We start from the raw sequence: 216,051 nt of genomic DNA on the forward strand, positions 1-216,051 counted from the left end.
TACTTGACGGGTCCAGCTTGGGTCTCATGTATGTCTCCCCTGTTTGTTTGTTTTTGTGGAGAGGAGGGAAGAATACTGTAAGTGATAAACTCATCAGGACCTCTGGGAGCTAGAGGGGAGGGAGGAGCAGTTTCCCAAGGGGAAGAGACAGTGCTAGGCTGTCAGAACTAGCAGACGTTCCCTAGATCCTGAACCTTCAGTGTTTCATTCTAAGACTCTACGGATGGGTGGAGCCTAAGTTAATCCTGAAGGTTGTCTAGAAAGGAAGAATTTTCCAGCTCTGAGCTGATAAGGTAGCTGAGGGACTGACTGTGATGAACTTATTGTAACTTTGAACTATTAAAACGATAGATTTATGAAAAATTTGAAAAAAGGAAAAACATCCATTATTTCACATGGACACATTTTCATTTTATGCATTCCTTTCCCACCTTTATTGTTAAGCCTATGTCTTTTTTTTTTTTTTAAGTTTATTTATTTGAGAGAGACAGGGAGAGAGAGAGAGCAAGAGCAGGGGGGGGAGGTAGAAGCAGGCTCCCCACTGAGCTGGGAGCCTGAGGTGGGACTCAATCCCAGGACCTTGGGACCACGACCTTAGCCCAAGGCAGACACTCAAGCAACTGAGCCACCCAGGTGCCCCAAGCATATGTCTTTTATTTTTTATTTTATTTTTTGAAGGTTTTATTTATTTATTTGAGAGACATAGCACAAGTGAGGGGGTAGGGGATGGGACAGAAGGAGAGGGAGAAACTCCCAGCTGGGTAGGGAGCCTGACTCAGGGCTCTATCCCAGGACCCTGAGATCATGACCTGAGCTGAAGACAGACGCTTAACCATCCAGGCACCACAACAAATAAAATATTTTAAAAAATGCATCTAGGGGTGCCTGGGTGACTCAGTCAATAACCGTCTGCCTTCGGCTCAGGTCATAATTCCAGGGTCCTGGGATCGAGGCCCGCAATGGGCTCCCTGCTCAGTGGGAAGCCTGCTTCTCCCTCTCCCATTTCTCCCTGCTTGTGTTCCCTCTCTTGCAGTGTCTCTCTCTGTCAAATAAAATCTTTTTTAAAAATGAATTTATACATGTCTTGAATACGAAGCAACTTGTTCAGTTTTAATTCGTTTACTTATTATTTATTTATTTATTTTTAATTAGTTAGTTATTTGACAGACAGAGATCACAAGTAGGCAGAGAGGCAGGCACAGAGAGAGAGAGAGGAGAAAGCAGGCTCCCCACTGAGCAGAGAGCTCGATGTGGGGCTCGATCCCAGGACCCTGGGATCATGACCTGAGCTGAAAGCAGAGGCTTTAACCCACTGAGCCACCCAGGCGCCCCTTAATTCGTTTATTTAAACATCAATATCAAATAAAAATAATTTGAGGGGTGCCTGGGTGGCTCAGTGGGTTAAAGCCACTGCCTTCAGCTCAGGTCATGATCCTGGGTCCTAGGATCAAGCCCCACATCGGGCTCTCTGCTCAGCAGGGAGCCTGCTTCCCTCTCTCGGCCTGCCTCTCTGCCTGCTTATAATCTCTGTCAAATAAATACATAAAATCTTTAGAAAAAAAATAATTTGAATGTGTACATTTTTTGCATTGGTGTGCTCTGGGGAACTTGAAGGATCGGCTGGTACACTGTATGGGCAAATATGGGTTGAGCCCTTGCCGTGGGCATAGTAAACTGGATACTAATGGGGAAAGGGACATGACTAAGACCTATTTCTGGCCTTTGAGTTCAGAATCTCATGACTTTAATTAAAGTCTACCTAATGTTGATAAAATTAAAATACTCCTCAGCTGTAACTAAAAGAGTTATCAACTCAAAAAGAGTAATATGGACATTACAAAATGTAAACACAGTAAAGTAAAAAAAATATCAGATTCTTCTCGCACAAGGATGGGGAAGAAACGTGAGGGGAGTGGAAAAGGATGGGACGGAAAAGAGGCTAAAGGAAAGGCTGGGAAAGCTGGGAAGGCAAGAGGACTTCTAAAATCTTTTTTTTTTAAGATTTATTTTTTTTGACAGATAGAGATTACAAGTAGGCAGAGAGGCAGGCAGAGAGAGAGGAGGGGAAGCAGGCTCCCAGCCAAGCAGAGAGCCCGATGCGGGGCTCAATCCCAGGACTCTGAGATCATGACCTGAGCCGAAGGCAGAGGCTTTAACCCGCTGAGCCACCCAGGCGCCCCGCAAGAGGACTTCTAAAGTGTGGTTAGTGCAACACCACGTAACTGTTAAAATGTTGAAGATGAGGCCACTCTTAAAGACACGTGTCCCTTTAACAGGGAAAGTGGGTGTTCAAAGCAATTCATATTCTGCCCCAAAAGGGCTGTTTCTCCCTGTACTCTCTCCAGACAGAGCCATCTAGCAGATACAGAAACATTTTAATCATGGACCCTTTCTCCCCAGAAAAATGTACTCCCCACCATGATTCATGATAGTTTAAGTTTAACAGACCCACGCAGCCCCATCCCTGAGCTTTCTGGGCTCCGTGGACCCCAGGTCAGGCAGGCCTCCAATTCAAGATCGGGCCCAGCGGCCTCAAAGGTAGCTGTGTTCACTTCCACCGCGGAGGAAGACCACGCCTCTCAACGTTTTGCAACCTCGTCCGCTTCAGATTTTTCAGGGGTCCCGGAGAAACCGGCCTCGCCGAGGATTCCGCCCTGTCTGACTGCTCCCATTTCTAAACACAGACTCGTGTGTGGGAGAGGCCATTATTTTTACCGGATCTCTGAGCTCCTGGAGCAGCTAAAGGACAGGCAGAGTGGCTTCACCGCAGAGCCAGCACCATCCTTAATCCTGGCTCCGCCCTCAGACCGCCTCCTCCTCCGAGTCCCCGCCCCTCTTCCCCCGCCCACCCGCCCCGTCCCCGCTCCGCTCCACCCCTTTGCTCCGAGCGCGCTCGGCCACTACCCACGACCCTGTTCCACCCGCCCATCTCGTGGCCCCGCCCCGGGATCCCTGGCCCCACCTTCTCCCGAGGAGCCCAATGAACGTCCCCGCGCTCCACTGGGCACCCTCCCCGTATGCAGGAGGCCCCGCCCCGTAGGTCGAGTTAACCAATGGGCGCCCCACGGCCCCGCAGCCCCGCCCCACCCTCAAGTCCCTCCCCTGGCGCCCGGCACTCCTCGCCTCCCACCCCCGCCACACCCCGCCCCCCACCCCCCACCCCGGGCGCTGCGGTGGCCGCGCCTCCGCCGCCCGAGCGGAGCCAGATGCCGCCCCCTCCGCCGGTCCCTCCCCCGGCGGCCTGGCGCCTCCCTCCCACCCCGCCGCGGTGACTCACGGAGCGGGAGGCGGAGGCTCAGGCGGCCGCTCCCGCTGCTGCTGTTGCTGCTGCTGCCGCCGCCGCCGCCGCCGCCACCTCTGCTGCTGCTGCCGCCGCTGCCGCCGCCGCGGCTGCTCGGGCTGAGCGCGTCCCGGAACAGGCCGCCGCGCGCGGTGCACGGACCCGCAGCCCCCGCCGGCCCGGCCGGGTCGGGCGGCCCAGGTAAGCGCCGAGGCCGTCCCCGCGCCCACAGCGCCGCGCGGGGGCTCTGGGGAGCCGCCGGCCCTTTGTCTCCCGGGGAGGGGCCGAGGAGGGCGCCCCCGAAGCCTCTCGGACCCACCGGCTGGCCCCCGGCGCGGCGCCCTGGTCTGGGCCCTGCCTCCACGCCCCGCCTGGTGGCCGCCGCCTCCCGCCTCCCGCCGCTCGCCGCCGCGCACGCCGCCACAGACCACCCTCCAGCCGTCCTCACCTTCGCCCAAGGGTCGCCTCCACAGGTGTCCGAGCCACCCACTCCGTTGTTCGCCCCGCCGCGCCGGCGCGGTTGTCACCGTCTGTCAGCACTCCAGGTCCCGTGCCCTCCCGACTCTCCCCTCACAGCTCAGCATCCCGACCTTCTTTCCGCGCAGAGCCCCTCCGTGTGTCCCCGAAGTAAATGCTGCCGAGGTCTGGCCCCGGAGCCGCCCTTCCTCCCTCTCGTGTGGTTGAACTGTCGCTTCCCCATTCCGCCGCTCCCGGTGACTGCTCCTGAAGGCGCACCCTGCAGGCCCATATGCCACCTGTACGGCGGGTGTGGATCCAGATGAACCACTGGGAGCCCCAAACTGCACTTGTCACCTCCCATTCACCCCCACCCAACCGCCTTCCTTATCCTTGAACGTGGTACCCCAGGCACCTAGATAGGTCTGGACACCCAACCTCTGCCTTCCTCTCTCTGCACTGAACTTGTCTGAGCAGTACCTGCTGTCAGGTTAGCCCCTGGGAAGGCCGAGGAGGAGGCTTGCCTTGGCCGCAAATCAAGAGTTTATGAATAATGAGATGTGTGGCTTGCAGCACCTCCTATCTGAGAATCTAAGTACGCTGTAGCTGTTAATTATTTTGTCTCCTGTCACTCAAAGAACTTGGGGAAGTGTGCCTGGCCGGGCGCTGGGTAAATTGAGGCACAGGGTGTGTCCATATGGGACCTGGAGGCCAGTCAGAATTTGGCCTAACGTTTTGTTCCCAACTGCCTTGGATCTTACTTAGCTCCCTGCTGCAACTACTGGGATCTTGTTCCTGGTTTTGGGTAAATCGAGGCACGCGGTATGTCCGCATGGGACCTGGAGGCAAGTCAGAGTTTGTCCTGCGGTTTTGTTCCCAAGTGCTTTGGATCTTAGCTCCGTGCTGGAACTACTGGGCTCTTGCTCCGGGCTTTAGACCCTAAGTGATACTCATCTTTTGGGCCATTAACGTGTCCAGAGATGCCAGTTTCCTCTGATTTAAAGCAGGACTTTGAATCATATAAAAGGTGCTGGCTGTTGAACTTCAGGGTGTCATTCGTGGTTTTCTGGTGGAGTTAGTGAGGAGCCTGGTAAAATGCAAGTTGCCTCTGTGAGATGGAGACTCGTCCATTCAGTGGTGAGTGCTCCCTGTGGGACAGGCACCATGTTCGGCACCCGGGCTCCAATGGTGAAAACGGACCCAGCCCCTGCCCCCACCCCCCCTCCCCAAGCCGACACTCTAAAGAGGAGGGAGTAAACAAATAAGCAGACAACATAATTCCAGTGGCGTTAAGTGCTATGAAGAACCAGTTTGGATCTTATTCCAAGCGCAGTTAGAAGCTGTTAGAGGATTTTAAGCAGAGAGGTGATAAGATCTAAGTTTTCAAAGATGGTTCTGGCTGCTGTTTAGAGACTGGATTGGAAGGCGCAAAGGTAGAAAAGCAGGGATTGCAGTGGGGAGGTAGACGACTGCAGCTTCCGGGCAAGAGGCGGAGGTGGCTCCTGGGACCAAGCTGTGGTGGTAAAAGGGTAACAGTGAAGAGCTAGTTCCTCTCTTCTCCCCCCAGGAGAGGCTGAGAGCTGGAAAGCAAAACATCAGGAGACACCGACTCAGATTTATACATATAGCAGATAATTTCTAGATCATAGGCAGGTTTAGCTCAGCTCACCTTGCTCAGTCCCTGTTGTGAGCCAGGCAGGCGCTGTGCTGGACAAGAGAGAGCAAGGTGAGTGGGAGTGGGCTCCATGTTGTAACAGTGCGTTCACGGAAGGGTCACCTCCTCCTGGATGGAAGAGGGTTTCTGGGCTTAAAAACCAGAGGTGGAGGAGCGCAGAACACAGTGGGCTTCGACCCCATATCTGGCTGCATTATTTAAATGAGAGCATTTTTATTGCCCTGCCGATACTGTAAGATGTTGCCCAAAGAAACTGGGACTGTTCTCACGGTAGATGAGACGACCAGTCAGTGGCCGTGCACTTGAACTATTAACCAGAATAAAACTGGATCTCTGTGCTGCTCCAAAAGTGTGCTGTCAGAACATGTCAGAGACAGAGGACTTGGGGGTTGTGTAGGTCAGCCCCCTCTTTTCTGGCTGGGGATCTGTGGCCCCTAGAGGCTACGTAACTCCTGAAATCCCATAGAGTCTGTACATTTTTTAATGGCACCTGCCAATTTCTACTTCTGTTTCAGCTCCAAGTGTACCTGCCTGACTCTCAGCTTTCTGAGGCTAGGATCTCTGGTGGACTCATCTTTGCATAGCTCCCAACGTCAAGAGCAGTGTCCTGCACAAAAAATAAACTCATCGGATATTAGTTGACTTGCCTGGGTGTCTCAGCACCTGAAACTAGAAGCCAGGAATCCTGGCCCTGTCCCTGTCTTATCATCAGACCACACTTCCTGCAGATCCCTCCTCATCCAGGGTGCAATACAGTGGTAAAGCCAGCCGTCCCCACCTCACTGGGCTCAGAGAGCAGGGCAGCCCTCCCTCGATGGATTCGCTCTCTTTCCAGCCCTGCCTACAGAGAACAGCTGCGGGGTTGCTGACCAGGTCCTTATTCAACACTCAGCAAAGATCAGAGCATGCACTTTGTACCAAGACTATCTTAGTTTCTGCCCTTACGAGCTGTGTGACCTTCCGCAAGTAACTTAACCTCCCCATGCCTCGGTTTCCCCATCTGGAAAATACTAATCTTTCAGGAAGTTGTTGGGAGGATTAAATTAGGTAATACCTATCAGATGCTTAGAATAGCACCAAACACTTCGTATGTGGTTGGTGGAAGGAGTAGTTATCATTTCACTGTTACTTACCTGTTTCTTATTTGCCACCGAAGCTCTTTGAGGGCAGAGATTTTTTTTTTTTTTTGGTCTGCTGTTGTAGTCCAGTGTCTAAACTTTGTAGGCATTCAGTAAATATTTGTGAAATGGAATGACGCATTGAACACCTACTTTATGCCAGGCCCTGTGGTAGGTGCTGGGGATATAGCCAGGGCCAAGATCTCACCAGGATCTGTGGTCTAATGAAGATTATCGTCTGGTGGGAGAGACAAACAGTAGATGGGTAAAACAAAACAGTGCAGGATGGTGAAAAGAGATATGAGGAGAATGAAACAGGGCGCTAAGATGGAGATGACTGGGATAGGGGTCAGGATAGATCTCCAACTCGCTCTCAGGAGGTGACTTTGAACGGGGACCCGGCTGGTGCGCACAGAGGACAGCAGGAGCTATGAGCCCAGAGGGGCTGGAGCATGGTGACCAAGGAGTTGACGGGCTGGATCTGTGGCCCCAGTGAGGAATTTGGATCTTACTCATCAATTCTGAACAGTGGGAAGTCTGCATGAGAGCTATTCCTTGAGGGTCCATGCTAGGAGAAAGAGCAGGTTGCTAGGAGCAGCAGTGAGTGGGCCTTCCTTGTCCTGGGAAGGCTTTTGGAGGCCAGCAGTCTAGCAGCGTTGACTTCATTCCCGTCAGGTTCCCCATTTCTCTGGCCTAGGTGCCCAGGAGATACGGGAGCCATCAGCTAGCTAACAAAGGCCCAGGTGTGAGTGTGTGTGTCCTGCAGATTCCTTTGACCTTCTTTACTGCCCCCCCCAACCCCGAGAATGAAGATAATTAGTTTCTTAAGTTGAATGAACGTGCATTGCCAGCTCTTAGCATCTTGCCTTATACCATGGCATGTCGTATGTTCTTTGCTCCTCTCTCTGAGTTAAAGCTTCTTTTTTTTTTAAATTAATACCTGTCCCACTTTATTTTTTTAAGATTTTATTAACTTTTTTAGAGAGCACAAGCAGGGGGAGCAGCAGGCAGAGGGAGTGGGAGAAGCAGGCTCCCCACAGATTCCAGGACCCCGAGATCGTGACCTGAGCCAAAGGCAGATGCCTAACTGACTGGGCCACCCAGGCGCCCCGAGTTAAAGCTTCTTATCTTGGCAGAACAGAGTTTTGCTGCTGGTCTTCGTGTGTGCGCCAAGGATGGCCACACACGTATGTCTCAGCATCTTTGTTGGGGGTATCCTGAGATTGACTGGGTAGCTGTCCCCCACCCCACCACCACTTCTCCTCCAGGCCCCTGGGTGGGTGCCATCTGGCCATACTGTCATCCATGAACACCTCCTGTTTGATCAGGAGCATGGTGGTACCTAGAAAGCGCTGGCTGTGTTTTGTCTGGGCTGGGAGCAGTTTGGAAGCTCCGCAGAGCACGCAGAGAAATGGCATTTAGAACCTAGGGGTTCCACTGGTCAGGAATCCAGAGCTGGCCTTGTTAGATGGGGTGCTATTGTCCAGCTTCCCATTCAGGCATCCCCCTTATCGGTTGGTGTTCACGATGCCACTTGCTCTGCTAACCTTGAGAAGTCAACACAAGTCAGTGGGAGTCTAAACTTGGTGTTGCAAGTCACTCTCAGGCTCCTGGGACATTTCATTGGCAGAATCCAAAATGCCTGTTAGTCATATGTCATCTGTAGCCTTGTAAAAACTAAGCCCAGAGTGGGTGCAACCCTTTTGTCAAGTAATCTTTTTTTTTCAATGAGAGTGATAGTGCTCATTGAGAAAATGAATGAACATGGCGTTTTACATACATTGTCTCATTCATCCCTCACCCCGATTTTCGGAGATCTGCACCATTAGGGCTAATTTACACATTCAGACGCTGAAGCCTGCAATGATTAAGTAATTGGTTAGAGATCCAGCTAGTCAGGAACAGAGTCAGGATTCAAACCCGGGCAGAGTGGTCCTGGTCACGAGCTCAGAGCCCCATGTTAGATACTGCTGCTCAGCAGGAACTGTAGAGAAGGGAAAAATCTCTCTTGAGCCCGGCGTGGGGGACACTGTTAGGGCGGCCAGACTTAGCTGCAAATCCTGCACCCTTTCCCTGTCTCAGCTGGCCTTGGGCATGCTAATTCACCTCCCTTTACCTTACTTTCCCCAACTGTAAATGGGGATAATGATACTTGTGCCTTCATAGCTCCCAGGGGCATTGTGATGTTTGAGCCAAAGTACTTTTGAACTTCTTTTATGAAAGGGCGCTGGGCACCAATTGCTGTTATACTCGGTTATTAAAGACCCATTATGCCCTGATCCTCCACGAAGCCTTGTTAAAAGGGAAAGACAACAGTCCCGAGAGGGAGAGGTGTCCTTGCGTGGTGGACACGGCTGTACCAAAACATTGTTTTCCTCCTTCCGAAGTTTCTTAAGGATTTGAGGGTCGTGGCTGTTTCTCCATTTTTCCTGGTTGTGTTGTAGTGTATAAGCTTCTGTACGCAGGTCTGTATGCCTCATAACATGATCGAGGACGGTGATGGCAAGACAGAGAAGGGGGATAAAGGGCTTGGTTTCTAGTACTGGCTATGATGTCTTTATAAGATAAGCCAAGAATACAGAGATACCAAGAAGTGATGGCCATCTTTCATTCGTCCTTCCTTCCCACACTCCTTCCTTCTAATGATTCGCTGATTCAATTAATAAATATTTACAGAACTTTATTACAGCCTGGACTCCACGGTAGGCGCTGGAAATATTGTGATGAGCAGGGTTAAAACAGTTCTTCCTCATGCAAAGCTTACAGTCTAAGGCCAAGAGACTTATTATCTAGATGGAGTCATGGGACTAAAGAAAGAATGTGTTGGTGAGTGTTTTGAACTCTCAGGAGTCAGAATATAATTTCCGGTTGTACACATAGGCTCCCCTGGGTACCTACCCTAGGTGGGCATTAAGGTGTAGGAGAGTGTGTTTGGCTTCCCAGAAGGCAAGGAAAGAGTTAATAGATTAGAGCCCTTCTGTGTCAGATGTAACAAAAGCTGCACTTGGTGTAGGCAGTAAGAACTCATTTCCACTTAAAGCCTCAACTCTTGGTTACTTGAGTTCAAGTCAGGAAGGAATGATCATGGGCTCCTCCCAATTTTTTTTTTTTTTAATTTATGCCACCAATCTGGTGCCCTTTAGAAATGACCACTAGACCTTGTCTCTCCTGCCTGTCTGGTCTCCTTCTGGAAAGCAGGCATATGGCAGCAGATGGGCTATGGGGCGAGCTGCTTGGTGCTCTCCGGCAGGCCCACGGGGCTCCCGACCTGGTGCCTGTAGACACCTGTGTGGGGTCGAGTTGTACACAGTGGGGTGGGAGGGTTACTTCTTCCCCAAGTCTTCCCTGCATCAGGCCTCAGGATCCCTTCAAAGAGCGAGGTCAGGGAGGCCCCGCAGGTCATGGGAAAGCACACAGCGTTCCTCCTCTGTGCCTCCAGCAGGGCTGGCTGGAGAGGGCAAAGGGCTGGCAGAGGCACTGCCCGTGTTCGGAGTGGGAGGAGGACCCAGGACTGCGTGCTCCTGGGTGATGTCACTTTCCCCCAGCCCCTGACCTGTCACTGCCTTCCTGGCGCTCATTAGCCGCCCGTTCAGTCTGGGGGCTTATCACCATTCTCTGCCGGATCAGGAGGAAACGGCCGGCCCGGCAAGAAGGCCAGGTCACTCAGTGTCCCAGACTTCTTTAAGTGTGGTTGGAGCCCACAGTGCCGCTGGTTCAGCCAGGAGAATGTGACCCACTTCCATGGCCTCTCCCACGTGGAGAGCTTGGGTGGGAGGCTTTCGGAGACCAGCTCCAATTAAGGTTTTCTCCGGCCGGAGTATCTCCTGAGTATCCCACCCACATGTTTCCTGCTGCTGGAATCCTGCGGTCCGTGCCCCTGAGCTGAATAACAGCTCCAAGACAGATGAAGTTACTGCCTCGTCATCTCGCGGGCCTGGATTCTGCAAGTGAAGCTTCCTGTGGGGGTCAGGATCCCTGTGGGTTCAAACACCTTTCCTGATGTGGGCCCCCCGCCTTGTTCTTCCTGCTAGATCACCAGGCAAACCGGAGACCCCGTTTCCAAGGCCACGGGTTAGCCTTGACAGCAACCCCACACACACACACCAAGGCTCGCAGCCCCCTGCTTCAGGCAGCCCTGGCTCCCCACAGACCCCTCCTGACCCTCGTCTCTCACAGAATGTTCTTCTGCTGCAGGAATATGAACTGAAATGTTTTGGACCTTCCAGTTTTCTTCTATTCTGCTCAGGTAGAGAACATTTGAATGATTTTTGCTCTTTGTGATTTCGTTTCTTCCCTGGGGGTGGGGGGAGGGGGAGAAGGCTGATTTATAGCCATGACGATGTGAATACTGCAAAGATGATTTGGGGGTTTGGGTGGGTAAATTGGTTCTGAGCCCCCGAATGATCCAGTCGTATTTACAAAGGTGGTAGGGCAACGGTCAAGGTCAGCTCGGGTAAGCCATGATCTCAGACCTGCGTGAGGGCCATTGCTGACCGTATGTTCCGCTTCCCAACCGAGGCAGTGTATCCTCCCCCTTACCCCCCCGACACTCTGTCCATCCCACTGTTGCCACTGCCTGGTGGCCTCTCAATGCCTCTCAGCGTGGCGTTCCTCCAGCTGATCGCTGGTGTTGCAGGAAGATGGGGTGCCGGTGATTTTTTGGAGGACATGGTGGGGCCTACACGTCCAGCGGGAGCGGGGTTGGCAGGATGAGTAGAGTCCTTCTGCAGCCCCCACGGGGAAGCTGCCTCTCCACCTGAGAGGCCGCGTGTGCCCGTCACCTCGCATTTGCTGCAGGTGTTGGCTGCGTACGTTCTGTCTCCTGGGGAGAGAAGAGGGTTGTTAGGCCCAAGAGCCGTGACCGAGGAGCCTGAATGCTCTGCACCAAACACTTCCTGGACCTGCGGGACCACCCGGGGGAAGAGCTCTCTCTTACACTTGTCTTCTGAGCCCAGTCCCCTTCCTTTAGAAAGTAGCATTCATTTCTTTGGGCCTGGATCATCGAAACACAGTATAGAATTCAAGAGGCTATACTGCCTTCCTTGCTGGCTTCCCAGCCCCGGGAGAGACCGCCGTCAGCCCGTGTCCTGTGCATCTGAACCAGAGACGTTCTACACGTGTGCCCACGCGTCATGAACACGTGTGATCGCACACTCCCGCCTGACACACACTGTTTGTTTCCATGTGTCATACGCAGGGTTCTGCATCTGGTTCTTTTCATCTCACCGTAAATGCCGGAATTCATTCTCTACCAACACCATCGCGTCGTCATCATTCAGCTGACACCTCTCGAGTACTTCCTGTGCGCTGGGTAGTGTTGCCTTTTTTAAAAAATTTTTTTAAATAGGTTCCACACCCTTTGTGGGGCTTGAACTCATAACCCTGAGATCAGGAGTCACATGCTAGATGCCCCCTGTGTGCTGGCTATTGTTAAAAGTGCTTTACTTACATTACTTGTGTCCTCCTCACAGAAATCCTGGGAACTAAGTACTGTTATTGTCCACAGTTTGCAGACGAGTAAACTGAGGCATGGAGAGGTTAAGTTCTATCTCAGGTCACTTAGAACTATCTTACTCATTTTAATGGTTCCATGGGATTCTTTTGATTGGTGGTATTTTATTTTATTTTATTTTTTTGAAGATTTAAAAATTTTGTTTATATGACAAAGAGAGAGCACAAGCAGGGAGGCAGGAGAGGGAGAAGCAGGCTCCCCGCTGAGCAGGGAGGCAGATGTGGGGCTCAATCCCAGGACCCCGGGATCATGAGGTGAGCCGAAGGCAGACGCTTAACCGACGGAGCCACCCAGGTGCCCCTTATTCTAATTCTAGGGAGCAGTTAGGCAAATCCTGATTGCGGAATTTCCTAAAGACAGTGTTCCTGGACTCTAAAAATTGTTCATGTTGTGACAGACAACAAAAGCTGGTGAACCATTCCAGGCTGAGGGACAGGAAAGACCGTGGGGACCGAATGCACTTGAGATCCTCCATTGGATCCTGGGTTGGAAACCAGTGACGGCCAGGGTCCCACGGTCATGAGTTCAAGCTGTAGGTTGGGTGTCGAGATGACTTAAAAGTAAAATCTTAAAAACAACAATAACAACAACAAAAACCAGTGATGGCCACAGAGGGGGTCTGGGAAACTGGACATGGGTATATATCATGGAATACTTCTGGGTCAATATGAAACTCCTTGGGGGTACGAGTAGTGTCCCGTTTGTATGTGGGAGGATGGCCTTAGGAGACAGTGATGAGACATTTGGCAAAGGATTGTGATGTCCACAGCTTCCTTTCAAATAGCTCTGGAAGAAAAGCAGGGTGCACACCCCCGTATGTCCACAACATGGAGAGACACGAGACAAACGTGGCAAAACATTAGCAAGCAGGGCTCTCGGGGCAGGTATTGGGGTGTTCCCTGTACCAATCTTTCAGCTTTTCCATGGCTTTGACATTTGTCACAATAAAAAGGTGAGGAGAAAAAAACCCCAACTTTGTTCCATGTGGAGTCCGTTCTGGTCTGGTTCCGTTGGCTTTGCCTGGCTTTCCCTTGGCATCCTGGGTTACCGTCCTGGGTTTCTGGCTTCTTTCTCCTTCCCTTCCAGCACGATCAGTGGTCTGTTTCCCTTTCTCTTAGGAACCTCTTCTTTGGGTGAGTTATTCTTTTTTGGAGTTGGACATTTTTATGACCTCGTATCTCTCCGGCGACGTTCACGGCTTTTCTAGAAGCATTTAAGGAGCGGTGCGCACGGGTGCCGGTGCCCTTGTTTCGTTCCCATGGCGCGTTCTGTGCTCCAAGTAAATTTGCAGGGAAGTTTGGTTCTCTGAGACTGAAAGCCGCAGTGTCGAGAATACCATCACGCTCGTATGTAGTGCCGTTAGCCTCTCTCTCCTCCAACCTTGATGGAAGCTTTTTCTTCTCTGCTGAGAGTTTTTACAGGAGGTCAGGCTCCGCTTGCATTATGCGGACACGAGCTGGTAAAAGACTCCTGCGTCTCCTTTTATGAAATGGGACAGTCTTGGGTGGGTAGCTGGCTTGTAAAACCAGGAGCTTTTTTTTTTTTTTTTTTTTTGCTGGGGGAGTGGTAACAAGCCAGTTTTGCTGGGAGCTTCTGCTCCCCGTCTGTCCGTGGCTTGGTGACTAATGGTTTCGTGGCTTTGGGAATGAAGGATGTCATTACAAATGGATGATGGGGATTTGGCTGCTGAACTGGATAATCTGGGTGTGCCTGGTCTGGGTGTTGGTGCCTACACCCATTGGGAATGGGGACAGTTTCTTTCTCAGGCTTCACATGGGCCCCTGGCAGCCTCCAGTCCATTTTGGTCCACTATTCTGAGTGTGTCTGTGGTGGCCCGGAGCTAGGTGACTGGGCCGGATTTCTGCTGTGTTAGGTGCTGCATTTTCCGCGCCCCCTGGGAGCACAGGTGTTTTCCTGACCATTCCTCACCCCTCCAGCCACCACCACGTTTGCCCTCAGGCTGGAGTTTTGTGGCCCCCGGGGTGTACCCATCTTCATATTACCAACACACACCCCCCACCCCCAGCTAATAGAATAAACACATGTGGATTCTGGAGTTGTCTTTGTTTGAAACATTTTTGGTTTTGATTATCAGCTTGTTAAACATTTAGAGAGGGAGGAAACTGGGTCTTCACAGCCTCTTAGGGGGAGGTTTCCTCCTTCCTCGGATTATTTTTTTGTTCAGAGGTAGCTGGAGGGAAAGGAGGGGGGAGGTCACTGCCTGTGTCCTAGAGCAGAAGCAGTTATCCAAACAAACAGTGTGGCCTATGGGGCATGTGGGTAAAATGGATCCTTGCAGACTGTGGCGAGGGCATGAGTATGGTTTCGAGGTAAACAAACATACCTGTGTCTTATGCAAATTAACGCATACCTGTATGTTGACAGCTTACAGGAGAGAGAAGGCAGTGATCCTAAAGCTTCTTGTGTGTTTTTTTTTAAAGATTTTTAAATTTATTTATTTTCGAGAGAGGGGAAAGACAGAGAGAGCAAGCACACGGAGCGGGGAGGGAGAAGCAGGCTCCCCGCTGAGCAGGGAGCCCCATGTGTGGCTCGATCCCAGGACTCTGAGGTCATGACCTGAGCCGAAGGCAGATGCTTCACCCACTGAGCCACCCAGACGCCCCCTACAACTTACTTTCTTAAGAGTCTATAGGAAGGATCTTCCCCCGGGAGACCCTGCTTCTGACTGAGCCTCCCAGCGAGATCCTAAAGACAGTCCTCCCCGGAGCTGGGTCGGTGAGGGCCTGCTGGCTCTGGAGGCCAGGAGGTGGCCAGCCTGCTGCCTCTGGGGACACAACCAGGGGACGGAGCCCTCGCCCGGCAGGCGACCCCATTGATTTAATGACCTAATTCTCGCAACAGGAAGTTGGAGGACTTCCTGGCCCTGGGATTCTGAGGGGATGCAGTGAACCCATTCAGGACGCTGCTTTATTTGAACCAATTATAAGAGACTTTAATGGAGGGAAGGGAAGGAGAGAGAGCTGCGGCACAGGGAGAAGAGCTGGAGAGGCCAGCGCGGGGGAGGGGAGGGGAGGGCCGGGTCTGTGCTTGGGCCTGCCTGGGAGAACAGGCTTGTCTCTGCCATCACGAGGGTGGCCTGAACGCGGCCATAGGTTTCTGAGGGAAGGCACCTCATGCAGCTGCTGATAAAGAAATAGCACTGGGCGTCTTTCCCCTTCCTCTTTAAAAAAAAAAAAAAAAAATCTTTTAAATTTCCCAGTTTAATTAAAAAATGTTAAACGGTCACCCTGCAGAAATGGACGTAGCTGCGGCCAGTGGGGTCAACAGGACTTCATGGGCTGCAATTTCCATTCTGGCCTCCTTCTCTGGAGGCGACACAAGGTCTGTGAAACGTCCTGGCCAGGCTCCTTCCCTCTCGGCCCGCAGTGGGCCTCAGCTCTCTCCCTCAGAAGACTGCCCAGCAATGCGAAGTGAGTTTTCCCTTGGTGGAGGGGAGCAGGCAAGTGGGGGGCATCCCAGGTGTCGTATCTAGGTCACAGGAGAGAAAAGGGGTCCTTCTGTCACCAGCTTGCACGTGGTGGCTCTGGACACCGCCAGGTGCTCAGCCCGCGGTCAGGGTCATGCAGCCTGGGATGGACTGGGGACAGAGTGTGCTTGCTCCCATTCGAGAGCCGAAGCTTCCAGCTCCTCCGTTCACTTATAAATAGACAAGAGCTCTGAAGTCTGCATTACCCACTCCCTGGGACCTGCCAGCGGCCGAGCGAGGGTCACGAATCAGACTGAGTCCCAGGAAGATCCGGAGCTGGGTTTTGTAGGCGCACTGGTTCCTGACTTCGGGTCTCAGGCTCTGGCTGGCCAGGTCTCAGGGCTCCAGCTGTTCTCTGGGAAGAAAAAAGAATCTTTTAAAATTAGGTCAAAAGAAGCCTTTTTCCTTCTGTCCTCATTCCCCTATTGTGTGGGGAGAACACCACCGCCACCTGCGTGTCCCTCCGTCAGCCTCGCAACTTAGCTGGGATCGGGAGTGTCCCTGTGCAGCTGGGGAGACTTCCTCCCGCCCCGTGTCCCCTTCCTGTTTGCATTGTTCTCAGCTGGACGGCGGCGAGAGGCTGCAGGACAGGCCTGCCAGGTACAGCTTCTTAGCTGTGAAAAGGGGGGGTCTCACCCAAATCAGGACATGAAGAGAGCAATATCTGAGTGCCTTTTTTTTTTTTTTTTTGCCAAAATCATAGGAAAACAATTTTTAAGCCGGAAGTTCTAAACAGATGCCTCATATCAACGCAGCCTCGGCAACATTCCATAGTCTATAGAGACAGGCCCCTTCCTCTCCTTGACGTCTCACATTCTCTGTGTGATACCATTGAGGCAGGGGCTCCTTTGTGGTTCCCAAGTGACTCTAACAGGCTCCCTGAATCTGTTCATTCACATAACAGAGCCCCAGATGTGACTGGTGGCCCTGTCTGCGCCCCCCCCCCCCACCGCCATCCAGCGTATCAGCTCCCTCTTTGAGTTGGGGGGAATTACATTTAATGAGATGTGTGGGTTCATTTTTTTTTTTTTAAGATTTATTTATTTATTTATTTCACAGGCAGAGAGGCAGGCAGAGAGAGGTGGGGAAGCAGGCTCCCTGCCGAGCAGAGAGCCGGATGACCCCGGACTCCATCCCCAGGACCCTGGGATCATGACCTGAGCTGAAGGCAGAGGCTTTAACCTACTGAGCCACCCAGGCACCCCAGTGTGGGTTCATTTTCATGTTTCTGAGAATAAGGCTGCCCGGGGCCTGGCTGCAGACAGCTTCCAGCTTGGAGGTGGGAGGAGATGCACAGACACCCCTGGCCGGGGTGGGGTGGGGGGTGTGGTTGCTGATGTCAGTCGGCACCCGGAGATGGGAAATTTGGGCTGGTGGGAACCCAGGGCTCAGGGCAGCCCAAGGAAGGTGGTACAGAGCAGAGAACAGCAAGTCAGAAAGGGCATTCTAGGCCGAGGGACCTGCAGCTGCTAAGGCCCAGAGGCGTTGATGGAGCCCGGTGCAGCTGGTACCTCTCAGGCGGCCCCGGAAGTGTGGCAGAGGTCCAGGCTGCCGCGGGCACCTAGGGGTTCAGCGACATCCCTGGCCCCTTCCCACTAGCATCCTCCCCGTTACAACGACCAGAAACTCTTCCGACATCACCACATGCCCCCGACTGAGCACCCCCACCACGCAGGGATGTGGTGGACAGCAGGGGTCCGGCCACCTGGCCCTGCCCAGGCCAGGGTGTGGGGGAGCCCCTTTCTTCTCGCCTCCTGTGCAGCATACAGGTCCCGGGGAGCCCCTTTCTTCTCACCTCCTGTCCAGCATGCAGGTCCCGGGGAGCCCTCTCTGGGCAGGTCTGTGCCTGTCCTGCAGCCCTTTTTTGTTGTTGAAAATTTATTTTGGGGAGAGAGTAGGGGAGCAGCAGAGGGAGAGGGAGAGAGACTCTCCAGCAGACTCCCCCCTGAGTGCAGAGCCCGGCACGGGGCTCCATTCCTGGTCCCTGAGATCCTGACCTGAGACGGAAATCAGGAGACAGCGGCTTAACCCGCTAAGCCACCCAGGCGCCCCCTAGAGCCCTTTGGTTTCTGTGACATGCGAGGCGCCCTCAGGTGTTCCCTTAGGTGCCCACCTGTGCCTGCGGGCTTTGCGCTGAAGGGGAGTCTTATCCTGGAGGCCCTCCCGATGCTTCCAGGCGCCCCCTTCCCAGCTTAACCTTGCCCTTCTGTGTGGCTGCCTTCCCCAAGGTTGTCGTTGGGACAGCAGGGCAGGATGGGACAGCAGGGCAGGATGGGACAGCAGGGCAGGGCAGCCGTGCTCCGCTTGCTGTTGGCTTGTTTGGAATCGGGTCCTGGGGATTTGATTTTCATGCTGGGGGAACCTTCACGCAAGGGCTGATGTGACAGCTGCGTTGCCGTTGCTGTGATGGGCGTGTTGCAGCTCGGACGTGGGAGGTGTTTGGGGGGTGACTTTGGACCCCAGGAGCTTGCACTCACTCCTGCGCCCACCGCCCTGCAGCCGGAGAGGAGCGGGGCTCATCTGTGTTCGAGCCTCAGAGATGCTCCCCCTGCAGCGGGGCTTTTAGGTCGGGCTGTGCACAGCTCCCTGCAGGTCCGGTGCTGGGGCGGGGGGTCGTCCCTGAGGAGCAAGAGCGGGCCCTTTCCCCGTGGCTTTTCAGTGTTTTTCTGACTTTTCATTTTCAAATCTGCAGAGAAGTTGAAATAGTGAACTATGCCCTTTACCTAGTGTCAGCAGCCTTAACCTTTTGCCATAGCTGCTCACACACCCCCTGTGCACGCCCACACACACACTGATGCACACACACGCTTCCCCCCCCACCCCACCCCCCACCGACTGAGAGTAGCTGCGGGCACTGAAAGGTGTCATCCTTAGTGCTCCAGCCTGTGCCTCTTAAGGCCCAGGGTGTTTTCCCGAGCACCCAGGATAAAATCCCATGCAGCGGGACACACGGCATTGACACAATACCATTATCTAATCAATACTCCCTAGGAAAGCTTCCCTAATTGCCCAGTAATGGCCTTTATGGCTCCCTCCCCCTCTCCCCCCCCCAACCCCAATCCCATCAAGGACCATTCAGTGTGTTTAGCTGTCTTCCGCTCATTATCTTCTTTTCAAACTGGCAGTTTGGGGCTCTGGCCTTTTTTTTTCCCCCCTGTAAAGTGGATTTTCATTTTAATTTCAGTTAAAATGGCTGAGGCTTCTCCCAACTCCTGAGCCAGGAGGGGCTTGATAGGATGCAGGCCCTGTCACTTCTTAGCTCCGTGGCCTTGGGCAGGTCACTTACCATCCCTGAGTCCCCATTGTCTTATCTGTGGAATGGGAATAATTCTTACCTTGCAGGCTTGTTGCGGGACTAAAACTGAGCAAGCCCCTGTGATGAATGTGACTGGCGTGTGCCTGGCCCTTGGAGAAGGCTCCAGCAACAGCAGTAATTATCACTGTTGTTCTCCCTGGCTTCCCAGAGCAGGAAGGAGCTTCAGACCAGGGTTGAACTTGGGTTGGCCACCGCAGGAGGAACTCCTTACCCCAAGCTCATCCCGGGAGAATGCTGCTGCGTCCTGCAGGCTCCCTGACTCGCCAGAGCTGCCATTAGACCTGTTTTGCTCATGCTGGTGGAGCGCGCCTCGAGAACGCGGAGCCTGGCTCTGGATGGAGGAGGCTGCAGTGTGGAATTTATTAATTAAGGCAGTTGCTCATGGGGCCCCAGAGTGCAGGAGGTTGCAGCTTAATTACTGAGAGCAGAGCTTGTGGAAATTCTCTCCAGCGCCCCAGTTTTGATGTCCCTGACGGTTGGAGCTGCAGCCGGGGCTCGGTCCCGCCTCCCTCTCCTTGGCCCTGAGCGCTTTCTACCCATTTACATGCTCCCTGGGACAGCATTGTCATACAGGGGTTCAGAACTTGGACGATCTGGGTTCGAATCCTGCCTGGGTGTGGAGTAGGACAGACTGGCTGAGTGGTCACCGGACGACCTCTGCATTCTCGGAAGGATGTTTGTTCTGAAGCCTCAATGATTCCTGTACGTGAAGGGGTGAGCACGGCACTTGGCCAACAGTTAGAGTGTGTGTCAACTATTTCTTTAGAGGAGTTCTCACCCCAGGCTGATTTTGCCTCCCAGAGAACACACGGCACTGTCTGGAGACAGTTTTGGTTGTCCCAGCCCAGGGGGAGCTGTTGCCGGCACCTACTGGGTAGAGCCCAGGGACGCTGCTCATTAGCCTACCATATTCCAAAATGCCCGTGGTGCCCAGGTTGGGAAACTGCTTTAAGGCACCCCCAGGGATTCAGGGCGGCGGGGGAAACATGGAGGTGCGGTCCTGCCCTCCCCCCCCCCCCCCCCGACCCCGTAGCTCTTCACCCCTTATCAGTTCCTTTGAGCCAGTTGGGGGCCGATGGGTGACCAGGAGGGAAGAGGCAGGAAAGGAAGCTGGGTGTTTTAAGCCCTTGAGTTTACTGTTTAGTCTTATTCCCACCACCCCCTATCCTATAACCAAAATATCACTTACTCACCTCATCTCTTATCACCATTGATCTTATCATTAGAGTAACTAGTGTTTTATTGAGCCTTTGCTGTATGCCAGGTACTAACTATGCCTGCTGCTCTCTCTGTTATCTCATTTTCACAACCGTGATATGAAGGGGCCATTATCATCCCCATTCTATAGATAAGGCAACTGAGGCTTACTGATGGGAAGGCTCTAAGCTATCTGAAATTCAACCCTTGGTCCTTTTCCAAAAGTGTTCCTCCTGCCTCTCTCCCATGGTGGTTGATAGGAGTGCTGCCTTCCATTGCTTAACCCCCACACCTGGGCGTCCCCGTCCCAAGCACCTGTGTGCCGAGCCGGCTGGCCCTCCTGATGTCCCGTCTGCTCCTTTTGCTGGGATTCCCACGGCGGCCTCCCCCTGCTTCTGCTCTCAGCCCCCGGCCCCCTCTCTGAGTCAGGGCGCTCCTGCCAACACCCAGGTCAGGCCAGGCTACACCTCTGCTTGCTGCCCCGTCTTACAGGTCCAGGCCGGGTTTCCCAGAGGCCTCACTGTCCCGTGCCCCTTGTCCCGGTGCACGTTCCCTTCCTGTGGCCTTCCTTGCTCTTCTTCCAGCTCGCCACACCCTGGGGCCTCCGTCCAGCTGTGCTCTGGGCTCCCAAGGCTCACTCCGTCACCCCGCTCCAGCCTGTGCTCAGGAAGGCCCACCCGGCCACCCCACATTCCTGGTCCCCTCACCCAGCTCAGTTTTGACCCTAGCACCCGTCCGTCACCTTCTGCCACCCACTCTGTAATTATGCCCCATTGTTTGGTTTTTATTTTGTTCGTCTGCTCTCCCCTCTCATCAGGGTATGCAGGGATTTTGGACTGTTTTTTCGCTGACAAATCCCAACACACAGTTGGTGCCGAATGCATTTGTTGTTCGGTGACTTCTCCAGGGCCACCTGGCCGGTAATGGGGCCACCAGGATGCCAGAGCTTCACCTTCACGGCGGTTGCTCTGTCCTCACCACCCTGTCAGGGCAGGGGCTCCCAGACCTGGCTGCTCCCCGCGTTCTGACTCAGTCTCCAGAGCGCTTTGCCGACGTCCACTGTGGGAACAACTCTATGCAAAGGACAGTTCTGCCCTACTTACCAGCCCCTGTGGGCTTCTGCGTGGCCCGTGGAGTCCAGTCCTAGCTCTTCAGCCTGTCCTCGGTCCCAACTCCCTCCTGCCGTGGGGCCTCCCCCCAGCTCTGCCCCAGGATCTTCATGGTGGTCTTGAGAAGCTCAGACCTGATGTATACACCCCTGCTTCGGTGCCTCTCCTCACCCGTCTCAGAGACCTCTGGGGTGCAGTACCCGCTCACCTCGACACCTCTCACCCGACACCTCCTTCCTCCTCCAGGATTTCCAAAGTCTAAATCTTCTCCTCGGGACGCATCCCTCTCAGAGCCGGGTCAGGCGCCCCGCTGTGGGTCCTCAGGGCACCTTGCCCTTCACCTTAGTGTCATCTGCCCCCGTGTCTGCGGGTGCGCGTACCTGGCCGTGACTCCAGGAGCCCTCATCTCAGGCAGACCACGGCTGCTCTGCCCAGCTGCGTGTCCTCGATGCCTACCACAGGGCCTGGCATATAGTAGACGCTCAGTAATTGTTCAGAGAACGTCCTGTGCCTCCGGTGTCCTTCTCCTTCCCTTCTGCCAGCAAACTCCTGCTCATCCTTCAAGACCTCCCTCCAGTTTCCTCTCTCCTGAGCTCCTCCCCTGTGTGCTTGCAGAGCTTTGCCCATTCTTTCTTCTGTCACTTACCGGCCCAAGCCCCGACCTGTCCCGACGCTGCCGAGCTGCTCTGGGGAAGGGGCCGGACACGGCGCAGTCCGTGCATCTGACCCTGGCGGCGTTCCTGTCGTAGCCCGACCTATCTCTTTGGCTTGTCCTTAGGCACTGTTGGTTGTTTTGCATTTGCTTTGTGTAGTGTGATCTCCTCAGCCACTTGGGCACTTCCTGAAGGCAGGCTCCGTGTCACAGCCCCACGTTGGTATCTCCTGTTCCCTGAACCTGACACGGGGTTGTGTACCCCGAGAAAGGTTTTAGGAAATCCTTCTTGAACCTGTATCTCATCTACTTCAGGTTCCAGGGCCCGTGGCAGTTTGAGAGGCCCCCTTGGCATTCTTTTTCTCATTCTGGACCAGCTTTATAATTTGCAGGGCCTCGTGTTCAGAAATGATTAAGCGGTTCAAGGCTGTGAAAACAGAGCTCTAACCCAAGGATGGGGCCTTCTGGGCCTCCACTCGTGCGGCCTGCCCTGATCTCATTGTATCCAGTGAAGGAAGACATGGTAGAGGTCACGAGTCCCTTTTTACAGAGGGCAAAATGAAGTGAGCAACCCCGGATGCACAGCCGATGGGCAGCAAAGCAGAACCGTCTTCTGCTGGCTCGGGGGCCGCCAGGACTCTGAGCCTCAGTTTTCTCCTCTGTAAAATGGGAACATTGACCTGATCATAAAATGGCAAATAGAACAGCTGGTTGCAAATCCCTGGACAGCCCCATCAGGAACAGCACTGCCTTCCCCTACAAGTCACTAATACAAAGGTTCTCTCTGCTTCTTGGAAGGTTCTAAGTCCTGTAGACAGTCGGTGGCTAATTGGCTGTTGTGGTAGTTGAAGAAATTAAAGCCCTCAGAAGTGGAGAAGGCTGCCTCTTCTCATTTCTTTTTGAAGGAATGTGGGGTGGAAGGTTCCCCAGGGAACCTTGGTATTTCGGTGCTTTGATATCTAGAGGAATAAAAGAGCAACTAATCGCTAAAGATGCCTGTTCCCCTAGGGGTGGCTGTTCCCGCAGTCTGAGGGTGGAGGGAGTGTTCCCATAGGGGTAGTCTGAGGTTGGAGGGAGTGGCAGAGGGGTGGGTAACGGTTCCTTCCTCCAAGAGCCATTGCTGCTTGAAGAGATACACAGACTAGAGACCCAGAGGGTTCCAGCAGCATCTACCTGTAGGGCAGTCTTTTGAAATCTCACTTTCTCTGGGAACCACGTCCCCCACCCTGTGAGTGGCCATCTTTCTTTCCCAAAAGACAGTGAAAGAGGGTTTTCCTAGCTGTCCTCGGTCCCCCACCTCCCACAGAACAGGTTTTTTTTTTTTCTTTTTTTTTTCCCCTAAGATTTTATTTATTTGGCAGAGAGAGACACAGTGAGAGAGGGAACACAAGCAGAGGGTGTGGGAGAGGGAGAAACAGGCTTTCTGACGAGCAACCGGATATGGAGCTCCATCCCAGGATCCTGGAATCATGACCTGAGCCAAAGGCAGAAGCTTAACGACTGAGCCACCCAGGCACCCCAGATGTCATCCTCTGACCTCGTCCTCACAGCAGGGCTGAGTTGGGAGTCCGCCTGTAACCAGGGACCCCGAGGTCAGTGTGCACAGCAGAGGAGGTGGCTGGGTGCCCCCTACCCGCCTCCGCTGGGCTCCCACACAGGACCTCAACAGTGAGGTTGTGCGACAGTGTTCTTTGATCCCTGCGAGAGGCATGTTAGGGGCCCGGAGACACTTGGGCAGGCCGACAGGTTGTCACTGACCCGCAGCCGTGTTTTATGTGGATGGGGGCGGTTGGCTTATGTTTACACGTCCAGCCACAGATGTTCCCAGGCACAGGACAAACAGCAGTGCGCGTCTGAGCACAGAGCAGGTGGAGCACGGCGGCCCCTGTGCCCGGCTCAGGCTGTGCGCGGCGACCGCGACGCCTTCCCGTGCAGGTGCGGGTCTCTCCCGTCAGCTGCCTGAGTGACTCACTCTCCGTAGGACATGGGGACTAACCCGAGGCAGGAGCGGGTGTGGTGACCTGCCTCAGCCGGAAATGACAGGCCAGCCGTGCTGCAGTCAGCACCAGATCCCAGAGGTGTTGGTGCAGGTTCCCGGGCCGGCCAGACACGCAGGTATTTCTGGACCGCGGCTGAGCCCGCTGCCAGGAGCGTCCCACCCGTGTCGTCGATCCTTTGGCGTTGGGCGACTCCGGCAGCCCCGCAGGCCCTCCCAGCTCCTCCCATGACCCGTGTTCTGTGTTTCCACAGGGCCCCACCTTCGTATTTCTCCCCGGCCACAGCCTGCCCATCACAGTTGAGGAGCTGTTTGCCTGAAGTTAATTTCCGGAGGCAGGTAAGGAGCTCCGGGGAAGGACTTCTGGTAGCAGGCCCCAGGGCGCTGCTGGGGCGAGCGTCTGGGGTCTGGGCTGTGTGGCTCCGGGAGCTCCTGCAGCTTCCTTCTCCCACCAGTACTGCTCGTTTCTCCTGCCGCGCCGTGGCTCGGCTCATTTCTTTTAGGCTAAGATGTGTGCAGTCTCTGAATTAGTATTTTGTGTAAGTTCAGTTATATATTGTTTTACCTTGCCTATGCGTAAACGTACCTTTGTTAATGTGAGCATTTAAAATAAATTGCAACTTTTTTAAAAAAAATGGGTAGAACAGAAGACAAGTGCTGGGACCCACAGGGCAGAGGGGGATTGTGTGCATCAAGGACGCTCGTGCTGGCTGTCTGGCCCCAGCCTGAGGTGACTCGCTGTTTTCCGAGCAGGTGTAACACCACGCCAGGTATAAGTGTATATTCCAGTTTTATAAACATGGGCATTTGAACAGCGTGAGCTTCAAGTTTATACATGAGAATGAGCACAGGCGACTGTGTTTGTATTCAGAGCCACTCGGGCCCATCCAAAGGAGGCCAGCGTTGGAAGCTGCTTATCAGAATGGGCCTGACCGTGGCACGGGATGCTCGGCGGTTCAGCTCTGGGGTTCCTGCTGTCCGCCGCTCTTCTAAAGTGACAGCCACTGCTTCCAGGCCAGAGCGCGTGTGCTGGGAGAGGCCAGGTCCCTGCAGGGCAGGGCAGGAACATGCTATCACGTGTGGCCTCCGTGTCCCGCATGGAACGCAGTGTGCCCGCTTAGGCCATGGGCCACTTTGTCACTTTGTATGGCTGCCTTCCAGTGGGTGGGATCCCCATCCCAGTTAGCCTTCCTCCCATAGAGATGTGGGCTCAGAACCAACAGGAACATAGGGGGTGTGCTGGGGAATGTGTCTGTGTGTCTGTACTGAACATAGGGACCTTGGTTTCCCTTAATTACATTTGTCCCAGTCAGATGTAAGTTTCTGGACTTATCCCCGCTTTTGGCATAACACATGGCTGTCTACAGCGGCATCTAGCCATGGGCCTCTGCCCTTACCATTCATTTGAGTAGCTGATGGTTTCCTGTTTCTGTGTTCCGTTTTCTGGCTCATCTCCATTTTTCCCTGGTTAGCTCCCACAGTGGTAGCTAGGAGAGGACTTGGGCAGTTAACAACGAGACATTTTCTCAGGACTCAGAACGGAAGCGCCACCTTTTTAGATGACAGCATGTTTCCGGAGCATCTGGGAGACCATAACCGAGAGTCACTGTGCCCTTTGCCTGCTCACGGCTCAGGGCTCCACAACTACTCTGTCCAAATTACTCGCAGTTTGGGCTTCCGTAATTCAGACCCACGTCACAGGCGCCCAGTTCTTCATCCCTTATGGGGGGAGTACGGGCTTTCAAATGAAGTTGATCTGATTCCAGTCAGAATGGTGATGACAATGTAATAGCATGTTTGCTGGGACAGGCACCAAACCCGAACACGCTTTAACAGACGTGTAGCGTATCAGCGATTGCAGCGTTTGTGTTGTTTGGGTTGCTTATGGGTTCCTCTCTTCAGCATTAATTTTCTTCGCAGTGACTCCTGATGCAGATTCTGTCTCGGGCGGAACCGTGGGAACCAGTCATGATGCCCTCCTCTATCGGGATTGAGGTGTGGCGGCAGGCATGTGTGCTCATGGCGCTTACATTCTGCCCCAGATCCAGCCCTGGGTATTTCCACTTGTCAGGCAGCAGGGCAGAAGCAGCTCAAAGTAAAGCTCGAAGAATGCTAGAAAACCAGAATTCTTAGAAATGACGAGTCTGCCTCGGAAGCTGAAGTGGGAGTAACCTGGCCCCAAAGACCCGTTCGGGCCCCGTGACACCCTAGGCCCGTGGCTGGGTGGTGTAAACCACCCCCACCCCCGTAATCACAGTTTGAGTGTGGGAGGGCCTTGGGACAGTGAGGCTTCCGTGGAAAACAATAGAATGACACCCATCTGTATAGGGTGCCGGGATTGTTGCACAGCACAAAATTCTGTAAAACTAGACAACGTAGAGTGATTTGCACACACTTGGGCTCCTGGTCAGGCTCACACACTTCTCCTGGTTCTGAGCCCACATCTCTGTCGGAAGAAGCTTGGCTGGTTGGGAAAAGACAGTGAGGAAGGGGTCCCCAATCACGGGGAGGCCAGGACCCCTCAGTCCTGGGCTGTGCCCCCAAACCAGATACATATCCTTGTCTGAGTAGGGCCCAGCCCCTGAAGGATGAATAGATCTTGCTCTGGGACCTGGGACTGGGGTGTGGTTTGTGACTTACGATCAGAATAAGGGCTTGAACCAGATGGGCCTGTTGGGACGTTGGGGTGGGGGTAGGTGGGGAATCTTGCTGGAATTCTGGTTCTTTTGTGTGTGGTGACACCTAGTGGCAGGTCACCAGTCTTCAATGCTGCCTTTCACAAGGAGAGAGCCAGCTGACCATTGGCCCTTGGACACAGGATGGGAATGGAAGATTTTTACTCCCGGAAGCCCTGACTCCCGGTTTGAAGGCTTTGGGGGGTGTTTCAGAAGGCCTCTGGGGAAATAGGATGCGTAGGGTAGCCCAAGGCCCTCCACTTGGCAAGGCTTCAATTCCGTGACATTTGGCCCTAAGTCAGTGTGGGTATCGTAGAGAGGGAGACACTTGGATACCACACGCCGTCCTCATTTTCCACTCAGCTAGTCGGGTGGCCTCTGTTAAGTGCCTCCCAGGCACAGTGCTGGGCTGCGGGGAATGGGCTGAGCTAGGCGGGCCTGGCCCTCTAGTCGGGCAGGGGAGAGACGATAAGCAAGTATTCCAGCAAGACCCGCTCAGAAAATTGGGATGAGCCTGGGCCTGTGACCCGGAGGGTGTAGGGGTTGCGGGGGGAGGGGTGCAGACACAGAACCTGCTTCAGTTATGCCGTCAGGAAAAGTTCCCCAGGAAGGCGTCTTTAAGCACGTTGAAGGATGAGAAGAAGCCAGCCCGGGCTCAGGGGACACCCAGTGCAAAGGCTGCCGGGGGGAAAGAACTTCTTGGTATGTTCTAGAAATAGACTGGGGTCAGGAGGGCAGAGCGTGTGGGGAGGCGTGTGGAGCAGGAGGCCGGGCGGCCCATGCAGGCCTCGTGGGTCCTGGTGTGGGGAGCAGGGTGGAAAGAAGTGAGGAGGGGTCCATGTGAGACGTGAAGTCCCACGGCTGGGCTTCCCCACTCAACTGCGCTAGGGAGTTAGGGTTGTCTGCTACGCGGGCTGCCTCCCCCCAGCGCCCTTCTGGAGGTGGCTTACCCTCTTTCCCGGCTGTCAGTGTTCATCAGGCTTTTCTCTGAGCCCAGAGGAGGTGGCAGGGGAGAAGACCGTGGGGAGTGTGGCAGGGAAAGGATGTGGGGGGACGGCAGGCCCCAGGAGGAGACATGCTACATCAAGTCTACAGCCCTGTGGAAGCCCCAGCTTGACGGCTTTTTAGCCCACTGTGGAGACTTTTGGGACCAGAGCCCCTGTGAGCTTCCAGGGACTGAGCAGCTGACGGGGACCTCCGGGGCTCTGGCACATCTCGGAGTCCGCCCCCTGCACAGAGAGCAGGCCGGCTTGGGAGAGCCCGCCGGTCCCGGGCTTGCTGGTCCCCGAGGGATGGACGGCGTGAGGAGTGTCCTTGGCTCGCAAGCCAGGTTCCCTCGGTCCTCCAAGCGCAGCCCCTTGGCACCAGGACGGCAGAGGCTCCGCCCCCACCAGCTGCTGCGTTATTTCTGACTCATCCAGGGGTTACAAGTGTGTAACTCAAACCCCTCCACGCCCGGCTTCCTCTCTGCCGGCTCCTCCTGGGGGGGAAACCCTGGGACTTCTCTCCTGGGACCTTTCTGCAGCTTGGGGCCCTGCGGTCTCTGGACGCAGCCGCAGCCCACAGGAGCTGCCCTCTGACGGGGGGGTGGGCGTGTGAGGGTGACGGCCATGAGCTCAGGTGGGTATCCGTGCCCCATGGCCCCGGCCGGCCTGTCCCCATCAAGGGACTCCTTGGAGCCCAGCCCAAGCGCCGGCCTCTTGAATTCGTCAGGAGCTTCTGCAGAGGGGGCTGCCTTCGTGTTCGGGGCCGGGTCCCGATCTCACGGTTTCTCCAGCCGGAAGTGCCGGCCGGCTACCTCTGGCCGTGTCGCTTTTGTTCTTTGTGGAAGTTTCATGCTTTGAAAACCTGGGACACTTTGGGCTTCCTTCAGCACATCTCCTGTGGCTCATCGCAGGGTTCTTGCTGAGCGGGTGGCTGGAAGGTCGAGCTGGCCAGAAGTTCGGGGTCAGCTCAGCGTCCCTGGGCCCAACAGCTCCTTGCAGAGGGTGCTGGCCACCAGCGCCTGCTCCGGGATCGAGCCACTTGGTCCGGCTGCCTGGGGCCAGTAGGGGTGAGGGAGGAACGTGCAGCTCGCCACCTGCTCTGGGCTCTCAGAAGCGAGACCCTGAAGCCCAGTGGGCCGCCCGGTGGCTCCTGCCAAGCATCCAGTCGGGATCTGGCGCAGCCCGTGCTGACCCCCTCTTCAGGGCCTCTTCCCACTCCGCAGGAGCCCCCAGGGCTGGCCAGGGGATGAACCGCGAGGGGGCGCCCGGGAAGAGCCCGGAGGAGACGTACATTCAGCAGAAGGTCCGAGTGCTGCTCATGCTGAGGAAGATGGGATCAAATGTGAGTGCCTTCGGGGTGCTGCGTAGCTCTCCCCGGGAGGGTGCCTGACGCGGGCGGCAGCCACCTGCTGTGACCGCGCTGCTCCGGGAGTGGGGCTGCTGGCTTTGGGGTCAGGCTCTGTGGCCAATCCCGTCCAGTTCCGGGGGTGCTGCTGGGGCGGTCTTCCCATCCCTATGCTGAGCTGGGGCCCGGGGGGTGTGTGAGCCCCTACGGGCCCTGACCTGACACTTCTCCTGTCTCCCCAGGAGCTGCCCACGGGGCACTAGGCAGGAAGGGCCCTGAGAGGGCTGCATTGTTCAGGAAGAAAGGGATGGGCTCCCTAGGCAGGCCCCATGCTGCAACCGGAAGCGCAGTCTCAGATCTGATCTGGGAGGCAAGGCCTGGGGGACCATGGGCCCAGCTTCCGGCGAGGGGGAGAGGGCACTCAGTCTAGAACCCAAGGTCAGGACTCAGGAACAGGGGCCCAGGGATGAGAGGAGGGGGCGGGCCGCCCCTCACCGTGGCCTTCTCACCCTTGCAGCTGACGGCCAGCGAGGAAGAGTTCCTGCGCACCTACGCGGGGGTGGTGAACAGCCAGCTCAGCCAGCTCCCCCAGCACTCCATCGACCAGGGTGAGTCCCTGCGTGCCCGCCACGCCTTCCCCAGAGGCACCAAGCTGTGGTTCCTGGGGAAAACTTAGCTCTGGGGTCCCACGTGGAGGGTCCGGAGCAGTCTCCCTTCCATGGAGCTGAGCCCCAGGCCCTGGGCCCTGGGCCCATTTCTTTCCCCAGGTGGGAGCCGAGGACCCCATCTGGTAATGTGGGATCCCCTCTTTTTAGCCTCGGAGGAGCCAGAAAATGGAGGCATCTGGGAGCCCCTGGGACTGCAGAGGCTCTAGGTTTTTGCATTTCTTCTCCCCAGCACCTGGTGCAGGGAGAGCGTGAAACTGCCCTCCTGGGCTCGGACCCGTCCTGGGCTTCTGTGTTCCTGGCTGTACCCAGGCAAGAGGCCCCAAGGGCTCTGCGTGCCCGAGGTCTCCGTCTGCCCAGGGGAGTCGTTTCCATTCTGGTGCCCTCCCCCGACCATAATAATGGTAGCCGGTGATGCTCCAGTATTTATCGTCTGGCTGGTGCCTGCTGAGTGCTGGCCACACATCGTTCATTTAATCGTGGAAAGGTACTGGTGATATTACATCACAGGCAAGGAAATGGGTGCAGAAGCAGTGAGGGATCATCCTGGTCTTACTGCCCGTCGCCAGAGGACTCAGGACAACCTGCTGCCCTGCTCCAGGCCAGGGCTTGTCACCGTCTATCCCGGAGCAGCAGGAGGCTGGGCACTTACGGGCTCTCCCATTCTGGAAGGCTTCCTCTGACCCTGGAGCCCACAGCATCCTCACTGGCACTTCCATCTGGTCCTTTCCTTTTTTTTTTTTTTTGCCTTGTTGATGTTACTGACCATGAAATAGGTGGCCCGTGGGGTATCTATGTGAGCCGGCTCCCAGCAGCAGAGCGCTGAGGGGCCTCTGGCTGATCCGTGGGGCCCAGGAGGAGAACAGGTGTAGCATGCAAGGCCGCTTGTCTCGAAACTGTCCTTGCTCTCCTGGAGATCACAGGCCTCAGCTCTGGCGCAGGGCCCGGCTCCCCAGCTCTGACGCCGGCTGTCACCTGGCCTGTGCACCCAACTCAGCAGAAACGTACAGGGTGTCCCCGTGGCTCCGGCAGCTCCCGGAACAGCCTGCCTGGGTCACACTCACGCCACAGCCTGTTCTGTACCGATAGCCAGGGTAGAATCAGCCCCTGGGGTTTTGTTTCTGGGAGAGATCCTTTCTCATCCCTGGCCGATCGGGGTTTCCAGCACACGCTCCCCACCCCACCCCACCCCGCTGGATCCTGAATCATATTTCTCTGGGAGCCTCAAGCTCCTGGGTCTCTAGGACATTGCCTTTTCTCCCACCCGGGTTTTAAGTCACTGAATTAACCAGAATTGGGGCTGGGTGATCAGGATGCTTCCAGAAAGATGCTGTTAAAGGAAAAAAATCATAATAAGTTGTAGAGCTGTATGTCATTGTAGAAAACACCCCTCCACCACACACACGCACTCACACATATGTGTGTATAGGAAAGCAAGCTGAAAGAACATAGACCAGGCTGTTAATAGGAAATTTTAACAGCAGGTAGAACTACATAAGGGACATTAACTTTCCAAGTCACACGTTTTTGGAAAACATTTTTTAACCTTGTACATGCATTGCTTCTGCAATAAGGGGCGCCTGGGTGGCTCAGTGGGTTGAGGCCTCTGCCTTCGGCTCGGGTCGTGGTCCCGGGGTTCTGGGATCGGGCCCCGCATCGGGCTCTCTGCTCTGCGGACAGCCTGCTTCCTCCTCTCTCTCTCTGCCTGCCTCTCTGCCTACTTGTGATCTCTGTCTGTCGGGTAAATAAATAAAATCTTAAAAAATAATAATAATAAGGAGAAGTTTAAAAAAGCATGAAGAGAACCCTCTATCTCGCCTAGCTAAACCAGCAGTCAAGGATAAAAATGAACTGTTAACTGTGTGGCGTTAAGGTCATGATAATGTCACCTGGTCTGAAACTGCTGAGCAGTCAGGAGTGAGCCACGGGCATGTGGGCATGACCCCAGAATTGGGACCTTCCGAGTTGTGGGCAGGCCTCAGCTACGACTCCCCAGGGAGCAGGCTTCCAGAGCTGCGCCAGGACCCAGCTTGGTGGCTGGGGGTGGTTCTCTGCTCTTGGGGCCCCCTGCCTGCTGCCCCCACAGTCACCCCTGAGCTGAGCCGCATAGGAAGACACGACACGCTGCTGCAGATGGTCCCGAGGATTCCTGTAGACTGGGTAGGAGGCGAATGGCAGCCATGCCTGGAAGAGCTCTGTGAGCCCGGCATTAACTTTGTGCCCCTAAGGACACTGCAGACGAATGCACAACAAAACCGCAGTCCGTACAGTCTCTCCTGTCGCGGGGGCCACAACCCCAAGAGCAAGGCCTTGCATCACTGCCCACACTGTGGGGCCACATCGGTCTTGGCTAACATGCTAGCCTGCCTACCTTATCTGGTGGCAGGGCCGACCTTGGCTGATGCCACAGGGATGCTGCTGGCAGGGGCCCAAGGACTGCCCAAGTGGTAAAAGTCTCGGATCATTGCTTCCAGTGCATGGGGTCCCAGCATGAAAGCCCCCCATAAAGACCTAGGAGCATCGGTGTGATGGGCTTGACCGTCTGGCAGAAATCTGGTGTGAGCACCTCCGGCCACGAGGTGGCACTGTGTCTCAGCAGATGCCCAGCACTGTCCAGCAGGAGCCCAAACTCCTTGAGCTCCTTTCTGTGGGCCTGAGGCCACCCACCAACGGGACAGAGCTTGGCAGGGGTCTGCCATTTTTTTTTAACTTTTTAAAAAGATTTTATTTATTTATTTGACAGCGCACAAGTAGGCAGAGCAACAGGCAGAGGGAGAGGGAGAAGCAGGCTCTCCACTGAGCAGGGAGCCCGATGTGGGGCTCCATCCCTGGATCCCAGGATCATGACCCGAGCCAAAGGCAGCCGCTTAACTGACTGAGCCACCCAGGCACCCTGGTCTGCCATCCTTAGACTCGCACATGCTTTCTTTCTGGGGCTGGAGGGGTCTGGTGCTGGGAGCCCTGCTGGCCCTGCCTAACCCCCCGCCCCAGGGAGGAGAATGGGCTGGGCATCCCTCACCCCACCCCAGGCCTCCTGGTCTTCCTTCCATGAACTGTGAACGTGGGTGCGGTGTCTGCTGGGTCTGGGCTTGTGCCGGGGCCACGCTGCGTGGGCCTGCACCGTAGGGGCTCCATAGCCAGCGCTGAGCCATGGGCCTACCTGGCCTCTGCTGGTCTGAAACCTCCCCTGACAGCCTCCTTCTGGAAGCCTGCCTTTCCCTCCCTCATCTCCAGCAGTACACCTCTTTGTGTCTCTCCATCCGCCCGGCCTCATCTTCTGCCTCCGCCGCTCACTGTCCGTGAGTGCTCCTTTTCCCACACCACACTGATGCCTTCCACCTTCGGCCCTCCCGTTTGTCACACCATCCCCTGGGGGTCTCACGGGCTCTGGTCGATGTCCTCCAAATATACACCCTCAGCCCAGACCCTCTCCTGACCCCCAGAACTTTACATGCGACTCCTCCTGACCATCTCGCCCCAGACAAGCCATGCTCAGATCCGGGTTCATGCTCTCCCCACGGATCTGTTCCCGCGCCTGTGTTTTCAGTGCCAGACATATCACCAAACACGCCATGCGCCGGGGACTCCTCTTTGAAGACCCAAGTGTCTAGTAAGTTCCCAAGTCCTTGTGATTCTTCTGCCTTTCGCTCCTCAGAACTGCTCTGTCTTCTCCGGCCTGGTTTGAACCCTCATTGTGTTTAGAGCCCGTATTCATGTTTGTCTTGATCCCCGCAGACAGTTCCTGGCATCTTGACTTCTTACCTCGCCCCTCCAGTGTACTTTCTACCCCTCCCTCAGCAGGTCTTTCCCTGACTTAAAGTCTTTCAGTGGCCCCCCACTGCCTTGTGGTTGAAATCCGGCCCCCTAGTGTGATCAGCAAGATCCCCGGACATGGTGACCTCATGCCCTGTAAACAGCCGTAGCAAATGGCTTTCAGCTCCTGTCTGGGGCTGGTCCTTGTGTCTCTGCCTTTGCCTCTGGGCTGCCGGGAGGAGCTCAGCCCTGACCCGCCGTTGTCCCCTGCGTCTCGCAGGCTGGGCCAGGCCCTCCTGTGGTTACCAACACACACATGCGCCCCAGCCGTGCTTCTCCCCACACTGTCTCCTGGTCCTCTCTTGAGCAACTCTGAGCCTCTTCAGCCTGGGACTGTGGTTTCCCCCTTTGTATTTCTGGGGCTGGGCCCCCACAAGGCCCAGGGCATGCTTGGACAAATGAAGGGACCAGGCTGTGGGTCTGAGGGCCCACTGTCCCCCAGAAAGGCAAGTGCTCAATTCTCTGAGCACTGTCTCCTGCTCCCCCAGGGTGGCCCAGCAGACCTGACAGCCAGGCAGGACTGCCTCTGAGCCAGAGGAGATCAGTACCTCTCCCGGACAGTCGCCTTGCTGAGAAAGCCAGCTGGAGGTGTGGGGGGTCGAGAGCTGCAGCTTCCAAAAAGCAAGCTTGATGGAATGCTGAGTTCATTCCTCATCGCTGGTGCTACTCTGTGCATAACACGTGTTGATCTTCTTTCCTGGTCATAAGATAATGCACAGTCATTATAGAAAGCGGGGAAAGGGAGAAGCAGCAGAAAAGCTGGACGGATTGAATCCGACCACTCGGCTACGATCACTGTTACCTCCTGGTCAAGGACCCATCAGCCTTTCAAACACAGGCTTGTATCAGGCAGCCGGGTGCACCCAAAACTACAAGGTCGCCGAAGCTGGGGTGAAGACCCAGGTCCCTAGGCCTCAGCGGTGACCAGTGGCCGGTGACGGCAGCGGCTCTGCCCTCCCTGGTTTTGCCTGCTCCGGCAGCTCCCCATCTCCATGTTCACTTCCTCCCCCCTTCAGGGAGGTGCTGAGGGTAGCGGGGCATCTCGCTTGTAGCTTTAAAATACATTCTGGGGCATCTGGGTGGCTCAGTCCATTAAGTGTCTGCTTTCAGCTCAGGTCATGATCCTGGGGTCCTGGGATCGGGCTCTGCGCCGGGCTCTTTGCTCAGCGGGGAGCCTGCGGATTCCCTGCTTGTGCACTTGCTCATGCTGGCTCGCTCGAGCTCTCTCTCTCTCTGACAAATAAATAAAATCTTTTAAGAAAAATAGGTTCATATTTACATCATAAATTTGGGACCATACAGTATAAACATTTAATATCCATTTTAACATCCATGTGTTACTTATGATTAATTTTATAGTATTTTTTAAAAGATTTTGTTTATTTGAGATAAAGAGAACAAGCAGGGGGAGCAGCAGAGGGAGAAGCAGGCCCCCCCACTGAGCAGGGAGACTGATGCAGGGCTTGAACCCAGGACCCCAGGATCATGACCTGAGCGGAAGGCAGACGCTTTAACTGACAAAGCCATCCAGGCACCCTGATGATATTATAGTATTTTTTTTAAATTTTTTTACAGGTTTTATTTATTTATTAGAGAGAGAGCGCGCATGCGCACAAGGAGGCGGAGTAGCAGGCAGAGGGAGAAGCAGGCTCTCTGCTGGGCAGGGAGCCTGCTGCGGGGCTCCATCCCAGGACCCCGGGATCATGACCCGAGTCGAAGGCAGATGCTGAACCACCTGAGCCACCCAGGTGTCCCAAATTTTATAGTATTTTAAAACAATTTTGAAGAAAACATTTTAGTGATTGCTTAACGTGCAGCCCCCTGGCTGTGCCATAATTCGTTAACCAGTCCTTTCCCCTTTGGACGTTTCCTTCTCGTTTTTGCTATTAATTACAGTACCAGCACACACTCACTGAGCTCCTCCTGTGTGCCGGCTTCCTTGTACATAGCATGCAAGTGTGACCCCGTGAGTCCCCGCGACAGTCCTGAGGCAGGTGCTGTCACTGCCCCGCCTCAGAGAGGAGGGGACAGGCCTGGAGAGGGTTGGTCCAGAGTGTTTTGGCCCAGCGGTGGGGGCGGGAACCCGGGTGTGGCCAGCACCCAGCCTCCATCCTCCCTTGTAACCCTTCCTCTTCATTTATTTTGAGATGAATTCTAGGAGCGGCTTTAAGTTCATGTGTGTTTTTAAGCAGTACTGAGTTTTATCTGAGCAACAGGGGTGATTTAGGCAATTAATACATCAATTAAGAGGCAGAAGAAATCATTTGGCGTTTTTTTGCTGCCTTTTAATCCTGGGCCCTTCGCCTGAGGTGCCTTTGAATGTGCTGGTTCTCTGCACTCTCTCGCTAGGGGATGGCGTGTCCAGCGAGGGCCGGTCCCCAGCCCCCACTGGCACTCTGCTGAGCGTCCCCAGGACAAGGCACTTGCAGAACTCTCGTCCTCATGCGGTGCCGTGGATAGGCTCTTGTTTAGGTGTCCCGGGCACTGGTCTAGACGCGGCCCCTTTTCTGAAGGAGGCTTCTGTCCCTGCCCTGCCCCGGGGCCTCCCAGGACCTCCCCTGGCCTGCCACCACTCCCCTTCTTGGCCCCGGGAGCCACAGTGCTGGCACGCTGGCAGCTCAGGTCTGCTCCAGCCCCGGTCTGATCACGCTCTTTCTCCAAGAGACTTTCCAGGGAACGTCCCCAGCCTGGAGCCAGCTGGGCTGTCCCAGGGCTCTTCTGGCATCCCCCCCTGGAAGCCAAAGCTGCTGCTCAGGGTATGCTGCCAGGGAGCCTAAAATAGGTCATTTGGTCTCAGGGTTACACTGGGAACCTTGTTAAAATAGTTGTGGTCCTAGGCACACCCGGGGGAAGCCTGTGACACCAGGGGAGGGCCCACCACCACGCGGGGTTCACGGCTGACCAAGGGGCTGCCCTCCTCTGCTCATTCCCCCCTTCGTGGCCCTCTCAAAGCCCCCGGCGAGATGCTGGCACCGTGGGCCCTGTTCCACAGCCAGCCTTCTTCCTGCAGCCGTCTCCCACGCCCTCCAGCTTCTGCTCTCGCACTTCCTCCACGCAGCCCTCTCTGACTCCTTCCGGGCTCAGCCGGGGTTCCTCCTCTGGCTGCGGAGCTCCCTGCAGCCTTTTCTGCAGTGTGGCTGCTGGCACATTGTCCGGGGCCCTCTGGGACCCAGATCTGTGCTGTGTTCCCAGTGACACGTGCAGCGCCTAGTCCAGCTTCGGGCACAGAGAGCTGGAGTTTTCCTGAATCCTTGTGCCGACCGGGCCTCCGGGAGGCGAGTCCTGTGCGAGCGGGGACCGTCTGCGGGGGGTTCTGCGTCCTCTCTGCTCCCAGGTGGGGCTCCCAGGCTTCTCCCAGAGTCTCCCCGCGATGACAGGCTCTGGGCTGAAACGGCAGTCAGGACTCGGGAGAATTCCAGTCTACGTGACAAGAAGATCTTTTTTTTTAAACTTTAATCAACACTTAGATAAAAATTACCTGTAACCTAGTAATAATAGAATTGAACCCAAAAGATCACGTATACATTGAATCAGACTGAAAAGTCAATCAGAAGGATTGGGTATGGGATAACCCAGGTCACAGTAAGAAAAAGGCATCCCAAGTCCGGGTCAGGGGCGTGCTGAAAAACAGGGCCCGTTGCCCGGTGCGGCCTCTGGTCCTGGCCTGGGAAGGGCTGCTTTGACCCTTCCTTACCCAGCCTAGTGGGTTCTAGTGCACAGAACCAGAACAGGGCCTCAGAGGTCTCACGGCCCTTCGGGCAACACTGCATTGACTTCCCAACACGCCATCAAAGGCAGATCTCTGTCTTGGAGCGGGGTGTCAGGGGTCCGCTCAGTCCAGCGCAGATGGGACAGTGTCGCTCTCTTTGGCCCATACATCCATGTGCCGAGTGCGGTGCCAGGTGACAGTTCCCGCCCTCGAGCCACCAGTCTGGCAGGGTGGACAGACATGAACAAATGCGCAGATTGCAGTGTGACTCATCCTGAGGGAAGGGAAGCCCACCCAGAAAGCCACAGAGGAAAGGTGCTGTTTGCCGAAGCCTCGATGGGTGTGTGGGAACGTGTGTGGCAGAGGGAAGAATTGGAGGAAGCCTCTGGAGCCTGCCCAGCATGAGTGTTGGGAGTCTTTGTGTCCCCTTAAAAGACTGATGTGGTGGTGGCCAGGTGGGTGGTGGCTGGCGGGAAAGGCACATGGGCTCAGTCCATCCTGAGCACTGCAAGGGGTCCCCACAGATCTGAAGGGGAGGGATGGCTAGGTCAGATTGTCATCCACTTTGGGTGGGCGCTGGGGAGAGGTCGCAGGACAAAGGGTAAGGCGGGTCACAGGGACACCTGCATGTGAAGTGATGGTATTTTTCAGAGGCTGGACATTCAGGACCAGGACCTGCAGGCAGGGCAACCGGGAGGGCGGGGTAGGACTGGAGAGTCGGGGCCCAGGGCGAGAGGCACCTGGTCTGAGCAGCGGAGAGGCAGGAAGGGGAGCTCCTGGGGTGTCTGGCAGGACGGGAGCCAGATCAGAGCTCAGGTGCAGGAGCGTGGGCCGGGGGAGGCGGGGAGTCCTGGGAAGGTCGCACAGGGAGAGCAGGCAGAGTGAAGGGAGGACAGAGCCCAGTGAGCACGGCGCTGAAGGCAGCGGGGGACATAGTACAGCTCTGGAAGGAGGGGAGGTTCAGGGTCATTATCAGGGTCCCCCCGGGCTTGTCATGAAAGGGTCAGTGGTGACTTTCCTAAAACAGTGTCTGCAGAGCCCCGGCTGGGAGCCAGATTGCCAAGGGCCTGGGATCCGTGAGGAAATGGAAGTGGGAGGACAGAGATCCCTTTCAGAATGCTGGTGGACAAGGGACATCAGGTCAGAGCTGGGGGTGCGGGCCAAGGGCCAGTCTGCAGCATTGAACTCTCAGCGTACGGGGCACAGACCACCACCCCTGAATCACCAGGGATAATTTGTGAAAAATGCAGACTCCTGCCCCCGTCCCAGCTCTACTGAATCAGAATGCCAGCCAGGCAAGCCTGGGAGTTTGCATTTGAAATAGCCCCCCTCTCTCAGGGGTGATTCTTTTTTTTTTTTTTTTTAAAGCACTTTTTTATTCTTTTTTTTTTTTTAATTTATTTATTTGACAGAGAGAGATCACAAGTAGACAGAGAGGCAGGCAGAGAGAGAGAGAGAGGGAAGCAGGCTCACCACCGAGCAGAGAGCCCGATGCGGGACTCGATCCCAGGACCCTGAGATCATGACCTGAGCCGAAGGCAGCGGCTTAATCCACTGAGCCACCCAGGCGCCCTCAGGGGTGATTCTGATGCCCTCTTGAATTTGAGAATATACCAGGGTTTTAGATGAAGACCTGGTCATTCCTGACCACTCCCACCACTCCTCCCGAATTCTGTCCCTTCTGCACACAGCCAAGCTCTCTGGTCTAGGAGAGCTTACATTTTGGGGGGCGGGGGGGAGAATTTGAGGAAAACAAGTAGCTCATTTGGGAAAACAAGCCCAGAGGTAGGGAGTGTGTGTGTTGGGTTCAGTGGGGGCATGGGAGGAAGGGAGGGAGGGTGTGGGGTGGGTTTGAGGGAGCTTGCCTGGGACTAGAGCAGAGCAGGTGTACTAGAACTCCAAGTTGTGACACCCCCCCCCCCCGAAGCCGATTATGATGCTTTTTGCTGCCGATGTCTTCCTCGCCGGTCAGGTGGGCAGGCTAGGTGGGACCCGTCCCATTTATTTCACAGATGAGAAAACGGAGGTGTGTGTGCACGCACATTGCCCAGGTAGGCAAGGTCAGACCCAGGCCCAGGCGCTGGGGTGCCAGGGTCCACTGAGGGAACCTGAGCCCAGGGAGGCCCTCACTGGCTGGTCAGGAGGCCCAGGGCGTCTGCTAGGAGCCCACCCCGCGTCTGGTGCCATGTGCTCACCTTCGGGCGGTCTGAGTGCCTGGTGATGTGGTTGTCAGCCTGGAGCCTGGTTTGGCTGCGGGGACCTTGGATCTGTGGCCACTGTCCCCATGGCAACCAGCATCGTGCTGTCTCTAGGTAAAAGCCATCCCCTGGGAACCTTGGGCACCAGCTCAGAGAGGTATAGAACCCCCCCGGGCTGCTAAAACCAGCGTCTGCCGCCCAGCGGGTTTGTCTAGCTCAGGGTGGTGCTGGAGCCCCATCCCCATGGAAACTTCCCACCTTGGAGGAGGGTCTGGGACCTGTTTTTCCAGAAGCCTTGCTGCCCGGCTCATCTCCCCAGAGCCGGTAGCTGAGCCCTGCCACCTTGGGTAGCTGGGTAGCAGACCCTAGTTCGTATCAGCAGCAAGCTCCTGGGGCTCAGGAGGAAGGACTACCACCAACAATCAGAGAAGGGGCAGAGCGGGGAGGCGGGAGTTGCCCTGGGCACTTTGGAGCTTGTGGCCACGTTTCCTCTCTAGCCCGCCAGCTGTGCGTGGGGAGGATGGCCGGGGCTTGACAGGTCAGAGGCCGGGACTGTCTGGAAGCCTGCTTGCTTTGTCGTCTCCGGCGTCCAGCCATGGGGATCTGAAGCCTCTGAGCTTTCGGGTCCATTTCTAGAGTTTTCCAGTCCCTAGTCGCTCACTCTCACAAGGAAGATGTGAGCCCACCCCCATCGGAGGTCAGGAGCTCCCTGATCCTGGAACCCCGGATTCTGGAGTAGTCCCAGGAAGCTATGGCCAAGGAGGGCCGCAGGGGCCTGCAGGAGCTCATGGCTCCAGGTTGGGTGATGGGGACACCCCCATGCCGTTCCTGGGAGTCCCTCTTTATTCCAGGAACGTCTGTGCAGGGCTACAGCCTGGACCGTGAGGCTCAGGGGCCGGCTGCCTTTGGGAGCTGGACTAGGCTTCCCAAACCATGTGTTGATTTCGAGGCAGGGTCTGCCCTGAGAGCTGTCTCCCTCCCCGACCACCTTTGAGTGCCGGTTCTGAGTGGCCTTTGCAGCATCCAGAGCCGGAAGAGCTCTCGGGCTCGGTCGGTGTCCCTGCATCCGGCGCTTCGGTGGAATGCACTTCGGTGGAATGCGGGCACAAACTGCGAGATCAGCGCATCAGAGCGGCCTAGGAGGCCTTGTCCCTCTTCCCCCTGCCCTGTGCCTGCCTCTCTCTGGCAGGGTCTCTCCTGGAGAGGGCGGGTGGGGTCCCGAGCAGTGCTCAGCTGCCCAGAAGCTTGCGCTCCAGGGTCGCTGCATTTTAAGCTCCTCCTTCCCCGGGAAAGGGTGAGGGGCTCTGCTGGGATCTCTCCAGCCGGGATGGTGCCGTAGGCCACGTGCACCCTCTCCACGTCAGCCTCGGGGCTGCGTCTACCTCCGTGCTCCTCTTCGCTGTTCTTTGTCATCATGGTCACCGAGCCTGCTGGAAGCAGACGGCTGCCAGGACAGTGTTCTGGCAATTCCAGAAGCATATTGAGGTGCTCACATATTGATGAAAAGACCTTTGGAAGACTTTATGTTAGAGCCTCAAATAGCAAGAAGAATTGTCCAGACGCTGGTGGTTATGTGTGTGCCCCTGGGGTGTTCTCCATACCATGCGGTCCCGTGTCCCCAGCCCCCTGCCCCCGTAGGGAGGCGTGCTTCTTGAGGGCCGGTGCAGGTGCCCTCCATAAGCCGGGACACGGCAGCGGGTGGAGCCTGTTCTGGGCTTTCGATTCTGCTGCTCCGAATTCATCCTGAGCTTGCAAACAGACCAGTGAGCCCATTGTCTGTCTCCCGCCCCCGGCGGGGGGCCAGCTTCTCTTTTCTAAGCTCAGGCATAGTTGTCATTTCTCTCTGCCCAGTCACTTGACCGCACTCTGTTAAAGGGACAGAGCTGGCATGGGGCGAGGGATGGTGCCCTGGCTGGTTCGGAGAGCTGTGTTCTCACCCGCACCTGGGCCCCGTTTCCACAGCAGGTGAACCAGGGGACTAGGGAGACGTCTGGCAGAGCTCTAGGCCAGGCAGTGTGCTGGGGGTAGGAGGCAGGGGGCCTGGGCTCTGCTGTCCTCCCGGGATGGTGCTGTGGGTTCCATGCTGAATTCTCTCCCAACTCTCCCAGAGCTGTTTTGGTGGTGGTTTTTAAATCCTGGGTCTTGGTTCCATTCTGATAGGGGCAGAGGAATGGGTCCAGTCTCTGCTGGGAAGCCTGAGCCGCCACAGTGCTCTGGGAGACCGGGGCAGGTCAGTTATTGGCTTCCCCCGAGGAGGAATGGCGGTGTGTGGGAGAAGGGAAGGCACGGAGGCACAGACTTCCTCCCTGGGCCACTGACTCACCAAGTTGCTTGGCCACTCTGAGCGTCAGGCTCCTCACGTATTAAGTGAGGATTCATCTTGGGTCCCAGGAACTCTCCAGGTGCTGCAAATTTGTGAGTGAACAGGATAAAGTCCCCGGTTCATGGAATGTGTTTTCTAATGGGGAGTCAGATCACAACAATAGATAACTCCATAGGTCACGTTGAAGCAGGTTACAGCCCCCTGAGGGACTGGCACAGGGCACTGTTTTAGAAGCTGTGGTCAGGGAGGCCCTGAGGAACTGATTTTCCCCAGACACGGGCGTCAAGTGCAAGAGCTGTGACACGAACTTGAGGCAAAGGAAACAGCAAGTGCAAATGTCTTGAGGTACCAAGTTACTTGTGCCTGAAGGACAGAGAGCCCAGGAGGCCTGTGGGGCTGGAGTGGAGTGAGGAGGGGGTGTATATAAAAGGAGATGAAGAGGCCACCAGAGTCCAGAGCATGTTGGGTCTTGCAGGTCAGGCACGGAGTTCAGTTTGCTTTGAGTGCGATGAGAAATCTTACATTAAGAAACCTTCGGAGAGTTTTGAGCAAAGAAGTGGCAGGGTCTGACTTATGTTTTTAAGAACTTCTTTCTGACTGCTGTGTGGACAATGGACAATCAGGGGCCAGAGTGGGGAGATCCAGAAAAGGGGTACAGGAAGCTAGCGAGGGATGGTGGTAGCCTGGACTGGGTGGTGGTGGGGAAATAGTGGTGTATTCAGGATCGAGTTGAAGAGAAGGATCCAGTTGAAGAGAAGGGCCGGGGGGCCAGGCTGGTTCAGTTTGCAGTGGTTGAGCATCCGGCTCTTGAATTCAGCTCGGGTTGTGACCTTGGGGTCATGAGATTGAGCCCCGTGACACAGAGTCTGCTTAAGATTCTCTCTCCCTCTCCCTTTACCCTCCTGCCTCCCCCACCCCTGCTTGTGCTCTCACTCATGCTCTCTTTCTCTTATAAATAAATTAATCAATTAATTAATAAAAAGTAGAGCCAACATCAGACACCTGGCTGCCTCATTTGGAAGAGCACATGACTCTTAATCTCAGGGTTGTATGAGCCCCATGTTTGCGTAGCAGTAACTAAACAAAATGGAAACAAAAACGCTTAAAAAAAAAATAAGAGGGGCATCCGGGTAGCTCAGTCTGTTGGGCGTCTGGCTTTTGATTTTGGCTGGGGTTGTGGTCTGGGGGTTGTGAGATCGAGCCTTGTGTAGGCTCCATGCTCGGTGTGGATCCCGCTTGGAATTCTCTCTCCCTACCCCGCTTCCCCACCCTGCTCTCTCTCTGTCTCTCTCTCTCAAATAAATAAAATCCTTTAAAAAAATAAAAGAAGTAGAGCTAGTAAGATTTGCTGGTGTGCTGTGCGCAGAGTGTGTGTGCGTGCGTGCACACGGGGGTGCAGGTGCGCAGGACGGGGGTGGGGGTGGGGAATCAGGCCCTTGCTCCCCACCTGGGGTTTTTGAGCAGCTAGAGGATGGCAGTCCTGTCACTGAGATGGGGAAGGCTGAGGGTAGAGTGGGCTTGGGAGCCGCACCATTTGGCATTTTCCCAGCGATGTATGAGGGTTCCAGCCTCTCCTCCTCCTCCCCAACTCCTGTCATTGTCGCTTTTTGATTCTAGCCATGCTAGTGGGTGTGAAGTGGTGTCTCATTGTAGCTTCGATTTGCATTTCCATAGTGACTAATGATCTAGAGCATCTTTTCTTGGGCTTGCTGACCATTCTTACCTCTTTGGAGAAATCTCTATTCAAGTTCTTTGCCCGTTTTAAAAATTGAGTTGACTTTTTATTATTATGGAGCTGTGTTATTTATGTATTCTAGGTACTGGTCCCTGACCAGACGCATGACTTGCAAATATTTTCTCCCAGTTTATTGGTTACCTTTCCATTTTTTTTTCTAGAAACTCTTTTTTTTTTTTTTAAGACTTTATTTATTTGACAGAGAGAGAGATCACAAGTGGACAGAGAGGAAGGCAGAGGGAGGGGGAAGCAGGCCCCCTGCCAAGCAGAGAACCTGATGTGGGGCTCGATCCCAGGACCCTGAGATCATGACCTGAGCCGAAGGCAGAGGCTTTAACCCACTGAGCTACCCAGGGGCCCCGCCTTTCCACTTTTTTTAATAGTAAGTCTTCTCATTGTAATTTGTTTTAATTTTATTTTTTAAGGCCTTTTTTTTTTTTAGGTTTATTTAAGTAATTTCTAAAACCAACGTGGGGCTCAAACTCAGCACCCTGAGATCAAGAGTCACAGGCTCCTCTGACGAGCCAGCCAGGTGCCCCCCACCTTTTCACTTTTTTGGTAGTAACCTTTGAAGCATAAATGTTTCTAAATTCGAGAAAGCCCAGTTGATTTTTGCCTTTATTGCTCATGCTTAGGGTGTCATGCCTGAGAAATCATTTCCTAGGTCATGGAGGCTTACTCCCGTGTTTTCTGATAAGAGTTTTATAATCCTGGCACTTCCATGTGGGTCGTTGGTGTCTTTTGAGTGAATTTCTGTATACGGTGCAAGGTAAGGGGCCAGCTTCCTCCTTGACGTGTGACTATCCCGCTGTCCCAGAACCGTCTGTTCACTTCTTTCCCACCCTAGTGTCTTCATACCTTTGTCAAAACGTAAGTGACCTAAGCGGGAGGGTTTCTTTCCGAACTCTTTGTTCTGTTCCACCGCCTACACGTCTCTCCTTAACGCCAGTCCCATCACGTCTAGTTTGCTGTAGCGAAATCCAAAAGTGTGGGTCCTTCTCAAGAGGATTTTGCCTGTTCTGGATCCTTTGCACTTCCCTACAAATTTTAGGAGCAGCTTGTCAATTTCTGCGAAGAGCGCAGCTGGGATTTTGATAAGAGTTGTGTCGAATTTCTTTCAGTGATGTTTTTGAACAGTGACGTTTTGCACTTTTCCAAGTACAAATTCCATACTCCATTTGTTAAATTCGTTCCTAGGTGTTTTATTATTTTTGCTGCTATCGTAAATGAAATTGTTTTCTTAATTTCATTTGCAGATTATTCATCACTAATGTATAGAAATATACAAGTGGTATTTGTATATTGATTTGGTATCCTGCAACTTTATTTGTTCTAATAGTTTTTTAGTGGATTCCTTAGGATTTTCTATATACAACATCCATATCGTCTGCAAATTGAGTTTACTTCTTCCCCTTTCTTTTTTTTTAAATTTTTAAAAATATTTTATTTATTTGACAGAGAGAAATCACAACCAGGCAGAGAGGCAGACAGAGAGGCAGGCAGAGACAGAGGAGAAAGCAGGCCCCCTGCGGAGCAGAGAGCCCGATGCGGGGCTCCATCCCAGGACCCCGGGACCATGACCCAAGCGGAAGGCAGAGGCTTTAACCCACTGAGCCACCCAGGCGCCCACTTCTTCCCCTTTCTAATTCAGATGCTTTTACTTCTTTTTCTTGCCTGATTGCCCTGAATTGAACTTTCGACACAACGTTGAACAGAAATGGCAGGAGAGGACATCCTTTTCTTCCTAATCTCCAATGGGGAGAGCTTCCAGTCTTTCATCATTAAGTATGATAACAGCTGTGGGTTTTTAGTAAATGCCCGTCATCAGACCGAGGAAGCTTGCGTCTGTTCCTGTTGTGTTGAGCGTGTTTCCATAAAGGGGTGTTAAATTTTGTCAGATGTGTTTTCTCTGCCTGTTCAGACAGTTGCATGGTTTTTCTCCCTTTTTCCTATGGTTAGTCTGTGTTACATTAGTTGATTTTCAGGTGTTAAAACACCCTTGCATTTCTGGGGTAAATCTCGCTTGTTCAGTGTATGGAATCCTGTTTGTTTGTTGCTGTATCATTTGCTAGTACTTTGTTGAGTATTTCTGCATATCACGGGTGTTATGAATGTCTGTATTCGTAAGAGACACACGTGTGTGTTATCTTTTCTCGCGATGCCTATCTTTATGTTTCGGCGCGTCAGACAGTGTTGAACAAGAGAGGCTGCTCAGCTTCTCTCGCGCTCACCTGCCTCAGGTGGGAAGGGATGGATGGCAGCTCAGAGCCCGAGTCCAGACGGTGCCCGCAGAGCTAACAGTGGGATGGACGCCGCGTCATCTGTCAAATGGGCCAGGAAACTAGCTGACAGCCTAGAGGCAGTGGGCTGGGCCTTCCTGTTCTGAGCCTTGTGATGGCCAGCAGGGACAGCACCCAAGGAAGCTGCCACTTACTGGACTTTAAAGGAGAAGGAGGGACCGTGGGGACCAGCCTGAGGCCCCCAGCTCGGAAACTGTTAGAGTTCAGTTACAACAGCTCACTGAGCAGCGCCCCCTCCCCGTTAGGCTGCCCGCCCAAACTGCACGGAGAAGAGGAGAGAGAAAAGCAGCGTCCTTGCCCAGAGGCCTGCATGGTTCCCGGTCAGGCCCTGGTGGGATGACAAGTGCTGGCCAGCTGATGATAAGGACAGGTCAGACCATGCCCTGGAAGGGCCTGTCCCCTCTTGGCGGGGGCTGGAAAAGGCAAGTCCCTTGGGAACGGAGCGGGGCCGAAGATGGGCAGCAGCTCTGTGGGCCCTTTCCGCGCCCGGCTCCAGCAGCAAAGTGGGAGGCTCTAAAAATGAAAGCTCCCGGTTTCCCCACCCCTGCCGGGAACGGGAGACCAGCTGGCACTGTGGCACCGGGGGGGGGGGCTCGGCAGATCTTCTGATTCAGGTGTCTCACTAAGCTGGAGTCCTCCGAGTCTCTGTGTGACCTTGAGGAGGTCACTTCCTTCCCTGACTCAGAGTGTAGCCCCGGTACACACACCGGGCAGGCTGCGGCGTGGGGAGTCCCAGCCCCTGGTCTGTTCCCTCTGCAGGCTCACCATTCCCTCTCCCAGCGGCCAGTGCTATTTTTGTGCCTGCAGCTCAGTATAGAGGCCTAAGGTCCCTGCGGGAGAGCCCACGGAGCAGGCAAGGAAAGAAGCAGGTGGGCTGCCCCTGCTCGTGGCCAACCACCCCCCTTTCCCAGCCCGCGCCAGACCCTTCTGATTAGCGAGCTGGGCAGGCGGCGCCTGCCCAGGAAGAGCCGGCATCTGGTAGGTGACCGGCTCAGCTGCCGTGCAGGGTATGATGTCATCTTGGATTCTGTGGTTGCTAGGAAAATTCTGCCTGCAGTGATACTTCGTGGTCCTAGGACCGAGGTGAGAACAGAATGTTCCCAAGAAGACCGGGGAAGGATTTGTAGGGCTTCCCAAGCAAAGGAGCCCCCATCCCAAGAAGTCAGATAATTTGAGGAATTTTCAGGAATGGAGGTTGTGCTGGTGGGCTGCTAGTGGGGGTTGGGCGGTTCCCTCGGCAGCAGCCTGGTGCACTGGTGGCCAGAGTGAAGGCCATCTCCGATGCTGTGTCCTTGTGGGCCAGCCCTCCTTCTGCAGCACCCACTGCTGGGTGCCTCCTCCGGCCCTGGGTGTGGTAGGGCAGTTAGGAGGAGGCGGAGGCCCCTCTTGTGGTGTGGAGGAAACCAGCCCACACCTCGCCTGGGGCCGGGGCAGGATGCAGCCCTTCCCAGACTCTGCGTCACATGCCGTGGGACAAGCACACTAGCCCCCTCTTCCGTGGCCTTTCCTGGGTCTGCTCTTCCCATCCTCCCCTGCTGGGGAGAAGGCCTCCAGCAGTGCAGAAGAGAAGTCTGGCAGAAAGGCCACAGGCCGCTGATTCTTGTTCAGGGCGTGACCAAGAACTCTCCGTTAGAAAAGGGGGGGGGGTTGCCTGGCTGGCCCAGTGGGTAGAGCGTGGGGCTCGTTCTTGGGGTTGTGAGTTTGAGCCCCGCCTTGGGGGCAGAGATGACTTAGAAATGAAAAAAAAAATTTTTTTTTCTTAAAAACAAATACTATGTAAAGAAAGAAAGACAGAAAGGAAGAGAGACAGAGAGAGAGAGAAAGGGGAGACAGCAGCAGGCCCCAGGGAGGGCCAGGGCCCACCAGCGGGGCGGGGCCTGCCGCTCAGCTCACCCCGCCTGCAGCCTCTTCTGCGCCCCGCGGCTTTGGGAGGCTGGGCTGGTCAGTATTTTGAGCTCTTTCCCTCCTCCCTCTTGCCTTTTCTGGCTGCATGTCAGAGCCTGTCTTCCAGAAAACAAGACAAAGGAAGTGATTTCGTGAGCATCTGGACCAGAATCTCAAATCCATGATTAAAAATAACAATAATAAAGATTCTGGCCATTATCTATCTCGGTGGGAGCCAGGCGGCTGCAGGCTGGAAATGGGCCCGGCAGTGCTCCTTTGAGCAGGTGCCGGGTTTGGGCAAAGAGGGCTGGCTGTTAGAAGTCCTGATGGTCCAAAGGGATCAGGACACGAGCCTCGAGAAGAAAGATGGAGGTTTCCGGCGCCCCTGACTTTGGTGACTTTGGAGCAAGGGATGTGAGCAGAGGTCTGCTCCAGGACCAGCAGCCCTGGGTTCTTGTCATGCAGCCTGTCAGTGGATGGCCCTGAGCCAGCCTCGGAGCCTCACCCCGACGGCCCCCTGCCACCCTACGGCTGGTTGCCTGCATGTCCAGGCTGTCAGGAAGGCCCAGAGAGGAGGTTGGCTGCCTTGGAAGCATTGGGTACTAGGGAGGACCACACTAGGGCCGACCAGGGCTGTAACGGCCCCAGCCGCCTTGCAGTGCCCCGTCTGACGGTTCTTTCCCCCCGTCTGCAGGTGCCGAGGATGTGGTGATGGCGTTTTCCAGGTCGGAGACGGAGGACCGGAGGCAATAGCGGTGAACCCCTTGGAACACCCTGGAAGCTGCCAGGAGATCTGTGAGGACCGCGGCCAGCTGAGTGGCGGCAGATGACCTTCCCGGTTCCCCCTGCCCTTACACCCCCACCCCGCCCCACCCCGCAGTCACTCAGCAGGGCTGGCGTGGAGGGAGTCACCGGTGGTGCAGTTATAATTGGCTTAAAGGGACGGACTCCTGATTGGCTGCAGAAAGAAACCCTTTTATTTTTAAATCTTGACCAACAGACACCTTTTATTTTTATTTCTGACTTTTTTTTTTTTTTTTTTTTTTAATTTGCGCCTCGGTGTATGGCTTCCCAGGAAGCTCTCCGAGATCTGGTGCTTTATTTAGGTCACTTTTTAGGAATGTGAAGAGGCCTGATTGGCTGCTTAAACTGGAAAAGGATTTTGATTGGCCAGCTAGTGGGAAGTGGTTTTTTTTTTTTTTTTTTTCTTTGATTGGCTGCAGGTGTTCTGCTGATAGCAACAGCTTCTCTCTTTTGAATGCTGAAAACAGGGTTCGGGACATTGGTTGTTATATTTGACTTGAAAAGAAAAAAAAAAAGAAAAGAAAGAAACCAAGTGCGCTCTGCAATATTTATTACACAAAGCTTGCTGCTGCTTCCCCAAGTTTTGTTTGTGTTTGCCTTTGATTGGCTTTTGAGATGCGTGTTTGGTTTCTCATTGGCTCATCCATGACTCGCGTTGCCTCGGTCCGCCCCCGCCCCGCGGGGGATCCACCTGGAGAGTGCATTTGCTTTAATGACCGTACCTGGCTGCCCTGGCGAGGGGACCCCCAAGACCTCATGCAGGGTCTACACATGGAAAGCAGAGCCCCCGAGGAGGTTTGTGCCGTCCTGAAGGCGCAGACCAGAGCTTAGAGGTGACCACCAGGCAAGATTTACGGGCATCGTTTCCATGGGTTAGCAAGCAGCCAGCTCCCCGTGGTGGTGGTGGTGGGGGGGGGGGGGTTCCATCCCCATCTGGGCCTCTTGGGGCTGCGGGTGCTCAGCAAAGGAGCACCGCTCTGGGCGGCTGTCTTTTCAGCCCTTTCCTCCAGATCTACTTCCTGAGGCCTCTTCTGGGGCTCCTCCTGTAAGGGGCAGGAGCTGCTCGCCACCCTGAGACCCCACAGTGCAGCAGAGGTTTCTGCCTGGGAGCCCAGAACCTCGCAAAGCTTGGCTCACTAGGCCAGGGAGACCTTTGGCTCTAAACCCCCAGCCCTGACCTCCGCTAGCCAGGATCCCAAGGTGCGGGCCGCTGGGCAGTAGGGCTTGGCCAGCCCTTGGAGTTCTCGGATCCCAGACCGGTGCCCCTCACTGCACCGCCTCCAGAAGGATCTCTCTCCATGTCAGCCTGGAATGGACAGAGTCACCGTTTATGAGGTGCCATCTGAGACAGCTGGCTGCGCCTTTGCTCAGCGGGTCCCACCAGGCTGGCCCTCAGCCCAGGTCCCCAGAAACACATTGCGGAGCAGCCGTATGTGAAGGGCTGGAAGAAGCTTGGGTCTTCCCCCCTGTCCTCCCCGTGCCCTTGGGGATAGCCTGCTCTTCTCCCAGTATCTCTCACCAGAGTGGAACCCGGGAGGGGAGGCAGAGAACGATGCAGGCCTCAGGGACAGGGGCCTCCACCCTCCTCCTGAGATAGGAAATGGCTGAGGCCCTCTTTTTGCCCCAGGTATCCAGAGCCAGGAGACGACCCTTGGAGTGAAATCTCCCCTTCTCGGGGTCGGGGCTGTCATGGATCACAGGAGCTGCCTTGGGACCATGTGGGCAGTCGTGCTGTGCTCTGAGCATTGTCTGGGCCTTGCCCCAGAAGGACTTGCGTGTCACAGTATCCATGGCCCTGACCTCCTCCACACGCGGGCCCCTGGCCCTGGTTAGCTGACCTGGTTAGGTTACCCTGCAAAGACTGTTGGTCCCCAAGGAACAAGGACCGTGGGGACTCCAGCAGGGGCCTGACAGCATCTTCTTGCAGGAGCCGTGGCGCATGTGCGCATCCACAAACACTCCCAGCTCCGTGGCCTGCAGCCCCAGCTGAGCCCCTGGGGAAAGGGGAGCTTTTTCCCAGTGCCCTCCCCCCAGGCTGTGACATCTGCCACCAGGCATCAATGGCGTGTTGCCCTTTGCCCTCTCTTTGTACCTGTAGCTCCCATAAAGGGTCCACGTCCTGGCCAGTGGTGTGTTCTCTGCCCCAGCCTGCCCTCGTCAAGGTCACGGGCCTGCCTCTTGTAACAGCGATGGCCGGGATCTGTCTGAACGGGGGAAGGGAAGGTGTTGCTGTGGCTCCATATTTCGACGAAAAATATATCTGTTGGAGAAAAAAAAAATTAACAATAAAGATTTTTAATAGCTTGGTGTGTGAGCTGAGTTATGTCCCTCAGAATTGGGTGCCCTCACTGATTTCCCCACGTCCCATGGGCTCTGAAGCTGGGCCCTCTCTCCTCAAGGAGGCACTGCAAGGAGGGTTGAAAACACCATGTTTGCTGGTTTAATTGCGACCTGGAGCAGAACTCGGGCTTTGGAAGAATGCCGAGGTCTCCCCAGCCCAGCCGGCAGGGCCACAGAAGGCTGAGACCCCTTTTGGACCTGGAGATTCTAAATACCATCCTAGATTGGACAGGTCAGTAGTCTTCAGAGGTGACCTCGCCCCCTCTCTGTTCCAGAGCCGACGCCGAGCACCCTAGAAGGTGCTCCCTCTTACCCTAGACACCCGGCACCCTGTGTGACGGCAGTGGTCTCGGGCTGCTTGCAACACAAGTCCAAGCAAGATATCCGGTCCTCCCGTCATCCCAGACATGGGAGATTTGCTGGTATTCAGCTGTATTTTCAAGTTTAGAAGCTGAAATCATTTCTCCTTTAGGAATTTTTTGCTTTGGAAGCGTTTTCTAGAATCTTTCATTTCCACCCTTCATCATCCCATTTTAGGGCTTTTTTTTTCTTTTTTTTTTCTTTTTTGCTGCTTACATGGACTCACTGCTTCTACTTCCTTTTCAAAGAGTCTCACTGGGTGCTAAACACCGTGGGGTTCATAGAATATGAGGACGGGTGGCGCAATCCACGCTCTCAGTGCTGGGAGAGATGTTGGAGGTTGCCTGGCAGCCCATGCAGTGTCACCGCTGAAACAGCTCTAAAAAAGGCTTATCTAACCTTTGCTTGAATGCCCCCTAGGATGGAGGACTCACTACCTCACAAGACAGCCCATTCCACCTTCAGGTAACTTACATTCATCTCTACCTTGGGCTGGCCTGCTTTTCCCTGTAACTTCCCTTTCCAGGAAGGACTTTATGGGTCTTGAGAAACAGACCAAAAAAAGACAGTTGTATTAGCCAGACATCACCAAGACACATCAAGGGCTCATGTTAGGTAAATTATTTGTGTTCTGAGCTGCGTGGTTGGGGAGTTAACCTCGGAGCCAATCTGCTCTTCTATGCAAAGAGCCGCAGAGCAGAGGGAGGGGCTGGCTGGCCCTGGTGCCACTGCCCAGGCCACCCCCACCCCCCACCTCCACCCACCCCCCCACCCCCCACCCCCCCTACTCCCCCGCCACCGCAGGCAGCAAACCTGGAACTGGACCCAGGAGGGAGGGAGGGAGGCATCCTTGCATGGTTGCCTTCTGGGAATTAGGCCACCAAGAAAGAGGAGTCGGGACACCTCAGCAGACCAAGGGAAGACACTGGGGGCAACACTGAGTCTTTGAGGGTTCCTCAGCCTCAGCTGGTAACCCGGCTTCACCTTCCTCGGTACAGGTGTATGCAGCCAGAAGTGACAACAGGTGGCTCTGGGACTGCTGGGGACTGAGACCAGCTGGGGCCAGGCTGAGTCTGGTGGAGGCCAGGGATGGGCTGACAAGGGGGGGGTGGGTAGGGCACCCTGCCTTTTGTTGATGTTTCCCAGCCCTGGGGGAAGGGTGGTTGGGAATGAAGGGCTGGTTTTGCCTGTCCTTGCAGGTGCCTGGCAGCTGGGAGAATCTGGGCTGCTCTAGCCTTTGAACGGGACCCTTTGTAGCAGGGAAACCGATCCCTCCATGGCACCTGGCTCGGTGGTGGGGGCAGGAGCCAGTTTCCAGGGCCAGGAGCTCGAGGGTGGGGGGTCCCCAGGGGACCCCATCACTACCCATCTGCCCCGCCTGCCCTCTCAATCTGCCTGTTACCCATGGCACGCACCCCTTTCCCAGAAGATGAAATATTCCCAGACCAACCTGAGGTCATGGTTAGGAAACACTTCTCTGCCCAATGAAGGAACTCACTTTCCTTGGGCAATAACTGGGTGTTTAGGAGATTTGGTGGGGAGGTTTGGGGGTGACCATGGCTGCTAGTCCTAATTGAAAGAAAGGCCTCCCCAAGGGTAGGGGTAGTGAACTGCTTGTTGAGTATCAGCCAGGGTTTGCTTTCACTTTCCTCCTTGACATTGGAACTGCTCGCTCATGGATGGCTTCCCAGAGGGACCTGCCGGTCCAGTCAGGCAAGGGGGCCCAGGGAGCAGGTGACAGGAGCTGAGCCACACCCTGCCCTGCCTGGGGGCCTCTTCCTGAGTCCCCAGGGAAGGAGCGGACTGTGCAACAGGTGGCCTCCCTGTTTGCACACCTGTGGCAGCCCCACCCCACATACACAGCCCGGGGAGGTGACTTCAGACGCAGAACCTCCGAGAGTTTCCACCTCCTTGGCCTTGGCCCTTGAGGGAGGTGGGTTTTCACAAACATCTTTTATGCAGGTGACTGCCTCGTCCCCGTTTTAGTAACACAGGAAACGCGTGTTGGGTGCCACCTGGGTGCAGGTATATACGCTATTCGTACACCACCTTTAGTCATGCATGAGGGAGGTACGGTGTTATCCCCATTTCACAGATGAGGAAGTGGAGGTTACATAGTTTGCTAACAGTCAGCGTGGTTCAATCAGAACTTGGACCCGGGTTGTCTGACCCCACACTCCATGCTTGTAGCCCCCACTTTGACTGGGAAGCGGGGAGGGGAGAGTAAACCCCACATCACCGGGTTGCCTGGTGGCCTCTCTGTGACCCCAGGACCAATCTGGGGTTTGCCCTTGCTCTCCAAGTCCCGTTGTGTCCAGCTATCATAGGTTGTGAAATATTTGGCAGGTGCTGGGTCCTCAGGCCAGCCCTCAGCTCTGGGGTGAAGCCGCTGCCTTTCCAGGCTGGGTGTGACGCTGGCCTCCCACCAACTCACGGTGCCCCAGCTGCTGCCCAGAGCTGGCCTTCAAAACTCCTGTTCTTTACTTTTCATCCGCTCTGATGCCTCACGTGGGGACCTGGCAGTTCTCCAGGCTAAGCTGGTTTTTCTAGACTAGGTTCCTCTTCCACTTCTCCCCGCCTCTTCCTGGTCACAGCCTCTGGCCAGCATCCGGCAGTCCAGTCTCAAAGGACACCTGTCCCCACGTGAGGTCACTTGAAAGAGCTCAGAATTAGGGGACTGCAGGCTAGGCTAGGAGCCCGGCCTCCCTACTGTGACCTCTGTACTCATGGGCAGGTCTCAGCCTTAATTTTCTCATCTGTAGGATGGGAATAATAATAAAACCCATTGTACCTTTGACAGATTCTACACAAAAAAAGCTTTGAATCCTGTAACGCCCTAGATAAACATGATTCTCTCTTGACCTGGTTTATACTGTTTAACCCCACAGTTTAAGTCTCTATGTCCATGCAGCAGTGGGCTAGGAAGACAGTGAGACCTCTGCAGGCTGGCTGGTGCGGTCGAGAACTGGTCCCGCCACTTGGCAGCTGCGTGACTTGGGGCAAATTGCCTAACTTCTGGAAAAACGGGAACAACGAGAACATCTATCCCATAAGGCTGTGGCTGATGGTTATGATACAGTGCGAGTGACAAGTTTAGCAGAGACCTGCCCACAGTGGGTGGTCGGCACATAAGGGCGTGATTAAGTCATGTGACGCTGTCTCCCCCCCAACCCCCCTCCCTGTCCTCTCTACTTAGAAGTCAATCAGAGCAAGGCCTGTGTGTGGCTCCTGGAGGGGAGGAACCTGGCCCCAGGTCCAACCAGGTGCTGATTAAACGCTGCTTTGTTGTTGTTTTTTTTTTAGATTTATTTATTAGACACACACACACACACACACACACACACACACACACACACACGAGGACAAGCAGGGGGAGGGGCAGAGCGAGATGGAGGAGAGAAAGGATCCCAAGCAGATTCCTGCTGAGCACAGAGCCCCACCATGTGGGGCTCCATCCCATGACCCTGAGATCATGACCTGAGGGGAAACCAAGAGGACGGGAAACCGACTGAGTCACCCAGACACCCCTGTTAAACACTCTTTTGATAAATAAGAGTGAGCTGAGATGATCCCTTGATAGAGGCTGAGCGAAGAGCTACCCCCTGCTCCCCGCCCCCCCCCCCCACCCCCGCCCAGGACCCCTCCCTCTGCTGAGCAGCCTTGTGAGGGGGGAGGGGAACTGGAGTCCAGCAGCCTTCGCGCCAACCTGCGGGGCTGCCGGGTCCCCCAGATGGACCTTGTCTTATCCGGACGGGCGAGGAGGGGCCTTGCCGAGCCTGGGAGTGGGAGTCCTGTCTCTCAGGGACCCTCCTGCTCACTAGCTCGTGCTTAAACTCCAAATAGCATCCGAGCCAGCCAGAGAAGGGGATAAAATTAAATCCTTGATCATGATCGAGTGGTTAAAAAAACCATCACAGCCAGAGGCTCCTTCCCACTGCAGCCAGCCCTGCTTTAGAGCAAACAGGGAGGACAGGGGAACCACTGAGCCCCGAGCCCCCAGCACCCTGCCCTCCATCAGCCCCTCCCAGGTCACAGGTCTCCAGCCCCAGGCCTGGTGTTACCCTTCCGGGCACGGAACTCCAGGGAGTGGGATGAAGCCCCCACAGGCCTCAGACAGTGGCTTCTTGGGGGGGGAGGGGCCTCCTGGGCTCTGGGCTCAGCTGCGCACACCTGGGTTCAGCTGCACACACCTGGGTTCCCCTTCAGGCTCTGACAGTCACAGGCTTTATTTCGTTTGCGACAAGGTCCACCTGGGAAATGCCCTCAGCTCTCTGCAGCTTCGGGAAGGCGGAGGGACTGCTCCGGTTAATGCTCTTCCCCCTCGCAAACCTCCAGGTTTCTCTCCCAGTGGGGCTCGATCTTATGACCCTGAGATCAAGACCCGAGCAGAGATGGAGAGTCGGACGCTTCACCGACTGAGCCACCCAGGCGCCCCTAGTTACAGCTGTTGGAAGGGGACACCTGTCAAGCCTGCTTCCCAGTCGGGCGCATGGGAGTGAGCGGTGAGGGCACTACCTCCCGGTAGCTGCCCCCCCAGCCCCCAACACACACACACACACACACACACACACACACACAGTCAGGCAATAGGGGGTGTCCTGGCGGGGGGAGAGTTTCACAACCACAAGACACACGGAAGGAAGGCCAGGCTCCTCCCTTCTGTCTCCAGGAACCAGGAGCTCAAACCCTGTGGGCTGCTGGGGGTGGGCGGAGGGTGGCCCCAATTTCAATCTCCCCCAAGGCAGGGGCTGCGCTGTTTGAGGGCTTTCTTCCCAATAGGCCGGGGTGGGTTGACACAGCCAGATGTCGGGGGGGAGACAGACTGAGATGCCCGCCGCAGCCATGGGGCTCCCAGGCCTGGCTCTGGTGCCTTCTGGGCCCCCCTTCCCAGCCGCAAGGCCCCCTTCCGCAGACTGGCCCTGAGGCCGCCCCCCGAGGGGGAGCACGGTGGCTGATGGTTGTGCTGTGGGCACCTGGCAGGGCAGAGTCTGGGGTGACCGGGTGGGCCCCGGGAGCCGGGGGCGGGGGTGCTGGGAGGAGGGAGGACTGGGGTGGCCCTTGGCCTGGGAGCTGGACGCAGGGAGAGGAAACAATGAGGCGGTAAAAATAGCTCTTTGTTTACCGTGGGCCGCACATCCTCATGCGGCCTTGTGTTTCTGTGAAAGGAAAACACCGACCACCCTGGGGAGCCAGGGCAGGACCCCCCGCCCCATGCATGCCGGGGGCTCAGCTGTGAGTGGAGAAGGGGCCTGGCTGAGGGGCCAGCGGGACAGGTCCCCTGTGGGGCCAGCCTCCCCCTCGGCGGTTCCCACATACGCTCCCCCTGCCGCAGTGCTCAAAGCCTCGCAGTGCTTTGAGGCTCCCGGGCCTCCTCCGTGGGCCACTGCTGACATGCCGCCTCCACGCTCCCTCAGCAACAGCCCGGCCCACGGCTCCTGCTGGCTCGGCCCTCGGGAACCTGTCTGGGCGTGCTGGTCCAGCATCCCAGGAGAAGGTGGTCTGTGGGCTTTCCTCCGGCTGAATCACCCCCTACACTCCAGCCAGAGCTGCGCAGGCTGCCGACAAGCCACTCCCTGGGAGGGGCAGCCCGGACTCTGGTCCTCAAGGTTTCTATCCAGAACTTTCCTTCTTCATAGCTCTCACAGATCCTCCCAGCTCATGCTGGCTTGTTCCAGAGGGGGTGAGCCCTGAGCCATCTGGATGCCCCCCCAAGACTTCTCCAGACTCCTCGAGGGTTAACCTGGCCCAGCTGCACCCCTGTGCCAGTCAGGAACTCCCGACCAAGGACCTGCCGTGGGCGAGCCAACCAGACGGGGACGAGAGGAGGAGGCCTTGCCTTGTGGTCTCTGAGGCCACTGGGGCGGACCGACCTGGAGACAGGCTGCCACAGAGCAGCGTCCCACGGGGAAGCAAAACCCTGGTCACCGGGGAGGCAGACCAGGGCTGGGACCCCCAGGCTTGTCCGCAGGGAGCTGAGGTGGTCAGGAGGGCCCCTCAGAACTCCAGCACCTGCCCGCGGGCCACTCTCCTCGCGGCCACGCTGTGTGGCTCATGCTGGGGTCAGGGCAAAGTCGTGGCAGAGGCCTGTGTGCGCCCTGGCTGGTGCCTGGGTCCTCCCCAGGGGCCAGGCCGAGAGAAGGCAGCCGGAGGGGCCTGGAAGCTGCTTCAGAAGGAGAAAACATTTGGAGTGACGTGTCAGGGCAGGTCCCGGAGTTCAGGCAGGAGCCTGGGGTAAAAAAAACGGGGGCACGCCATGACCTGCCTGGGATCTCCTCAGGGCCCCAAGCATTTGTCCCTGGGGGACGAAAGACAAAAGTATCCTGTCCCCGCTCTGAGACGCCAGGAGGACAACAAGCTCCTGCTTGGGCGTGGAGGGCAGAGAGGCTTAGGAGATTAAGCTCCTCAAGGTCATTTGCCAGCCAAGGAGGCTGGGGGGATGAGGAGGGGGTGGGGCCCTGCAGACAGAGCGGGGACCACCATCAGGCCCCCGACCTCGGCTGATTCTGTCCCATGTGTCCGAGCCACAGTTTCCCAGCTGTAAAACAGGCTTGCTCCTCCGATTCTCCCGGCTCCCCGCCTTCCAGGCATGGGGGAGCTTTGGGTCCCCCCCCCCCCCCGCCCCGTCACCTTTTCCAGGGAGTGTGGCCTTGACCGGCTTTAGCCAATGGAGTATGGGTGGAAGCGATGGTCATTGCAGGTAGAAGCTTGAGGAGCCGCTTGAGAATGTTCCAGAGGCTGCTACCCATTCGCCTGGGCCCTGGCAAAGCCCCAGCCTGTCCACAAGCGAGCAAGGAAGTGTGTGGTTCCGTGCCCTGGGGGTTGGGTCTGCCTGTATCTGCACCCTCGGCTGCCTCTCCCGGTCACTGCCTTGCCTCAGGGATCTCGAGCCTCGGAAGGGGGTCACTTCTGACTCTTGCTGTACCTGAGAATACTCTGTTCCACGCCCAGCTCCACGGCTTCCCTGAAAAGTTGCGTCCGGGAGCCACTAGCTGTTCTGGAACTCGAGAACACACCAAGAACACCTCCTGCCCAGATCCCCACCCTGGGTTCTAGAAGGGCAGGGGCTGCCCTTTGCACTCAGGATACAGCTCTATCGAGGGCTCCCTATCGAGGGCAGGGCCCTGGTGACCTCTGGCCTCCTCGCCCCCCTCCCCCTTCCCAGCCTCCTGTCCCTCAGTCCCTCAGACATGCCACCCGCCCTGCCTCAGAGCTCGTGCGTGTCTTCCCTCTGCCTGTACTGCTCTTCCCACACCCCTGAATCCTCAATTTTTAGTTGTCAGTTTAAATGTCACCCCGGGCTTAGACTCCCCGGGCTGCTGGAACAAAATCCCACACACTGGATGGCTTAAACACAGAAGAAATTCGTTTCTCGCAGTTCCGGAGGCGGGAAGTCCAAGATTAGGGCGCCCGCGTGGTCGGGCTCTGGCGAGAGCCACCTCCCAGGGCCTGTCTCCCCTCTGTGGCCCCCCGTGACGGGACCCAAGCGAGTTCGTGGGCTCTCATTCACAAGAGGGCTCTACCCCCGTGACCTAATCCCTTCCCCAAGGCCCACCTCCTAACACCGCGGCACAGGTGAGGATTTCAACATATGAAATTGGGAGGGGCACAAACATTCAGACCATAACACCCCGTCAGAGGACTTTTTTTTTTTTTAAGATTTTATTTATTTATTTGAGAGAGAATGCGTGAGAGAGAGTGTGTGTGAGCAGGGGGAAGCAGCAGAGGGAGGGAGAGGGAGAAGCAGACTCTGTCCTGAATAGGGAGCCCGACGTGGGGCTCGATCCCAGGATTCTGGGATCATGGCTTGAGCCAAAGGCAGATGCTTAACTGACTGACCCCCCCAGGCGCCCCGCCCCGCCCCGCCCCAGAGGATCTTAACTGACCCGCTGTATTTTGCTTTCTATCTTCTGACGTGCTCTGTTTTCTTTACCTGAAACATCTGCTTGTTTCTCTCTCTAGCTGCACTGGAGAGAACAGAGAAGCCACCAGAGCCACGTGCAGGGGGCAGCAGTGGTCCCTAAAGGGAAGAATGCTGGCTGGTCAGGGACAGGTTGTCCACTATCAGGACAGCTGAACCCTCTGTGTCAGGAAACCCCACGGTGACGCCAACCCGGGTGCCCAGCCAGCCTGTCACGGGGGAGAGGAAAAGGAGGGCGAGGAAGGAGACTCTCCCACCGAACTTGAGATCAGAGCTTTCTTCTTCTCCATTCGGCCCTGGCTTTGCCATCCTAGAGGGGTGCTGGGGTGTCACACAGCCCTGTCTGAAGTGGCAAGTGTCCCACAAAGGTCAAAGAAGGCTGGAAAATGCATGCTGTATGCATTTGTTTGCAGAGTCACGGTATAGTGAAGGTTCTGAGAAGTCCTGCGACGAAGACATCCATTTCGTTTAGCTTCTCCCTTATCTATTTGACCGCAGAACTCTGAAGTTTCTTATGTAGTCCATAGAATATTCCATAAGAACTACTGTTGTGGAGGATGAGTACAAGGTACAAAATCGGAACTCAAGTTCCGAGTCCTGCTTGTTCCTTGTGTCTGACCTCTCCAAGCCTTGGCTTCCCCATAAAATCAGCGGTAATACCACCCCCGCAGGGTTGTTGTTAGTGTGGAATGAGAACAGGCCTTTGATAAGTATCTCCTAACCTGCAAAACACTGTGCGACCCCCTGAGCATTATAACTGGCTTAACCTGGGAAATAACATACACTGTTTACCTTACAAGGTAAGGGGAGGCCAAAGGGAAAGGCAGTGATTCATCCAAGACTGGCCAAGCTGGTGACTGGTTAGAGACTGACTCCTCGGGGAGGAGGAGCTCCAGCAGCAGGCCCGTGAAGAATGAAGGCCCAGGGGTTAGGAGAACAGAGGGGACACTGATGGGGGGGGGCAAGCCCCGGGAAAGGTGTCTGGTGGGAGGGAGGTGCTGACTATCCCTGGTGATCCCTTCTTGAGACTTCTGAGCAGACAGCAATGCTGGTCTCCCCTCTCCTTGTCCCCCCAACCCCAGGGACTCTGCCTGGAACAGAGTGGGTCTAGGAGTTTGCTCGGGCTGCCTCAGTGAAATCCTGTAGGAGCTCAAGCAACAGACAGGTACCGTCTCATGCTCCGGAGGCCAGAAATGCAAAGGTGTGAACAGGGTTGGCTCCTTCCAAGGGCTGTGCGGGACAACGTGCTCTAGGCCCCTCTCCTTGGCTTCTCCCTTGTCTCTTTATATTATCTTCCCTCTATGTGGCTAAATTTCCCCGTTTTATGAGGACTCCAGTCATATTGGAATAGGCCTACCCCAGTGACCTCATTTGAACTCAGACTATGTCTGTAAAGATCCTGTCTGCGGAGAAGGTCCCATTCCGAGGCACTGGGGGTTAGGACTTCAGCATCTGTGTTTCCCGGCGGGACACCATCCAACCCGTAACAGGGGGCATTTTCCCCAGCGGGGACCTCCCTCCCTCTCACCAGCCCAGTTCCTTGGCCGAAAGCATGTGGATTCTGGCCTGCCGGAAGAGAGAGCCCATAATCGTGTTAATTGCCACAATACTAGATCTGCAATTAATCTGCCATGGGAACAAAGAGCAAATGCACTAATAGCACATAATTGGACCGAAACCACACCCTCGGCAGAGCGGTGCAACCGAGCTCTGCTGTTTATGCTCCTTTTCAAATTAGCGAAGATGAGCAAATTAACATCCGCTTCCCCTCACCCTGCTCAGAGGGGAGCTATGGGGGGACCTCGGGGATGGGGAACGGAGGGTGGGGCACCCTGGTCAGATCCTGTGAGAGCCAAGCACCTGGGCCTGACCTTTGGAACGAGATGCAAGTGAGGACTTAGTAAGCAATCCAGACCTTTCCTCAAGTTCTGACATCACGACGACCTGTCTGGGCCTTGGCGGATGCCAGGCCCTGGGGTGGCGGGGATTCTTGTGATTGGGGCGTGTGGAGTGACTCACCAACGCTGCGATTCTCTGGGGCCCTGGGGCACGTTTGAGGCTTAAGTGCCACAGCTCTCCTCCATTCCTGGGGTGGAGGCCAAGTTCAGAGGCAGGCGGCAGACGCCCTCCGAAGGACTGATAAATACTCTTGGCCTCTCTGGCCTCCCAGCACGCAGGCCTGACTGGCCCGTGTCTCTGTGGCTCCAGGGACCGGCTGTCTGGGGCCTGCCCTGCCCAGGCTTGCCTCCTTCGGCTGGAGGCGGCTGGCACGAGCTTCAGTCTCAACGTGTCCCATTGCCTGCCCAGCTCGTGCCAGGCAGAGCCTCCCCACCCCCCATTGCATGGCTGGGGCTCCTTGTCCTCGGTCTCCCCATCTGCCTCTCCCCTCTTCCTCCAGCTCCCAAGCAAAGGCAGTATGGACTCAGCCTGCAACCTGTAGGTCAAGTTCCCTTTCTTCATCCACCAATCACGGCACCTTGCTGGACCTGTGGCCAGGGGGCCGGTGGCAGTAGGATTCACAGACTCTTCCTGCCCCTGCCTCCGTGGACCCGGGCAGAGGGTGACGCCTGGCCCTACATGCTCCAAGCTTTCCTGCAGTTTGTCTCCGTGTCCTTCCCAGGCTGGGCTGGCCTCCTCCCTGCACCTGCCAATCTGGCCCCAGCAAGGCTCATTGAGAATTCTCCCAGACCTATCTGGGGCCAGAAGATTGCTTCCTCCAACAGACAGCCCCCTCATTTGCATCCCTTAAATCAATGCCCTCAGCTGCTCAAAGCCCAACACTGCCACCTTGGCGAGGTTGGCTCCGGAGGGGAGAAGAGGCAGGACTCTCCTCCCCCTTTCCTGCTGCCCCTTGAGCCCAAGGGGAACTGGAAACAGGAGGCTGTTGGGAGTGCAAAAAGGGGCAGGAGCAGAAGACCCTCTCGAGGCAAGGTTCTCTTCCCCTGCTTTTCCTGCAGGCTGAACAGACAAGGGGACAGGACGGTGCCAGGCCTCTGTCGACAAGGCCTGCTGGGATATTCCAGGCCCTGAATGTGACCAGGGCTCTGGGTCAGGACCAGAGGGAAGGGAGGCTCTGGGAGGAAGCCACCTACCTCATCCTCCCTGGTCAGACATGCCAGGGCTCAGGCCTCAGGGTTCTTAAAGAACCAGCAGGATTTGGGGCAGCAGAGAAAAGAGGGTTAACCCCCACCCCCCCCACCCTCCACCCCCGTCCACATGTGACCAAACACATCCTCCCTGGAATGATCACCAGCATCCACGGAGCACTGACGACGTGTTCAGCATAGTGCGGAGTCCTTCCATACCTCCATGCTTCACACTTAATCCACACAGTGTCCCTATAAGGCCTGTGTCATTCTGATCCCCATTTTATAGATGACAAAACAGAGAAGAGGCCACCACCGAGCAAGGAACTTGCAGAATTTGGGTTCAATGAGAGAGGGTCCAAGAAAGGATGAGTAATCAGAAAAGAGCTACAGGCAGGGGAGAAGGCCCTGTCTGCAGGGGTGTGTGAGGATGGGAGCCAGCCTGAGGTCAACAGGACAGGATAGTCCTTACGCAGAGGGGACGTCTTGGCTGCCCTTTGGGATAGGGCAGGAGGCCTGGTCCTTGGTCAGGGCATCTGGTTCCCTTCATGCCCCGCTGAACTTCCTGGCTCCCTCCTGACCACCCCCAGTACCATGAGCCAGACCGGGATCAGCCAAGCAGCTCTCCCATCTTGATGGGAGAACCTTCCAGGGCCATGCAGAAACTTCTGCCATCAGGCAGCTTCTGGGAGATAGTAATGTGGGTAAGAGCCTCTGCTTTGGAGTCAGAAAGATCTAGGTTCAAATCCCGACTCTCCTACTTTGCTGTGTGGCCTTGGGCAAATTACTTACCCTCTCTCAGCCCCAGCTCTGTAAAGAAGGATAATGATGGGGTTCATTGCTGCTGGCATGGAATCAGACCAGGCACACAGAAGGCATCGGGCAGAGCCGGCCCACAGCGAACACTCTGTGAGCTCCTGATCTCCGGGGGTGGTCAGTCCTGGCTATCCCGGTGAGGAGGGAGAAAAAGAGAAGGAATCCTGAGCAAGGAAATGAGCCGGAGGCTTAAAATGGTCAGAGATTCCGAAGTCTGGCTCTCGATTTTTATTGGTGCTTGCTGACCCGGGGAATTTGAGGGGCAACGAAAAAGCACAAAAAAGCCAGAGGAGACTCACCTGAGGCCCCCTGAGCCACTTCTCCCTGACAAGTCACTTAACCCCTCTGAACCGCTTCCCATCAATTAAATAGGGATGAGTGAAAACCTCTGCCAGGAAGATTGCTGTGAGGTCCCAGAGTGTAGAGATGCCCTTCAAAAAAAGGGGGGGGGGGTAGTATGCTGGGCAAATGCAAACTGTAAAGTGCTCTGTGAACAGAGTTATTTTTTAAAATTTTATTTTATCATCATCATCATCATCATTATTTTTAGAGAGGGAGAGGAGCAGCAGGGGAGACGCGGCAGGAGAGAGAAAATCTTCTTTTTTTTCTTCTAAGATTTTATTTATTTGAGAGAGAGTAGGAGCTAGAGAGAGAGCACACACAGAGGGAGAAGGAGAAGCAGACTCCCTGCTGACTAAGGAGCCTGATGTGGGACTCGATCCCATGACCCTGGGATCATGACCTGAGCTGAAGGCAGATGCTTAACCAACTGAACCAACCAGGCATCCCAGGAGAGAGAAAATCTTAAGCAGACTCCACACCCGGCACAGAGCCCAATGCGGGGCTCCATCTCACAACCCTGAGACCATGACCTGAGCTGAAATCAAGAGTTGGAGGCTTAACTGACTGAGCCACCCAGGCACCCTGAGAAAACAGTTATAACCATCATCATCTCCTCAGACTTTTCAAAGCATCGTCACATATATCATCCTCACGTTGAGAACAGTTACTGCTAACTGAGCACCTACCATGTGCTCCACACAGAGCTAAAGCCTTGATATGCAACCTTTCATTCAATCTTCCCAGTGATCCAAAGGGGGTATGATTACCGTGTGCCCATTTTACAGATAAGGAAACTGAGGCTCATAGTAATTGGGCTGTCTGATCTTTTCTGCTAATAACTGGAACCCAGGTCTGTCTGAACCCAGATGATGTAAGACATTCCTCCTTTTTTTTTTTTTTTGAGATTTTATTTATTTATTTGACAGGGAGAGGTCACAAGTAGGCAGAGAGGCAGGCAGAGAGAGAGGAGGAAGCAGGCTCCCTGCCAAGCAAAGAGCCCGATGCAGACTTGATCCCAGGACCCTGAGATCATGACCTGAGCCGAAGGCAGAGACTCAACCCACTGAGCCCCCCGGGCGCCCCTCCTCCTATTTTTTAAAACTACTTTATCCTACCCTACTCCCAGTCCCAGGGAATATGAAGGAACAATGGATAGAACCTAGGTTTAGTGCAGCTTCCACTAAGCAAGAACAGTGGCCACGCTCCCTCGTGGTTCCGGGGAAGCTGTGCTCTTCCTGTCCCTGCCTTTCCCTTTTCTCTTACTCCTTCCCGGACACCTAGCCCAGTCCCGTCCCCTGGGATGTTGTGTGCAGAACCTCTGTGTCCACAGAGGGACTGCGCTTGTCTGTATGCTGTCTGTGTGTTTTGTGCACTGGGTGTATCATTTGTGCTGCAGAATCAAAGAGCCACCCCTCCCCTCCCCCAAAAAGAAGAGTGAGTAGGCCCTGTGCCTTTCCCAGCTGCCCATCCAAAGAGAGGAGGAGATGATGCTGTGTGTTACCTTGGGGAAAAGCATGCAACGGAAACCCTAATCCTTGTCCCACCTTTTGGGGGTGCAAAAGCAAGCTGCCTGGCTTCTATGGGAAAGCAAGAAGGAAATTCCTTCTTTGGAAATTCTTAGCAGCTGATGTTGCCTGCGTGGGAATGCCAACTTCCTTTGCAAACAGAGAGCCATAGAAAGCACTAAAAGGAGTCTGAAACAAACCATCAGGCCTCAGCCTGACTTCCTGGAGACCACAGGGATGTCCCTTCCTAAGTCTGGGCTTCTGCCACTGCCAGAGAGGCACGAAGCTCTGAGCCATGGACAGTAATGACCAATAATGATAGTGACAGTTCTGTGTTGGCTTTTCTGTTCCTTGTCTATTCCTATCCCCCAGGGAGGCAGGCACTGACTTATCTCTGTTTCACAGATGAGATACTGAGAATGGAGAGATGAAGTGCCTTACCCAAGAGGTAGAAATCCACACAGTTAGCAAGAAACACACAAGGGCTCACTGTGGCTCTCTTTGTCAAGGCAAAAGATTAGGAACAGCCCATCAGTGGGGGAGAAATAGTCATCAACAGAGGACTGATTCAGTCAAATCCAGGACATCCATGTGAAGGAAAACATATGTGTGCACGTCAGATGTATAAACTTTATCCGTATGTCACACTTCTGACACCAAAAGTGTAGGTTTTCCAAACCAAGCAATTCTCTGATTCTCCGTGGACACCAGCTAGGTGTGCTGCAGTTAAATTCAGTTCTGACACTGAACTCACTGACACTGAACTTAAGGGCTCACTCTCCCACTGCCCCCGCTTTATTTTCTTTCTAAAATTTACTCCCATTTATTTTTTAATTTTTATTTTTTAAAGATTATATTTATTTATTTGACAGAGAGTGACACGGGGAGAGAGGGAACACAAGCAGGGCGAGTGGAAGAGGGAGAAGCAGGCTTCCCACTGAGCAGGGAGCCCGATGCGGGGCTCGATCCCAGGAGCCTGGGACCATGACCTGAGGCAAAGGCAGACACTTAACAACTGAGCCACACAGGTGCCCCTCCCCGCCGTTTATTTATTTATTTTTTTAAGATTTGATTTATTTATTTTGAGAGAGAGGGAGAGCACAAGAAGAGGGAAGAGGCAGAGGGAGAAGCAAGCTCCCTGTTGAGCAAGAAGCCTGATGCTGGACTCAAACCCAGTTCATGACACACACACACACAACATACGGACAACATGCAGGATCATGACCTGAGCTGGAGGCAGACGCCCAACCAACTGAGCCACCCAGGCGCTCCCACCGCCCCCACTTCAGATGCCAACTGCAAGTAGTGGGCTCCTCTGTGACTCCCGCTTCTGTCTAACTTGGCTACCTTTTCAGGGATTCCCATGGCCGCCTCCTCAGCTTCAATATTTTGCCATAAGGGCTCTCAAAACTCAGGGAAATGCTTTACTTAAATTTACCAATTCATTACGAAGACTGTTATAAAGGATACAAGTGAACAGCCAGATGAGGAGCATGTAGGGCAAGGTGTGGGAGTGTCCCGAGCCCTGGAGTATCCGTCCCTGTGGAGTTAGGGTGTGCCACTGTCCCGGCACGTGGATGTGTCCACCAACCCGGAAGGTCTGTGCTTCCTGTAGTTCAGGGGTTTTGGAGAGATTTCATCACATTGGCATGACTGATCACTAATTTGATCTCCGGCTCCCTTTCCCCCAAACTGGTGGGGGTGTGAATGTTCCAAGCTAATCATGGCTTGCTTATTCTAGTGACCAGCTCCCAACCAGGAGCCATCTGGGAGCCTGCCTAGAGTTGCCTTGTTACAACAAAAGAAAAAAGATGCTTCTCTCACCCAGGAAATTCCAAGGGATTTAGCAGCTCTGTGCTAGGAATCGGAGATGAAGACCAACTATCTATTTCTTATTATATCCGAATATCACCCCGCACAAGAGAGTGCAATGCAGCTCTGAAAGGGATACTAGATGGAGCCATCTCCGGGATATTTTATTAATTGAAAAAAAGCAAGATGTGGGTGGGATATGCTTCTTTTTATCTAAGAAAGGGGAGAGAAGTGTATTCGAATCCTTGCTTGTATTTAAAAACCTACAGTGAAATGATAAGCCAAAAACAGACAGAATGGTCATTTTAAGGAAGAGACAGGGAGGAACAGGCAGGAATGAAACCAGACTTTACTGAGCACCTTGTTTTCCGGATTTGCCTTTGGAGCCTTATAACTATTTACTATGGTTATAAAACAAAATTAAATGAAAATTCTGAAAAGGGAAAGGAAATTGATAGAGATGGGTTTGAGCCAGGGGTAGGGGGCAACTGGGGTCTCTCCTGTTTTTGCCCCTCTTTGACTATCCCTTCTCACAGCCACGGAGACACCTGTCCAGGCCACCAGAAGGCAGAGACGGGATCAGGTCTTGAAACTTCTGGGGCTCCAGGAGGGCCCTAGTGGTGGTGATGGGGGCAGTGGTTTTAGTATTTTGGGGGTGTTTGATCGGTGGCTCTCATCAAGATTCCCACAGCCGCCTTCTGCTGCATCCCGAAAGTGGCTCAATTTCCAAGCGTATCATTCAGAGTGACCACAACAGTGGCTTACTGCCTCTAGCTCAGTCCCACCAGCACTGGCCTGGGACTGCTAACAGTCCTAACGTCCCACCTGATAGGGGCTCAGCTGCCTGGCAAGGAGTTTTCCTGCATGTGACCATGTTTCCTCCTCTCGGCAATGCTGGACCTGGGAATGACTGTCCTGGTGAGAAACCCAGGCTGGATGAGAATGCCTCCCATGGCTTCAGAAGAGCTGCCAGGTGGCAGGGCCCCACCTCTGACTGTGTCGGACCAGGCTGATGACTTCAGGCTGTGGGATCCTGTATAGGGCTTTTTCTCCCCCCTTTGGTATTTGAGGTGTCATTTCCCATAGAGGCTGAGGCATTGTTTGGGACTCAGACCTACATGAAACTGAATCCCAGGTGTCCTGCTTTCCAGCAATGGGCTCTTCATCAAACGTTACATTTTTCTCATCTAGCACAATAAAAATACCTTCTGGAAAGGTTGTCGGAGGCATAAATGAAACGTCCCCAGTAAAGAGCTTACTAGAGACTGTTGTTATTAGCACGAATCATTACAAAAGACTCAGCACCCTGGAAATTCTGGGCTCTTCTACCTATCACAAAGATGGATTGACTTTATGCTCAAAAGCTCAAGTCTTCCTGGGCCTGGTTATCAAAGCCTCCTCCTTCTCCTCCCATGTCTGACCCTGACTAGGACAAGCCTGGGGTGCTGCCTCATCTCCCACTGCTTCTGGGACCCCTGCTGCTACTGCTGTCTCAGCGGCTGGCTCAGCTTAGGAGAGACCCCGCTCTGCTGTTAAGTCTGGATCCATCCCCATCTCAGGGCCATTTTGAGGATTAACTAATCCATCACGTGGACACCTTTGGAAAGGGCCAATATGGCTGAGGCTATTGTCAGGCAGACCAGAAACTGGGTTCACTGGTATCCCTGGCTTCCAAGATGCTCTGGCTGAGCCCTGCCGCCAGACGAACTCTCCTCTGGGCAAAATCTCAGCGCGCGCAGGTGGCACTGAGCTCACCGGCCGACTGTCTGCCCACCTGCTGCTGAACCTTTTTGATCTACCTCTTGTTTCTTTAAGGGACAGTGAGGGTAAGAAGATAAAGGGATTAGGATTCTAGACACCAAAGGGCTTTTGTTTGTGTTTCTAACAGAACTGAACACATTACATTTTCCCTCTCGGCATCAGCCTATTGACTCAAGACAAAGTTCTGAGATTATACCCTTCTGACTTTATGTTTTGTACATCTCAAAGGTCCCCGGAAACCTACAGAGGGTGTTTTTTATCCTCTGAGGTGTGATCGCCACAATACAAAAATGAATACAGGAATTCATTGCGGAGACTTTATTGAGTGCCTAGTGTATGTTCAACAGTATACAAGCAGCTTAGAAGATCCCTGAGGGGAAAAAAAAGAAGTTCCTGTGTGTTTACACCCACTGCATACAAGGCTCTGTGAGGCACTTTCATTACATCATCTCATTTAATTCTGACAACTCCAGGAAATAGGTATTGCTGTCCCATTTCACAGGTGTGGAAAGAGACTCAAAGTTCTGTGACTTGTCGAGATCATTCATAGTAGAAGCAACCAGAGTTCCTGGCAGTGTGTCTGACTGTACTCTCTGGGTCCTTTCCACTAGAAGATAGTGGGGAGCAGAAAAGGACACACATGGGGCACACAGTAGCAGATTATCAATCCTGGACTGCCTGGTTCAGAGCCAGTGGGGACGAGGGACGGACGGCCTGGTGGTCTGGAGGACTTCCTGCAGGAGATAGCCCAGGTGTGACTCAGAGCAAAGGTGGGGGTGGGATGTGCTACCTAATATTGGCCCTGGGTGGCAACGAACTTGAGCACAGACTGTGTTGAGAGAGCAGGCCCTGAGGTCAGCTGGGTAGGACCTGAGGTTGAGGGGTAGGAAGCCTGGCAGAGCTGTCTGGAACCAGATAAAGTGGCAACAAGGAGCTCGAGGGAGCGGAGGGGGAGGGAAGCAAAAGCAAAGCTTGGAGAGGATGACTCTGCAGTGCTGGCTGGAAGGAGCGGAGCTCGGGGGCCTGGAGATGGTAGGGGCCAGGCAGGTACCTCGGGAGGGGTCCACGCAAGGGCAGGCCGGTCCTCTTGGACCCAGGGAAGGGGGTGGCAGGGGAAGGAGAGATGGACTCTGCAGGCTTTGGTAGAGGATGCCTTTGAGGGACAAAGGACAGGGAGGAACATATTCCATTACAGGAAGCTTTGAAACTCCCGTCAGGTCAATCATGCCTCTGTTCACTGCTGTTCAAGGTCTTCCTGCGGCCAGTAGAATCATCCGCCACAAACATACCTCACACTCTGGCCTGAATCTACTTTTTGGGCTCTTCCCCCACTACCCTCCTAGATAAGTCCTCCCCTCGCCTCCTACTAATCCCAGCCTCTAAAGGGGCCCACCTCCTGAACCCCACCCCAAGCTGGCCTCGGCAAAGCCCACCAGCCTGGCGGACCCTTTTAGCTATCACGGCTATGACAATCACAGTGTTCCAATCACCTTGGATGGCTCTTCCAGTCCAGTCTTGAATAATTCATGTTTTATCGTTATTTAGCTTTTGCTGTTGGGGTCTCCCTAACATCACCTCCCTGGCCTTGAGGGCTCAGTGTTCCTTTCCCTGTAGTTGTCACAACTGGGGATATCAGTTTGCCTTTCAGTCTTTGTTCCCTCATCTGCAAAATGGGGCCAATAATGTCTTGCAGCGTCTGGCACAGGAGCCCATCCATGACTGTGCCAGTCCTTTCCTCCAGCGTGGGGTGGTCCCAGGGGCGGAGGGAAGGGGGGGGAACCAGGACAGAAGGGGAGGACTCCAGCCCGCGGGAGGATCCCTTCTTCATCCAGCCGGATCTCTGCATTTCTAAGGGACCACTGGCATCACGCTAAGATCATCTAGAAAGGACACGCACAAGCCGTCTTTAAAAAGCCATCACAGATTTCTCCAGCAAAGGAAGGAAAATCTGGACTTACAAATTCAGGAGGACCCCCTCCCCCCACCCGCCCCCAGCAGCTAATGCCCCCCCCCGGGGGGGGGGCTGAACCACCGCAGCATGTGCTGCGCGGTCCTTGATGTTTACAAAGTGCGTTTCGCTGACCTCCATCTCCTTGAAAACCTTTCACGACCCCGCAGGTTCCCTGTCATCACCTCCGTTTGAGAGACGAGATCACCAGGACTCTGGGAGGCGACATGCCTTCCCCGAAGTGGCCCAGCGTGTTGGCAATCAGGGTCCCCGGGCTGCACCCTCCAGCGGGGTCTGCCCGCCGCCGGACTGGGGGTGCGCAGGGCAGAAAGGCGGGCGCTGGCCCCAGGGTACCGCTGGCCGGGCTCGGGAGCCTGGGGGCGCGCGTGGGGGATGAGGGATGGATGCTCTCGGCCGCAGCGGGGGCAGGGCGTGCAGCCCCCAGACATCTCGCCGCCACTCGGGAGGTACCCCAGGCGCGGCCCCGCGGGCGCGCGCTCCGGGCTCCGCCGGCGATTCGAAGCGCGCGCCCCGCCCCCGCCCTCCCCCCCCAGCGCGCGCGCGCCCCACTCCGCCTCTCCCTCGCGCGCGCCCCTCCCGCCGCCACCCCGCCCCTCCCGCTCGCGCGCGCGCCCCTCCCGCCGCCACCCCGCCCCCGCCGGTACCCTCGCCGGACCCGAGAGAGCGCGCCGCCGCCATCTTAGTTGCTGCCGCCGCCTCCAGCCAAGCGCTTCCTCGGCGGAGGGGAGGGCGCCCGCGGCCCGAGCGCGCGGCCCAGCGTCGCGGCGGCGGCTCGTGGGACCCCGGACTCGCCGCGGCGCGAAGCAGCCGGCCCCGGGCCGCGAGAGCCCTGCTCGGCGCCCCGCGCGCGTGCCTGCCGCTCCCGCCTCGGGCCGGCCGCGGCGCCGGGAGCCGGAGCGATGCTGCGCCGCGCTGCGCCCGCGCTGGCCCCGGCCGCCTGGCTGCTGCTGGCCGGGCTGCTGAGCGGCGGCGGGGTCTGGGCCTCGCGAGGTAAGCGGCGGGCTGGGGCGGGCGCGGGGGGCCGGCGAAGCGGGGCTGCGTCCCCGGGCGGGGCGCCGGACCCCCGGGTGGCGGCTGCGCGGGTCTGGGGGGACGTGCAGACGGGCGCAAGGGTCGGTCCCCGTCCTCCGCAGCGCCTGCAGGCGGGGGTGCACCCCGGTGAGAGGCCGCGTACGTGTGTTGTGTGCTCACTCGTGCATCAGGCTGGGGGTGCACGCAGTTTTTGGTGTGTGCTTACATAAGAGCCCACTCCTCCGCATCCCTGCCAGGGTCCCGGCGCTCTGCCGCTGCGCCGCGGACGCCGCATCCTCGCCCCTTTCCTACTGCCCCCGGGGTCCTTTAAATCCTGTCTGTTTTCAGACGGGCAGCCGCTGAAACTTCTCGCTCCCCTCCCACGTTTCACCCGAAGGTGAAATCGCGGGGAGGTTTACGGCCGCGGTCTCACCCCGCGTTCGGAATCTGGCTCTCCGCACCCCCGACGCCTTGGTGCGGTTTTTCTGACGGTGATTTACATCGCTCGGGGGCTGTCAGATGCTCAGCAGAAACCTCCCTGATTCCTCAGGGCCGATATTATTGTACTGTTTCTTGGGGAAAAAAAAATTTCTTAGTGGATTGATTGTTTTGTTGTTGTCTTAACCTTCATCCACTTAACCTTTTAAACAGTGCACGCTCTCTGATACTGGCCGATCTGGCCAGCGAAAAGCTTACGCATTGCAGATGCATGCTTCCGAGTGGATCTTGGAATCGTAAACATTTTCCTTGGCCTTGGAGCAAAGTAATCTAGGTGTAGTCTGGAGAGGACTTGGATCTATTCTTCTGATTTTTAATTTTTCATCAAAAACCTGGGAGGGGGAGACCTGACCAAAGTCTAAATGAAACACTCCTGTTTCGTATTAGCAGGCTTTAAAAAAAAATCCTCATTTTTCTCTTCCTTGGCGTGACAGACGGAGAGAAGTATGGTGTTCAAAAATTAAAGGGCAGAAGAGGCAAATGCATCTTTTGTTCTGTGTTCCTTTCTTCACATGGGGGATGATGAACTTGGAATACTTCATCGCTAACATTCTGTGGATTGTCATAGTCAAGTCTCAGTCACTAAGTATCAAATCTCTCTCAGTTTGATTTTTAAAAGTTACATGAAGCTGAGTTTGAAATGTTCCTTCCAGATGTGGGAACGGAGATCTGAAAGTCTGATCTGTCCAAGAGAAAATGTCAAAGTTCTGCTTCTCTTGGGGAAAACCCACACATTTCAAAAATATGTGCTTGGATTGAGTATTTTTGGGAACAGTTCAAATATATTTCGTTTAGTCAGTGATAACATTTCTTGTTAAGATCCATATTTTCTTGTTTGTCCATTCACCTCCATTTGCTATTCATTATTGAATTACTTGGGTTATTCAACAAATATAAATTTCATTTATCAGATATCTTCGTTGTGGTGGACTAACAAATCTTATGTGAAAGATATGTTGAGTACTGAGTCTTTTGTCGTTGGCTGACTTTCTAAGCTTTTCTTGGTGCATTTACAGTATTTAAGGATAATAGGTCTTCAAAATAAAAACACATTTTAAACATCAGTTATTCTGTTGCTTTTTTCTCTTTTCCCCAGCCTGCAAGATAGAAAATGTCTTGTGAATATTACAAGAAATGCCAATAAAATGGTTGCATTTTGAGGGGTTACAAGTGGATTTTATATGTAAATACGTAGTTTGCAGAGACACTTTCTGTGGACTCATTTTAAAGATTTTATTTCTTTGAAAGACAGAGATCACAAGTAGGCAGAGAGGCAGGCAGAGAGAGAGGAAGGGAAGCAGGCTCCCCTCCAAGCAGAGAGCCTAACGTGGGGCTCGATCCCAGGACCCTGGGATCACGACCTGAGCCGAAGGCAGAGGCTTTAACCCACTGAGTCACCCAGGCGCCCCTGTGGGCTCATTTTAGAAGGTGATCATTTCAATTAATAATCTGACTTTTTGGGGGGGGGCTCTAAGACAGTATGACATGAACAGCTGGCCATACTCTAGCTATCTCTAATAATTATTAGTGGGATAAAATATCACATAAAAATTGCTGGAGAGGGGCGCCTGGGTGGCTCAGCGGATTGAGCCGCTGCCTTCAGCTCAGGTCATGATCTCAGGGTCCTGGGATCGAGCCCCGCATCGGGCTCTCTGCTCCGCGGGGAGCCTGCTTCCTCCTCTCTCTGCCTGCCTCTCTGCCTACTTGTGATCTCTCTCTGTCAAATAAATAAATAAAATCTTTAAAAAAAAAAATTGCTGGAGAGAATGTTCGGTTTTGTAATGTGAATTGCATCTTGACTGTTAATTAGTTTAATAGAGAACTCCGAATTTCACTCTAATCTGTAGCTGCAGTTCTTAAAAAACATCAAGTAAATCAAAATATTAGGCATATCCTTGGCATGCCCTAGGCTGCCTGCTTTCTCTCCAGTGAGTCAGTGATCAGGAAATAGTAAATTGAAATGGAGCATATAGAAAGCTTATGAATATATATATATATTTTAATGCGAGCATGGACTGCACTTCAAAGCCAGCGAAATAATTTTAATTGTTATTTTCCTGTTTGTTTGCACACAGACTTCTCTGCGAGGCCTCTCCTTACCTTCCTCTGCAATTTCATCTCTGAGTCCCTGAAGCCTCCCTTCCCTGCCTCGCTTTTTCTCTTTCCATAGCACTTAAGTCCATTCAAACAGCCTTATTTTGTTGATTGTCTCCCCTCACTAGGACATAGGCCCCAAGACAGAAAGGTGTTTGGTCTGTTTTGTTCGCATGTGAATCCTATCCCCCCCAGATGGTTGGAGTAGATTCTCAGTATTTGTTGAGTGAGTGAATGGCTGGACAGCTCTATCTCAGTTTCCACAGCATAGTATTTTTATGTCCTAATTCTCTTCTGACAGATAAATGTTGTATACTGAAAAAGGCATTACAGACTAGAAAACAGACTTAAATTCTGCATTATGATACAGAAATTCATTAGTAGATAATTTTCCAAGGATCTGTTCTGTTGATTGCAGTGTTGGGGATATTAGACTATAAAAATCTGTAGCAGCTTTTGAAGGGTGTACTTTGTGGCCACCAATCTGAGTCTAATCTTTAAAGATATTGTAATTCTCTGCTTTTTTGGAAAGTGGTTTCTTAATTTGTTACTTTGTTTTTCAAAAGTAACTTTGAGGAAAAGTCCTTTGAATACAGATGTCAATATTATACTTAATTTAACAGTTGTATTGCTGGGAGTAAATGTCATTTATTTCACATAGGTGACCTATAACTACTAAAAAAAAAAAGTACATTTTTAAAAAATTTAATTTGTAAATTAAATTATTATTACTATTTTTTACATTTTATTTTATTTGACAGAGAGTATGAGCAGGGGAGGGGGCAGAGGAAGAGAGAGAGGGAGAAGCAGGCTCCCTGCTCAACAGGGAGCCTGCTTCGGGACCTGATCCCAGGACCTTGGGATCATGACCTGAGCTGAAGGCAGACGTTTAACTGACTGAGCCACTCAGGCACCCCAGAAATGATAAAATATTAATAATTCTGAATGTATTCTAATTTAAGAGCTCTAACTCAGTTAACTGGAACCTTCAGTTACCTAGAGTTCGTCTTCTGGTTGCAGACCCCTTTTAGGAGGAAAAGCAGAAAGTCAAGCAGTTTCGTAGGCATTCTTTTGCAAAAGGAAGTCTTAGTAGTTCATATCACACATTATCTGTGTTGGTACTATTTGATTTTTAAACCAAAAAAAAAAGCAATTAATATTTCAGTTTTAGATATGAAGAATATGACCCATAAATGAAATTTTAATGAAATATAAAATTTTTACATTCAAGTTAGAAAATGCTGTAATTCTATGATACTGGTTTTAGGACTTGGCTCCAAGTTTATTAAACCATCTCTTAATGTTAAATATGAGGATGTTAAAGTTTTAAGACATTTTTTTAAAGGATTGAATTATTTTTTATTTACTTTTTTAAAGATTCCATTTAGGGGTGCCTGGGTAGCTTAGTCATTAAGCATCTGCCTTCAGCTCAGGTCATGATCCCAGCGTCCTGGGATCAAGTCCCATATGGGGCTCCCTGCTCTGCGGGGAGCCTGCTTCTCCCTCTCCAGCTCCCCGGTACTGTGTTCTCTCTCTCGCTGTGTCTCTCTGTCATAAATTTTAAAAATCTTTAAAAAAATAAAGATTCCATTTATTATTTTAACAGAGAGAAGGAGAGCACAAGTAGGGACACAGCAGGCAAAGGGAGAGGGAGAAGCAGGCTCCTTGCTGAGCAGGGAGCCCCACGAAGGGCTCCATCCCAGGACCCTGGGGTCATGACCTGAGGCAAAAGCAGGTGTTTAATGGACTGAGCCACCCCAGTGCCCCAGGACTGAGTTATTTTTATTATTGCTTCCTAAGGCAGGAAAATTATAATTTCGGAGGCAAGCGTAAAGTGTTCATTGATAAGAGTCGAAACAAAATAGGAGTTCTGAATATCCTGAAAACTCACCAAGAGTATATTTCTTACTCTGGTTAATTGTGGTTTAGGATCATTACGCTATTAAAAAAACGTATCTTGCTTTTTCTGTGGTCTTGAAGCGGTAAAACCAGAAGTATTTGAAGACATGTGTATCTTCTGTAAGTGTGACTTAAGATGACTGATTTGTTATAAAATGCAGAGTTTGGTAAAGCTCCAGAAATAGGGATTCAAGATTGGGGGAAATGACTTGTTCAGCGGCGCGTTCCAGTGTGGTAAAAAAACCAAACCAAAACAAAAGTGACATTTTGATGGCAGTAATGACTGTGCAGAGGCCAGAGATGGGAACCGTCAAACTGACGGCTGTGAGGCTGATGATGGGCCTTGGCCACATCCTTTCTTAGGGCTGCCCCCCCCCCCCGCCAGGAACGAGGATACTGCATTTGTTTGTCCCCGATTTGATAGTTTCTTCTCTGTGTTTTAGGCATGTTTGTTCATTTTCTCAGTTAGCTGGAGGATGATATCATTGTTAAAGTTTTTCACAAGATGTTTTGCTAAGGTTTTTTCATTTTTAAAGTTTTAGATGAAAATTCATTTACTTCAAAGTAACTGAATTGAGAACATCTTAAAAACCGTGGAACACATGTTCTATTCCAGAACTCCAGTAAGAAGTGGGTGGTGACATAGTAAAGGAGGAATCGTGTTTTCCTTTTTTCACCTTAGGTCAGATGTGAATATTGTCTTTCAGCCACCTGTTTTGGACTAGTCTGATGCTCTTGTGACAATAACTTTTTAGAATCTGCTACTTTTCAAAAGAAGACTTTCTTTTCCTTTATCCCCTCTTCTATTTTTTTATTTTTTAAAATCTTTTATTTGTTTGTTTATTTATTTATTTATTTGACAGAGATGCAAGCAAAAGAGGGAACACAAACGGGGAGTGGGAAAGGGAGCAGGCTTCCCCCTGAGCAGGGATCCAGATGTGGGACTTAATCCCAGAACCTGGGACCATGACCTGAGCCAAAGGCAGGTGCCTGATAACTGAATCACCGAGGTGCCCCAGTTTTAATTTTTTTTAAAAGATTTATTTAAAATTAAGAACGCCTGGGTGGCTCAGTCGGTTAGGCGACTGCCTTGGCCTCAGGTCATGATCCCAGAGTCCTGGGATGAGTCCCACATCGGGCTCCCTGCTCCATGGGGGGTCTGCTTCTGCCTCTGTATGCCCCTCCCCCGTCTCATGCTCTCTCTCTCTCAAATAAATAAATAGAATCTTTAAAAAAAAGATTTACTTATTTTCTTTATTTCTTTTTTTAAAAAAAGATTTTATGTATTCGACAGAGAGAGAGAGAGAGAGATCACAAGTAGGTAGAGAGGCAGGCAGAGAGAGAGAGGGGGAAGCAGGCTTCCTGCTGAGCAGAGAGCCAGATCTGAGGCTCAATCCCAGGACCCTGAGACCATGACCTGAGTCAAAGGCAGAGGTTTAACCCACTGAGCCACCCAGGCGCCCCAGATTTATTTATTTTAGAGAGAGAGCATGTGTGTGTGTGGGTGAGCAGTGGGGAGGAGAGGCAGAGAGAGAGAATCTCAAGCAGACTCCCCACTCAGTACAGATCCCAGTTCAGGGCTCAGTCTCAGGACCCCAAGATCATGACCTGAAACCAAGAGTCAGGTGCTCAACTGGCTGTGCCCCCCAGGTGCCCCTCTTCATCCCCGTTTTAAAATGTATTATTTTTTAAAGATTTTATTATTAAAATTATTATTTTTTTATTTTTTAAAGATTTTATTTATTTACTGGAGTACATAAGCGAGAGAGCACAGGCAGGGGGAGCAGCAGAGGGAGAGGGAGGAAGCAGGCTCCCCACTGAGCAGGGAGCCCAATGTGGGGCTCGATCTCAGGACCCTGAGATCATGACCTGAGCCTAAATCAAGAATTGGTTGCCTAGCTGACTGAGCCACCCAGGTGCCCCTAAACATTTTATTTTTAAGTACTCTTTATGCTCAGTGTGGGGTTTGAACTTAAAACCCTGAGATCTGGAATCGTATGCTTTACTGGCTGAGCCAGCCAGGCACCCCTAATAATTTTTTTTTAAAGTAAGTTCTAGGGGTGCCTGGGTGGCTCAGTGGGTTAAAGCCTCTGCCTTCGGCTCAGGTCATGATCCCAGGGTCCTGGGATCGAGCCCCGCATTGAGCTCTCTGCTCAGCACAGAGCTGCTTACTCCTCTCTCTCTGCTTGCCTCTCTGCCTACTTGTGATCTCTGTCTGTCAAATTAATAAATAAAATCTTAAAAAAAAAAGTAAGTTTTACACCCAGCGTGGGGCTTGAATTCACAATCCTGAGGTCAAGAGGTGCATGCCCTAGTGACTGAACCAGCCACGTGCTCTCATTTCAGAGCATTTTCATCACCCCAAAGAGGAGCCCCTGAGCCCTTAGCTGTCACTCTAATCGTCCCCCCCCCCCACTCTTGGCAACCACCAGTCTACTTCCTGTCTCTAAGGATTTGCCAGTTCTGGACATTTTACATCAGTGGAGCCCAACATATGTGGTCTGTCTGCGACTAGCTTCTTTCAGTTGATGTTTCGGGCTTCATCTGTGTTGTAACGTGTAACAGAACTTCATTCCCTTTTATGGCTGAATAACATTTACCATAGGTTTGTGTCCCTCCCAAATTCGTATGTTGAAACCATATTCCCCAAATCATGGTATTGGAAGGTGGGGCTTTTGAGAGGTGATTAGACCCGAATGTAGAGCCCTCCCGAATGGCATGAGTTCTCCCATAAAAGAGAACCCAGACACCTCCCTGGCCCTTTCCACCAAGTGAAGACACAGCGAGAACACAGCCAGCTGCGAACGAGGAGGATCTCAGCAGAACTCCAACATAGAGGCGCCTTGGTCTTGGACTTCCCAGTCTCTGGATCTGTGAGAAATACATTTCTGTCGTTCAGAAGCTACCCAGTCTATGGTATTTTGTTTTGGCAGCCCAAAGAGACGAAGATGATATTTCTTTGTACGGATAGACTACATTTTGTTGATGCGTTCCTCAGTCGATGACATTTGGGTGGTTTTCCACTTTGTGGCCAGTGTGGAAATGCTGCTGTGCACGGCTTTGTGTGCACGTACACGTCCAGTTCTCTGGGCTCTACACCCGTGGGTGGAATTGCTGGATCGCGTGGTCAGTGTCTAACTTGTTGGGGGACGTGCAGAACTGTTCCCCAGAGTGACTGCACCACCTTACACTTGCTCTTGACCTCTGTAAGCGCTCCCAGGAGCTTTTTTCTAATCAGATACACATTTCGTGGTTGTCTGCGTTTTCTTACGAGGGTTTTAAGTTGCTGATGGTTTCCTGCTCTAGGGATAAACTGGCATTTCCTCCAACCAGCTCCTTCCTCCATCATCCTCTGCGGTATCATTCCAGTGTAGAAACCTGTGTAGCCTTCCCCATGAAAACATACTTCTTCGAACTTCCCTGACATTTGATCATTCAGCCTGGGCACCTGCTAACACAAAAAGCAACACTCTCCTAAAAAAACACTGAGACCACAGTTGGCTTTCCTTAAGTCTGAAGCTTAGCAACCCTTCAAATGCTTGCCGCACCCAGCCCTGCAGCTCTCTCATTTTTACCAGTCTTGCTTGAAGAAGAAGGAAGGCGGAGCCCATCTGCAGCCCGCATCCAACCCCAGACTCTGATTGCTCCCTGTGGTGAGGAATGAGCTCCTAAGGTGCAGACTCTGTGGTTAGGGGACAAGCCAAGTGAACCTCCAGCTTCCAGGACCAGGATTTAACTTTGTGAAAGGAAAAGGATGAAATGCTAGAATTCTTTTTTTTTTTTTAAGATTTCATTAATTTTTTTCCGGAGACAGAGAGAGAACACCAGCGAGCAGAGGGAAAGGGACAAGCAGACTCCTCACCTAGCGCGGAGCCTGATGCAGGGCTCCATCCCAGGACCCTGAGATCATGACCTGAGCCGAAACCAAGAATTGGACACTTGACTGATTGAGACACCCAGGCACCCCTGAAATGCTAGACTGCTTAGACAACTGGCCTAGAACATGATGTTTCTTCATTCATTACATTTTTGTTCTGCTAATTGGCTAAAAAGTGTGCTTTGTTAAAGTGAATTATTTTGTCTGTGTGGTTCTTTGATTTTATACTTTAAGTAACAATTTATTTACCCAGTCTTTAATCATAGTACAAAATACTTAGGAATGTATGTCTTTAGGGGTGCCTGGGTGGCTCAGTGGGTTAAAGCCTCTACCTTCGGCTCAGGTCATGATCCCAGGATCCTGGGATCGAGCCCCACATTGGGTTCTCTGCTCAGCAGAGAGCCTGCTTCTCCCCAACTCCCCGCCCCCCGCCTGCCTCTCTGCCTGCTTGTGATCTCTCTCTGTCAAATAAATAAATAAAATCTTTAAAAAGATGTATGTCTGTAGATTCAAAGTGAATTTTAAAACTCGGTAAATATGGATGTCATCTTTGTTTTAAGACCCATTTAAGGTGTAACAAAGACATCCTGAGCTCTTCCTAATGCTTAAAATTTTTTTTCTCATTCGTTTTAAGGATCACCAAGAAAAAAATTGATTGGCATAAACGTCAATTGAAGATAATGTAAAACTTGAGAAGGACTTGTATGCAGTTGTCTGTTAAGTGGCTTTTAAAGAGCATAATTTATTACGTCCGAAATGCAGAATCCAGTCACATTTGACTTTACATATTTCGGTTGTAGTTAATGATGAATATTGAGAGGACCAGCTGCATAATATATGGGGCCAAGTGCAAAGTCAAAGTGCAGGCTCCTTTGCTCAAAAATTATTAATAATTTCAAGGTGACAAAGAGCATTAAACCAAGCACGGGACCCAGCAAACCTAGAAAATAGTCTTGAGTATTGATAGACTCTCATGGCAGGGTGTTAGTAGTCGGAACGAGGGCCTAGCCCTGGGAGTTTTCACTGGAGCCCGCGGTCCTCTGGACCCGCTCACAAGCACCTGCCGATGCCCCACCCTCCTCAGCGGCACCTTCCCCGGATGCCCCCTTCCTCGTGGCTGGACTCGTGACCTTAGGGTGGAGGGTGTACACTCTTTCCTCCTCAGCAACTAGCAAAGGACAGAGTAGACTCGGCTCGCAGTAGTGCCGGCAAATCAGAGCTAGAAGCTAATTGAGGAATAGGGCTGCTCTTGATTGGGGGATTAAAGCCTTTGCATCAGCAGATTATGTCTACTTTAAAATGCCTTGACTGATTCATGCCGGTTGCCTGTCACTTATGGAATCAGTAACGAGGACAACAGAAATAATTAAAATTCTTGAATAATCCCTAATCTTTTTTTGCCATGCTTTTCAAATGTTCATCAGAGTAGCTAATAAGTAGTGAGATGCACTGGCTTGCGTTGAATGTTAAGCCCATTCACTTGGGCTGCGGTTGTTACTGCAGTAAGGCAGGGATTAGAAGTGGGCAGCGGCCGGCCGATCCCAGTACGGGAACACCTCAATTCCTAGGGCTGTGATAATGGTGGTGTACTTTGATAATCCCCAGCCTCTATTATCAAGCTCTGCACGGGCCCTGTTTCTCAGCTTGCTTCTGAATTGTTTGTCAGCTAGCCATTAATACCTGCCCGTGGTTCCCAAATGAAGCATTTTCATTTGGCAAGAGTTTAAAAAGTCCATGCCCAAGTGTAGGAGACCACTCGTTTAATTAAGAGGGCAACTAATACGCATCTTCCAAACATTCAAAGCTCAGAACAGAAAATGACTTAAACGCTTCTTTATGTGAGATTGGTCATTTTTAAGCCTGGAGGAACATGTACCAGTGGGATATTTTCATAACATAGTCTCCCTTCTCTCCCTGATGGTGACTTTAATTAATAACAAATGCAACATTAATACTTGTTTGATGAAATGTTTTAAATGTTTTAAAGATTTTATTTATTTATTTGACAGAGAGAGAGAGATCACAAGTAAGCAGAGCAGCAGACAGAGTTGGGGGAAGCAGGCTCCGCGCTGAGCAGAGAACCAGATTCGGGGCTCGATCCCAGGACCCTGAGATCATGACCTGAGCGGAAGGCAGAGGCTTAACCCACTGAGCCACCCAGATGCTCCTGATGAAATATTTTAGAAAGGTCATCAATGCCAGGGATCAGAACGCCTGGGGGGCTCAGTCGGCTAAGCGTCTGCCTTTGGCTTAGGTCATGGTCCCAGGGTCCTGGGATCGGGTCCTGCATTGGGCTCCCTGTGCAGCTGGGAACCTGCTTCTCCCTCTCCCTCCCCCTCATGCTCGCTTGTGCTCTCTGTTGCTATCTCTGTTTCTCTCTCAAGTAAATTCTTGAAAAAACGTTTTTTAAAATGCCAGTGATTAGTATACATTTGTTTATTCAGTTGATAAAATTTATTAACCCCACTTTTTAAAGAATTGTTCTTTGAGTATTCTTGAAAGGTTTGAGGTTTTTTACCATTACTTTAAAAAAGTAATGCATAAGGCAAGTATGTATTTGTTGCATTTTTTCCCCTCTTCCTATTAAGTGTGTTTATGTGGTTTCCAGACTGAAACCAGGGGCAGTGAGAAAGCAGACGTGGGCAACTTCCACCAGACTTTGATGGTTTAGGCCTGAAGGAAGAGTGCCAGAAGGGTTTCCTGAAGTTTCAGTTTTATCTGGAAACTCAGCTCAGTGGTGTAGGAGAGCAGATAGAAATCTGGGGCAGAAGCCTTGACTTGGAACAGAGCAGTCCTGACTGTACCTTCTTATCTTTGGGAAATTCAAGGGCAGGCAGGGAAACTGAGACGGGCTGGTGCAGTGAGCAGTGATGGGGCCCCAGCACCCTCAGCAGGGGCTACCAGAAGTTACTTAGACGCCTGGGCACCAGCTCCTTGACTGCCTCAGCTCTGGGTGCTCTTCTCCTTAACCGAGCTTTGACTCGATGTGTGGTTTCCTGGGGCCTGTGTCTGATTCCCAGATGAGCCGGAAAGGCAATTTGTATCCACCTCTTAGAATTCCAGTTAGAACTCAAATTGTATTTTCCCCTGGAAACATTGTTATAAACCCTTTAAGCTCTACAAGTGATCATCAGAAACCCATTTTAACCCATAACACAAGTGGAAACCAGGCAAATTTGTAGTAAAACACAGCACGCTCACCATTACAGTATTAATTTTATAAAGCGGAGATGAAGCGCTGGTTAACTTGTGGTGAGTATGTCTCGAAGTAGTAGAGTGGCTTTGAAAGATTTTGTGGGGAGGGCACCTGCATGGCTCAGTTGATTAAGCGACTGCCTTTAGCTCAGGTCATGATCCTGGAGTCCCAGGATCGAGTCCCACATGGGGCTCCCTGCTCAGCCTGGAGTCTGCCTCTCCCTCTGACCTTCTCCCCCTTGCTCTCTCTCTCTCATTCTCTCTCTCTCACATAAATAGAAATAATAACATAAAAAATAAAAGATTTGGTGGGGGGCATCAGCTGTGATCAGTCACACTTGGCTCACACCTGGACTGAAGAGGGTGACTTCTAAGTGACCTGGCCATCAGAGGGACAGGTGGAAGCTGATCCTCAAGAGGAAGGCAGCAGAAGCAGGGAGACGTGGGCCAGCAGGCCCCCTGGTGACCAGGTGGCGACACTGCAGGAGTTGGACAGGAAGGGGGAGGCCTGCAGGATGGGTGCCCGGACCCTTCTGCCAACAGCTCTGTGTCCACCGCCCGGAGAACTGCCCGTGTGTGCAGGTCACCCCTTGCGGAGAAGGCTTCCTAATGTGCATCGTTTAAGGGAATGACTTCTGGTTAGAAGTACTTCGTGTTTTTCATCAAAGATTTTACTTAAGAATTGCCGTTTAAAACCATTGCTTGAATTGTCCAAGGTCCAGAATGTATCCGAATTAAATTTACTCCTTGTAGGGTTATTTTACTAAAGCAAATGTAAAAAGGGGAGTTTACAGAACCCCCAAATAGTCTTGATTGGATGTGTATGTGTTTACTGGCGGTCGTCCGTTCTAAGCAGTGGTGACCTGGTAACTTTAATAGTAACAGTAAAGGATGACTGCAGGCCCCCCCTTCAGATCATTGTTTAGGATGGGCTCTGTGGCAGAGCTCCCCGAAGGGTGTTACTTGGTTCGGTGTTATTTGGTAAAAGGTCCGTGGGTTATCTAAGGTTGGGAAATACTGTCGATGCTGTAGGACTTCTCAGAACCTTTAGCAGACTGTGTTGAAGTCAAAGTTATAAGCAAAATGAGCTCATTTTTAATGAGTTGTTTTGTAACTTTCTTAATGTCATTCATTAAACATTGTCCTGGGCACAGGGGGTATATCCATTAGAAGGATGTATGTAGTAGGGTCTGTTTAACTAATCCTGTAGGGTTCCAGACTCTTTGGTCTCAGGAACCCCTGTGCTCTCAAAAATTATTAAAGACGCAAAGAGATTGTGTTTGGGTGGGTTTTATCAATCAGTAGTTACTCTTAGAAATTAAACTAGAGAACTTATTAGAATAGTTATTAATTTGTTTAAAATAGGAGTAATAAACCCATTAAATGATAACATTATCTACTATATTAAAATTGAAATGTAGTTGGGTAACATTATATTTTTCACGAAACACACTGTATTTTCCAAACCAAAAAACAATTTAGCAAGAAGACCGGCATTGTTTTGCATTTTTGCTAATCTCTGTAATAGGGTTTGAGATGAGTCAGCCAGGTTCTGTATTCAACCCCTTGCGCTCTGTTGTTCGGTTGAAGTCGGTGAGGAAAAATGTAGCCCTGCATAAATATGTAGCTGCAGAAGGGAGGGCTTTGTGGACCTCCTGAAGGGGTCTTGGGGACCCCAGGAGTCCTCAGACCAACCACGTTGTGATTACAGTGGTTGTTGTTAAAATGCAGTTTAGGGATACGTGGCCTGTAATTTGCTTCTAAGTAATAGATGAAGTGGAAAGCAAAGGATTTACTTTAAAAAAGAGAGAGACATTAGAGTTAATCCAGCTGATTACAGGAGCTGATCCTGTAATCTTGTCTCTCTCTCATTTACATTGTCATCTGCTTTCTTGAGTATAGAAGACAGTGTGGCTCTGGGGCCCGGGCGTGGACTGGCCTGGAACTTGCAGATGGACAGATGGACGGCTGTCTTGCTGCCGCCGGGGGAGGGGGCTTTGCAGGTGCGCGGTCAGTACCTACGTGTGTCAGAATCTCGTGTGCCTGTGGGTGACTGCTTTTTGCTTCTACTGTAGGACAGATTTTTAATGAGGGAAAAGCAAGAACAGGTGAAAAAGTAGAAGAAGATGTTAAAGTCAGATTTATTTGGGCTTTTTCTTTGAGACTATACACTTACTTTATTAGTATTTCTAAAATGAGACCCAGGGGGGAAAAAAATCAAGCTTTTTTTTTTTTTTTTTTAAAGTTCAATACTTAAGAAAAAAAAAAGGAAAAGAGTACCATCTTTGTTTTCCTCATAAGATGGCCCGTTTGAGACCTTTAAATGGCCGATTTCATTGTGAAAATGCTTTTTATAACTGCCCCAATAAAGGAAGTCTCTGGTGCTACGTGCTTTCTTTTCCTAAAAAATCTTTTGTAGTTTTCCCAGAATCTGGAGTAGGTTATACCCGAGTACCTGTCCTGTTTGTCTTGGTGTGGAATGGTTGATTGGTTGTTTTGTCAACACTCTTGGTTAACCAGTGACCTAGTTGTCGGTTGGACTACATTCCATAAATCCAATTTCCTCTTGAAAGGTCATCTAATCCTTTCCCTTCTTGTGTGGTAAAGTCCTTTACTTTTTGTTGTTTTAAAGATTTTATATTTAAGTAATCTCCAGACCCAACACAGGGCCCAAACTCACAACTCCCGAGATCAAGAGTCGTGTACCCTTACGACTGAGCTAGCCTGGCGCCCCAGTCTTTTACTTTTAAAACCTGTTTGATTTCCCACTTAAGTAATCTCTGGCTACTTGTATATTATTGCATTAGAACTTCAAGTACTTTTAAAAACCTGGCCTAGGGGTGCCTGGGTGGCTCAGTGGTTAAGCCACTGCCTTCTGCTCAGGTCATGATCTCAGAGTCCTGGGATCCAGCCCTGCATCGGGTCTCTCTGCTCAGCAGGGAGCCTGCTTCCTTCCCCTCTCTCTGCCTGCCTCTCTGCCTACTTGTGATCTCTCTCTGTCAAATAAATAAAAAATCTTAAAAAAAAAAAAAACAACCACCAAAAAAAAACCTGGCCTAAAAATCTACTTTATTTAAAAAATCAGTTTCTGAATTTTATGGCCGGAATTCTAGAAATGGAGAGGATTTTAGAATCCATTTAGCTCAGGCAGTGCATTTTACCAAAGAAGAAACAAGTCAAGTGGTTACTTATTATTATTATTTTTAAATATTTTATTTATTTGACAGAGAGAAATCACAACTAGGCAGAGAGGCAGGCAGAGAGAGAGGAGGAAGCAGGCTCCCTGCGGAGCAGAGAGCCCAATGTGGGGATCGATCCCAGGACCCTGGGATCATGACCTGAGCGGAAGGCAGAAGCTTTAACCCACTGAGCCACCCAGGCGCCCCTACTTATTATTATTTTTTAAAAGATTTTATTTATTTATTTGACAGAGGGAGAGAGGGATCACAAGTAGGCAGAGAGGCAGGCAGAGAGAGGGGGAAGCAGGTTTCCTGCTGAGCAGAGAGCCCGATGCGGGGCTCCATCCCAGGACCCTGACATCATGACCTGAGCCGAAGGCAGAGGCTTAAGGCACCCCTATTATTATTTTTTTAATTTTATTAATCTATTTGGCAGACATAGCAAGAGAGGGAATACAACCAGGGGGAGTGGGAGAGGGAGAAGCGGACTTCCTGCAGAGCAGGGAGCCTGACGCAGGGCTCCATCCCAGGACCCTGGGACCATGACCTGAGCCCAAGGCAGATGCCCAACGATGGAGCAACCAGAGCCACCCAGGCGCCCCGAGTGAAGTGGTAATTGTTTTCAGTCTGTGTTACGGCTTGTACTGTGAAAAGCAGGGATATGTGGAGCCCCATATAGAGTCTTTTTAACCCCATTTTTCTCTCTAATAAAGAATATTCAAAAAGCATGAATTTGAGTGACTAGTTAGGAACCTTTCATGTGCAGTTGAGTCAGAATGTTATGAAATTGGAGTGGAGTTTTAAAAACTGGAGAAAGCACGTTGTATTGAAGTTACATCATTTTTAATTTTGTCGCACTTTGTGCAAATATCCCAGGAGTTTGCACACTATGCCAAGTCAGTGTCAGAGTTGACAGTGACTCTCGGCACGTGAGTCTTCTCCACAACGAAGGCTGGCGCGGGCTAGCTGGCGTCTGCTGGAATTCATCTCATCGGGACCTCCTTGCATTCTGGGGTCAGCCTTCATTGCCAGGTTTAAGTTGTTTTTTTTTTTTTTTTTTTTTTTTTTGCCAGGTTTAAGTTTTTTAAAGAGATTTTATTTATTTCTTTGAGAGAAAAAGTGAGCAGAAGAGAGAGAGCATAAGCAGGGGAAGAGGCAGAGGGAGAAGCAGGCGCCCTACTAAGCAGGAGCCCGATGCGGGGCTTGATGGAAGGACCCCGGGATCATGACCTGAGCTGAAGGCAGACGCTTACCTGAAGGAGCCTCCCCCCGCCACCAGGCGCTCCTGTCCGATTTAAATTAATGACTTTTTTTTTTTTTAAAGAGCGGTTTTAGGTTCAGAACAAATTGAGTGGAAAGTGTAGAGTTTTCACATACCCTGTTCCCCACACACGTGCAGCTGCCCCCACTGTTGACACCCCGCACCACAGTGTTACGTGCATTACAGCGGAAGAACCCCCAAGGTCCATCGTGCGTGTTAGGGTTCACTCCTGGTGTCTGTTGTGCGTTCTGCGGGTTTTCACAAACGTATGGTGACGTGTATTCGCCACCGTAGGGTCATCCAGCACAGTGTCACTGGCCTCAACATCGTGTGCTCCACCTGTCATGCCCTTCTCCCCCCAGCCCACCAGCCGCGGATCTTTTTCCTGTCTTCATAGTTCTCCATTTTCTAGAATGTCACAGACTTGGGATCACACAGTATGCAGCGTTTTCAGATTGGCTTCTTTCCCTTGGTTTAAAGTTCCTCCACGTCTTTTCATGGAGGATTGTTTCTTTTAAAATTTTTTCGTTAAGTGCTAAATAATCCTTGTCCGGATAGCGGCGGGTTTACCCGTGCACCTCCCAAAGGACAGCTTGGTTGCTCCCAAGTTTTGGCAGTTAGGAAAACAGTTGCCGTCAGCATCCCTGGGCAGGTTTTGGTGTGGACGTGTTTTCTACTCGTTTGGGTAAATGCCAAGGAGTGTGATTGCTGGGTCGTATGTTAAGGGTATGATGGTTTTGTTACAAACTTGCCAAACTGCCTTTCAGAGGGGCTGCACCATTCTGTATTCCCACCAGCAACGAGCGAGTCCTGGGCTCTACCTCTCCCCCAGCATTTGGTGTTACCAGTGTTTTGGATTTTGGCCATTTGAATAGGCGTGTCGTGGTATCGCTGTTGTTTTAACTTGCAACTCCCTAATGACGTGTGATGTTGAACGTGGTTTTGTACTTTCCATTCGTGTATCTTGGTGAGGTGTCTTTTGCCCAATTAAAATCATATTGTCTATATTCTTGTTGAGTTTGTGTGTTTGTTTTCTTACTGTTTGTATATTTTGGATAACAGTTATTTATCAGATACGTCTTTTGCAAATATTTTCTCCTAGTGCAGGGCTTGTCTTCTTGTTCTCCTGACATTACTTTTTACAGAGCAGAGGTTTTTAATTGTAAAGTAGTCCAGTTTATCTATTCTTTCTTTCATGGATTGTGTAACGACCGTGCCCAGGTCATCTGCGTTTTTTCCTACCTTACCTTCCAGGAGTTTCCTAGTTTTCACTTTGCATTTAGGTCTCCTATATCCATTTGGATTTAATTTTTGTGACCAGCTGTTCGGCACCATTTGACGAAAAGATTTTGTTCTGTAGTATTGCCTTTGATCCCTCGGTGTGGATCTGCGTCTAGGCTCTCCATTCTGTTCCGATGATCTATTTATTCCTTCACCAACACCACACTGTGTTGATTACTGTAGCTTTGTATAAAGCTTGGTTCTTCCTCGGTACTGAGCTGCGTCCCTTTATAAATTTCAGAATCAGTTTATTGATATCCACAATGTAACTTGCTGGGATTTTCATTGGAATTACATCGAATCTGTAGATAAAGTTGGAAGGAATTGCCATCTTGACCATATTGAATCTTCTTCACGAACATGGAATATCTCCATTTATTTGGTTTCTTTTTTTTTTTTTTTGGTATCTTCGATTAGATTTTTCCTCATATAGATCTTATGCATAAATGTATTAGATTTTTACCAAAACATTTAATTTCTGGGGTGCTAATGTAAATGGTATTGTGTTTTAAATTCTGTTCCGTTTGTTCACTGCTAGTATGTAGGAAAGTGGTTGATTTTTGCATATTAACCTTCTGTTCTCTAGCCTTGCTATAATCCAGGAGGCTTTTTGGTTAATTCTTTCAGATTTTCTGCATAGATGATCATGATTCATCTGAGAACAGAAGACGGTTTTATTTCTTCCATCCCTGTCTGTAGACCTTTTATGTCCTTTTCTGGTCTCATTTCGTTAGCTAGGATTTCCAGGACAGTGTTGAAAAGCGGCGGTCATAAGGCATGTCTTTGTCTGGCTGCTCATCTTAGCAGGAGAGCTGCAAGTTTCTCACCATGAGGAATGATGTTAGCTACAGGTTTTCTGTCGATGGCGCTTTACCAAGCTGAGGAAATTCCCCCCTTTTTTTTAAACAATTTTTTATTTCTTGTTCTGTTTTTAGGTAAGCTCTGTGCTCACTGTGGAGCTTGAACTCATGACTCTTGAGATCAGGAGCTGCATGCTCTACCGAGCCCAGTGAGCCCGTCAGGCACCGCAGGAAATTCCTTACTATTGATAGCTTGCTGAGAGTTTGTTTTTTTAAGATTTTTTTTTTTTTTAAGATTTATTTATTTATTTATTTATTTGACAGACAGAGATCACAAGTAGATAGAGAGGCAGGCAGAGAGAGGGAAGCAGGCTCCCTGCTGAGCAGAGAGCCCGATGCGGGACTCGATCCCAGGACCCTGAGATCATGACCTGAGCCGAAGGCAGCGGCTTTAACCCACTGAGCCACCCAGGCGCTCCAGGAGTTTGTTTTGTTTCCTTAGGAGTGTTGGATTTTGTCAAATGCTTTTTCTCCTTTTTTTTTTTTTTTTTTTTTTAAGATTTATTTATTTGAGGGACTTCCGGGTGGCTCAGCATCTGCCTTTGGCTCATGTCATGATCCCAGGGTCCTGGGATCAAGTCCTACATCGAACTCCTTACTCAGCAGGAAGCCTGTTTCTCACTCTTTCTACTGCTTCCCCTGCTTGTGCTCTCTCTCTCTCTGACAAATAATACTAGAGAGAGCGTGAGCATGGTGGGGGAGGGGCAGAGGGAGGGAGAGGGAGAGACTCTCAAGCAGCCTCCCTGCTGAGTGCAGAGCCTCGTTGCCCCATAGCCCATGGTGGGACTTGCTCTCACGACCCTGAAATCAGGACCCAGAGGTCATGACCAGAGCCAAACCCAAGAGTTGGTTGCCCGGGGCGCCTGGGTGGCTCAGTGGGTTAAAGCCTCTGCCTTCGGCTCAGGTCATGATCTCAGGGTCCTGGGATCAAGTCCCGCATTGGGCTCTCTGCTCGGCGGGGAACCTGCTTCCTCCTCTCTCTCTGCCTGCCTCTCTGCCTACTTGTGATCTCTGTCTGTCCAATAAATAAATAAAATCTTTTAAAAAAAAAAGAGATTGGTCTGTAGTTTTCATGTGGTATCTTTGCTTGGTTTTGGTATTAGTGTAATGCTGGGCTCATAGGATGAATTAGGAAGTATTCCTTCTGCTTCTGTCTTCTGGAAGGGATTGTGGAGTGCTGATACAAATTTTTCTTTACTGTTTGGTTGTATTAGTGAACCCATATGGGCCTAGTGCTTTCTATTTTGGAAGGTTATTCATTATTGATGGAGTTTCTTTAGTAGATGTGATATTCCCTCTTTCACTTGTGGTATTAGTAATTTGTGTTTTCTCACTCTCTTTCTCTCTTTTGTTATCTTGGTTAGAAGCTTATCAGTCTTTATGAAGAACCAATTTTGGTTTTGTTGGTTTTTTGGTTTTTTTGGTCTTTGTTCATTTTCTTTCTTCAATTTTCTTGATTTCTGCTCTTTCAGTATTTTCTTCTGCTTACTTTGGATTTAATTTGCTCTTCTTTTTTTAGTTTCTTAGGATGGAAGCTTAGAGTATTGATTTTAGATCTTCTTTTCTAAAATATGCATTTCTTCCTGTTAATTTCCCTTAAAGTACTGCTTTAGCTTTATTCCCCACATTTCGATGAGCTGTATTTTCACTCTCATTAGTTCAGAATATTTTCAGATTTTCCTTGAGATTTCTTCTCTGATCTTGGTGTTTTTTTAGAAGTGTAATGTTTAATCTCCAACTATTTGGGGCTTTCCCAGCTATTTTTCTATTACTGATACTTATTTAATCACATTATGGTTTGGGAGTAAATGATGTATGATTTTTATTCTTTTAAATGTGTTAAGGTGTGTTTTATGGGCCCGAATGTGGTATATCTTGGTGAATGTTCCAGGTAAGCTTAAGAAGAATCTGTTGTTGGATTAAGTAGTTTATAGATGTTAATTATACCCAGTTGATTGGTGCTTTTTAGTTCAACTGCGTCCTTACTGATTTTCCCAGGACCCTGGGATCATGGCCTGAGCGGAAGACAGACGCTTAACCAGCTGAGCCACCCAGGTGTCCCCTGACAATCTGTCTTTTAATTGGTGGATTTGTACCTTTGAAGTTTACAGTGATTATTGATTTAGCTGGTTTAATATCTGTTGTCTTCTGTTTTCTTTTTGTTGTCTTGCTCTTTGCTCCTCTTTGTGTCTTCCATTATCAAGTATGTTGTTGCTGTTGTTATTTTGAAAAACTGTATGTTAGATCAGTTAAGAGTAAGAAAATAGAAGTTTTTATTTTACCTTATTCATACGCCATTGCCCTTCCTTTGTTTTTTTTTTTAAGATTTTATTTATTTATTTGACAGAGAGAGATCACAAGTAGACAGAGAAGCAGGCAGAGAGAGAGAGAGAGGGAAGCAGGCTCCTGCTGAGCAGAGAGCCCGATGCGGGACTCGATCCCAGGACCCTGAGATCATGACCCGAGCCGAAGGCAGCGGCTTAACCCACTGAGCCACCCAGGCACCCCAACCCTTCCTTTATTTATGTATGTCTGAGGTTCTGTGTTTTTTTTTTTTTTAAAGATTTTATTTCTTTATTTGGCAGAGAGACCACGAGAGAGGGAACAGAGGCCGGGGCAGTGGGAGAGGGAAAAGCAGGCTTCCTGCCCAGCAGGGAGCCCGATGCGGCACTGGACACCAGGGTCCTGAGTTCATGACCTGAGCCGAAAGCAGACGCTTAATGACTGACCCACCCAGGCTCCCTGTTTTGTATTTTTTTTTAAGGTTTATTTATTTATTCGAGAGAGAGTACACATGGATGTGTGCACGGTGGGTTGAGGGGCAAAGGGAGAGAGAGAATCTTTTTTTTTTTTTAAATATTTTATTTATTTATTTGACAGAGAGATCACAAGTAGGCAGAGAGGCAGGCAGAGAGAGAGGGAGAAATAGGCTCCTCACTGAGCAGAGAGCCTGATGCGGGGCTCGATCCCAGGACCCTGAGATCATGACCCGAGCTGAAGGCAGAGGCTTAACCCACTGAGCCACCCAGGCGCCCCGGGAGAGAGAGAATCTTAAGCAGGCTCTACGCTGAACAAGGAGCCCAACATGGGATCAATCTCATATCCCTAAGGTGACAACCTGAGCCAAAACCAAGAGTCAGATGTTTCAGCGACTGAGCCACCCAGGCAGCCCTTGTTTTGTTTTTATATTTATCCCGGCTGGTGTTCTCCGAGCGTCTGTGGTTTGGTGTCTTTGGGGGAACTTCTGCCATCGCTTCAAACATAGCTTCCATTCCGCCCTTTCTTCTCCTTCAGGTGTTTCCGTTACTCACGTGTTGCACCTTCTGTGGTTGTCCTGCAGTTCTTGGAGATTCTCTTCTTTTGTTTGTTTGGTTGTTCAGTCAGTCTTTTTTCTCTTTGCTTTTCAGTTTGGGAACTTCTGTTGTCATATCCTCAAGCTCAAAGAGTGTTTTTTGGCTGTGTCCAGTCCAGAGACCTTCGAGGGCATTCTTCGTTTCGGTGCCACTGGTTTTGATCTCGGGCGTTTCTTTTTTATTCTTGTGTAGAGTTTTCATCTCTCTCCTTACATTACCCATCTGTTCTTGCTTGTCATCTGCTTTTCCCATTAAAGCTCTTAGCACATTAATCTGAGTTTTAAAAACTCCTGGTCTCACAGTCCCCACACTCCTGCCATATGTGAGCGCTTCTGACGCTCGTTCAGTCTCTTCACACTGTTTGTCGCGTCTCATGTCTTGTAGCTTTCTGCTGAGAAGCGGACACGGTGTGCTGGAACTGCGGGAACAGGCCTCCAGTGAGGCGTGGGCAGGGGTGTGCCGGGTGCTTCCTGGTGCTGGGGTTAAGGCAGTCTTAAGTCACCTGTGCTCCGAGACTGTGAATGACACGGGCGCCTCTCAGTCATCCCTCTCCCCCCTGAGCTGGGGCAGGATGGCTAGGGTGGGCTGAACTGGGGATTTCCTTTCCTCGGGGTGGGTTAGGCTCTGATCAAGTAGTTCCTCCCACGGGCAGGCCCCATAAAGAGGAACAGAAGACGACAAACAGGTGTATTCCATAGGCTTATTACTCTCCTTTCCCTCTGCCAGAAGCACTGAGGGATTTTCTCTGAAGCTCCGTGAGGAGCTTGTAGGGCTTCCGGAGAGAAAACTCAGAAGTGCGGGGCTCCTGGAGTTTTTAGCTGTCAGCCTTGTCCACACTGAGCCTCCGGCTGCTCGTCATTTTCAGTCCGGGCTGTCTTACTTGGGCTCCGGTTCCTGCTGCGGGCTCCGTTCAGATGAATTGTTCATTCTCTCTCTGTATTCCTGTCCCTACAGTTCAGGGGGGCAGTGATCTGTCCTGTGTCCTCACTTCTCTGATGGCTGTACAAGAGTTGTTCGTATTTCAGTTTGTTCAGCTTTTCTTTTTTTTTTTTAAAGATTTTATTTATTTATTTGACAGAGAGAAATCACAAGAGAGGCAGGCAGAGAGAGAGGAAGGGAAGCAGGCTTCTCCGCTGAGCAGAGAGCCCGATGTGGGACTCGATCCCAGGATCCTGGGATCATGACCTGAGCTGAAGGCAGCGGCTTAACCCACTGAGCCACCTAGGCACCCTGTTCAGCTTTTTACTTGTTGTAGGACAGCGTGGTGACTTCTGCACTCCTTCCATGCTGGACCAGAAACCACAAGTTCTCAATAGAACTTTTTCTTTTTTTTTTTTAAGATTTGTTTATTTGAGAGGGAGAGAGAGCGAGCATGAGCAGGGGAAGGGGGAGAGGGAGATGTAGGCTCCTTGTTGAGCAGGGAGCCCGAATGTGGGGCTCCGTCTCAGGACCCCGGGATCGTGACCTGAGCCGAAGGCAGATGTTTAACTGACTGAGCCCCCCAGGTGCCCCATCAATGTAACATTTTAAACGTACAATTCAGTGGCATTTAGAATAGTCACGGTGTTGTGTAACCGCCACCTCCAATTCCAAAATCCAATACATTTTCATCACCCCAAGTCACTTCCCTTCCCTTCTGCCCTGAGTCCTTGTTAACCACTAATCTGCTCTCTGTCTTTGGATTTAGTTGTTCTGGATGTTTCTTGTAAATAGAATTACACGGTATGTGACCTCGTATGTGTGACTTCTCTCACTCAGCCTAACGCTTCCGAGGCTTACTCACAGTGGTGTTAGGACTCCGTTCCCTCCTAATGGCTGAACAATATCCCACTGCATTTGCCTTATTTGTTGATCTGTCGATGGACGTTTTGGCTTCTTTCTGCCATTAGCTGTTGTGAATAGTACAGTATGAGTATTAGGGTGTATTTGTTTGGGTACCAGGATTGATTTTGGGTATGTACTGAGGAGTAGAATCGTTGGCTCATGCTGTGATTCCTTGTCTGATTTATTGCGGAACCAGCAAACACGCGTAACTATTCTGCATTCCTACCTGCCGCGGCTGTTACTACCCCCGACGCCGCCATGTCTCAGCTTTTTACAGTTCGTGGTAAAGCAGCCCCTGCTCCTTCAACCGTTCTTCATATCACTTACGACTTTATTTCCGAACTTTCTGCCAGCCGGCCTCGTTTCTCCGTTACGGCTACCGGGTGCCCCACAGTGTAGGTACCTGCTTTCCAAGGGGGCGGAGGGTTTCATGGAGCTCTACCCGCGGGAGCAGAGTTGGGGCGCTGTGGGGCTAGAGCCCCCTGGCTTTGCTTTTCTCCCTCATTGTCACTCAGCTTTCTTTAACCAAGTCCTTCCACCGTGCTGGTGTCGAACCACCATTCTCTTCTGACTCGGTGCTTTGTTTCCGTGGAGGTCTGTGCATTGCGTCTTGCTGTGTGTGACCCACCAGCCCATTCTGTCAAGTGAGTTTTGATCCCGACTCCACATTCCACCCGTTCATTCTCAAATTTGGTGTAGTGGCTGGAGACAGCCACCTAAGTATGAACTTGGAAAGGTTATGAGAGACTGTTCTAGGTTTCCCCAGGTTTATTATTCAGTGACCTTTGGGGGGGTCATTAAACCCGTTAAGTCCACCCATCTTTTATTTTTTTTTTATTTTTTTTTTTAAAGATTTTATTTATTTATTTGACAGAGAGAGATCACAAGTAGATAGAGAGGCATGCAGAGAGAGAGAGAGGGAAGCAGGCTCCCTGCTGAGCAGAGAGCGCGACGCGGGACTCGATCCCAGGACCCCGAGATCATGACCTGAGCCGAAGGCAGCGGCTTAACCCACTGAGCCACCCAGGCGTCCCAAGTCCACCCATCTTACTTCCATCAGTTTCCATTTGCCATCTTGTTCTTACTCACGGGAAAATGCAAGTCTTTGTCAGACGCCTGGTCAGAGTTTAACACACTTCTGGAGTGTCGGCTGAGTTGTGGCAAGCACCGTTTTCTTGAGGTGCTTGGCACTTCATGCTTTGTGGGGATGTCCTTTTCCCAGCACCCCTCACTTGCCTGGTAACCCTCTCAAAAGAGGAAATGTGTCGATCATCTGTACTTATGAATAATGTTACCAGCTCTTTGTGATTTCTTTTCCTTCTCTAAAGGCACAAAAACCAATCTAGAATTTTGTTCATGGTCCGTGTAAGGCTCATGGAAATACAGTTTTGAACTGTCCATCTTCTCATTTTGAACATTCAGGTATAATGTGCTTTGCAGTTTCCTTAAAGTTCAGCTGTAGTGTAGTGTAGCAGTTCTGTCCGAACGTTTCCTCTGTGTCTTGTGACTTAAACCTCCTCCTGCCCCGTAACTTAGGAGAAGCGTGTCCTTTTCTTCTTTGTCTCTCTGTGTTTCCTAATCTTGGACTGGGCTTCTCTCATCATTACAGAGATTCTGCTCTTTGTACTATAAACATGCTTCTTCTTCTTTTTTTTTTTTTTGTTTTTTGAAGATTTCATTTATTTATTTGACGGAGAGAGACACAGCAAGAGAGCAAGCGAACACAAGCAGGGGGAGTGGGAGAGGGAGAAGCAGGCTTCCTGCTGAGCAGGGAGCCCAGTGCGGGGCTCGATCCCAGGACTCTGGAATCATGACCTCAGCCGAAGGCAGCCGCTTAATGACTGAGCCACCCAGGTGCCTCTGTAAACATGCTTTTTGAGAGACGTGGTGGCAAAATACAATGGAGCGGTTCTATTTTCTGTATTTATCATTAAAATGTTACATTGATTTTTAAGTAACGTAAGAACTCTATGTAAAAGCATTTATCTTGCTGTGAGTAGTATTTTAAGAATGTAAGCAATGAGCAAGAAATAGGGGAGCCCGGACAGAATCTTCAGTTTCCCGACTCGCTGTCCTGGATTTATTAGGCAATTCTCGTCAACTTATGACGGTATTTTGGGAAACAGCTGTTAAGGACTCTGCATTGATAGTGAATGTCAGTGGGTCTTGAACGCTAGGTGGCCTTTTCTGAACTCTATATGATAAAGTTTTCCATTGTACATGAAGGTCAGGAGACCAAAAAAACACGCAGAACTTGGAAGTTACCACCAGACTATTATGTTACAGTTCTGGACAGCGCCCTGTCCTGTTTGAATTTGAGACAAACGTGCTGATGATAAAGAGGAAAGGAAAGGGCATTCTTGGTCTGTATTTTCTGATAACATTGCAGAATAGGAAATGTAGGGAAATCATGGCCCGCATTTTGTGGTCACTAGATTTCTGATCGACCTGCATTGTAAGGGTTAATTGATAAATGGTTGAGTACGAACCAAGAACTTGAAATGTTCTGATCGTGTTTTGGCAGTGAATTTGTTAGTGTCATGTTATATATTTAATTCTGTAGAAAACTGCATAAAAATATATGTACTCTGAATCCCTTCCATGCTCATGAGCTAGGAATTGAGAGGCGTGAAAGGGCTCTGTTCCAAAAATACTCTCCTCCAGCAGCTTGCAGCTTGCCTCCACTCCTTACCTTGTTTCTACTTTTATGTTCAATCATTGAAGTTCTTTGCAAAATCCAAGTGTTGTGGGTACCTTAAGTCATTATCCTTGACCAGCCCCTCACTCAAGTTCGTTTCCCAGGCCAGCTGGCGGGTCTTAGCAGGACCGTGAGGAAGTGGAAGGTTGCTGCGGGTAAGTTTTGACTTGGTGCGAATGAAGAGGTCAGGAAAATCTGGAAGCACGGGCTGGTCGGGGTTGGGGGCAGGTGTACACACTGGAAACCCCGGCCCACCAGGGGAAGATCTGGGAACCTGTGAGGGACACGAATAGAAAGGCAGTAGATTGACACCGAAGAGAAAAGTTCATACCTTTCCATCACTTTGCCTGTGAGAAACGCCGTACGTTACATTTCTGAGAATTAATAGTCATGCGTGAGATGATTTTGCTCAAGTGAGGGGGCTCTTGGGCTAAAATAAGCAAGGAGCCAGTGGCCATAGTTGGTACCAGCTATGAGTAAGTGTACTAGAAAAGCTAAGCCGAAGACAGGTCCCTACCAAAATAGCTCGGAAGTGGGGGAGTTTTGGGGAGGGAGGACAAAGGGCAAGAAAGCATTTAAGAGAGCAAAAGTGAAAATCGCTTGGTTTCTCTGACAAGGAAACTCTCCAAAAGCCTCTATTCACGAGCCTTCTGTGATACGTTTGTTCTTTGTTGAGGAGTGCGTCAGAACCTCCTGGAGAACGTTCCATTCCAAGCCTGCCCAGCCCAGGGCAGCCCGCCTGACTCAGACTCCGGGCTGGGGCCTCGGAGGTGTGGTCGCTGGGAGGTGTCCCGGGGGTCCTGCCTCACCCCGCGCAGGGACCCTGCTGTGGCTCATGAACTGAGGCCTGTCCTTTGCTCTCTGGTTTGGTCTCCCCTCCTCTGTTAGGGTACTAATTTTAGTAAATACGGTGTCTCCGGTTTCGCACCTCCTCTACTTGCGGCACAGAGAGAAACAGCTGAAGGAGGAAGACACGTTCTCCAGCGCCTCCTCTACCTCCCTCGTGTTGGCAGAGATGATCTCCAAGTCCCCCGGGGATGGAGACCGGCAAACAGGCCCCTTCTTTGAGGCGCCCATCTTCACGCGTCCTGCGGGGGTCCTGTGGGATTCGGGCCAAGCGCCTGCTCTGTTGCCGGGGCTCCCGCAGCTCGGGGCAGGGCTGCGGCCTCCAGGGCAACAAGGTTGGCGGCTGGGCAGTGGCTACCAGCACCTGCCGGGGATCCTGTGACTCCGGAGCACGTCCCTCTGGACCCCTCCAGATGGGGCCGCCTCACCCTGAGGGAGACTCCTTATTCCTTGAACATTAAGAATTATCCTTCCTGTGCCCACTGCCCATCACCTTTGGATCTTCTTCTGGAAGGGTTTTGTAAGAGCTTTTGCCTTTGGAAATCTTGCTGTAGCTGGACACAGGGTTCCCATACGAGCGCGGCCGCCGCATGACGTTGGTGACATTGAAGAGAGGCTGTGGGTCAGTGCGTGAGATAGTTGCTCAGGAGACGGAGAGCGGAACACGGACATTAAATCCCTATTAGACTTGCTGCTTATGTTTTGGGCTGTGCCTGGCCTTTTCACTTTACGTGGTATATCTTAATATTGAGTAAAACAAAATTTGATTAGAAAAGTAATCGATTTCTGCACTTGATGCTAGTGAAATGTTTTCGTTTGATTACTAGAAAAGTTTGTGAGTATGATCCTGAGTTACTTTGGAAAGTTAAGTGTAACTTCTTAGGAAAATCTGGGTGGTAGAAAAATGGGATAATAAGTCACTGAGGTGTGGCCTCTTTAAATGTAAACAGCAGAAATTTAAGAGTTCTTTAAAATACACACATTTGGAGCACCTGGGTGGCTCAGTGGGTTAAAGCCTCTGCCTTTGGCTCAGGTCGTGATCTCAGGGTCCTGGGATCGAGCCCCGCATCGGGCTCTCTGCTCAGCGGGGAGCCTGCTTCCCCCACCCCTCTCTGCCTGCCTCTCTGCCTACTTGTGATCTCTGTCTGTCAAATAAATAAATAAAATCTTAAAAAAAAAACTAATTAGGGGAACAAAAAGGAAGCAATCCTGTTTCATATCTTTATTGTTTTTTTTATTCTCAACAAGAGCATGTTTTTATTATTTACTTCTTACCATTATTCAAAGCATATGCTGTCATTTCAACTTCAAATTAACCTCTTTGTTGCTTTCAACCCTTCTTTTTCACTAGCCTATAGCTGCTCTGGAAATGTAGCACCAACGTCACACCTCATTTGTGTCTCCTCCCTGGTCTCTTTCCCCAGGGTGGCACTTGGGGAAGTCCCCTGTGAACTGTTGAGATATTGTTGCTAGTGGTAATAGAAGTGAAATTTGAGAAGCGCGCCCCCCCCCCCCCCCCCCCCCCCCCCGTGTAAAAGAAACATAGTGTTACAATTTGACTTCCAGTTAAAGTTGAGACGCCGGATAAAGATGCCAGATTTTAAGGGTCATTGATAAGAGATTTCACTCTGTTTTAGGATTGCGATTCTTAACCTGGACTGGTTTCAGCAGGAGCCCGAAGCCCCTGAAACATCCCGCCAAGTGTTTTGTACGTTTGCATTTTTCCCTTGGGAGGGGGTTTCGTGGCTTTCTGTAGGTTCCTAAAAGAATCCATAATGTGAAAAGTTTATGAATTTTGCTTTGGGAGGTCATGCTACTTCCATAACAGTTCTCCAGTTAGTTGAGCTGGGGGACACTGTATTGAAGCCAGGCTTAATATTAGAAACATTCATTCCACTTGACTTTTTTTTAACCCTAATTTTTAAAATCACATTTCAGATCATCACACTCTGATTTCTCAGAAATAGCATTATGACTGTTGCTGTCTCTTGCCTAATCGTGTATCTGAATCTCTTTTAGAAAATCAGCCTTAGTGGTAAGCAAAATTGAGCATACAAAGTGCCGAGAACATAGCTGATGATCAGTGAGTAGCTACTGTATTGGATGTTGAATATACAAGACTGAGTGTTATTTAAGCCAGTAAAAATTTTTTTTTAAGATTTTATTTAATCTCTGTACTTAACATGGGAGTCGAATTTACAACCCCAGGATCAGGAGTCACATGCTCCACTGACTGAGCCAACCAGGCAGCCCTCGGGCCAGTAGAATTTTCAGGTCAACACAGAAGTGAATTGAAATATATTATTGAAATACGGTTTTTTAAAGATTTTATTTACTTATTTGAGAGAGAGAATGAGCATGCATGAAAGAGGACAAACGGGGAAAGGGTGGGGAAGTGGCGGACAGAGGGAGAACAGACTCCCTGCTAATAAACAGGGTTGATCCCAGGACCAATGAGACCGTGACCTGAGCCAAAAGCAGACACTTAATCAACTGAACCACATGTTATTGAAATATGCCCCATATTATTGAAATACTTTTTTAAATGACAATCTCAGTAAAGCTGCTTGGGAAAACAAAAATCCTCAATACAGTATTAGCAAATCAAATCCAACAATGTCTAAAAAGAATTAATACACCATGACCTAATGGGATTTACTCCAAGTACACAGGGCTATTGCAGTATTGAAAACAATCAATAATCTGGGGCGCCTGCGTGGCTCAGTGGGTGAAGCCTCTGCCTTCGGCTCAGGTCATGATCTCAGGGTCCTGGGATTGAGCCTCACATCGGGCTCTGTGCTCAGCAGGGAGCCTGCCTCTCTGCCTACCTGTGATCTCTCTCTGTTGAATAAACAAGTAAAATCTTTTTAAAAAACCAATAATTCACCATATCAATAGGTTGAAGAAGAAAAATAACCTGATCATGTCGATCAGAGCAGAAATAACTTTTGACAATCTAATACCCATTCATGACAAAAATTCTCAGCACGTTAAGAGTAGAGGGAAACTCTCTCAACCTGAGAAAGAATAGTTACAGAAAAACCTGATTAGTAAATAATACTTGTTGGTGAAAAAGGAAAGTTGTGGAAACCACAAAAGCTTCATCGTTTAAAGTTTTTTCTTTCAGAGCAGTCGACTTTCTGATGAAACGTGCCAGAGAAGCGTATTGGGTTAAATCGTTGTCTGTCGCAGCACTTCCGGGGAAATATGACTCCTGACTGGGTGTTTGGTGCCACGAAGCAATTGTGAATTATTTAGGTGATGATGCCCTTAATAGTTTTCCAAAGGGTCACTACCTTTTAGAGATGTATGTTGCAGTATTGAGGTGTGAGGTGATACGAAGTTTGGGATTTGTTTCAAAATACTTGAAATTGGCGGGAATGGGGGTGTAGAAATCAAACAAGATTGGCCCTGTGTTGCTGATTATAGTGGTGGAGTAAGGACACTCTGAGTTCACTGTTCTGGTCTACTTTTGTATCTTCTATAATATAGGAAGATAAAATTCCTCGACGTAAAACTGGTTTGGTTATGCCCCTTAGGATGGCTGCCATCGAAACCCAGAAAAGACGTAAGTGCTGGTGAGCATGTAGGGAAACCAGAGCCCTCGTGCACCAGTGGTGGGAACGTCAAATGGTGCGGCCGCTATGGAAGACAGTTCGACAACGCCTCAAAACTTTAAGAACAGAATTACTTGCATCCAGCTTGTCCACTTCTGGGTATTTACCCAAAAGAATTGAAAGCAGGATCTCAAGAGGATACTTGCCATATTCATGACCGCGTTATTCACAAGAGCCAAAAGGTGCAGCAGCCCAAGTGTCCATTACTGGGTGACGAGAAAGGAAGTGTAGTATGTCCGCACGACGGAATACAGTTCAGCCTTGACAAGGAGGGAAATTCTGACACAATATGTAACGTGAATGAGCCTCAGGACATTACGCGAAGTGAAATAAACCAGTCATAACACAAGTACCTACCTGCTGGAGATACCAAACGGAGTCAGATTCATAGAGACAGAAAGTAGAATGGTCACCAGGAGCTGGGGGCAGGGGGGCGGAGAATTAGGGTTTAATAGGGACAGTGTCAGTTTGATGACGAATGGTACACCTAACAGTGGCTAAGCTGGTTAATTTTATGTTGTATTTGACTCCACAGTTAAAACAACTTGGTTGGAATTTGAAAGAATGATTAGAAGGCCCCCTTTCATCTTTGACAAGTTGGGTTTATAGAAAGTGTGATTTCACTCCCTAAGAATTCTTTTTGCAGAATGTGCTTTAAATGAATATTTGAATCAACCATAACATATGCTCTACAAGGTCAGGGACTGTTTAATTCACCATTGTCCGTCAGCACGGAGGAGACCACCTGGGGCTCAGTAATGAGTAGACAAATGGGTGGGTGGGTGGAGTATGTGGCTGGGGGATGAGTAAAAGAAAGAAAGAAGCAGCCCCCTCCCTGGATTCTCCCCAGTCCTGTGGTCCCTCCCCAGCTTTCAGCCCCAGCTGGGAGCAGCTGCCCCATCATCTGTGTGTGCAGAAGCCGAGACACTAAGCCACAGCCTTGGTTCAGCCCCTGGACCGTCAGGGGGCGCCTGTGGCTGACCTCCGACCGGGCTCAGTGATTCCGCTCTCGCCCCTCCTGTCACTTCACCGTGAGGCCGACGAGCTTGCCTCGGGCAGCACCAGGTCTCCCCCCACCGCTTCCTCCTTCGCTGCCTCCCCACTTTGCACGGTGAGATTTGAACTTGTGAAAGCGCATGGAGGATCCTCCTCGTTCCACTCCTGCTTCCTCTCTGGTCTTATCTCATGGCACCACCGGTGGACCATGTTCCTGGCCACCTGGAACCACGGGAGCTGTCCAGTCTGCCAGCGTGGCTGACGGAGCCCACCCTCCCCCAGGGCCACTTTGAGCGACCAGCCGGCCTCCCCGGCAGGTCACCATTCCTACCATTTGTGAGACGGCAGCGCTTACTTACCGTGAGTGCTCCTGGTGGCCGTGTGCCGCACGTGGAGTGCTTGTCCCGTGAAGAGGGAATAAACACAGGAAACTTTGACTGTACTACTCAGAAGACTAGTTGTTGGCTTAATTTAAGGATTTATTTCACACAGGAATGTCTTATTTTAAAAATGAATTTCAGGGGCTCCTGAATGGCTCAGTCATTAGGTATCTGCTTTGAACTCGAGTTGTCATCCCGGAGTCCTGGGATTGAGCCCCACGTCGGGCTCCCTGCTTGGTGGAAAGCCTGCTTCTCCCTCTCTTACTTGCCCTGCTTATGTTCCCTCTCCCTGTCTCTTTCTCTCTCTCAAATAAATAAATAAATAAATAAAATATATTAAAAAAAAGACATGAACTTCACATTAATGTACACGTAAATTATAAAGTTGGTATTTTGAAGCCTGCAAATGATTTTAATGTGGAAGACCTTGGTTTTCCTTAAGGAACTGGGTATGTCAGTGCTTCTCAAGGGATCTGGGGAAGGCGTTTCCCCCCGGGCACATTGGCAATGTCTGGGGACATTTTTGGTTGTCACAACTGGGGGGTTGCTGCTGGCCTCTAGTGGGTGGAGGCTGGCGATGCAGCCAAACATCTTGTAGAGCCCGGGGACGGCTCCGGGCCCGAGAGCGATCAGTGCAGAACTGTTGAGAGACCCTGAGCGACAAGATAGAGATTTTCCCCGCACTTGAGTATTAAATTTATTTGGGATTGTGACGAAACCCTTAAGCCTGTGATTACATCTTTTGTCTAGAGGTTCTTTGGAAGTGTTCCATTTTAGAAAAAAGTAATTTTTAAAAAATGTGTTTTACGAAGTCAGAGGAAAGTGATGCTGTGTTAAGGAGAGCGTTCCGAGGCAGCTGAACGGGGGAGCTGCCGTTTGTAAATTTCATGCGGCGTCACTTCAGTTAATCAGGAAGTTTCCTCTTTCACTAGGAAGAATGCCCCTTTTTTTGTTGTTTGCTTTTTGTTTTACACTGAGCAGTATTACTGTGTATAATACTACTTAATACCTTTCTTTCCTGAGTAAAAGGGATAAAGTGGGGCCCCCGAGAGGGTTCGAGACTGTAGGGATTTCCTGTGGCTCTGGGCTGTACTCAAGACGACGATGATGGGGAGCTCACCATGGGAATGCCTCCTGAGTCTCCTTAGCTCTGTCCTAGCCGTCACTTCTGAAACCTAGCTCTGACTTATAATTAATCTCGCCACAAGTACTTACTGAGTGCCTGTGTGGCAGGCCCAGACTGGGCTCTTCACTTAACGTTATTTATGATCCACCAAACAAGATTGTGGAAGGTGATCCCATTCCTGATTTATGATGCAGAAATAGGCAGGGAGTGTTTGAAGAATCCACACCTCATTACAGAGCGAATCAGAAACAGAATTCGCTTCTTTACTACATCCTGTCCAGTCCCAAAGTTCCTGTCTTTTCTGCCAGACTGCACTGTCTAAAACTTCTAACAGCATCTTGCTGTCTGAGGAATCAAGGGAGCTCACGGATGTAGGGTGCGCTCACCGTGAGTTTTAAGTCCGGCCCCTCTCCAGCCGCCCCTCATTACACTCTTAGAGCCCTGATTCCCCAGTCTTGCTGGTCCCGGAATGTGGCGTATGCCTTACCACATTTAGAGCCGATACGCATTTTTATTCTCTTTGCAATACTTCCTCACGCCGAGGAGACCTCGGGTATCCCTTCACAGATGTCCTTGGGAGATCTCCACTTGCACTTGGGTGGACCCTAGAGCTGCCCTCAGGGATTCCCAGCCTCTCTTCCAGACACGTGGTCGGATGGCACCTCTCCACCCTGGTGGGCTTGGGTGGGGCCATGTGGCTAGTTCTGGCTGAATGAATTAGAAGCCATGTGTCCCCTCTGGGTGGAAGGTGTAGCTCCCATGAGAAGACCCTCCAGGGTGCCCACCCTTTCCCTCTGGCCCAGGGCATGGCCACATTCGAGATGGTGGCTCCTTGGTCATGTCGTCCTCTGCTGACTGATGCAGTTCCCAACCCTGGATGAGCCCCCTTCTGTAGTTCTCTTACCACTGTGTAGCCCTTTAGTTACAGCCATGCCGTTTTGGGATGTTGTAGATGGTTGTTGCTATGTTTGTGTTCTCGAAGAGATTGTGGTTTGAGTCCCCAAAGCCCAGCACGTTGCAGTGTGCTTATGTATAGTAGATCTTCAGGAAAAGTCTCTTGGAACAAAATCAAAGTCCATGGGATGTGAAACCAAAAGGACCTTTGACCTTAAGCTAGTTTGAATGACTGGGGATGGTCTGATTTAAATAAGAATTTATGACTGGGGACTGTACTGAAGAGAGTCTGTGGGAATGTGTGCCTTTTTACATTTTGATTTGGGGACTGTGTGTTTTACTTACTCTAAATTTTCTTTGAGGTAAAAAAGAATCAGCTGGAGGGCGCCTGGGGGGCTCAGTGGGTTAAGCCTCTGCCTTCGGCTCAGGTCATGATCTCGGGGTCCTGGGATCGAGTCCCGCATCGGGCTCTCCGCTCAGCAGGAAGCCTGCTCCCCCCCCCCCCCCGCCTGCCTCTCTGCCTACTTGTGATCTGTCAAATAAATAAAATCTTTAAAAAAAATTAAAAAAAAAAGAATCAGCTGGAGATTTTATACTTACATAGTGTAGGACGCGTTTCTGTGCAGATCATCTGTAGCAGAGGGCCTGGTGACTGCGCTTACTTTCAGCTCCTTCGGTGAGGAGAGGGCTGGAGGTCTTCATCCAGGCCCATCAGAGGTACCTGTCGTCATCTAGCGGCAGCAGTCCTTCATTGCAGATTCTTTTGCCGGCCCGAGATGAGAAGCTAACAAAGCCTCACACTGGGTAGCACTTGCTGTGAAATGCTGGCAGTCGAGTAAGACCCTCATCTGTTGTTATTTATTACTTCATTGTTGGCCCAGTGTGATCAGCCTGGGTTTCTGGAATGAGAAGGGGCACACATCAAGTTCTCTTTCGAAAACAGCGGATGTCTCTTTATAGTAGAAGAAAGAAGTCAGAGGGGAACTGCTTGGTGCCGGGTTGATGTCAAGGCCACAGCACCCCAGCTCCAGAACCACTCTGCGAGGGTGGGTGGCTTGTGTGGCCTGGACGAGGGGCTACCCGTTCTTCAGCCCAGGGAGTTGGGGTGTACTAAGGAGGCCTGAGTATTATATTTGAAGTTAACCCTGAGAATGACTGTTGTGTTCCTTTCCTCTTGATTTTTATTTTTAAAAAAGATTTCGTTTGTTTATTTACTTGACAGAGAGAGAGAGAACACAAGCAGGGTGAGTGGGAGAAGCAGGTTCCCCACCAAGCAAGGGAGCCTGACGTAGGACTGGATCCCAGGACACTGGGATCATAACCCAAGCCGAAGGCAGAGGCCCCAACCCGCTGAGCCACGCAGGGGCTCCTCCTCTTGGTTTTCAATTTCGTGGCAATTTCTAGTGATTAAAATCATGAGGATTTTAATGGGTGGCTGAGTCGGTTAAGCGCCTGAGTCTTCATTTTGGCTCAGGTTGTGATCTCAGGGTCATGAGATGGAGCCCAGTGACAGGCTCTGTGCTCATTGGGGAGTCTGCTTGGGTTTCTCCCTCTCCCTCTGCCCCTCTCTCCACTCACACTCTCTCTCAAGTAAATAAGTAAATCTTTAATGAAATAAAATGAAATCTACCGCAGCCACAAGACTAGCCGTGTCGTAAATTCATAGGTGTGTCCCCAGATGGAACTTAGGTATATGAAAGTCTGATTACTCGCCTTGCTGTTCCATGATTTTAATTAAGACTGTGCCATTCAAAATCAAGTGGACTTTTTAATGATCTAGAATGTGGTGAAATGAATGTGGTGAAGACTCTCGACATGGGTGACATGTTCCTTTATTTGTGATTTTGTGGGGGGGGGAAGATTACAGAAATACCATTCACTTGTTTCTATAAATACTTGATAAGGCCAATTGAATGTGATGAAATATTTAAAATATCATTTATTAAATATTTAAAAGTTCAGTCCTTGGAACTAGCCGAATCTCTTCATTCTACTGCCAGCTGAAAGGAGCAATTTATAAATTCTGAATTACAAAATTAGAATACTGGAGATATAGCTATACAATTCTTTTTGCCTTGAAGCATTAGCTGTTTTCAGCTACAGGCCTTTCTTTTTTTTTTTCCCCCAAAGATTTTATCTTTAAGTAATCTCCACACCCAGCATGGGGCTCGAACTCCCCACCCCATGATCACGAGTTGCAGGCTCCACTGGCTGAGCCGCTGGACGCCCTGCTACGGGCCTTCCCATTAGGGCAGCAGAAGGGCACACACTGCGCTCTCTCCCATCACAGGCTTGCTGCAGTGTGCTCGGCCTGGCATTTCCACATTCCTACTGCGCTGAATACAGTCATTCGGCTTACGCGTGAGGACTCCTACGGACTCGCACCCTGGAGTGACCTTCAGCTTTATTTGCTGTGCTTATAACTTCATTACTAAAACCTTAAATATAAAAACAAATTGGAATCAAATATTGCCATTAATGGTGCACGGTTAATAGTAAGTCGGACTTACATCTTCTGTTTTAAAATGAGATTAGTGACAAAAACCAGGGGGCTTTGCCCCAGGTCCCTTCAGGTGACCTGTTTCTCAGTATTGTCTGTACCTGCGGGCCGCGTTCCAGCTCTGTCTTCGCGCTCTGTAACGAGCTGTCTGGGGAGGATGGGAGTCTCGGCCACTGGGTAAAACATCAGCCCGACTCCACAGGGAGCTTATTTCCTGTGTTCAGTGGGACCTTCTCTGACCAGCAGCTGCGGCAAACTGTGGGGCCCCCAGCACGTTACTCCCCCAGTGACTCGCCTCTGTCCTGGGTTGTATTTCTGAAGAAGGGCAGGGGGAGCCTAACATCTGGATCCTCTTTTTCACCAAATTTCTTGTCCCGGCTACAGGGCGGGGAGGACATATTTTCCAAAGGCCCTTCAAATTTTTGGTCTTAATAATTGGGGTTTGGATCGCTCTCGGCCTTTTGGCTAAGATCAAGTGTAGTATCTGTTCTTATCAGTTTAATAATTGGGGTTTGGGGGCGCCTGGGTGGCTCAATGGTTTAAGCCTCTGCCTTCGGCTCAGGTCATGATCTCAGGGTCCTGGGATCGAGCCCCGCATTGGGCTCTCTGCTCAGTGGGGAGCCTGTTTCTCCCTCTCTCTCTGCCTGCCTCTCTGCCTACTTGTGATCTCTCTCTCTCTATCAAATAAATAAAAAATATTAAAAAATATATAATAATTGGGGTTTGGTTTCACAGCACACCTCCCTATAATCTAATCACAGCTTCCCTTTCCAGGCCGATTCCCACAACATTGTGATGTATTCTGTGCCTCCAGATTCTCTAGTCTCCTTTACCTGGAACGAACATCTCTACCTGCCAGAAACAAAAAACCAAAAAACCACCTCCCCAATACTGAAAACACCAAATCAGGAGTGCCTGGGTGGCTCAGCCGTTAAGCATCTGCCTTCGGCTCGGGTCATGATCCCAGGGTCCTGGGATTGAGCCCTGCCTCAGGCTCCCTGCCCAGCAGGAAGCCCGCTTCTCCCTCTCTCACTCCCCCTGCTTGTGTTCCCTCTCTCACTGTATCTCTATCAAATAAATGAGTAAAATCTTCAAAAAAACAAACAAATCATACCTGTTTTTTGGTTCTCGGCACCAAAATAATCTTCCTATGAGAGAATTTACAAATCAGAACACTGACTTAATTGTACTGGACATGAGATGCCTTATATACTCATCCATCTGCCCAGTATTCCTGAGTAACAACACAGGGCTAGGTGTTGGGAATTAACTGAGAACAAGAGGTCTCCCTCTCGTGGAATCTATGTTTTTGTTCCCATATGAGTGGAGGAAGAGAAGTCCTAGCAATACCTAATGCCATTTACTAAGCATCAGACTCTATCCTGAGCGTTTCACCAAACCAGCCCATCGGATGGGTACTGCTGCTGTCCTCGGTTTCTGGATGGGGAAACCGAGGGTCATGGAGGAAGCCGGGTAACCTGTCCTGAGGCCCCAGACTGGCGCTGCTGCCCTTTCCCTGACAGTGTGGCAAGGAGTAGCAGAAGAAAAGGAAAGAGGAAATGGGGACCAGAGCAGCAGGTGCTGTAGTGGAAGGAGGGAAGGTTCGAACAGAGACCTGAGTGATGGGTCCCCTGAGACCCTGTCGGGTCTGTAGAGATCAGGGCTATTTTAATAACGGTAAGACATTACTTGCCTTTTCCTCCTCCTCTCTTGCGTGCCTGCTGGAGCTCTCTAGAGGCTGCAAGACATGCGACCAGTGGGCTAGCTGGGAGACGCGAGCACTCAGCTGACCGTAGAAAGATTTGCAAACATGTAACGCATCGCCACTCTTTGTAAACTCTGCTTTTAAAAAAGTATAGTTACTTCCACAAAAAATGTTATTTATATTAACATAAAATAGGTTTATTGTTTTTAAAAATGAATTGATACATAATACAGTATTTCCTGATTCTCAGCACAGTAGATGCTGATTAGGTTGCCAGGTAATAGATCCCACATGAACAAAAGCCACATGCGATCCCCAGTAAGACGGTGTCCGTGGGCTCGGGAGCAGAGGTGGAGCAGCGTCCCTCTGGGTGCCGTGTGAGGGTCCCATGCGGGGGGCACGGATGAGGTTGGTTAGATTTTGTAAACAGTCCAGGTGAGCAGCACAGACAATGAGAAGTGGCTCCGTCTGGATTGTGTGTGTGGATTTGTTTCTTTAATTGCGGTGACATACCCGTAAAACCTCCCATCGCACGTGCACGCTGCGCCAAGCACATGCATTCGCGAAGCCGTGCAGCCCATCCCGGAGCGGTTTTCAAGTTGCAAAACCCAAACTCTGTACCCGTGACCCAACAACTCCCATGGGTCTGGGTTTCCTTTGAAAGTGAAGACAGTGGGATTTGCTCTTGGTTCAGAAAAGGGGTAAGTGTCTGGTAACGCGCTGTCAGTTAGTAGGATGGTAGTTGCTTCCACGCGAGTGTCGGATGGCACACGGGCTCCCCCCCCTGCACCCCGCCGCACCCCCCCCCCCCCCCCCCCCCCCCGTGCGCCTCGTCCGGGGGTAGATGCAGGCAAAGCCCAGTCTCCCATCGTCACCTGGTGGCCGTCCCAGGGACCGCAGGCACGTAGGATCCCATCATGGCTTCACGCTGAATCTTCGTTTTAGCTCCTTCTGAAGGTGGATTTGCGGGAAAGAACCAAGGAATTTATTCAACAAATAGGAAATGAAGCTTCCTACCATTCCTTCCATTTAGATGGTCTCAACTGGGGCGCTCCTTGGTGTATACACACGCCGAGGTTGTAATGCGAGCCTCATTAGGTGAAGGCAAAAAGAAAGGGAAGGGTTTGGGCCGCCCAGACCGTGCTGGGGGAAATGGAGACTCAGAGACGGCCCTGGCTCTGAGCAGGAGAAGGTCTTGCCCAGGCCCCCTGGGAGCTGAGTCCCAGGCAAGACAGAGAGGAAAGAAACGGATTTCTTCGGGGGGAGCGGAGGGCAGCGTGGCACTTTTTGCCTTAGGAACAAAGCATCAGCGCCGGTGCCCAGCCAGCAAGGACACAGGTCACTCCTCCAGGAACCTGCCCCCGCCTCGCGGGTTGTACGCGTGTCCCTGGTGTACAGATGAGACTGAGATGGAGGGGACACTTAGTGCTCAAGGTCACGCAGCCAGTAATAGAAGGGACCTGGAATCTGACCTTGACACCGCCTGACCCTCAAAGTGGGTTATTTGTAAACACTGTTTACAGTCAAGTTTTTCAGAAATCGTGTGTTTAGTTATATTTATATTCTATATTTGTGATTTTATATTCATAAATTTTCTTTTACATTTTTATTTGTAATGCTCGTTTTTAAAATTAGGTAATATATTATTGTTGCCCTAAAGAAGTGATAATGTATTTTTCTTTGTAACTTTCCTGTGCCGGTTAAAAACAGATAGTTTGTCTATAGTCATCAGTCTTTTAATTTCTAGAGTAGTTTATTTCTTAATTCTCATTACTTCATAGATACGGTTTCTAAATTACTTACGTTGGAATTCAGAATTTCATCCCATTAGCGTCTTCATACAAATGTTGGGTGTCTGGGGGGCTCAGTTGGTTAAACATCTGCCTTCAGCTCAGGTCATGATCTCAGGGTCCTAGAATTGAGCCCCTTGTCGGGCTCTCTGCTCAGCTGGGAGTCTGCTTCCCCTCTCCCTCTGCCCATGCCCCCTGCTTGTGTGCTCTCTCTCAAATAAATAAAATATTTTAAAAAAACAAAAAACAAGTGTTGCCTTCCAGACTCATAAGTGTTTTATGATTTTAGTATCAGATGTGTGTCTTTGAAAGCAGTGGAGTTTAAAGTAATGATTCTGACCTGGTCTCTTCCGTTTCTTCTTTTTCTCTTTTTAACACACAGCTAACAAGCACAAACCGTGGCTCGAGCCCACCTATCATGGCATAATCACAGAAAACGATAACGCAGTGCTCCTCGACCCTCCGCTGATTGCCCTCGATAAAGACGCACCTCTGCGATTCGCAGGTATGAAAGGGGCTTTCGTCTCACGGTTGATAAATACGGACTGCGTGCGAAGCATCTCACGTGTCCCGTTCAGATTTTATCTGAGCTTTTCTGAAAACGTCTGATAACTGAGAGGGGTTTGTGGCTTCTGTGTACGACACTCTTTTCTTTTAATAGTTGGAGTAGCTGAAAAAAAGCCTGTCCTTGCTGAAAAGCAAAATATTTATCGCATCATCGTGTTCCTCGGTGTGACCAGATAGAGAACACGTAGACCAGAGTATCTCAGACTAGCGTGTGCACAGAGCCCCTGAGGCTCATGTTACAGTGCAGATCTGGGAAGGGGGGTTGGGGGGGACCTCTGGATCTGCCTCTCTGACCTGTTCCCTGGTGCTGCTGGCTCATGAGTGGCTCGAGGGTGTCCTTGCGTCACCCAGACGTCAGGTACCGGGAAAGACTGAGCTGCAAAACAGAGCCATGTTTATAGAGGAATCCTTTGGGCTTAGGTTTTTACTCTTAATAAATTTTTAACGTGAGTTGCTTTGTAAGATGGTGACCTGAGTATTTATAAGAGATGAATCTCTGGGATTGCTTTGGACGTTTTCTGCTTTATAACATTTAATAGCACTTTCCAGATCAGAACTGTGCCTGTTTCTACACAGTGACCGTAGTAGCTCGGGGGGGGGGGGGGGGGGGAGTGCTGCTTCACCCTGTCTTGGCCTCAGAGTCAAAACTGACATTGTGACGGTAATTTTTTTAAAGACTAGTTTTTGCAGGATATTTTTCCCGAACACGGTTTCATTAAAGAAGGAGTTCTCTTTGCCTAGGGACAGATAGGGACGATTCAGCGAGCTCATATAATTCTATCATACATTGATTTTACTGTGCTAAATTGAGGGAAGTGAATGTGTGATCGTTTTTACAATGAACGTGTTCCTCATACTCTGTTCGAGTGCTACGTCCCATCCTCAGGAACATAACCCAAGCACCAGTTCGCGTTACTCGAGTCAGTGTGGAGACAGACCGATCAGTTTTTCCTGTTTATTGGTTTCTACAGAGAAACCCAATGAGATGGCCAGGAGAGGACGAGCTCTGTGCTGTGAACACACACAGTGTTTGTCTGCCAGCTGGGGTGGTTTGTTTCATTCTTTCCCCCAGATTTAAAACTGTTTCAACATTGCGTATTGGTTTTCTCTGTAACTACCTGGGTTTTGGGGGGTGGGTGTCGTGTATATGTTTATACACCGACCTCCCGACCTCCCATGTATTCCATAATGGTTATTGTGTCCAGTTCTCCTCGGGAGTGGGACATTTAGTGTTGTCTAAGTAACCTTAGCGGGTCATCTCACTTGTGTTTTTGAGTGGACTTACACATTTTGTGCATTTTAAGAGCTGACTGCAGTCGGGGTTCCAGGCTCCCTCGCTCAGGTTTCTGGAGTATCTGCTGCAGGCCTGTTATGTCTAGAGCCGCCTCCTGCTCCGCTAATAATACGGAACGTGTGTAAAGCCTTTGCGACGTTCCCAGCACTGTTCTGAGTGCTTTACAAACACACATTTGTGTGTAACCCTCCAGTCTCGTGAGGTAAGCCCTTCCTGCCATTCCCGCTTTGTTTCTTTCTTTTGTCTTAAAGTCAGTACATTTTTATGTAAGGAGTTTCACATGTGAGTCCTTCCGCTCCCAACCACCTTAGTTCCTCCACAGTTGGAATCGCAGTCTCCAAAATAGCCCTTTCCGAAAGAACTTTGGTTCGGTCCCACTTGTCACTGCCTCACTCATAGTTCTCGTGGTTGGGCTCCTTTGCCCCCCACTTGAATATGGACACACTTCAAAAGTTCCCCTCGTGTTTTGGGTCAGAATAGTTGGATCTGCCTGGTTCTCAATTTCAGACACCCTCTTAACATGAAGAAGTTCAAACCGTGTCCACCCCAGAACGCTCACCCCCAGCACTGGGCAGGCTTGGGGGATACACCAATACCTTGAAGTCCACGCATGGTGTTCTCAAGTGAAAAGCCCAAAAAAAGAAAGCATGTTTGTTTCATGTCAACATAAAAATTAGAATATTAAATTCAGTGTAGCTGAGCTTTCCCTTCTGTCGTGTGCTTGTAGTCATTTTGTGGTCCTGGACCCCACCTTCCTGATAACCAGCGTCCCCACCATGACTTTACCCCGTTTTAGATGCCGTGTTCCTTCTTATCCATATCAACACTCAGACTGAACCGTGAGTTCTGGGCTTCCAGACGGCACTTAGCTTGTGCTTTTGCCTACGTTTTTGTCCACAAACAAAACAAAAGCAAACGCAAGTGCTTTCTGCCCCCCTCTGTTTTAAGGAGAGGAAGCTGGGACGCAGAGCAGTGACCTCATCTGTCCCCATGTGTCAGAGGCAGGGCGGCTCTTTGCCGGGATGAAGCCGTGGTGGGCATGGCAGGAAGCTGTGGAAGCAGGAAGTGAAATGCACTTTGAAGGAAAATGTCATATTAATAAAATGCCATCATATGTTTTCTTTCTCATTGGATTGAATGTTACTGCAGCATTTATCAAAACCTAATGTATTGTCATGAATGAAGTCACACTTATTTTACAGTTGTGTGTTTTTAGGGGTTCCCAGCTGTTTTTTTATTTTTTTATTGATTTATTTTTCCAGCTGTTTTTTTCTTGAGGTGTGAAAGTTAACGTAGTGAGATTTGAGAAACTAGTAAGAGAAGGCGTTGAGAGCCCAGTCATAGTGGTAACGTCATCGTGTTTGCCACAGTAGACCGGTGAAGCCGCCCTTTCCTTCTGGAGGTTTTCACGGAGGACGCGTTATTCTTATATTCTTTTTTTTTTTTTTTTAAGATTTATTTATTTATTTATTTATTTGACAGAGAGAGAGAGATCACAAGTAGACAGAGAGGCAGGCAGAGAGAGAGGAGGAAGCAGGCTCCCTGCGGAACAGAGAGCCTGATGTGGGGCTCGATCCCAGGACCCTGAGATCATGACCTGAGCCGAAGGCAGCGGCTTAATCCACTGAGCCATCCAGGCGCCCTATTCTTATATTCTTTTAAAAAAATACAATCCACACAGCAGAAAATCCACACAGCATGAAAGTGTACAGTTCACCGGGTTTGAGTATATTCCCAGGATTGTCAGCCACTGTCTGATCCCAGAACATTTTCATTGCCCTCAGAGAAGTCCTTGCAGCCACAAGCAGCTACTCCCCGTTCCCCTGCCCTTTGGCAGCCGCTGATGCAGTCCGTGTCTATGGATTTATTCTGGATTTGTTGTGACGCGTGTCTTTCACTTCGCATGGTGGTTGAAGCTTCACCCATGCTCCAGTAGTCGCATGCGTCCGTCCTCCCTTTTTATTGCCAAATAACATTCCATCGCAAGGACATACCGCATTCCCCATTTATCCGCTCCTCGCTGACACGCATTAGCACAGTTTCCACCTTGTGGTGACTGAATCCCGTTGAAGGGAACGTTAGCGTTCAAGTCTGCATGGACGGAGGTCTGCGGTGTGCTTGGGTGTACGCCTGGGAGTGGAGATGCTGCGCAAACACTCTTACTAGAGCGTCCCTCGAGGGGAGCAGCTTCCGGGCCTCCTTCCCTCCTCTGTTGCCACGGCACCCCTCCCGCCGCTGCACAGAACACTGCCCCCGCGAGGCTGTAGCTGGCAGGTGCGTCTGGAACACCCACCCCAGCCTGGCCTTGAGTCCTGCCTGGGCCAACTACTGGCTGGATGACCTTGGGCAGATGACTAAGCATCTCTGGTCCCGCTTTCATCTGTTGTAAAACAAGGAGAGTGACGTCACATTCCTCAAGGGTTTGGGGATCATTCACTTATTTATAAATATGAGGAGCTCAAAACAATGCCCGGTACATAGTAAGGGCTCTATACAATGTCTGCTGCTGCTGTTATTGATCATAGAATATTCTAGAAACATGTTTTTATTTAACCTTCTGTGAGAAATAGTTTTCTGTCTTTCTGTAATAGTCTTCCTAGTGCTCCGTTTTCTCACTGAGTTTCTTAAATAGTTTTTTGGGTACGACAGAGGCCCCATCTGGGGGCTTATTTTGATCTCAGATTGGTTCTGGTGATGACATGGGGTTTAGTTTACACCGTGCTGGTGCTGGTGCTGTGCTCGTGGGAGCATCCGCTGCTCGCCCAGCATGGGGCAGAGGCTGTTCTAAGGGCCGTACGTGGGTTCAGCAGCCTCGGCGGTGGGGACTGTCGCTGCTGCTGGCTTCCACGTGAGGGACTGGTGATGAGAGAGGGTCCGTCAGCAGCATGACAGCCTTGTTCCTCGCTAATCCCCAGCGCCCCCGGCCGGCATGTGGGCGCAGCCGATGCTCCCCAATCATGCGTGGAAGGAACGAGAGGCTTTGCCCAAGGTCACCCAGCTCAGAAGTGGTGGAGCCTCCTTCAAGCCAGGCGGTCTGGCTCCGGAGTGGATTTGTGCGTTTGCTGAGTCCGCTTCCCTGACGTTATCTTTGAAACACCGTAAACGTCCCGGCTCATGGTCGTAGCCCGTCACGGGCCGGGAGTGTGGGCAACCGCCAGAGTTGACTGGTCAAAGCCCTGAGATAAATGCATGGAACGTTGGAAGCTTAGTCACCCGAGGGCGCTGTCAGCGGGCTCCAGTCAGACATTCGTGTTGAAGGCACAGGGTCCAGCCCGGATTGTTTCCTTGGGAGAAACCCAGAGCCTAAAGTCTTGGTGCTTGTTGGCTATTCAAGGAAATTAAAATGAGTCAATTCCTTACTCAAGCCCTTTTCTGTAATCTAATTGCCTGAGTAGATGTGGGTATGAAAGTATGTTGTGTTTTATATGTTCCGTGGGGAATTAGGAGCCCGCACCCCTCACACAGGCCTTGTCTGCTCTTTTTTTTTTTTTTTTTTAAAGATTTTATTCATTTATCTGACAGAGATCACAAGTAGGCAGAGAGGCAGGCAGAGAGAGAGGAAGGGAAGCAGGCTCCCTGCTGAGCAGAGAGCCCGACGCGGGGCTCCATCCCAGGACCCTGAGATCATGACCCGAGCTGTAGGCAGAAACTTTAACCTGCTGAGCCACCCAGGCGCCCCTCGTCCGCTCTTTTGACAGCCACCCCTCCTCGCTGCCTGGAGGAGAAGGCCGAGCCCTCCCCCTTCCCCAGCCCCCCGGCCCCTGTTTGCAGGCTCTTCCCTTTACTACGGGGTTCCAGCCCAGCACTCACTTCCTGCCTTCCTAGATGGAGTTCAGATCATTTATAAGATGTTAAACAGTTACGATAAGAAGAGAATCCAAAAGACATTTCAGGGCAAGAATGGGAAATTTATCTCGATTCTTACTTAGGACCAGCTCAATTCTATGATACTTTCCTCCATATTCTGTCATTTGTGTGACTCATGTGGCCTGAGGATGGCCAGTGGGGCCAACTGCCACACGTCACCACCCCATTCTGCTGTTTTTTAGCAGACACAACTGGGCAGACGTGTTTGCCACAATGAGTGGGATAGATTTAGTGAAGCTCCATGAAATCGCCATTGTTTTATGTTGAAAATATCAAAATATTTGAAAAAATAGGATGCTGGAAATTTCATGTGGTTCAGCCTAACATAAGGTAGTTCTCCTTTGAGTTAACAGTTTTCAGAATCTGGGTGTTAGGCCAGAAACTCCATGTTAAGTTATGGACCAGAGGGAATTTTTTTTTAAAATTCTTTTATTTTTTAAAGATTTTATTTATTTATTTGATAGAGGTAGAGCACAAGTAGGCAGAGCAGCAGGCAGAGAGAAAGGGAGAAGCAGGCTCCCTGCTGAACAGCGGGGCTCCATCCCAGGACCCTGGCATCACGACCTGAGCCGAAGGCAGAGGCTTAACCCACTGAGCCACCCAGGCGCCCCAAGGGAATTCATTTTGAGTGCATTTGCCTTCAGAAGAGGTTTGAGATAGTAACCACTAAATATTAGGTAGCCATGGCAGGTCCCCCGCAAAATGGAAAAAAAGCATAAAAGTTGGTCCCTGTTCTCAAAGCGCCGATAATCTAGGTGGAAAGGCAAAACCAGTGTTGACTAAGAGTTAAGTGAGGGTTACCCGGCGTTCATAATTTAAGGCCAAGAGAGCACAGCAGCACAGTCTGGGCTGGAGTTCCGAAAAAGGCAAGACGGTATGGGTTCAGGAAGGTACGGAGGTGACTGAGCTTTAAGGATAAGCAGAGCTTAAATTAAAAAAAAAAAAAAGGATGAGCAGAGCTGATGTAGCCAGTGAAGGTAGGGGACCCGCCGAGTAGGGTGGGAACCGGAGGGGCTTCTGAAGGGAGATGAGGAGTCCGCTCGCAGGGCGTGTGGATTGAGCACACAGTGCGGGGGCAGAGAGTTGGAAGTGAGTTTGGGGCCACAGGATTTCTGCTGCCATCCTGAGTAGATGGGATGTTTCTGCACGTGTGGTCTTTAATACTGTGTCCGGGTCACCTGGGCCTGCGCGTGGAGTGCGGTCATAGACTCAGCTGTCCGAGTCCATACGTCCGGGAGGAGAGCCTAGGAAATCTGGATCCAGCCAGCAGGGTTTGGAAACCCCTGACCAGCCAGTCTCTGGAGCGTAGACTCCGTTCTCACTGCGTCCGAGCTCTCTGGTGACACTGGTTAAAAGGCAGATTTACTCGGTTCCACCCCAGAGCCGTGGAGTTGGAATGTCTGGGGATGGAGCTCGACAAAGCATGTTTTTAACCAGCTTCTCAGGCAGTTCTTGGCACACGGAAACTGGGGGGTAGTGGCTCTAACCAGTGAGGGCCTTGGAGAGTGTCACGCTTGGGTGTGTGGTGGCTGCTGCTCTCCCGTGCGCTGAAACCAGGCAACTGCTCTGATTAGAGCCACGTGTGAGCTTGTCCCAGAAGTCAGCCTGGATTAGTCAGCGGAGGAGTCCGAAGTCACCGAAAATAAGGGTCAGCCTGGACACCGAGCTGGCGAGCATGGGCCCCAAGGCTGTGCAGAGAGAAGCGGGTTAGGGACATGGTAGTGGACACTCGCTGCTCAGCAGATGTCTGTTTTTCCTTCTTAACAGCCCCTGAGCTCTTTCCTCCTGGGTGCAGATTGGTGCATCCGCAGTCCGTCACCATGCCTTCCCCAGCCAGCTGCATGCACCACCCAGCCTTGGCCAACCAGGTGCTCCCTCCGTGGGTACGAATATTGAGCAGAGGGACAAAGACACTAATACTGTCTGCAGTTCTGTTCCACCCAGCCAGGTCGTTTTTTGCTCTGGGAGTGTTACGGCCCTTATGCCTGCCTTGGTTTCTGGCTCTTTCCAGGTCCTTTTCTCTGGCTTCGAAATCCGTTCCATGAGCTGCTAATGGCTTTTCGCTGAAGTCCCTTTTTGCCTGAGTTAGCTGGAGTGGGTTTCTTTTGTGCCCACAGAACCCTAACTGTCCTAGTGACCGTAAGGAGTGCATGTAAGGGCAGGACTACCTGGGAGCTGGGAGACTGTAGGCATGAGAGACACCCCTCCCGTTTAGTGTAGCGTGAGACCATATTCTGATTAGGATGAAGACGCAGAGAAGGCAGGGCTGGCCTGAAGCTGAGGTTTCTCCAAGGGACGGATGAGGAAAGTGAGGACTACCACTGTCAGCGAGAACCCTGGACATCGAGAAGTCAAGTCTGTACTTTGTTGGGTTTAATCATTGTCACATTTTTATGTTTTGCTTTTTTTAAAAAAAAATGCTTCAGTAAAGTTCTTTTGGTTTTTTTAGATGCTCTCGGGGAATGAGAGGAGAGAGAGCGGGCAATGGCTGGCGTATTCGAGGTCAGCGTAGGCTGGAGAGGTCCTCTGGGAAAGCTGGTGGGCCCTTTCACACGTGCTGGGAGCGGGGCTTCCGTAGACTCACCTAGCAGAGCAGTAGCAGTGGTCTGAATTGGCTGAGAAGGGGCAGGGCAGAAAGTAGAATAGGAGAGGTGATTCTGAGACATCCTTCTTGCGAAGGCTGAGAGAAGGCTGAGTCCAGGGGAGCAGGCTGGGAACAGAGGGACAGAGATGCACACGCGGTCACTGCGATGTGACTCATGGGATGTGTGTAATACACACGTAACTGTCGCGTGTGATAGAGCTGTGGGTACCAGGATGGAGGAAAGAGCACAGAAGAATGGATCGCGACAGCTTAGAAGCTTAAAGTGTCAGCTCCTGGGACCCCTGGGCGGCTCAGTTGTTGGGCATCTGCCTTTGACTTGGGAGGTGGTCCCGGGCTCCTGGGATCGAGCCAAAGCCCTGTGTTGGGCTTTCTGCTCAGCGGGAAGCCTGCTTCTCCCTCACTCCCACTGCTTGTGTTCCCTCTCTCCCTGTGTCTCTCTCTGTCAAATAAATAAATAAAATCTTAAATAAATGAATGTAAAAATAAAAAATCGGCTTCTGGGAGAATGGGGACAGAAAGTAACAGAAACTGGTCCCGGCCGGGGCAAGGACGGACATAAATGGAGTGTAGTTGGCGAGGCAGTAGGATCCTCACTGTGAAAATTCCGAAGGAATTGTTCACTTTGTTGGCTGTGTAATGTTCCCACAGCGATGTTAAGGAAAGTCTGTCTGTTAGGGATCGCTAACCTATGGATGGAAGTGGCTCGAAGGTACTCCAGCAGACAAACCAGCCGGCAGTTGGGGGGAGTAAGTGAAGCAGACCCCGGAGTGCCTCGCCTTCCCCTGTGCCCTGGTTCCCTAACCGGTACCAGCAGCCACACCCCGGGGGTTGCCCCAGACTCCTCTCTGTCTGTCCAGCCAGGTACCGAGTCCGGCCTGTCCTGAAGCTCCCTTAAATGTTTCCTCCTGAAACTGCTTTTGATGAACTTTCCTCCTGAAACTGCCTTTGATGAACTTTCCAGATGCCATCAAAGATACTGCAGTATTTTGTTTACTCGCCCCTCGCCTTCCTCCACTCGGGCCTGTCTTCCTCATTAAAATCGGGGTCGTGGGGGCACCTGGGCGGCTCAGTCGGTTAAGCCTCTGCTTGTGGCTCAGGTCATGATCCCCAGGTCCTGGGATTGAGTCCCCCCTTGGGCTCTCTGCTCACTGGGCAGCCTGCTTCTCCCTCTCCTTCTGCCTGCCACTGCCTCTGCTTGCGTGCGCTCTCTCTCTCTCTCTCTCTCTCAGACACACACACACACACACTCACTCTGGGGCTGGAAGGAAGAGACAGTCTGCTGCCAGGTCTGCAGATGGTGGCTCGGTGGGCTTAGTGACACAGAGGGTCACGCAGCTGGTATGGAAGACCCAGGTCTGCCGAGCATGAAGACGGCGCTGCTCCTGCTGCAGCAAGCCCCCCGGCCACACGGTTTCTAAAGTCGTTCTAGGCGAGAGGACCCAGCCTGCCGGCAATTCGATAAGTGTGTGGATTTGAGGTGCCAAATCCTCTTGGAGCAGCCCATGATTCAAGGAGCCCGCTTAAACACTGAAAACAGGTGGGATTACGTAGGAAAGACAGAAGTACACACTTTTGCTGTTCTCATTATAAATGGATCCGGTCTCTTAGGGAGCAGCCTGGGAATACAGGCGTTTCAGAATAATTTATGTTCTTTTATTTGGTGATCACACCGTTTGAGAGGCTATTCCGTGACCCACTGGAATACAGATGCATATTCAGAGCTGTAGTTCGCGTTCCCATTCCCCGATCCAGACCTTCCGTCCGCGCTCTCTCCCATGTCGGCTGCAGGGAACTTAGTCATGCTTGGGTTTCGCACTCATAATCCCACGACCTTGTCTGTACCTTCAGAGCACAGCCCGAATCCAACCACTTCTCTCCACCCCACACCCACCCCCCATCCTGACTTTCAGCTTCTCGTGCCTGCATTACTCCAGTAACCATCCTTGCCTGCTTATAGACTTATTTCCAACACATCAGCCAGTTGGATTCTTTCAAAATAGAAGCCATATTGTTTTCTCTGCGTAAAACGTTCCAGTCATTTCCTTCTCACTTGGAGGACAAGCTGCAGTTCTTGTAGCAGCCTCCGTAGCTTCAGGCTCCATGTCTTTGTCGGACCTCCTCTACTGGCCTCGTTTGCCCAGCTACTGCAGCAGCATCGGCTTCCTTGTTCCTAAGCCAGGCCAGGCCCAGGCCTGCCCCAGGGCCTTTGCACTTGTTGTACTTGCTGTTCCCGCTCTGAAAGTCATCCCTCGATAATCATGTGGCTTGCTCCCGTCATTCCCTCTGGTTTTTACTCAGACGTTATCAACGAAACCTCCCCTGAACACTGAAATATAAAATTGAAACACCCCATTGCCTTCCTACACACACTGTGTTCCCCTCCTCCCACCTCCCAGCCTGGTATCTCCGAGGAGAGAGGGAGTGTACATCTTTTGGCAAACAGTTCCACTCCTTGTGATAATCTCATGGTCTCAAGGACGTTGCCTGACTGAGCCTCTTTATCCTTTTATTCAGCAACACACTGTGTGGGCGGCATCGCCTACGTCAGATACCCCATGGCAGGGTCCGAAATCTGCACTCACCTGCGCAGCGGCCTTTGCAGGAAGGCGCCCGCAGTCACTCTCAAGTATGCCAGCTCAGACAGTGTGGGTCTGGATCACTGTTTCCTCCTTAGAAGAGCAAACTCTGAGTGTAATAGTGAGCAACTTGACTTACCTTAAAATGCACTGTGCAGTATTAATATACACCCAAAAGAAGCGCAAACATAATAGAGTGACTGAGGTCATTCTGGAAATTTGCCAAACCTGACCCTCGCAGTTCTCTACGCAGAGGTGTATCTGCTCGCGATCAGCAGACTTCTGCAAGCGGCTGGTGGTGTTTTAGACTTTGTGGCCCATAGGGCCTCTCTTGCAGTGACCCAGGTTTGCCACTGGAGTGGAAAAGCAGCCATAAAGCGTACATAGATAAATGAGCATGTCTGTGTTCCAATAAAACATTACTTACAGACCCTGAACTGTGAATTTCAAGCAATTTGCTTGTGTCACAAATATTTTAAAAAGTAAAAACCACTCTTAGCTTCCAGACTTTTCGAGAATGCACAGGGGCTAGGTTGTCGTGCGGGCCGTAGTTTGTCTGCCCGGACTCCAAGCAGCTCTGTCCAGTGGAGCTTACCGTGGCGACGGAAACATCCTGTGTCTGCCTCCCACACTCCGTAGCTATACGTCATGTGTGGCTGCTGGGCACCTGGCGTGCGGTAGCCGGGGCACTTGAGGAACTGATTTTTAATATTAGTCAATTTTTGTTGTTGTTGTTGTTTTATCCTTAGTCTTAACTTTTAAGGGATCATCTTCATTTTCTTTTGCAATCAGCTTAGAAGATAGCCACCCCTTTGGTCAGATTTCTTTATTCTTTTTTTTTTTTTTAAGATTTTTTATTTTATTCATGAACAGAGAGAGATCACAAGTAGGCAGAGAAGCAAGCAGAGAGAGAGAAGGGGGGGAAGCAGGCTCCCCGCCGAGCAGAGGGCCCCGAGATCACGACCCGAGCCGAAGGCAGAGGCTTAACCCACTGAGCCACCCAGGCACCCCAAATTTTAGTTCCATTTTAAGCAGCTCATATGGGCTGGTGGCTCCGGTTTGGGGCAGTACGGGGCCTGTAGTGGCTGTGAATGTGTGGGAGAAAGCATGAACAGCGTTGTTCAGTAGCAGAAACCGGGAATGATGGCGCACTCCGTTGGTGGAAAATACTTACAATAGTAGTGAACATCTGTTGAGTGCTTTCTTTTTTTTTTTTTTTTTTTAAAGATTTTATTTATTTGACAGACAGAGATCACAAGTAGGCAGAGAGGCAGACAGAGAGAGAGAGAGAGAGGAGGAAGCAGGCTCCCTGCCGAGCAGAGAGCCCGGTGTGGGGCTCAATCCCAGGACCCTGGGATCATGACCCGAGCCGAAGGCAGAGGCTTTAACCCACTGAGCCACCCAGGTGCCCCTGTTGAGTGCTTTCTTGATGCCAGACCGTGTTCTAAGCACCTTACCCCCTCTAACTCCTCGGAGTCTCACGAATGTAGTAGTGGAAAGAAATAAACTGTCTTCTGTGTCCACCAGGGGTGAATGACTCTTAGATGCACAAGGTTGAGTGAAGAAGCAAGTCACGGGGCATCTGGCGGGCTCAGTCGGTAGAGCATGCCACTCTTGATCACGAGGTTGTGAGTTCAAGCCCCATGCTGGACATGGAGCCTACTTAAAAAAATAAAGTAGGGGCGTCTGGGGGGCTCAGTCAGTTAGGCGTCCTAGTCTTGATCTCAGCTCAGAGCTTGATCTCGGGGTTGTGGGTACGAGCCCTGCATTTTAAGGAGGCTCCTGCCCAGTGTGGAACCTACTTAAAATGAAAAGAAAAAAATGAATAAATAAACTTTAAAACAACAACAAAGCAAGTCACAAAAATTACATACCACGTGATACCATTTTCCAGACCTCACAAAGAAGCAGAATGAAACACTGTTCAGGGAGAAACAAAGATTTGGTAAAACCACTGGAAAGCAAGGACATTCAGGTATGTTGCCTTTGGGGGAGAGGAGATGTCGCACTGAGGCCGGCTCGGTCCCAGCGAGGCAGTGGGACTCCCGACCTCCCGACCTCCTGAGCGCTGCGTGCCCGCACTCCTCTGTGTAGCCCTGGGTGGGGGGCAGGCAAGCAGCCGCTGACTTCAGAGAACAGTGTCTTCACTGAAAGCCGTGGTCATTGTGGCGTCACTGCAGTTAGGACCTAATCTGGTTCACATTCAAGCAAATGTTCCATCGCAAGAGGGACTTACATGGGTTGCCTTTGTGGGTCCTTCGGATTAGAAAACGTGGTTATTTCTCCAGCTCAAGAACAAAGTGTTAAAACCCTTTGCTCTAGAGGTTTGTTTTTGTTTGTTTGTTTCACCAAATCCCGTGCTGGGTGAAATGTTTCCGGAATCGGGCCACAAGAACTTAGTGTGAAAATGAAAAGTCTGAAAACTGTAAAATAATAAATAGGTTTACTTATTAACCGTACCGTGAGAGTATTCGTTAAAAATGGTCCAGACAGCACCGGAGGGCGACATGAAATTTTACAGATTTCACGTCCAGGTCAGCGTGATTTCAGCCTCACGCAGTATGTGGTGTTGGGGTCAGAGACATTTGTGCTTCTGAGGACCTGGCTTGCTGTGGCCATTCCCACGAGGGGCTCCTGGGCTCACTGTTGAATGACGTCAAGTTTTTCTATGTAAATATGTGTGCATCTTTGACTTTTTTCTTTATTGTTCCACCTTTATTCTTTCCTGCATTACTGACGTGGGTTTGTCTTTTCTCCCTTTAGAGAGTTTTGAGGTGACAGTCACCAAAGAAGGTGATGAAGGGTTCTTTCTATCCCTCTTATGATTATTAACCCACTAACTTTGTTTATAAAATTGGGAATCAGCCCTTAAACAGAAGAAACTGTCATGTTCTTTTACCCTGATTTATTCTCCTACTTTGTTTCTATTTTTAAATATCTTGATGGAAATTGTATGTAACCAAACCCTTGGTTAGAAATATCTGGAAATCAGACATCCATTTGAACTGTACGGATAATGTACATTTTTTTCCTCAATTGAACTTCAGAGATTCACTTTGTAACCGTTTTCTGTGAGTTGTAATTTTGGAAGAGGGCAGTCTTATTTTTATGTGAAATACATTTTTCTGAAGTTTGATACATACAAGAAAACATTGATGTTTGTTCTCCCACAGGCAAGAATGGAAACCTAGATTTTCACCCCTAATTAAGCTCTGAGCCGGCTTCCATGTACTGATGTCCCCAGGCAGGCTTCTTTTTTAGATCCGATAGTCTAGTTTTGGAAACGAGTCTAGCCAGTCCCTCCCCATGACAGAACCCATCTTAACAGTAGACTGTAGCCGTTGAAATGGATGCCTGAGAAGTTGGTATTTCTACCTTTCTCATTCAGTAGTTTGTTTTGATTCCCTAATTTTAGCCAGGCTCATTGCACAGGAAGACTGGTTTCTTCTGATTTTTCTTTCTTTTTTTTTTTTTTGGACAGAATTTCTGTAATTATGGTGCCAAACCTCTATGTCACACTTCTTCCTCTCTCGACACTTAACTGCGTTTTAGCCTTCTCTCTGGTCCAAATCAAAATGGCTGCCCGGCTGTCCCCACTGGGGACAGTTCCTCCGTGTAATCAGGCCACGGCTGTTTGCTAATGAGACTGCTTTTACCCTGGAGCTGTCCTAAGTACTCCTGTGAAATGCCTGTCTATATTTTCTCTTTTTCTCTCTTGTACTACTGCATGAGTGGGTGCAAAGTTAAGCAAGTTGCTTGGAAAGCCAGAACATGCTTCTTTTCACTAAAGCCCCAGAACTTACCCCCGTCAAAGCACAGTGCTCTTGCTTTGTCCACAGACCCTCTGAACCCCTGGCTGCTGGACTGTTGTCGTTTCTTTTCTTTTGGGGGGCGTGGGGCCGGGGAGGGGAGGAGAGGGGAGGGCGGGGGCACATACAGACTCGGGAGGCAGAAGTTCTAACCTGCACTGCTTTGACTCCCTAGGTGAGATTTGTGGATTTAAAATTCACGGGCAGAATGTCCCCTTTGACGCAGTGGTAGTGGATAAGTCCACTGGTGAGGGACTCATTCGCTCAAAAGAGAAACTGGACTGCGAGCTGCAGAAAGACTACACATTCACCATCCAGGCCTATGACTGCGGCAAGGGGCCGGATGGCGCCAATGTGAAAAAGTCACATAAGTAAGTAAGCCGGGCAGGGAGGCGCGTGTGGAGAGCGGTTGTGACCGTTGTCCCTGTCCCCAAGGCCCTGTGGGGTTCGTTTTAAGATTTTCTTTCATTTGAGGCAGAGGCAGAGAAAGAGGGAGAGAGAGCACAAGCTGGAGCAGGGGGCAGAGGGAGAGAGAGGGAGGAGCAGTCTCCCTGCTGAGTGGGGAGCCCGACGTGGGGCTCCATCCCAGGACCCCTGAGCCAAACGCAGACATTTAACGGACGGAGCCACCCAGGCATCCCCCAAGGCTCTGTGTTTTTCAAGATGAAGCAGAAGATGTTTCTGGGTTGTCCCCCATGACACTGTGAGTTCTCCAAGGGCAGGAATCTTGTCTGTTTACCCCACAGCATTGAATGTTGAACTAATAAATGAAGGAGTCATTTTATCCCACCAAATACTGTTAAAGAAACCAAGGCCCTCGGCTGAAAATTGGAAAAGCCCAATTTTTCTTGAGGGAAGTATTTTGTTGTTAGAGGTTTTTTTGGGGGGGTGGATTCTAAGGGTCTAGAATTCCTGCGTGCCGGCGGGAGCAGGCTGCGTGCTGCGTCCCCTCCTGGCTGTGTCCCTGTCCTTCCTGCCTGCGGAGAACTGGTATAACAGACGGACTCCGGACGAGACCTAGATTTAGACAGAATCCAGTCTCTTCTTGTCTTTTTTTTTTTTTTTTTTTAATGCATAATCCAGCAGCGTATATCTTTTTTTTTTTTTTAAGATTTTATTTATTTGACAGAGAGCACAAGCGGGGGAGTGGGAGGAGCTTGTGTGGGGAGCACAGGCAGAGGGAGAAGCAGGCTCCCCACAGAGCAAGGAGCCCAAAGCGGGGCTCCATCCCAGACCCGAGCCAAAGGCAATCCCCAACCAACTGAGCCACCCAGGCACCCCAGAATCCAGTCTCTTCTCCACCACTTGCTCTCCCTTTGGCATTAGGCCAAATTCGTTTTGTTGAGTCTCAGTTTTTACTTAGTGCCTGGGCTAAGGAGAGAGGGACATGTCAGGGATAATAACACGTGAACCTCTGTGAGGGTCAGGGGGACACACGGCATTGGGCGTGGAGGGTCTTGGTGAACACTGGCGTGCTGAGAGCCAGCCAATCACCTGACTGTTGTCCTTGAAAAAGGCCTTACTTCAGTCAGAGATCTTGTCTGAGTCAGAAACATGGCCTGATCAGTAGCCCTTGACACTGACCATTTCCGCTCTTCGCAGCTGGGTCTGATGGCACCTTCAGTGCCTCTTGCCCCAGCTGGGGAGGTGGAACGTGGCAGCAAGGGGTCTGCTAGGAGGGGAAAGCTGAGATCACGTTGAAGTCCTTCGTTTGGTGGATCAGTAATGGGGGATGGGCAACAACGGGTTGCTAGTGGTCTTGGTTCCATAGAAGCTGGACAGAACTGTTTCCATGCTCCCAGACTCCCTGTCCATGTTTCCCATCTTCTGTGTCTTACCCCCTCTTCCTTGGGCTCTAATTTTGTCTTACTAGTTTTTCTCCCTTCTGCATGCCCTGTCCCATACTGTCAAGAAAACTCCAAGTCTCTTTTATCTTATATTACTGCCTTTCTTTATTTTACCAGCTGCCTTACTCTTGGGATCTGGAGGAATCAACTCAAATTCCTGTTTTAAAGTTGTCCCCACACTAAAATAAAAACAATGACTTGTTTAATTTTGATCTCCATCATTTGAACTGCATGAGACAAGATAGTAGCAAAAGAGAAATTTTTTTTTTAAGATTTTATTTATTTATTTGACAGAGAAATCACAAGTAGGCAGAGAGGCAGGCAGAGAGAGAGGAGGAAGCAGGCTCCCCGCTGAGCAGAGAGCCCGAAGCGGGGCTCGATCCCAGGACCCTGAGATCATGACCTGAGCCGAAGGCAGAGGCTTTGACCCGCTGAGCCACCCAGGCGCCCCGCAAAAGAGAAATTTAAAACCAGGGCAGAGTTGGTGTGCTCTGGGTCAAAAAGCAAACCGAACATACAGCTTTTCTTCTTCCAGAGCTACTGTCCACATTCAGGTGAACGACGTGAATGAGTACGCGCCAGTGTTCAAGGAGAAGTCCTACAAGGCGACCGTCGTCGAGGGCAAACAGTATGACAGCATCCTGCGGGTGGAGGCCGTGGACGCCGACTGCTCCCCTCAGTTCAGCCAGATTTGCAGCTATGAAATCGTCACTCCGGATGTGCCGTTCTCCATCAACAAAGATGGTAAGTCGGAGGAGCAGACCTTCCTGACCGGGGAGACCGGGGAAGCTCAAAGATTGGGATGACCTCCGCCACTCCCTTCCGGCTGCTGTAGAAAGTGCCCCAAGCTGGGGCCTCAGACGACAGACGCTGGCTCTGTCGCACGGTTCTGGAGGCTGGGACACCGGGATCGTGGTACTGGTGGACCCAGGGTCTCCTGAGGCCTGAGGCCTGGTTCACCGGCCGCCGTCTTCTCGCAGCGTCCTCACGTGGCAGGAAGAGAGAGAGCCCTCTGGATCCCAATGTGGGGACCTCACGATCTCACCTAAACCTGAGTTCCTCCCCCAGAAGCACCTTCTTATAACTGCATGGTGTGGGGTGCTAGGACTTCAGTGTACGGGTTTGGGGGCACAAGCATTCAGCCCATAGCAGAGCCCTTCTGGTGTGTGTGTTTCATATCTTTTTACCCTGTCCCCTGAAAGCCTCGCTTCTGGCCCCTGAAGTCGTGTGTTCTTTATGGGGCCCCCTTCTTTTTCCTCTCCCAAGGTCTAAAAATCCCCCACTTCGCATGTTTTTAATCTGTACCTTCTCCCCTTTTCATCAGTGCGTGTCAAAAAGACTGACCTTTGGTTGGTCTGTTTTCTGTGCTCTGTTAGATTCTGCCTCATGTGACCGTGAAGGTTTGTGCCCTCCTGCCGGATCCTCCCATCCCCCGTCATTGAGCAGAATGAGCTTGTACCAAAACTCCGCTTCTTTATTAGCTTATGGCTTCTTGACGGTGATACAGCATCTCTGCTGTTAATGCACCGTCCAGAATCTTCTCAGGACATCACGGACGTTGCAAACACTTTGCAGACATCCGCACTCACATTCAAAAGCAGTCCCCTCCGTTCTAGGGGGTGGGGGTAGGGAATCTCTCTGTCTCTCTCTGACACACACACAAAGGAAATCTTTTAGCAAGAAATAGATTTAGTGCAGCTTGATCTTATGTTCTGTATTTGAAGTACTTGAGTTATTTTGTCTTCTTTGTCCTCTTACATGCAAACTGCTTAATCTGAAAGCAAATACATAAAACCAAAATAGAACCACCATAGGAATAAATGAAGGTTGAATTGTGTAGACACGTTCCCTCTGTTGACACAGTCCTTCAAGGTGGACTCAGTGTGTGTTCAAGCTCAAGACAGCCAGACCGAGTGCTAAGGACCTCCGGCCAGAGCTTTCTTTCCCCTCAGTGTTGATGATGCTTGAAGCCCGTGTACGTTGTGTCCCCGCCCAGCTCTGCATTCTCACTGTTGCCTCTGTCCCTGGAAGGTTATATAAAAAACACAGAGAAGCTGAACTACGGGAAGGAGCACCAGTACAAGCTGACGGTCACCGCCTACGACTGCGGGAAGCGGAGGGCGGCGGAGGATGTCTTGGTGAAGGTCAGCATCAAGCCCACCTGCACCCCGGGGTGGCAAGGTGAGCCTCGTTGTCCTTCCTCCTCCCGCACCTGTTCTTTAAACGGCGTAGACCAGAGAAAACTGAAGTGTGAGTTTTCCTCCTTTCTCCTCACCCCCGGGTTTGTGGACCGACCCAGGATGGAACAACAGGATCGAGTACGAGCCTGGCACGGGCACCTTGGCTCTCTTCCCCAATGTTCACCTGGAGACGTGCGATGAGTCCGTGGCCTCGGTGCAGGCGACCGTGGAGCTGGAGACTGGCCATATTGGGAAAGGCTGTGACCGGGACACCTACTCGGAGAAGTCCCTTCACCAGCTGTGTGGTAAGGGGGGACCGGGCCCGGTGGTCTCCCCGGAAGGCGAGAGACCCCCCCCCAAATGGAAGGGAATGTGTGTGTGTGTGTGTGTGTTGCTGGACAGAATCAGACCCTGAAACACACTTGGACCCTCTGAAACGGCCGTCACTGTCTTCCTGGCTAGTTTTCGTACTGGGTGGCTTTTAGGAGGTTCATAAACCCCTGCCAGTCTATTCAGAACGCTATGGGCGTGTGCATTTTAAGAAGCAATGATTGGAGGAACGTATCTCTCTAACCGAGGGCATCCTCCAAAGAGGGATTACGTAAGTGGACTGAGTTTGAAACGAAAGGAGATGTTTATCTCAAGATGAAGAAAACGTGGGTAATGCAATAGCTTTTGGCAAACGTGAGGCGGAAAATCAAAAGTAAGGATACTCCCGTCTCGTTTCGAGTCTCAGCAGATTCTCTTTGCCACAAACATTACGTGAATCAGAGACCAGTGGTTACAGATCTGATCAAAGCCTGGCGCTGTCTTCACCATCCGTTTTTCTGGTGTATCTAAATGAGGCAGAGGTGAGGTGTGGATGCCTGTCGTGGAAAGTGCTGAGGAAGACTGTTTGCCTTCGTCAGGAACAAAACACCTGTAACTTGAATGAGGTTTTCGTGATCCAGGGGTGTTTTGTGCTTCAAGAGTTACTCACTGTTGGCTCTGCCGGACGCACTGGCCCTTGCTTACCTGTCTCTCCACCGGCCTGCTAACAGCCAGCAGATTTAGATTTAGGGTTTCTTACAAAACTGGAAGGAGCAAAAGCAAAAAAGTATGTTATACTCTGGTGTGGCATGACTCTGAGTCCAAATAGTCATGTACTTAAATATGTAAATAGTTAAGAGGACTGGGGCGTATCCTGTTTTAAACTATGTGTGGGGAGGGGCAGAGCGAGAGGAGGAAGCAGGCTCCCCACTGAGCAGGGAGCCGGATGCGGGGCTCGATCCCAGGACCCCGGGATCATGACCTGAGCCAAAGGCAGATACTTAACGACTGAGCCACCCAGGCGCCCCCAGACATATTAAGTTTAATGTTTAAAACTCATTTTCTCTCCGGTGTCATGGTTTTCTGTGGTGTCAGATGAACATTTTCTCAACAGAACAGTTTAAAGTCGGGAAGAACGGAAAGGATTTCGTATGTGGGTGCTTACTGTGTGCTCTGGATTTCCACAAGTGCCTGTCAGGCCTACGAAGGAGGTGGTAGTGACCTCATTTTTACTGAGGAATGAACCGGGACTGGAGGAGGATACGGTCACACTTGTAGGGAGTGGCAGGCGCTCACATCTGACCCAGGTTATGTGTTAGGTCATGTGGCTCCCAGGACTGGGAGAACTGAGCCGCCTTCTGTGGACGCATTCAAACGAAAATTCGCTGGGCAGTGTATGATAGCTGGAAGATTTTTTTCATGTACTTTGGCTTCCTAATGCCATTTCTAGGAATTTATGCTAAGGGAATAATCATGGAGTCACACAGAGGTCCTCATAAAGGGAAGGTTCATCATAGAAAAAAGTAGGGACAACCTCAGTGTTTACTGGGGAGATCCGTTAAGTCACAGTATATCTGTGCCTTTCACACATTTAAAATTATGCTGTAGAAAAATATTGATGGGAGTGGAGGTCTGTACACACATCACTAGACTTCCTTTTTATAATAAGTATTTATTTGTAAGGAAAAGACTGGAAGTGTTTGTACACAGATGTTAATAGTGGATGTATTTCGGTGGGATTGCAAGTGAGGCTTTCTTCCTTTTTTTCCTTTTTTTTTTTTTTTTTTAATTTTTTTTTATTTCTTTGACAGAGAGAAATCGCAACTAGGCAGAGAGGCAGGCAGAGAGAGAGGAGGAAGCAGGCTCCCTGCCAAGCAGAGAGCCCGATGCGGGGCTCGATCCCAGGACCCTGGGACCATGACCTGAGCTGAAGGCAGAGGCTTTAACCCACTGAGCCACCCAGGCGCCCCCCTTTTTTCCTTTTTTTAAAAATATCCACAGTTACTATTTGTGATTTTTTATTTTTTAATCAAAACCGGGACTATAAACTGGGACTAGCCAGTTGTATGAGATAAGGATGTTGCGTTATTGTGGCTTTGAAACTGTACCTTTTAAGCCCTTCACGAAACGTGTGTTGAGTGTCACTGTGTCGGCCTAGGTGCTGCGTCAGGCACTACCGAGCTGCTCCCTTCCCCAAGCGGGTCCCTGAACTGGACTGTGGGCCTCCCCACCGACAACGGCCATGACAGCGACCAGGTCTTCGAGTTCAACGGCACACAAGCAGTGAGGATCCCAGATGGCATCGTCTCAGTCAACCCAAAGGAGCCTTTCACGATTTCTGTGTGGATGCGGCACAGGCCTTTTGGCAGGAAGAAGGAGACGATTCTCTGTAGCTCAGACAAGACAGGTAGGTTAACGTGCCTTGGGGCATCCATCGTACTCGAGTGGCCCCCGAAGTGGTAGCTGGAGACAGGGCACCTGACTTCCCCCAGAGGCTCCCACGGGCTGGTGGCGACACACGTGTCCTGTGCTCTGGGCTGGGGCACTGTGTCCTTGAGATACTGCACTGCCCTCGGTGAGGTGGGCCCCACGTCTTAGTGCAACCCAAGGGTGTTTGCTTCTAAACTCTGCCTTGGCCCAACTGGAGAAGTCACTTGCGCTGATGAAACTGTCTTCCAAATCCATTAAGGAAATGGTTTTTCCTTCTCCACCGGGTCCTAAGTTGGCGATTTACCAGTAGGATTTCTCTCTGCAGACATGAACCGGCACCATTATTCCCTCTATGTCCACGGCTGCCGGCTTGTTTTCCTCCTCCGCCAGGACCCTTCGGAAGAGAAGAAGTACAAACCTGCAGAATTCCACTGGAAGTTGAATCAGGTGCGTGCCTGGAAAACTGGCTGGGTTTGATCTTTCCGAGAGTATGAGTAGGTGTTGCAACCTTACGTGGGACTGGCTGCGTGGGGGCAGCTTCCGGGAGTGTGTCCTTATATTCATGAGTCAATACAAAAATATAAAAAACTTTGCAACCTATGTAGACATTGTAGACACAGTTCTTTTCTAGTAACCACAGTGACTGTGTTCAGTTTCTTCTGATAACATTTCAGAAAAACTTTATTACGTAAGTGATAGGACGGCAAGTTAAATCCTTCGAACTCCTTTCCACCGAAAACCCGTTTTTCATTTTATAAGTGTGTGTTTTATGCATCCAGTATTAATATAAAGAAATGTTATGTTTTTTTTTTATCTTATTTATTTATTTGACAGAGAGAGAGAGAGATCACAAGTAGGCAGAGAGGCAGACAGACCGAGAGAGGAGGAAGCAGGCTCCCCGCTGAGCAGAGAGCTGGATGTGGGGCTCGATCCCAGGACCCTGGGATCATGACCTGAGCCGAAGGCAGAGGCTTTAACCCACTGAGCCACCCAGGTGCCCCAAGAAATTTTATGCTTTAAATTCAAAATATGGGGGCGCCTGGGTGGCTCAGTGGATTAAGCCGCTGCCTTCGGCTCAGGTCATGATCTCAGGGTCCTGAGATCGAGCCCCGCATCGGGCTCTCTGCTCCGCAGGGAGCCTGCTTCCTCCTCTCTCTCTGCCTGCCTCTCTGCCTACCTGTGATCTCTCTCTCTGTCAAATAAATAAATAAAATCTTTAAAAAAATATATATATATGATGTTGTAATTTACTGAAATAAGCAGGATTTGCTTAAAAATTGGGATTGAGATCCTGGTACTGGTTTATTCATTACTTAAAGCCTTGACTCCCGAACTGTGCCAAGGAGCCCCCGGGGGCCTCAGCAAATTGAGGGGTGCCACGGGTGTTTTAAGTTGTCACGGAGCCAGCAGCTATAACATCTTTCAGAAACCGCACAAACTACTAGCTTGAGGGGGTTTACGGTTTCGACATTAGGTCACGTTATAGCCCTTTTGATGATAGCGTATCTGTGCAGAGCCGCTTTCCCAGCAGTTTCTGTGATAAAAAGCAAGTGTCATGTGACAAAAACCCAACATGTTACAGGAAGCAAGGGGACCCTGTACACTGGCGAGGCCTGTCCATTAAAATCACAGTAGATCATTTCTCCTCCTGATTTCGGGTTGGGTCAAGACGGAAACCTGTGGCCCAAGCTCAGTTCTGTCTCGTGGAGTTAGTGGGCCAGAGCTGACGAATGTCTGCCTATAGTTGCTGGAACACAGCATCGTCCCCAACACGTACAAGATAGATTGACGTGTGCGAGCGCAAGCGCGACAGGGGGGCTGTGTGTGACAGTGCGAAGTGGCGGTCCAGCTGGTAGCAGTCATCTCTTACTCATGTCGTTTCCGTTTTCATAGAGAATCTGTCTGAGAAACTTTTATACATACAGTTTTCCAAGAAACTGAAGAAAGGTACAGTCCAGAAAAAACTCTGCCGTGTCCATAGAATTCATAGGCCCAGTTCTGTTATAAGAACCACAGTCTCTATTTATGTATTTAGTTTCTTCGGATAACAGTAAAAAAGACTTCATTATGGAAAATTTCAGGCGTAGGTCAAAGACAGATTAGTGTAAAGAACAACTCCACGTACCCTTCCCCCGGCTTCAACAGCGCACACTTGGCCAGTCTGGTTTCATCATTCCCCTGCTCAGTGTCTATGGTTGCTGTTCCCTCCTCGGGTAAATTCCGGTTTGTTCTCTGGGGGTAATGCAGTTTGTGCTTCTAAGTGGTAAGCAGAGGGGCGCCTGGGTGGCTCGGTGGGTTAAAGCCTCTGCCTTCGGCTTGGGTCATGATCCCAGGGTCCTGGGATCGAGCCCCGTGTTGGGCTCTCTGCTCTGCAGGGAGCCTGCTTCCTCCTCCCTCTCTGCCTGCCTGCTTGTGATCGCTGTCAAATAAATAAATAAAAATCTTAAAAAAAAAATGGAAAGCAGAACCACAATTCTTTAGCTACATCTTAAATGTAACATCTTAAAAAATTAACAGGGCGCCTGGGTGGCTCAGTCATGTAGGCGTCCAGCTCTTGATTTTGGGTCAGGTCATGATCTCAGGGTCGTGAGATCGAGCCCCGTGTCAGGCTCTCCACTCATGGAGTCTGCTTTGGTTCGCTCCCTCTGCCCCTCCCAGGCTTGTGCATGCGCGCGCTCTCTCTCTCAAAAAAAAATTTGACAGTTCCTTAATATCGTCCGATACCTAGCCAGTGCTCAAGTTTCAGATTGTTTCATAAATTTTTTTTTTATTTATTTGAGAGAGGAAGCACAATTGAGGGGGAGGAGCGGAGGGAAGGGGGAGAAGCAGGCTCCCCGTCGAGCAGGGAGCCGGATGCAGGGCCCACCTCAGGACCCCAAGATCAAAAACCAAGCTGAAGGCAGACGCCCAACTGACTGAACCACCCAGGCGCCCGTCCTATAAATACTCTTATATGTTTATATGACATATCTTATATGTTTATAATCTGTTTAAGTCAGGACCCAAATAAGGGGCCATACATGGTGACTGGTTGATAAACCTTTTGACTTTATTTTGTAATCTGTAGACTTTTCTCTTCTCTCCTGTAATTTATTTGATGACAAAATCGTGTCGTTTGTCCCACAGACTTTCCTGTAGTGTAGATTTGCCTGGTTGTATCCATCCTTGTGCCTATAAATCCGTGGCGTGGCCTCTGGGGTCGATGGGGCTCGGGTTTGCATGTTCCTGTGTCCAGTTGTTCGTGTTTCTGTGATGGGAGGAGCCGTACGTGCTCACTCTGTCTCGGTCGTCCGTGTCGTGGGGAGTGTGTCCCCGGGAGGGACTCACGGGAGCAGCCCGAGTTCCTCCGTGTTGGTAGTGTGTTTGTGGCCTTTACACGGAAGGTCAGTTTTGCTGGATCCGCGGTCTCTGGCTCCCATTTGGGGTTTGCGGGAGCAGAACATGTCCCTGTCCGTTGTCCTCGGATGGAAGATGCTGCCGCCGTGCTGTCGGCCGTCCAGTCTCTTTCCCTCGCAAAACACTTGGTCCTTTGGTTTGGGTGACCGAAGGACGCATTTCTTTTTTTTTTTCTTTTCTTTTCTTTTTTCTTTTTTGAAGCTAGTTCCTCTTATGCCTACGTCTTGATTGTCTGGGGTCTGTTTCCCCACATACGTGGTACACCCTTTTCTTAGCATATAGATTAAAGCCATTTGGCGTTTCAGGCAAGTTTTTGGTGCTGCTGTTAACAGTTCTTAGCACACCCCGCTCCTCGCTTTGCTTTTCTTCCCTGGGGACCCCTCACCTTTCGTCGGTAATCCTTGCCTGTTTTCTGTGTCTGGCACTTTCTATCCTGTTTCATTCCTGTTTTGTCAGCTCTTCTTGTCTGAGCTGCTGTAGCTGTGAACTATATTCTTTTGTGTTTTGTGTCCCTTTCCTGACAATTCTGGTGTGTTTTGAGACAATACAGGATCGTTTTCATGTTTGTTGCTGGCACGACTTGAAAGAGGGTCTGGAGAGAGATTATTCCGACAGTCTTCTTTCTTTCTCTTAAAAAGTTCACGTGGGTTTGAGCTGTGGTCCTTTCTCCCCTCCTCATTTTTGCATAGAATTACTTTTGCTGTACTTTCAAAAGAGGGAGTTGGCTGGCATGACCTTTTTCCTAGTTTCTGGGCTCTGCCTCCCCGTTCTGTTGTCATAAAGCATAAAGCACCTCAGCCACCCTCTGCTGTCCCATGGACTGGGCGCCCTGTTGCTTTCCCCACCTACACACATCTCGGGGTGCGCCCATGCATCTCGGGGTGCACCGGGGCACTGAACTGAGGAGGGTCACGGGTGTCGTCTGTGGCTTTGGGCTGTACCATTCTGATCACCCAGTTTTCAGGGAAATCTGAAAATTATGCCAATTCTACCCCTAACGTCTCAGAATACTCTGGGGGACTTTTTTTTTTTTTTTTTTTTTAAAGATTTTATTTATTTACTTGACAGACAGAGATCACAAATAGGCAGAGAGGCAGGCAGAGAGAGAGGAAGGGAAGCATGCTCCCTGCTGAGCGGAGAGCCGATGCGGGGCTCGATCCCAGGACCCCGAGACCATGACCTGAGCTGAAGGCAGAGGCTTTAACCCACTGAGCCACCCAGGCGTCTGGGGGACTTTTGACTCAAGTCAGATGGACTCTCAGTTACGGTTATCATTCTGCCGACGCCCTGGAAACCTGCGGTACGAGAACGAGGGGGACAGTAGACACTGCTTTCTGGAGGAGCTAAAACTCCAAACTTGCTTTAAATAGAGACAAGCTGAAATTAAGATATGTCCTGCCTCAGAAGTGAATTGCTGTGCAGTCCCTTCATTTAAAAAGACTTCATATGATCAAGTGTATGTGCTTGTCTGTTACGCAAATGAGATAGACATGGTCCCAGTGTTAGAGGTTTGGATTTTTTCTGTAATAAACTTGTCAGGAGCAGCCGCTTTTCTGTGGGGGATATACTTTGGTAATTTTTTCGTTTATTGTGATGTTTTTGGCCTGTTGAAGTCCTCATCAGTTCAATGTTTTCGAATGTGTAGATTGGGCAAGCTTATTTAGAAATATACCTTTTTAAAAACTTGATCCCGCTCTGGCTCTTTCTCTGCCTGTCTCTGTTCTCGGTTGCCTGCCTCCTCTGAAGCCAGAGATCAGGGCGTGCCGGGCTCACGGGGCCTGGAGGCTGCTGACCAGCGCTTTCCCTCGCAGAGAGGGAGATGCTCCTTCGCAATGGAGAAGGAACACAGCGGGACCCCTCACGCCCTCAGAGCTGGATGCTCAGTTTACTTAGATCATCGCCTTTGACTTGAAAAAGAAGATGCACGTGCTCCCCCGTGCCTTATCCTGAGATGGGAGGGGCTTCTCATTTTGATCCGGAAAAGGAGGCATGGCCGGTAGGCAGTCTGAGCCGGCTCCGTGGGAGGCTGTCCGGCCTGCAGATACCGGAATCTCGTGGTGCCCTGACCGCTGGCAGAAGGGAATTGGGCCGCGTCGTATTCTGAGGCCCTGTGGCGTGATGAGTGAGTGCTGCCCCACCAGTCTGGAAGGTCCTGGCGGTGAAAGTGTTGCTTTGGCCGTTTTGGGTCAGATGTGGTCGAGTGAGTGAGATGTATTTTGTGGTTAGATTTTTAAAAAATCGTCTCCTTGGGGCGCCTGGGTGGCTCAGTGGGTTAAGCCTCTGCCTTCGGCTCAGGTCATGATCTCAGGTTCCTGGGATCGAGCCCCACGTCGGGCTCTCTGCTCTGCGGGGAGCCTGCTTCCCCTCTCTCTCTCTCTGCCTGCCTCTCTGCCTAGTTGTGATTTCTCTCTGTCAAATAAATAAAACTAAAAAAAAAAAAAAAATCGTCTCCTTTTTCAGAGGACATTCCTTATGGGTGACCTGCTTTCCACATCCCGTTGTCCGGCTCTCCCTGTTTCTGGGTTAGAGGGAAGGTAGACACTTCATGCTCTGCCCCTTCCCTGCCGTAGGTCTGTGACGAGGAGTGGCATCACTTCGTCCTCAACGTGGAATTCCCGAGCGTGACTCTCTATGTGGACGGAGTTTCTCACGAGCCGTTCTCTGTGACCGAAGACTACCCGCTTCATCCGTCCCAGGTCGAGACTCAGCTTGTGGTTGGGGCCTGCTGGCAAGGTAACGGTCTCTGGCACCCTCTCCCCGATCTCGGGACTTGAGCCCTGCCTCGTGGCCATAGTGCTGGAAGCAGGCTCGTCTCGGTGTCTTGCCCCTCACCCTCGTGTCCTTCATCTTGTCGTCCCTTCTCCTGGACATGGCCTTTCTGGGGACACTGCCGATGCCGTAGTCCGGGGCACTCAACCAGCCGTGCGTTAGAGGACTGAAGCAGCCAGCCCCTTCGGGGAGCCGGGGCGGGAGCATTACCCGGAGGGAGAGTACAGTTGAGGGGTCGTTTTAGAAATGAATCTGTTTATTGAAAACTTCACGAGAACCAGGAGGCGGCACTTGATGAGGCACAGAACTGTAAGTGTACCTTGACCCAGAGGACTCTTCTAGAGCGCTCAGGGCCAGCTCACCCAGCAGGAGCTGTGCTTGAAGGGGCTCCCAGACGTCTCCGCTACAAGACCAGGGATGGGTGACAGTCACCAAAACGACAATATCATTTATTCGTACTTCTGATGGGCAGGCCGCACGCCAGTCGCTATATACGCGTTATCTCACTAATCCTTAACAGTAAGTTTGTGGGGGAAGAGCCATCTTTAGCCGCATTTTATAGCTGAAGAAACTGAGGCTCAGAGCCCAGGGTTACCCCGCTGAGTAATGTTGGCGTCAGGACTTGAACCCCTGAAGCTGGTGCATTGAGAGCCTGTGGTCTGATGGGTACCCCTTCTCGGGATAATTGTTTATTAATCTATGAAACAAAAGGCCTACGATTTCCTGCGTAAACTGAACGAGAGTTAGCCAAGTACTAGAAGACTAACGTTTTGAAACGCTCACGCCTGTGCTGCTTTCCACGGACAGACAAGCCCTGGCAGCACCGGCAGTAGCTGCGTCTTTCGGAGGCAGCGATGGGCTGTGTGGCGTTCGCAGCGGCTGGCACAGTGGGAGAGGAGCAGGGACAGCCGGGCCGCTGTGCTTTGGTACCGAAGGAAAGGTGACCCTCAGAAGCTTGTAGAAGGAAGTACGCCCAAGCTCATGGGCCCTCCGTCCACCCTCGAGGTTCACGACCTCACATGAACCCTCACACTTGACGGGGTCGCCATCCCCCTAAACAGACCTTGGAATTTTTTTTTCTCCCTGTGGGAACATCGTACCTCGAGGTTGGCGAGAAAGTGACAGAATAGCCCAATTCCCATGACAGCATTGCTTTAATTTCAGGGAATTTGAATTTTTGAGTTTCATCATTTTCATGCAGATCCTTTTATTTTTTTTATTTATTTATTTTTTTTAAGATTTTATTTATTTATTTGACAGAGAGAGAGATCACAAGTAGGCAGAGAGGCAGGCAGAGAGACAGGAGGAAGTAGGCTCCCTGCTGAGCAGAGAGCCCCATGTGGGGCCCGATCCCAGGACCCTGAGATCATGACCTGAGCTGAAGGCAGAGGCTCAACCCACTGAGCCACCCAGGCGCCCCTCTGCAGATCCTTTTAAATGAAAAATGTCAAGACAGCATTTTAGAGTGAACCTCTTTAGCTGATTCCTAGATTTAATTTTGGGGACAGTTCATCTATGAGAATGTGGAACTTGAGGCCAAGGAACGAGGAACAGATTACCAGGAAATGGGAATTGTTATAGTTGTCTTTTTTTTTCTTTAATTATTTTATTTATTTATTAGAGAGAGAGAGTGAGCATGCACAAGCAGGGGGAGGGGCACAGAGAGAGGTGGAAGCAGCCCCCTGCTGAGCAGGGAGCCCGATGCACGACTCCATCCCAGGGCCCTGAGATCATGACCTGCGCTGAAGGGAGACGCTTAACAGACCGAGCCACCCAGGTGTCCCTTAGTTGCTAAGTCTTAACATTTCAGTCCAGAGTTGCTTCCCAAATTAAACAGTAACTCGTGTTTTAAAAATAATTTTAAAAATAGGAATAAAATGTGCTCGCTTCGGCAGCACATATACTAAAAATAGGAATAAAAATCTGAATGCAAACCGGAGAGCTTTCTTGCTTGGGTCAAAGTAAAGCCCCTTTTCTGGGCTGCCTCTGGGGCCTGTTTGGGCCACAGCGTCTGTCATGCACTGGCCATCGGCTTCCTCTCTTTCTGCCTCAGCTTCTCAAGATCCTCAGCCAGAAAAACACGCCTAAGCTCCCAGACCAGACACGCGACTTATAAAATGTAGTTCCCCGGGCGGAAGATCTCCTTCCTCCTTCCTTACAAATTCACGGTGGCGGGCCTGTGCCGTAGGCAGCAGCCTCACGGCCATCAGCCAAAATGTCATCCCTAGCGGGTTCCAGAGGCACCCGGAGGCATGGTGGGAGTGCAGATGCGCATGCCGGGCCTGTCACCAGGCTGTCCCCACGCCGCTGCGGCATAGGAGGTGTGGGGACCTGGGCCCTGGGCTGGGAAGTGCTCCTACGGCACAATCCGGGAAGTGGAGAGTCTGTGCTCGGTCACTAGCCGTGGGCCTCCCTGGCCTGGTGTTACTGTCAGAACTCGGGGCCGGGGCCTGCACGAGGGGTCCGTGGTTAGAAGCCCCAGGCCCACAACCCGTGATTGATTACCTGTGTCTCTGGGTGAGTTCCTTAACCGAACTCTCCCTTTCTGTTCAGAAAAAGTGGATAAAAATGCCTTCATTTCTCTGTGACTTAGGGGTTAAAGTCTAGACCAAAATGAACTTGTTTTGAGCTCAAAAAAGGCACACTTTCGTGTGTTTACCGTACCCAGACCAGGCTTTGGATGCTTGCTGGTGCTGCCGGTTTGTCTCGGCAAGTGTGTCTGTGTTAGGGAGAAAAGAGCCGCAGCCTGGGGTGTGGTTGTCCTGGTATCCGCCCGTCTCTGCCGCCTGTGTGAGTGGTTCTTCCGGACGCCGGCCCAGACGCACAGGCCAGGAAGACGGGAGTTCAGTGGGCGGGCGTTTGTTCGTCTTTCTTTGAATGGGGCCTAGGTTTTGGCAAGGCAGGTGTGGCTCAGTGGGTTAAGCTGCTGCCTTCGGCTCAGATCATGATCTCAGGGTCCTGGGATCGAGCCCCACATCGGACTCTCTGCTCAGCAAGGAGGCTGCTTCCCTCTCTCTCTCTCTCTGCCTGCCTCTCTGCCTACTTGTGATCTCTCTCTGTCAAATAAATAAATAAAATCTTAAAAAAAAAAAAGAGTCTTTAAAAAAAAAAGAGAGAGAAGAATGTGGAGAGGAGGGAGCTGGGGGTGGTAAAGCCCAGTCCTTGGAGAAGGTGGTGGAGTACGATCTTGCTTGCGGGGGTGGGGGTGTCCCCACGGGGGCCAAGACAGGAGGGAATTCTCTTTGTGTTTCATGTGCGGTAGCTTCTCAAGACTAATTTTCAAGTTCCAGTGTGAAGAGCCTAACCTCTTGGTCCTTTTCTATTGTCTTTGTCTTGCTTTTCTACAGAGTATCCAGCATTTGAAAATGACAATGAAACCGAGCCTGTGCCTATGGCCTCTGCAGGTTGCTGGATCTTTCCCTACGGTTCACTCATGTGTTTCATTTAAAGACGAGACATCCGTTCATTCCACATTCCGCATGAGATGCCCGAGTCGCCTCTGGTCCCAGAGCCCCTCTGAGCCGCTGCTTTGCTTTATGCTCCCCCCACTGCTTCCCGGGAGTGACCATTTTTTTGCCCAATCTGATCCCAGTTGAAGTGAGGGCAAATGACTCATTAATGTCCTGCACTAATGGGATTCTCCACCCCCCCCAATCAAATTTGACCCTGACCCCCCTACCCCCACTGCATGAGGCTCCCTCCTGAAATCTTACAGGCCCCATCAGGGAGGCCCCCTCCTGGTTTCTCTGTGCCTGAACCACAACACAGGAAGAGACTCATTACTGAATACTCTCTCCTGACCAGTACTAAAGTTGAGACACACGTTTCTTAGCAGTCTCAGTCCCCGGTGATGGCTCACAGTGTCTAATCTCCTTCTGAACGAGACGTGCTGTCCACGTTGGTCTCTTTCGTCATTGCGAGAATAAGTTCTGTTTCACCTGCTCTGGGCTCGTGGCTACAGCCTATCAGGGGCCACTTTCTGGGTCTCCATTTTCCTTATAACACCGTCAATGCCCAGTTACCCTCAGTGGTGGGAGCCGGGCACAATCAGCCGTGTAAGGCGTCTCCTGTGCAGGCTGGGGGAGTAAGTGTCCCTTTCATCTTCCTAGTCCTGTTGGTATGGGTCCCTTCCCAAGTTTGTACGTATCCATGAGTGTGCTCAGTCCGAAAAAGCTGCCCAGAGTGAGACCGAGCTGATGGAGAAGGCAGTGACCCAGGAGGCTGGCGCTGCTGGAAAATGTCACCGGTGCACCAGGGTGACAGGGACAGTGTAGGCCCCCCTTTCCAGGGAGCGGCCGGTTGCGTGGGGATACTCATGGGACCTCTTGGCTTCCGGGCTTCGGGTGAGGGACCCCAGCACCTCTTCTCTCCAGGCCATATGCATGATCATAAACGATTTAATTTCTCCATTGCACTTCCATGTAGATTGCAAGGCTAACAGGATTTGGTACGAACTAACCCGCATGTCCCTCCATCCAGCCGCCACCACCGGTACCGCTGCATTGCGAAGCAGGGCAGGAGGCCCGGGCCGCGCGGGTAACTGCCTGCTCTGTTTCCCTGCGTTCCTAAGGTGGTGAGCTGCACATGACCCAGTTCTTCCGAGGTAACCTGGCTGGCCTGACCGTCCGTTCCGGGAAACTCGCCGACAAGAAGGTGATTGACTGTCTGTACACCTGCAAAGAAGGGCTGGACCTGCAAGTCCCCGAAGACGGCGGCAGAGGCGTGAAGGTGACCTTGGCATTGCCTCGCAGGGCGCTCCAACCTCCTCCAGCACGAGCATGCAGACTGCTGGCGAAGGATTGATACGTGATTGATTCTGACCCCTGTTGACCCACAACACCTCTAATCCTGAATGTGGTGGGGCGTGGGTTTCCTCCGACCAGATCCCCAACTCTCCGGACACCTGCCCCTGCCAGGTGTCCTCCAGTTGGGTTCGGTCCTGACACTGCCCAGCGGGACTTAGCACAGACCCTGCAGGAGAGGAGGGCTCAGTCCCCCGCACGGATGCTGCGTGCAGGTGCCGGGCCCTCGGGTTACCCACACTTTGTCCAGCTTAGCTACAAAGTTGGGGGCTTCCATGATCCCCCCTCGTTTGGGTTTCAGTAATTTGCTTGAACTACTCAGAGAACTGTAGAAAACACTTTGCTTACTACTGCTGGTTTATTATAAAGAGTACAACTCAGGAACAAGCAGATGGAGACAGTGTGGAAAGCAAGGAAGTGGGCAGGGGAGGGAGCTTCCCCGCCCCCTCCAGGAGGAGCACTATCCTCCCAACATGGGAAGCTCCCAAGCTCTGTCCTTCCGGGCTGTTTTCAGAGGTTCTGTTAGGTGTGCACAGCTGGTTAAATCATTGGCCAGAGGTCAGGGTTGGGACTGAAAGTGCCCTGTAGTCACACGGGCTCTGTGGCAGCCAGTTCCGTCCTGAAGCCATCTCAGCCACCCAGAAGCCACTCGTTAACACAGATGCTGGTGTGCTTGGAAGGAGCTTATTATGAGTAATGAAAGGTGCTCCTGTCTCTCAGGACATTTCCAGGGTTTGGCGGGCAGAGACCAAATATATATATATATGTATATCTTTCTCTTTTTTTTTTTTTTTTTAAGGTTTCGTAGTTTTTAAGTAGTCTCTACATCCAGCATGGGGCTTGAACCCACAATCCCGCAGTCAGGTCACATGCTGCAGCAGTTGGGTCGGCCAGGCGCCCCTCCGTTTCTTGTTCCACAGACGCATTCACGCCCTGGGCCTTTACCCTTGAAGGGGCGGCGTCTTGTCTCGGCAGTTCCGTGACGTTTCCTCCCCAGGTTCCCAATTCAGACCAACGCCCAGCTGACCTCTTTCTTTGCCAGACTGTGTGTCATTTCAGGTTCTTGCAGTTCGAACCTTTTTCTCTCCCCTCTGGCCTGATTTCAGATCCATACGAACCCCAATCAGTTGGCGTTGACCTTGGAGGGAGAGGACGTCGGGGAGCTGGATAAGGCCATGCAGCACGTCGCCTACCTGAACTCTCGGCAGTTCCCCACACCGGGGATCCGAAGACTTAAAATCACCAGCACGGTCAAGTACGGGCCAATTCTTAACTCTTGAGAAGAAAACATGTCTTTTAGGTTTTTAAGACACCCCAGCCCTCCCTCGTTACCGGAGGGCGTGGACGGTGGCATGAATGGTGTTGACCTGTTCCGGGCCGGCCGCTGCCTCTGGCCCCCCGGCGGCTTGGGGAATCCATGGGCCATCCCGTGTGTAGCCTGCAGAACCGCTTCTCAAAGCCCTGACCCTTGCCGCCTCCATCGCTCGGCAGGTGTTTGAACGAGGCCCCCTGCATCTCCGTGCCCCCGGTGGATGGCTACGTGATGGTGCTGCAGCCCGAGGAGCCCAAGGTCAGCCTCAGTGGTGTCCACCATTTCGCTCGAGCGGCTTCCGAGTTCGAAAGCCCAGAAGGGGTTTTCCTTTTCCCTGAGCTTCGGATCATCAGCACCATCACGAGAGAAGTGGAGCCTGAAGGGGACGGGGACGAGGACCCCACAGGTAACAGCTCTGCTGGGCTGGTCGCCCTCCCCTTGGCTCGAACCTGGGTGGCTGACGCCCCACGGCTGCTCCTTCCTGCATGCTTTTTTTCCGAGATTTTGAGATTTGAATGTTTGGATGTTATTCTTGGGTCTGCTCCTGGAATCTGACTCGTGGTCAAGAGCTCATTGTGTTCTTTGGAAAACCCGTCTGGAGAGTCCTTTCCTCTCTGGTGTGATGTCCGGATCTGAGATGCCCTTGTGGAGGCTGAGAGGCTCCGGGCCCATGGCAGGGGACAGTACTGCTTCCGTGGGCTGCACAGCGGCCCCGCGTTCTTGGGCCATCCCCGGGGGCCAGTCCTCCCAGACACATAAGGCACCCTGATTCTTTTTTTTTTTTTTTTAAAGATTTTATTTATTTATTTGACAGACAGAGATCACAAGTAGGCAGAGAGGCAGGCAGAGAGAGAGGAGGAAGCAGGCTTCCCCGCAGAGCAGAGAGCCCGATGCGGGGCTTGATCCCAGGACCCTGGGATCATGACCTGAGCCGAAGGCAGAGGCTTAACCCACTGAGCCACCCAGGTGCTCCAGGCACCCTGCTTCTTGACAGGGCCTCTCCTGGACCTCCGTCATCGGTCACTGAAAGGGCTCTGTGAGCTCGACGCCAGCTAGCAGGCCACTCAGGGCGACAGGCCGGTCTGGGCTCCCCGGCCTCTGCCATTAGTGCTTGGTCTGTTCTTACAGTTCAAGAGTCACTGGTGTCTGAAGAGATCGTGCACGACCTGGATACCTGTGAGGTCACGGTGGACGGGGATGAGCTGAACCCGGCCCAGGAGAGCCTGGAGGTGGACACGGCCCGCCTGCAGCAGAAGGGCATTGCAGTGAGCGCTTCCGACCTGGGCGTGGTCTTCACAGGTGAGCGGGCCAAGGCCAGGCTGGGGGCCGAGCGGGAGCCTCAGTCCTGCACACACACACACCCCACCGGCCATCCTCTCCGAGCTCTGGGAGAGTCCTGGGGACCGTGGCAGAGGAGGGGCTCACCTGTGCTGCTCAGCTTCTCCTCGCAGGAAGGGAAGCACAGGCATTGCCCTACTTCTGTCCTTGCGAGGGGCTGGCAGTGAGGCACGGGAAGGCTCCCCACCCCCTGCAGCGGGACACGCGCGCCCGCTTGGTCCAGCCGGCCCCGGGCCTGACTTCGGCCTCCCTAGACCGTGGCTTTGACCCCAGCCAGTAGGCCACCTTCTTCCCCTGTCCCCACAGGTGTGGACACCATGGCCAGCTACGAAGAGGTGCTGCGCCTCCTGCGCTACCGGAACTGGCACACCAGGTCCCTGCTGGACCGGAAGTTCAAGCTCGTCTGCTCGGAGCTCAATGGCCGCTACGTCAGCAACGAGTTTCAGGTGGAGGTGGGTGATTGGGCGCCCCCCTATGGCCCCATGTTCGGAGCATCCGTGAGGCACCTGTTGGGGTGCATCCAAGTGCGCTAGGCTCTCCCGGCCTGGGGGCTGCTGCAGGTTAGACCCGCGCGGGTTTGGGCGAGCCGGGGGGCCGCCGGCGTCCTGCTCATGGGCGTCTGAGGGGCCTCTGGAAGGGGGTGGAAGAACTAGAGGCAGGTGATACCTCGTGAGTAGAGCCAAGGTGGTTTGGTGAGATTTGACGCTGCTTGAGACAGAGCAGTTCCCAAGGAACCGAAGATTCTCTGCAGACTGCTGGCCCCAGGGAGAGGGGTCCCGGCGTGGGGCCGCCCCGGGGAGAGGAGTGCTATGCTGTCTGCTGAGCCTCGTGGTGGCACCTCATGGCACGGTGGTCACAGAGCTCACCCTGCTCGGACGTCTTCCACAGGCCTGGACAGCAGCCCCTTCCTCACTCAGGGCTTCTGTGGTCTGGGGAAAACGGGCCCAGAGTTACTCTCAGCAGTCGAAGGTCTGCATGGTGACCTCAGAGCAGCCAAGTGCTGATGTCTCGGTGCTGAGGAATCGATGAGGGTTTTGTTTGAGCCAAAAGCTAACAGATTTGGAAGGAAACCAATGGTTCTGATTTGTTCTTTCTCACGTGGCTGTGGTTTTGGGGGAAAGCGGGGAAATGGGCTATGCCAGGGCTTCTCGAATGAGCTGCAGCGGACACCAGTGGTGGTTTTTCTGGTCTTTTACGGAATACAATAAAAAGGACTCACTAGAACAGCGTCCTGTTTCTGGGATCACTGACAGTACCAGGCAGTTAGGACGGTTTCTGAGAGCTGAGCCTCGATTTTTCTCTGTTCTCATCTCATCGGCTTAGCAGTGTGGGTCCAGGAACCCTTTGAGTCGCACTAGTCCCAGTAGCTTCTGAACTGCGTTTCTGCCGCTGGGCCAGGTCCAGGCTGCTGCGTGTGTCTCTGGTGCAGGTGAACGTCATCCCCGCGGCTAGCCCCATGGAGCATGCCAGCCACATGGCCGCACAGCCCCAGTTCGTGCACCCGGAGCACCATGCCTTCGTCGACCTCTCAGGGCACAACCTGGCCAGCCCCCACCCCTTCGCAGGTAGGACTGCGGGCAGAAGCAGGGCCATCCGCGTCGGTCCTGGTGGGGGATGCCCTCCCGCGTCCTGCTGGAAGCCCAGCCCCCAGTCTGAGCAGCCCCGGCGGGGCTCCGTGATTCTGTGCCTCCCTCGAGGGATGAAAGCTCCAGCAGGGCAGCCAGGGGCCAGCGCAGGGCTGGAAACCTGTGCTGAGACTTTCCTCCCATTTCTTCCTGTTCTCTGGGGTCAAAGCCGCTATGTGTGCATGGGGCTCAGGGGCAGGTGCCAGCCTCACCGGCCTGTCTCCCCTCGGTTGCAGTTGTCCCCAGTACCGCCACGGTGGTCATCGTGGTGTGTGTCAGCTTCCTGGTCTTCATGATTATCCTGGGCGTGTTCCGGATCCGGGCTGCTCACCGGCGGACCATGCGGGACCAGGACACCGGGAAGGAGAACGAGATGGACTGGGACGACTCTGCCTTGACCATCACCGTAAACCCCATGGAGGTAGGTGCCGGCAGGCGGCCCCTGCGACTACACGCCCCTGCAGGCCAGAACCAACGTGACACGTGCCCCAGAGAAGCCACATGGCCATGGCACCTCCGCGTTTATGTGGCTTAAATGTCACGTGAGTCACGTGACAAGTTGGTGAGGTGCAGGTGTCCCCATTCTTCAGGTGGGCAAACTGAGGGCCCAGAGAGGCCTTATCCTGGCTCTTGCCACCCCCGTCGGGGGAGAAACACACTCCCTGCCTGTGACGGACCCCGTGGGTGGCGACCAGAGCTGCACTTTCCCTTGCATCTGGGATGAGGTCACTTCCAGAATAGACCAGCCCTCTCTCGGCGTGGAGTGTGACGCGGGGAGTTCCCTTCCTCTGCGGCTCCTGGAGGGTGAACCTCCGTGGACACTTGGCTTGTGCACAGAGAAGGGGGCCCCGGGCTTGGTTCCCATGCTGTCTCTTTGTCAGACGTACGAGGACCAGCACAGCAGCGAGGAGGAGGAGGAAGAGGAAGAGGAAGAGGAGAGCGAGGATGGGGAGGAAGAGGATGACATTACCAGCGCGGAGTCAGAAAGCAGCGAGGAGGAGGACGGGGAGCACGGGGACCAGCAGAACGTGAACAGGCAGCAGCAGCTGGAGTGGGACGACTCTACCCTCAGCTACTGAGCCTCGAGGCCGCACACCCCGTCGCCTCCCTGCTGCTTCAGGAGACCCTGCTGTCGTCTGTCCTCCCAGCCCCAAGGGTCCACGGTGTACAAAGTCATTCTGGCCAGTAGGTCTGCAGACCCTCCCCATCGCTGACCATCCGCCTGTGCTTGGTGTGTAGGCCCCCCGCCCTCCACCCAGACCGCCCCGAAGCTGTGTGGGGAGCTGACGCGCTCCCTGCGGCTCGCTCTGCGCGGCCCCCTCGCGCCCCCGGAAAAGCTGCAATGACCGGACTCGTTGACAAAGGGTTAAAATTGCTTACTCCCACCTCGTAATCCTGTTTTCTTTTTTTTTTTTTAAGTTTTTATTTTTTCCAAACTAGTGCATGTATAAAATGGCAGAGTGGGGGTTAATATGTAGATGAACTTTTTAATATTTTGTAAATAAACTGGGATTCCTCATGTCCTCCATGCTAGCGTGACCCAGGACCGGCATGCAAAGTGAAGCTTGAATCACAGCACAGGAGACACCCCCGCCCCCCGGGCTCCTGCCCACCCCACCCCCCACCCCGAAAGGAGAGGGCCCTGCCCCGCTGTCTTTGCCGGGTGCACCCCCTCGGCCGGCGGCCAGGCAGTGGAGGGCACACGGACTTGCCCCCCACAACCAGCCTGCACTGCTCAGCAGGAGAGCACTGGATCGGGAACCCCTCTCTGGAGGCTGGAAACGGCCAGGCCTTTTCTGTGGGATTTTACCCATTTCTGGCGTGGCAGCGGGGTGGGCGTGCCGGGGCGGCCGGCAGCTCCTCGCGCAGGAAGCTGGACTCCTCGGGCTCAGCCTCCGACGCTCACCTCCTAGACGTCCGTGGCCCTGCTGGTGAGTGTGCGGACGGGCGGGGCGCAGCGTCTGGCCGCTTGGTGTGGAGGCAGAACAGGCCCAAGTGGCCTGTACTGAGAACGCCCGAGGACAGACGCACTCCAAGGACGCTCTTGGCCCGAAGGCAGAGTGCTGGCTTCCCCCCAACAGCCCCCCGAGGGAAGCCCCGGTCCCCGGGAGTGGGGAGCGCTGCTGCTCGGCCTCGCAGGGACGGAGAAGGAAAGGACAAGTCCTGAGCTAAAACTACCCTACGGCACTTTGTTTTTAATTTTCATGTAAAATTTTAGATTTCTAAAACTGGGGGAAAATCATTTTGAATCCTGTGATCATAACTGCTAGTTCCGAGGACACTGCGGCTGTCCTGCGTCGTGTGTGGCCGTCCTCCGCGTACTGTCACTGTAGCCGCTCCGTGTAGACAATGCTAGAGGCTGGCGCGGGCTCCGCGCGGATCGCTTTCCGGATGTGTATATTGCCGAGGTCAGAACGTGTGTACACTACAATAAAGTGCCGGTTCTAACTCCAGTGACAGCGTGTGTCAGGTTTGGTCCTGCCTTTGTTTCAATCCTGCATCCGCTTGCTTTTTTTGTTTATTTATTTATTTATTTTTTTGACCTGAGAACACAACATAAAAAGGCCTTTATTTCTTTTAGTAAGCTTTTACCTCTCCCCTCAAGGCTTCAGAGTGCTGGTCTTCAACACACACACCGGTTGTGTTGAACTCACCTTCCCCATACAGAAACATTAAAAGACTTAAAAAAAAAAAAAAAAAAAAAACAGAAAATACTCTTTTCTCCAGGCACACAGGCTGTGTACCCAAACCAGAATGCCAGGAAGCAGAGACTCGTTTAAATAAATAACATAGAGACATACACTCGGCTTCTCCTATTTCCAAACCGGTGAGGCGGGCGAGTGAGTTCAGCACTTCGCTGGGGACAAGAGTGTGGCCAGTGGTGTTCTGTGGGCAGCACTCTCTGCTTCTGGCTGCTTCTGACTGAAGGTGGTCCAGAGGGCAGCCGCTCCTGGCTCTGCCAGGCCTTGCCAGGCCTTTGAGAGACCAGTCATGGAGCTAGGCGGGGCCCAAGGTGGCGGCTAACGTTAGGCTCACCCGTGGGCTTCGAGAAGACCAGGTTCTCAGCCCCCTCTCCAGAGACGGCCTCAGACGGCCGGGAGAGGCGCAGGAAGCTGGCTTTTCTAGAGCTCTTCAGGTCCACCGAAGGCAAAACCTGAGCTGCTTCAAGCCAAGTCCCGTCAGAGACAGACATTCCATCACCGACCGGCCTCGCGGTTCTGAGAGCTGTTGCGCAAGCAGGCTAAAGGGGGGAGTTTTAGAGATCAAGCCCTCCCGTCCTCAAAACCTGCTTTCCAAGGCAGGAGACAGGTAACTCTGCACAGAGTACTCGGACCTGCGCTCGCCTTGACCCACGGCGGCATGCAAACCAAGCTCCCATCTTTCGAGTGTCTTGAGGACCAGCATATATTAAGCTTTATGGGGCTGAGGCCATTCTGAGCCATCTAGGTTCAGTGAGTAGTTTGGCTATTTTCTTTCTTACCCGCAAACAAAATCGCTTTACAGCAGAGAGATGAGAGGATTCCCGTACCCAAGAGTCATTTTAAAAGTGGAAAGCAAGCATCCCTGAATTTAGAGGGTGCCCAGGCTTCCTCTGGGAGCTGCCGGCGCTCAGTCAGTGGAGAGCATGAAGGTGGCGGGGGCACAGAGTCGTGGGTGCCCTGTCACCAGGGCGACCGCCAGGCGCCAAGCCCCGTGCAGCCCAGCCAGAGCCCAGGAAGAAGGCAGGCTTCCCGGTGGCGGCGCGGAGAGCAGTCTTGGCTGAGTTCCAATTCACCAGCTGGAAGACTCGGGGTGCCAGTCCTTAGCAAGACGCAGCCTTGGAGGGGCCCGACTCACAGTGTCTCCCCTTCAGAGCCCGGGGCTCGGATCAGGGGCACTGGAGGACGGCGCCCCTCCCCCCTGCACAAAGGATGCATTTCCATTTATGGCTGTTTAGCTCCTGAAACATTTCAAGTCATAAATAAATAACCAGTGTAAACAAAAGGCAGTGTGTAGGTTTTCGCCCGTGGGGTTCCATTCAGGCTTCTCGGCCCCAAAGGACGGTCGAGGGTGCTGGGTGCCCGGAGCCCGGAGCCCGCGATGGCGGCTCGCGGGCCGCTATTGCCGATTGTCCTTGGACACGTTGTGGGCCAGCCAGTTCACTTTGGTCTTCCAGCTCTCTCGCAGGGCTTCGTTGAACTTCACCCGGAAGTGCTTCAGGGCCTCCTCCTCCGTCTTTCCCAAGGCCAGAGAGTCCTGAGGCAAAACAGATCAGTGAGCGCATCCCCAAGGAGGGGGACCGCCCCACCCCCTGCCCTGAATATGGTTGCAGGAAGAGACCGCCACCAGCGTCTCCCCTGGAAAAGCTCTCTGTTCTGATCCCAAACCATGATGGGCCTCCTGACCCACCTGCCAAGGAAGATACCAACTCCAGCCAGGCACCACGGCCCCCAAAGCCCCTGGAGTGGGACAGGCAGCCTCAGCGGCTGCACTGGAAATGAACTTTGGGCGGGGGGGTGGGGGGGGGGCAGCATCATTCTGCACGAACCAGGCACCAAAGAGGGGCTCGTCCGTCGTGCCCAACCGCCCCCTGACCCCCAGCTTCTCCCACACCAAAAAGCCAAGGGAGGGCAAAGCATCTTTTTTTTAATTTTTTATTTATTTCTTATTTTTTTTTAAACATATAATGTATTTTTATCCCCAGGGGTACAGGTCTGTGAATTGCCAGGTTTACACACTTCACAGCACTCACCATAAGGGCAAAGCATCTTTAAATGAAGCAGGAAGGCATCTAATCCCGCCCTCCTGCCTGGGACCACCACAGCCTGTGCAGGACAAGAGGGTGGGCCAAGGGAGGTCCCGACACACTGGCAACAGGACCAGGCTGACGCCACCAGGCCCCGTGGCTGGGTCACAAGTGGCCTGAGGAACCCGCACAGGAAGTGCCCCGTGGGGTCCGGGGTCACGGGAGGCCTGAGGAACCCGCGCGGGGAGTGCCCCGTAGGGTCCGCTGTGCTCACAGGCAGGCCTTGGGGACTCGGGGGCAGGCGGGGCTGCCCAGGAGGGCCCTCTGGCCTTTACCTTGAGATACTGGATGTCCTTGGAGCAGCTGAGCTCAGGCAGGCCAGCGGCCCGCATCAGGGCAAAGAGGTGGAGGAACAGCAGCCCGTGGCGCCGCAGGATGGTGTAGGCGCGTTCGCAGTAACCCCGGAATCTGCAGGGCATGCAGGGAGGTGGGGGGCGGGGCTCCGAGTGCTCCCCGCCATTCCCACCCTGCTCGTGCCCTGGAAACCGCCCCCACTCCCACTGACCACCGCACCCCCCACCTTTTCCTGCAGGACCGCACCCTGAGCCCGGCCATGGCCCGCCCTCTCCCCCTCCCCCCCCCCCCCCGCCCTCCTGAGCACCCTCACCTTTCAAATTTCTCACTGTTGTTCGTCTTCCCCTGCTGGATCACGTGCACAAAGTCGTAAGTGAGGATGAACGGGACTCGCTCACGGTTGATTCCAAACTTGGTCTTGAAATTCCCCAGAAAGTGGCCAAAATCAATGTGGAAGAGCTAAGAAGAGGGAAGGACGAGCGGTCAGAGAAGACAGGGCCCGGGTCGGGGAAGGGGGTGCCAGGAGGGAGGGAAGGCGGGGAGGGCCGGGGCCGCCACCCACCCCGCCGCAGACTCTGCCCCTACCTGCCCGTTCTCACGGATCATGATGTTGTCGCTGTGCCGATCACCGATGCCCAGCACGTAAGTGGCCACACAGTAGCCGGCACAGGAGAGGGTGAACTCCTCGATGGCGCGATCCAAGGCCTCCCTGTGTGGGCGTTGGTGGGAAGGGGGATGACCAACCAGGGCCACGCCATTTCCCAGCAACTTCTACCAAAAGGTGGGTCTATGTCCCCTCCCCTTGAATCTGGCCTAATAGTGCGCTGGGGCCAACGGGACAGGGAGGAAGCCGTGTCGGGCTCCTCCCACAGCCTCGGCCTCCGGACACCTGGCAGCTGTCCAACTAACCTGTTCCCGGGGAAGGGAGCCAAGGCCGGTGCACTCACGTTGGTGGGGGGGCCACACGGAGACGCGGGACTCGGGCCAGCCAGGCCAGCCAAGCAACCAGCTGCGCACAGTTGCATGAGTGGTTCAAGGCCAGAGAACGGCTCCGCTCAGCCAGCTCAAGCTGCAGGTCGGCGGCCCGCAGCATCTGCTGGTGGTTTCACGTCCCTGACAGTTAACTGGCCCCTGGGGGAAGGGGGACCTGCCCCGCCCCAACAGAGCAGACCTGGTCCTCCGCTGAGCCACGAAGCCATGGGGACTGTCAAGGGCCCTGCCCCTCACCCTTGACTCCTAACCGGCAGCTTTCGGAAAGGAGAGGCCTCTGTCCCCGGGGCCCAGAGCCTACCCAGGGTTCTTGGACTTGAGCCAGTTAAGCAGCGCGTCCTTGTTGAAGGCGGCTGTGGCTGCCATGTTGCTTTTGTTCAGCTGGATGTTGGCGATGGTGTCGGAGCGAAGCACCACCTCGATGAGGCCCGTGCGGTCCCCGGTGGAGAGGCAGCCGTACGGGGTCATCCTGGGGGGGGGGGGCAGGGAAATGCCCAGGTCACAGGCTGTCCCTTGGGTGGCTCGACACTCCACCCCCCACCCCCCCACTCCCCCCCCCCCCCCCCCCCCCCCCCCCCCCCCCCCCCCCGCCCAGAGGAGCTCAGTACAGCCACAACAGCCCCAGGAGATGCTGCGAGGGAGGAGAGAGGTGCCGGGGAGGAGTCCTGGATGCCTGGACTCTGGGGGAGGCTCCCGGCAGAGATCAGCCCCAGCAGCCAAGATGCACAGAAGAAACGGCGGCACTTTGACTGAGCTCATGTTTGTTCAGAGAAACCCAGGTGGTCTGGAAGAGGATGCCACCGCTTCCCAAGACAGGGCAGGCGGCACGGGACGCGTGGGGCAAAGGAAACAAGGGGGCGAGACCGATGCTGAGGGCCAGGCCTGCCCTCCCCCACCGCCCCTCTACGGCCCTATCGCCTCCCTTGGCCCCAACGTAAACCGGTCTCCGCTCTTCTTCGAGCAACCCCTTTCCCAGCGGAGGTGGCCGTGCTGGCTTTGACAGGGGACGCCTCCAAAGGGACAGGGTCCCAGGCCTGCAGCCAGGACAAGCGGATGACAGGACGGCCTCTCACCTCAGGTCCAGCCCCTCCTGCTTCCACAGAACATCCATGAGCTGGATCATCTGAAGCGTCAGCATGTCCTGGCGGAGGTCTGGGCAGCGGCCCCGGGAAGGAAAAGCAGGAGCTTCTGGCGGGCTCTGCACGCCCAGCCAGGCCCAGGCCGCAGAGTGCCAGGACCCCACCTCCTCAGCCCACCTCCCTGGTTGGGGGGGAGGGCACGGCCTCCGCAGAGCTCCCCCCGCCCGCCGGCTCACCGTCCCCGTTCTTGAAGATGATGCCCACGCTGCCGTCGCTGCCCGCCTCCTCGTTGCTGTACATCACCCACAGCGGCTTCATCTTGGAGTCCATGAAGGTGCACTGCTCCACGCTGCGGGCGGAGAGCAGTGAGCGGGGAGCGCGCCGCCCGCCGGGCCTCGGGCGGGGCGGGGCGCGGGGCTCACCAGACTTCCGCCAGCAGCGTGCTGGGGTCCAGCGGGGACTGCAGGTGGGACAGGGCCTCCAGGTAGGTCTCCTGGCGCAGGCACAGGTGCATCAGCTCCTTGGTCTGGGGCTTGGTGGTCTTCTGGGAGCTCACTTTGACGAAGTCATTGAGGGCCTTCAGCTTGCTCAGCGCCTCGCCCTGCAGGGAGACCCGGGCTGTAGGCGCCCGCGGGAGGCCCGGAGGGGGCGGGAGGCCCGGAGGGGGCGGGGCTCCGAGTCTCGCGCCTCACCTGCTTCATCAGCACCTTCATGTGGTGGGTGCTGCCCCTGCAGTAGGCCTCCATGATGAGGCCGAAGCGCAGGGCCACGGAGGGCACGTGCATCTCGGAGCTGGAGGGAGGGAGGGACGGCTGAGCGGCGGCCTGGCAGGGCCACGGCCCGGGGGGGGACCGGAGCCGGCAGGCCGGGGTGGGGGGGGCCCGCGGGGTGCGCTACCGGAGGTGCCAGAAGAGGAAGTGGCCGATCTTGCGGTTGGCCAGCGCCCGGTCCAGCAGGAACTTGGTCAGCTCGCAGTCGAGGTAGGATTCGTACTTGAGCACCTGCACCAGCTGCAGCAGGTACTGGAAAAGCTCGTCGTCCCTGCGGAGAAGGGAGGCCGGCCTCACCGGAGCAGACCCCAGGCCCCAGCAGTCCTCCCCGCCACACCCCCCGCCACCAGCACGGGCTCCACCCGCCAGGGTACAAGCCACCGAACCGCCCGCGCCAGGAGCCCGGAGGCCGCGGGACTCACGTCAGCTTCCGCAGAGACTTGATGGCGAAGGAGCCCACGTGGCGGTCGGGGAAGCTGAAGTCCAGCAGCTCCAGGGCGCTCAGGACGGGCAGCTCGGGCCAGGAACACAGCAGGTAGAGCATCTGGGGGAGCCCGATGGCCGTCAAGGTGCCGCTGGGCAAGAGGCCCTCCCCTCCGCACACAAGCCCGGCCCCTGCCCCCACCTGGGCCACATCCTCATGCTTGTTCCACTTGGTGACCAGCAGCAGGCGGGCCAGCGCCTCGGGGAAGCGCTCCTGGATCTCGTGCCGCATCTTCCACACCAGGTCCTTCTCGTGCTCGTACAGCTCCCCGGACCCACGGCGCTCCAGGATCTCCCGCAGCTGTAGCTGCTGAGGGGGGCAGGCAGGGTGAGCTGCGGCCCAGCCAGGTACCCCACTGCCCCCCGCCCCCACCCACCCCGGGCTCACCTCCTCCTCACTGAAGCGCCCGTGCTCCCCGTGCCGCCCCAGCTCCAGAATCTGCAATGAGCGGCTCCATGTCAGCCGGGACCCGGACCCTGGGCCAGCCCTGGCAGGGCCCCCCCGGGATGTGGGATGGAGGGCAGAGGGTGTGTGTCAACCCCTCAGCACCCCTGACCTTGGGGTGAGCGCTGTCCTGTGCCCAGCATCCCCGGCCTCCACCTCACAGACACCAGGAGCATCTCTCCCACCAACTATGACCACCAAAAGGGTCTCTGAACCTTGCCCCAAGTCCCCTCGGGAGCCACGGGGCCCTGACCGAGGACCACTGTTCTAGAGCACAATGGGGGTTCTGGAGCATCAAGGAAGTCCCCAACTGTGCGTGCTGACCAAGCCCCAGCCCTGGGCAACTCAGGGGATGGGTGGCGGGAAGCCCAGAGGTGGAGTCAAGAACAGTCATCCTGAGCCCCATGGCCTCTGGACCATCGCAGACCCTGGAAGGCGAGGGCGCTGACCTTGTCCAGGGTGGGGTAGTACACGGGGTAGGGGGCCACCTCAGGGAGGCAGATGACAAGGGCCGCAGCGCTCTCCGTGTTGGGGTTGCTCCGCACTGTTCCCGCGGGGTTCAGCAGCTCCCCTTTCTCGTCTGGACACAGGGACAGATGGGAGTTGCCTGGGGAATGCCCCCCTCCAGAAGCGCGCTCCCCCACACCTCTCCCTTCCGCCTGGACGGACCTGGGACAGACGGCCACATGTATAGGCAGCATTCACCGGTCTTGAGCTGGTCCTTGTAGTCAAACAGCATGAGGTTGGCCCAGGCAATGGGGCAGTCCTGGGAAAGACCACGGGCAGGTCAGGGCCAGCAGCCGCAGAGGCTCGGCTCGCTCACTGGCAAGACGGCCGTCGCCTTCAGGCCGAGCTTCCCTGCCCTCACCCAGACTCCCTGGGAGGAAGCAAGCACCGTCAGCCGCCTCTCGGCTCCCTTCTGCTCCCAGAGGCATCCCTACTTCGGGTTTCTCGAGAAACCCCCAAGCCAACCACACCAGCCCCAGACGGCTGGCCCAGCTCGGCAGTGGGGTAAGTCGGTGTGGCTCAGTGGCCAGTCACATCCTGGGCCTGGTGACTCAGTCCCCAACCCCCATTCATTCCCCGCTGGCAGCTGACTCAAGACACCCTGCTCCCTGTGAGGACGATGTGTCTGTCCTTCCAGCCCAGAGAGCGGCCTCCAGGTTCCCCAGGTGCCCCCAAGTCCACCCCTGCCCATCAGCCCTGAGACCCAGAGCTGTCACATGGCAAGGATGGTGGCCAGAATGGGAGGTGGAGTGTACGGAGGCAGGGTCGCCCCTATCCCCCATCCCCGGGGTGCACCCCTGCTGGGAGAGGACGGGGGGGGGGGGGGGGGGGGGCGGGGGGGGGGGTGGCCCTGGGCCACAGCACGCCAGCTCCCGGGGGCCTGGCCCCAGCCTCCCAGCCAGTCCCACCCACCGCCTTCTTGGACTTCTTCTTGGTGGAGCGAGCCTTCTTGGCCTTCTCAATCACGGCGTAAAGTGCAAAGCAGAGACGGGCCATGCGAGGCAGGTCACAGATGTTGATGTCAAACTCCAGCCGCTGTTTCCACACGGGCTCGGAGCACACGCTCACCTCCGAGCTGGACACCGTCTTGCACAGCGTCTCATTGCCATGGAAGAGCCCGGCCTGCACCACCAGCTGGGAGAGGCACAGGTGTCGGGCCAGGTGCCAGACGCCTGCCTCCCTTGCCCCTCCGAGGCTCCCCACCCACCTAAGGCTCAAATCTCCTGAAACGTCTTCATCTCCCATGGATCTGAATCCCACTTGCCACTCGGAAGAAAGCAGCACCGAAGGGGGATAGCTGACGGCTTGAGCGGGACAAGGGGCCACAGGGTGAAGGGAAGGGCACCATGGGCTATGCGTGGGCTCCCCACGACTCTGTGGGGCTCCAGGGATGTCGTTTCCCTGCTCCGGGCCTCATTTTCTCTACTGGGGTTTGGGAACTCCAGGGGTCCTTCTCGCTCTGAAACCTGCGAGCTCCCTCCACTGCTCAGAATCGGATGAGCCCCGTGAGCAGGCAGGATTTCATTTCACCAGAACACCCCTGCCCTGTGTCCTCCAGCTCCGCCCGGACAGCCCTCGGGGGCCCAGCCAGAAAGCCGCCTCCAGCCGGGGCTCCAGGGTGCCATCAGGGAAACCCAGCCCTGCCTGCTGTGAAATCACCCCGACAAAACGTGCTCCACCAACAGACCAACCTCCGTGGACCCAGGAGTAACGTCCCACAAATGAGACAATAAGCACCTCCTGGGGACGCAGGGAGATGGGGTGTGTGACCCCCGAAATGGGCTTGGGCCCCAGGCGTCCAGGCAGCACGCCTCCGGGAGTCCCAAGGCCCCGGGGCCCAGCCAGGGCCACCCCTCTCCTGCACCTGTCACCTCCCAGACCCTGCTGTTCCCACCTCCCTGGGCCTGGCCCCACAACTTCCACCCGACTCAAATACCCAGAACTCACTGAGCCTGGTTTCTACGAATTAGCCTCTGGCCGGCCAGCCAGCTCCCCTCCCCCCTTCCTGTTTTGAAGCTGCTCACAGCCACCCCAGGCAGGGATGCTGGGTAATGTGGTCAGGTGGCTTTCATGTGACCCCCCCTTCTTCCTCTGGCACCCCTCTAGACCACAGCCACCCTGTTTGTGCAGAAAACATCCCGCTGCCCCAGGAGCCCCCACCTTCATCCGCTCATCGGCATTCACTTTGCTGCCCTGAATCAGCTCCACGCAGAAAGGCTGCTCCAGGGACCACAGGGACAAGGAGGAAGGCTGAGGCGGGCCAGAGGGGGAGAAGCAGGGTGGTCAATGCAGAGGAATCCCGGGGAAGCTCCCGTGGCTAGCGCCCCTGGCCACTCGTGGGTGGGGTGCGTGTTGCCGGTTGGTGAGAAGGCTTAGATGCCCACCCATGATACCACGATACCACGATCTGCGAGAAAGTCTGCCGTGCAGGTGCCCCAGGACCCCCGAGCTCTGCTGGGCATGACGTTTCTGCCTCTCTCTCCAGTGCAGGGGGCAGGAGGAACAGAAGGGCAGCCCATGAGCCAGGCCTGGGGGCTGCCCCCGGAAGCTCAGACAACACCTCCAGCCCCCCGCACACTGGTGGACGGCCAAGTTCAAGGCCCAGCTCTCAACACCGACCCACCAAGGAGCATGAGATGAGGGGCCCTGAAGCGGCCCCCAGCCCTCAGTGTTGCAACTAGGCTCTAGGGCTGGACAACAGCTGGGAGGAAGGGATTGGAGGGGGAGGGGGAAGGCACCAGCTCACCTTCTTCATGGGAATGGGGGGTGGTTTGGGGCGTGGTTTCTGGACTTGGGGGGCGGGGTCGCTCTGCTCGTCCCGCATGGCGAGGATGGAGGAGGAGTGCACCATGGTCAGGTGGGGGGTCAGCCCGCTGTGCAGACAGCTGCGGATGTACTGTGACGCGGGGTGCGGGCAGACTGAGTGGCCGATGGGACAGCCCAGCCATGCCTCAGCCCCGGGAACTCCCCGATACCCCCACTGCCCATCCCAGGCCTTCCCGGCCTCTCCTGCTGACCCTTTGGCCCCCACCCACTTCCTGAAGATGGAGCCCTCCTTGGGGCGCCGGGGAGGGCAGCCCAGCGAGGGGACGCTCTGGGCTGGGTGACCCCCAAAGGCCCAGTTTCCTCCCCACCAGCCGGGCCCTGCCCTGGGGCCCTGGGGACCCCGGGAGCGCAGGGCCCCTCCCAGACCTCGGCCCTCACCTGGAACTGGCAGAGGGGGTAGCTGCCGTACAGGTACTCGTGCTTCCCGTTCACCTGCAGCGTGTAGTCCTCGGGCTGCTCCACCAGCGGCTGCCGGAACACCGTGGCCTTCTTCCGGAGCGCACAGGCCATCAGCGCCAACGGCACGTCCTTGCTGGACACCTGGAAGGTGAAGCTCTCCTAGGGGGAGGAGGGAGGGTCAGCCCTCCACCCTCGCAGAGGGCCCGTGGCTTCTGGGACGCAGAGGGTGGCCCTGCCTGTTTGTCTGGAATGAGCCCCCCAGCCCCTGCCAAGTGTGAGGCAGAGTCTGATGAAGGCACACGGCCGACAGCCCAGAAAGTTACTGAAGGAATGAATGGACCCATGACCAAGGCCGTCTGGTCATTCGGCCTCGTCCAACTTGGCCGGTGGGACATCGGGCCCCTCGCAGGCATGGGTGCCCTGCAAGTCCCAGCCGGTGCCACCGGGAGGACAGCGGACCCAAGTGCTGGTGGGGGGGAGCTGGGAAGTCTCACGGGGAAATGTCCCCGCAGCTCGGGTACTGCAGACGGGCCAGTGTCCCCCGCAGGGGCCATGGGCTCACCTCGCTGCCCTCAAATTTGACGTTGACCAGGAGGGCCCGGTTGGGAACCCGCGGGGTGCCGGCCCCCCAGCTCCGGGCCGAGGGCTCCAGCTGCAGCGGGAAGCTGTACTGCAGCCAAGCCTCCCAGCCCAGCTGCTGCCGCCGCGCCGCCGCCTCCTCGCAGAACTGGCGCATCTTGGAGCGAAAGGCGTTCACTTCGGGGTCGTGCAGGGAGTCGAACTCATGGAGGCCTGGGAGGCAGGGAGGCTGCGTCAGCGCGGGGGAGGGGGTGGGGGCGGGGGGCCGGGGCCAGCCCACCCGCACGCGGGACACCTTTGCCGATGAGGAGGCTGATCTGGGAGTTGACCAGCTTCTTCACTCTGTCCCCCTCTCGGGCCACCAGGCGCAGCACCGGCAGGAAGGGCTGGATGTCACAGAGCCGCCGCTGCTCGTCCTCCAGCTCCTGCTGCTCCGCGGTCTGGTTGACGCAGGTGAACACGTAGGCCTCGGGGTCGCTGAGCATGTGGAAGAGCGGCTCATACTGGGCTCGGTGCCACAACACCTGAAGGGACAGCGGCCGCTCAGCCCCTCCAGCCACGGCTTGCAGGCCACGGGGAGCCTCAAGGTGGCTGGGGGCTGGCCTCAGCCTGGGGGTCCCGCCCTGCACAACCCCGACCAGAGGGCAAAGCCGAGATCCCCAAACCCTGTCCTCGGCAGACCCCGTGAGCGCTGACCACATGGGTCCCCTGAGCCTCCATCGCTGCCCTTCTGCGGAGGGCGCCTGGTCCACGCCGAAAGCCTGCCCAGTCTCCCCTGTATGTTAGCCTTGAGAGACGGCCAGCCGGACATGACCTCCAGGCAACCCTCCCCCCACAGCTAATCATTCTGGGGTTCTGATTTCCAAATGTTGGCAACTGATTCAGAAAAGCTGAACACACCGAGAGTCGTCAAGCCCTCTATGGGCTGTGTTCAGCTAGGGCGGTCAGCGGGTGCCCTCAGGACGAGGTGTCCCCAGGGGATCCCTGGGAGAGCCATCTAATGGTCACGCTTTAGTGCAAAGGTGTTCAGCACTGAGTCACAGAGAAGATGGGAGAGGAGAGACCAGCCCTATTCATCTTCCATGGGGGGATGGATAATGACGGCCCATCAGCACAAAGGGATGGAGGGGGTGGGGGGCAGGGCATGACCCAGAATCTAGAACACCTGCATGAACAGGCACAGAGGGCTCTAAGAGACAGGCTAAGTAGGAAAAAAAGCCCAAAGGTATGGGGCACCTGGGGCTCTCAGTCGTTAAGCGTCTGCCTTTGGTTCAGGTCATGATCCCAGGGTCCTGGGATCGAGCCCCACATCAGGGTACGCACCTAGCGGAAAGCCTGCTTCTCCCTCTCCCATTCCCCCTGCTTGTGTTCCCTCTCTGTCTCTCTTTGTCCAATAAATAAATAAAATCTTTAAAAAACAAAAAAACAAAAACCCAAGGCATATAACAGCAGATATAGTTGAAGCCCATTTCTATAAAAACAACTCGAATAAACATAGTAACGAATAGAGAGCAGGATTTGCCAAGAGGAAGTAGGGTCTGCAGGCAAAACTGGTCCACTCCCCAGTTACTAGAAGACAGACACACCCACTCATTCTCGCACAGTCTAAGGCCGCCCTGGGCCAGCACTGGCAGAGTTGAGTGTTTGCGATAAATACCAGATGGCCAGAAAAGCCGAGAATATTCACCAGCTGGCCTCTCGAGGAAATAAAAGTATGGAGACGCCGAAGGCAAACTGGGGTGCGCGCAGGGACCCAAGTGTCTTGTATTGCTGCGCTGTCGGAACTGGAGTAGCGATGCATGTAGGCTCAGGAAAACCAGATTACCCTTACAAGAGTTAATCGCCCGAGAAAGATGTTATAATCTTCACTCAGAAAAAAAAAAAAAAAAAAGATCTCAAAGTTCATAACCGGAATTATCACAAAAAACAACACTCCGCAGAAAACAGGAGAACAGCCCAAGTGTTAACTGTGGTTGTCTCCTAAGAGCGGAATCACAAGTGATTGTTTTCCTCCTTCTACTTTTCCCTCTTTGCCCCAATCAACGCATCCATATTACTTTTGAAATGGGGGGGGGGTTAATTTTTTTATTTTCATTTTTTTTAAAGTTTTAAGATTATTTATTTATTTGAGAGAGAGAGAGATATCACAAGGAGGCAGAGAGGCAGGTAGAGGGGGAAGGGGCAGCAGGCTCCCCGCTGAGCAGAGAGCCTGATGCAGGGCTCGATCCCAAGACCCTGAGATCACGACCTGAGCTGAAGGCAGAGGTTTAACCGACGGAGCCACCCAGGCGCCCCAAGAAATTTCATTTTTAAAGAAATCTCCCAAGAAGGGGAGATTTAAAAAAAAAGTAAAACCTCAAAGATGATCCACTGCCTTCTTTCCTTTTTTTTTTTTTTGTTTTTTTTTTGTTTTTTTGTTCCACTCCCAAGTATAAGCTTTTAAAATTCTGAGCTGAAGGTCTTGCCCTCTGGCATGACCCACTAAATCCCACACTTCGCAAGTGAGACAAGCCCTCTGGGAGATCACAAGACAGCCTCTGCCAAATCCTTTCCAGATGTCTAACCCTTTGACTCAGTAATCCACCCCTGAAAATTATTCGACAAAACCCAAAACTATTTCCAAAGACGATGTTTTACTATAATGACAGCTGTACAGGAAAAGACTGATAAGACTCTTTCAAGTGGCCGGGGCTGGGGATCGGTTCCAGAAATGAGAGCAGCACAGTCATGGAGAAAAGGGAAAGCCACCATGGGAACCACACCCCGAGGCTCCCACTGGAATCCAGCAACTGTAATCCTGTCCTGATAAAGGGAGAAGCTGAATTCAGAATGCAGGCTGCGCTCTAACTATAAGCTTGCAAACAAATTTTGGGTATTATTTATCTTCTGAAATTTGTTTTCTAGGATCTCAGATCGGAGCCTGGGCGTCTGTCTGTCTTGCCCTCTTGAGTTCCAAGCTCGAAGGTCAGGATCATACCTTCTTGATGGTGCTGAGGTTGGCATTCCGGGACACAGGGAAGTTCAGGTAGACCCCCGTGGGCAGCAGGAAGTCAACAGCCACACTCTGGTTCTCCTCCTTGGTCCAGAATTCCATGGGGCAGTCAACCCCAGGGGGCATTCTGCTCTCTCACCTCTCAGACCCTGGTTGTCCTGAAAAGGAAAGAAAGGCAAAATGAGCCATCCCCAGCGTGCTGGATGAATTCTTTGAAAGGATTCTCTGGAAAATCAGAATGTCGGGACCTTTGGCGGCAGGAAATTCAGGAAGGAGTCTCTCCCCTGGGCACCCCAAACTTGCCTCCCTCTGGGGCCTCATCCTTCCTGGGGTGGCTTGGGGCTCCTACTGTCCCCCAGACTCTACCCCCCTCTCACGACACCCTACGTCCCTCAGCACAGTAGCCCAAATTCAAGACACCAACAGACCCATTCCAAATCATTTTTTCTCCGGAACGCACAAACGCGGGATGCCCCGCCACGGCCCCCAGCTGGCAGACAGAGGCAGGGGATGGCAGGGTCCTTGGTCAGACAATCCAGGACTCAAGAAGGACCAAAGGCTGCAGTTCTTAGAAACTTGCTTTCTTTTCTTTTTAAAAACATTTTATTTATTTGACAGAGAGAGCACAAGCAAGGAGAAAAACAGGCAGAGGGAGAGGGAGAAGCAGGCTCCCCGCTGAGCAGGGAGCCCAATGTGGGGCTCGATCCTAGGACCCTGAGATCATGACCTGAGCCGAAGGTCATGACGCCCCTCTTGGAAACTTCCTAACCAGAAACCAAGTGGCTTAAAAATGGCTTTGGCCATCAAACACTTGTTGAAATATCCCCCCTTAGTCATACGCACTCTTTGGTAATAAAATGCTATAGACACAATTAAAGGTCTTTTGAGTATCTCCACACCTCCCCGCCCCGCCCAGGCTACCACCATCTAGATTCTGGTTATTTGTCATTTCCATGCATGTTTTTATACTTTGATTGTACTAATACGTATCCACAAACAATTCTCAACACTTTTGCATGCTTTCAAACTTGGTATGAGTAGCTCTGAAGAGCGAGTCTTCGGCAACCTGCAACCCACGTTATTTTTTTGATTTTATTTATTTATTTGACAGACAGAGATCACAAGTAGGCAGAGAGGCAGGAAGAGGCAGAGGGGATGGCAGGCTCCCCGCTGAGCAGAGAGCCTGATGGGATGCGGGGCTTGATCCCAGGACCCTGAGATCATGACCTTGAGCGAAAGGCAGAGGCTTAACCCACTGAGCCACCCAGGCGCCCCCCACGATAGGTTCTTTAGGCTAATCCACATCGATACATGTAGCTTCGGCTTATTCATTGTAACTCCTGTGCTATTTCCCTGTGCCAATAAACCACAGTTTATTTACCCCTTCTCTTGCTGATGAATCTCAGGGTTTGTTTCCGCTCTTTCGGGTTATTACAAACAATGCTACAATGTATCTCCTTACACACCTCGCTTTGTGTGCAGGTAGAGTCGGGATGAGCACTGTCCAAAGAAATACAATGGGAACCACACAGGTGATGTCAAAGTCGCCAGCAGTCCATTCAAAAGAAGTAAGAAGATAAAAATTAAGTTTACTCATCTATTTTGCTTAACCCAATATATCCAAAATACAGTCATTTCAAAATGGCCCTCAACGTGGCAAAATTACTAATGAGATAGTTTACATTCTTTTGGGGGCATGAAGTCTTTGAAATCTGGTGTGTATTTTCACTTAGAGCACACTGCAGCTTGGATCCTACATTTCCACCGGAAACACTTGACCTCTATGTCAATGTCATACACTTCACAGATGAAAAAGGAGCGCTGCGGACTCAAGGTGCTCCGAATAAACTGAAAAGTTTTCCGGGGCGCCTGGGTGGCTCAGTGGATTAAGCCGCTGCCTTCGGCTCAGGTCATAATCTCAGGGTCCTGGGATCGAGCCCCGCATCGGGCTCTCTGCTCTGCAGGGAGCCTGCTTCCTCTTCTCTCTCTGCCTGCCTCTCTGCCTACTTGTGATCTCTCTCTCTCTGTCAAATGAATAAATAAAATCTTAAAAAAAAAAAAACAAAACTGAAAAGTTTTCCAAGAAATGAGCCCAGTATCCATTCTGACATTTGAATGAATCAAAATGAGAGAAAATGCTTAAAGATGTTGTTCTTCCATCCCTCTCCCCATTTCCAAGTACTCAAGAGTGACACCTGGCAGGGGGCCGCCACGCTGGACCACACTGGTCTGGGGGAACTGTCAGATCACGGCCATGACCTATGACAACTAGAACAAGAGCCTCGGCTTTGCTAAAGGAAAGCAGCAGTGCCGGTTAGCAACAGGACCAGCGCAGTCCCCGGCTTACTCTCCTTACCTCCATCGGCGCTTGGTATCGTCCAATTCACTGTTTCTGCCGATCTGATGCACGCGGAATGCTCCTTTGTCGTTTTAATTTGCATTTCCCTGATGAGCCATAAAAATGTTTATCTTCTGCAAATAGCCTGCTTATAAATGTTGCCCATTTTTTCCTGTGGGGTTGTCTTTTTCTTATTGGTTTATAGGGTTTTTAAAAAATATACTCCAGATTCAATTTCTCTGTTGCTTAAATGAGTTGGAAATAACTTCTTTTGGTCCGAGTCACCTTTTCATTTTGTTTATGGTGCCTTTTTTGGTGAAGGAAAAGTTTTTAATGCTGATGGAGTCAAATATTGTCCTTTACGTTCTGGTTTTTATTCTTTCGAGAAAGAATTTATTCTTTCGAGAAAGATTTCCCTACCCTGGGGTCCCATCCTCCTAGATGTATATGACTCAGAAAAACGACTGAAAGGGATTGTGTAGCTTGTGGGAGATATTCTTTTAGGGGCTGTGCCAACAGGGCCCAGACCTCAGCCTCGCCGACGGGCTAAGTGTAGAATCTGCTGGGAGCAGCATGACACGCGTGTCATGCGGGTCCAACCATGTCACCACCACTGGGATCCAGTTCCTCTGATTGTAAAACCACAGCCTACTTTGGGTTCCTCTTTCTGAGAATGGCCAGGCCAAAGGCTTTCTTTCTGATTCAAAATGGGGGGGAGGGACAGGCAGGAATCCTCCAGAATCCACTTACAACACGGCAAGTGTTCTGCCCACGCTGAGGAAGTCAGGGCACCTGAGGCCACTCAGTCCCGAGGCCAAGATGGGCACAAGTAGCAGGAGCTCCTTGGGACTCCAGACCAAGGGGCGGTGCCTGAGACAAATACACCCCCTCGCTCTTCTGTCCCATGGTGCTGTGGAAGGAAGCCTTCAACTGCACTCACCCGTCTGGGATGCACGGGCATACTTCCCTGTATAAGGCTCATGCCTAAGGAAGGAAGACCCAGGATGGTGTGGGCAGGACATAACCAAATGTCAGAGATGCGACAGGAGGAAGCAGGAACCCTCTCTCTCTTTGCGTGCCCAGGACCCAGGTTCAGCTGCTCACAAGCCCCAACCCTCCACGAAGCTCAGACTCATCACCCGCAATGTATGGGACAATGGTGCCAACTAATCCGGGGACTTTAGAACTGCTCCAAGAACGCTACAAGAATGGCTACAATGGCCTGGACAAAGTATCCAGTCTTGGCAGTATCTATTCAAGTGAGCACGTGATGCCCTCTGACCCAGCAATTAACTGCACACCGCGGTCTACATTCATCGGAAACACGAGTGCCTGTGCAAGGGGAAACACAAACAGGAGTGTGTGCGGCACTGCTGTTCCGCAGAGTCCCAAACTGGAAACTTCCCAAACGCACATCAGCAGTATAATGGAGAAATAAATGAGGGTCTCTTTTCCCAGTGGCATGTTACACAGCAATGACAACGAGCGATCTACAAAGGCACACAACAGTGTAAATCAATCTCATAAACATGAAACGGAACAAACGAAGTCAGGCACAGGAGTATGCGCTCACGATTCGAATTATACAGAGAACACAGGCAGAGCTCATCCACGTTGGCGGCGGGGGGGGGAGACGGGGTGACCCCAGGAGGAGGGCAGTTACCCCAGGGTCAAAGGGTACGAGGGGCTTCTGGGTGCTGACACTTTCCAGTTTCTTGATTTGGAAGCTGGGGACAACTCCACACACCCTCAGGAGGAGCGGTTCAGCCAAGCTGAATTCCTGGCCACTAGCGCGGACGGAGCTTCAGGCCCAGCCAATCAGAGCCCCGAACTCCGCCCCCCACCCCACCCCACCCACCCCACCCCCAGGAATCGGATTGGAACCAGGAGGAGGCTGGGCCCACCAATCACTGTGCGTCCTCTCCTGGCCACAGTGATTCCAGGATGGCAGTGAGAATGTCAAGTCAGTCCAGTGCCTCAGACACCCAGGTGTCTGTCTTCAGGTACTGCCTCCTGGAGTAGCAGAAAAGAGAATATCCACCTAGAGCTGCTGGTGACCACCTCCTGCTGCTCTTGGGGGTGCAACTTGAGAAAAGACCACCATGAAGGAGAGGAGAGCTCACACTAGAGTGGTGGAGTCCTGAAGATAGCCTTTGAGTCCCTGGATCCAGCCATACCTGAGGCTCTCCCTGGATTTTCAGTTCTAGCCGCCCAAAAAATCCCCCTGCCTCTCCAGCCTCTGCACCCCCCCCTTTTTTTTTTTAACTTGGAACAGTTTTCTTTTTTGGGTTTTTTTTTTGGGGGGGGTGGGTTTAGTTGTTGTTTTTGGTCATTTGCAGCTGCAAGTTCCATTTTAGGAAGCTTCTAGTGTTTAGAAAGTTCTTTCCTTGGAAATTGGCCTGCCTCTTGGAGCCAACCCTGATCTTTGTGTTGTTATCTAGCGGAACCGAGAGCTGTCTGTCATCTGATGGCTCCTTCTCCTGGATGATGACCTCAGTACCTCTCTTCTCCCTACAACACAGTTTTTAGACTCTTGCCAAAGTCTGGCAGTCTGCAAAAAAAGATGCTATGGAAGGGGCCTGACAGGCCAACTATCGAAGAATGTTCTGGGTACCAGACTCCCATTGGTTAGCTTAATAAAATCTTATCAGCCCCTTCCCCCAAGAAAGTTCTTCAACAGTTATACTGAGCTCTCTGGCTGCCAACCTTCTAGCTACTTCTCCCAGGAAGTCAGGTTCTCTCAATGAATCTCTTGGATCTGAATGCAGGAATTCACAATTACTGTTGGTGATTTCATCTCATGGAAGTAACGGGCACCCATGTATCACCGCATTTGATATTTTGTACATATGACTCAGTCTGAGATATATTAGTTTAAACTATTTATTAAGTCCCAAGAGCGGTGCACGGGGGAGACAGTAATACCCACACACGGAGTAGGTAGGGAGAATGATCACACATTCTGTCAAGACGGGGAAGACAGCACGCCAGACGGTGGTGTAATGGAGAGAGCCTACTCCCTGCGGAGAAGCCAGGAAGAGCCCCTCTGAGCAGAGGACGCGGGAGCAGAGACCCAGAGCGGGCCAGCCGTGTCCACAGTGGATGGAAGGCAGGCCACGCCCACTAGAGCCAGCGGGTGGGGCAGGGAGGGGAGAACAGGGATGAGATGGGGTGAAGAGATCAGCAGGACCAAGTCCTGGGGAGTCTTCACAGGGGAGACGCCTGGGTGTCACTCAGAGAGTGATGGGCGGCCTTAGCAAAGGAGCACGGGACCCGATTTGCATCCAGAGTGATGCCGCTGGCTCAGCGTGGAAGGACCAAAGAGAAGCCAGCCAGTCGGTGGGGCGTGGATGTGGGGAGCTCGGGCCTCCAGGGATGAGAAAGGCAGGGAATCAGGATACATTCAGGAGCTTGGCGGATGGGATGGGGGCTCTCGAGGGAAGAAGGAAAGATGACAGCCAGGTGTGGGCTTGGGAGACTGGGCGGGGAGTGGAAATACACTGAAATAGGGGAAGTGTGAGGGAGAAACAGATCTGGGGGCAACGAGATGGCAAGAGGGCCATTTCAGACACAGTGATCCGAGCCGCTTAGCGAACACCCCCATGGAGAGAGACAAGGAGCAGCCGGGGGCGTGGAGCCTAGGGGAGAGGTCTTTGCCGCTCCCAGCGCGTTACTGGGGGTCAGCAGGCTCCCCCCAGAGACGCGTGAGCTGGCCTGAGAGAGAGAGGCTAAGTGAGGGCCAGACCCACCTCAAGGCACTAGAGGCACCCACCAAAGATGAACCATGAGCCACCCTTCCTTGGTCTGAGTCAGCCACCACCGCCCCGTCCGCCCGCATCCAATCATCAGCACAGTATCAAACGATCATGACCTGAGCTGAAACCAAGAGTCAGACGCTTCACCGAGAGGGCCACCCAGGTGCCCCTAGGGCCCTAATCTATTTCCAAGAGAGGAGGACAAGCAAGCGGTGTCACCTGCCAGAGCCACGGCGCTTCCGTCAGCCCGGGAGGGAGGCGGCAGCCCACCCACCAGTCTCCCCGGCATGGCACACCGGCTGGCTGGTGGCTGGTGCCACACTCAGGACCCCCGAGGCCTCCCTCTCATTTCTCTGGAAGTCCCACTGTGCTAGGGCTGTGAGTCTGTCTCCTGGGTCTGCTAAGGTTCCACGTCTTTCTCGTGGCCACCACAGGTGTGGCTGACACTCCGAGTAGAAGCCACTGCCCGGCGTTTGTCAATGTGAAGACGGGCTTTCTGGTGCTGGAGTCCCACGCCCTGGGGAACAGCTTTCCAACGGTAAAGAGTCACTCGCAGCCGGCTGGGTGCAGGGGACAAGCAGCAGGGAGAAGTTGTATCCTGCTTATCCGAGCCGTAAACATCCTCGTCCTCCCTGAGGGTTCCCTGAATGAGACAAGCCTGTACCCTCACCTGTTACTCCAGAGCAAGCGTGAACCTGTCTACAGAGAGAGATGCTTTGTTCTTAGAACTTCAAGACAAAATATCTGTCCAAAACCCGGATTTCAGAGCTGAAAGTCACCGCCCCGAAAGCTCGAGGAGTCTCGAAGGCGGTTACACACGTTATCTAGTATCTACCATCAGCCCGGAGCAGCAGCCACTGGGACAAGGGACAGGGAGCCACCTGGGCTGGCCTTCCTCACCAGGCTGGGCTGATTTTCAGGTGCTTCTCAGCCTCCAGAAAGTTCTCCTAGTAAGTGTTCTGTTTCCAGAATCTCTTCCGCGGAGAATGAGGTGGATGCTTTTCCCGTTGCCTAACGTATGTGCAGAGTGGGGGCCCAGAGGCACTTCAGAGCTAATTCCCAAGGTGCTTTATCCAGAGGCCCCACTTCACAACAGAGCTCTTGGATGTTTGCCTTAAAGGAGCCTTCTAGAAACCACCCCTTGCTCTAGCATCCAGAGAAAGCCCAAAGATCATTCAATAACCACATCCTCCTGGAGACCCTCGGGGGCGGGAGGAAGGACATAATGCGCCCGCCTGTGGCCCAGGAGGCTGCAGGATGCCAAGTCCTGCTCATTCACTCATTCATTCATTCAGCAAATATTTATTTGAGCATCAGGGAATGTACCCATCAGGAATGCGACAGGCACCGTCTCCAATCCTATGGAGTTTTTAGTCTAACAGGAGAAAAGCAAAATGAAGAAAGAAATGAAATGAAATGAAAGAAAGAAGGAAAGAAGAAAAAAAGAAAGAAAGACAGGCAGACGACAAGATGACTTCAGGTAAGAAAAGAGAACGGAATAAAAGGGACTTGCAGGGGCGGTCTCCTTTGGATGGTAGCTCCAGGTAAGGTGCTCAAGAAAGATCGTATTGGAGTTGAGGCCCAAAGGATGAGAAAGATCAGGCAAAGATCCATGAAATAGGGTTCAGGCAGCAGGAAGTGCAAAGGCCCTGAGGCAGGAGACCAGGCAGCTAGACTCAATGACCCAGAGGCGGGATGACTGGGAGAGGCAGCAAGCCTGACCCTGCAGGGCCTCAGAGGCACAGTGTGGAACCAGATTTTGTTATCATAACAATGGGAAGCCACTGGAGGGTTTTAAGCAGGGGATTGATAAACCGGGACTTTATGCTCGACAAAAACTGCTTTGGCTGCTGTGAGGAAAATGGAAGTGAGTGAAAAGTGGGAAAGCCTTGAGCCCAGGGCCCCAGGCAAGAGCAGGCAGGGCAAAATTAATGTGGGAAAACTTGGGCCCCACCTGCCACAAAACACCCCCATCGTCTGCTCCTCATGGCTGGGGATCAGGCTTTCCAGCAACGCAGCCTTAGAACTCCCCGCCCGCAGCAACCTTCCGACAAAGAACTGAAGGTAGAGCCCAGATGGAAAATGGACTGGCCCCGGGTTCCCCCAACAGTGTAGTTTCAGGATAGGCGAGCTGTTTTCCCAAAACACAGAACCTTCCATGAGACCCGCTTCAGGGTGTCTCTCCAAGGGGCCCAGGAGTAGCAGAATCCTCTGTCCACTCTGGCCACCCCGGTTTGTGGGGCAGAAGTGTCTGCAGCCCCAGCAAGAGGGAGAACTTGGCTATGCAGGCGGGGTCTGGTGGTGGTCAGGTGAAGGAGGAATCTGTCTCCGAAGGGAGATGGGAGGGAAATGTCCAGAAGCCAGAGGCCAGCCAAGTCGGACATCGCCAAAACCATGCCCAGGACAAGAAGAGGGGGCTTGTCTGGAGGGCGGTCTGACACCCCAGGCTCCCGCCAGAGGAGGGAAAGGGATGGGAGGGAGGAAGGCCGAGGATGGATGAAATAATGGAGTCTCCCAGTGTCCGCTGGGCAGGTAAGCTGAGGGCGTGAGCTGCCTGACTTCTCGTCTATCCGCTGCTGGCTCCCTCTTTCTTTGTTTCTTCTTCTTCTCTCTCCCATTTTTTAAAAAAGATTTTTATTGGGGTTCCTGGTGGCTCAGTCAGTGAAGTGTGTGCCTTTGGCTCGGGTCGTGATCTCAGGGTCCTGGGATGGAGCCCCGCATCGGGCTCCTGTTCAGGTTGGGGTTGGGCGGAGGGGAGTCTGCTTCTCCCTCTCCCTCTGCCCTTCCCCCCACTCGTGCTCCCTCACCCTCTGTCAAATAAAACCTTTTTTAAAAAAAGATTTTATTTATTTATTTATTTGCAAGAGAAAGAAGGCGTGAGTGCAGGGGGCAGAGGCAGAGTGAGAGGGAGCAGCAGACTCCCCACTGAGCAGGCAGCCTGACTCGGGACTTGATCCCAGCATCCTGGGATCCTGACCTGAGGCGAAGGCAGACGCTTCACCGACTGAGCCACCCAGGCGTCCCATACTCTCTCCCATTTTAAATGGGTCTCCCTTGAACGTCTATTATTTAATAGAATGGGAACTTTTATTTTGAATACTTAAAAATGGGGAAAAAAGTCCTCAGTGGAGGAGAACCAAACACACCAACAGACATCGAAAAATGAGAAGCAAAGGTCTCTGGAAATTCTGTTCTATGAAAAGAGAGAGAAGGAGAGGAAGGGAAAGAGAGAGAGACTCCTGACTTCTGAGGTCATCAGAAAAATGAGCCAACTATCCTACCAAAAAAATTCGATCCCAACTATCTCCTACGACTCAGTCCATGGCCCACCCAGGGATGCCAAGGGCCTGCACCCAAATGGAAAATCCCTGCCACTGCCCATCAAAATCAAGGGACAGATCCACGCTCTTAGGTCTGGTAATTTGGGGAAATTGGGGAATTGTCCTAAGGAAGCAATGCAAAGGGGGCGGCAGGGAAGCTACACGTACGAAGATACTCATTTGTGGTATTCATGAAAGCGGAAAATCAAGAATCACAGGGAAATTATGATAATTAACAGGAGCGAAGACAGTCATCACAACGACACCTGTGTACCAGATACGGCCTGCAGATACGGCCTCCGAGAGATGGAACCCGAAGGTGCCCCTCCGTTCGCCATGGCAACATCTGTCTGCGGACAGAGCATTTCAGGAAGCACAGAACGAAATGGGAACAGCTGTAACGGGTGGATATGGAGGCTGTGACAATGATTTCGAAGTTTTGTTATCTAGGAACGCGAGGCAAGTACGTGGTTTTAAAAATGAATGAAAGCTAAACCGTTTGCAAGGGGGGAGGAAAAAAAAGAGCAGTCCCCCTCCCCGCCCTGCACGTCCAAACCTCCTGCCCCCGACTACAGATGTTTTTTTGGGTATTTGTCTCCAATTTTCTAAATAACCGATTTACACGGGTATTGCTCGATTTCCGACTTTTAACTTCTGACCTTAGAAGATGAGACTGTGCCTTCTGCACACACAATATATCCTCTCCTCCATCTTCTGAACATAGCTACGTGAAAATTTTTTTGTTAGTCAAACTTGAGGGCGCCTGGGTGGCTCAGTGGGTTAAGCGTCTGCCTTCGGCTCAGGTCATGATCTCGGGGTCCTGGGATGGAGCCCCTCATTGGGCTCCCTGCTCGGCGGGGAGTCTGCCTCTCCCTCTCCCTCCCTTAATAAATAAATAAAATCTTTAAAAAAAAAAAAAACAACTTAAGTGCTTCTATTATGAAGACTACATAAACAGTGTTTAACACTAAACCACATAGTATATTCTGGTTTTATTTCCTTCTTATTCAACGTTTTGTTATTTCTATAGTTGATAGTTGCCTCACTTATAATTTGCTTCATTTTCTATGTACAAATATAATTCCTTTTTTTCCTATGTGCAAATATGTCATTCCTCCCCCAACTCTGTAACAGAACCATGAAACTCCTCCTAATACGGTAAACAAGTCCGATAATCCACCAGCTTCATTTTTTTTTTTTCTTTCTTTTCTTGAAGATATCCCTCCTGGTGCCCTCAGCCATACTGCAACTCGCCCGGCTGAGCTCTACACGGGCAGCTGCACCACTGGGACTTTGCTTCGCCGTGATGATGGGAATTCTCACCATTCTCTCCACCCGTCAAGGTTCTGGGCTGCAAGTAAAGAAGCCAGCTCTCACTGATTAAGCAGAAAAGTTGCTGACAGATCATTTGGCTTATTTGCTGCACTGTGAGGAGTTTCACAGCTCTGTTGGAGAGCTTGAGGAAGAATCGGTGATTAGTACACTGCGAACATAGCAAATAAAGAGACCAGGAGGTGCTTATCAACTCCAGGAAAAACAGAAAGCTGAACCCAAAAAGAAACAGAACTTGGTACACTGGATTCCACAATGCAGGTCTGATGGCGGAACTGCCCCTTCTGCCACTGATACTAAATGCCCGTTGGTACCTCGGCCATGTCCATGCCAACAAGTTGACCTTGGAGCCCATCATGGCTGCCACGGCCATAACCACGGTACAGCACATGCTTCATCCCTCTCCTCTGCCAAAATACAGCATGGGTGCTCTCATCCATGGAGTCTAGGTCACGGGCCCCGCTACAGGGAAAGCTTGGAAGTCAGTCCTTTTCAGTCCCTGTGGTTGGGGAGGTGTTTGGTTTTTCCCTCTGCACTTGCAAAACTCAAAGTAAGGTAACAGCTGAAATACTGAAAGCTATTTGGGAACGGAGGCCAATAAGAACAAGAGACAATCACATATTGTATCATTTGTTCCGCTTTCCTAGTTTACGCTCATTTTCGTAGGGCACAGTCTCCACGAGTTTCCTTGAAGAGTGATACAAAGGTGTGTGCGCGTGCATGCGTGCGCACACACAGAGCTTTGGAAAATTCACACCTACAAAGGTGCCCTTGTGCTATTATTTTGCTTGAATGACAATTACAGAATTCTCGCCCGGGAATTAATTTCCCTTGGAAATTTGGAAGAGTTGCCCCATTGTCTTGTGGCTTCTGGTGCTGCGCTTGTGACGTCCAGGGCCATTTTTTATCTGATCTTCTGGATGTGGCCCCTTTTCTCTTTGTTGGCTTTTGGCAAGTTCTATCGCTGGAGTTTTGAAAGTTCGTGAAGTGAAGTGAAGAAGTTCCTTCACTTCTAGAATTTTTTTCTTATAGCTTGGTAACTTCCCTTTCTTCATTTTTCTCTCTGTCTTGGGTTCCTCTGCGCTGGACAGCGGGAGTCCTGAACTGATTCTCCGGTTTTCTTATATTTTCTTTCTTATTCTCCATCTCTTAAGTCTTTTTCTTTTACTTCCTAGAAATTCACTTTTCAATCTCTAGCTTTATTCTTTTTTATTTTATTTTTTAGATTTTATTTACTTATTTGAGAGAGAGAGAGCATGAGAGGGGAGAAGGTCAGAGAGAGAAGCAGACTCCTCATGGAGCAGGGAGCCCGATGTGGGACTCCATCCCGGGACTCGCGGATCACGACCTGAGCTGAAGGCAGTCGCTCAACCAACTGAGCCACCCAGGCACCCTCTAGCTCTATTCTATTGAGATTTTTGCTTCTTCTATTAGTTGCTGTTCTTATTTTTTTTGTTTGGGTTTTGTTTTTTGTTTGTTTTTTTTTAAGAATTTGTTTTTAGGGGCAACTGGGTGGCCCAGTCAGTTAAGTGGCTGCCTTTGGCTCGGGTCATGATCCCAGGGTCCTGGGATAGAGCCCGCATTGGGTTCCCTGCTCGGCAGAGAGCCTCCTTCTCCCTCTCCCTGCTGCTCTGCTTGTGCTCTCTCTCCATCTCTCTGTCAAATAAATAAAATATTAAAAAAAAAAAAGATCTTATTTTTAAGCAATCTCTATACCCAACATGGGGCTCAAACTCACAACTCTGAGATCAAGAGTCGCACGCTCTGGACTGAGCCAGCCACGCACCTCTACCATCACAGGTTTTATATCCCAGAGCCTACTATTGTTTCATGAGTATTCCTGTTTTCCAACACCCATGTTTACGACTTCTGGCCCTTTTTTTGTTCATCTGGGTCTCTGTCTTTCATGCCAGGGACGTCGTTCTATGTGGGATGATCCACAGCTGCCCATTCAAACTTAAGAGAGGCACTCAGAGCTGTCTGGGCACAGCTAAAGGCCAGTTGCTTGGCAGGCATCACTGTGAAATGACAAAGCAGCAAGCGAGCTTTCCAAGAGGGTCCCTTCAATGTTAGTCTTCGAGGGTCATTTTTTCTCATGAGCTCCATTTCCTCAGAGAGAAGTTCTTCGAGGCCCCAACCGGAGAGGGGTATAGATTAGGCAGCCATGTTCTGGGAGCCAAGCAGGGAAAGATCTCGCTGTTTAGTATACCAGCTTTCACTGAGTCTTTCTGTTCTCAATACAGTGCCTCTTACACTCAGCTGATCCCACGCCTCCTTCCACCCCAGTCCCAGCCTGAGCTGCTCTGGTTCAACGAGGCCTCTGGGGAAACAGGCATCTTCCACTGGGATGGAGGAGGGAGCCACCTGACTGTGTGGGTTGAGAGAGGGGTCTGTTGCTCAGACACATACCTTCCATTTTCCTGCTTCCAGCCCACCCCGCAGCCCGTCATCAGGAACACTGTAGCTCCCACTCTTGGGCCTTTGGTGGGTCCTTGAACACACCTGCCTTCCTCTACCATGACACAGGACATTCAAGACTTTACGTTTTACATCTCTTTTACCGACCTGCTTTCTGTTTCTCAAAGTATTTGCTCACTCCTCCTCCTCCTCCATCATTTCCTTTTCTGTTTCCTTAAGGATTTCATCCTTTTTTAATCCCTTACTCTCATTTTAGTGGGCTTTTGAAACAGAGCCAGGAGAAACATATGCATTCAATTAGTCATATTTTCATGGAAGTTCATAGTAACATTTAACAATACATAAAAAGTAAGTTTCCAAAGATAGGCACGTAGAAGGCTTTCTGGGGGACTTGGGGGAGGATACTCCTTCAAGGAAACAGTGGTTCCCTCAGGGGTGGTTAGGGGACAGTGGGTTATGCCAAGTTGGGGGGCAAACTTTTAACAGTAAGTGGGCATTTCTTAATAAATAAAAAAGTATGAGGGTTAAAAATTATTAAAAGACATCTGCTGAAACAAGAATCAAGATGTGACTCAGTCAGTTAAGTATATGATTCTTGGTTTTGGCTCGGGTCATGATCTCTGGGTGATGCGATCGAGCCCTGCATCAGGCTCCGTCCGAGCTCAGCGCAGAGTCTGCTTGGGATTCTCCCTCTCCCTCTGTCCCTTCCCCTGTGCCCGCATTCTCTCTCTCCCTCTCGCAAATAAACAAATACATCTTTAAAAAGAGAGAGAGAGAGAGAATCATGATACTATAAATAGGTAAAGAGGTGTACAGAAGAAATTCCAATCCCCCAACAAAGGTCTACACAATCCACGGTTTTTTACTATGTTCCAGAGTTCTGGGGTTCCACAGAAGCAACCCCAAGATCTTCAGAGGGTGGCAGAAATGGCACAGGGTGCTGAGTGGATGTCCTAAGCCAGTCTCTGCCTGGACCATTTCTTCTACTCTATAGGTCAAAATTCTGTTTTAATATCTTGAGCTTTTTAAAGAGAGCCACACTAACAAAGAAGTTTAGAAAGTACTGATGAAGATCTAGAGAAAATGAGGTTGAGGTAGGGCCAGGGGGAAGCTTTCAAGGATGTCCCCATGCTGTAAGCCTGGGCTCCTTTCCATCAGAAGTGACAGGAGCTGCTCTAGCATCCAGACAGCAAAGCCAATGCTCGGCCAGTATCAGTCTCTGGCCTCAGTTTCTTCATTTGCACCAAGAAAGAACTGCATCCATCTCCCAGCGAACATCCAAAGAGTTCTAACGAGCACTGTCTTACTGATACAGCGAATGCCAACTCTCTGAAGAGATAGAATGTCCCTACCTAAGGAGGCTTTGAGAAGCAATGCCAAGTTGTAAGAATTCACTCCATCCCCTTTGGATGAAAGTTTTCATTTTTCTCTCCCCAAAAAGGCCAGCCCAACTACCATGACTGAAGCAAGTCAAATAGCTCAGTAATGAGCCCCAGGGTTCCTGGGAGCAGAGCCTCTCCCCTCCCTTCACAGGCATCAGTATCCCTCTCCTGGGGAGCCTGCCCAGGTCTAGTTCATTTCCCTTTGTTGGCTCATAGAACGCATCTGGGTCATTCTCTTCCTCTGCGCGATCTAGTCCTAGATCAGAAGTCAGAGAGCTTCTCCTTTGGCTGGATGGTCAGGGAGGACGGAGTCTGTTCAAATTCTCAAGCTGTCTACAAAATCACATCTCTTCTTTCCCGCACACTTGTCTCCTTCACCCAACCTACCTCTCTGGAATGGTCCAAGAAAGACCAGCAGCAAAGGCCCCTCTGGCTGGCAGATCAAAGATGCTTTGGAATCAATGAGCACCATTCCGCCCCTGCCTCACTCTGAGCTCCTTATCTGTCTGGGGGGAAAGAAAAGAATGAATGAATGAATGAATGAAATTTTTAAAGGAGAAAGTCTCCAAAAACTTCTATGCATTCCTTCACAGGACTTTAGCTCAACAGTAACTGTTTCACTTAGGCTCTCATTTTGCAAACCAGTCACATTCTGCTTGATGGGCCCTTCTCGCCACCCAGGTCACCGCCACCCCAGCTGCTTTGGTGGTACGGAAGCAAAGCGGAGGATTTTGTGACACAGGAATATGTAGGTATGTGTCTCAGATCAGTCTTAGTTACTCGTTGGTTTTGTTTGGCTTTTCGAAGGCAAAGTGTATGGTCTGCGTCAAGCCTGGGTTCAAGTTCCATTCAAGGGATAGGAAAAGCAGATTCCTGGACTTGAGGTACCCATTTAAGTACTAAATTGCATCATACAGGCAGATTCACCCCTGCTTGCGAGAGGGGGAAAAGGGCCTCCCACTACTGCATCCCTGGTGTTTCTCTCCCCCCCACTGCCCGCCACTCCTGTAAATAATCTGACCCCAGAGACAGGAAGACACCTGAGCTCCGGAAGCCCAGCAGGCTGGATGCTACGAGTAAGACCCGCCCCTTTCTCCAAACCACAGGCCGGGGGCACAGCTACCTCCACAGCGGGAGCCCACTGGGCAAGGCTGGGGAGGGCTCTCGAGGAGCAGGGAAGCCTAAATCATTTGCTTCGCCATAAGTAAAAAGCCCGCTGCTGGGAAGCTGTTGGAAAAGGTGTCCCTTTCAAGGATACAGTTCCCAGGGACCAGGCTGGAATTCTCGCTGCCGAGAGCCTAATCCCGGGAAGGATCCCCGATGGCCCCTGCTGCCGGAGCCCAGGAACGGGGGCTTGGATGGTCTCTTCACTCAGCATGCAGGGGAGGAGAGCAAAGGAAATGAGAGGTCAGCGCCAGGAGCTGCGGAAGAAAGAACTTCCATCGCTGACCAACAGAGTTAACAGGAGGACAAACCCAGTTCAGGTACAGGGAAATGAGACATGATTATAGAGAAAACACTTTCAAAACGAGCAAAGACAAAGCAGAAAACATGATGGAGCCGAGAGAAGGAAGAGTTAGGGAAAGCGAGAAGGAATTAGTCCTCAGGAATTCAGGTCAGGAAACAGGGAGCTGGGGCAGAATTCACAAGAGGGCGGCCCAGGAGGAGGCTCTTCCCGGAGGAAGGTGCGTCTTCTGCTCTGGCCCTCCTGCCGCCCAGGACCTGGGGATCTGGGTCGGCCGCCCTCCAGCCCTCTGGGTTCAAGGGCAAAGCTTGGGAGGCAACGCCGGGAACCGACACAGCGCAGGATGCTCCGTCCCGAATCGGGGACAGGGGGAGGGGAGGATGCGCGCGGCAACTGCTGGGTCCCTGACAAGTAAACAGCCTGCCCTGAACAGGCGCGTCCACGTCGGGCGCCCGGCTGAGGGCCCTGCTCATCCCATCAAGGGCGGCAGCGGGACACCCCGGATCCCCGCCCCCCGGCGGCACAAAAGGGACGCACGGAGATCGGGAGAGCATGAACCAGCCCACACCCGGAATCACAGCGCGAGCGCGGCCCCCTGCCTCGGCCTCCCCGGCAGCGTCCGGTCCGCCCCGGGACGCGCGCGCCTCCCCCAGCCCCCACGCCCCTGGACCCCGACCGCCCCAGGCGGACAAAGCCCGGCCTGGGCGGGGCGGGGTGTGCGCAGGGGGGCACTGGGACCCCGCAGACGCCCGCACAGGTGGGCTCCGTACCGGGTGTCGGTGCCGGGGGCGGGGCCCGATCTCCCTGGAGACGGTTGCCCAGGGGACGCGGCGGGCGGGTCCCGGAGCTACGCGAGCCTCCCCGCGGCGGTGCCGAGCCCGCAGGGACCTGAGGGCAGGCCCGCGGCGCGGAGCCGGCGAGCCGGGCAGCAGCGGAGGGGCGCGGCCCGGGGCGGGGCCCGGACAGCGGACCGGCGCGGGCGGGGCAGGGGGCGGGGCAGGGGCGGGGCCAGGGCCGCCGCGCCGCGGGCACCGTCTGCAAATTCTCGCGGCCCCAGCCAGGCGGAGTGTCGGAGAGCCCGCGACCGCGGGGAGCGCGGCGGACGGCGCTGCAACTCCTCCCCGACCCCCGCTGCTCGCGTCCGCCCGGCCGGTGGGGCGTGCACCTGCAGCCGCGAGCGCCCAGGCCACCGCGGGACCCCGGGCGGCGTGCGCACGCTGGCCCTGGCCCTGGCCCCCCTCCCGGCTCGTCACCGGAGAACTGAAAGTGCCATTTGCAAACGGAGCGGGGGCCGGTGGTCCCGAGTCACCAGAACCGACGGGGCACCGGGCCTCCGTCACTGATCTGGAGCCGAGGTCACCCGCGTCACTGGCCATCCCGGGGTCTGGGCTCCCATCCGGTGTGCGGGCTGTTCCCCAACCGCTGGGCCTGCCTTTCCATCGGGGTTCCCCTTATAGGTCGGATTCAGCAGGTAAATGGGTTTGTCGGGGGCCTTCGCTCCTACATCCATTCATGACAATGAACCACGTTCGCGCTGGAGGGGCGTAGGTGCAGTAACCCCCACCCTGCGCCTCGCACAGCGCTCCAGGGAATCCGCGCATCCCCCTGCGAGGTGGGTGCTGTTTTCCGCCCCCCCCCCCCCGGCTGTAAATGACAAACCCGAAGCTCCGAGGGTGGCTGACCCTCATGTGCACACAGGTCGCCCGCAGCAGCAGGGCCAGCTTCGGAACCACCTTGGTTTGGTAAGGGACGGCTGTGCTTGCCCCGCGGTGTCCCGTGTCCTTCAGAATGTTCTTTGGGGTCCACAGCCCTAGACTTCAAGCTCCGCCACGGTGGAGCACAAGAGGAGAAACAGTGCGAGTGCAGAATCACCCCAGGTGTCCCAGCAGGTGCGGCGGACCCGGGGTGCACCCGGGGTGGATGAAGGGGTCTGAGGACCACTCTGGTATTCCTCTCGTCTCCACCTGCACCAAGTGTTCCAGGCCAGGCGCCCAGGGCGGGCCATCCATACGAGTCCCCAGAGCCTCCCTCTGTACCCCTGCCTCCTGCCCCCATCGCCCTGTGCCCCCAGGGGAGGAAAAGGAGAAAAACAGCCCTAAGCTCCAGGAATTGTGAAGAAGCTTGAGATGAGAGGACCAGGTTGTGGGGGGATCCCACCGCCCTCCATGACCTTTGTGTCCCCCCCCCCAGCACCCATCAACCCTGTCAGGGCTGGGGTCCAGCGTCCCCGGCATCTCAGGGCTGGAGGAGGCAATGCCCCTCCGCATCCCAACCCTGATGTCACACATACACTCAGAAAGACAAACACTCCCATACTCGTTCACACACACACTCTACACACTCGGGCATGCGCCAAGTCACAAACTCCCTCACACGCACCCAGACACACATGGATGCACGTTCACGAAGACACACACACCCCCCCAACACAATTACGTAAACTGACACATGATGACACAGACACGGAGACCACACACACACACACACACACACACACACACACACACGGCACACATTCACACACCAAACCTGTCCCGGCCACCCACATGGCCCAGTGTGGCTGTGCACTTGGCAGATGACATCTGGAAAAGGCGGAGCCTGGGCCCTGATGGCAACCGCCCAGCACGCGGCCCTTCCACCCCTTCCACCCCAGGGCTGCACTCGGGGGCTGCAGCTACTTTGCCTTTCACTCCTCCCACCCCCAGCTGGGAAGGCGAGCCAGGCAACCTGCAAGGAGGTCAGGGTGGTGAAGGGCGGGCCTCCTGCTGAGCTGCTCTTGACTCACCGGCAGGGAGCCTAGGGGTGCTGCAGCTGGGGCTCACGGGGTGGAGTACGAGGATGAGACGGAAGCCACCAGAAGTCACAGCCGGATCTTACTTAGGCTGACTGAGCCGGGAGTTCTCTCTGACAGCCACCCTGACTGGGGGTCGGTAGCATCCCCCAAAACCCCCAGCCAGGAAAAGGATGATGACCCCATGCTACCAAGCCAGGGGAGAGATTCAACGTGGGCAAACAGGCTTCCGGGCTCCACTCCCCCATCCTCACTGTGTGTGCCCTTCTCCGTCGGGACCCAGTCCTGCAGACTTCCCTTTCTTTCCAGCCTGGAAAGCCAAGTGCAAAGGCAAGGTCCTTATCAGCAGTGGAACCCAATGACATGACTTGGGGTTCAAGCTGGGAGTGTCAGGTACTGGTTCCTCTGGAACCCGGAAGGAAAGCCAGCATTCTTTGAAATGGCAGAAGCCACCAAAAGTCATCCTGCCTGTTTGAGAACAACAGACTAAAACTACGCTAACAAATCCAGAAAGGCACATCACATAGTAATTTGGGAGAATGAGGTGAATTAAGACAGGTGAGTGGAACGTCTGAACAGTGCCCAGTGTGTACAGTAATTGCTCAAAATGCGCTTGCTCTCACAGACGAGAAACACGCAAAGAGGCGGACTGGTATGCTCAACGGGTTAGAGAGAAATGGAACACCAAAGTGTCCGATTCCTGCCTCGTTTAGGGCTCAGGTATGTTAAATCCTTTCTGAGATACAGACGAGGGTCTACGTAAAAGAGTCTGGTGCCTAAATAGGTCTCACCATTCTTCGGAAATTAGATTCCTGCCTTCCTACTTGCTACAGCCAGAAAGATTGGACCCTCTTTGTAAGTTTCCAAGCACAAGGCAGGAAACCAAATGAACCTCTGCTCCTACCCGTGAAACCCCTTGCTAAAATCAACAAGTTCCATAAGAGGAAAGCATCTCCGCTCCATGAGTCACTCCTCCTCCTCTCTCCCGACACCTCCAGGTAAGCTCACAGTGAGGAAATGTCAGCTTCTCCCTGCTGCCCACCAATATCCCAACCACCAACCTTCCTGGAATTCCGGTGGCCTCTTCCTGTTCACATGGGGCGCCCCACACTGTAGGGGCTTAGACCATGTCATCCCCAAACATGCCACTTTGGCATACTGATCGTTTTGAATTAAAGGCATTGGAGAAACACACGCGCAAGGACACTCCGAACTTCCTTTGTCCCCTGGACAGCACGAGATAAACCACATCTGTGAAAGGTACCCCTCCCCAACCCGGCGGGGGTGGGTTGGGAGGGTGGGGAGGACAGAAGGCATCCTTATCGCCAGATGGGGAATTTAGGGCCAAGAAGGCCACGAAAACAGGCCTTCTTACTTCACCCCCAAGCCCGAACCCCTGTTTTGTCAATCCTTCATACATTTATTGTTTCTTTGTCTAAAAAGTATAAAGCTTCCTGCTTTGGCGACATCTTCGAATCTCATATTCTTATGGGGCTGCCGTCCTTTAGTCATTAGTGTTTCTCCTGTTAACCTGTCCTTTTATCTTTGGGTGGATGGGGGGTTCTCAGCCAAGAATCTAGAATTATTCCTCCTGCCCACAGGATTTTTAGGGGCAAACAGATGAGATGTGGAGTAGAGTGGAGAACACGAATGCTACAGTCAGTAAAAGAGGCAACTAACAAGAAGAAAAAAAAAAAAAAAACCCAGCTAAATGTTTTTAATTCTTTTAGGAAAAACAGGAGGACTCTGGAAAATAATCCTCCTCAAAGGGGAGAGATAGTTTCCCTCATTCTTCATATAATCCCCCCATGGCTTTGTCTCCTTGATCTTCCACTCTCCAGGCACTCAGACGAGGGAGCCTACTTACAGGAACGTCTGGCCCCTGCTTTCCCGCCATCTTCACATATTTCCCTTAATCTCTGAGACTCTCACGTCCCATTAATTCAAAAAGTGGCTCATCTGTAGTTAAAAAGCAAAGTTAATTAGAATCTGGAGCTTCTTTCTTTTTTTCCTTTGGCCAATTCCCCAAGCTTAGACCAAAAGTCTGCCTTAATTGAGGCTTTCTGAGTTTGTGACCTGAAGTGGGGAGGGGAGCGGCAGAGGGGAAGAATGACGCTGGTGTCCACAGTGCTCGATCTTTCCAGTGTATACCAAAAGCACTCAACACTTGCAGGGACTCTCTGGCCAAAGACAGGAGCATGAGCCCTGGCGTTAGATCTGGGTTTGGAAGAGTTTTCTAACCACTCCAGAGCTGTTTCCTCATCTGTAAAAGCAGGTGCCTGCCCACTGTGCCCGGCTCAGCCCGCAAGGGCAAATATCGACGGGACAGCCTCTGGGGGGTGGGGGGCTCCTAGCCAGGACCTCGCAGCCGAGCGTCCCACGACATGCTGCGTTCTGCCACCGCTTCCTGGACTCTGAGGTCTCTCCAGTTCCAGAACGGGGTCTTCGTGGGAGGATGCCACGTCTCAGACTTCTTTGTATCTCTACAGAAGGAAAGCTATTCCTTGTTTGTGGAAAAGATCAACTGTGACTCTGTCCTGGGAGAAATTAGGAAGGGGATACATGGAACCAACAGGGCGTTCACTGTGTGAGTCACACATCGAGGCTCCTGGAAGATACCCCAGGACTCAGGAAATGGTCGGCCGGCTGCCCCGGGCTGCCCCGGCGCTGCGCCCCGTGCGAGGTTTCTAAAGCTTTTCAATGTGTTTGAGCCTGAAACTGCATCTCACAACAGAGATTCCCACTACCTCGGGGTACGAGGCTCGGTTTTTTTAATGCATGATATCTGCCCCTCTTAACAAGACCTGATCCTGCCCCTCGAGACAGTCTCAGGGACCATCTGGGAAAGAAGGTGTCTCCGGCGACTTCTGAGATGGTGTGACCCTGGGCCAAGGTGGGAAGTGTCAGGCCTGCTGGGACCGGTCCTGGGGATGGTTCTAGTCTGCATCCTTCTTGACAACACCAACGAAAGGAAATCCCAAAGCTGGCTCATCCATGTGATAAAAATGCACAGAGAATTCACAAATTCCTGGAAAATCATCTGTAAAATTATTCTGTGTGAAGCGGATGATCAGACGGCCCCAAGTGCAGTGTAAGCGGTGATGACCGGCTCCGTTCCCTGGTTACACACACAGAGCGGGGAAAGGTGCAGGAGGACTGAGAGGAGCGCGGAATAGGGAACTCACAGCCGTCCAGGGTCATTCAGAGGTGGCCTGGGGGGGCCCTTCACGAGCAGGCACTGGGTGCTGGTTGTGACAAGGGCCATTTTCCATATAAAACCACATCCGGTCACTTCCTCCCCTGGGTATTCACGCCTCTTTGCAGCCCCCACCACAGGAGAGCAGGATTTTTGCCAAGATTAGGTTCACAGGGGGCACCTGGGTGGCTCAGTGGGTTAAGCCTCTGCCTTCAGCTCAGGTCGTGATCTCAGGGTCCTGGGATGGAGCCCCGCATCGGGCTCTGTGCTCAGCAGGGAGCCTGCTTCCCCCATCTCTCTCTGCCTGTCTCTCTGCCTACTTGCAGTCCCTCTCTCTTTAAATAAGTAAATAAAATAAATAAATAAATAAAAATCTTAAAAAAAAAAAAAAAGATCAGATTCACAGAAACTGAGGGCTTTGGCTCTGGGCGCTTTGTCTCTCTGAACTCTCGGTATGAGTTAAGCCGGTCGCCATACTGGAAGGACACTCAAGCTGCCTTGGGAAGAAGCCCAGAGATACCCGGCCATCAGCAGGACAGTCCCTGAGACCTGCCAGCAACCAGCTCCGGACACCTGCAGTCGCGGCCCCTGCCAGATTCTGGACCCATAGCAACTGCCCGATGGTAATCAGTGTTTGTTGTTTAAGCTGCCCAGTGATGGCATCATTTGTTACCCAGCAGGAGATGACGAATACACCATCCACAACTGCTGTGTTCCTTGCCGCGTGGCCCAGCACCTGCTCCAGGCTTAGTACAGCAGGCCCCATCAGTACTTGGGACGGAGTCCACGATGGGTACAAACAAGCCGTCTGCTGTAACTATGTGAGTCAGACGTGTTTCTGAAGAAGAGGCCACAGGCTGAGTGAAAGAAACTGGCCACAAAAGACCACATCCTGTGTGATTTCATTTACTCGAAATGTCCAGAATAGGCACGTCCATAGAGACAGAAAGTAGCTTCCTGGTCGCCGAGGGCTGGGACGACTGAGGAGAAGCGGGGAGTGACTGCGAAGGGGTCTGGGGTTTCTTTGTGGAGTGATGAGGACGTCCTAAAACCGATTCTGGGGGTGGCTGTGCAACTCCGTGAACAGGGGAAAGCCACGGAACTGTGCACATGAAGCGACATATAAAGTTTGCTTTATTCAAAAAGGAGGAGGAGCTCAGGCTCCCATCCCAAGTATGGGGCGGCACCGAGGGAGGCCGGCCACCAGCGAGGCTGGGGAAGGAAGCAGAGGGCTCTCCCTCTGCCTGGGGCAGAGGCCATGGCGCGAACCAATGCCTCGGGTGCCGTGGTGTGGGATGCTCGGCGCCAGCACCCCAAAACTTGGCAAAAGGAAGTTTGCAGGCTGACCTTCCAGGGAGACCCCGCCTGGAGCCTAACATGCTGAGCCTGGCCATGGCCTTGACTTCCCATTCTCCGCAGAGGACGCCCCCACCCCTGAAGTGCACCCACCTCTCCCAGGCCCTTCCACCTGCCAAGCCTAGGGAGGACCAGAAAACCACAGGCGGCAACTGTCCCAAAGGTCAGTGGGCCCCGTAAGTGAGCTGACCTTACAGCAGAGAGTCACTAAATGATTCAGGTCACTCGGTCCTTGCTGAAAGTCCTCCAGGAGGAGCAGCGAATTTCAGACAACAGGAAGGATTTAAACAGCGCGGAGTAGACTTGTACATGGCACCTAAGAGGTAGTCAAGGCTGAACGCAGAAGCAGCTTCAAAGCAAACTTTTTTTTTTTTAAAGAATACAAATAGACGTTTATTATACAAAATCGAGGTCTTCATATTTCATAGTTCACTTTTTTTTTTTTTCTTAGAGAGCGGTAAGGGCGGGTAGGAAAAGGGAGAGAGAGAATCTGAAGCAGGTTCCATGCCCTGCATGGAGATATATGTGGGGCTGGATCTCAGGACCCTGAGATTATGACCTGAGCTGAAATCCAGAGTCGGATGCTTTAACTGACTGAGCCACCCAGGTGCCCCCCAAAGCAGACTTTGAACAAGTTGTCAGACAAGCATATTTTAAGCTGGCATCTTTTGCCCCTCCCCGGCCTTTGACATTGCTTTTGGAGACAGCATCCCGTAATGCAGAGAAGCCAGCGGTTGGACCCAAACAGTCCTTCGCTGCACCCTAATGAGGCTGGGATGAACGTGGGGGGACACCCAGGGTCCCCCTGACATTATGCTGTAGGAGATTTCTCTGGGGGGAGAGGTCCGTGTCTTTAGCAGATTTTCAAAAGGATTTAAGACCTGAAAAAGATGAGCAACCACTGGGTGGGTGGTGGGAGTTTTCTAGGACAGGTGGATGATAGATTTCTTCTTCCTCTGGCAAATCTGTATTTTACAGACTTCTCGTAAGGAGCTTGCTCTGACCCTATACAATTAAACATACACAGCACACACACATTTATAAAACGTAACACGTATACTGAAAATATCCACGGGCAAGATCCCAGCCCATAATTCCCAGAAGATCTACACTGCCCCAAAAATCAAGACCCCCAATTAATCAGTATCTTGTAAAACTGCAAATTCCACTTCCCTTTCCTGTCCCGACCCCCTAAGCTCATCACACAGACACACACACACGGTGGCAGCAGAGATGGGTCCCCTTCTTGAGGGTCTCAGCTAAGTGGCAGTTTACTCCCTTCTCCTGGGGTCTGACTCTGCAGCTGGCCGTCTACCCAGGCACTCAGCACTGCAGTTCCCCACCCGGCCACGGGCTTCCAGGTCCTTCTCCCCTCCTGCTCCTGCGAGACCCCCAGATCTGCAGACTATTCATTCTGGGGATGACACACGGGGCTCTGAACACCTCCCTCCATCATCCATCACCGGGTCAGTCTCTCCTTGGCAAGGGCCCTCGAGTCACCTCCTTCCCCTCCCACAGCAGGTGTCCAAGCCCCTTCTGCCCCGGGAGCTTCTGGGATACATTCAGACTCCGTCCAGCCTTGCGCGGTTTATCCGGTCAGAGCCCATCACCGGGCTCCTGCCATCAGCCGGCAAAGCATAGGGGCCTTCTGTCTCTTTCCTCACTTACTCGTCACGCCAAGACCCAAAGGGAGGCTCCGTTTTGTAAAGTAGGAAAGCGGGGCTCAAGGAGGTTACGGCTGCACAGCTCCTGAATGAGAGGCAGATTGGGACCCAGGCTGACCCCGGAGGCTGCTGTCACTGCTGGGCCACACGCCTCTCCTGGGTCAGTCAGTGCAAAGGAACCGGACTGGGGCCACTGGCTGCAGAGACCCCGGAGCCTGCTGCTCTGTTTGTCATCCGCCAGCCTGAGGACTCTCGGGCGGACTTCCTGCAAAAGGTTCAAGAGCTGCGCAAGGAGGGGATTGCGATTTCAGAGGCCAGGCCCTGCTTCCTCAGGACAGAGGGGGAGAATGGGCACTACCCTGGGCGGACCGGGGTGGGGCGGGGTTCAGAAGCCACACCCTCCCGACCTCCCGCAACGTAGAGGACCAGAGCCCAGGAGGCCAGCTCTTCCAGAGACGCAGGACCAGAAAGAACAGGGAAAGCGGCTTGGAGCCCAAGAAAAGTCCTCGGGGTGGAGGGGACGGGTAAGAATGGTCTGAGAAGCCCCTCTGCATAGCCGCGGACTCCCAGAGGCCCCGCCCCTCCTCCTGCCTGGGGTCCAGATCCCCCCCAACCAAGTGCTCCCTCCCAAACACAGCCACCTTTGGAGACGGCCCACACAGGGGTGAGGAACGGGTCCTGCCACTTCCTAGCTGGGCAAGAGCAAAGTAAGTTACTGTTTCTGTGCCTCAGTTTCCCCTTCTACAAAGCAGCGATCACAACAGTACTTACAAGAATAAATCGGCATTTTCAAAGTGCCCACAACACGGCCTAGCGCAGAGCGGGTGCTACCAAGGTGTTTGTTGCCATTATCATGATCAGACAAAGAGGCCAGTTAACAAAGGCGGCGATTATGAGCTGGGTGTTGGGGAAACTCCGAAGTGTGAATGCTCGCTGACCGGCTCCACAGAAAAAGAAACTGGTTCTGGCTGCTTCCCCTCTAGGGCTGGTGGTGTCCGTTCTCAGAGTGCGGGGCTGGCGAATTTCAGCCGACTGGCCTCTGGTCCCTGCTCTGCCATTCCTCCCGTCCCTCCGTCTCACCCGACCTCTCCCCAGCAGACTCGGGGGGCAATGTGCCCCCCACTCCTTCTCCCACTCACCCTGGCCGAGGGCCTGAGCTTGCAGACTGCTGGGGCCAGCAGGCTCCTCCTGGGGGCCCCGGTCCCTGCACACTAACAAGAACTGGCTGGGCTCGGTTGGGCCCACAGAAGCTCACGACCCTTGTTCACCTTAGTAATTACATGACACAGAAGAGGAAAAGCAGATGAAATATGGGTGTGTAAAGAAAGAGCCGTTTCCATGACAACGAAGCAGAATGCTTTAGAAAACCAATGAAGAGAAGTCACAAAAACAAACTTTCCATTGCAGCGGAATGGCCAAGGCATGAAAGACTGGGGGGAAGGAGCAGGGTTCACAGGGACTGTCCCCTGCAGGGGGCCTTCTGCAGCAGTGACAAGCCAGCTCAGGCTAAAGCCCTTGGCCTCGCGTCTGTGCATCAGTGAACCAACGGACATGTATGCATTTTTGGTTAAAATGTCTGGATTTAAGGGATAACATTTTATTTTATTTCTTTTTTAGGTACATTCTATGCCCAGGGTGGGGCTTGAACTCATAACCCCGAGATCAAGACCCGAGCCGAGACTGAGTCGGAGGTTTAACCGATGGAGCCACCCAAGCGCCCCTCGATTTGAGGGGTAGCGTTTTAATATTCCCTACACCAACCGGAGTTTCGGCGACTCAATCAGTGAATCGAACAGGGAAACGGGGCTCCTATTAAACTGTGCGTGTCTGGTCACGATAGCAGCCCTCAATGCCGCTTTGCCCCGATCCACGCTTTCAAACTACGGTGGGAGATGCTGTCCTGGGAGAAGCGGAAGCCACAGAAAAAAACACATTTTCCCAGAGCATCCATGAGACTCAATGTTCAGGGGGAGCGCGGCCTCCTAGTAAAATAAACACGGGCCTATCATGGAATCAAATGTAAAATTCACGTTTGTGTTAAAAATAAAACTGGAAGCTTCAAAGCAAGGTCATGGCTGGAGTGGGCTGCTGGAGGCCAAGCGTGCACATCCCATCCTCTCTAGGAGAAGCGAGGTCCATGCGGGCCAAGGTCACCGCCAGCCGCCAGACCTTCCTCCAACCACTTTCCCACATACCTGCAACACAGCGGGTCCTGGGATGGCTGCCTCCAGGGCACCTCGCCCGTCTGGTTGGTAGCCCCTGTTTCGCTGCTGCCGCTTACAAATGACCCAGCAGACCCAAGGTCCAACTGCCAAGGTCACTGGGTGGCAGACTGCACAGGCCAGCTCTCGCCTGCCAGTCCAGGCCTGGTGGGCTAGTCTAGGGGCTGTTCCTGCCATCCCTCCCTGTGGGAAGGAAGAAAGCACCTGAAAAGATCCCACCCATCAGCCCTCTGCTCTTGTTCCCTAAGTTCCTTTAGACCCTGAAGGGTTAGAAAAAGCTGGAAAAATGGGCGCCTGGGTGGCTCAGATGCTAAGCATCTGCCTTCAGCTCAGGTCATGATCCCAGGGTCCTGGGATCGAGCCCAGCATCGGGCTCCCTGCTCCGAGGGAGGCCTGCTTCTCCCTCTCCCACTCCCCCTGCCTGTATTCCCTCTCTCGCTCTGTCACATAAATAAAACGAAAGAAAGGGAGGAAGGAAGGAAGGAAAAAAGAAAGAGCGAGACGGAAAAAATAAACTTTGGGCTTTGACACGCCTGAGAGGAGCAGGCTGGTAACAAAGGACAAAGCCACTCCAACCCTTACCTGTAAGAGGCTGGTATTTGGTGTCACACGCTCTGTGCCTTTCCCTATGGGTCAGCCCCGGGAGGGTCAGATAAGACGAAGGGTGGACAGACTTTACAACACAGCCAGTTCCAACAATCTCCCGCAGAGACCCCCGTCATTTAAAACCCACTCGCTCCCGTAACGGGCTGCAAGGATTCATCCATCCAATGGCAAAAAGAGCGATTTTTGGAGAGCCCATGACTTGGGAGAGATCTTCCCTTATTTGTAATCTTCACGGTAATCCAGTAAAAGTACTTGTTCCCAATTTTCAGAAAAAAAAACCTGGAGGCTCAGAGAGGCCAAGTAGCTTGCAAGGTCATCCACATGTCAAGCGTCAAAGTCAAGACCTGGACATGGAAATCTCAAGTTCTGGCTTTTGACACTGACATTAAGTTTCCCTTCCGCTCATTCTTCAAACACTGGGCCTTGTGCTGTGTTTCCCACCGGACATATGGAGCCACACGCGTCTCAAGGAGCAACCGCATCCTCAATGTGCTGCTGCATTTCATTTCAAAAAAGACCACAACTCAGCACGGCTTTCCAGAAGACAGCAGATGGGCCGTAGTGCTCAACTAGTCACCACACCACACAACCGGGAAGATCCAGGACCTAGTGACACCAGCCCCGGACCCAGGAAGCACCCGGAACAGGAGGGATGGTCTTGCTTGTCCTCCCTGTGGCTTTGAACACAGAGACAGGTGACGGGGAAAGCTGAGGGTTTTCAGTGTCTTTCCCCCTACAAGAAAACTTCTTGAGAAAAGGTTATTTGGGGGGTGCCTGGGTGGCTCAGTGGGTTAAAGCCTCTGCCTTCGGCTCAGGTCATGATCCCAGGGTCCTGGGATCCAGCCCCGCATCGGGCTCTCTGCTCAGTGGGGAGCCTGCTTCACACCCTCTCTCTCTGCCTGCCTCTCTGCCTACTTGTGATCTCTGTCTGTCCAATAAATAAATAAATAAATAAAACGTAAAAAAAGAAAGAAAGAAAGAAAAGGTTATTTGAGACCCAGATCCCGGTTTCGTAAACTTCGTCCTCAGACGCAGGTGGGCAGCAGAGAGAACTGGGGCGTGCCCCAGCTCCGCTGGCTCGGCTGGCGTCCCCTTCCCCTGGGGCTCCCCGATGTCTGTCAACTGGAGAGAAGAGGGGCCCCCACCTTCCTCTGAGGGGCTGCAAAAGCAGGCTGGCGCCCAAGCCCAGGGGTCCTGCCTTTGACGTGCCTGCCTCAGTTTCCCAAACTGTTTGAAGGGGCCTCTGGATGTCAGCCGTGGAACAGCCACCAAGACGAGCTCTGGACTCAGCCATTTAGCGAGGCTTTATCTGCCATTTATGCACCACAGAGGCTGCGGGACTGCAGGGGGACAGGGTCCCGGAGAAACAGCCCTGCTGGGGACTCAGGCTTCTGGGCGGCCACATCACACCTCTTCTCATCTCCCAGGAGACAGGCGTCACCCGGCACAGCCTCGTCTGTTTGCTCGTCCCACCCAAATTCAGCCAGACACCCAAGGACACTGTCCCTTCTGTCCCTTTCACCAGAGGGTGGCTGTCAGCTTCCTTCTGGGACCACCTGCATTTAGAGCAGGAAACCAATCCCTGGGCTTAACCTAAATCCCTCTGGCGTTAAGTGTGTACCGTATCGTCTCCGCTAGTTGAAACAAGATGAATCTTGAGGGTGAAGGGAGACTTGTTAACTTAAATTAGAATAATGGTAAGGACAGTAACAGCCAATATTTCCTGACTGTCAGCTACATGCTAGCTAATGTTCATCATCCCCTTGATCTCCTTTAACCCCCGAGACAAGCCCGCAAATAGGTCGCATTAACTTCATTTTACAGAAGAGGACACGGAGGATCAGAGAAGGAAAGGAGTCGAATCAAGGTCATACAGCTGGCAGGCAGGGAAGCCACGGTTTTCAATCTGGGTCCGTCTGATTCCAGAGCGCAAGGGTTTAACCGCGGCATTTCACTGCAGCAAGCCTCCTGTCACACACACAGCCAGAGCCAAAAGAAAGCTATTTAACCTCATTAGCAATTAAAAAAAAAAACACAGTGAAGATGATTATCTTTGGGGCCTCTGAGTAAAACATTTTCTCCCAATATTATTCAATATTAGTGAGCGTGTCGTGAAACTATAATGTATCACTGGGATTTTTTTTTTTTTTTTTCTGGTCTAGCCTTTCTTGCAAAAGCACTTAGCAGGAAGAGCCATCAAAATTTTCAATGCCTTTGATGCATCTTTTTTTTCAAACTTTGTTTATCTGAGAGCGAGCGAGCGAGCCCGCGCACGACCGGGAGGGCCAGAGGGAGACCGACACAGACCCTCAAGCGGACTCTCCCGCTCGGCGGGCCGCCCTAAGTGGGGCTCTAGCCCAGGAGTCCGAGATCATGATCTGGGGTGAAACCAAGAGTCAGACGTGTAGCCGACTGAGCCACCCAGGTGCTCCTGATAGAGTAGTTCTCCTATACGGGAAAATGTCCATGATGATATTTCGAGAATCTTGTGTGTGTGTGTATGTGTGTGTGTGTGTGTGTGTGTGTCTGCAAGTGACATAAATGCCCCACAATAGAGGATGCTTGGTAAGACAATGGCGTCCCTTAGGGCACTTACAATGCCACTGGGAAGGATGGCTTGTTTGCAAAGCAAAGTGGAAAAATGCCCACGAGCCAACATTAAGTGACGCAAGCGGACTACAGGAGCCCACGCCTTGCTCGTCAAACAATCAAGCATAAAATTACCAACCATTTATTAGATCCCGCAATTCCCCTTCTGGGCATGTACCCAAAAGAATTCAAAGCAAGGACCCGAACAGATACTTGTAAGCCCGTGTTCACAGCAGGATCATTCCTAGTAGCCAAACGACACAAGCAGCCCAAGTGTCCGTGGACAGATGAATGGAGAGACAAAACGTGGCCTCTACGCCCAGTGGAAACTTACGCTGTCTTAAAAAGGAAGCACATTTCGACAGAGGCCACAACATGGACGGACCTCGGGACATTACGCGAAGTGAAATGAAGCGGTCACAAAAGGACAGATGTGGTACGATTCCCGGAGGAAGGTACGAAAGCAGTCGCCAAGTCCCATTCCGAGAGACAGAAAGTCGAACGGTGGCTGCGGCCGGCCGGTGGCTGCGGCCGGCCGGTGCAGGGACCGGCCGGTGCGGGGAGAGGAAGGGAAGAACCGCGCCCTACTGCCTGAGGGGATGGAGTTTCCATTGTGCAAGACGAAGAAGTTGTGGAAGTGGCCGTGGAAGTGGCCGTGCGGGTAGCGCGACAGTGTGAACGTGCCAAACGCCACCAAACTGTACACGGTCAGGGCGGCAAAGTTTGTCGTGTGTATCTGACAAATGAGACACAAAAACTAATACAAAACCCCGCATGCTTACGGGTCCAACAGTACTGAAAGTGCACCCCCTCCCAAATTGGGAACGATCGTCCAGTTGGCAGTGGCTGGGTTGGGACAGTGAGATCATGACACTCAGGGGCCACCCGCTACACCCCACTTCCTTACAGGTATTGTGGGTTTCGCCGCGGCACTGAACACACGAACTCTGGCTGGCCGGGCCGACGCATTACTGCGCCCTGTTACCGCCCGGGGATTGGGAGGCTCAGCAAGGCTAAGTGATTTGCCACAGGTCACTCAGCAGATAAAAAGAGGTTGAGATTAAAACCTGGTCTGGCGGGCTCCAAAGATAATGCTTCTGCTTGCATGCAAGGATCCCCCGGTCACCTCTGCGCCGCACCCCACCCACCAGACTTAAGTGACTTTTCAAAGTTTCAATAACAGGGCTCTGACCTTGCTTCCCGGTTGATAAGAAAAGACTTCTCCCAGATTTCATAACCAAAGCAAAGAGTGGCTATGCATACACCCCTCCCCTCCCGCCCTGGAGGGTGGGGGGGCCTAGGGGAGCGGGAAAGGAGGCAAGAGAGTGGCCCTGCCCTCCAGAGAGCCCTGGAGCTCTGCTTAATGACACCCTCAGGTCCTGGGAGCTCCAGATCCCTCTCAATACCACCAGCCTCATCCCACAGCAGACAGAGCCCCAAAACCCAGCCCTGCCCCCACCTCGCCCAGTTGGGGAGCGGGGAGGCTGCTCAACAGAGGAAACTCCAAAATGAGAAGTGCTGGGTGGCCCCAAACAGAGGGTGGGAGGGGCCCCGGCTGGAAGAGGCCCTGAACCGCAAAGGAGCTGTTTTTGAAGGAAAGGGGAAGGTCAGGCAGAAGACTGACTGGAGGACTGCCTGGAGGCAGGGGCAAGTCTCTGCAGGTGCAGAACTCACCTTTCTGGCAGCTCCTTCAAACTTGGGAATTGTATTTTCTGCTCTTGGGACCCTGGGGAGGGGGCTTGCCTTTGGAAGAGCCCACTACTAAGGCAGCTACCAGTTTACAAAGCTGGGAAAAGAAAGCTGGAGATAGGAGAGGAAAGGTAGAGACTGGGAAGCCCTAGCCCAGGGCCCCGACGATGCAGGGGACAGCTGGTTCTCTGCAAAGATGACTGTGTTCAGCACCTTACCAGGAGAGACACATGTGCTCCTGTCCACTTGCTGAGGGCTGAACGGGGGCCCCAAAAGGATGTGTCTGTGTCTCAACCCTCGGAACCTGGGCTTATTTGGGAAAATCATTATTGAGAAAAGGTGGCTGTACATGTAAGTAAGTTAAGGATGGGCCCTCGATCCAATAACCAGTGTCCTTTAAGAGACAGCAGAAAAGACACAGACAACGAGGAAAAGGCCCAATGAAGCGGGAGGAGAAAGTGGGGAGTGTGGCCGCAAGCCACAGACCCACCACCAGAGCCGGGAGAGGAAGGAAGGATTCTTCCCAGGACCCTGGAGGGAGTAAGACCTTGTTGACACCTTGACTCAGAACTTCCGAGCTCCAGATCTGTGAGAGAATTCATTTTTGCTGCTTGAAGCCACAAAATCTGTGGTAATTTGTTACACTGGCCCCAGGAAACACAGCATCATTCCCGGACAGAAATGTGACCCAGGCCCCTTGCTCCCTCTCCGTGGCTGCCCTTATCCTCTGCACCACCACCCCCTCTCCCGCCCGCAACCACCACTCTCCTGGCATTTTCTCTAAGTGGAAAGCATTTTCCCCAAGGTGAGTGAAACAGAAGCTAACTGAAACACCACTTTAGAAATGCTACTCCCATTCCTCCGATCACTCTCCCTCTTGGCCCGGAAAGCAGGCGCCCTTGAGAAGCACCCATTTCTAGAAGTCCTAACCTTCCCTTATCCGAGGGGGCCAGCTTTTCACCTCTGGAGAAGGAATGGGGGGGGGGGGGTCGCACAGCCCAGGGCAGCTGAAAACTTCACTGCGCCAACCTCAGGCCCCATGGACTGTGCTGGCCCCCAGGGAGGGCAGAGTGGGGCCTATGTTGGTAGGCCCACAGAAAGTCACCATGGGTATCTGCAAGGAAAGAGCGGGGAGGGAGGTTCCTGGGTTTTTATTTTCTTATTTTTTAATTTTTTTTTCCATCTCGAAACTGGCAGCATTTCTGATATGATTGCGGGGAATTTCCCCCAACCAAATGAAAGACAATTCAGTTTGAGCCTTAGCTGCAAGGAGAGAGAGGAGGAGTTTTGCAACCCTTGTCATTTATGAAACAATGGCCATAGCACAGAGAAGAAGGTCCCCCCTCCCTTCCTGACAAGTCAGGCTCCTGTCATCCCGCAGCTGGTGGTCAGTGACTATATACCTCCGCCATCAGACAGGGCAGCACCTCTGCCCAGCATACATACCTCCTCCATCAGACACCAAAGCACCCGCCCTGCCCAATCCTCCTGGAGCACTTCCCCTCTGGACCTGCCCCTCCAACAGCTTTGCTGGGAAACATGTTTGTCCCCTAGGGAGTGGCTGAAAGAGCTTTTCTAAGGTCCCACGGTAAAGAAACATTTGGTGGGGCCCCACACCCCATCACCAGACCCGCAGAAGCAGCTGGCTTCTGGGAGGGAGGAGACTGCTCTCTAAACAAAAATCGGTTTTGAAAAATAAGCCAGCCAAAGGGGAATTGCTTCATGAGTTGCACATTCACTTCTCCCTTTAACTGTGCGATTGAAGAAAAACAAGGTAAAGCCAGAAGTGACCCCTCACACCCCCAGTCACATCTCCATGAATTCCCCGGACACAGGAGTGCTGGGACACAAGCTAACCAGGCCCGAGGCTGGTCTCTAGTGACGTGAGGATTGCCTGTGTCTTGTAAGCCCCCTAACACCCTCCCGGGGGACGGGGACCCTCCCCACCTGCCTGCCTCTCTCCCAGGAGAGCCCCTGTGAGGGGGATCTCGATAAACACTAGTTAGATGTAAGAAAGCCAGAGAAAAGTCCTAGTGTAAGGCAATCATCCGCGTGGCCAGGAGCGCCTCTGGGACACCTGCCCTAATTCCAGAAACATCCCTATTTGCAGAGTAGCCAACACTGTTTCTAAACGCGGGCAGAGGAGGTGGGGGGCAGTGGGGTTCAGAAAGAGGTAAGCTCCGATGTCTTAGAACACTGATGTCTTAGATGAACTCCGAGGTCTTAGAACTAGCCGGCTGGATTTCAACAGCCCCGGCCCCCCCTGCCCCAGGGTCCTCCACTACCTGGAGGAGTTTGTGAAAGCAGCCAAGAACCAAGGGTGGATAGAATCCCCAAGTCAAGAAATCAAACCACAGCAGGGCGTGGAAACGCTAAAGGGGCGGCCAATACCTCCTGTAGAGAGCGGAAGAGAAAGTTCTATGCCCATCTCTGTGTATTTGGCGACCGCCTCCTCCATCAGAGGATTCCTCATGTCCACTTAATCGCAGCAGGCAAACCTGATAGTTAACAGCAGGGGCCCGCTCTGACAGGGATTAGCAAGGTGGGTCCCTTAGAGGCTGCATCTCTGAAAGGACACCTCAAGGGTCCCTGTCCCTACACCAAGACAATTGTGAGGAAATGTTCTCCTTAATCTGCAAGTCCGCAGCACAGACACATGCTGGAATGCTCCAGCCAGCCACCGTCCTGGGGTCCTACATCAGCTACTGGCAAACCGCGCGGGTTCGCAAGTTAACTTTTCTGGGCCTTAGTTTCCCTCCCCTGGAAAAATGGAGACGACATCATTCAGCTCCTATGACTGCTTCACTGCAAACGTGTATGTAAAAAGGATCGACTCTTTGGGAGCGGGGCGGAAAGGGTCCCAAAGGTACCATTCACTGCACTAGAACATCAAGGCACTGCCAGGCGTCCCAGCACCGTCCTTTCTCCTGGAAGCGAGCAGTGGCATGTAACCTCGGTTTCAAGGCCCCTTTGGAGCGGCAAACCTTGCTCTCAAAGCCCCTGAAAGAGGACACCCCCCCACACACCGACGGCACGCCGACTCCACAGCCCGCGGGACTGTGCGGCCCATCCCTGCCGTGGGCGCGCAACGGGGCTTCGTGCAGGAGCCGGGATACGGCAGCCTCACTGGATAGTCTGTTGGGGTTCGAGACCTTCGCTCTCTCCTTCCAGGGGGTCTTCACCGAGTAAAAGCTTACTCGTACATTTGGGGCTCCCCAGCGCTCCACCTGCAAACTGGGCAGATCCCAAGGGTGCCGCGGGACCACCTGGTATGTGGACCGCCGGCCTGGGCCGCCCCGGGCGCGCGACCCTAGGCCTGAAAATTCCACTTCTACCCTCGTCCCCTCCGGGAGCGCGCTTTTCGGGGCCTCCCATCTCTTTGCCCTCTTCGCTGGGTCTCTGGACGCCCACCTCCCCACCCCCGCAGAGCACCGCCCGCTACGTGCTCCCGCACCCTGGTCCCGGCCAAAGGTCTCCCCGGTCCTCGTCTCTTAAGATTTCAGAGAAGGTGCAGAGAAGGAAGCCTAAATAAAAACAGGAAACCCGATTTAAAAAAAGAAGCCTCATTCTGGCTGAATTACGGGTAAGAGTATTAAAAAAAGGGGGGGGGGGGAGTCCGGAAATGCAAAGCTGGAGGCGGTTTTGCCGCCGTAACCCGGGCTCAGCCGCAGATCCGGGGGCTGGTCTCCGTTGGCGGCTGCAGTAAACACGCGGCAAGCGGCGCCCTTGCCCGAGGCCCCGGGCCCCCAGGCGCGCCAGGCGGGGCAGGAGCCGGGCGCCCGGCCGGCTGGACTCCGGCTGCTTCCGAGCCCGGTCGTAGCTCGCCGACGCCGGGGAGAGCGCGCTCTCCTCTCCCCGCGCCGGGGCAGGAGCACCGGGCGGCACCGCTAGTGGGACCGCGGCCAGAGCGCCTCCTCCGCCGGCTGCCAGCGCTCGGGGCAGGGCGCACGCGGCCGAGCGCTGCCGGGCTCCATGCCCCGCCGCTGGCAGCGCAGCCGGGCCGCCGCCGCCGCCGCCGCCGCCGCCGCCGCGCCGGAGACCTCCCCGTCGGGCCCGGCAGGGCACACTGCAGCGGCGCAGGGGAGCTGTGCGCGCCGGGGTCCCGGCGGCCACCCCGGGGGGGCGCCCCTTGCCGGGCTCTCTCCAGACGCGGGAGGTGCACCCCGCCAGAGCGCACCGCTTGTGGGCACCGGGAGAGGCCCGCGAGCCGGTCCCCGAGGTCCCCGAAGCTCCGGATCCCCGTGCTCTCCCCCACCTCCCCAGACGCAGCCAGAGGCGAGCGCTTACCGGTCCGGCGCCGCGGGCAGGGGCTGGGCGGCTCGGCCCCGCGGCCGCTAGGAGCGCAGGCTCTGGGCGCGAGTGAGCCTCGAGGGCGGGAGGCGGGGCGCGCTAGGGGCGCCCCGCCTGCTGACAGCCCGCACACTCCACTTCCCACTTTGTTTCCTTTTCACTTGCAAAAGGAAAAACAACAGGTCCTCCTGCCGCCCGTCTGCTCCACCCGTCCCCCCCCCCCCCCACCGCGTCCTCTCAGCTTCCCGGATCCTCACCCCGTCTGCAGCGGGAGGGGCACCCTCCCAGGCGTCTCTGGAACCTGCTTCTTGCCCTTCTTCAAAACAAGTTTTCTTTTTATACAAAGGAAAACAACCAAATAAAGGTCCTAAAGCCCATTAAACCCCCCACGCCTTCCACATTCAAACACCAGGAATTTCCACAGTGGTCAGAGAAAGGCTGGAGGGCGGGAGAGGGAGGCGGTGGCTGCAGCCCTGGCCCCCCCCCCCCCGGGGAGTGCCCCCAGCGCCAACAGCCCCCAGCGTCCAGGTAGTTGGGTGCGACCTAGGGCGAGCGAGGCGGGGGAGACGGAGCGCAGCGCAGCGCAAAGTCCCACGGGCTCTGCCCTGGAGGGAAGCCGTGGCCTCCAGGCTTGGGCGAGTCAGGAGCGGGGAAGGGGGCGTGGGAGTAGCGGGTTACGGCAGTGGATTCAAATCCTTCTGGGGTCTGATGTTGGGAGAGTCAGCCACTTGCTCAGACGATGACTTAAAGGACCCTCCCCAACAGATCTGGGAGGTAAAGCACTTTGTTCAGTCCCCTTGGAGATAGGAGGAACTGAAACTTAGAAGATGCTCTTTCTACCCAAGGAATGCCCTGGCCTCCGAGGACCAGCCTGGGCCCAGCCCTGGCTGCAGCAAAGGGACGAGCAGAGACTTCCGTGTCCACCCAGGAAAGGAGAGAGCTTTGAGGCAAGACCCGTTGGTTACTAAATGCTTCCGCTGTTCTAAGATCTAGGCTGCAGACTCTGAATTCTCAGCCAGACACCAGTGGAGGAGACAGGAGGGACCATGTGGTCCCTTTAGGGAAGAATGCTGGGTCTGTCCCCAGGAATATCCCCTAATGTCCTTCCCAACAAAACATCCCAGGCTCACAGCCTCACTCCTACCCCACGCCCAGCTCACTGGCCCTTGGCAGAGGCCTCCAGCCGGCTCCAGGGAGGTCCTGCCAAGAGCCAGAAGAGAAATGGGCACATCAGAGAGAAAATCGGACGGCAGGGTAAGCAGCCTGCCCAGAGGTTTATGAACACCTGTCCTGGCCCTGCTTTTGCTAGTTTGCAATTTAAACAATTTCCTCCCTTGGCTTTCAGAGTTTGGTGTAAGAAGTCGGAGGATGAGGAATGCTTTTTGCCTCATTCAAAAGAACTCTTCATTGAATATTTGCTGACAGCCATTCACGTTGTGCTTTGTAACATGCAAAACAGGGACCCAAGGGGTGCCTGGATGGCTCAGTGGGTTGAAGTTTCTGCTTTCAGCTCAGGTCATGATCCCAGTGTCCTCTGATCGAGCTCCGCATCAGGCTCTCTGCTCGGCAGGGAGCCTACTTCCTTTCCTCTCTCTCTCTCTCTCTCTCTCTCTGCCTCTCTGCCTACTTGTGATCTCTCTCTCTGTCAAATAAATAAATAAAATCTTAAAAAAAAAAAAAGGGACCCAAGGCGTGCCAAATGCTCAGATAAGCTCCACGCATTTGTATCTCTGATCCCTACAACAGTGTCCCAAGGGAAATCTTAGCCCCATTTTACAGATTAGAAAACTGAGGCTCGGGAAGATGTAATCATTTGGGGGCCAACACAGGGTCTAACTGCTCCTCTGACCATGTGACCCTGTCCCTGACCATGTCTAGGCCCCAGTCCTGGAAGTTTCACTCCCCTGAAAACGCACATTTCCTTTTTGAGACCGCACCGCAGGACCTGTCTCCATCTGCCGCCTGTGGTACCAGCAGAGCCGAGGCTGACAGAAACACAGGGCACAGCCATCGCCGTCCCTTGTCTGTCAAGTCCCAACAGACTTGCCTTCTGCCTTCCTCTCTATGGTTTCTGATCTCTCTTTCTCACTTTATTTTTAACTGTTGTCATGTGTGTTTGGAGGAAACTACTTCAAGTTCCCTTTGAATCGTAAACAGAACAGTCTAGCCATGGCGGAGCATCAGAGCAGACCTAAAGAGAAGGAGCGTCCTAGCTGCACGGAAGTCGGTGCCTTATGACCCCCATGATCTCCTGAAGGGATAATGCTTCTGCCGCATTTTATGAAAGGGAAAAAGAGGTCTCGGTTACTAAAGGGGCTGCCGGTCAGTGGAGAGCAGGCTCGGGTTGGCACCCTGCAGCCCCAACGAGAATGCACAGCCCCCCGGACCTGTTTCCTTCCGCCCCCGTCTCCTGCAGAACTTCCCCCTCCAAAGCCATCCAGCATCGGCAGCTTCTCGCGGATGCAGTAAGCATCTTTGTTCGACCTCGAGCGGCTTCACGAATGACGCCCACACATGCCCACAAGCCGAGGTTATCTCAGGGCAGCAGGAGCCAAGCTCAGAAGCCTGGTGCAGGGGGGCTAGCATAAGGAGTCCACTTCCTCAGCCCCAACACGAAGGACTCTGGGCACCTGCCCGTGTGCCCCGTCCTGGCCATCCTGGCAGGAAGCCCACTTTGCCAGGGGTCCTTTCCTCCCAAGCAAACGTTATCCAGCTCAAACCCTTGTGCGTTTGCCTTGGCCAAAAAACGTGGTGAAGCTTCTGGATTAAGAGAAGCTTCCCAGGAGCCAGACTCCTCAGCACCGCCCATGGCAGAGCTGTGTGACCTCTGGTAAGTCACTTCATTTTTCAGAGTCACTTCATTTTTCTGAGCCTCCACTTCTCATCTGAGAAAACAGGGATGCTTGTGATGGCTTTCAGCATTTAGAATTGTTCTTAGAGGGGATCCTGGGTGGCTCAGTTGGGTTCAGTGGCTGCCTTTGGCTCAGGTCATGATCTTGGGATCCTGGGACCTGGACGAGCCCCAGACCGGGTCAGGCCCCCTGGTGAGCGGGGCGTTTGCTTCTCCCTCTCCCTCTCCCCGTTTTCTGTCTCTCTCATTCTCAAATTTAAAAAATATTTTTAAAATTGTCCTTAGAATTTCCGTGTCTAACAGTACCGACAGAGCGAACCCCCAGAAAAGGTTAGTTCTTGAGCTAGCCTAGAACAGGGGCTCTGTGCTCCGCGGGACTGGATATTTCTGCTCCAAACAGCATTTCCCCCGGCAGCAACAGCCCTGGCGGGGGGGAACATCTGAACACGTTCGTGGACTGGAAACCCGTTCAGTGTGTCAAGTTTATGAGAGCGGAATAGAATGGAAATGGCCAGATTGTGTTACACTTCGGGCGGGGGAATACCACTTTCTGCGGCCTTTGCCCCATTTATAGGTACATGTAAGTGTGCATTAACTCAAGACGTAAAATGCATTTCTTACTGCAGGCCCCCGGTCTGCGCGAGGAGACCGTTGCCACCCGGGGCAACGTCATGGCGGTGGTGCGCGAGGGCCTACAGACGATGCAAGAACCAGGCCAAGGCCAGAACTGATTCCTGGAAAGTCCGACTTCTGAGGACACAGGCTCAGAAGAGCCGGGAGAGCTGCGGTCCTCGCAGCCCCGGCCCTCAGGCTGTGCCCTCCAGGGAAAGATTCAGAGGTAGACAGATCATGCCCCTGCGCTCCATCTCTGGTCACAACCGGACTGAACGGTCCGGAAAGACCCAGCGAGCTCAGAGGTGCCCTAGGTGAACCAGACCCTTGTGGGTCTGTTGCTGGAGAAGGAATTTCTGGGTCCAAGTAAATGGGGGGTTCCAAACCGAAGTTGAATTGCCTGTTTTGTAAAACACAAACCCTCCAAACCCAGAACACCTGGGTTCCAATCCCAGCCCAAACCCTTACCCGCTGTGCAACCCTGGGGGGATTCCTCTGGCCCTCCTGACCCCGGGCTAGAGGAGGGCCTTGCCCCTGGCACCAAGACAGCTTTCCAGAAACAGCAGTTGGCTTTTAAACATACCTTCTAATGCTCTTCCTAGTGCAGGGTGTGGGGGCATGGGGGGAAGGGAGGTGGTGGGGAGCTGCAGGATCTGGGGTCACGAGGCTGGATCCAAACTTGTGCCTCCATACACCGGGGGTGACCCAGGCTTTGCAACACTGACTCCTTTAGCCCGCGGGCCTGCTACAGCGGGGGCCCTGGGATACAGCGCAGTCCAAGCCAAAGACGGGCCCTCCCGGGGCTTATACTCCTCGAAGAGAAACTATGAAGAATAAAAATAAGATACAGTGTCATAAAGTAGTAAGTACTGCAAAGACACAGGAGGTGGGGAGGAGGGAGAGATGGCCGAGGGGCGGTGGGGGTCTACAAAAACACCTGACCCGTCCTCAGATCGGTCAAGGTCATCAGAGACAAGAAAAATTAGAGCAACCATCACAGCCAAGAGAAGCCCAAGGAGAACGTGGCAAGTGAATGCTACGCAGTGCCCTGGCTGGGCTCCCGGATCAGGCAGAGGACAGTAGGTGAAAACTAAGGTAGTCCGGATTCAGTTAATAATAACGTATCGATGCTGGTCCATCACTTGGGACCAATGTACTAACTGTTAGCAGTTACGAGGCTAGCAACAGCAGAGTGCGGGGTGGGTGCGAACTCTCTATCCTCTTCGCAACTTCCCTATAAATCTGAAACTGTTCTAAAATTAAGCCTTTATTTAAAGAAAAAATGATAGGGCACCCGGGTGGCTCGGTCGGTGAAGCGTCTGCTTTCGGGCTCAGGTCATGATCCAGGGTCTTGGGATTGGTGTCAGGGCTCCCTGCCCAGGGGGGGTGGTCGGCTTCTCCCTCTGCCTCGGTCCCTCCCCCACCTCCCCACCCCCCTCCCACTCAAGCACGCACTCTCTCTCTCAAATAAATAAATAAATACTCCTTTAAAAAATAAAGAAAAAAAACAATAGAGTGGGGAGGTGTGGGAGGAGGAGAGGGCCAAGTAATTCTTGGCTAGAAGCAGGGTCTTCCCTTATAAGCCTGGAATACTATGGTTTGGAGTAAAGGGGGGGGGCAGAAACGCAGAAGGGGGGGCTGCAGAAAGTAAGAAGGTGTGGCCTTATTCCCCGCCCTTGGAGTCTGATGGAGGGGGGTGTCCTTTTGAGCCTTTTCTGGGGGCCCTGAGACCTAGCCCTGCCCCCATATCCTCCTGCCTGTCCCCTCCTCTGTAAGATGGGGCTTATGACTCCAGCTTCAGAGAACCTGTAAGACTAACAGATCTTTCAGTGAAAGTGGTTTGGGGACAGTCACCGCTTTGCAAACAGGGAACAGAAGAGGGAGTGCCGGCAGGAGCTGGGGTTCGCTCCAGTCCTGTGTCCCACCACACTACCACCTGCTCCAAAAACCTCCTTCTGTCTAGATAAGTACCTCTCTAGATGGATATCTGTCTTTAAAGGCATCGATTGTGAGGAGCACCCCCATGCGAAACCCCAAAAACCTCAACGAGAAGGCATATGTCTGGTGACTTTTTACCCCAGACAGGAAAAAGAGAACAAAAGAGCATGAATGCTGAAGAAAGCCATTTTCTACCTGGACGGGGCTGGCTGGTGACCTCCAAAAAGCTATGTCCCGGGGCACCTGGGTGGCTCAGTGGGTTAAAGCCTCTGCCTTCAGCTCAGGTCATGATCCCAGGGTCCTGGGATCGAGCCCCACATTGGGCTCTCTGCTCCGCGGGAAGCCTGCTTTCTCCTCTCTCTCTGCCTGCTTGTGATCTCTGTCTGTCAAATAAATAAATAAAATCTTTAAAAAAAAAAAAAAAAGCTATGTCCCAGTCCTAAGCCCTGGAACCTTTGGAAATAGGGTCTTTGTAGATAGAATTAAGTTAAGGATTTTGAGAGGAGGTCATCCTAGATTATTTGGACAGGCCCTAAAGCCAAGGGCAAGCGTCCCTATGAGAGAAAGACAAAGGGGAAAGTCGAGGCAGACAGAGGTGAAGACCATGTGCAGTCGGAGGCAGAGTTTGGAGAGATGTAGCCACGAACCGGGGAACTTCAGGAGCCCCCAGAAGCTGGAAGAGGCAAGGAAGATTCTCCCTAGAGCCTCTGGAGGGAGTGGCCCTACTGACACCTTGATTCTGTACCTCTGGCCTCCTGAACTGTGAAAGAAGACATTTCTGGTGTTTGGAGTTTCGTTTTTTAACAACATTTTTTTTTAAACATTTTATTTATTTGACAGAGAGAAATCACAAGTAGGCAGAGAGGCAGGCAGAGAGAGAGGAGGAAGCAGGCGCCCTGTGGAGCAGAGAGCCCGATGCGGGGCTGGATCCCAGAATCCTGAGATCATGACCTGAGCCGAAGGCAGATTTAACCCACTGAGCCACCCAGGCGCCCCCTGGAGTTTTCGTTTTTTAAAGTCTATTTTTATTTATTTATTTTTAGTCGTCTCTCTCCCCAGCATGGGGCTTGAACTCACGACCCTGGGAACAAGGGCACACACTCTTCCCGCTGAGGCAGCCAGGTGCCCCAAATTTCTGTTTTTATTTTAAGCCAAGGGTTTGTGCTGCTTTGTTATAGCATATGAGCAACCAGTAAACGGGGGCTCATGGAAAGCGTCCAGGCTACACAGTGAGTGAAAAAAAGCAGAACTATAGTGAACTGTCCACGCAGGCCGTTTTCGTGCATTACTCTATTTCCTCCCCTGGGAACTCTGTATGGCACCTGCTGTTCTCACCCTCATCTTGCAAACAAAGAAACTAAGGCAATGCTGCAGGTAACTCGCCAAGGTCACCCAGATGGCAGGTGGGAGTTCCTTGGGTGGCAGGCTTCCTAGGACTCTGAAGGCAGGTGACGGGAGGGGTGGAGGTCCACTGAACCCGCAATTGCAGGAAGCTGGACCGTGAACCCCAAATGGGAAGAAAATGTGTCATCTAAACACTGTAGAGGGGTTGCCTTCTCCCTGTGTCCAGAACTCTCCAGAGGAAAGCATGGGGCATCCACTTAATGGAATAGCAGGCAGCCATTCAAAGTGGCAATCCTGGGGTGCCTGGGTGGCTCAGTGGGTTAAAGCCTCTGTCTTTGGCTCAGGTCATGATCTCAGGGTCCTGGGATCGAGCCCCCCATCAGGCTCTCTGCCTACTCCCCTCTCTCTCTCTGCCTATTTGTGATTGTCATCAAATAAATAAATAAAATCTTAAAAAAAAAAAGTGATCCTGGGGCACCTGGGTGGCTCCGTCGATTATGCGTCCAACTCTTGGTTTCGGCTCCTGTCATGATTTCATGGGTTGTGGGATCGAGCCCCACGTCAGGCTCCACGCTCAGCGGGGAGACTGCTTGAAGATTCTCTCCCTCTGCCCCTCCCCAGATTCATACGCACGCACTCGCTCTCATATAAACAAATTAATTTAAAAAAGAAAAAAGAAAAGAAAGTGGCGATCTTGAAGACCTGCAGCATCATGGGAAATGATGACATCATCCAGGGGATCCCATTCAATGCAGAATTGCCTCCTCCTGGATCATCACCATGTAAGCGTTACAGACGCACACGTTGGGAGTTGGCGGTGACAGAACAGTGAAAGCGTCTGGAGGGGAGGGAGACAGATGTTTTCCTTGCCATTCTTCCTTTCTGTTCACGTTTTGCCAAATGTAATAAAACTGTCGAAAAATGTAAAATTCATTTCCTTTCCGCAAGTCAGAGCTAATAATCCCTCCTACTGCCTGTTCACACCAGTACCGGGGATGAGCCGTAGTTCCATTCCGCCCGGGCTCCAGTCAGACTGCCCGACCACACATCTGCCTTGTCTCTCAGGAGCAGGCATGACAAGCCTGGAGAAGGACTCCTTTGGGAACACAGGTGGCGTCCAGGACGTCCAAAAGTGGATAGCAGGACCTCGGCCAATGGGCGTTCCAGTGTTAGGAGGGGCTAGATGGCGAGAGCACGGAGCTCCTGGGGGAGGGACCCAGCTCCTTTCTCTAGAACACTTCCCCACGCATCCACGTGGGGATACCTGCAGACTCCAGTCACATATACTTGGCTTGAAGCATGCCCAGGTTGACTGCCCCGGCAGTGGCCCCCCAGGTTGGCCACCCAGGGGTTTTCTCAGGAAGGCGGAATTGGAACCAAGAGCGTCGTGATTCTTGAGGTCCCTGGAGTTTGGGTGCCACACACATAAGCTGGCCACGTGCACCTCTCGCAGGACTCAGGAAATCAGAGAAGCTGTCGTGCAGAGACCGAGATTGAGAGAAAACCAGCAAGCAGGTGCACAGAGAGGAAGAGAGGATCACAGGTGAGAGTGACGATTTGGGGTAACTTTTCAGTTCCTTGGCCTTGCCTCTTTTTGAGGGTCCCTGCATTCTTGCCCTTGGGTTCCTCTGAAAGTTCCCAATGCACTTACGCCTTACGCCTGTATTCTGTTTGAAATCGGTATGAGTTTCCTAGGACTGCAGTAACAAATGACCCCAATCCTGATGGCTTAAAACAATGGAAATTTATTCTCTCGCCGTTCTAGAGGCCAGAAGTCTGAAATGGAGCTGTTGGCCAGATTGGTTCCTTCTGGAGGCTCTCGGGAGAATCTGGCCCAGGCCTCTCTCTTACCTTCCCTATCTGCCTGCAATTCTTGGCATTCGATGGCTCACAGAAGCACCCTCTGATCTCTGCCTCCAACTTTACTGGCGTTCTCCCTGTGTGCCTGTGTCTGTCCAAATGTCCCTCTTCTTATAAAGATACCCTAATGCAGGATGACCTTGTCTTAACTAAGATAGATTTGCAAAGACCCTATTTTCAATGAAGGTCCCATTTTGAGGTTCCATATGAGAATGAATTTTGGGGGTGTAATATACAAACTCTCTCAGGTCGGTCTCTGTTTTTTAGAAACAAAAACAACACTCAGAATTAATACAGCGATCGGTATCAGAAGTGCAGCATTGAGGGGCGCCTGGGTGGCTCAGTGGGTTAAGCCTCTGCCTTCAGCTCAGGTCATGATCTCAGGGTCCTGGGATCGAGCCCCGTATCGGGCTCTCTGCTTGGCAGGGAGCCTGCTTCCTCCTCTCTCTGGCTGCTGCTCTGCCTACTTGTAATCTCTCTCTCTCTCTCTCTCTGTAAAAAAAAAAAAAAAAAAAAGAAGTGCAGCATTGAAAGAAACAGCTTTTCAAGGAAAGTATTGAAACTGGGTGACCTGCGGCAGAGTGAGGGGTGATGAGGGTTCCCTGTCCCACGGATGGAACACCAGCAGCTCTTGAACGACTTTCAGGGGTCTCATGGGACTCAGAACATGGTAACAGAGGGTCCAGCATATTAGTACATGATTTACTTCTAGCAGCCTTCAGAAGGTGCTAGACGAGGAGCTTTTGCTCTGTTCTGCACAAGACTAGGGGCAAGCAGGGCACACATTTAACGATGTGAAAGGAAATCCCTTCTTTCCCAGAGCCAGTGACAAGCAAGCGTCAGATAATCGTGCCATTCCTACATGTCCTCAGCCCCATTCTCTGCCACACCCCGTGTCTAACACTAAGGTTAGTGCACAAAACCGAAAACTCCGTGAGCTCAGCATATCTGAGATATCTGGGAAGAGCCACAGGAGTGACTAACCCTAACCTCTGGTCCTTTAGCCTTTTGTCACGAGGAATGAAGGCAAGCAGGGGTGGTATTCCAAGAGAAACTAGAGAAAAAGCCTTCTTTCCACGTGAGTTAGATGATTACCTCTTCCCCTTTAGGCTAAGAGAAGAAACCAGCCACCATGCTTTGCGGCTGAGACCCCCTAGCTGGGGGATGGCCCTGTCTCAGGCCAAATGCTCAACCAGACAGGGTTCCATGGCTGTGGTTATTAGTAAATGATCGGACCCAAAATAAAACTGGCAACCAGTTAAGTCCGCTTCTATGGGGACTGGATCTCCAGAAAACCCTAAAACCTGGCATGTTGGGGCTTGTGATGTCTTACCTTGGGGTGATTCCTAAGCCCAAGTCCCAGCCCCCATATGAAGAAGGCTACCAGGGCAGCTGTGTCCCCCCTAGAGAAAGGTCCCCCGAGAACCTCGCAAGGGCAGGCCTGAAAGACCCCGAGAGAAAGGATCTCTTCCCAGGGGTCAGAACCCGGGACGGTCCTGTTTGCCACAGAGAAGGGAACCAGTGGAGAAAAACCCCATGTGGGATCTTGCTCCTTGATGTTTGTTTGTTTGTTTTCATTTTGTTTGTTTGTTTGGTTTAAGATTTATCTGACAGACAGAGAGCACAAGCAGGCAGAGAGGCAGGGAGAGAGAGAGGAAGGGAAGCAGGCTCCCTGCTGAGCAGAGAGCCCAACGCGGGGCTCGATCCCACCACCCTGGGATCATGACCTGAGCCAAGGGCAGAGGCTTTAACCCACTGAGCCACCCAGGTGCCCCTCCTTGATGTTTAATTCACCTTGCCTGGCGAGAAGACCAGTGCTCCGAACGGTGCTTCCCTTTCCTGCTCTATAGACCAAGCTTGGAAGGCGCGGGGAAACTGATGGCGCGGTCTGTAGATGGAGGGGACCAGGGGAGCCCGCCTGGAGAAGATTCCGGAGGAACAGACGGGAGTGGGTGTCTGCGGAGATGGCTCTGAGAATGGAGTCCTGGAGGCCACAGTGGAAGAAGCGTGGATACGTGGATTGCCTCACATTCGGCAGGAGGAGAGATGCTTGCCTGGACTCCGCGGTATGAAGATTAAGCAACAGCAGCTGGGATGGAGCTATCTGGGCAAAGTCAAAGGAATTAGGGTGGGGGGCGGGGGAGGGGTAAGATAAAACAGAATGGCCCAGAGTGGATGCTGCTGGCTTTTAGGCTGCTAGGTTGACCCTCTGGCCCCCTTCCTCGCATAGAAGCGACAGAAATGCCGCACATCCGCTTGACCCCGGGCCATAACTGATTCCCGCTTCCCAGGGCTTGGGACCTGGACCTAGTTCCCTCTGGGTGAAGGGCTCCAGGCCACATCACCTTGGCAGGTATGATGCCGGTGGGCAAATGGGGGACGGGCAAGCAGTGCTGAGAAATCGTCCCAGAGCTCTGGGTCCGGGGCTCCAAAGCCTGGCTGCATCCCCGGGTTCCGTTCCCCTTCCTTCCTTTTTTTTTTTTTTTAAGATTTTTAATTTTTAAGTAATCTCTACACCCAATGTGGGGCTCGAACTCACAGCCTGAGATTATAAGAGTTGCATGCTCGGGGCGCCTGGGTGGCTCAGTGGGTTTAAGCCTCTGCCTTCAGCTCAGGTCATGATCCCAGGGTCCTGGGATGGAGCCCCACATCGGGCTCTCTGCTCAGCAGGGAGCCTGCTTCCTCCTCTCTCTCTGCCTGCCTCTCTGCCTACTTGTGATCTCTCTCTCTGTCAAATAAATAAATAAAATCTTTAAAAAAAAAAAAAGTTGCACGCTCTACTGACTGATCTGGCCAGGCGCCGCTACCAGGGACTGATTTCTGACCCTTGGAGCTACTTAAGTGAGCGGGACAACGACCCGCGCTGGAGTCCGGGGTCAACTGTGGCTGGAGAACGTGCTCAAGACATCTAATAATCAAGGGAGCCAACCCGGCCAGCCCCCAGGGGGTTCCTCCCACGCCTTCCCCCACCTCAGCCTTTGTGCTACACCCTGGGCCATGCCTTGCAGCCCCAGACCACCCCAGGCTCTCTGACTCTGGGCCTTTGCTCATGTTGTTCCTTGGGCCTGGAGCACCCTTCCTCCCCCTCCTTATTTGCCTGGCCAGCCTGCACAGATAGCGCCCCCTGGGCCCCCCGTTGTCTAGCAGGGTCTTTCTTCCAGGCTGGATCTGCTCAAGTGTGACAGCCTTCAGGCCTCCTGGGAGCAGGACCCCCGCGTGGATCCAGGCTGGTGTCCGGGCCCTGAGCTCTGTCTGTGTCGGGCACGCGGAGTGCGACAAGTGAGTGTGTAGGAATGTGGGACCAATGAATGAATGAGTGCTCCTAGTCGTGGCTGGACACGCTTTGTCCAGTGGAAGGGGCCGGGGTCTGTAGTCAGGGGAGAGCAAGGACAAAGGTCCTGGTCCCGCCAGTGTGGGAGCAGCACCTTCGTTTCGTCCCAGCAGGAGCCCAGAACCCAGTGACCCGGGAGCCTCCTGGAGCCCCGCCTCCCCTCTCTGAGTCGCTCCCCCACCCCCCCATTTCACCAGAGATGTGGCCTCAGCCTGGATCTGTCTATCCCTAGGTCCCACCCCCCCCATATCTAGGAAAAAGCGCCGCTGCAGATGGAGGATGGGAACGAGGCCCCCTCTGCCCCTACCACCAGGCAGCCCCCCTGGCTTGCCTCCAAGCCTCCCAGCCTCCTCAGCTGCATCTGTTCTGAGCCGGAGACCACAGGGGCCAGAGCTCGGCAGATGCCCCCCTGGGATCCTCTGACCCCCAGGGTTCCTTCCCAGGCAGGCCTCCGCCTTCACCTCACCATCCCCCCCCCAGCCTGCTCTGAGGAAAGAGCAGTGGTGCAAAATTCGTTGGGGAGAAAAACAGGAAGTGGAGCCGAGAGCAAAGCCCGCAGTGGCTCTCCCCAGCCTCTCCCCAGCGAATGCGGCAGCCCCCTTCCACCCGCAGCCTTACAGGAAAGTGGCGAGGGGACAGCCCCAGCCCGAGCTGTCGGGCACGGTGGGGGGGGGGGGGGGCTGCGCGGGTGGAGAGTCCAGTCGAGACCCCGAGGCTGTATTCTCAGGGGCTGTTTTCCCGCCCGGCATGGCATCTGCGATCTGCATGTTACATCTTCTCTCACCTGCTCACAGCAGCTCCTCAAGGTGAGTCCATCCCCCCTAGCTTACAGATGAGCAAATAGACTCAGAGAAGTTAAGGGACTTGGCCAAGGCCACACAGCCTTTCCCACGGCCGGGTCATGGCTCCTTGATTCTTTCTCAGACTTTGATTTCTATTTGTGGTGTGTTTTTGTTCTGAGCCTGTGAGTGGGCAGAGGTGGGGGGAGGAGGCAGGGGGGAGCCCTGTTTCTGGCTCCTTCAGCTCAGCACGTCTAAGCTGGTGGTAAGAAAAGGCTTCTGAGGGCTTATCCCCTGAGACTCAGTTTCCTGCGACCGACGTGTGAGCGGGAAGGCCCAAGCGCCCTGGTCCCTTTGTCAGGGAGGGCAAGCACCCTGGTCCCTTTGTCAGGGAGGGGGTGGGCGTGCCCTGGAGGGGAAGTCCGTCAGCCAACTGACAGGCATGGGGGGTGGGCATCGACCCCCGGTAAAATCAGGGACCGGTAACCTCAGCCGGCTGACAGCCCAAAGGACTCAGAACTTCAGGTGAGTCCAGAACCCTCTTTCCCTTTTGGGCCTGGGACTCAGGGTAGCCCCAATCCTATAGTTTTGGGCCTGAGCAGCGGCATGAGAACGAGAATCCAAGAGGAGGGGAGGCCGGCTCCAGGTCTGCAGACAGGGGCGGGGTGATGAGGTGGGGCGAGAACCCTCCGAAGGTCACCCCTGCCCAGTCCTGCACGTGGACCCGAGCTCTCCCAGCCCTGGGACGCGACGCCCATTTCACCTAGCTCACCCGTGCCAGGACAAACCACAGCAGGCGCACCGGGACGTCTGCGGAACCCCCCCAAGCCAGAGTTCCACCCCAAACCTTTCCTGGTCCTGGCTTCCACAGCTCTGAGTCCTCCAGGCGGGAGATGGTCCTTCCAGCCCTCGTTTCTCCCAGGCCTTGACCGGGGGGCCTCACCCCGAGCTTCACCCACCTCCTTCCTGACCATTGCCTCTGTTTACCTCCAGCTCCCTCTGGACATCCTCCCACGTTCCACAGAACACTCGAGTGGACTTTCCCAGGCCCACCAAGCCTGGTCCCCCCCCAGAGAAGGCACTGCTCCCCACCCCTGCTCCCCCGCAGTCTCTGAGGCTGAAACCACAGTGTGTCATGCTGTGGCCTTCACTCACCGGCCACGACAGAGGTGCCTTTCCCAGAAGCCTGGGGCTGTCAGACCACAGCAGAAGTCAGGTGTGGACAGGCCAGGAGGCTGCCTCACGGGTCCCTCTGCTCCTCTCTGAGTTGGGGGGCTGGCTCTGCCCCACCGGCTGCCTCTGAGGCCCGCAGGCTGGGAAACAAGAGAGGCTCTGGGCCTTGGGCATCAGAGGCGTCTCTGCCTCCTTCTGCCGACTGTGGGTAGCAGCTCCCCCTCAGGCCTGAGCTGCACCCCAGGGCCATCGGGCTGCACCAGAGCCATGCAGCTCTCCTTTGTAGAGAACACCCAGCCTCTGTCGCCAGCCACTCCACATTAAAGGGAGCTGTTAGAATGAGGCGTTATGGGACACCTGGCTGGCTCAGTCGGTGAAAGCCTGTGACTCCTGATCTCAGTCAGAGTGGTGAGTTCAAGCCCCACACTGGGTGTGGAGCCTACCTAAAATAAATTAGTTCAAAAAAATAAATAAAATGATCCGTTACACGTAAATATGTAAATGATCTGTAACATGGTTAGAACAATGCTGACCCTTAGAGCTCAGTACATGTGTATTATCATCACCATCTAATTTCATCTTTTTAAAAAAGATTTTATTTGATAGATCACAATTAGGCAGAGAGGCAGGCTCCCCGCTGAGCAGAGAGTCTGATGTGCACCTTGATTCTAGGACCCTGAGATCATGACCTGAGCTGAAGGCAGAGGCTTAACCCACTGGGCCACCCAGGTGCCCCGTCACCATCGGATTTAATCTTTAAGACACTCCTGTGAGGTCAGGATAATGTGCGCATTTTGCAGGTGGGGGAAGTGAAGACACGTGCTCACGTTCAGGCAGTATTAAGTGGCTGAACAGGGATTTATTTATTTATTTTTAAAGATTTTATTTATTTTATTTGACAGATATCACGAGTAGGCAGAGAGGCAGGCACAGAGGCAGGCAGAGAGAGAGGAGGAAGCAGGCTCCCTGCTGAGCAGAGAGTCCAACGCGACCCTGGGATCATGACCTGAGCCGAAGGCAGAGGCTTTAACCCACTGAGCCACCCAGGCGCCCCCTGAACAGGGATTTAAAGCAAAGTCTGTTGGAGGCTCGGTGCGGACGCCGGCTTTGAAGGTACACCGACCCCCCGCCCCTACCCCGCACCACCCACACACCGGCCCTGGGCTGCCCCCACCCCCGCAGGAGGACAGGACGGGGTGCAAGACTGCACCCGACGGAGAGGCAGAGGTGGAGTCTGGGGCGGGGCCTCCCGGCCGGCCCGCCCCTGTTCTCTCCTGGGGCGCCGACCTCGCGGCCTCCCGGTTGGGCTCCAGGGAAGCACGGGCGCCGCCTGGTGGCCGCGGGGCGTCAACGCCGCCACGGTCCCAGCCGCGCTCAGCCACGCTCCGGCCGCGCGTTTGGCTAAGGTGTGCGGGGCGGGACTCTGCCAAGCTAACGACCTGCGCGCACGGAGTTCCCTTTCCTTCTTGCCCGGCTTCCTCCCGGGCTGGGGGCGAGCGCGGAAACCCTCGCGTGCCTGCGCTTGGGCTGCTGCTGGTTTGCCGGACGGCGGCGGCAAGCTCATTTTGCGGAAAACGTGTGTTCTCGATGCTTCCTCTTCCTTCTCCGTTCCTGCGCGCAAGAGCCAGATTCCAGAGCCCCTTTCGGCCGGGCTGGGGGCCAGGCAGCGCAGGCCCGGCCCCCACCCCCTTCGCCAGCCCGCCCACTCCTCGCGGTTCCCGGGCTTCGGGCAGCTGAGTCGCCCCTCGCCACAGGGCTTCCCTCCCAGCTCTCCGGCGCCTCCCCTGCAGCCCTGTGCGCTCCCAGCCGGGGCGTCTGGCAGCCCCCTCCAGCGAATGGGACCCCA

At 52.9% G+C, this 216,051-nt stretch overlaps 3 protein-coding genes, 1 non-coding gene and 1 pseudogene across 15 annotated transcripts; 3 read left to right on the top strand and 2 right to left on the bottom strand.

The window, feature by feature from the left end:
• Window positions 1-3,259: 3,259 nt before the first annotated feature.
• On the top strand, window positions 3,260-50,538 carry CTNNBIP1 (catenin beta interacting protein 1). 2 transcript variants are annotated; one of them, XM_045979361.1, is made up of 5 exons: window positions 3,260-3,481; window positions 24,053-24,137; window positions 28,683-28,801; window positions 29,322-29,412; window positions 48,126-50,538. In XM_045979361.1, the coding sequence occupies exons 3-5, from the start codon at window positions 28,706-28,708 to the stop codon at window positions 48,182-48,184; spliced, it is 246 nt and encodes an 81-aa protein (XP_045835317.1). In that variant the 5' UTR covers window positions 3,260-3,481; window positions 24,053-24,137; window positions 28,683-28,705; the 3' UTR covers window positions 48,185-50,538. The 2 variants fall into 2 exon arrangements, with proteins under 2 accessions (XP_045835317.1, XP_045835326.1); XM_045979370.1 differs by lacking the exon at window positions 3,260-3,481 and adding an exon at window positions 10,756-10,775.
• A 20,280-nt stretch (window positions 50,539-70,818) lies between these two features.
• Window positions 70,819-150,207, top strand: CLSTN1 (calsyntenin 1). Of its 4 annotated transcripts, XM_046011895.1 has the most exons (19): window positions 70,819-71,134; window positions 111,411-111,533; window positions 124,701-124,730; window positions 125,922-126,117; window positions 128,129-128,337; window positions 129,625-129,774; window positions 129,893-130,078; window positions 132,241-132,489; window positions 132,838-132,959; window positions 138,479-138,641; window positions 142,025-142,081; window positions 143,248-143,405; window positions 144,586-144,734; window positions 144,971-145,197; window positions 145,920-146,090; window positions 146,436-146,581; window positions 147,559-147,694; window positions 147,991-148,175; window positions 148,636-150,207. In XM_046011895.1, exons 1-19 carry the CDS (start codon window positions 71,044-71,046, stop codon window positions 148,831-148,833), a joined length of 2,946 nt encoding a protein of 981 aa, XP_045867851.1. In that variant the 5' UTR covers window positions 70,819-71,043; the 3' UTR covers window positions 148,834-150,207. The 4 variants fall into 4 exon arrangements, with proteins under 4 accessions (XP_045867851.1, XP_045867868.1, XP_045867859.1 ...); XM_046011912.1 differs by lacking the exon at window positions 142,025-142,081; XM_046011903.1 differs by lacking the exon at window positions 124,701-124,730.
• Window positions 107,980-108,082, top strand: LOC123927663 (annotated as a pseudogene).
• On the bottom strand, window positions 113,690-113,815 carry LOC123928852. Its single transcript, XR_006815832.1, has one exon. It is a non-coding gene; the product is annotated as a small nucleolar RNA SNORA40 (small nucleolar RNA).
• Window positions 150,208-150,335: 128 nt separating the features above from the next.
• On the bottom strand, window positions 150,336-200,392 carry PIK3CD (phosphatidylinositol-4,5-bisphosphate 3-kinase catalytic subunit delta). Of its 8 annotated transcripts, none has more exons than XM_046011881.1 (24): window positions 180,685-181,303; window positions 178,837-178,955; window positions 163,890-164,062; window positions 161,208-161,436; window positions 160,896-161,125; window positions 160,313-160,492; window positions 159,855-160,004; window positions 159,269-159,358; window positions 158,021-158,242; window positions 157,271-157,367; window positions 157,051-157,181; window positions 156,545-156,595; window positions 156,299-156,463; window positions 156,096-156,217; window positions 155,801-155,944; window positions 155,596-155,695; window positions 155,326-155,504; window positions 155,140-155,252; window positions 154,898-154,976; window positions 154,126-154,293; window positions 153,420-153,543; window positions 153,148-153,293; window positions 152,816-152,948; window positions 150,336-151,990 (listed from the first exon to the last, which is right to left on the bottom strand). In XM_046011881.1, exons 3-24 carry the CDS (start codon window positions 164,028-164,030, stop codon window positions 151,853-151,855), a joined length of 3,132 nt encoding a protein of 1,043 aa, XP_045867837.1. In that variant the 5' UTR covers window positions 164,031-164,062; window positions 178,837-178,955; window positions 180,685-181,303; the 3' UTR covers window positions 150,336-151,852. The 8 variants fall into 8 exon arrangements, with proteins under 8 accessions (XP_045867837.1, XP_045867830.1, XP_045867810.1 ...); XM_046011874.1 differs by having other exon boundaries at window positions 156,299-156,466; window positions 180,685-181,301; XM_046011854.1 differs by lacking the exon at window positions 180,685-181,303 and adding an exon at window positions 200,315-200,392 and having other exon boundaries at window positions 156,096-156,466.
• Window positions 200,393-216,051: the final 15,659 nt, after the last annotated feature.

The sequence above is a fragment of the Meles meles genome, chromosome 1 (genome assembly GCF_922984935.1).
Source record: "Meles meles chromosome 1, mMelMel3.1 paternal haplotype, whole genome shotgun sequence".
Lineage (NCBI taxonomy): Eukaryota > Metazoa > Chordata > Mammalia > Carnivora > Mustelidae > Meles > Meles meles.

Coding starts and splice junctions, on each gene's coding strand:
- CTNNBIP1 (XM_045979361.1), top strand. CDS start 28,706: ATGAACCGCGAGGGGGCGCCCGGGAAGAGCCCGGAGGAGACGTACATT. Junction 28,802..29,321: donor TGAGGAAGATGGGATCAAAT/GTGAGTGCCTTC, acceptor TCACCCTTGCAG/CTGACGGCCAGCGAGGAAGA. Junction 29,413..48,125: donor CCAGCACTCCATCGACCAGG/GTGAGTCCCTGC, acceptor CCCCGTCTGCAG/GTGCCGAGGATGTGGTGATG.
- CLSTN1 (XM_046011895.1), top strand. CDS start 71,044: ATGCTGCGCCGCGCTGCGCCCGCGCTGGCCCCGGCCGCCTGGCTGCTG. Junction 126,118..128,128: donor AATGTGAAAAAGTCACATAA/GTAAGTAAGCCG, acceptor TTCTTCTTCCAG/AGCTACTGTCCACATTCAGG. Junction 130,079..132,240: donor GTCCCTTCACCAGCTGTGTG/GTAAGGGGGGAC, acceptor GTGTCGGCCTAG/GTGCTGCGTCAGGCACTACC.
- PIK3CD (XM_046011854.1), bottom strand. CDS start 164,030: ATGCCCCCTGGGGTTGACTGCCCCATGGAATTCTGGACCAAGGAGGAG. Junction 157,368..158,020: donor AGAAGAAGTCCAAGAAGGCG/GTGGGTGGGACT, acceptor GGTCTTTCCCAG/GACTGCCCCATTGCCTGGGC. Junction 156,467..156,544: donor GGCGCTTCAGTGAGGAGGAG/GTGAGCCCGGGG, acceptor TGCCCCCCTCAG/CAGCTACAGCTGCGGGAGAT.